General features: G+C 41.0%; 8 protein-coding genes across 21 annotated transcripts; 4 read left to right on the top strand and 4 right to left on the bottom strand.

Moving 5' to 3' along the window:
* Window positions 1-6,934: 6,934 nt before the first annotated feature.
* On the bottom strand, window positions 6,935-10,526 carry hbegfa (heparin-binding EGF-like growth factor a). Its single transcript, XM_023402182.2, has 6 exons — window positions 10,234-10,526; window positions 9,199-9,447; window positions 8,879-9,077; window positions 8,629-8,781; window positions 8,418-8,504; window positions 6,935-8,303 (listed from the first exon to the last, which is right to left on the bottom strand). Exons 1-5 carry the CDS (start codon window positions 10,274-10,276, stop codon window positions 8,432-8,434), a joined length of 717 nt encoding a protein of 238 aa, XP_023257950.1. The 5' UTR covers window positions 10,277-10,526; the 3' UTR covers window positions 6,935-8,303; window positions 8,418-8,431.
* A 3,099-nt stretch (window positions 10,527-13,625) lies between these two features.
* Window positions 13,626-19,251, top strand: rufy1 (RUN and FYVE domain containing 1). The gene is made up of 17 exons (XM_023402136.2): window positions 13,626-13,966; window positions 14,311-14,490; window positions 14,593-14,710; window positions 14,802-14,903; window positions 15,043-15,166; window positions 15,274-15,335; window positions 15,471-15,606; window positions 15,690-15,791; window positions 15,869-15,985; window positions 16,313-16,480; window positions 16,569-16,666; window positions 16,861-16,980; window positions 17,358-17,487; window positions 17,844-17,938; window positions 18,024-18,072; window positions 18,174-18,251; window positions 18,347-19,251. Exons 1-17 carry the CDS (start codon window positions 13,636-13,638, stop codon window positions 18,488-18,490), a joined length of 2,154 nt encoding a protein of 717 aa, XP_023257904.1. The 5' UTR covers window positions 13,626-13,635; the 3' UTR covers window positions 18,491-19,251.
* Window positions 19,243-25,507, bottom strand: LOC111652035 (heterogeneous nuclear ribonucleoprotein H). Of its 2 annotated transcripts, none has more exons than XM_023402138.2 (11): window positions 25,487-25,507; window positions 23,872-23,968; window positions 23,616-23,771; window positions 23,370-23,513; window positions 22,282-22,420; window positions 21,342-21,520; window positions 21,057-21,169; window positions 20,804-20,939; window positions 20,624-20,707; window positions 20,306-20,398; window positions 19,243-20,041 (listed from the first exon to the last, which is right to left on the bottom strand). In XM_023402138.2, exons 2-11 carry the CDS (start codon window positions 23,951-23,953, stop codon window positions 19,944-19,946), a joined length of 1,224 nt encoding a protein of 407 aa, XP_023257906.1. In that variant the 5' UTR covers window positions 23,954-23,968; window positions 25,487-25,507; the 3' UTR covers window positions 19,243-19,943. The 2 variants fall into 2 exon arrangements, with proteins under 2 accessions (XP_023257906.1, XP_023257905.1); XM_023402137.2 differs by lacking the exon at window positions 25,487-25,507 and adding an exon at window positions 25,166-25,262.
* Window positions 25,508-28,027: 2,520 nt separating this feature from the next.
* On the top strand, window positions 28,028-57,120 carry ankhd1 (ankyrin repeat and KH domain containing 1). 3 transcript variants are annotated; one of them, XM_087172909.1, is made up of 39 exons: window positions 28,028-28,477; window positions 31,696-31,849; window positions 38,164-38,287; window positions 38,495-38,657; window positions 38,872-39,019; window positions 39,106-39,339; window positions 39,473-39,567; window positions 40,182-40,337; window positions 41,004-41,085; window positions 41,304-41,495; window positions 41,633-41,742; window positions 42,042-42,129; window positions 43,009-43,136; window positions 43,243-43,386; window positions 43,512-43,614; window positions 43,776-44,038; window positions 44,216-44,497; window positions 44,589-45,012; window positions 45,140-45,279; window positions 45,392-45,503; window positions 45,628-45,773; window positions 45,881-46,023; window positions 46,543-46,756; window positions 46,919-47,094; window positions 47,420-47,582; window positions 47,673-47,768; window positions 47,883-47,999; window positions 48,119-48,287; window positions 48,421-48,620; window positions 48,760-49,112; window positions 49,348-49,500; window positions 49,776-49,925; window positions 52,928-54,512; window positions 54,727-54,916; window positions 55,120-55,245; window positions 55,482-55,733; window positions 55,904-56,088; window positions 56,179-56,346; window positions 56,484-57,120. In XM_087172909.1, exons 1-39 carry the CDS (start codon window positions 28,199-28,201, stop codon window positions 56,541-56,543), a joined length of 8,067 nt encoding a protein of 2,688 aa, XP_087029035.1. In that variant the 5' UTR covers window positions 28,028-28,198; the 3' UTR covers window positions 56,544-57,120. The 3 variants fall into 3 exon arrangements, with proteins under 3 accessions (XP_087029035.1, XP_023257939.1, XP_023257936.1); XM_023402171.2 differs by having other exon boundaries at window positions 38,131-38,287; window positions 38,510-38,657; XM_023402168.2 differs by having other exon boundaries at window positions 38,131-38,287.
* A 1,129-nt stretch (window positions 57,121-58,249) lies between these two features.
* higd2a (HIG1 hypoxia inducible domain family, member 2A) lies at window positions 58,250-59,923 on the top strand. The gene is made up of 2 exons (XM_023402145.2): window positions 58,250-58,455; window positions 59,316-59,923. The coding sequence occupies exons 1-2, from the start codon at window positions 58,281-58,283 to the stop codon at window positions 59,480-59,482; spliced, it is 342 nt and encodes a 113-aa protein (XP_023257913.1). The 5' UTR covers window positions 58,250-58,280; the 3' UTR covers window positions 59,483-59,923.
* A 49-nt stretch (window positions 59,924-59,972) lies between these two features.
* On the bottom strand, window positions 59,973-65,100 carry cltb (clathrin, light chain B). 4 transcript variants are annotated; one of them, XM_023402140.2, is made up of 7 exons: window positions 64,669-65,100; window positions 63,983-64,029; window positions 63,510-63,627; window positions 63,190-63,301; window positions 62,621-62,641; window positions 62,098-62,151; window positions 59,973-61,707 (listed from the first exon to the last, which is right to left on the bottom strand). In XM_023402140.2, the coding sequence occupies exons 1-7, from the start codon at window positions 64,829-64,831 to the stop codon at window positions 61,536-61,538; spliced, it is 687 nt and encodes a 228-aa protein (XP_023257908.1). In that variant the 5' UTR covers window positions 64,832-65,100; the 3' UTR covers window positions 59,973-61,535. The 4 variants fall into 4 exon arrangements, with proteins under 4 accessions (XP_023257908.1, XP_023257909.1, XP_023257910.1 ...); XM_023402141.2 differs by lacking the exon at window positions 62,621-62,641; XM_023402142.2 differs by lacking the exon at window positions 62,098-62,151 and having other exon boundaries at window positions 64,669-65,099.
* A 1,173-nt stretch (window positions 65,101-66,273) lies between these two features.
* On the top strand, window positions 66,274-98,203 carry pdlim7 (PDZ and LIM domain 7). 7 transcript variants are annotated; one of them, XM_087172908.1, is made up of 13 exons: window positions 66,274-66,431; window positions 68,952-69,050; window positions 76,319-76,470; window positions 81,956-81,983; window positions 82,898-83,094; window positions 87,107-87,261; window positions 87,671-87,707; window positions 92,578-92,630; window positions 92,894-93,137; window positions 93,756-93,936; window positions 94,107-94,227; window positions 96,633-96,748; window positions 97,094-98,203. In XM_087172908.1, exons 1-13 carry the CDS (start codon window positions 66,402-66,404, stop codon window positions 97,178-97,180), a joined length of 1,500 nt encoding a protein of 499 aa, XP_087029034.1. In that variant the 5' UTR covers window positions 66,274-66,401; the 3' UTR covers window positions 97,181-98,203. The 7 variants fall into 7 exon arrangements, with proteins under 7 accessions (XP_087029034.1, XP_023257915.1, XP_087029029.1 ...); XM_023402147.2 differs by lacking the exons at window positions 87,107-87,261; window positions 87,671-87,707; XM_087172903.1 differs by lacking the exons at window positions 87,107-87,261; window positions 87,671-87,707 and having other exon boundaries at window positions 92,870-93,137.
* Window positions 98,204-99,138: 935 nt separating this feature from the next.
* On the bottom strand, window positions 99,139-229,028 carry unc5a (unc-5 netrin receptor A). Of its 2 annotated transcripts, none has more exons than XM_087172902.1 (16): window positions 228,482-229,028; window positions 162,342-162,557; window positions 143,230-143,373; window positions 141,491-141,594; window positions 140,076-140,256; window positions 136,532-136,699; window positions 129,495-129,659; window positions 123,581-123,811; window positions 122,471-122,770; window positions 118,275-118,362; window positions 117,639-117,807; window positions 115,188-115,421; window positions 107,483-107,632; window positions 105,559-105,723; window positions 105,279-105,457; window positions 99,139-103,129 (listed from the first exon to the last, which is right to left on the bottom strand). In XM_087172902.1, exons 1-16 carry the CDS (start codon window positions 228,570-228,572, stop codon window positions 102,964-102,966), a joined length of 2,751 nt encoding a protein of 916 aa, XP_087029028.1. In that variant the 5' UTR covers window positions 228,573-229,028; the 3' UTR covers window positions 99,139-102,963. The 2 variants fall into 2 exon arrangements, with proteins under 2 accessions (XP_087029028.1, XP_023257914.1); XM_023402146.2 differs by having other exon boundaries at window positions 123,623-123,811.
* Window positions 229,029-250,276: the final 21,248 nt, after the last annotated feature.

Here is a 250,276-nt window from a genome sequence, read left to right as displayed (position 1 = left end):
GGGGTGCTGAGGTGTTTTTTTAAGTTTCAACAGCAGCCAACCACAAAGTGAAACACAGTGAAGAAGAATGCCTTGAGCCCACTCCTTGCAGTAACCAGAGCCTGCTGCCGTCTGCTCTGACATCCGTCCGCCTCTGCTTTGTCATAAGCTCAACTGGCCAGCACGCGTTGGGCTGATCCTCTAAAACCACCATTAGGCTCCTGCTTCTGCACATACACACACACACAAACACACAAACACACACACGCACACTCACACATGTTGGGTTTTTTTTTTTTCTCCAGAGCCACAGGGCATACTGTAAGGGGCAGAGAAAACAAATGAGTCAAGCATGCAGTCATCCAGTCTTCCTGTCTGTTTGCTGGCATGCTGTTGTCTGTGTGAGTTATTTTGTTGTTCAATGTGTGGTGTGTGTGTGTGTGTGTGTGTGTGTGTGTGTGTGTGGTAGTGATTTGGGGAATGGTCAATTACATCCAGTTTCTCCCCCCTGCTTTCTCTTCACTCCCCTCTTCTCCACTTCCTTCCTTTCTTCCTGACTTCTTCCCTCGTCCCCCCTTAACCCAGCCCCTCTCCCTCTCTGTCTCTCACTCTCTCTTCTCCTCTTACCCAGTAAGTAATGCGATGCCACCATCAACCTCCTTGGGGTCTAAATAGACCTCAGTGAGAATTTAATAGTGTGACCATGATACATAACAAGTGTCTGTCCAGCAGGGTGACATCAGCAGAGGGGAATCTACTGGTATCCCTGCCCAACTCCTGCTGGCATCAAGAGCAAGTGGAGAGGGGCAGGACTCAGCTGAGCTGCTTTTTCAACACTACCAACATGGACAGCACCAGTGTCGAGCAGGGGCAGACTTGGTCATTTGGGGCAAACTGTGAACCAGACCATTTTCAATCTACCTTACTTTGAAGATATAATCCTTAAGATTGTGATATATATATATATATGAAGCAACATTTGTGATTTTACAGTATTTATGGCTGGCCTTTTTTTTCAGCAGCAGCTACTGGATGTATTTACATTCTGTAATGCAAATGTTGGACTGTAATTCTTGTTACTAGTGGAGTCCACCACAGTCATACTGTGCGCCAACACAAAAGACAATTTTGGAGACATTCAGTCTGACTGTTCACCACAGTGGTAGCCACCACTGAAATCTTATAATAAATATGCTTGTTTCCTGTTTTGCATTTTTGAGTTGCAATGATCAATAACACTCTATCAATCGGCAACCGATTAGCTTAACTTAGCATAAAGACTGGAAACATTAAGACAAAGAAAGTCTAGGTCATTCTGAAGTTATACAAACAACATATAACATGTCGTATAAGCTGTAGAGGTGTTTCTAAGGGCATATATTGGAGTGAGCGAAATTATTACGCCACACTAAACTAACTGACTGCCGGCTCTAGCTCCATAGTTAATGCACAATCATGAGTGTGGGATCATTCTTTTCATGAAAGTCTTGTTAAATAAGAATATATTTCCTAAAACATCAAGCTATTATTTTAATATTGCTCATCAAAGTCATGGTATAAAAAGTAAAGTCTGACTGAGAAAACACTGGAGCTAATGTCCTTGACTGAGAAAAGTTTAATACTCATGTAGTACGATGTTGCATACATACAAAAGCAGTGGTAATTTTGTTAGGGACAACATTTTTCTTATTTCTCTTGTAGCTGTTGGTACAGCGGTAAGAAAAATATGTTTGCGGTTAAGAGAAGTAGTTGAGCTAGATGAAGTAGTGGAGCGAGTAGGTATGAGTCACGAGAGACCAGCTTTTCATCTAACAAATGAGGGGTGTTGGTCAGGGAGTAAATATTCTCTAAATTAATGAAAAATTAGCTTTCATTACTAAGTATTTCTGATTTTGTGGGCTGCTCTGGCTGCAGGGCATTGAGGCAGTCGTGTGCCTTTGCCACATGGTAAGACTACCTCTGAGCACATGTGTCCATTTATAAGTCAAAGGAAAAGGAAGAAAAAGGACAAGAAAAGGATGAGGAAATGGAGGAGGGGATAAGGATGTCCGACGGACAGGAATATAGAATAAACACGCTAGCTCACAGGAACTGAAGGGCAAATCAAAGTAAAAGGCCAGAGAGGGAAGAGTGAGAGCTATGATAGGCAGTGACAGAGTGATGCCGCTCCTCTAACGCCATAATCTGTTTTATCCACACACAGGCAAAGACAGGTCAGCACCCTCCTAAGTAGAACTTCTCACCTTGACCCATTGTCCATCCTCTCTTCATCTCTCTCTCCCCCTCTCATGTTACCGTGTTGACCTTATCTCACACTCCTCTTCATTCCTGTCATCTTCCTCCCCCTCCTCCTCTTTGACTGTCCACACCGTGTAAACAGGGCAACACAGGCCGTGTACAACTCACTGATCCATCGCAGCCTCTTTTTGTCATGCGACAATGGCTGCGTCGCTGTCATCACCTCATCAATCAGGCCTGAGTGGCACACTGAGTCTCTGCTCGCGCTTCATTTCAACTTACAAGGGGCAGTTGGGGACATTAAGTTTGACCTGGCCTCATGCAAACACACGCATGCTTACACATTTTATCCTGACGGAACAGCAAAATGTAAATTTTAACAACTAAAGCAGACCCTGACTTACACAACCTCATTAATTTCAGGTAATAATGTGTTCCTGTTGATGATATCCGGTCAAAGAATGATTATATTACCAACTGTTGGCGTGCGCACTTCCATGTCAGTGTGGAAATTACCCATTGTTGCTCCTCAGCAGAGCAGGAAGCACCTTTCACAACAAATTCACCTTCCTCACACTGATTCAATCTAATGTAACCACTAGACCATTTGATTACTCAAGTCTATTAGGCAATGTATTAAGACAGAGTGGTTTACTTTGCTAATGGATTTAGATCTTTACATAGAGGCTTTAGAGAATAATATTAAATGGTTAAAACTATGCAACGGTACACCCATATTCTGCACAGATACTGTATCTGTAATCAATAAAGTATGTTATTCTACGGTGTAGACTTTATGTAGTGATCAACATGAGGCAAAAACCCTTCAAAATATGGTGGGTTCCTGAAAATTATATCTTTAAAATATCACCACCATAAATTAAATTGAAACTGACCTTATAAATGTACCACAAAATAAAAGTCTGTTATGTAACAAAGACACCTAAAATTAATTTATATGAGCACACCCTAACATAAACAACTGTTGACAAAAAAAGTCTCAAAAACAATAGTAATGTTGGTACACTGGCAATTCTCACAACAGTGCAGCACACAATGAATTCTGCTACTTCCAAATTATTTTGGCCAACTTGGAAGGAAATTCCTTGTGAGGTGTGGAAATATCCTTTTTGAGTCTCTCCAGGAAACACTCAAGAAAACTCAGAAGGGGAGGACGAGAGACATGTAGAGATACAGTGGAGCCGTTACTGTGACCCTACAAGGTAAATTCAGGAGTAGTGCAGCACTGGTGCCTGATGATGGGCCACCATACTGGACATTATGTCCTGGCTGTGGTCCACCAGGCCACTGAGAAACAGAACGTAGCGAACTCCCTTCTCTCTCAGCATTCTGGCTCTTTGGTGGCCATCAGCCCCGGGAATAGCAGCTATGTGAGCATGACTGCACGGCACTATTTCTGTGTGCTCTGCTACTTGACATTGAGAGGCCAGGATTAGGTGGCTCCACTACTGTAAATGACTAACCCCTGTCACACACACAAACACACGCATGTGTGTGCTTTTGAAAATACACATACATGTTTGTATGTGTTGCATATTAAAGAGGGAAAACTAGCTACATTTATTTGTAATTGAGAAACTATAGTCATCAGCATATTGTCGCTGTTCCCTGAGCGCCATATATCCCCATAGCATAAACGGGTGAACAGGTTTGCGTTCAGCTTTGTGACAATGTATTTTTCAGATAACCCAATGGATTTTTTTAATGGCTAATATAGCTCAAAGGGGAACTGGGACAATTTCACGCATCAAAGTCTGCTCACAGGTAGGGAGTACTGCTGTTCAGTATATGGACTTAATTTGCTTGAAGTGACGCAACGTGAGTCAGAGTCAGTTGGGGCTGAAGGCTGTAAGTTTGAAAATTAAAAAATCTGGACAGTGAAATCTGAAGTCTCTGCTTTGAAGCTACCTTCTTGAAGTTACATTAGCTACTGCTAGCATAATACACCCAAAACTCCTGGTGCGTTCCATTTGAACTGGGAACTCGAAATTTCTGATTTCCCAGTCAAACAGTAGTAAAACCACCTTGTTGGAGTTGGAATTTTGACTCAAAAAGTCAGCGCAACCTCATCAAGATGGTGACTCTGTGTATCAACAGAAGTGAGAGCTGCAGTAATACTAACTGTGTCACAATTCAGGGACTGCACTCTTCAAAGTCTGCATTTGAAGACCAATTACTGTCCCATTTTGAGGGCTCCTTCAAATGCGGCCAAGAAATGCGTCCTTCGTTTCCTGGGCAAAAAAGGATCTAACGTAGCTCCTTTATGGCCCAACCTATTCCATGATTCATATCGTAATGAGTCACTTTTCAAAAAGAGATAAGGCTGACTCCAAAAAAGTTAAACAGCAGCTGAGGATAAATCTACGAATAACAGACTGTCTAGTTTCGGTTCGGCCTTTGTCCCAAGATGCCACACCTTTGTGGATTGCATCCCCCGAGGGATGGACATGATGTCCCTAAATTGGGATACACTGTCTGTTTATTAGAAATTATGCAACAACAAATAAATCGTACACACAGTACTATCCAACTTCTATCTGTGGACATGTTGCTACTGTTTTTGTATGCACATAATACAACATAATGCATTGTTATGAGCTGGTCATACTACCAGTATTGTACTTGAATGTGGTTAACTTGTTTGAGACGTCATTCTCAGCTCTGACTTCCAACATAAATGGAACATAGCATTAAATTGCCTGAAGTGACGTATGTGAGTCAGCGTGGTTGAGGCTGAGGACTAGTTAAAAAAAAATCAGGGAGGGTGGATTTAGAAAGAAGTGATGTAATCAGACCTCTGTAACCCTCTCCTCTGCTCCTCATCTCAGTTTGAAGCTAACTTCTCAAGGTTACATTAGCCAGCAAAATACACCCAAACCCTGTTTGAACTGCCAGTGGTCAAGTTACGCTGTGGGTAATGTAGGCGACAGGTTTCAACAAGGAAGGAAAAAAAACAGCCTGACAGAGGTGTCATATGTTATAAAGGTGCAATGCAAGTACCATTTTAAGAAGAATGAAAAGTTCATTAATCCTTCAGTTCATCTGAGAAAATTCAAAATCACCAAATTGTGAGATATATAGTTTATATATGCTATAATATTCTGTATTTTTAGAATGTGTTCAAGCATGTGATTAGATTCATTGTAGTTTTGTGTTTTTATGTTTTCAAACCTGCTTGCCTCACATGGCCCCTTGATAGACAAAGTAATGTAATTTGAATTTCATTGAACATGTCTGCCACACAGAGAAAGATTGATCCACTAAAAGTACAAACTGAGCAAATACAAATATGTGTGTGTATGCGCATTGATTGCTCTTTCCTGAGAAAAATTAAATGCGCCACTACAATTTTTCAGTTACTCAACATATGGTATGAGGAGTGCTGAGTCCTGAATCAGGTACCACACCCTTATGGTTCAGCTGAACATCTGTCTTTAACTACCTTCCCCCAGTGTCAACATATGAGTCCAACAGTATCTTGTTTATTCAGTATATATAGAAAATATGGGAATGCAACCCACAAACAGTGTTGAAAAGGATCACGTAGCAAACATGCAAACACTATTGTTTTGCTGTGGAGTTTTGCTTGTAATGGTTCGGTTAACCCCTTTAACCCACACAGACACAGCACCAAGGCATTACATTCCCACTCACACACACACACACACACACACACACACACACACACACTCAGTGCTGGTGTAACAACATCCGTGTAGGAGGTGACTTCAAGGGGTGACTAACATTTGGCTGGGTCTCAGCCTGCCTTTGAGCCCAGCTGGGTCTTTTGACTATCCATATCCCCATTAAACCTGCGTGCGGCATACATGACAGCATTGTTGCATCCTGCTAGTATTTGCCGTATGTGGTCTCTCTGAACTCTGCGGCATTCAGGGCTGGTCGAGGGCTCAGATGTTAGAGTTGGTGGTGTGTCTTTGAACATGACATCTGTTGGCTGTGTGAGTAATGGTGTGTGGTGCGGTGGCATGATGTGTTGTGGCTGAACATCAGGTGTTCTCTAACCTATACACCGCACATCTGTTCCCCCTGGCTCAGTGCGTACACACAGCAGTAAGAGAGTCCTGACCACACTCAGTATGATTGATCTGTCAGTGACACCAATGATACTGTTGTCAACACATGGAACTGATGACTTTGTTTATGAGAAATGAGAAATGCCCCTGAGAAACATTAATTTAGCAAGAACGTTTGTTAAACTATATAATGAGAAAAAAAATTGTCATTAAATGCTGTTATTAAGATCACAGAGCCTGTGCAGATAACTAGATATAAACATAACAACTAGGAAAGCTTTCTCCCTCCATATCTACGCAACACTGACTAAAAATATTTGCTTTTTGAGCACTGACCATAACAGCAACGATGGCCAGGATACAGGTGCTTTGGTTAAAAGTGGTTGCTCTCATGTCAGAGACAGGAAATAAAAATATTATGTTTACTATAATTGGCCAAAAGAACACATGGGTGTTATCATTATCCCGACTGGCCACTTTAAAATAACACATTAATGTGTGGTGTGACTCAGGAAGTGAACCAAAGAGCGAAAATAAACCTGACCTTACTTAACTGATCTACCAGTACCAGATCTGAGACTCCTATTAATGCCAAGAACAGGGTGTGATAATCAAGTATTCATTTCAAGAGAGAGATGTAATGAAGCATATGAGTCAAAAAATTCAGATTATCTTTTTTTTTATTTTGCTCTGAAAAAAAAATCACATAAATAAAAATCACTTCAAAACTGCAGGACAGGATTTGAAAGGGTGGAACACTTTAATTCACATTTTTTTTTGCTTGACAGCTTAACTCAGATCTGAGGGAGTTTCTCCTCTAATGATGTAAGACAACATGACAGTACAACATATTTATACCAGATTCTTGCTACAGTGCATTTTATATTTGACTCCCTTTTAAAAGTTTCTTAGCAATGCAGACACTGAGTGCATAGTTTTTATGTTGCCTATAATCAATACATCGCCAGTGAACTGTATCATAATTTCATTACTACACTGACTCATAACACTAAGCCTAACACGGCCTTAAGATACCCGAACCTGCAGGGTAAACTTGGGTGGGGAAAGTGAAAGAGCAGGGCTCGCCCTTCACTCGCCACCATCGCTAATGTGCCTTTGAACAAGGCGCTGAACCCCCCACCTGCTACAGTGGAGCTGCATAGAGGCTGACAGAGCCAACTGGTTGTACTGGGCAGTTTCCAGGTGTGAATGTGTCTAACTGTTTACGTGTGAGCAGGGCGTTCCTGAAAAGTATTGCTTTCATTGAAACCACCCTGGACAATAATAATAGTACTAATAATAAAAAATCATGTCTATTCAATGATCAATTTTATTAATCACAGTGCAATTGATCATCTACTGAGTGAAGAAATTAAAGCCAAAAATCAGATATTAATGCGTCATATCTCTTCTTATGAAATACTTAATATCTTAAGGAGCTTCTGCATTGTTTGTTTTCTTTTTCATAAATAAATATCGTCCAATAAGAAATATAAAAACAAATGTAACATCAATATTTTAAAAACTGCTGAAGGTGGTTAAAAATCTCTATAAATACAGTTAGCTTAAATAAATAAATTAGAATTATAAATATACCGTTTACTGTACACAAAAAAAAAAAAAAAGATGGACTTGTGCAGGAAAAAAAAAATCCAGGTTGAGCTCTCATTGTTGTTAAAAAAAAAAAAAAACTTTTCTTGTTCAGTTCAGTCTGAGACGACTTTTCTTTTCACACAGTCAAGAAGCAGCACAGAGTCTAGACTTGTCCCTTCTTCTTCTCGTTCCTTCGTGTTCATCACCTCATGCTCGTCATGTCTCCACTCCATCACCTGGGCCATTTAGTATTCCAGTATCAGACGGCCCCTTTACTTCTGAGGTCCGCAGGAGTACGTTCATCTTAACGTCCAGCAGAGGATCACGCAGACAACACCCTCTGTTCCTTTCTTCATGTACGTTCCTTTTTCCTGTAGGACCTCCTTTCCTGGTTCACTTCTCTTTTTCTATTTTGAGGTAGAATTTCTGCATCTTTGCCTAACATAAAAAAGAAACAGAGACAATGAATAAAACCCCATTTCATTCAGGCAATAAGAAGAAATAAAAATGCTTGTGAGTGTTTGTTTGTAGCCCTGTCTCCTCTCTACTCACCCCTCTTTGTCTCTTCAGTGGTTGGACGCTAACCCTAGTTTGACCTTCTCTTCATTCTCTACATCATACGCTCCCCGCTTGTGAAACCTGTAATAAACAAAAGAAAAGGAGCTTGTTGAGACTGCGTCTACCTTATTATTAACCAAGTCTCTAGAAAAGCCCTTTATCTGTATGTGTATTGCGAGGGTGTGTTTGTCCGTGTCTTACTTACCTGAGCATTAATAAAAGGCCTATGATGGTGAGGCAGACGGACGACAGCACCACCGCCACCACGGCCAGAGCTGTGGTCCGGTTGTAGCCCTCGGGGGACTGCACAGGCAGGGTGATGAACTCACACCTCTCACCAGAGTAGTTTGGGTGGCACCTGCACACAGCACAGAGAGGGAATCGGATGAGAGGTTAATAATTCAAGGGATAGTTAGATTCTTGAATAGAGGGAGTAGTGCAGGGCTAATACTTACACACAGGAAGGGGCGCGGATGTCCCTCAGGTACTGGCAAGTGCCGTGAATGCAGAAATTCTTATACTTCTTCAGGCATGGATTCCTCTTCTTTCCCTTGCCCTTTGCCCTCTTTCTTCCCTTTACTCTCCTCCTCTTTCCTTCAGTGCTTTCAGTCTCCAGGATGGCAGAAGGGTCTTTGGGTTTGCTTGACATAGCAACTAAAACCAAAAACAGAGCACGAAAGACTTACATTTCAATTTTCTTTGTTAAGGAAGTGTGTAAAAACTGAACTGCAACAGTGGTTCGACATTTGAGGAAATAACACAAGTGATGCCTCACCTCGTGGCTGTTCCATTTCATAGTCTCCAGACATGCCATCTTCATACTCGTCCTCATAGTAGTATTCATCATCGTACTCCTCTTCCTCGCCTTCCTGACCATACTCCACTGTTGTGGCGTCCACGCTTCTGCTCTCATCCTCTGCCCTTCTGTCTTTGGTTGTGTCCAAAAAGTTGATAACGGCTGTGTGCCGCTGCCTGTCGCTCTCATACCTGTCAACTGCAGCACCACTGGCCGGCCTGGACACCACTGGAAGCAAGAGAGAATGAAATTGTTTAAAATGTTATAATTCGCATGTATGTTTGGTTTGATGCAATCTTTAGCAGAGTAGACCTCGAGAACACCTCAGAAACTCTTCCTCTAGGGGATACTCAGTGAACACAGGCTAGTGTGCCAAGGTGGGCGGACCTCAACGGGCAAGTTGAAACATGTTGTGCACAAGAAAGCTCCAGGCAGATTTTTGAACTTTTTTTGTGTAATCCCACTGATCTCTGTTAAGGACTGCTCAGGCGTCACAGATTGCAGAGCATGGTCTTTAGGGTATGGTATGGTTAGTAGGCATTTACTGGATTCCTCAGGAGCACTTCAGTAAAGTGGAAACTTGCCAGCAGGTCCTCCCTCAGTGGGACAGTTTAGATTAGTGGAAATGGTAGCGGGGGGGGGGCAAATAAAAGTTGGCATATACCCTCTCTGTCTCATACACACACACAAAATGCATGGACAGACAGTTAGCTAATGTCAGGCAAGAATATGAGTTAAAAATAAATGTATCCAGTTACATAAAGCATGCTCTAAAATAGAGAGATGACCCCGTTAGCTCCTGAATAGCCTGGCATCATGAAAACCGTTGCCTTAAAGGTTATGAAGTTTACAAGACATGTTATAGCTCCATCGCTCATGCTTGAGGGGTTTACAATAACAGCCGAGAGGAGACAGAGTCACACAGGTATTCACTGAAAGCAAATATCACACACACTAATCAGACTCAACAAAGAAACACACACGTTTTCTTACATGAGCGTACATGAAACTTACCAAAGGCGTGAACCAGCAGGAGCACAACACTGAAAATCCTCATGATGTCAGAACTTCCAGTGACTTTTACTTATTTTCTTTCTTTTTTTTTTTTAAATCAATTGAAAAAAATATGATCTAAAAGTCGTATTCCTTCCACTTGTTCCGGTTCTAAATATTCCTTCTTTTTTTCGCTTCTTTTTTTTTCGATGTGTTTGTATGAATGAATTCCGCCTGTTTGCGACCTCAGAGAGCGGGAGCGTCTCTGATGTTCGAGCCTAAGAGGAGCGCAGGAAAAGAGCGTCCGGACAGAGGCACCGCGGTATTTATGGCCCCTTCACTTCACTTCACCACGCCTACAGCCCGCTCAGTGCTGAATGCTGCTTGGTAAGATGTGAGGGGATGAGGGGATACCTACTTGTAGCCTACATGCATAAAGTTGTAAAGATATTGGTACATTACAGACACTCATTACGACATTAATTGTTGGATTTTTAATTATCACTGACTGGAGCTTATGTCAGGGGCAATTTGAAATGAATCAAAACATTCTGGTTATGACAGTGGTAGGTGTCACTGAGATACTGATAATGTAGGATGTGTGATTTTTTCCGTTATCAAATATGCTGAGTTGTTTATATAGTCGTTTGTATTGACTTATCATATTGTACAGCCTAGTACAATCAATGTGGAAGTTGTTGGTTGTTGATCTGTTATCCTATGTCATCCTATTGTTTAATCTTTGACCCAAACACTGGTTCTCATTATTTGCTTCCATATCATATTAGTGGTCCTGTTTAATTTCTGAGGATTTGAGAGAGTTTTAAAAGCATTTAATTGTCAGTAACATACTGACTTTCTATAGACAGACAGACAGACAGACATATAGACATATAGATAGATAGATAGATAGATAGATAGATAGATAGATAGATAGATAGATAGATAGATAGATAGATAGATAGAACACTTAATTGATCCCAGTGGAAAATTGTTGTGTGTGTTACAGCTCCCAAGTCACAAAAAACAGATAACATAGTTAAGAATCAAAATACAATAAGATAACGAATAATATACAACAAAAAATAGAATAAAAACATTTGTTCCCAGAATTTTGAAATGTGTGCATTTTTCCCTTTATTTGATTTCTACTGTTAACAAATAATTGTTTTTTTTTTTGTTGTTGCTTTTTTGTTTGTTTTTTTACATTCAGCCATGTTGGCAGACTAGCAGACTCTAGCTAGCAGGTAACATACTTCATAGATAGTGTATATGGCTCTATAGAGTCTGTATTGTTTAATCCGGATCTATACATCTATACACGCACATAGAGCATGCCGGTGCAATGGTTCTGGTAGCCCTCACACAATTTAAAGTAACCATTTAAAACTGAAAAATGGTTGACTAACTCCACTCAGAAAAATAAGTCTAAACTGGATTGATGAATTTTTTAAGCCTATATGATGAAAGCACCTTGTGCGTGGTTTGACAGGTTAAAATCATGCAAAGCTTGTCTGCGCCACCATGTGGTGAAAGTGGGAAATACAATCACAGGTGGATTCCTATAGTCACCAGGCTCATGGCAGACAATGAGATACTGCCAAAGTCAGATTTTGAAAGACTGAATTCGGAAATTATTAAAATGATACCAAATTTAACAATGACCATATCATTTATATCAAACAATCAGACTAATCCAACTAATAAAGCGTTATTGAAAGAGCCTACTATCATTACTCTAATTGAATAGCACATGTACTTTAACTTGACTCTGGCCTGTTCAGACCTGGTAATAACATACATCTCAAGTGATCCAATCACAAGTGGACAGCCCAAAGTTCAGGTGTGAACACACACAAGACACATTTGAGATATGATCACTCGGAGCACATTCAGAGGTGGTCTGGGCCACATGTGGCAATATGTGGCCACATTCTTTAGTAGGTCTGAACAGGCTCTGTGATATAATGATGTTCTTAATATGTGTAGTTAATTAGTAAAATAATGTAAATCCTAATTGAATCTTAAATCACATCACATAAAATAATGGTTCTAGTTTTTGGACATTATGGTTTAATGTCTGATCAGTCTGCTCTTCACACTGAGGCCTACAGGAGAAACTGAGCTGCTGTGACCTGCACAGAGAGGAGTGCAAACTTATATCGACCCACTCTTTGTGAATATGGTATTCATTTTTACAAGTGATTCAAGGATTCAGAGACTGAATGTAGAGATACTTCAGTTTTCATCCCTCAGTGTAATGTAGCCGTTACAAAAACATTTACTGTATCAGTATGCGTTAATTATTGGCAGCAGGTCTTTTTTAGTAGGACGCATGAATGGCTCTCTTCCATTCAAGTGTCCCAGCACACTGTGACAGTGAGCCAGCATGCACAATACCTGAACCCTGAAATTGAAGAAGCAAAAAGACATTCAGTCTTCATTAATTGTATTATTTACACCTGCAGTTTTTCTACTGTGACGTGTCAAAATGTCATCTGTGATAAAAACCTTTATTACTGGATTTAGAGTGGCTGAGGGAGAACAATAAAGATAGTGTGGTATTGGCTCTGATAGTGTGTCAACAGGGTTGGATTAACCCACTTGTGGGCCTTGGGATATAAACTGAGCGGTGGGCACAAGTAAGGTAAAGATGCAGGATTTGCATGCTCTTTCCATTTCAGTTCATATCAATCAGTTTATCAGTCAAACGTATTGCTAACAGTGAACCTGGTGCCCGAGGTGGCCCTGAGGGTCTGGGGCGTTGAGCAGCTCCTGGCTTTGCATAATAATTCAGTCTTCACCGTCAAGTACCATTTCCAGAAAATAGTCATGTAGAAAAGACATCCCAATAGACATCTGCATTGTAAGGGTTTGAAAAAAAGTGTGTTGTTAAGAAATAGAAGAAAGGGCAACATCCACATTATCTGTCTGAGGTGAGGACATATAGGGTTCAATCAAAAAAAATGGACTAGACACAGGTATCATAGAGATTGAGATGAACCAGATGAAAAGAAATAGAGGAGACTAAAAGAAACAAAACATAAAACTCGAACATGCAGACTTCTGCCAAGGCCAATGTGAAACAATATACACCAGACTTCAGAGAAAAAAATGAAAATTCATTGTAAATGATTCGCATCTGCCTCAAATTCTAATGGGTTCTTCCATGGCCCATGTCCCATCCCTCCACCAATTTCGGTCCAAATCGATTGTGTTTATTTATGCTGACAAATAAACAGGCACGGACATAATCCATTGACTATATATAGGTGACGGCATAACCTCACTGGCGGAGGAGCTCGGTAGGTGGCGGTAAGGCACTTATAAACTAAGTTACTAAAAGCCAAAGAAGAAGAATAAAGTTCTCATTGCTCTGGTCTGGTCACGTGAACACACGGGGCGAGGGGAGGGGGGACAAAAATGGCCGACGAGGTGGGGGAAGTAAACACAGCTGTTGGAGATAGTGAAGCAAAACAACAGCTAGATGAGCACGAAGTGTCAGGAGCCGAGACGAAGGGCGAGTCCGGCGACAGCGACGGGCAGGGCCGGACAGAGAAGCGGGTCCCGGCAGCGGCAGAGAACAGCTGGTCGGCTCCCATCATGTCTCTGGCTCGGAAGGCCACTGAGACGATTAGCAGCGGGGTGAGCTACGCCGCTGCCCCGAGAAAGACCACACAGGGATCGGCTGCGAGCTCCCCAACGGAAAAGGAGCCCGAAAATGATCTCAGTAGCTCTTCTAAAAAGCTTCCAGGTATGCTGTCACTGTCATTAACCGTTGACACTCAAACTAGCACTTTCCTTTTAATCAAAGTAAAGTTAAAACACTGCAGACAGGGTCCATCCCTGTGACTTCCTCTTCGACTTAGGTTAGCTGTCAGCTGTCAGGAGTCCTGACTCAGGACACATGACTTCATGGGCAAAGCCTTGATTTTATGGGATGCTGACCGTGCAGAAAGTCACGCTGTTCTTGTGTTCACCACCATATATAGTTTTAATTCTGCACTCTGCGAACACGAGCTTGCATGACATCTCCACTAAGCATGCTTCTTTTTGACTGATCCCAATTTGAGTGCTTTTTCTTTACATGCTTTACAGTTGTGCTCCCCAAAGACCCCATGGCAATAGAAAGGTCCAACCTCCTCAGTATGATGAAGCTGAGCATCAAAGTATTGATTCAGTCCTCCTTGAGTCTGGGCAGGACGCTGGACTCGGAGTACCCTCCTCTGCAGCAGTTCTTTGTTGTCCTGGAGCATTGCCTCAAACATGGCCTGAAAGGTGAGACAGTCCATGAGGCTGACCTTGTTAATGTAATTCATTATTACTGAAAGTGGTGTCACAGTAAGAGCATACAGAAATTAAGTTTTCATTTTTTTTCAGCCAAGAAAACCTTCATTGGTCAGAACAAATCTATATGGGGACCTCTGGAACTGGTTGAGAAGTTGTGTCCAGAGTCCATTAACATTGCCACAAGTGCCAGAGACCTGCCGAGCATCAAGTATGCTACCGCTCACCATTTTTTCCATGTGAGGTATGCCAAATGCCTGCCTGATTATTGACTGTCTTATTTTTCTTTTATTCTTTGTCAGGACCGGTTTGGGTAGAGCGAGGGCTTGGCTGCATTTGGCGCTCATGCAGAAGAAAGTAGCCGACTATATGAAAGCTTTGCTGGACCGCAAGGACCTCCTGAGGTTAGTTTGACTGATCAGTAATGTGGGTTCAGCACCAGGCATTTTATACTGCAACATGTTTACATGTCAGGAAACTGCTTATTTACCACATTTCACAGTTTATTCTTTCTCCTTCCACATTTTCTTTTCAATCTCCTAGTGAGTTTTATGACTCTGGAGCATTGATGATGGAGGAGGAGGGGGCAGTGATGGGGGGACTGTTGGTGGGCCTCAACGTAATTGATGCAAACCTCTGTATTAAAGGGGAGGATCTTGATTCTCAGGTGAGTACTGGCAGGATCTACTACATATTCCAGCAGTCACACACCTCAGCCTTCAATAACAAAAGTTGATCAGGATACACAGTGATCAGTTTCTCTTTCTTGTTTAGGTAGGAGTCATTGACTTCTCCCTTTACCTGAAAGATCCTGTGAACAGCGAGACTCCAAAAGAGTGAGTGTCTCACCTACACTGCTTTTCTTTATGTTTGGAACTTGTTTTAGTTTTAACCCCTGGCATGATTGTCATTCAATTCTAAACTAACCTCATGCTCACTCAGCCCCTCAACTGATTTATTCTTATTCTTAGTGATGCCAAGATGACAGCCATATTAGATCAGAAGCACTACATTGAGGAGTTAAATCGTCACCTCAGTGGCACCGTCACTGACCTTCAGGCCAAGATGGACTCTCTAGAGAAGACCAACAGCAAACTTGTGGAGGAGGTCAGAAGAACTGTGTGTGAACACTTGTCTGATTGTTGTAAATGCACCTCACTGACGAATGCGTGTGTTTTTCTTTTCCTCAGCTGACGGCAGCGACAGACAGAATCAACTCTCTGCGGGAAGAACAGGAACAGCTAAGAAAAGAGAATGAGTCAATCTTGCAGTCCAACCAGAAAAAGGAAGAGGTCAGAAAAGTAACTGCAACTAAACCACTCCACAGCCGCAAAATACACAAACTGCAGGGTGTGTGTTGTTTTTTCAGGCAGCCCTTCAGGACAGCCAGGTGGAGTTGGAGACGTACAAACAGACTCGACAGGGCCTGGATGAGATGTACAATGTGGTGTGGAAGCAGTACAAGGAGGAAAAGCACATTCGCCAGGTCAGCTATCAACAAGCTAGAGGACTGGAGTATAACAAGCATGTGGCGGCAAAAGGTGACTCAGCTGGTCTGTGTTGTTTCTGGGGAGGATGTGCTAAAGGCTGAAGGTCTTTGTTGGGTGTGAGGCATTGTCTGGGCTGAAGTACAAATTAGTCTTCACGCTCTATTGTCAGTGCATAATTAGACAGAAGGCAGCCAGTGTGAGTTCTGGGTGAATGTTGATCAGTCACTCAGCTTCTTGTTACCCAGAGGCTTCATCGTGTCTAGTATTTGATGCACTGACTCTGCTCTAGAACTGAATTTGACTCCTGTCTTCTGTGATGTTAGGAGCTGGAACGTGAGTTGGAGCTGCAGATGGGGTTAAAGCAGGAGATGGAGGTGGCCATGAAGTTGCTGGAGAAGGACACGCATGAGAAACAGGACACACTGGCAGCCCTGCGGCTCCAGCTCGACCAAGTCAAGACTCTTAACCTGCAAATGTTCCACAAAGCTCAGGTAGACATACTTGAATACACCTTTTTCTTTCTCTTGCACGCCCACGCAGACAGAACGCTATATTTATACAGCTTATGTGGCTCTTAAGGACTCGGAACGAGAGGCAGAAAAGAAGCAGGCGGAGGCTTTGCAGCTTGAGCAGAAGATGGATGAAATGGAGAAAGCTATGATGGAACTAGAGCAGAGGTATGTGTGATGCATGTATGAGTTTCTGCATGTTTAAAAATTATATTTTCTGTATTTTTGTGTTCATAACAATGTAAAACTGGGTGAAAAGTCCTGTCTTGAATGTATGTTATGTATGGACAACCCAATAAAGATACAAAAAAAGATATTTTCTTCAGTTGATATTCTTCTGTTTGGTCTTTTGTGTGTCACAGACTACAGAACTCGGAGCGGGAGCGCAAACAGAGCGACCAGTCAGACAAAGACATGAGGGTGGAGCTGGAAGGGAAAGTGGATGCTTTGCAGAAACAACTGACTGATCTGGATACACTAAGGTTAAGAACACAATGAAATGACTATAAATATGTACTGTACATGGAATAAAAGGCAAAAATTAAAAGAACACAGAAAAGCCAGTCCATGAAAGTAAGGCTCAAGAAAAGGTTTTAAACATTGTACTATTTTTGGCCAGCGTGAGATAATGTTAGACTGAGAAGCAAGCAGTTCTTCTTGGAAGTATCTGAGCTCACACTTGGGTTGATTTAAAGATTGGTTAGTCTAAAATAAATGTGTTTTTCACGTCAAGCATGTTCAAATCATTGTGCCCCCATCTCTGATTTTTATTAACCATGCTTATTTTGTTAAAGCCTTTCAATTTGTAGTCCTCCAGGCCTACAGACGTATATTGAACTATGTGCTTTTCTGTGCACAGACTGGGTTTGGAGAATGAGCTGCGCACTGAGAGGGAACACAGACAAAGTCTGCAAAAAGCCCTCCAGAGGGAACAGGACAACAGCATTGAGCTACGCACACAGCTACAGCAACTCCAGGGCCTGCAAACGGTCAGCATGACAGACACACAGACACACAGACACACAGACACACAGACACACACAGACACACACAGACACACAGACACACAGACAGACAGACAGACAGACACACAGACAGACACACACACACACACACACACACACACACACACACACACACACACACACACACACACACACACCAGTTAGTCAGTTAACTCTGGAAGTGTATTCTCTTGAAATGATGAAAAACATGTTAAACTGTAGTAACCAGCAGGTTCAAGTTCAAATTCAGCTAAATTATATCCCTAAATTATTCCCAAATATTAATACAAAATAGCTGCTTAAAAAAAGATGAGATTGTTTCCTGTGAATTGGTGGTGCAGGAGCTGCAGGATTTGAAGGAGGAGAAGCAGCAGCTGCAGCAGACGTGCGAGCAGCAGGAACAGGCTCTACAGGAGATGGGACAGCATCTAAGCCAGTCAGTGCTTTTGATTTTGCCATTTGGTTTGTTATTTGTCAATAGCATTTCATATCATGCGGCTTTTCTTATGTTGCATTTAAAGGTCTAAACTCAAGATGGAGGACTTCAAGGAGGTTAACAAAGCCCTGAAGGTAAGACATTAAGGAGTTGAGAATGGTGTATGTCTATTATTAATGCTGTAAAAATGGAAAACATGAGAAACCTCATCTTATATGTCCATTGCTCCTATTAGGGCCACGCTTGGCTGAAAGACGATGAAGCTACTCAATGCAAGCAATGCCAGAAGGAGTTCTCCATCTCACGCAGAAAGGTAGGCTTCTTTTTCATCCTGTGTCGTTTAGACATCTTCTGTAATACTGATCACCACAGTCATTTAAATGAGTGCTGTATTTTCTGTGTTCGCAGCACCACTGCAGAAACTGTGGCGACATCTACTGCAATAGCTGCTCCAGCAATGAGTTGGCCTTACCTTCCTACCCTCGGCCTGTGCGGGTGTGCGACATGTGCCACTCGCTCCTGCTGCAGAGAAGCTCCTCCACAGCCTCCTGACAAAACACCTACAAGCTTTATGCATCTACAAGAGCTTTCTACTAAACACACTGCACATGCTCATCCACTATGATTTTTTAACTACGTATGTTTAAAAATTGACATCAAATCTTAGGGAAATGTGATTTGGTGTCCCATTTCCACTGTTACCTGAAATTCAGGAACATTAGTCTGTATCTGTATTAAATGAGGGGCCACCTTTTAACACTGATGGGATGAGCTAATGTAATTTATGCAGACTGTATGTTAAAGAGACTTGATTCTGCTCAGAGGATGATATAGTTTTTGGATATTTATGTGATTCATGTTTCTTTGGGCTTGAATAACATCAGTTTGACAATTTGGTACTCACTTGATAAACTGACCATTTTAATGTGTGTAGTTTTTCAAACAGTGGATGTGGCTTATGTTGAGCTCTCATCAAGGTTACCGTTGGTTTTCAGCTTTTGTTGGGAATCATTTGTGTAGCCAGTTTAGAGAACACGTGTACTTCAATTTGATATTGTTCAACCTGTCATGCAGCGTCTAACAATTTTTACAGCTATAGCCCCAATGCTGGATACATGCAAAATTGTGTAAATGACTTTAGAATGTTAACAAAAATTTAACTTTTAGAATGTACTATCACAACGGGGTTTTGTGGATTGTGTCGACCGCTACAAAGCCATTTTCTTAATTAATTTGGGAATGGTGACCAAAAGTTTTCTATCTAGGTATTTGATAAACAAATAAAGCCTCCTGTTTTGCAACACTTGTTTCAATTCGATATTCCAGACTAGTTTATTCACTTTGTGCACAGGAAATACAAATAGCATTTGAAGCAGTAGAAACCTTCATGTAAGCAGATTTGAAATTCACTTGCCGTTGATATAGCCCACATCCAGAAAAACTGCTCTATCAACAGTCGCACCTTAAGAAAACAAAACATGCTCTGACCATGTGAAGTCTCGAATTCAGATTAACATTTTAACTGGAAATAAAAAAAAAAGGCTGAACACATGTAGAAGATGAAACAAGGTCTAAACATCAGAAGATACCAGACACTTTCTGATTTTTTTGTTCATGCACTCAGACATTGAAAATTATGTTAAAGCCACCAGCAAAAGAAGAGTTAATCTTGAGGAACAGCCAGGTGTTTGGAGAATAACACAAAAATGGCACACTTCCTGTATCAAAAACTTAAAGCACATTTTCTGTGATGTGTGAAATCTGTGAGGAATGGGGAAGACAAACAAACAGAGCTTCTGACACACTTCTTGTGATACCAAATGATCTCATTTCTTTCTGAAGATCATCCACTTAAAAAAAAAAATACAAACCCTACCACTCAGTATTTTCAAAACAACCTCACCTGACCCTACCCTATGTTTAATAGGTGAGACTTACGTTTCCAGTCCTTCCAGCAAAATGCTGAATTTAAAAAAAAAAATCAAATTAAGGGGGAAAAAAAAATCTACATTCCCCATCCCCCACCCAGTCCATTCATAGAGCCTCTGCTTCCTCCTCCGCCGCCGCCGCCGTAGTAACTGCTTCCCATTCCGCCCTGGTTACCTAACAAGAGAGAGAGAATACACACTATAGGACCGGGGAGTTCATCCAGGAGTCGTACACAGAAAAACAACCATGCTGCATTTCTGCCCTTCAAGATAAAAACCTGTGTAAGTTTTGTTGTAAAACTACAAAATGATCCTGGTGTGGAGCACAGCTGTGTTGCATATTAATACTTCTGTGCATCAATCAAGAGTCTAGGGAGGAGGGAAGGTTGAAGTGTAGGTAGATGTTGAAGAAACCTATTATAACAGAGCTGACACTCACTATAGTCACTGTAGCCGCCCATGTTTCCTTGGCTGCTGTATCCGCCAGAGTACCCTGAGCTCAACTGGCCACCGCTGTAAGACGACTGGTTCCCTGTGGAGAGGACAAATCACATCAGGTGTAAGGGGACATTAAGGTAGCATCAAATTTACTTATGATCTTATATTCTGTTGTGTGCTGCTGCTCTTTTTTTCCCCCCAGCCCTTGATTGTCTGAGCAAATGCCCACGCACCAACAACACAAGCATTTTGCATCTGTTGCTGCAAGCATTTTCATCCGAACAACAGAGGCCACTTGTCCTCGTTTACCAATACTCACCCATGCCACCCATCATCTGGCTGCCATAGGCTCCATTACTGCCACCTGCTGTTGAGTTCAAAAACAGCTCCACATAGCGGTGCTCTGAGGGATGGTAGTGAAATTGAGAGAGACCATGATCATCATTATGAACGTGTCTGGGCAGCGTGAAAGAGGTTAAGTCACTTATTTTAAACTCACGCATGTTTGCTTTGTCTTTGGACATGGCTGCCACGGCATCCTCGTGCGTTGCAAACTCTACATCTGCCTCCCCAGTTACCCTCCCATCTGGGCCGATCTCAATATGGACCCGCACTGGATTCAATGGTGAGAAGAACTAAGAAATACAAAGGACAAGATTAGCTCATGCTACAACATCATGTATACCTCTGCAATATCCACAAGTAAAATGGTATTCAGGAGTTCAGCTGTTTTGCTCCGATTCCTGTCTTACATTGTAGATGTCTGTCTCTGTGGCTCTGTATGGCAGGCCCCTCATGTGGACACAGTGGCCTGTTGTGCTCTGGAAGGAAGAGCCGCCATCTCCATACCGTCCATCCGATACACCTGAATATACATAATGAAGATTAACACAAGGTCTTATGGGGACTTTACATCCTAATCTTGTTTCTGTTGTGCAGTGTTAGCATGAAGGGGCATAAGGCAAGTGATTATCTAAAACTGCACAGGTTAATATCACCAAATCTGATTTCAGTTCTTCCGTCTACGTCACACCCACCTCCTCCATAGCCTCCTCGACGCATTCTGTCATACGATCCGCCACGGCCCATCATGTTGTAGCCACGACCACCAGAGGGCCGGTCATAGGGGCCAGGTCTCTGCATGCCCATTGGCTTCCGCTGGGGTTCATAATGGGTCCGCACCTCAGCGCGGCTACTCTTGAAGATCTCAATGTACCTAAGAGCATAGAAATACCACAGTGAGGGCATAGGGAATGGATCAAGACCGCATTTGCTCAATACTGATGAAACTGGGCTATGCAGATGCTGTCATGGTGTAGTCCATAGGTAGTAATATCTTTTGAGTACTTAATGCTAGTTGTTAATGAAACAGATTCAAAGAGCAACGTATTAACTGAGTTGAAAAAAGGAAGCTGTCCAAATTCATTAGGGCCTTAATGACTTTTACACTTTTCTTATGGTTACCTGAGGTCATTTACAGATCTGATTCAGTGTGTTGTAATAGAGCGTCCTGTGTCCTTGCCATGACAGCCATTGTCCTGATTTTAGGAGGGACAGAGAGGGCTCCAGCCCTTCTGCAACCCATGCTAAGCATTACCTGTGACAGTGGGCTCCAGATCCTTGTGTACAGTGGCCCTCTGATTTTACCACCAGGGAGACTCCTTACCATTTATCAGCCTGGACTCGTGTTTAGTGCTGAGACATCATTTATTCTCAAAATTAAGCATATGCTCCAATTTATGATGCGTCTCTTATTTTTGAAAGGTGCCCAAGCACTAATCTTCCCATTGAACATTGTGAATGTGTGGCATTGTTGGATCTAATATGACAATTGATGTAAGTGTTTGTGATAAATATAACAAATATATGTGAACAGGCCAAGATTTATGCTGTATCAGTTTTGTATTTGGTTCAGATGTTGAGGGTGCACACCATAAGAAAAGCAACTTATCCAGCCAACCAACCAACCATCCCCACCTGTGCCCTATTCTTTCCTTGTGTTTCTTTAGAGCCTTTTCAGCTATATCCTGTGAAGCAAACTGCACGAAGGCCTCCCCCGTACTCCTCCCCTGGATGTCCACCGGCAATGTTATCCCATTTGGCACGATTTCCAACCCTTCAACCCAAGGACAGATAACCCCAGCAGGGGACATATTAAATCACATGCCCAATCACAGAGATAACTTTCTCTAAAGAGAGAGATAGAAAACTTATGGAAAACTCTATACATCATCACACATACCAGTTCAATTTTAACCAGTGACTGGCCAGTTGAACGACTTACATTTACTGTGTTTGGGGGATAAAATAGAAATGAGAGGATAGAGGAAGAATATGGAAAAGGGCACTGTGTGGGACATCAGGCTAGTATTGGTGTGTTGATGAAGAGAGAACAAGATCCTGGTGAGTGACATGAGTTAAATTACTGCTCGCCCATTAGGTACCTAACATTTGGCATTTACTCTATATAAAGAAAAATGTATTAAAGAGACAAGAGTGTGAGAAAATGAGAAAAAGAAACAATGACACTGGGGTAAGAGACTTTCATATCAGTGATGAGTGGGACCCATTCCATCATTAGTAAATCAACATTAGGCATAAACAACTTAAAAATGTAACAAAGCTGTTTTAGAAGATCACACCCAATTTAAGAAAAAAAAGTGATGAAACGTGGGCTCAAGATGGATATGATGGGCAAAGGTAGGAAAGGGTGTTTGCATAACAGATTCCTGCCCTTGAACAAAACAAGTATTCAAATAACTTCTCCATTTAAATTTTAACTGGCTTCCTTTTCCGGCATCATTTCCTAACTGATCACCAATCCCAGAACATAAATCATTTTATTCCTCTATTCCGTAGAAATACACAGTAGGTAACAAATTGACTTCTCTGTAAATCAGATGCAAGAATTAGTCAGTTTCCGTAAGAGAAAGGAAACAACAAAAGGAAGATGAAAAAAAAAAAAAAGAAAAAACAAACAAACAAACAAACAAACAAAAAATTTAAATTACCAAAATTACTTCAAGGAGGTTTACAAGTAACCGCTAAACGAGACCTATTCTTACCTGAGAAAAACTGTACTATCTCCTCTTTGCTGCAGCCGAAGGGAAGGCCTCGGAGCCGGACGAGCCCATCTCCTGCTGTTTCTGGACAGTTTGGACCGGTGTGCTTCATGACCCAGTCCATCTCGACGTTGTTTGATTTAAAAACTACATCACAGGAAACAACACAATCAGTTATCGCAGCTTAAAGCTGAGAAAATTATAATGCTTCTCACAAAGGTGTTTTTAACTGGAAGCAGTGGTACACACCCTCCACATATCTGTGACCCATAGTTTCTCTGTCTTTCTTCACTGCAATCTTCAGGTCCTCCTCCGTCTCCAACTCCACAAATGCCTCTCCGCTGGGACGCCCCTCTCTTGTGTAGGTGAAGTGGATGCCGCCTCCATTGTTGACAATTTTGCAATCTGCATTTGAAAGGTATTGTTATGAAATATTTGCTTCAGTTGCTTAAGTATTCCCTTAAAGACTTAAACTTATAAATATAGATATTGTTTTCACACCTACCTGAGAAAAACCTTTGTACTTCATCCACTGAACAGGACCAAGGGAGACCCCTGATGCGTACTACATATCCCTCATCGGCCATGACTGGTCACAATCCCTGAGGGAAAATACAACATCACCATCATTCAGTCTTTACATTTAAGAAATTAACACATACTACTATATAGATCATGCATTCAAATAAGAGATGATAAATATCATTAGGGATGATGAAAACGGGTATAACCTCTTGTTATGGTATTTATTCCAATATTATTATTCCAAAACAAGTTTAGGCAGTTTTTTTAGTGTTCAAACATTTATCTCTCTACCATTTCACAAGCACTTTCTGTGTGCCATTGAAGGCCTGTGCAGCTTTACATGGATAGTCACAAGTACATTCTGATATACAGGTTCATCATCCAAGTGTCTCCCATCAAAGTGCAAGTAAATCCCAAAAACACTAACATTCATCACTAATCATTAATCACTAACCTACATTTGAGGAATTTACTGATGCTTTAGTTCTTTCCTGCACAGCTGCGGCTGAGCCACAAGGGTGAATTTGGCCGATTGTATTCTAAAATATTGTTTCATCCCTACAGTATAAGATAAACTTGTATTTTAGACGCCGCTTTAATTGCTATTTGCTTTCTACAAGGTAGAAATAGGTCAGATGTCTTTGGTGTCTGTAGCATGGATAAAACGTTAGGTGAATAGTTAGCAGCGCCACCATGAGGCCGTTTAATAGTGCCAACCGGTAAGTGTCTAATCAAAGATCTCGTTGTTGTGGCTAGTCTCTGCAACAAAGAAAGTTGTTGTCTGAAAACATGAATCGCAAGTAATTGTCCCAACTAACTTATTCTCAGTTCTTCTCAACAAAAGTCTAAGGCGACCACTTCACAAAAAGCGCGAACCGGGAGTCGTCCCAAGCTAGCGACACAACAATGTGGAGCGTAAACGATTCCTACTTTCATTCGACATTTCTGGTGCTGAGGCGTTTCGGTAAATTTTTAAGAGTTCACATAAGAGACATTATGAATTAGTAACGAAATGCCTCGTTTATTTTAAATAGGGTGGGTGGCCTCCAGCGCGCTAACTACCGCACCCAGACACAAGAACAAAAGCGGCCCTCTCAGCCTGCGCCATGTTATTAGCTGTTAGCCATTAAGCTAGCATTTACAAAGTAACGGCTACGTTAATATGATAGAATCGGATATACATACCGGTAGCTATATTGTGCTATTAGTCTAAGTAAATTTTGCGTTGTGTTTTGGCTATGCTGGCTAAACGACAGCTGCGATTCTCAATTTACCTGATTCGAGCGTAGATACAACACGCCGGAGTATGTATGACCAGACCTGCGTGATGCAGCTGAAACCTTGCGTCGGGTTGCCAGCACCCCCTAACCATCCCCCTTTGAGGAACAACATAATGACGCACTGAATAATACTCTCTGTCGTGAAGCTGTTACACAATCACGTTTTTCAACACGGCTAGACAGTTTGATTCAAATACATTTGTAACTACTATTTCTTGTTGTGTTTTTAATTGTATCGAAATCCAAACATCTCAAGTTTGCTAAATCTCCTGCAATATCTTACAATTGACAGAAAGTGTGGGGTTTTGAACACACCTGGCAATCCCGGTTGAATGGCCAAGCGCCTCCGGCCGGTTTGCGTCCCAGTCCCAGCCCAAAGATGATGACGTTGCTGCCCGAGGCCCAGGGCGGCCCGGCGGCATCTCCTGGCCTACAAACCTAAGTAACCGTGTTTACTGTGGTCAGTAACTTGTAAAGCTTTTCAGCTTCTCCTGAGGTAGAGTAGGCTACATGTACTTCATAGGACACGTTTCATGAGCAGACCAAACAAAGCTCATGTTTATCAAAGCAAACTAAAAACATCACGACAAATACTATTTGACATTAAAGCCCATTTAATAAGATACATCCACCATCCTGTCGTGATGGCGGTGTTTAACAGTAACCTAATTGGTATAAACTTATTTAGGTATATCGTTAAAACCAGAGTGATCCACAAACCCCGATTGCTGGTTTTGATGACTACTGTGACTGAAAGATAAATGAACAAAAAGCATTTTCCAACCAGCTAATCCAAGATGTTGGTTTTTTCGCAGCCCAAAAGTAAAAGAACGCAAGATACAGGCAACTTGTTGAAATCGGTGAACCCTCTATGGATTTGGGCAGAAGAAGTCCTTCAGCAACTTCACACATGCCCTTTGTCAAGACACTTCATATCACCCTGCTTCAATGAAGCTGTTAAGTAGCCAATAGCAGGACACTATAAATAATGACCAGGTCCAGGAATTAATTTGTGTATCTTTAAGAGGCAAAGAATAACAAATCACATGAACACAGGTAACGTAATTAAGTATACATTTGAAGTGCTGGTACTTAACATGATTTTTTATTTTGTGCTTCTTACATATACTCCTAAACACATACATTTAGTGGGAAACATAACACGTTTTACTCTGCCACCATTTTCTGATGGCTTCAAGATTCAATTTAAATCATCATGCAACACAAGATTGTATAATGAAATTACAGATAGCCCTTCTATGCTACTCACAAAAAACAAAAGTTATATAAATGAATGATCATAATAATAAGTAAATAATCAAGTTATAAAAATAAAACAATTAAACTAAATATAACTAGGCTCACTTTTTACTTTAGATGAAGCCATAAAATATGATGACCTATGCAGGAGTACATTATTAGATTTGAAATTTCATTCACCATCTCCAATCTAACTTCCAGGTCATAATTAATAAACCAATAATTTCATCTTCTACAAAAGTCATGAGAGCAATTACATTTTATTCTAAGGTACATTTTAGGTAATGCATGTGTACTTTCATATGAACAAACTTTTAAGTGCAGGAGTTCTTATTGAATATTTTTATTCTTAGGTTATCCAAATTAATCTTCCAATACTGGTGCATATGTGAATATGAATATGAAGCACACAGTGATGAAAAAAAGAACATGGATGGTCACACACATCATAATTACAAAGTTTGCTATACATTTGAATGCAAAAAAACCAGGAGCCATCTTTTTTGTGTAGTTATCTTGTGTTTTAATTCTCACTGAATTAAGTTGGCAATTATCTTATTAAATAACCAATTTATGAAATACACCTGCATCAAGAAATACACCGCTTTTAACACAGATATTCTTTCCTTGCCTGATAAATAGATATAAGCAGTAATGATATGTGAAGAGTAAAGGCATTCTAGGAACTTTGTTGAATGAGGCAGTTTTTACTCAGGACCAATTGGTTATTTTGGTTCATGGTGGACAGGTGCCTGAAGTTAGTAGTGATTCAGCAAAGTTCAAACCAAAGATTCACTGGGCTCCAGGTAAAGTCCTGTTATAAAAAAAAGGTTTTTGTATCACAGGGCCACTTCAAGTAAGTGTGAATAAATAAAAAAAAATTAAGTTTTTGATTTTTGTGGGTGAAGTCACTGGTGTGTGAAATCATGTGTGTTTTGTCTCACTACCTAAATTGCCTTAGCACACAAAATGGGTGAAGGATGTCATGGGATATTGTGTTATCTATTTGCAATAAAAGTCTATGTATACAGTATATGAAAGCAGTTAATTTTAAATGAGAGGTATTATAATAATCTCGTGATCATATTTTGTTGTTTTTCTCTCTCTTTTTCTGTTTTGTCTTATGTCACTGAGTCTATAAAACATTATCTTCCTTTATTTCTTCTAATTCTAATATAATTTATGCTCCCTGACACAATAAAACAATAATAACATGTTAAAGCAATAAGTTGCAGCATATGTAATTTGTAAGGTTCAGTTATCATTGTCATTTAGAAAATCATATTAAATGAGTGATTAAAATGCACAGCAGGTACCAACAGACTCTAACTCTAGTCCTTCTGACTGTGTGATCTCACAGTAAGAGTTTACATGAACTAGTAGAGCTAGCTACCAGTTAAGTTGGCCTACCATGTCATGTCTTGACGTTCGTTCTACAGCCTCGTGATATTGGTAAACCTAACATGACGTTGCGGTCTCATGTCTGACAAGCATTAACGTTGGCCAATTGAAAACAGAGCTTTTACCCGCTACACCAATAGGATTATCAGAATTCCTCACATGGGCGGTCTTTCTGAGAAACAGTGCGTATCGGGTTAGGTTGTTAGAAAGTTAATGGCTGGGGGAAAGAGATCCTCCTCAACCCTCGCTTCGGGAGAGTTTCTGGATTCCCTGAAGTAAAATCACGCAAATATCCTAAAAGAAAGAGCCTGGACGGACGTTTAAGTCAACAGCTAGCTCGTTAACACACGTATCGTGAACATAAGTATGCAGGATGCAGTAGCCGGGACGGCAATGCTGACGGACGGCTTCGAGGACGAGATTGACTCGGTGACTCCTCGCTCCCCAGTGGCAGGGATGGGGGTAGGAGCGACACCAGGAGGAGTCGGACTAGGGGGCATTGGAATTGGTGTAGGTGGAAAGAAAGTACGTTTGTACGGCGAACCAGGCGGGCCTGCTGCAGAAAGACTGGATTTCAAACTAGCGGCCGCGGCCGTCCTCTCCTCGGGTCCAGGATCCGGCAGCGACGAAGACGAGGTTTCAGAGGTAGCTACGCTAAGCTAAGCTAGTTAGCGAAGCCTAACCAGAGAGCTAGGCAACATTCCTCTCCTAGCGCGAGCTGGCTGCTAGCTAGCGAATTAGCTCGCAGTTGGCAACCACCCCCTCCCAGGCCGCTGAAATTACGTAAAATAAACCAGCACTTTAATGGAATAACGCCTCTTGTCAGCTCAGGTGCTCATGGGGCGTTTGATGTCGATAATGTTTGGTGAGACACAAGCAGTTGTTGACGCTAACCGGCTGAAATGTTTTATTTATGCAGCGCAGGCTGTGACCACGGCCTAGTTCGGGTGGAAGCGACGACGGCCTCGTTCGGTGCTGTCGTCTCGCAACACCCATCACAAGTTTGCAGCTCTCCCAACAGCTTTCTTGCCACAGCAAATGGAAGATGCCCGTAAACCCACGGACGTACACGACCGGCTAACTATCTGCCATTTCGTAGTTATGGTGCAATTACGTCACTTTTCCAAATCATGTAAATTAACTCCGATCGTCCCTCAGCTAACTTTTCTATACATGCAGATTATGCTTTTCCTCGCGGAACTACTCGAATTTTCGACAGTCTGTGTTGACAAATAACCCAGTTGTGTTTTTTTCATCTTTCGCCTCTGTCGGTTAGATAGCCACAGCACTGTGTCAACTTGATTTGCGTTGTCAGAATTGAAAGCAGCTAGAGTTCATGTTGAGAGGTGTCCAACTTTCCATGTGCTGGCAGTCACACACGGGGACAGGTGTGATGGCATCAGCTGAACATACTGTAGACATGTTTTATATCGGCTCCGATTGATACACAGATTAAACCAATTATTTGTCTCCACAGCACATATTTTACAGGCCACCTTCTTAGATGACTATGTGACAGAACCACCTCTTGGGAGATTTTGTCAAAATAGTCTAAAGGTTACTAATCAGACTCACGAAATGCCATGAGTCCAACCAAACCATCTTTACTGCACGTCTTGTGTAATGTGAGCTGTCAGTTGAAAGATGTTAAGATTTGTCAGCCATACTATTGTCATGTAATTGAGTTTACCCCATCATATGACGGCAGCAGGCACAGAAATTGAACTTCTCAGACTGCTGGATGGCAAATATTTGATTTGCAGACATCTGTCAAAGGTGTCAGTTAAATGGCATTTTCATGGCAGGTAATGTTATTTATCATCCAAAAGGTGATGCAGGATTTAGTCTTAGAAACACTGTTATCAATGAGTTATGGGTGTGGAAAGCAATGCACATTACCTGTTGAGCCATCTCTGTTATACTTCACTAATATCTGACTTAAGAGGTATTTGTATGCTACATACTACCTACATGACAGCTAGACAAGTAATGATGTCAGCTGATACTAATGTCAATATAGCCTGGCAATTTCTGTCTGAGCATCAGCTGTGTAGTAGCAGAAGAAGAAAATTATCAAGTTTGACAATTACATCTCGGGCAGTTTAATTGAGTCGTGTTTCAAGTATATGACCTCGTGTCATGTTTCTTCACTCACCCAGCCTACTAAATAAGTCTGAAAGGGAGCATTTGTTGTGGTGTTTTACTCCAGTGGAGAACTCGCTGCTCTGGGCAGTAGCTAAAATCTGAGCCCCAGGATTAAGCAGATGCCATTCTAGGCCTTTCCAGCTCTCTGGATACCAACACTCTGGGAACTGTAGTTCATTAATAGTGAAGACTGATGTCCGTTGTTGATTATAAAAGCCTTCGTAGAACTACATCCCCCATGGGTTGTTGTGCTCTGTGTTACTATCATATAGCTGAATTCCTCCACATTGCTGAATGCTGACTCTCTCTCAACATTTGCTCTCTCTAAGCCAGGCCCCAAAAACCTGCTGCAGCTTATGGATGGACATACACAAAGATTGTTACTTTATCAGTTTCGATCAGTGCGTGTTTTGCAAACTGTTGACACTGCTTACATTAACTTGTAATTTGTTCTAAATCTTGCCATTATTTAAAAGTTTCACCTTCCAGGTAGGCTGTTGCCCGAGTTAAATATATTGTATGTCATATTTGTCATACTCAGTATGGTGAATGAATATCCCTGGTCTACTCAACATGATAAATGATAGTACATAGTTGGGCACATTTTAATCAAGCTACTCGCTTGGAATTGTGTAAATTGATATTTGGTTTGTGTAATTATCTTTTTTTTCCTCATCAACACTGTAAATAGATGTCAGATGCACTCAGGTGCCAGTAGGACTGGCCTCTAGATGAAAACCAAAACACTTCACCTATAACAAAATTTTATTTGAGGACAGGGGAGTTAAAACTGTCACTAGTTTACTGACAATTGATAGAATGTGCAATTAAAATATAAACAAGTCCCACTCCTAAAATTTGAAACAAAATAGGTTGAACCAGCTGTTACTCTGAAATAGATTAATATAAACAAGTCGTGTGTGTTTGTTGACATTTATAATTTTGTTTTCTGTACTCATATTGTTTACATGGGTAATGTGTATAAAGAGCAGACTAAAATGGGCCTCTATTATGTGTAATTAGACGAAAACACATAATTCTTATGTTTCATGTGTAAGTTCCCGTCTTCATTTACATGTAAATATAGCTCTAATATGGTTAACAATATTGATTGGGGCTTTAGTAGCATTTACAAAAATATTAATTGACCAGCTGCACTTAGAACTAAATAAAACATTGTTTGTTGTGCCAGAAAAGTTTATATTTATTATGTTGACTCATTTGGAAGAATAAAATGTTTGTAATACAGACCGTAATACATGATAGCCAACAGGAGAAAAGCACAGGTATGAGGCTGTGGTGCTGTACTTGGGCAGCTGACTCTCAGCTGAATCTCTCCATGTGTGCAGGGGTTGTAATTCCTGGCCGTGGTACTTCCTGTGCTTTGACTCTTATCCCTGTGCTCCTTTTTGCTTCCCTTCTGTTGAAAGAAACTGTAAATAAACAAAGGCAGCGTGCCTGGTCTTTTTATAGGTGGTGTATTTATGTGTGGGGCCACTTCTATACAGAGTAATAGAAATAATATTTGATGTATTAAGCTGCACAATGCTAATGTTTTCACTCTGTTTCACACTTTCTCATGAGTTATTCTATTTTGCAAGTACAGGCCAATGTCAAGACTTTACGTAAATTACAGTTGTTGATCAGAAACTAACGTGAAAATAGCTGTCAAAGGGCTAATGATTTTTATTTTACCCTCCTCCCTCTATCTGTCTCAGGTGGAGTCATTCATTTTGGACCAGGAAGACCTGGATAACCCCATCATGAAGACAGCGTCAGAGTTGCTTTTGTCCAGCGCCACAGATGGAGTAGATTTAAGGACTGTTGATCCAGAGACACAGGCTCGACTTGAAGCTCTACTGGAAGCTGCAGGTATGACTGCTTTGTCTGAACTTAGTTCAGCTTTACAAGACTTGACACGTTAATTCGTAATTGACCAGTACGTCACTGGCCACACCTATTTTTCTCCAACTAATCTTAATTTATAGCCTTTAACATACAGTAATTTTGAATAAATAAAACCACATCTTTCTGCCTCAGCTCTTTCCGCCCTATCCCTTTTCCACTTCTAACAACAGTTGTAAAGGTCTTGATTTGTATAAAGCCCAAAGCTTAAATATCAATAAAGAGAACCTGCAGGTTCTGCAAGTGTCATATCAGCACATAGTTTGAAAGTGATTTGGGTAAATTAGTTTGATTAGAAATTGTAATCTAGGTGTAAGAAGGCCTGTGTAGATTAATCCATTAGGGCTGGGTGTCCTGGCCTCGTTTGGGCTTATGAACATTACCGGGCAGATTAACGCTGCAACACGCTTGAGCCTCCACAGCTTGCAGAGAGCCTGTGTTGAACGGCTAATGGCTAATCTCATTCTATTCCCCTTTCTCCCTGAGTAGTCAGAACAGAAGAGGTGGAACCGTACATTATTGGTTTGTTTAAGGTCTTCAGACTGCATAATAATAATAACAACAGTAATGATGGTGATAATGATGATAATAATCATAATAACTTTAATGTTTTCTTATATTGATTTGTGAGGTGTCCTGTAGTGCTGTAAAATATCAGCAGAAAGAGGAGTATCTGTCTATAACAATTGTGGCAGGAAGATTTGGACAGCCGCTGTTCATTCTCAGCATGACCAAAGTAGCCAAATACCAGGCCTGTCAAGACATCACCGGGGAAGATGAAAGCGTCCGGTGATGTCTGTTGGTTGTACACTTCAGGCACTTGTTGCAAAACACCAAAAGAAGTTTAGAATGATGATGATGTGTCAGATTATTTTTAATTTTTCCAATACATTCTAGGTACCTAAATGTGGGAGACTATGCATGGAAGAGGGTTACAGTTCTCACAGTGTTTATTTGTTGAGGATATAAACACCTGCAAATTAAAGAAGAAGAATGTCTCTTTAACTTCATAGTTTTTGTGTCCTTGTTTCATTTCCAGTCCATTGTACTGGAGTGCAGAGCCAAAAAAACAAAAATGTGACTCTGCCCTGCTACTTACGGTTGTTGAACCTTGAGCATTTTGTTCATGTGGGGGATGAAGAGAGGCTGTCCAAACCCTCTGGCACAAAAAATTACAGACACCCTTCAAAGATGTATTAGAACATTCTGTAACAGGTCACTATATTAACTACGATTTTGGGAAGGCTGTGATTATATTTTTTGATTATTACCCGTCAGACATAAGGTGCATTTTAACCGCAGGAACACTACCCCTGGAACTAGGAACCTTTGGAGGAACTACGTGTGTTTCCACTGCAAGGACCAGGGTCGAAATTATGTTCCGGGGATTTTTTTTTTTTATCCCCCAAAAAAAGTCCCTGCTCCTCGGGTAGTACTTTCCGAAACTATAGGAACCTCTGGGGTGGGGCTTGCAGCGCTGAACATAGTCGCATGAATACTGCTCCTCTCTTTTGCAGCTTTGATTCAACAATCCCATTTCCAAAGCAGCAACTCCCGATCAATAGCAGCATAATTTGAATCTCCTCTATGTTTTCTGTTGTTGCAGTATCGCACAAATGCTGCCTGTCTCCCGCTTTATATGGCGCCATCGTTGTTGTATAGTGTTTTGCATTATCGCCACCTGCTGTACTGGAGTGTAACAGCCTGTCATAGCTGTCATACGTTTGTAGGCCAATTTGCCTAATCTTCCTGGGTTTTCAGAACGCAGTGGAAACACAGGCAATCAAAAATCTGTAGGAACCGTTTTAGTTAATTGAAAAACGATATATTTAATCTGAACTGACTTTAGTTTTAATATAAGCCTTGTAAGTGTGGATGACGCAGCTCTATAACTTAGATAGGAAAATATCATATCAGTCTTTGTGATCAGGTTGTGAATTGTATTTAGGTAAAAAATCTTGGTAGCAACCTGGTCTGTCTCACCCAATTTTTGTAACTCGTCCAGTGGTCATGTTGCTTTCTGCAGCGATTAAGCAGGTGGGCATTTATGTGATGGGCCGTTTTTTTCTCTGAAATCCTCACAGTCCTACTTCCATCACTGACTCTGTTCCCCTGCTGAACTCCACCATTCACTTCACTGTGATGACCATCTTTTTGCCCCTTCTTTAAAGACACTTTTTGTTATAGATGTGTTATACATTACAACTCCCTGTGAAGTCTTTGAACTAGTGGTACTGTAGAGCAATGTTGTTATTCACATGTCCCTAAATTGTTGGTGTATATAGTGCTCTACCAGCACATGCATAAGAATGCACATACAACACGCCACAAGCATAGGGGTGACATGTTACACATTTCTGCTGACTGTAGAAAGCATTAGAACATATCAACAGTTGTTGTTGTTTGTGCCGTAAAAGGTAGTAAGGTGTCTGTGAAAAGGGGCCATGAAAAACAATCCAGGTTTGAAAACATTAAAATAAAGAAATACAAAAGTTAAAAAATAGATTGGAAATGTTTGTTAGGCCTTAAGGGTACTAACAATGTGCTTTAGGGAGAATCATTGAATATAAACAAAACTGTTTACAGTAATTACTCCACAGTATACTTTTAGAGCAGAAACCCTCACATTTTCTGTTTGGAGATCCCTTGTTGCTCTTTACTGTGAAATCAAATCGTGTGTGCATGTTGTCACGATGCAGCCACTAGTAGAAAGGCCAGTTTATTACAATATCAGCCTAAGATGAATAAGATGTATATTCCTACCTCATCTAGCCAGTTGCAATGTTTGTCTATTGCAAATATTGCTCCCCTGTCAAACCAGAATTTTGCACACTAATCTAGCTTAGATGAATTCTCTCCAAACACTGTCAAACTCCGGTATTGCCAACTTTAAATGGCTTTCCTCAGGCTACATTGACCAGACACCTTGCAGCAGAGACACTTGACTTTACAAGGCAAAGCAGGTTTATTTGTATAGCACCATGCAAACTCAGACAATTACTGTATTACTGTACTTAATGTATACAAATGCTTAAACAATATTTAAAAAGAAAGAACCATTAAATGGTAAAGCAAATATAGTAAAAAAAAACCCAACATGAAATGTATTAAGTAAGGCATTTAAAAATGTATAAAGGGAAGAAAAACCAAACGGTTTAGTTTTTATTGTATTTAGTCTTTATACATAAATTTTCAATGGAGGTCTGAAATCTCTGTTGCAAAGGGAGACCTGGTTAATACAGCAGTACAAACATTTGAAAGAGGGCACATAAAGTACAAAGCAACCAGACACACAAAAAATCTTGAAAAAGATTCAGTGCAGTTATCATCTCAAAATTAATTAACAAGAAAAGTCAAATACACAAACATGGTAAATCAAAAGCAAAGGATTATTAGAGCTCTCATGTAGATGGATGCACATTTCATATGACACTGGCTAGTATTTTTTAGAATTTGTGGCTCTGAACTGTAGTTGAACTGTAAACTATACTGTACGTTATTTGGCTGTCAACATTCATCAGCTGATATGTTAATTTCAACAGTAAAGCAGTTGAGAAGCATTTCTCATCTTTAATGAAGCTTTTAGGCTAATTCCTGTTAACATGTTATACATCATTGTTAAGACAGTCTGATGTTTATTATAATCTGCTGATTATAATAAACATCAGAAACTACAGTAACTCATTAGCTAAGGCTGACCAACTTTAACATTGCTGCAGCTTACCCAGAATGCAACAACTTCTCCCTGAAATTATGTTTTTAGACAATTACACTGGAGCATGTGAACACATTGAATGCCACCTGTGATACCAGCCAATGTTAGAAGTTTACATACGGCTCTTTATCTCAAAGTTAAAGATTTGGGTTGGAAATAGAATCATCTAGGTCAAGGAGCAACCAAGTGAGGATTGCTCTGATTTTAGAAGCTGTCAGGTAAATTAATGAAAAGGTTTTTGACACATAACAAAGTTAATATATTGGAGTAATCATAACCCACTTTACAGGTGTGAGTTTACCTTTTGAATTATTTCGGTATGTGTCTGAGTCTGCTTTAATTAACTGTTTTAATGTTGCACATATATCAGAAAAGTCATGGTGTGATTTTGATCCAATGTGGTGTTTGTATATACAAACAGTAGCTAGATGCTACATAAAAGGCAACAAACACACATACACACACCCACCCCCCATTTTATGTCTTTTGTGGATAATACAATGTTTCCTTTAGGCTACTGCACATGCTGAACATTAACCTCAACATAAAGCAAATAATTTTACTCCATTAGATGTCAAGTTAATGTGACTCAGGTCAACACAACTGCTGCTTTGATGTAGTTGTTATTGCAGTACAAGATGCATATAAATGTCCTAGTGTCAGTGCTGCCATGTTAGTGAGAATGCCAGTTGTGTGTTCTAAATAAGCATTTGTTGTTTGTGCGTGTATGTATATACTGTTCATGCAATGACAGATTTTATTTGATAGAAGATTATGTTGTTTGTATAAACATGTCAAACAGAGTATTCACGGAGCTCTGCTGAAGCAGGTGCTTATGGGTAAACACACTGTATATCCCTTTCATCCTGGATCTAAATACCTTGTATCTATACACCTTTGTGGTTTACTGTAATTGGCTAAGGCATGTCTCAACCAGGAGCTAAGGACACTGGCCATTTGAAAAGGATATCATCAAAACCTGGTGGTAGTCTGGTAGTTTGATTAAAAAAAAAACAAACAAACAAAAAAAAACCAAACAAACAAAAAAGATGCTAGTCATCTTTATTTCTACGTTGTGAATGAATGATTTAATGTTGAATAATTGATTATTAAGTGTTAAAATAAAAAAATTAAAGTCAATGAGCTTTAACTTTGAAATGCTTGCAGTTTTGTGTTGGCTGAAATTTAAATTAGCAACTTGGATAAAAATGTTTATTCAGATTGCATAGTGTGTTGGTGGTACAGTGGGTGTAGGCAGCTTAGTGGCTAGCCAGTAACTAGTCTCAGTTGAAATACTATAAAAACATCTACTTGTACTTTAACGCAGTCTTGACCTCAATAACACTTAGAGTCAAACCTAAATAGGTGAAGGTCAGTTATTTTTGTTTAAAGTGTGCTTCAAAGTTGTAGAGACAAGTTATTGTCTCATAAATTTACAAATAGGTTAGAAAAAAATTTCACCGTCATTTATAGCCCTTCAACCCCCATATTCGGTCTGTTTTGGTTCAGTGAACTTCTCTGAGATAAACATGATACAGTAAAACATTAATGATCAACTTCCTCAACCTCTTGTTTCCCTCTGCCTTGGGGACCATTGCGAAATCCCCGTCTGAGAGCCGTACTAAGTTTAGCTCTAGTCGCAGGCCTAGTGGTGAAAACACAGGAGGACCACAAGGACTGGAGCTCACTACTGTCTGGCTAATGGATGGGTTGAGGCTGAGGCCGAAAAGTTCAAAGCCAACACTTTTTTTCTTCTCTCTTGGCTTTTCTCACTTTATTTTTCCACACACATGGTCTTAAAACGAAAGCTAACACACACACACACACACACACACACACACACATACACACACACAAACACTTGAATGGTTTCATTGGTTGGGAAATGGTCCTTGTTCTGTCGTCTGAAAGAGATCTTTCACTGTAGGTCATTAGCGAAAGTTGTTGTTTTTTCCTCTTGCTTGCTCTTCACTCTTGTTCTCCTCTTTGCTGTTCTCTTTTCTTCCAAATACATACACAAACATGTTTTTTCCTCCATAAAGCATTTTGTTTTCTTCCCAGTTGTGCTTTTCTCCCTTGCTTCTATAATTCACACAGGATGAGAACCTTTTCTTCTCTAACATTAACAGCCTGAACCTCTGTCTACTAGTACATAAAACTAACATTACCTCCCTCACTGTATTCATTCTAGTTCTGGTCACAGATCTGATCTTACCTGGACAGTCCCAGAGTAACCCAGTGGATATTGTTTTGTACCTTACCATTTGACCCAGTCACTGGCAAAATATTATGAATCATAGATGGTGTATTCAAAGTAGTGAAAAAAAGATATTAAGCCATATTAACAAATGCTTGTGTGTGTTTTCTGTGTCTGTGTGTGACTTTTTTTTTCTTTTTCCTCTTTGTGTATGCTACTACTAACCCTGGACTGGATTGGCTGGACTGGACTTGCTTCTTCATCTGGTCTGGTGTGGTTGTGCTCCCCTGTGGTTTGCCTTGCCCTATGCACCTCTTCCCTTTTGGTGTTCGGCAGGCATCGGTAAACTGTCCACTGCCGATGGTAAAGCTTTTGCAGACCCCGAGGTGCTACGGCGACTGACGTCATCTGTGAGCTGTGCCCTGGATGAGGCTGCAGCAGCCCTGACACGTATGAGAGCTGAAAACACACTCAACGCCGGCCAAGCCGACAAGTATGTATTTCGCCCATACTGACACTGGCACATGCCAGTTTATCTTGTACACAGGTTAATAGACCAATAGAGTTGCTCTTAATAGACTGATAGAATTGCATATACAGTATGTCTGTACGTGTGTCTGTGTGTTTGCTCTTTTAAAGTGATTGCGTAATTGTGAGGCGTATGTGTGTTCACCTGTCACAGTGGCAGTAATTGTAGCAGTCTGGTTATTTTCAGCCGTAGTTTAGCAGAGGCGTGCTCAGATGGGGATGTCAACGCTGTGCGCAAATTGTTGGATGAGGGACGGAGCGTCAATGAACACACAGAGGAAGGGGAGAGCCTGCTGTGCCTCGCCTGCTCAGCTGGCTACTATGAACTTGCACAGGTATGTGAAGGGAGGGTGGGAGCGGGATGTAATTTTAGCATAATTGTGATTTACATGCATGCAATGTGTATTATCTGTACACTGAAGCAACCTGTATGCAAAGCAAAGATAAAATCATGAGGATATCACTGGCTTATTGTTGTGGGGAAATTTGCCATTGGTGACAAGCCCCATGGATGCTCCTTAATCTTATCATTTCATCTTTCATCTTTAGGTTTTGTTGGCCATGCATGCCAATGTAGAGGACAGGGGCATCAAGGGGGATATAACACCACTCATGGCTGCTGCCAGTGGAGGTTATGTGGACATTGTAAAACTACTCCTGGTCCACGGGGCAGATGTTAATGCACAGTCCTCCACAGGTGAAAGCCCTCTTCATTTCTCTATAATTAGGATTATGTCCTTTACTCTGTTTTGCAGTCAGATTAATGTCTCTGCTTTCTTCCAGGCAACACAGCTCTGACGTACGCATGTGCTGGTGGCTTTGTGGATGTGGTGAAGGTGCTGCTGAAAGAGGGTGCTAACATTGAGGACCACAACGAGAACGGACACACACCTCTTATGGAGGCGGCCAGCGCTGGCCACGTGGAGGTGGCCAGGGTGCTCTTGGAGTATGGCGCCGGCATCAACACACACTCCAATGAGTTCAAGGAGAGTGCTCTCACACTCGCCTGCTATAAAGGTCTGAATGCGAATATAGTGTCTGTCCTTTTGATTACCTCGATTAATTTCTCTGACTTTTACATGTTCTTTACTAATACTCTATTAAGATTGATAAAAGGTTTAGAAAATGGATTTTTGTTTGTCTGTTGCAGGTCACTTGGATATGGTGCGTTTTCTGTTGGAGGCTGGAGCAGACCAGGAACATAAGACAGATGAAATGCACACAGCACTGATGGAGGCTTGCATGGTGAGCATCTGACCCAAACCAAATGATTACCTAAATATTCACTTGCTTCAAAGTTGTACTGATTGTATTTGCTTGTATTTTTGTTTCAGACAAATAATCCATTACTTTTGTGGCGAATGTAGATGACGGACAACAATTTCTCCCCAGAACTTTATTCTTTCCCCATGACTCAGTCTTTGTCACCAACATAATCAAAATTGTCATATTTTTAAATTCAAATTGTGTATCTATAGATTACCTTTTGTATCACTGTCAGGTTACAGATCCAAAATTAACACCATTTTAAAATAAGAGTGTCTGTAAGCTAGTACACCGTCAGTATCCACACTCTGAAGCATTTTGACAGAGCTCTCAGCACAGTACACACTCATATTTGGCCATCTGAGTGGGAAAGTAGACTTGATTCAGTAAATATGTTAAGCACGAGCTGTTAACACCTGTGTATACCATGATCATCTTGATATTGATTTCAACTGCCTCACCCAGTGCTAGTTAGAGTTTCATGCTGTGCTCAGCCTCATGTAGTGTGATTGTATTTAAGCTTAGCTGAAAATTGATCCCATGTAATGTATTCAGGTGCTTATCTCTACATTCTTTGTGTCTCGCTGTCCCAGGACGGCCATGTGGAGGTAGCACGGCTGCTGTTGGACAGCGGTGCTCAGGTCAACATGCCAGCTGATTCCTTCGAGTCGCCCCTTACTCTCGCAGCCTGTGGAGGACATGTGGAGCTGGCAGCCTTGTTAATAGAGAGAGGAGCCAACTTGGAGGAGGTGTGTAAAGAGACAGACAGCAGACCATAAAATACAGGAGGGGATGAAATTCCCTGTTGTCTTTCCAAAGCTGTATCTATAAATAAATAGATTATGTAGCCGTCGACCAAAAATAGCCTTCAACTTTTTGACATTCATACTGCCCTGCTACTATTGGGGTGCATTGTGTTGAGTACTATACTAGCCAGAGTTTAGACGAGAGTTTAAGTTTTTCTAAAATTGAAAATGGGAATTTCACTTGTTATTGACATTTAAATGACATTTATGCAGCCAACTGCATGGGTAATCTTTAAAAAAAAAAAAGAAAATAAGAGAGCAATAGAGCAAGCACGAAAAACTGAAAATTATTCAGCAATTTTTCATTGCCGTTATTTAAAGGTTAATAAAGAAAAAACACACTTAGCTGGTAGTGAGTTCACAAAATGCCGAATGAAATGACATAGCTTCGGGTTTTAGTGGGCTGTTTTTCATCCACTTCACATTTTATGTAAAGATATCCTCTTGGATGCCGGCATCAAACAACAAGCCAGGTGAAAATTTCCATCCTCAGTGAGAGAACACAGACACAAAAGATGGGGGCAGAGTTCTACACCACAGAGTAATCTTGCAGTGAGTCATACTCACCCATATGTTTTCTTATCTGCTGACGCTTTGGTTTGTGTCCAGGTTAATGATGAGGGCTACACCCCCCTGATGGAGGCAGCTAGAGAAGGCCATGAAGAGATGGTAGCACTGCTGCTGGCTCAAGGTAAACAAGCTTTGCTCCTACATCTGGGAAATGGAAACTTGATTTCAAATGCCATTCCAGTAAATAGTTTACTCTTGGTTTGGATTTGTTTGCCTGTGATCAGTTTTCTCTTAGTATTTTTCTGCCTAAGAACCAAAACATCTCTAAATAATGATGATTTACCCTTTTTGGAACCAAACCAGTCACCAATAACTAACTGTTCTTGCTGTGTTGTCCAGGTGCTAACATCAACGCCCAGACAGAAGAGACCCAGGAGACGGCTTTGACTCTAGCATGCTGTGGGGGCTTCTTGGAAGTGGCCGACTTCCTCATCAAGGCAGGGGCTGACATTGAGTTGGGCTGCTCTACTCCTCTAATGGAGGCTGCACAGGAGGGCCATCTGGAGTTGGTCAAATACCTACTGGCTGCAGGTGAGCAAGAAAAATAGAGGCAAGGAGCTGCAGATCAGGGAGAACAAAGAGACAAAGAGTGTGCTTAGCTATAATTAAAAATGTTTTAGTCTTGCCTCTGTGCTTATAATCCTAAGGTTTTTGGTTTTCTCATTCAGGGGCAAATGTTCATGCCACCACGGCAACAGGTGACACGGCGTTGACGTATGCATGTGAGAATGGACACACTGATGTCGCAGATGTGCTGCTGCAGGCTGGAGCCAACTTGGTATGCTATACTCTTAAATCCTCTTGGTCACTCCTGATTTGTTTGCCTTTTGTTTTACATATTTTAAATAGCACCAGAATCAGAACAGATGTAATAGCATCTGGATCTTCACTGTGGAAATTTGAATTGATTGAACTGAACACAGTCTGTTGTGAGAAGCCAACCTTATAGATTGCAGAACTACAACAGCTGTTTTCTGTTGAGTCATTTTTTTTTTGGATGAATTTAACTCATAACTCTTGTTTAACTTCTGGTCTCACCTAAGCTTTTACTAACCCATCATCACCTTTGTCATCAAGGAACACGAGTCTGAAGGGGGGCGGACGCCCTTAATGAAGGCAGCAAGGGCGGGACATCTCTGTACAGTGCAGTTCCTTATCAGCAAAGGTGCGTTATTGATTAGCTGTTCAGCAGAACCAATTTAAATGTACTTTTTCTGGGAATCAGTGGTTTTGACCTAAATCCTCTTAAGAGTTACTTGAGTGTCTTTTTTGAAAAGTCAAGCTGTGGTCATTTAAGCAGATTTCTGACTTCAGTTCAGGGAATTTTAATATGTACAAGACTACTGTAACTAGATCATACTTTGTAAATATCGGTTACTACATTATCTGTCTCTACTTTGATGACTAAAACCCAAACCTGGATTTCAGGGAGATCTGGACTTAGTCTTTGTGTTTTTATACAGAGTAGCTGCTTCATCAGATTTCTTTGGTTGTCTTTGTTGTACTTTCAGTGCAGCTGTTCTTTGTGTCTTGGTCACTTCAATTTCTAGTTAACCTTGATTATATTGTTTCTGTTTTCCATTGTGGGGGATAATATTTGAAGCAGGTCTCAAATTCAGGGACATAATAGGTAATTTAGTACAAGTACATAAGTAATGATGGCATAATTATATAATGAGATCAAAAAAATCAACAATTTGACCGGATGATGCTGTATCCTGGAAGGATTTATACTCATGGGTGGATCAATATGAAAATGCAAAAAAAAAAGTTAGGGAAAGAGGATTTTGCACTGATGCACTTACCTCTGTGATAAGACAACAGCAATAAATTAATTACTAATTGTTACTTAGTGCAGTACTTGAATTGGTGAATTTACTTACTTAAATTTTCTTAGAAAATATTTATATTGACTCTGTATATATAATTACCACTAATTAATTTGGGTTATAGGCCTAAGCAGTTTACCTTTGTGAATAGAATAATTAGTGATATCTCATACACAGTGAGTTAATTTGTTTACCTTCCTCCTTTTCCTGTCCAGGTGCTAATGTGAACAGAGCTACTGCCAATAATGATCACACAGTTGTGTCTCTGGCCTGTGCTGGAGGACATCTGGCTGTGGTGGAGTTGCTGCTGGCGCATGGGGCGGATCCTACACACAGACTCAAAGTAATGCACACACACTGGATATACATCAGACCAGATAGAATATTTAAGCTTTTCCATTTGTGTGTAACAATAACACATTGAAATGATTTATGTTTGCTCTTTATAGGATGGTTCGACCATGTTGATAGAAGCTGCTAAGGGTGGCCACACCAATGTGGTGTCCTACTTGTTGGACTACCCCAACAACATCTTGTCTGTCCCAGCCCCTGACCTCTCCCAGCTCACTCCCCCCTCGCAAGATGCCTCTCAGGTAAACACAGAAAATAATTTGACTTTTTTTGATGTTCTTCTGGGAAATCCATCGGTTTTTAGCAAGAGAAAAGTCTAATATTTGTTTTTGATTGCTTTAACGTAACATATCCTCTGCCATAACAGGTTCCTCGTGTCCCAATCCAAGCTCTTGCCATGGTAGTGCCCCCCCAGGAGCCTGACCGAGCCCCATCAAACATCGCCACACCCCCACCCATCTCCAGTAAAGGTAAACAGTGCTACAAGTCCTCTGACCCTGGTCATTGCACTCAAGAAATAAAGTCGCAGACTTCACTAAGCTATTTAGCTGTTGTCTCCCTAGCTTTAATGCATTTTATTGTTAACCCAGCCTAATCCTCAACCTCTTCGATCTCTTTTGTTCAAATCCAGGCGTGTCCAAACAGAGACAGGCAGCCCTTCAGCCCGGTGTCCCCACCTCAGTTGGCCGGGGGCCTGAAGCAGAACCTCTGCCACCCTTCCACTTATGCCAACCTCTAGAGTGCATTGTGGAGGAGACGGAGGGCAAACTGAACGAGCTGGGCCAGAGAATCAGCGCTATTGAGAAGGCCCAGCTTCAGTCACTAGAGCTCATTCAGGGGGAGCCGCTCACCAAAGACAAGATTGAGGAGCTGAAGAAGAGCCGGGAGGAGCAGGTATAATCCATCATCCACTTAAGCACTACTCTCGTTTTGAATCGTCTTTTAAGTATTTTAAGTAAGATGGATGGATATAAATTTACAAGAAAATTCACACTTAATGTTATTGTGCATGTAGAACAGAGTATCAGAAATTAAGTTGGTCAAACAACGATGTGGCTGTTGCCTATTTAGGTGCAGAAGAAGAAGAAAATCTTGAAGGAGTTGCAGAAGGTGGAGCGCCAGCTGCAGCTGAAAACACAGCAACAGTTCACCAAAGAGTACATGGAGGCGAAGGGCTTAAAAGAGGATCAGGAGGCTGGACTGAGCCAGGGCCCGGGGCCTGGAAGTACGACGTCTGCTCCGGGGCCCCTTCCCACCTCACCAGGTGCCCAGGTACACACCAGCTCCGACACGGATGAAGAGGCCAACAAAGATGGGGAGCAAGAGGAGCAGCCAGGAGAGGAAGGGGAAGAGGTGAAACTCTTGTAATTCTTTTTTTAATGTATTTATTTTTATAATGTTAGTGCTGACTTTGTTAACTCTTATGGTGTTTGTGTGTTTTCAGGATGAGGAAGACGATGACGAAGAGGAGGGTTCGGAGGAAGAGGCAGATGGCGAAGAGGAAGACTACCCTAAGCTTCCTCAGGTGGGTACAATCCTCTACAGGGATGGGCCACAGCTACCACAGCAGCCTCCTCTGCCCCCTTCGCCACAAGCTCAACCCCAGCCTCCTCCGCCGCCTCCTCAGGCTGCCTTCGTCCCTATTCAGCCCCTGCCAGACTACAACCCTACAGACTACCCGGGAAGTACCAGCCCAGAGCTGCAGAGGGTACTGGTGGGACAGCAGATGCTGGGCCAACAGCAGCAGGGCCAGGGTCAGCAGTTGGCTGGGTTAGGCCCAGGAATGATACCTCAGCAGGCCCCAGATGGGCTCATGGTAGCTACACCTGCACAGACGCTCACAGACACGCTGGATGACATCATGGCAGGTAAGTGCATTTCTTTTTGCTGTCCATTTGAGATTGTTGAATCTCGTTAGATGTAAGTGCCTGCTAAATCCTTAACCTGTATGTGTATGTATGTATAACTGTTTTCATTTTTTTCACCCTATTGCAGCTGTGAGCAACCGCGTACCCATGCTGAACACTACAACCTCACCCACACCCTTGTCCCAGCCACCCACACAGACGCCTGCAAACATCGCCTCGCCCCCTTCAGTCCTGCCCCTCTATCCCTCTGTTGACATAGATGCACATGTAAGACACATTACCATTTTTACACAACAGAGATCTTAAAATTGACAATATACCTAAGGACATGTATGCACAAAGTCCTCTACTCTGCTAAGAGATGTTGCTTTCCCCACAGACGGAGAGTAACCATGACACAGCGCTGACGCTGGCATGCGCAGGAGGACACGAGGAGCTCGTGTCTGTCCTCATTGCACGGGGAGCCAACATTGAGCACCGGGACAAAAAAGGTAATAAAATGCGATAATAAAAGACTATCAATGGTATCATGAACAACAGTGTGGTGTGAAACAGAATTGATATATAGTAGGTGATTTTATAATTTAGCTGATCAATTTTCTCTGCTTTCCACAGGTTTTACTCCTCTGATCCTGGCTGCCACTGCTGGCCATGTAGGAGTGGTGGAGGTGCTCCTGGACAAAGGGGGTGACATTGAGGCTCAGTCAGAGAGAACCAAAGACACACCCCTCTCCCTTGCTTGCTCTGGGGGACGCCAGGAGGTAAACACATTGTCTTCGTTTACTTTCACAATAGTGACAATAATAGAGTCACAATAGTCCTGTTTGTTTTCCTGGCTTGAACTATGTTGTGTAACTGTGTTGGACAGGTTGTTGAGTTGCTGCTGCTTCGGGGAGCCAATAAGGAACACCGCAACGTTTCAGACTACACGCCTCTTAGCTTGGCTGCTTCTGGGGGTTACGTCAACATCATCAAGATACTCCTCAATGCTGGAGCTGAGATTAACTCCAGGTCAGTGACAAGAACCTTGGTATTCTTTTTGAACCCTTGGTATGATGAAACGTCTCCATCCATATGAAGTTCATTAACTGGATAATCTGAATGTGATGATATTGTTTCAGTTCCTGAAAGTGAATGAGGTTGGACTTTGGATTTCTTCTTTAGACACATAAGGTTTTTAAATCACATGGTGCCAAACAAATACAACATCTCTGTGAAATGTGCCTTTGGGTTTCAGCCACACCCTAAAGTAATTGCATAGTGATGACCTGTTATAAATGAGGAGTGAGGAAACAGTAAGGCAATAACTCCAAAACAAAGGTTTTATAGCAGCTGCTACTTTGATAAATACTGCTCTGCAGAAGTTAAAGTACATGTTAAGTAGCTACATTGCAGTAAAATGGTAATGTTTACTGAAACCAAGACAAATACTCAATGATCAGTCTCATAATTCTAAGTGCACATTAAAGAGTTAAGTGTTTTAGTTAGATTTTGGTCACTTAACAGTTTATTTGTTTACTTTCTTACCAGGACTGGCAGTAAGCTGGGAATCTCTCCTTTGATGCTGGCAGCTATGAACGGTCATGTACCAGCAGTGAAGCTGTTGCTAGATATGGGCTCGGACATCAATGCCCAGATTGAGACCAACAGAAACACAGCTCTGACCCTAGCCTGCTTCCAGGGACGGGCTGAGGTCGTCAGTCTGCTGCTAGATCGCAAGGCCAACGTAGAGCATCGTGCTAAAGTGAGGACACTCCCACTTAACCAGAATTAACCTTAAATGTGCTCTCTGCCACATAATACATGCAATTAATGTTTTGGTCCCTTTTTTTGGTTTGGCTTGGTTTGTTTTTTTTGGTTCTGCACCTGCTGGCCATCTTGCTAATTGATTCCTCACTTCATGCAGACTGGTCTTACTCCTCTGATGGAGGCAGCCTCAGGAGGTTATGCAGAGGTGGGCCGAGTGCTGCTGGATAAAGGCGCTGATGTCAATGCTCCCCCTGTTCCCTCATCCCGAGACACTGCCCTCACCATTGCTGCCGACAAGGGCCACTACAAGTTTTGTGAGCTGCTCATCAACAGGTGAGTCCTCTGTACAGGTGGTGTTTCTGTGCAAAACTGTATTCTAGTTTTTTGTTTTTTTTTTCCATAATGGGATGATCCTCAGTTGCTTCTGATGTTGAGTGAATCATATTTTAGAATTGGCAAAGACCTTGTGTTACTGGCTTTATTGCAGCTACTGATTGCACACAAATTGTCTTTTTTTCCGTTCACATTATGACATCTTGAATAGAGCTGAAGCAGATATATAAAAGCACTCTTATTTTGGTGATTTTAATCAGACGTTGGCCTGTCCCCACTGTGTCAGCTGCATTCCTTAAGTCAACCCTTCTTCCTCTCTTTGCAGGGGTGCCCATATCGACGTGCGAAACAAGAAAGGGAACACTCCTCTATGGCTGGCGGCAAACGGCGGCCATTTTGACGTGGTCCAGCTCTTGGTGCATGCCAGTGCTGATGTGGATGCAGCTGACAACCGCAAGATTACCCCTCTCATGGCTGCTTTTCGCAAGGTGCAGTGTTTACTAAAACCATGGCTGTCACTGTGTCATGCTACAATTTGACAAGCCTCCGGTCACTAAACATTTAACTTAACATTTCAGGGTCATGTGAAGGTGGTGCAGTATCTTGTAAAGGAAGTCAACCAATTCCCATCAGATATCGAGTGCATGAGATATATCGCCACGATCGCTGACAAGGTAGGCATTGATTTCCTTTTCCGTCATGTGTGCATTCCATAGTGTGCTACGTCTATTGGAAGTGACAGATGTGATCAAGATGCTCTAACGCCATCTGTTCCATTTTTGTTGCAGGAGCTGTTGAAGAAGTGCCACCAGTGCATGGAAACCATCGTCAAAGCCAAAGACCAGCAGGCAGCCGAGGCCAACAAGAACGCTAGCATTCTCCTCAAGGAGCTAGACTTGGAGAAGGTAATGTCTGATACTATGGCTGAGGTCAAAACATTCTGAATACACTGCAAGGATGAGTAGAATTTTTTTTTTTTAATTTTTTTTTTTTTTTTACACCGATTCTGTTTTGTGTGCGTCAGTCCCGAGAGGAGAGCAAGAAGCAGGCTCTGGCTGCCAAGCGAGAGAAGCGTAAGGAGAAACGCAAGAAGAAGAAGGAGGAGCAGAAGAGGAAGCAGGAGGAAGAGGAGGGGCAGAAAGTCAAGGAAGAGTCCTCTGAGATGCAGGAGCAGAAGGAAGATTCAGCTGAAGGTATGTTTTTATGGATTTTTTTGTAGAGAAAGCGAGAGAGACTGCAGAATTTGAGCCTTCTAATACCTGCAGTTATGTTGCACTAGAATTAAGTGGTTTGTAACCTTTCCTGTCTTAATTTCGCCCCCTTTAGAAACTGAGGTTCCTATCGAGCCTCCCAGTGCAACCACCACCACCACCATTGGTATATCTGCCACCTCCGCCACTTTCACTACAGCTTTTGGTAAGAAGCGAGCTAGTGTGGCCACTACCCCAAGCACCAATCGCAAGAACAAAAAGAACAAGACAAAGGACTCTTCGCCCAATGAACCCATCATATTACAGGATCCGCAGGTGAGCACTACAACTATGCATGTGCCTGTTACTGAATCATTCTTTGTAGATTTGATGATCCTTTTTTTATGTATTAGGCTAGAGTACCGTGATGAACAAAAAAGAACATAACAATGACATCTTTGCTTTTTCTTTTTAGGTTGCACTAGCACAGCACAAGGCTGACAAGAACAAGATCCACGGTGAGCCACGGGGTGGGGGTGGGGGAGTGACGGGTGGCAACAGCGATTCTGACCCCTTGGATAGCACCGACTGTGCCAGTGAGAGCAGCAGCAGCGGGGGCAAGAGTCAGGAGCTCAACTACCTCCCTGACCTCACCTCCTCCGCCTCCTCCTCCTCCTCTTCCTCCTCCTCCTCCTCCTCCTCAGCCCCATCCTCAGGAGCAGCCCAGGCCCTCCTGCCTGGCCCAGAGAAGAGACACTGTCCTCAGCCGCAGACTGACGGCAAGGTGGACAACAAGGTCACAGTCTCCATCTCAAAACCAACGCAAAAGTGAGTCCCTGATGGAGCACAGCACATTTATCATCTTTCATAGAGTGTGTGTGTGCGTGTGTGTGTATGTGGTTGTTCATCTAGGCAGAAGAAGCTGAGCTATAAAGTGCTATTTTTGTGTGTGAAGTTTTGTTAAATTGCAGACATTCTCAATTTATCTTCTATCCTATTATAACAGAGTATACCTTTATTATTGTCTCCCAACTCAACCTGATCTTTGCGTGTTTTGTCACAGAGCTCCAGACATGAGCGACTCCACCTCCAACTCCCTGCCCTCTCCATTCAAGACCATGGCTCTTCCCATCACCTCACCCAACAGTAAGCTCAGCCTCACAAGCCCCAAGAGAGGCCAGAAGAGAGAGGAAGGTTGGAAGGAGGTGGTCAGAAGGTCAGTTTATTTAAATATAACCTTTTACATTGTACACATTTCCTTGCTTCTAGTACTCAAGTTTTACTCCATGTGCACACATTTGTAAGGGAGATTATTTTTTGGTGTAGTGTATCAATCCAAGCATATACATTACTGACATGGAGATAATACATTTGCATTTATCTTTTTATGAGTTTTGTATATGTAAATGTAAATTACAATCATCAGAGTTACTATGGGCCAGTACACGCACTAATGCATAAAAGACTGACCTTTGACTGCTTTTTTTGAAGATCAAAGAAGCTGTCTGTGCCGGCCTCCGTTGTGTCTCGGATCATGGGTCGAGGGGGCTGCAACATCACCGCCATCCAGGACGTGACAGGAGCTCACATTGATGTGGACAAGCAGAAGGACAAGAATGGGGAGAGGATGATCACCATAAGGTAAGAACAATGCCCTCTGGTGGACTGTAAACACCACTGCATGTGAAGTATAACAGTTGGCTAGATGCATAAAGCACACAAAGCTATTAGATGATGTAATTCATTTGTAATGGCCAGACCTACAATGCAGCAGTCCAACACTTGTTTTAAAATGTGTGGGGACACTGCATTTAATGTAAGTAGGCTTCAGGGAAATTTAATTTCTATCCTATTTCATCTCAATATTATGAGGTACTGTAACTCTACTGTCCTCACCATATCAGTGCCATAAACACTAACTGCTGAAGGCAAGCACTGCATAGACACAATATAACCAAATTGCCTGCATGCATACCATGTTCAGCACACTTACGTCTGCAAGGTCTTGTACACATTTTCACTACAAAGGTGTTAGGGGAGGTCCCACTGCTGTGGCCAACGAAAAAGTTTAGGGTGGATGTGGTGCCTGGATGTTGGTAATTTTTATGGTGACAACAGTAAACAAATACCTTTTGCTACTGCTATTACATAGCAATAGTAAATAGTTTACTTTGCTCCAAGACACTAGAGTTAGATAAGAAGTCTGATTACATGATAACAATGAGGCAGCAGCAATAGTACACACCAGCAGTCAATTTAATAACTGCATGTGCTGCACCCACTGGAGAAACTCAACACTGAATAGCAATTTCAAATATCAATCATGAGGCTCTGAGGGGCGGCTTAGTCTGTCACAAGACTTTATCAGACTTAATTATATCATCACTTTAGATTTGTTACTAGGGATGGGTACCAAAACCCAGTATTAAATGGGCCCATGGGCTAAAGTTTTAAAACCGTAGTATTGATAAGCTCTGACATTATCAGTTCTGCTCTGGGTACTGGAGATATTAAGAAAATAGATCCTCCTATTTATTATTGCTACATAAAAGTTATCTTGCAAATTTTATCTCACCATAGCTATTTCTAAACATGACATTTGTCTATGATGCATTTTCGTTACTCTTAACCCAGAGGAGAGATCTCTGTCTCTGTGACTGTGCAAGAGCAGGGGCAGAGCTCTGTCTCACGCTGCAGCACCACGCAGCACACACACAAACACACAGAGACCCTGCTATTAGTGACAATAGTAGAAAAAACTATACGTTCGAAAGAGTGGTTACATTTCAGTTGGGTTGATGCTGACGATGCTCATTGCCACAAGTGCAAGGAGTCTGTTTTGCATGCAAGGGCAGAAACATCTACTGAAAGTCCATCACATACAAGCAGAGAAATGCACAGTTTTTGACTCCCCAGCACGTATTCATCTGTTGTTGCCCCAGTTATTATAAGTTTGCTAGCAGCCTGGAGCCCACACACAGAGTTACATTATGTGAGCATGGGTAATGATGAAAACTAAACATTAGCCAGCAAATTGTTTTGGGTGCATTCATAAATTCAGTCTGAAATGGATAGAGCATCATCTGAACTGTTGTACTGCACAGTAAAAATATATAAGAAAAGGTCCTGGTTCTAAGTAATTGTTTATTACATTTGTTTTAAATTACAAAATACATCATCACAAAATTGAGTAATACTGTATTCATTGTTCAGAACATTGCTGTTTCTTTTGCTGTAAAAAATTGTTTATTTTTTTACATTTCAATAATCACTTTATAGTTTATAGTAGTGATTTATTCAAAACAATTCTGTACTAGTTTGCTGCTGTACGCAGTGATGTTGCTAGGTACGCGTCCTGCGTCCCTGATGCATTAAAATCTGAAAGGACGCAGTAAACTCACTATCCATGCGTCCCGGGGACGCAACTCATTTTTCCCATGAAAAACGATACATTTTGAACAACAACTCGTGTTTAAAATCACAGTAACTAGCAAAAGTAACTTCGCTGTCAGCAGACCAGGCAAGCGCTGTTTCAACCCTCTGCGCATCTACTCCGCGCAGACGTGATCCCCTGTGCACAGTATCGCGACATGCTTGTTTTAGCCACTACCACAACAATTAGCCAGTCACCGCGGATTTCATTTCAACAATTAAAGATACGAACTTTATAGTAGTAAATAAACTCATGTTCTTACTGCTCGATGCTGTGTTCACTCATGTTGACAATGTTTTAACGTCTAGGGGACGTGCTGTAATGAAATAAATAAAACATACTCCGGAGCTTAATAAGCTGCTTACAATACACCAAAAACATATCTGCATCACTTTATTTTTCTCAACAGACTTTCCACTGTGTTAAGTTTCATTTGTGTGCTAAAAGTTTCACAGTGATTGACTCAGTTCATTTGATTTAGTTGATGTTCAGACAAGAAGATTTTGGTCTTATTTTGGTGACAATTTATTTGTTGACTCTGTCATGGTGATGAGAATGTTTTGTTTATGTGTTAAAATCAGCACTTTTATTGATAATTTATTTTGGTACTACAGACACCATTTTGTTTTCATTTGAATTTTAGTAATTTATTTTGGTGCTATTTATGTTGCTACAAAAATGCTATTTTATTTGAATTTTGTATGTCATGCCGCTGTGACAGTTGTTTTGCAAAAAACTTTTCAGATTTGGAATCTTATTTGTTTAATTTCAGATACATTTTGAACATACATGAAAATATCCGTTAATTATAACCATATCATACCACCATCAAAGGAGTTTAACACTACAATTTAAGAAATAGAAGAATATAAGAAATAAAAAAAATTTATCTGGGACCCATTGAATTTCCCAGGGACCCACTAAAATCACCACCTGTGGGTCCCGGGGACTCACTACATTGAAAACCTATCAACATCACTGTGTACGTATGAGAAAATAAACCAGAATAAATTCTGTTCTTAAATCGTTTATTTTTTCTTTTTAAAAAAATAACAAAAATAACAGATGAGAGTACGGTTAAAACACTGTATCAATAAGCAGTATTGGTAAAAGTAGTTCTACTGTAAAAATCTTAACAATAACGATCCTTATTTGTTACACATTTCAACAGAAAAACGTAGTCTGAATGAAGCCTGCTTTTTTGTTTCAGAGGAGGGACGGAGTCTACAAGGTATGCAGTCCAGCTGATCAATGCTCTAATCCAAGACCCAGCCAAAGAGCTTGAGGATCTTATCCCGAGGAATCACATCAGAGCCCCAGGCTCTAAAACGACCTCGGCTTCCTTCCCCAGTACCACAGGGGCTACCAGCGGTTCAACTACTGGACCAAAGGCCCTGAGCTCGTTAGTGACCTCAACAGGCGTGTCGTTCCAGCCCTCCTCGTCCTCATCTTCATCCTCCTCTCAGGCCGGGGGAAAGATTGGGAAGGGGCTGTCATCAAATGTCAGACAGCCTTTCCCTGTGTCTTTGCCCTTGGCATACGCCCACCCTCAGCTGGCTCTACTGGCTGCTCAGACCATGCACCAGATCAGACACCCTCGTCTACCCATGGCCCAGTTTGGTGGTACCTTCTCGCCCGCCGCCAGCACCTGGGGACCCTTCCCCGTGCGTCCTGTAAGTCCAGGCAGTGCTAACAGCTCCCCCAAGCACAATGGAGGAACCAACAGCACTGGAGGCCAGGCCAGACCCAACTCAACTCACAGTGAGCACAGCAACACAGCCAGCTCAGGAGCCCCGGTCACGACCACCAACACCACCACCACCAGTGCTCCTAACACATCTACAGCTGCAGCCTCGCCTCACACCCCTAATCCTACCCCATACAATCCCCAGCCGAGCATCCCCACCCCTTCTTCTGTCAGAAAACAGCTCTTCGCCCCTGACCCAAAGCCTGCTGGTGTCACCCCTGTGTCTGCTGCTGCCACTGCAACTAGTGGCACTAATGCAGTACGAGGCACAGGTTCTCCTGCACATCATAGTTCTACTACAACTACCGCTAACGCCCCTCAGCCAGTCGGACCTATCTCGCAGCCCCCTATCCAGCCAACTAAAACAGAGCCCAGTGCTGTTGTGCCTCCTGGAAAAGACAAGCCCTCTCTACCTGTAGAGAACCAGCTTGTTTCTGTCAGTGAGAGCATTAACTCTGTGGGTTTCACTGCACCTGCCATGGCTTTACCTCCCAAGCCAGAGCCTCGACAGCAGTTACCTCCCCCTCCCTCCTCTGTACCGTCCACAGAGGCTCCACCACCCCTCCTCAACCCACAGCCCAGCTCCCACCTCCCCTCAGCACCTCCTCCTGTCCTGTCGCACAATGTTGCACACCCCAACAACACTGTACCCCATTTCTCAGCCCCCGCGCCCAGAGTCTCCCATCGTATGCAGCCACCAGGGCCTTACTATTCCCTTCCTGAACAGCAGCAGCAGCAACAACAGCAGCAGACACAACAACAACAGCAGCAGCAACAACAATCTGTGTTCGTGCCCTTCAATGCTCAGCAAGAACTCCCGAAACAGAGCCAAAACCAGACGTCCCAGCCCACGAGTTTGCCTCCACAAGCTCAGACCCAAGCTCAAGCCCAGGCTCAAGGCTCCCTTCAGGTCTCTGCTAACCTGGGCATGATGAACGGTTCGCAGATGCAGCATGTGGCCAGTGCAGGCAAGCCTCAGCAGATACCTCCCAACTTCGGTCCTGCAGGCCTCTTCAACTTCAGCAGCATCTTTGATAACAACAGCCAGGTAAGTTAAAGTAACATTTATATAATAAACATTAGCCGTCCAGCTTGTTATGACTTTTGGCTGTCACTTAAAATGATACAGAACAAGGTTAAATAGTTCTTTAAAATTTTAATTGAAAAGATTAAACTAAACGGTACATGGTTCTCTTTTTTTGCTGTTACATAAGATCAATCAGGCACTCAGTGATTATAATGCTGTTGTGTGTGCCGTGCAGGTTGGAAACAATCAGGTGTGGGGTGCATGCCATCTGCCTGCTCGCTCACCTCCAGAGCAGTCGTACTCAGCCCCACCAGCCTACATGAGCATGGGCCAAATGGAGAACATGATGCCCCCACCGCCTCCAGACAGCTCCAAAGCCCCCGGCTACCGCTCTGCCTCCCAGAGGATGGTCAACAGCCCCATCGGTATGACCATTTTTTCTTTTACGGCACCAAAATGGGACCAGCAAGAGAATATAATTATTACTGAATATAATTAAATCATATACATGTGAGAAAAAGTGAAAAGGTAGAAACATCTGTTCACATAAGTATTTATTAATATGGTGACTTTTTGAGGTAGTTTTTACTCTATATTGAGCTGTCTCTTTAATTGTCTGCACACACAGCTTTGACCAGCTATGCTACCAGTATCTCTGGCAGCCCTGTGTATCTGCACGGTCATACAGCAGTTGGCACGCCCTCCTTCAGCAGACAGCACTTTTCCCCCCACCCATGGAGTGCATCCACATCAGGTACTAGGCTCACGCTCTTCTTTTATGATTTTCTTACAACTGTTCAGCCTCAAATGATGTATTTGCACATTTAGAAAAAACGTTTTATAACTGAGCTTTTTATAAATTACATTTTATCGGCTTATTTTCTCTTTATTTTGTAAAGTAGTACACATTTATCTTTTATCAATACTTTCAAACATGTAAATGTGATCTGCTCCTTACTATTTCTTCTTACACTGTCTCTTCTCCACCAGGTGAATCCCCTGTCCCACCTCCCTCTACGGTGTCATCCTCTGCCCTTTCCACCTCAGCCGTGGCGCCGCCTCCCCAGCCTAAGCCAGGCAGCTCCTCGCAGCTGGACCGGAAGGTTCCCCCACCCATCGGCACAGAGCGGCTGGCCAGGATCAGGCAGACGGGCTCAGTCAACCCACCTCTCCTCACCACCAGCTACACGGCATCTGTAGGACAGGGAGGCATTTGGTCGTTTGGGGTTGGCAGTGCTTCAGGTAAGAGCAAATTTAGGTGTTTAATGTTCCTTTTTTCTTTGTTATTGCAAGACCATGGGGGAAATGGTGAATACATTAAGTGTAGATGAGTGACTTAAAAACAACCAAACCACATAACTTTAACTGTGTTCAGTAATTAAGTGATTAACCCCTTGTGTGTCTTGGTACAGAGGCTATGTCCGGATGGTCCCAGCCTCTGATGAGCAGCCACATGATGCATCCTCAGCTTCAGGCAGAACAGTCAGCCTTCTCTCAGCACCAGCCCATGGAGCAGGACGACACAGGCATCGCAAACCCTGCTAACAACTACCACCAGCCTCAGCATTTGCCCAACAGTTACATGGACTTCCCAAAGGTAACACAAAGCCATGGCTCTGTAGATGATTTAACCTCTGTTCCTCTTATGTACACATGTTTTACCAGTGACCTGTTATTGTCTGTTCAGGGGATGCCTATGTCAATGTATGGAGGAACCATGCTGCCTCCTCATCCTCCTATGGCAGAGGGGCCAGGGGGACCGATGTACAATGGTTTGCACGCTGGCGACCCCGCATGGAGCCCCATCATCAAAGTGGTCCCAAACAATGCAGATAACTCTGACCCACAACAGCAGGTAACACACCCATGCTGTCTAATCATATGCTTAAAGTTTAACTGGCTTACAGGCTTGTATTTCTGCCTTTAGTCAGATATAATATTCGACTACTTTCATTCTAACATGTTCCCTTTATTGATCCTTTTCTCCTTTAGGTGTGGCCTGGTACCTGGGCACCTCACGTGGGCAATGTGCACCTGAACCACGTCAACTAGACGGCGTCCACAGCAATCAAAACGCACACAGCATGACCCACAACGCAAACATGAAATACCAACTGACGAATATGACCGAATGAGACAAAGAAAAAAAAAAACGTACAACATTGTTAACTTTAGTAGACCTGAGAGTGCAGAGCAGAGGTTGAAGTATTGGAAGTTCTCTTGACGCCATTCTTTGATGTGCCTATCTCAGACAATGAAAGAGGAAACTGGGCGAGAGCTGTTATCAGTGTCCCGATGATGCAAACAAACATGCGCGATCACCTGTTCAACAGGATCCATTCTCTGCGTAGTTTAGCGATTTTGACTTAAACCCACATACACCGTTCTTGGGCTGCAGGGGGCTCAACATGAAGTAGCTATTTAAACTTGGCCCAGAACTAGATGATGATTACCTAAAGAGAAAGAGAAATCAGAACCTTTTAGAGTGGTAAATACATGTATAATTGTTTACATACTAAAAAGGGTTAAAATGAGAGTAAATTTCATGTCGTATAGTGGCTCTACTTTATGTAGCCTGTATTAATGTGAAATATTTACCTTAATATTCAATAAAAAGATTGAAAAGTAATTGTGTGCTGTTTTATGAAACATTGTCCTTATTTTCATGTTTTGATTAAACATTTAACTCGTGGGTGTTCAACAGACAACAAAACTTGGAACTTGGACATTTCATCTAATGAAAATAATTTTTGTCTCCTTTTTCTGCATCATCTCTTTGACTGTCCTCCTTACAGTTGGAGTCCTTGTGTAATCTTGAGACCTATTTTTATGGTCACAGATTGGCCTTTAAGTACTATCAGGTCTTTATTAGATAAGTATTTATGTTTCTTGATTAAAATATCTATCTGTGTATCTTCCTACCTAGGTTAGCTTTCGATGTTGGAATCTTACCTTGGAACAAATTAAAAAGCTAGTATTGTCTTTTCTCATGCCATTGGAGGCAAGGCTTTATTTTGAATCAAAAATATATACGACATCACTTTTTATCTTTCTGAAGTTCAGTAATGGTAGGAACACATAATTTTGCACAATAATGCCACTCAGTGGGAAGAGTGGGGATCGCTGGGGAAACATTTTCACCAGTAATACCACTACAATACTATCTTATCTTCCTACTTAGCAAATATTCCATGATCAAATTAAACGTGGTCCTAGAATAGGGTAGAATGCAGTGCTATAGACTGATGAATTTCTTACATTTTTTTTTTTAGATTTAATTTGTAGAGTTGTACAGGGCTTAGCTGAGCCTGTAGCCCCCATTTTATTCTAAATTTTACTACTACATTCACTGAGGGTACCATAAAGTAAATGCCAGTTGGACAGACGATAGTAGAGCTATGTTATATTCAGAATTTGGGTCATTCTGATATTTGGAACAACAATTACTACAAAAGCATAAGCACAATGTCTTACACTATATTTAAGTCTTTATATTTTAGGTTTCTTGTGTGGAGCCATATTGTTTGTTTATAGAGCAGTGCACTTTAATGCCTTGCACTAAAACATTTAATTTCTCTTTTTCAAGCTTTGAGCAGAGCTTGATATCATTGTCTGTTGTGTGCACAACACATACATAGCAGGCAGCAGACGCCAGAAGGAGATTCGCACTACTGCCAAGGACACTCCTTGGTGCAGTTTAAATTATCAGGACTTTTATTGTGAAATGTAAGCGGAAGCGTGGCGCCTCAGTTCCTCCGGTCACTGTGTTTGCTATTAGAGGTACTAAGCATGGCGGCAGCTACAACACCAGCGGTCCCAGAACAAGCACCTAAAACACCGTTGTCAGAAATTCCAAATGGGCCTCCGATAATAGAAGGCTTCAACGTTTACCCGAGATTTCAAGATGAGACCTTCAAAGAAAAGTTGATGAGAAAAACCAAGCAGAACCCTTTCGTCCCAATAGGTGAGTTATACAAGCTACAGAGCAGAGTGTCGTTATACAAGCGCAGCACCGAGGTACAGTTTGCCCTTCACTCTTCATTTTGGTCAAATCAAAGATATCTCAATCTACGTTAGCATTGTAAGATTTACCACACCCAGCTGAGGTTGGCAAGAGGTTAGCTAACAGCAGAGCAGAAGCAGCCAACCCGCTGTGTATTTGTCAGGTTGTGTATGTCTCGTCCAATGACAGTATGTTGTTATATAATGACTTGCTTTAATTTTAGTTTAGTTAGTTTTAGCCGAGTCAAAACTATGTCGATGACACTGTCTTAACTTGAAACACCGAGGAATAGCGGTGCCCTCGGTTAAATATTTTAAAACTAAAAAGTTGTCAATCCAAATATCAAAAAAAGATTTGCTTACAACCGATGATTTATTATTCACTTGCCGTTTCAAATTAGGGGACCTTCAGATATATCTCTGAAAGTCGTGCTGCAACCCACTATAGAGTGGAGGTGGAATTTGCCTTTATGCTGTGATGTAAATTTTTCACAACTATCAAGATTCAAAACTGTGGATTGACACATTGTTTTTTATTTTTTCCGTCTGATTTGAACGAAATTACCCTTAAATATTAATACTCGACTGCGAATGCTACAATCTTAGTGGTGTCTTTCATTTTAATAAGTGTGGCCCTGATAAATTAGTATTTGACTAGACCTTTGTTGGACAATGCAGTAGGACTGACCTATTAGACCTTCATCTCCCCATTGTATGTGCTCATCACTTTTACCTTTTGTTGTCACATTTGACCTGTCCAGTATCTGAGCATTGTTCTGTCAGATCCTGTCGATAAGCTGTGATTTGCTGTTTGTTCTCCAGGTTGTTTGGCAACAGCAGGAGCGCTGATGTATGGTCTCCGTGCCTTCCAACAAGGGAAAACCCATCAGTCCCAGCTGTTGATGAGGGGACGTATTGCTGCTCAAGGCTTCACTATAGTTGCCCTACTTGTTGGTGTCTTTGCCACAGCTCTGAAACCCAAGGCATGAAGATGTGACCATCCCACACCTCTGCCGTCATCCAGTTAAATTACCACCATACCACTTGGAAGCAGACCAGAGCCAAATATTAACTGGACTGATCTTACTATCCGAATGATTGAGTAATGTTTTCAACATTGTCCAGATACCTGGGGGTTAAGGCGACCGCTATTTATTATTGTTTGGAAACTGGGAATTGCTCATGGTGGTGAAATATTTAACTTCAGGCTGGCACCAAGGAACAACAAAGTATAATCTGCTTGTTACCATACCAAGAGGGCAACCTGGATTTTTCTTTACTTGTGCTAAAATCGTACTGAGGCAAAAAGCTGATAAATATGAATCATGTGTCTTGCTCTTCCGTGTTAGAGTTCGAATGTTCCACATATTGCCACTGAAATGATCTATATAACACCTCACTATGTCTGGTGATATAAATTTTAATTTGAACCTGGTGTCCTGTGTGTATTTGAGATAAAACATCACACTCACAAGGGTATTCAGGGGACATCTATTTCTTATACAACCTTTATTAAACAAGTTATTTTAAAAAAAATCACCGGGGAAGTTTATTGTGAACACATTTTGTATATTAATGGCTGGGGTGAGTAGATTGAAATGGGAGGAGGATTTTAGACAAAGACTGACCCAGTCTCAATGTCCACCTTAAACTCTGACTTTTATGTCACCTCAAAATCATTGAGTAAGGAGGGCTTCAAATGTTGGTTTAGGATTGGAACAGCACTTTGTGAAACCACTTTGCCTATGCAGAGGCATTTTGGTGGCCCATTAAGGGTGACACTTGTAAAACAACAAATCTGAATCATGCATTCATAGAATAAGAAGTAGACACTATTTGCTACTGTGTACCTGCAAACATATTCTTACTTCACGGACTTCCACGCTCATCTGTGTTTTTAACATTTGAATGATAAAAATTGTGGGCAAAATACTCTAACAGTAGCATTAAAAGTGCAATGATGGATGCTGGCACTGGGTCAGACATAATTTTAGCTCCTCATACATCAGCTGGACAAACTGGGATTCAAGTGATTATCTCCAGAGTATTTTGATGGCAACAGTCTTACCTGGTAAATATTTAAAGACAAATTAATTTAGGTGATCATACTCCATTGTTTTTATTTTCCAGTTCCCTTTTAACATTCACTTTTGCAGTATTCGTAATGTCCAAATAGGCAACATGTGAAACAATGTGCAGACATTAATGCTGAAACTCACACCTTATTGATTGCTGTTTTAAAAATATAAAACACATTTAGTGTGACACAAAATGGTGCATAAAACATTTGCTGAGAGAACCAGTGAAATGAGAAATCGCACAAGCTGTTAATCATGTGAACTCAGAAAATTTAGATGATAGCAGAAATCTTTGGTTGTTATTTTCTTTTTGTTGTTGCTGAAATCGTGCCTAATTGAAGAGGAAATCCATCTGGCTAAATACTCAAAGTGGAGTAAGAGCGAGATTAACAAGGCCACAAGCTTATGTGCGCGAAAGAGAAAAATATGCTAGCTACCTTAAATACGGTCATTAGGGCTATAATACAACAAATGTGAACAAAGAATTTGTGTTTAGAATTTTACATTGAGAGGCATAAGTGGTTACAATCTAATCCTTAACAGTGCTCATAACATATGTGAAGTGTTTGACATTGACCAAAATGCTAATTTATAAAACAACCAAAAATTGTGCATCCAAAATATTGGCAAAGGCATGCAATAAAGTTGACCAAATAACAATTTATAAGTTAAGGGGGAAGGAAAATGTTTAACTTACAGTAACAATATTTTCTTATGTATAGCAGTCAGTTTGACCAGCTAAAGGATGTCGTAACAATAGAGCAGTCCTTCATCTTCTCACAAGAAAGTGAGGTTAAGTGTATTATTTAATTGTAACAGGCATAAAGAAAGGCGGGAAGTTTTCAAAGGTTATGAACATACCAGGAATATTATTGAAAAGGGCATACAAACTCATCTGATGTGACGTGAGGTTAAAACTGAAAAGGCAATGTTTCTAGAACAAGAATTCTCCCTGCGGCCTCCTTTAGCGAACTAGAGGCGTCTGTTTGAGAGAGATGAGGACAGAACGCATTCGAGAAACATCCTTTGCCTGTTTGTTGGTTTTGGGATTGAAGTCACACAGACGGGCAACTCTCTCCCATTCAGATCCTGGGCTGTCGCCATCACTCTCTGCCAGGAAAGCCTCCTCTGATGCTCTACAGGTGGGAGGGAAGACCAGGAAAAGACATGAATGAGATGCAGTTTTACAGGAACTTTGGAACAATTTCCACAACAGCAAACCCTGTCTGAGCCAATCATGGTGCTCAACACAAAGTTCAATCACAAGAATAGCACCTGTACAAAAGATCCACAATAACTTCATGCATTTGTTCAAACCAATCATATACTTTGTTGCAGACATGTTAAATATTTATCATAACCTCTGGCCTATGTGACAAATCAAATAAAAATGCAAGAAATACCAAATTAGGCCTTCAAGGAGAGACTGGAAATTTTAGTTTTAGGGCATGCATAAGGTGAAAATCAACTAATTGTAATTCATTGGGTAGCGCATACAACAAAAAGCATAAGAATTCTAAACCTACACAAAGCCTATAACATCAGAGTTGGGCTGTTTGTAGAAAGCCTTGTCAGCAATCCTAGTACGCAGGCAAAGCCAAGAAAGCAGGAAAAAGAAAGAGAAAGGAAAACAGGTTCAGTGTCAAACAACAGGCAGAGATAAGTTAGGATCTGCATTAAAAGAATTATGTAAGCGACTGAGAAACAGTTCCAATGAGGTGGAAATGAAAATGGTACGAGTTCAAACTGGTTTAAGACTAATTACAATTCAGTTTGTACAACTGTAATACACTGTTGCTAGTAAACAAGCTTGGAATTGAGGAGCATTTCAGTCACATACTTTGGTTCTAGCGTGGATGAGAACTGTGACATTCGCTTACTGCTGTTTGCATTCCTTGTAACTAGCAAACTTCCTGTTTTGTTTTCCAGCCATTTTAACTGGACGCAGAGTTCTAGACTAATATCTCATCAGAGGATTGTCTCTCGGTGCTTTCATAGACACAGAGGAAGAAACTAGCCAAAACTATAGTCATAGATGCAGAGTGATACCGTGCCAGACTTGGACAGAGTCTGTTGGAAAGTGTGAGAGAAGAATGGGTTAGCTTGGTCAAGAAAAGGAAAAGGCTGCAATATTTTTGTGAGAATAATGTACAACATTGACTGCAACCACAGTAAAATAAAATGCTTTAAGTAGAGGACAGACTGTCTCTAAAAAAATAAATACATTTCATCAGCAGTTCTTTCAATGCTTATAAATAAGTAGTAGTTACAATAAACAAATAACTCTGACATTTGATCCCTTGGTGCAGTAGGTCCAAAACAGGTGCTTCAATTGTCCACATCACTCTTTAGACATTCAGTTTACAAAATATCTACAAGTCCACCTAATACATAGTATAGTGTTTCTGTAGCCGCACAGTACATCTGACTTGACAAGTACAGTAAAAACAAAAGTTTGAATGATTTCTACTGTGTAAAATTACGATGTATCAATACAACGCTGGAGCTATTAAGCTGAATAGAATTTGTCCGTGTAGCGATTACAGCCTCACCACATCATAATGATAAACCAACTGTTACTTCTCTGCGTGTTAACAGGAGACATGTCAGACACTAACCTGTTGTTGGCCTTGTTCTTTTCCATCTGCTCATTCTGGTGCACATGCCAGTCCTCCAGCTCCTTTTTGGCTTTCTCTTTCCACTCTGCCTCTGCCGCCTTGGATGCCGAATCTTGTTAGGGTGCAAGAACAGAGAACAGCACTGTCAGAAAGTCCTCAATAGAGGAAAAAATTAGGAAAAGAACTGACATATTATTAGATTTAAGTGTGACATAATTAGATATGCTGCATCATTGTCTTAAAGGTAAACTAAAAAAAGATACTAAACAACAAAATCATGTTGCTACGAATAACGCGTCAATGAGAACATCTTCGCTCACCTAATGCTTCAAGGCGTGCCTTTTGCTCCTCCCTCCACTTGCGTAAACTCTCTGGCTCTTGTCTCTGAATATCCACCTGGGCTATGGCTGCATAGCTGTCTGTTGGGCCATTGGACTCCTTTAGGAGAACATGAAACATTAACTTCATTATAAATACATTTTGAAAAAATACAAGGGAGATTGTAAATCCATCACATCATAAAATACAGGGAGAAAGTAAATGAAATGATTTGATGGAGCTCAAAATAGAACCGAACCCCACACAACCCTCTCACACACATGCACACACATCCTTGTTTTATTCTAATGCATTCCCTAGCCCCTTACCCTGATCTTGACCATCACAACCATAACAACTAACTTTAAAAGCATTTAAACTCTTGGGTCCAGCATTTTGGTCCTTATTCTTTTCACTCACTCACACTCACACACACTTATTTAAAAGACTGGTTACAGATATGTGTTAAGCTCACCTGAAACATATCCCCATTCACTGTGGCAGACTCGTCCTCGAAACCATCTAACATTGTGACAACAGAAAAAAAAAACAAGTTTATTGTTAAGTTGGACTTCTTGAGGTTTTCCAGTTAGCCACCTTTCCTTATCTTCTGGCCAACTTACTCCTAACTCTAACCTTTATATGTGTGGCTTTATCTCTGAGAAATGTAGCTACACCTGTTTGGGCACTGATGTTGTCTGTGTAGCTGTCAGTTCACAAGACAGGATTTTCCGGAAAAGTGTAAACAGCTATCTTATATTATTTAGTTTAGCTCAGTTACTACTATCGTTGTAGTCATTGTTGTTAAGATAGTGGTAACAATGTTTAATATCTGAAAGGTTACAACGTCAGGATGATGTGCTTTACTAACGTTTACTAACGTACGCTGTCGGTGTGCAAACAAACGCACTGCCGTCCGTTACGCTAGCTAAGCCAAGCTAACGCTGCATTAGTTTAACTGTAAATGAGTTATTAAACAATGTAAACTGACTGGACTACCTGCCTATATCAACTAGTGATGTTGTTCTAAACATATAGGGATGGGGATATTGTTCGCTAACTGCTACTAGTCCAGTTAAAGTACCGGTAGGCATATTAGCCAGCTGTAGTTAGCTTGTTTGCTTGATAGCGAAGCTGACGCTAGCTCAGTCACAAACTTGCCATAGTTGGCCGACTGCGGTTGAGCCGGCTGTTGGCCGTCCGCTCCTTCCAGCGCCCCAAATCCTTCGCCGTCGTTCTCTATCCCCGCTATCTCACTCTCTTGTTGAGCCAGGAAAGCTGCAGCTGGATCCTCTTCAGCCGGGTGTGCTCCGTTGTCAGCCATCTTTCACAAAAGTGTTAACAAGTTTAACTGAGCTTGGTAGGTTTAGCTAGCTAATGCCAAAGCCCAAGAAATAGGCCAACAGCTTTTCAACGTTAATTCAAACAACTTAAATATGTTACTACAATATAGCTATTCCAAGGAAATTACTGTGGGCAACAACACTAACAATTCAATCGTCTGTTAAAAAACAATCTAAGCTTCGACTTAAGGCCCTCACTGATGATTCATGATTTCTTCACTTGTTCAGCCACCGTGGTGACGATGAAGCAGGGCAGCACCCCGAGGGTACCATTTCCCTTTTGTTGCAGTGTGTCTCCATCTGCTGGTCCTCTGCTGCATATCTTTTGTCAGGAGGCCTTGAGCCGTGTTTGATCAGGAGTCAAACTACAACTGCAAGTGATGTATTAAACTTTACCTTGTACTAAGCTCTACTGCTACTACTAATAATATAATCTATGTTGCACATTTCATTCATGTAATACAGCTCTCTAAACAATTTAAGAACTGGTAAAATATGTTTTAAAGATCATAAATACTTGCCTAAAATAAATAAATAAATAAATATATATATATATATATATATAGTGCTATTTTCCTGAGAGAAGAAAGTAAGAATCAGTTTTACTTGTTAGAATACCACATATTGTATATCAACACCATAAGGTTTTTTTCCTAACTCCTACTCATTTTAGGATTATTATATTAGGATTGGGCATGTTGTTGTCTCTGGTCCAACATAATATGTGCCAATTTTGTCAGTGACATTAGGGTATAGTTCCAATATGATAAAGACATAGAGGAGGGGCAGGTCATCTGTATCTATAACCTATATACCAACAGTACTCAGACCTTTAGACCTTTATCTAAAGGTAAAGTAGCAATAAGACACAGTAAAAATACTCAAGTACAAATAAAAGTCTTGCAGAGAGGCAGGGGTCTACCACAGCAGACCCAAGGTGAAGGCTGAGATGCTCCTGGGACAGAGCACACTGAGTGGTTGAGATAGTGAACAGCAACATGCTGCTGAAGCCCTATTGTTTTGCTTTTGCTGTCATTACTATATTGGATTGTTTACTCCTGGTCTACAGGTAAAGTTAGAAAATGTGTCTTAGCTCTGATTTCCCTGATTACTCGCTTAACACACACCTGTGTCCAATTAATAATCAGTATTAGGACATGAGTGAGGATTTTATCTTAAAAAGCCCAGTTATTGTTGTACAATATTTATTCTTTTATTTTGTGCCGTTGTGTGTTGCAGACTTTTTCAAAAGAAAGAGAACGTCATTTTTTGTTGTTGCTATTTGTTTTTAAACGGCTTTAGAGTCATTTTGACTGACACGGATGAACACTGCAGAGCTCGGCCTCCCCTGGTTTACAGCCGGAGTATGAAATGAAGCAGCGGCCCATGTGACTTCTGACGTTTCAGCCGAGTCCTGCTAAAAAGAATGTGAGGGAATGATCCCGCTGCTCACCAAGGGGATCCACGGCGGCTTCCTGACGTTCACTTTAAGGAAGTCCGAAAGTTAGCCTGCTTACCGAGTGACTTTTTTATCCGGTAGACTGACTCGTGATGTCTGGCGAAAACACGGAGGAACAAGAGGTAAGCTAATTCATCCGTTCAAACATCTGAATGCACTCCTTTGTGTGTGGTGTAACTTTTTTTTTTTTTTTTTTTTTTTTAAAGCCGACTTCTTTTCCACAGTGTGAGTTATTGAATGGGCTGTGTTGTGCTCCAAACTGTGCAGATTATCGTTTTGGCTGGCTGCTCTGAACCACTATCGGTCTGAAGCGTTGCAAACTACTTTGTTAAAGCCGAGAGTTTCTTTTCTTATCCCATTCTGCTGCTTCCTCGTCTATTGTGAGTGTAAAAAATTTCAAGGTCTGCGCTGCAGTTGTATTACCAGTCTTAAGTGTTCACAGTGCAGCCTTTAATTACTTGTTGCAAATTATTGTCTTGGTCTCATTGAAATTATTTAAAACTAAGCTATATAAACTCATAATCGTGTGGCCAGTTTGCCAAAAAAAAAACAACAAACAAGCATGTAATTCCCTGCATTTTAGGATAGTATTCAGCACTCACAAGTTCCTATAGAAACACTATAGTGACACCAGATGAGATTATAAATAGCAAGACCATAAACAGGGGTAACGTCACTTGAACGAGTACAAACATAACTATCATATTTATTGGCTTAATCTAATGGTTTCCCCGCCGAGTTAATTTAGACGGTGGTATTTTTAATTAACTGAAATGCGTCCAGATTCATGCTGTTACTTGCACTGTCTTCTTATAATCTGTTTGAAACAATTAATATTAACACGAAGTATTATCACAAGTGAAATCTAAACTAATCCATTACCTGTTGCTTCTATGGGTTTTTCCATTTACTGTCTCAGCCAGTCTGTCTAATAATTGATTTTCTTGTCTCCTGGGCTTCTCTACAGGAGGTATAATGCCAGAAAAGTGACAGTAAACTAAAGTTTGGGTAATTAAGACTGTTGTTTATTTAATCAAGAAAGTGTGACAAAAGTGCGTTGACAATAAAAAATGAAAAGAAGTGAATATACTTTGACAGAATTCCATTAAATGGTCAGATTTGCAGGTTTTATGGATGAGAATAATCGGGTTGCTGGGCAGGTTGCTTTATAGCATTTTAGACAAGAACCATTGTGGTATTAATATATATATATATATATAGATATAACTACACCCCTGTTTCACTTTACATTTTCCCTGTAAGTGAGCGTCTCTGCTGCTCTGAGGACATGATGTTAATATAATATAATTGCTGGTTTGGTTGTCCTATGTTTCATGCCCTCCAGAAGGAATGTAGAGTTCCATAAGTTTTACTTCAGTTGTGGCTGTCTGCTGCTTCTCAAGTGCACTTTTAAAAAAAAAAATTCCATTGACTTTTACGTAGAAGGCTTTTGCCAGAATATACGGGTAGTTGATATTACCACTCCGTTCCCCTCAACCCCCCCTTCTCTCTCTCTGTGACTCATGTGGGTGTTGGGCTGAAATAGTTTGGTGTAGTTTTACATTCCTTATATAGCCTCTGAGGAGTGAGGAGAGGCTAGGGCTTGCCTGTGTCGCAGACAGCGTTGGGGGGGTGAGGGGTGGGGGGGGTGGGAGTAGGGTTTGCCAACAGAGAGAGAATCTGCTTGCCCTAGCTTACTGACTCTCTAGCTTTCTCCCAGGTTTGGGCTAGAGGCTGGCCCTTGAGGACAAGGTAGGTTTGCGTGGTGGCATCCTCCATAGCTAGCTATGTGTCATGAAGAGCAAAGACACCTGGTAGGGTTGAGGGGGGAGGAGCGAGGGCCAGAACTAGGGGTGCAGATACAGAGGTCAGTGGTACAGCTGTAACTCGCAAGTAAGAGCAACGTAGCCCTGTGTCCCGTATTGCCTTTGGTTCTTAAAATTACCTGGTCATTTAGCGCCATGTCTTCACGGTCAATAAGAAGTTCTGATGAAATTGTATCACACTGTTTTCGTGGTTTGACAGCTGCAGTAATTATGTAAAGTATTAAAAAATATCGAGGCAAGTTTGTATGTTGTTGGAAAGTGGACCTGTGTTTGATTATAATTCAGTTTAATGATTTAATTATAAATTGAATACAATAAATTGCTTACTCCCACTCACTGAAGGAGAGAAGATCATTTTTGAATGCCCCTGCTGTTCTTATCCTCCTGATGATTTATGTTGCTGATGTTTTCAGTGGTCCTCATTTGCATGGTAGTATACTTTGGTAAACTCTGAACTCGGTTCCTGTATCGATACTCTCCTCAGCGTATGATGCAAGGGATGATGACCTATTAGTTTGTGTGTTGATAAATGCTGAAACGTTGTGTCCCACTGGTATTTCATTGTCTTGAAAGTTATGCAATTTAAAGAGTGCAATTGGTTAATTCTAACAAAAACACATTTGATGTATTCCTATCAACAGAATTGTTTCAAGATTTAATCCATACAGAAACTGAACGTGTGTGTTTGTGTTGGAGACGGATGCAGACATCCAGCAGCTAGGGTGCTGGGATGAAAAAAAGGATGTTTGCCCTCAGAAACCTTTTCCAGGCTTTTGGCCCAATTAATACTTTGTTTCCTCCTTTCTCTTCCTCAAGGCTATGAACATATACTCTGTAACCCTCAGTGGCCCAGCGCCTTGGGGCTTCAGGCTGCAGGGTGGCAAGGACTTCAGCATGCCCCTCACCGTGTCAAGGGTAAGAAACTGTTTGTTATTGGAGTCGACTTTTGTACTTCTCTGCTTCTCTGATCACTGTGGTTTTTGCACTCTTATTGTAGATTTCCATTAAAGATCACTCTGTAACATCATTTATGTCCTTACAAGCTTCAATATAAAAACCTTGGTTTATTCACAAGAGGCTCTGTTCAGTCAAAGCTTGGTCACCACATAATGGCCCTACCTGAGCATGTGTGTGTCATCATTTGTTAGGCATGCATAGTAAAGGATTTTGTCTGCACACTGTGGTGTTGTATCACTCACATTTCATGGTGTATATACCAACCCGTATCCAGTCAGTCTTTACATGCAGCACCTTTGCATTAATAGTATTAAACGATCACAAGGACTTGCTGTCATTTGTTTTGTAGTGCTGTGTACTCTCCATGTTAGGTCATTACCTCTTTACTGATTGAATTTTCAAATACTCTATAAACTAATGTTGCTGTTGAAGAGCTGCTCTCTTCAACAGCAACATTAGTTTATATAACCATTTTCCAGGCCTTATAAGTGCAATGCTGCTTTGCCTGACAAACACACTGTCTCACACTTGCAGTCGCACACGCATGCGCTCACATAAAATCATTCCAACAATGCTGCCAGCTATTGCGCACACAGATCTGGCATTTTATTATGCACTCATTCTCTGTTGGCATTGTTATATAGCTACCTTAGAGGCTGGTGTGATCTATAAATGTTAGACTGATTTACATTTATTAATTCATCAATTCTGTTCTGTTTATATGGGTCAATCTTGGTTTTAGCCCCAGAAGATTACTCCACATAGTCTCAATCATTCAAAACACTTGATTAGCACTGTATTATTAGCATTGTGCTTTACCTGCTTTATTTTTTCTTTGTTTCTTAGTTGTTACCAAAAAGTCACATAGTTGTATTAGAAGATTAAGATGAAAAGCAGCAAACAAATTATGCACTATTATATGTTGCTTTGGTTAGTTTGGTTCTCAGCGTCTTTAGTGTGTTGTATGTGTCATCGCACTGAGGTGTGTGTGTAATCCTGTGGTGAGGGCAGCAGTTATCACCAGCCTTGTCAGTACATGTCTTGTATCTGCTCTGCTCTCCTGCAGGAACCACAGTCAGAAACACAATGTTCCCCTTGGATTCATGACAAGAAACGTTTTCTTCAACCCATAAAAAACAAAAAAACAAACAGATGTTAAAACCTCATTGGACGCTCGGCCCAAAAGAAAAAAGGGATTTTTGGTGGGATATAGTGTAGGTGTTGACTTACAGGAATTTCAGTCTAGATGGGCAAGGTGTGCTGTAGGCTGAATGTCAGTGGGTGAGTCAGTAGTTGTAGTTGAATTGTCTTGGCTAATCAACCAGTGCAGGAGGCCAGTTTTTCTGCAATCCAGGTACATTACGTACGCTGATTATTTTCCTCACTGAGAGAAATATGGCTTACATATTCTGTAGTGCAAAGCCTTTCTCCACCCGCCTCTGTATACATTTTGTTAGACCGAGGTTAGTCCAAGTAGTTTGGTGTAAGATTAATTATTTCTCCCAATCTGAAAAAAACAAAACAACAGTTTGGTTATGATTGGAGCCTTAACAACTGGTCAGTGACTAATATGTTTATGGCTTGTTCCCACAGTCTGTGGAACAGGAGTTATAAAGATGTGTCAGGTTTTCTCTTTTTACCTTTCAGGGACTGTTGGCTCTCCTCGCAATTGTCATAAAAGACTGGGCAGTGAATCACACAGTCACAGAGGATGAAAACAGCCCAACAAGGGGATGTAAACCTCAAAGATATACAGTATCCCTTAGTAACAGGGAGGAAAGTCAGGCCTGCACTCACTGGCCTTCCGTTGGATGAATTTAGTGGGCAGTCTTTCTTTACTGGCTTGTAGCTGATGAGATAAGTATCTCAACCCAGACAGTCAGCTAAAAGCAATTACACAATCAAGAACATGTGGAGTGACAGGACAAAAGCCTCAGTAAAACGCTGTAAGGCAGAGAGATTGCAAGTGATAACTCCTGAAAGATCAATGCATTTAAGTGTTTTTGTAAAGATTAGATGACAATTAGTGCTGTTGAGACTGGATCTACTTAATGCTCATTGTTATTTAGTTAATTTGAGTTTGGTTTTACTGTGGCTGATTGTGACATCATCAATAACTTAATATTTAATCATTTACCTTGTATTTGATATACTGTAAATGGGGACTGATATTGATTTGGAAAGTTGTGGGTCTATGACTTGTTACCTCGTGTGTGTGTGCGTGTGTGTGTGTGTGTGTGTGTGTGTGTGTTAGTAAATGGGTTTCCATGGTCTATGAATGCTCATGTTTCCTTCCTCCTCTGTCTGTGAGCCTGGAAAGCTATGCTTTCTCAGCATTCCTGAGATTTTTCTTGTATCCACCCTGTCGCTGCCAACAGACAATCCTCTTGTCTCCTTTCAGTGTCTAATATGTCTTCCACACTCACTTTTCTCATCCATATGATGGACTCCCCCAGTCTCACTGGAATACTTTTCCAGTGAGATCAGAGGAACGGAGGCCATGCCAAGACAAACTGTTAAGTCACTGTGAAAGGAAAAATGACTTTTTGACCTAGCATAACATGGATACACCCATTTATCAACTGAAAAAATATGTTGATAACTTTTATTTGACACTTTTTTGTATCAATATCCCACTCCTTGGGAAACAGCTAATTCTTTTAGATGTTAGTGCACTTGACCCTTCACCATAAAAAGAAAAAGTAAAGAAAAAGCAGAACCTTTCTCTGTTTAACTTGGATGTCATTTTACCCCTGTCCAACTGAGACAGTGATACAGGTCATAGCCAAGCATGTCAATAGACTTTGGTTCCTAAGCACTATCTCTATCTCATTTGAATAGCCTATGGGTTGGATGCTGCTTTGCTTTGGTGAACAGACATTTCTATCAGTTTATTGTTATTGGCATTTAAATTGTATTTAAATGGGTACTCCTGCAGCTCAGCGTCGCACTTCCATAAAGTTGCAGGGTTTGCAAGAGAAGGGAGAAAAAAAGGTAAAAAATTAAAGCAGCAAAGGCTGAGATATCCCCACTTTTAGCCCCTGGTAAATGTTGAGCTCTAAAACACTAGATCCCTGGAAAATAACCCCGATGACATCATCAAGGTTATTTTCTGTTGACAAAGCTCCTCAAAAGTAACATTATACAAATGTTTTTGTAGACTGAGTGGGACTAACCATGACTAGTAAATACATCTTCATGTGTATAAAAAAAAAAAAAAAAAAAAAAAAAAAACCCAACAAAAAACCCCAAAAAGTAATTGAATAGGAGTAGTTGTAGTTTAGAGAGTTGCAGTGTCTGTGAGAGGATCATCCTCTGACAGCCGTCTCACTTGAGTGGGTCAAACACACATTAAACACGCATCTAGTAAGCCCTCGTCATATGACCATCTCCTCTTCTGAAAGCTGACCTTTGAAAATCCTGAGGCAGCCAGTTGAGTTGTTGTGAGTTTGATCCCTTTCTAACTCGTCTTTGTACCAACTTTTTCTCTTGCTTTTATTTTTTGAGAGGACGAAGGTTTTCTTAAGTAAAATGATATCTCTCCCCATGTTTGCACCAACATCCTGTTTCAACAGGAAAGACATAACATTTAGGAAGCAAGATGTTGTCATGAGGCTGTTTCATTGCTGTTTCAGTTGAGTGTGCCACAGTCTGGGGCAGACCTACAACTCTTCAGAGGAATTTCTGCAAATATCTGCCCCAGATCTCCTGCCACTGCGATTCCATAAACATTATGATACTATAACTGAGCCTCCTGAGCACCATCTGGTTTCTATCGACAAACACATGCCACGCCACTGAAATCAAATGTTGGGAGGAAATTACAGATGATGTCATGTCAATAAGCGAGTGAGGACATTTTTGAACGTCTCTCCACCAGCATAGCTGGATGTGTCATCATGTCTTGTATTTGTGTACGTGTCTTTGTCTGACTCGAAGGCCATCTGCTGCTTTACCACTGGTATACTCTTAAACATTCCCTCTCTCACTCAAACGAACTCTGGGAAGAGAGGCCTTCTTAGAGGGGTGAATTAATAATTCAGGACTTTACTGATAGATTGGCCGCAGGGGGCATTTCTTCTGTGTCTAGTTTGATGTGAATGTCTTATGTTGTGATCAGTGCAGCAGTGTTTTAAGGTGAGTTAGTGCTAGGTGTTTCACTGCAGTCATTACCGGGCAACCACATACTTGCAGGTTTGGTTTTCCATTTCTCAGAGGGATATTTATGGCTTTGCATCAGCTGTGCTGTGTGAGTGATGTAAGGACAGACTGTCTCTCGGCCCCCAAATAGCCATGGAAAGAATAAAAGTGAGCTGGTGCAGAGTTACATGGCCAGTATATCTACAGCTGTAGATAAATTTTAGTGCACTATTAGTTTAACCAAACTCAAGAGTAGCCAGCTGAGAGCAAGTGTGAGGCCCCAGCTCACCTGTAGGGTCAGTCAAGGGGAGCACTTCAAAAGTGAATTCAAGATGCTGCATTTTGAAAGGTTGGCTAATTCTTTGAAATACGATAGCTTACCAGAACAGCTCTGTGACTGCGCTCTGCCAAAAAGACTTGAAACAGGCAGCGAAGCTAATCACGTAGTTGTGAATACCGTCAGCTGTACAAACGTCATGCCATTGGTGTGAGGGGAGCTCTGATCACATTTGCACAAAATAATTTATGAGAGAATGAGCCTGCTTCTCGTTAGGTACGTGCATCAGAGGAGCTGACCATATCAAGAAGCCATCTTTGTGGTATCGCTGCTACATGATGTTATCATACATCACGACTGCACCATCATGTTAGAACCCTGGTTGTTGTGAGTGTACGGTGCAGTGCGTTGCATTCAAGAACATGTTTTCCACTGTCCTTTGCCGTATTGACAAACTGCTGGGGGGGTGTAGGGTTTCCGTCTGCCCCCTTCCAACCAAAGGTCTGAGCACAGCAACTTTAACTGCTGCCTTCTCAAGTGGGGGAGCAGCTGCACTCTGAACCTGAGCCAGGAGCACAGGTGTCCGTGTCCATCAGTAGCTCAACTCACACAGACACACATGTACGTACATATACAATCTACAGTCTTTATGGCTTCTTTTCCTCTCTTCTTTTCTCTTTTTCTCACCTTACAGGTAAAAACATTTACAGGTGTTCAGTGGGTGTAGATCTGATGACTGCATACAAACTGATTTTCAGCATTTTCATAGTCAGCAAACTATTCAGTGCACTCTCGTACTCTGTATGGAAACATTTATATCACTTTTCTCCCATTCATTTATTTATATTTTTCCTTTAATTCTTGTTATCTAAAGTAGAATAACAAAGTCAACCCCTGCCACTTCAAGATTAGTTTGCACCAGCTTTTACTTCTAATTGTAAAGCTCATAAATGGCTTCTTTAATAATTCTCTCTTTAGTTTTTTTTCTGCCCACATTCTACGTTACATTTCTATCTATTACTTTACTGGCTAGAAGTATTTGATCTCCTTAGTTTTTACAGAAATTAAAGACCATTTATTGTGTTAGCATTTAACAACTACAGCTCTCTTGAGGCTTTTGCAGTGCTTCTGTGGCTAAAAGGGATATGTTGTTGTTTAAAGCTAACAAAATAATTGTTGTATTTTCGTAAAATGACGATGTGCTCAAGTTTTATTAGCCAATCTAGTAGTAAAAATGGGGGCAGGACTGCAGCTCTCTGTAGTGAAGCTCAGTGACATTATTCCAGGCTGTACCCCTTTTCAGAATATGTCACACGTGTCCATGTCATAGTTGTTTTTTTCCTGTGTAAGCTGTTAAAACTCTTTTGAAGTTCTTTCGAAACTGGAGAAATTATTTCTTTCTTAACCCCTCTAATTGCTTCCAGTGAGCACAAATCAAAGGCAATTAAAGTGATGTTTGAACTTGGCTGTAAAATAAGTGTAGCCTGGATTGCGTCTGAGGAATGCATTTCCTCCTATTTTTAGCTTTGCCATGTTTTGAATCAAGGCAGGCTCTAACTTTGTTGTCTTTGTGGGGTGCCGAGCAGTTTTTCAGCCTGAACTGTCATCATTTTACAGAGCATATTACCTCCCTGCTCGCACAAGTGTTTATGTTTAATGTGCAGAATCAAAGCGGCAAGTGTGATAGTTTAGCTGAACATGGCAGAAAACTATTGATTGAACCGCTGAGTCCTCTGAGCTTTTGATGAGCTAACATTTGCAGGGATCCATGACATCAGAGAGTAATCCTAATAGGTTTTTTGCCAGAAATCCTGGCACTCACTCCCTTATCTGATGCTGAACACTTTGTACTCCAGTTATCTTAGAATTTGGCACGAGTCTCAAGTTTCATTAAGCCACATGGACAAGCTGACTAAGCCCTTACTAAACACGATTTGGCATCGGCACAGTGTATATTAGGGGTTTTAGAGGACATGGACAAGCAGCGCAGTATATGCACATGTACAAAACCATTACTACCCATACAGACTATGGCAAGTTCTTCCTGTTTGTAACAAGACTCCAGCCTCATTTGCTCTGACTCAATATGTCTGCAGTCTGCGTGTCACCACGAGAGGATGATGTCATGCTTTTATCAGTGAAACTGGTCAATGACTTACCTGTCTGGATGGAGGAAAAGTGTATTGGTTGTTCCAGTAAATGATATGACTATATGTAACATATGGTCCCTGTCTGCAGCTTTCAGGAGTTCCTCTCATAGTCTTAAGTCACATCTGCAGTAAATTATATGGTGATGACTGATGACATCATGATGACCTATAATGCCTGTTCCTGGTAGTGTTGAGTGAAATATCTGGACTGGCTCATCAGACCCAGACACACAGACTCCCTGAGTTGATTATTAGGTGCTGTCAACAGACAGTGCAGAAAAGTCAAGCGAACAAGACGTTTTGTGTGTTTTGCTTTGAACTACTGACATGTGTGAGATAAAGGTAATGGTCATTTTTAAACTCTGATTTTGAAAATATTTTCTTTTTGAAACATGACATCGAACCACCCTTGAGAGACGAAGATACAAGATGACTACAAATACTGCAGCATTGTTGTGTTCAGAATATTTATGTATTAGACCAATTAAATGATCATCAGCTGTGTGGATTTTATAGTTATTGGAGTTGCACTTTGGCCCTCAGAGCTGCCCCTTTTACTAGACCTTTTCTTCCACTGTGTTCACTGTTGTCTCCTATGAAAACCACGTACTCCTCTAACTTCTGTCTGGTCTCTGTCCCTGTGTTTTCTTTTCCTCCAGCTGACCCCGGGCGGGAAGGCAGCTCAGGCTGGTGTCGGGGTGGGAGACTGGGTGGTGTCTATTGGTGACACCAATGCAGAGGACATGACCCATGTGGAAGCACAAAACAAGATCAGAGCAGCAACAGACTCCCTCACCCTCACCCTCAGCAAGTAAGTCCCCTGGCAGTGCGTGATGCAACAAACTGCTCTGTGATCACTCACCCTACATTTTTTATCTTGCTCAGCAGCATAAATCACCATGAAACATGTATCCTCCTTTATTCTTACTGAAAAATGAGATAGTAAAATGTCCTTGAGTTTTGGTTCAGCATGACAGATGGTTGCAAAATAAATTTAAGTTATCATCACATACACAAGAATTATTTTTCCTCCCTGAGGCTTGAATTAGTTTTAGATTTGGACCTGGCTGAAATTTAATTCGACTAATTTTAAGTCACCACCCCACTAGCAAATGCTGTCCAAAAAAGTAATAATTTCTGGCGGGGAGGATATTTTTTTGAACCTTTTTGCCTCTTTGTCGAATACAGTAGTTTGCAGGGTGTTTCAAAAAGTACTGAACAGATTTTAGTGGAAATCTGGAGTTAGTCCATGAGCCAAAAAAGAATTAATTAGGTTTTGGTACAGATAGTGCTACCATATGGTCATTTATAAAGAAAAAATCTTTCTTGGATTCTTGGTCTGACCTACATCTTTGCCCAAAGTTCTTGCACAGTTTCTCCCATGTAGATTTCAATTTTTTACAAACTGCATTTTTTTTTAGTTCTCCTTATACAAATTTGATCTAGTCTTCACTGAGTTGTTGAAGTGCAAAACATATTTAGGTCTATTTTTTTTTTAGGTTTTTCTATTTATAACATGCTGTTTTTGCACAAGTGTTTGCCAGGGTCTTGCTGGCAGTGTCGAGCTGAAACAAACTGCAGTGCATTTTGCAATTGGAACCACATTCATGAGACAGGTGCACATATCAACCCAGAGTGATCCTGAAAAATATGATGGCAATTTTTAATGAGTTAAATGGCTAAAACCTGGTGGTCATGAGTCTGACCCACATGAAATTTTGCCCAATTAAACCTTGTACAAAGGTATTCTCCAAAATTCAGCATTATCCTCTATCATTATGTATTTTGACGCCAGTTCAAATATAGAAGCAGGTTAAAAACCTCTCTTTAAAACATTATTGTTTATTAAAGTAACAAGAGGATTGTGAGCTATTGGCAGAGCTACATGTTATCTGAATTCTTTCTAGATTAGTATTACAGTAATATTATGTACTTTTCATCCTCAAGAAGCAAAGAGCAGCAGTGAATAGTCTGCAAGCCAACTGCTGTCAGGTAAATACACTGGCCATTGTTCAGATGAAATACCATTTTCATAGCAGCCTTATATTATGCCTCAGCTTTATAATGACATTAGAGAAATGCTTTCTTCAGATTAAAACATTTCGTTGTTAGGTGTGAGCCAGGAAATCTATTTTTCTTAGTTTAATTTGCACTGGATAACCTTCATACAGTGATACCTGCTCACGCATTTGCTGCCAGAAATTCCTGACTGGTAAAGTATCTCTGTAGACTATAAGCCAAAATGTTTCACCAGGAGCCTAATTATGGAAAAAGATTTCCCTCCCAGAGAAAGATGGAATGTCACCATTCACGAGTCTAAAGCCTTCAGAAAATGAGACGGTATTGACTTGCTAAGTAATAGAGGTGAAGCCCTCTGCTGTCGTGGGACTCATTTTGATTCTGTGATACTCATAAGTGTAGAGGTTATGATCACAGCTGTAGCACAGCTATTGTCACATCTAGTTCATTTTGTTGTTGCCTGCCGAGAGATTCAGCTGTGAAGTTCTGACAAATCTCCTTTGTTCACTTGAGTCAGAACAGCCGCAGGTCATTTATATTAATTTCCTGATCAAAACAGAGCCAGAGCTTAAATGTAATAGTCTTAGATTTGAGAGATCCTGTTGGATGTTTGCTGCATATTGTTCATGATACACCAGTCTCCTCCATCATTCACTCAGCATGGACCTCTCTGCTCGCATCACTAAATCCAGCGGGTCTATCAGTTCATTTTCCTTTTTTAAAATATTTTTATTGGATATGAGACAGGATGTCCACAAGGTTATAACTCAATAATAGTTTTAGTCATATTTGAAGAAAATAAAAAATCCACCAAACATTAGCTGGCTGCTCAAATGTGAGCATTGGATGATTTTCTTTCTCATACATGAAAATAAACTGAATATCTTTGAGGTTTGGACTGTTAGTTTGACAAAACACGACCTTTGGCTTTCTGGCATTTAAAATGATTAATCAATTAATCGACAAAAAAAGGATTGGCAGATAACTCTCTAATAAAAATAGTCCTTATTTACAGCTCTAACATTAAATCAATGTTGAAGACGACAGATAGTTATTGGTATAGACATCAATATTGAGACATAATGTGTTCCGCTAAAGGAGTAATGATTAAGCTACTTTATTAGTTTTGTTTGAGTTAAATAGCTTGAGAAAGGTGAGAATAGAGAGAGAACAATGGAGGGAAGATGAGTAAGAATAGAGGGAAGGGTGGGTGGAGTACAGAGAATATTAATCTTAGCAGGATCAGCAGCTTTGTAAAGTAGAACTTCCTCTATAATCTTGTGTGTAATATATAGTTTAATGTTACTAAATATTGCAGCAGGTTATTATAACACGAGTTACTGGATCTGGTTGAGATATTGTAAAATGATCCGTCTCTCTTTGCTAGCAAAGAGCAGCAATTCCTTTTTTCCATACAAGACACACTGCTAATATTGCATTTATTTTTTTCCCCCGGAGATAGGGCACGTACTGTATTTTGACTTACTAAATGCCTTAAAAGGAGTGTGAGGGAGAGAGAGCAGTCGACTCATGGGTCGGAGAGTGAGAGTGAGGAGGAAAAGGAAAGGAGAAGAATTAAAAAGGAGACAGTGAGAGTCTTGTTGGCTTTGTGGTGAAAGGATAAAGATCAAGAAAGGTGACGTCATGCAGAGGGAAAGATGAGGGTTAGTCTGTTGTCACACATGATCCAGATGTGTCCTCTGTCTGTCCAGCAGGGTCTGTTCAGGAGAATGGCAGAAATTATTGTTACTGTGCATTTTAAAACATAAGTCATGACTGTTTTTAATGAAAGAATGGTTTTATACTTTCACCATTAACCCATAGGGAGTGGTGTAATACTTTGATAGACCGGTAATAAGCCAGCGTGTTTACTTAACAGCAGCCATACTTTTCCTGCTCTGTGCGATTCGCCTCCTCTATTTCTCATCTCCTTGTGGAGTCCAGCTATGGTAAACATTTCACATTCTTCCACTCTGTTTTTACCCATGACTCCCTTCCCATGAGTCCCCAGTCTCCTCTCTTCATCTCTCCCTCTCCTATTGTTATTGTATTGTAAGACAAGCAAATATTGTTTTCCAGAAACACTTCTCAGAGAGGATGTATTGTCAGTTTTATTTATTCGTATCTTGGCTGCCATCCACAGTTTCTTTCATGTCAAGAGAGGGGGACAGCTGCACAGTGATGAGATATGGCCTATTGTTTGGTTTAGTGCCTCATTTTGTTCAACACCAATGATCATCTCGTGTCTTCTTATGTGGAAGATTTTGGGTTCATTCAGAGCCTTTTATAAGGAGTGGAATCAGAAAGAGATGAGCAGTAGATTTTCAGCTTCAAAGAAAGAAGATAAAGTAGCATCTACAGGGACACACTAGGTCCATATTTCAGTGTTTCGCTGCCAGTGACTTGCCTGGAGGCTTGTGGTTGGAGAATGTTGGTGATGTGTGCAAGTTTGATAATGGTATCATGGGAATTTTCTTTTTTTCCTGTGGTGAAACTTCACATTTTATCTGAAGTTAGCTTGAAAGCCAAGCATGCATCATCGAGCATAAGTGACCCATGAAACGAGGCAGGAAATGATCTCATACAGCGTGCATATTCAGTTTCAGCACAGGTCAATCTCAGCCCAAGCAACTTATTCCATGAAGCAGTGACTTAATCATTTCCATACTTGTTCATGTAAACTCAGTTTGCCAGAAGAAATACAGTAACAGAACAGCCGTCATACTCGCTCCTTATGTCCCTGATTTCAAGTGTGACTCATCAAATTGTGGGTTAAGGCGAGCTGAAGCACTGTGAACGTCACATTGATTTGTCTTCCCAGAAATGTGACACGCACAGACATGTCAGTATGCCTTGCCCTCGCTCCTCTCTCTCTGTATCTCTTCAGCCATGTTGTCATCCTGTCTTTAACATAGCTCTGTGAGTGGGTGACAAGGCGTTGGCATGAGCAGTTATTCATTTCTCATTGACACAGGAAGCAGTCCATTGTTTTGTGTGTGATTGTACTCTGAAACAATAGGGGTGACTGCAGGGTTGGTTCATTCTTCCTTAACCTCATTGTGGCTTTGTGTAGCATGCAAACAGTGGCTTGGGGACGGTAGGGGTTTATGTTTAGCTGCCTTAGCGTTCGCTGGCATTATAAAAAATCCATGTTTAATGTGTGAAGATATTTTCATGAACTATCTGCTGTGTTGCTCAAGTCAGTGAAGGCACCACAATAACATGAATCCTGGGATTAGAGTTAAGAAGTGTACATCACTGTGCCACTCTTAGCTGGGGGGTGAGTCTGGGGACAGTATAAGACTGTGGAAAGTAGTGAGGTTTTTGGGTGTCACTGCCAACAACCAACAACGTGGTTCTTTCCTCCTTTTATCTCTGTCGCTTGTACCATCTTGCTGATTAGCTTCATTGCTGAGATGTGTGCAGGCAGGGACTTTGCTTGAGACAATGGAGTCCATGTGGCATTAAAATACAAGCAGTTTCAGTAGACATGCCCAGCTTAACCCTATTATCTTAACCACATGTTTGGATATGAAAACAAATGTGAAATTATGACCCAAATGTCAGTTAAGATCAGTCCAACAGTAGATTTTGCAGGGCTACTTCTTGGTCGTAAATGAGTCGTAGTTATGCAGTTTTATGATGCGATTGATGATTATAATGGACATTTTCAGTGCATTTTCTTCCATTCTGGCATCTGAGTGGTTTAGATAAGTGGGTTAAACTGGACTTGTTTAAAACCCATCTGATCACTTGTTTACAACACCCCTCATAAAACTGTCTCTAACAAAGTTCCTGTTTCTGTCCCTGTAATTAAATTATGTAAGTAGAATGTTGTTTTAACCAATGGGAAAGAACTACAACAATAAGACCTATATTATTCATGTGAGGTCTAACTGAAGTCACTTTATTATTTAGTCTTTGTGAAATATGAGGCTGATATTTCACCTTGAGTAGCATTAATATCAGTATCAGTGTATCACACTTGTTTATGATAGATTTTGTCATTGTAATTTAAATTGAGTAGAATGCATAATACAAGCAAAACATTATTGTTTAGAATTATTTCAGGAATAGTATTGCAGTATTATACATAATAAATTGTAACAAAAAAATAATACACTCAAAACATTTTGGGAGAGGGTTGTATCAAACACAACTTTTACCTGAAACATTGCACGTTTGTGATTTGGAAATTGTAAATATTCACACTGTCATGCACACTGATTTTGATGAAACAATGTTTTAATTACTGTCCCCATCTTTTGTTTCCACAGAGCTTTCAAAACAGGTGGAGACCAGAAGGTAAGACTTTATTTGTCTGAAACACTGAGCTCACGTCTGTATGAACACTTGGATGCTTTGGCATGGTCTGCTAATGGATTACAGTGACATTAATTGAATCTGAAACTCCCTTTTATCATTGTTCACAAATGGCCTCAACAGTGTGTTATGTCACTTTGTGTTTAAATTCATCTGATTCACCTGAGTCACCTGTCAAGCTCTCACAGAGTCCTTGCACTGTGCATTAGCAAAGCATCAGTGAGCTGCTAAATGAGATGTTTGCTGGATGAGTGTGGCGAATCTTCCTTTGAAATTCCTTGTAGCCTGTTTTTGTAATGCCTTGCACAATCCCTGATGCCAGAAAAATACTGATACATTTGCTTTCATTGTGAAGCCCCTCGAGAGCTACTTGCCCAGCTGATTACAGTTTGAATAGCACAGTGGTGTCATGAACTGCTTTGTGCTGCACGCTGTTTTAGGGAAGCAGCTGGAACATAATACTCACACAAAGTCAATGTTCCATTTTAGTAGGTGTTCTTTTGCAGTCCATGCATAATGCTCAGTGAGGAATCTCATTAGTGAGACATGTCAGTCAAATATGACAATTTCTCACTTTGAGCATTTTCATTTTAGCGACAGTAGCAGATTACTTTGGCCAGTCCTTGGCTGACTGCCAACACAAATAAAATGGCTGTGTTCACACTTCTTAAGCACTTCTTCCGTGCGCAGAGAAAAGCCCGGAGGCTTTGACAGAGCTGCTCCTGCAGCATTGAGTAATCATTTGCTATGAAAAAATATTGGGCTGCACGGGAAGCTTTCTTCACACAAAGCTTGGGATTGTGCAACAGCAGAAGGAACTTTTACTGTGTGTCAGAAATTTCTAAATGCATGTTGTGCACTGTGCTGCATTTTCTCCCTCTTCCACACCCTCATAGGACTCACTTGCTCCGGCTTCTGTTCAGCCAAAGTACTCCTTTGCCCCCAGCACAACCATTAACAAGATGGCGAGGCCATTTACAGCAGGTGGTGGTAGTGCCAACTCAGGACCTGCTATAAAACCTGTTGCCTACTCGCCTAAACTTAACACTCCGCGCTCACAGGGCCGTGCCAATATGCAGCAGCCACAGAATGGGTAGGTGGATAAATAAACACGATTACCTTTGGTACCACAATGTGACTGATGTGGTTTTAATGGTATTTTTGACGTTTCATTATTATGGGTTTACACTTCAGAGAAAATAACTCCTTTGGGATTTCCAGACTGCATTACTTCAATCACTTCTGCAGTATGTTGTCATTGTAACTATGTCACCGGTTTTAAGAAACATTACAGAAAAGAATAAAGAATAAACATCATAAATGTTTGCTGACTCACTGCTGAGATCAACTTAATGATTCCACTGTCTGACAGTAATTTAATACACAAGATGGCAAAAATATGATAACTTTTGTATAAACGTATGCTATTGTTAAACACACCAGCAGTAATAGTAACCTGCCATTATGGATGGTGTGATGATAGACTCATGGCCATAGAATAGTTTAGACAAGAAGGAGGAGGTTGTCAAACCTTTTGTAATAACAGACCCAAATGATCTTGTTGACCTTCATCATATTTTGGCTCAGACAGGTGAAAGCAAACACTTTGTTAGGAGAAGAGCGAATATTTAGCTGACATATGCAATTCACGCTGGCTTCCTCCAGCTGAGAGACGTCTACAGTGGAATTTATCGGATGAAAAACAGTTTTTACAGAGATTACTGAGGGATGTGTCAATAATCACTCACAGTTTTATGGTCTTGTAAAATCCATTTTATTTTTTCTCTGGGTGTGTTGGGGTTTTTTGTTTTGACCGCTGCAGATGTTATGATTTATTTTAGTAAATATAGATTTATTTTCCGTGTGTGTGTGTGTGTGTGCGTGTGCGTGTGAGAGAGAGAGAGAGACAGAGAAACAAACTAAAAAGTAGAACAGTCTTTATCATTTCCTGCAAAACAGTCCACCTTTTTTATAAGTGACTTGCTGTTTCAACAGATTTGTTACTTAGAGGTTGTGATTATTCGTTGTATCTTGTATAAATGGCAGAATTTTCAAATCCATTAAAATACCTTCAAACTCTCTGCACTAAACTTTGGACCAAAAGTATTTCTCAGCTTTCAAAGACTGTGTTGCTTGTCATGGAGCTCACGTTGTGACTTCAGTTTTTCTTTATATAAAGCATCACTACATAAGTCAAGTCAGACCTCCAATAATGCATTTAATTATAGCTCTCTTTTTGCATTATGCTTACAAATAATTAACCTCAATGATGATCTCACTAGAAACAAATTTATTTTAGAATTGAAGTGTTTTAGACTGATGCCATGAATCTGTCGGCAGTTACCGCTGCAGAAATTACAGGGCTGCGCAGATAGTTACAGACTAATAATGATGGAAAAGCTTGATCATGGTTCATATTTTTACTGTTTAACCAGGGTAGCAACTAAATCATCAATTAAATAGATTTTATGAGCCAAAAGGTGAAATTATGTTTTACCAGCTCTAAGAGAGAGAGCCCTTCTCATGTTTAGTCCCTCAAGTAAATATTTGATCTGTTGTGTTGGAAAAGTGAATCTCTGATGCAGTTGCTAAAAGTTATTCTTTAAAACTAAAAATTTTGATTCTCACCTTTGGTTGTAAATTATTAAAAAACAGTAACTTGGTGTGAAAGCTGATTGTTTTGCGCCAGCGACAGTTGTGGCCTAAGGCATTATGTTTTTGGTTAGTCCGTCTGTCCGTCCGTCCCATTCTTGTGGACGTGATATGTGAGAAACGCCTTCAGGAAACTTCTTCAAATATGGTTCAAAATCACTTGGACTCGAAGATGAACTTATTAGATTTTTTTTGGTCAAAGGTCACTGTAACTACACAAGACACATTTCTGGCCATAACCACAAACATGCATGTAAACTGGACTGGTTGGCGGTGGCAGTTTTAAAGCTCCAATCATTTCTGCTGTGTATTAAAATGAAGTTAATGTTCCCATGACCTCTTGCAGCTATAATTACAAAAAAGATAAATGGCAGTATTCTCCCGTTTTTATTTTTCCACTAGGTTTTCAGATTTTACAAGGACTCCAGGAACGGATCCAGATATAATTTAAGTGATCCTGAAATTGACAGTATGGCATGAAATGGTCTTGAAGGATAGGCCAGTCTGGGTCCTGTAATTTGGGTCATGGCAGTGGTCTGACTGCAGCCATTGGTGAGATGCGGTCTGTTGCTGTATTTAGCCTCACTCATAAATTCTGCTGACTTCTCACACACCCTTTACTGCCCTGGTGCTGGATTATTTAAGCAGCCTTACTTGCTTACTCCAGAGAGGCTTCACATGCTTGAGAAGTTTCTCTGCCAACAGCCCAAACTCATTCGTCCGGCCATTTTTGAAAAGAATAGAGCCTAATTAAAGTGTGAGCCCAGTTTGATGAAGACATTGTTGGATTTCTTCAGACAGTAAACGGTTTTGATGTAAACAACGTATGTGTAATGTGTCCAGGCCTGTTGTCTTGAAACAGGTTTTGTGTGATATTGTTTTTACGGAGCTTACACTGACATCATAATAGGTCACTGCTGTGGCATTTGTGGTTGTAGGCGGTGTATGAGAGTACAATGAAAAATTAGACTAACTGCAGGGACCCAGAAATTAGACAAGGCTGTTTTTTTTGGCAAATGCGCAGGCATTTACATAATACTGAAAAGCATTTGTGCACATGGGTGAGAGGAGCGGAACGGCAAAGGTTTTGTGCCAAATCTAGGGAGTCATTTTAGGTCAGGGTGACAATAGATGATTTGACAAGCAAACAATGCCATCTTTCTCTCACAGAGCCTGTTGACAATAACAGCATGTCTCGTGTCACCTCTTGCATGTTTTTTGCATCCTGCAGTATTTTTGGTTTTCCGTTGTATAAAACCTCTGTCATACATTGACATGTTCTGTCTCTCCTTTAACCCAAAGCTGAACTCTGACTTCTTCCTCTCTCTTTTGTTTTCCTCTTTTGTTTTAACTCCGCAGATGGAAACTCTTGACAAGTTAGTATATTTCTTTTTTTTCCATTTACAATCCAGTACAATATAATAATTGCTTGTTTGCCTTTTTAAGTTGTTATTTACACTCGCATACAATATTTCCCATCCTTTAACAGTGTTTCACAACTTTTTTGTCTTGTGACCTCTTTAAACAAAGCAGTGTGTAGCTTTGTTGCAGAGCTTTGTGGACCGACCCTCGGGTTGGGAACCACTGCTCTGTTAGAATCCATTTGACCATTTCCCATTAAATCACCAGTTAGCATCTCGTTATATAGGACAGGTTTAATTGACACATAGGCCAGAATTACACATATATTAGTATTATGTCTAATAAAATCTCTCCCTAATTATTTAGTCCCCCTCTATCCTTTGTCTTTCCTCTGTTAACTTCATAAATCTGTCTTTGTTGATCTTTGGTCTGTTCTACAGGGGTGAAGCTACTTACTATGATGATATGTACCTAGAGGCCAAGTAAGGGGCGGCTGCATGCCGGCTGGTTTGTTGGCTTATAGGTTATATAGGTTATTATGGCCAGGCTAATAATGATGAGAGAAAAGTGTTGATGCTCTTGTGTAGATTCAGATTGGGTTTACAGAACAAAGATGCCAGGTCATTAATAACCATTCATCTTTCATCCTCTACTCGCTTTTTGATGAATGCATGCTGTGTTGAAAAAAACGATGTTTGAATGAAAAGAATTTTTTGTGCTGCTTCTTGAGTTGTGTAGCAGAATCAAAGCTTGTTGTAAAATTCTTCTACAAACAAGGCTGGGCTCTGTAGTCTGACAGCTTTTCTCCTGTTGATTGTAATGACAGTTATAAATACAATTTCTGATGTGGTAATGTCCATTTATGAGTCTGCAGTGTGCCCATGAGAAATCTCAGTAATGGGTACCTATTAGCTCACTTAGTGCGTGACTGTGATACTGATCATTCCTCCTAAGTATTGCATGATCTGTTCAGGATGTTCTTTATTTTTAAGGTCACCTGATTAGCTGGGTTGGTGTTAGTAGGTAGTCCCTTGATGGGATTGTGTTAACTGTGCCTGCTGTGTGCTGCTGCTGGGTGTGTGTGCGTGCAGGCACGGCCTCAGGGTGGAGAACGTGCCCTGTTTTATCCCCAACGACCGCAGCAAGAAGAGGCTGATCCAGGACACTGAGGACTGGCAGCCCCGCACCGGCACCACACAGTCCCGCTCCTTCCGCATCCTGGCCCAGCTCACAGGCACCGACTTCAGTAAGTCAGGACTCAGGCCTGAAGAGTGAGACAATACAGAGGGTGGTGTAGGAGCACTGAACAGTTGATCTGATGTGTTCATAGTGACTATCAGTGAGAATGACAGCAGAGTGAGTGACACAGGGAAGGTGGATGACAAGGGTGTCCATTTTTCAGCTGTGGAGAGAGTCAGGAACTGTCAGGTGGCTGCTGTCTTCAGTGACAGCGATGCATGTTTTTTTTTTTACATGACTGTAACCAGTCTGACAAATCAACTGCACATCTACAATATAATGTATATTATTACTTATCATGCCGGGGTCGGCATGTGCTCAACTGGTTATTTGTCTGTCAAAAGGCAACAGTAGGTGTGTGTCAACTCAATCAGTCAGGCATGCTGATTTGTGTGTGTCTCTCCTGGATCTCTCAGTGCAGGACCCAGATGATGAAAACATGAAGAGGGCCAGGTAAAAACCTGAGTGTTGTTGGTTTGAACACAAGTGTTTGTGTTTGTGCACTTGTGTGTGAAGGCTTCAGTTTGGCAATCATTTTGAATAATATCTCGACTTCTAAATCTGCCTTTGATATTTTGCTATTGACATTTTTGCTTGTTCAGACACTGGCATTTGTTGTGTGATTTGTACATGCTTTGTATCATTAGTACAAGGATCTGCTCCATGGTATAATTAACTAATTGCTTTCAACTGAAATTTGACATTTTTGCTCATTTGCTTTCTTGCATATTAGCTTAGCATAACGAAATGAAACAGGGGGAAACAGCTAGCCTGGCTCTGTCTATAACAAAATCCACTAACCTGCATCTGTCTGAGTCACACTTTTTGGCTGAGCACATTCAATTCCTGGAAAGGACTGTGCACCCCCCCACCAAGAAATAATCTGGCACTTAATCCCCTGTAAAACCACATTGTGTCATTTTTACACTGGTTTTTCTACGGATTAAACAAACAAGATATAATGTGTTAATTAGTTTAACTTAAGAGGTGCTGGTAGGTGGATTTGTTACCTTTGGACAGAGCCAGGCTAGCTGTTTCTAGTCTTTGTTAAACATGAAGCTACAGCAACAGCTACCTAGTTTATCTTAGTGCAAACAGATATGTGAATCAATCTACTCATGTAACTCTTGGCAAGAAAGTGGATAAGTGCATCTCACAAACTGTCATACTATTCCTTAAATTCAGTTTCTAATTTACCTTCCAAACCTGTCATGTCTTTTTTCTGTCTATGCTGTTTCACCTGTTTTATTCCTCTGCTACTTATTCACCTTTTTCTGCACTTTGCTCCACTTTCTGCTCTTTCATGCTCTTTCTTTTGATTTATTCTCTCCCCAACAATCTATTTCCTTCCTGTTTATCTCTGTTGACTGTGGTCAGGGAAAAGTTCCTCACTGAGATTCAGAGTCCCCGCTATGCCCGTCTGAGGGATTGGCACCACGAAAGGTCTGCTCGCGCTCTCAATATCAAATCCTGAGCGACATCCCAGACGCCATGGGATGCAGAGCCCAGCCAGAGCCTGCTAGCGATAGCCACACCGCAACGACTACGTGACACAGACGACGAAGATAGCCGACCGTCCAATGGCAGTTAACAAATTCACCTCAGATACAGATGGGGTGAAAAAGGGGAAATAAAGAAAAGCAAAAATAGAAGAAACGTAGCCTAGATGACAAAGCCCAAAGTGGAACCTTGCATACTGAGCCTAAGTGTAAGATCTCCCTCTGAATTTTTGACTTGATGATTGTTGACAACACTGTGGACCACTGTGTCTGTAGCCCTATTTTCCATTTCACACTGCGTTACTTGGAGTAAACGAGTGGGAAGGTGGGAAGGGGGGTCTCAGCAGTGGGAAGCGCCTTTCTGTTCGTTATTCTTCTTTGATTGTGAAGTTCAGACCCTCCCTTTGATCTGTCTGTCTTTCTCTCACTCTCTGTCTCTGCCTGCTTCCATTTATTGAGTTCCTCATCCTTTAGAGTTTTCATTTCAGACCCCCTCATCTAGTAGGCTTCTCCAACCATTAAGAAAGAAAAGGAAGATAAATCTGTACTTTTTTCTGCTGTCATCAAAAATATAAAACATCTGAAAAAAAGCAATTCTTGCTTCTCCGTCCTTTTCTTCTTTGTGTGTTTCTTTTCTTCTTGTTTTTTCACTGTTGAAGCTTAAAATGATCCATCTCTTTATATCCAACTCTCAACTCTCTCTTTCTTTAGCTGAGTCACAACAATTTCTTTATTTACTTGTACTGCACAAAAATGATTATGTAGAAGCAGAGTTTTCCTCAGTATTTATATAGTTCTGAATTAATGGGGTGTCTCCTCAAAGATCAAGGTTCAAGGTTTCCTTTTATTGCCTCACAGAGAAAATTGTTGGGTAGTCGGGCATAAAAACAACAAATGAGCACACACATAAAGTAATGCACATTCATAAAGTGCAGAGGTCCGCAGTGAGGAAATGCGGCCTTTAGTCTGTTGCAATTGCCTCAAATAAAAATATTCAAGAGTATTTAAAAGCTAATGAAAAGACCAACATGATGAGATTTAAGCGTTCAGCTGAGGAGTTTCTGCTCTTAACCAGAGAGAGAAAAGACCTAAGCTGAGATCAATAGTTTTGATGGGCGGGTATTAACCTGATTTAAATGTACAAACAGAAATAACTTTTAAGGAAAAAGACAGCTGCACACTATTCAGAAAGCTGGTCTGTGGAAAAGGTACAAAATGTTATTTTGCCTTTAGCTGGCCAGAAGAAAACCTTGTAACAGGGTGATATTTCCTAATGGTTTGTGATAGAAACATGTGAACAGAAACTTGGCAGGTGAAACCGGAAACCAACGAAACAATGTGAGCCATGGGAGTGAGTGAGAAATGCACTGCCTAACAACGTTTGAAGAAATAATGAATTTTCTAAACTGGAGTAGCTTCTATTTTTAAGAAATAAGTAAATTACATTAGAAAATGTAAATGAAGGTTAGGTCATAATGTGGTCATTGGTAACTAAAAGATAATTGGTATTGTTGCCAAATAAATGCCTCAATGGTGCGCTCTGGTTCTGTAGCAATAAGTGTTCACAACCATGTGGAGAAATTTCAGCAGTAACAGGAAACAAAGAATGTGTAATAGTTCATTTAAAAAGTGAAAAGATATTCCTTTTAACATTATACATGTAACAAAGAAAAAATGACAGCCTCTATCAATTATTTGCAAATTTCCTTTAGTTTTCTTTGTGCTTTGTAAATAATGAGGAACGACAGGAAGAGCTTGTTAATTAAAAATGTAGAGCAATATGTAGAAATGCACTCTCTGCTCTCTAAGATGTGCCCCCACTGTTTGACATTTTGCCAAATGACACATTCAGGCTCTTGTAGAGCTGCATCACCTCTGCCTTGTCACTATGGAAGTTTGACATGTGTCAGTGGCTTCTCACTCTATCTGAAATCAAATCCTGGTCCTAACTCTGTCTGGTGTTGAGCTGCCAACAAACTCCTCATTGCTCAGTACGATGCATCCAACAGGAAAGGAAGCCAAAAAAAACAAAAACAAACAATAAACATAGGTGAATCTGAAATCTGAGGTGTACAGAGTGAACAGGAAATGTCAAGGAACCGCTCCATGGGGTGCTGCTCTGCAGCATGTCCAAAACCGTCAGAAAACCCCTCCTGTCTGCACTGTCTTTGATTCAGGAATTGTGCACCTGCAGCACACTGAGCCTCTCGCTGAGCAGACGGGGGGGAGGAGGATGTTGAAAGCAGTGGAAATGTCAAGGAAACATGACCCAGGCTGCTCCAGGAGGGAATAAGCTGCTGTAGAGGATGTACTCCAATTTGCAACTGCAACCTCCACCAGAGTGAGGTGGAGCCAAACAAACGTCTCAAAGGTGTGTGAGAAGTCAGTGCCACTTGCCTGTTGTCATACAGGGCAGCGTGCCAAGGGTGTGTAGCTGGGGCCGCAGCGTTGACCAGGATGTTGTTTTGTGAGTTGTTAGGTGGGGTTCCAGAGATTAGGCTTGCCAGCGTGGGGGTAGAGGGCAGCTGACCCAGGGCCTTTGAGTCAAAGAGACTGAAAGAGGTCTGTTCTGTCCTTTGTTTGACCCGGCTGCCAGAGATCCTTGTTTTCCAGACTCCATTCTTCCTTCACTCTGTTTTTTGTAGTTTCTTACAAAAAATCTCCTGGCAAGGGTTTTTACCCTCCTTAATTTAGAAAGATTTGACTTCCTCTCCCTGTCACCAGCCCTGCAAGCCATCTTATTGCTATTGCAAAGGGATTTAATGTCCTTTATTATTCAGAGTATGCTGTTTGGAAAATAGCAGACTGATTTTCTTCTTCTTCTTGCTACATAGCTCCCAGCTGCATTTCTATAACTTCTCCTGCCTCTGTAACTTCCTGTGTTTAGTTGTATGAATACATAAGGAGTATAATTGATAGGCAGACTCAACCTGATACAGGCGATGCTATATAACAGGGCTGTTGCAGGGTAATTCATTTCACATCTTCCTTTTTTTTTTATTTGCAAATGAGAAATGATTTCATCATCTTTCATTAGTTTATTGTAGATGGCACAGTTGATGATGTAAACATGATAGATGCCTAAGGCAGTGTTATATTTTTCCCCAGATAAGATGTCTCCAGAGCTCACTGTCTTGGCTCAGAAGTTGTTTTTCCGTCTCAGTCATGGTTTGAAGATTTTCTGAATATAGTGACGCTTGCTGCGGGTAACAGAACTTTGAAATGTAGAAACAACTCTTTATTTCAACACTTCTGCACATGCAGTCTGGAAGTGAAGCCCTTCTGCATCCAAATCTGACAGTACAACACATCTGATGAGTTTCTCCGTTTTCTAACTTTGCCTGTGAGTGACATCAGTCAATCCAAGGAGATGTTGCTTATCGCTCACATTACAGTAGCAGCTCTTGAACCGTTTCAATGCAGAGCTGAAATAACTTGTTGTTCAAAATGAATTATTTTAATTACATGATTGATTTTTGTAAAGCGGACAGACAAATATTTCAATTCTTCTGGAGGAAATTCCATTATACCATTCCATGTATTTCCTTTAACATGCAGCTGAATTTACCACTAAACCAGCTTATCTTGCCACAACAGGTGAGAACACCACGCTACCCTGTTGATACTGTTTAATATTAATGATGATGATGCTAATGATCATTCACACAGAAGGTAATCTGTGGCACAATTTAATTGAGACAGCCACTGCCGCTGATATCCAACATGAAGTTCATTCATTGAACAGTAACCATGGTTACACAGAGAGAGAAAGAGAGAGAGAGAGAGAGATGTACCTTTACTAATTAGTCATTTTCTCCCCACAGCCTTGAGCCAACTCCCTCACCTGCCAAGGCCCAGGCAGCAGATAAACCAGATGGTGAGTTTCTGCTCCTGCTGATGCGTAAAAAGAACCGCAGCAGCATCCAGCAGAGGTTGTGCTAATAGATTCTTATTAAGTGTCAATACGTGAGCATCAGCAGAAACAACATGACACACAAACCTGTCACAACAGACATCTGGAGGGAGCATGTATATTACATTAAAGTGTCCCCAGTTTGTGACATGATTAAGTCGTAAATTATGTCATGGCCAAAAAGTGCTGTAATTTTTAAACAGATCACCTCGGTTTCTGTGGCTCAGGCTCCAAGACTGGCGCCGCAGCAGCGGGCAGCTCGGGTACTTCCTCTCGACCACCTTGGGTCACTGACCCTAATTTCGCCGACCGCTTTCGCCCGGACAAGACCAGCACCGTCGTAACCCAGCACCAGCAGCCAGTCCAGCCGACACCCATGCAGAACCGCAGCTCCATCCTGCAGGCAGCGCAGCAGGCACCTGAAGACAGCGGGAGGACCCCAGTATGCGGCGCCTGCAACAAAATCATCAGGTGACGCTGCGCAGCCCTGTCCACGCGGACAGTTTGATTGACTCATTTTACCAGAATAAAATAGTCCCAATGTTTGCTCCCTTCAAAGCCCTGTTAGAAAAATGACACATCATTAAAGACAGTTAATAGGCACAACGATACTGACTGAATGTCTGCAGCAAATGAAGTCAGTCAGCATAATTAACAGAGTTTGGAGACGTCATGTTATCACTGGAGACAAGAGTTATGCTGACTTTGAAATAATTTAAATCTCGTTTCACACATTTCGCAGATAACAGAGAAATCTTAGTCATTATTCTGGTCACTGTTGTGAGCAAAGACTTGAAGATTTGTTTTCCAACAAATGACGGTACAATTTGCCAGTGGAACTAAACAGGTGTTTCCAGTTTCTGGAATCTGGATTTTATCTGGAGATTTTTTGATAAGACGTTTTACAATGCTGTGATCGGGGGCATGTCCAGTCCAGATTTCATCATATATGGGTCATAGTTTGAAATATCTGGGCAAGCTCATCTCGCATCTGTTTGTGTTTCCTTCGTTTAAAGTAGAAACTATTTCTCAGACTTTGATAATGCATCTGATGTGTTCTTTATGTGTGTGTATGTGTGTGTTGTCCAGGGGTCGGTACCTGGTAGCGCTGGGCCGTTCTTGGCACCCGGAGGAGTTTGCGTGTTCACAGTGTAAGGCGGTCCTGGACGAGGGGGGCTTCTTCGAGGAGAGAGGGTCTGTCTACTGCACCAAGTGCCACGATAACCGATACGCTCCTAACTGTGCCAAGTGCAAAAAGAAGATCACAGGGGTGAGAGCTGCTTCATCGTGTCCGGCAAAGTCAGAGCATAAACCTAGAAACATGGGAGAGACATTTTACACTTGAATAGAGAATAACAGAGTTGATCGTACCTCCACTGTGCTTTAGCAACACTGGCTAAACTGAAATAAAAAAATTACAACCTTTTCTCACCTTGTCAGGAAATCATGCATGCCCTGAAGATGACCTACCATGTTCAGTGTTTCAAGTGTGCAGCCTGCAAGACTGCCATCAGGAACCAAGCTTTTTACATGGAGGAGGGCGAACCCTACTGTGAGAGAGGTGAGAAACTGAACTGTTGACATACACTGCACCTGAGCAGTCTGAATAATTCATTACTTACAAAAATGATAGAAAACAATCTTAAAAGAAAAACTGCAGTAGAAGTTTTAATGTGTGTGTGTGTGTGTGTGCGCGCGCGCGCGCGCGTGTGCTCTCTGTGGTGGACTGTACAGAGTAGTTTACCAGTGTCGTATATTAAGGACACAAAAACATAAATTATTTGCACCCACTACTCCACCAGTGATGACACCAGTGATACTCTGTAAGATGTGCTTTATAGTCAGTCTGTATTCAGGCTGCTCAAACGCAGTAAGAACCTGGCAAGTGCAACAATACAACAACAACAGTAATAACAATAATGTAAAGACGTGAGGATATTTTCTAATTAGTGTTATTGAAATAAACAATAATCTTGTTTCTGTCCTCCCTGAGTGAAAACACATTCAAACTAAACACTCATTCTCTCATTCATACTTAATAATACAACGCCTCCTGTCCCACATTCCTGAGGCTTCATAAAAGAGATGAAGGAATCACCAAGGTGAAAAATCCGCTGCTGGGAATAAAAGAAAAAATCATATATATGTGATTTCTGGAAGAAGAATTGAAGAAAAACTTGATGGTCAGCAGCAGCAGCACTAGCCACCACAGAGACGCCCACAGAAACCATAGTTTAAATAGGAAATTGATTATTAAACCTGAATTACAGGCAGGGGATATTTAAAGGTAATGCTGTAGCAGAAAATGTGAAACATTAGCAAAGGAAAGCGTGCTCAGATCTCAGTGTGAAGATTGATTAGTTCCGCTGCCAGCTGTGAACGTATCCATTCATGTAAGACCCCCTGTAATTCTACACATGGATCGCATGGATCCGGCTTTATGTATTTATCGTACATCTGCACTGGGCTTTAAGTACATGAATGAACAGAGGGGGGACTGACATCCTGCCACACAGCATTAAGTTTGTGATTGAGTTTGTTTGATGAAAGATGTCATATCTTTGCACTTTAAATGGATGCATAGCTAAGTACAGTGCAGTGCGGGCTACATAACAGACGCTGGGGTACAAACGCAGAGAAAATGCAGCCACTGGGTGATTTAGAGGTTTTGCAGAGTGCATTTTGTGATCAAGTTATTTCTTTTGAAAAAAGAACCCCTCAGTACAGCCTCCCTCAAGTTTAGCTAGAGTCATTTTCATTTTTTTTAATCAAACTATTTGTAAAACAAACGGCATTGGTGTATTATTGCTGTGGGGTTTGGCATGGGCCTACATCATGAATCTCTTGGCGCGCACCACAGTCAATCATAAAGTGTGATGTTTTCATCTGCTGTAATCTATTTAGCCCCAGTTTACTTCATACATTTCTCTATTGGATTTTATGAATGGTGTGTGCTCTTCTATTATGCTGTAAATGATTTAGCAGGGCAGCGTGCTTCTCGCTCACTACTGAGGCTCTGACGTGGATCGCTGCTTTATCAGAGGCAAAGCCAGAACCTGAGTACTCATACTCTGACTAATGCCTTTAGCTCTGATAAACATTCTGCTGCCTCAGCATCTTGCAGGGATTGTGCAGCTCTCACCCACTCACTTTCAAGAAGCAGCATTATAACCTGACACTTTACCCAGAGTCCCTGTGATGAAAGAGACTGGCAAATCCAGTTAAGTATCTGGAGCAATTTCCGCTCATCCTAATCCTACCCTTACAACTCTGGGAAGGCACCGCAGTACAGTAGGCAGACAAAATAACGTAAACAGCAAAGTTATCAAATGAGGAGAAGAGCCAACGTTTGACTTCAAAACGGCTTCATCCATCGTTATTGCCGTCATTCGAGTCCTTAAGTCTGTGGGTGTGTGTGTGTGTGTGTGTGGGTGTGGGTGTGGGGGGTGTTGTGTGGACAAATTTTGGTTTGAAACCATTGTTATGAGGACACTTGATACTTGATACTTGCCGGTCCTCACAACTTTAAAAAGCTGTTTGAGAGTTAATGCTTGGTTTTAGGATCCAGGTTAGAATTAGGAGTTGGGCATTTATCTGTAATGGTTAGGGTAAGGGGCTAGACAATGCATTATGTCAGATTGTCCTCGTAACTAACGTAAGGCAAGTGTCTGTGTGGGTGGGTGTGTGTGGGGTGGGATATTGCTCATCTTCAAGAGGAGACGCCTCCAGTTCTCTTTAAAAGATCAAAGAGGTGAAAACCTATTTCACACTCGGTGCTCCAGAACATCCTGTAAGTGTTAAGTGATGTTTACATATGGTGATTGTGGAGGCCGTGGATGATGCTCGACCTGATCATAAGGATGATAAAAGCTCTTTTGAATTCATTATTTTAGTCTGATTGTTATTTCAAATACAGTATCTCTGCCGCTCACCACCTCTGCTCCTATTATCGCTCTCTCTCCTCAGACTACGAGAAGATGTTTGGCACCAAATGCCATGGCTGTGACTTTAAGATTGATGCCGGGGATCGGTTTCTGGAGGCCTTGGGCTACAGCTGGCACGATACGTGCTTTGTCTGTGCTGTAAGTCATTTTGATTGATATGGCTCCCTGTGGTGCTCTCTCTTTGCCCCATCTCTTCTGGCTGTCCCAGCACAATGCCACCTGAAAAATCTGCCTCCATCTCTGGACCCCGAGCTCTGCCCTCTGTCTCTCTCTTCTAACCTGTCACACGCAGTCTATCTCCATCGCTCTCTCTCATTTTGTGAAGAAAGCTGAGAGTAAATGCTGTCAAGTAAATAATATTATCTGGCCAGGAGAAAACTCTGTAAATTCAGACTGGCAATGTTGAGGACTGATATCTCCTCTGCCCTGGTTTCTAAATCTGTCTGTCTCTGTCTGTCTGTCTGTCTCCTTTCATCTTTAAAGCTCTGCCAAATCAACCTGGAGGGGAAGACGTTCTACTCGAAGAAGGATAAGCCCCTGTGCAAAGGCCATGCTTTTGCTCCAGTGTGAGAGATCAAGCCTCATCTTCAGAGGAAGAGACACATCTCTCTCTCCCTCCTCTTTACCCCTCTCCACCCTCTGGCACACTTGCACACACTCTACATCTCCTCTTTGCCAACCACACACCTAGTTAAACGTAGTCTATTTTTCTGTTGTGCAGCTTCAAATACTTTACTGTGCTATTAAGACAATTCAAATGTTACTGTCTTTAATACCAAATGCTGAGTTGTGTAACTGGAAGTAGTCAAGGAATTAATTCATATCATGTCACCTACTTGTTGACTTTTAAGTCATGTATAGATTGGACATTAAAATGCAGCTGCGGTTAATCTAGATTTGATGATAGTTAGAGAAAGATTCTCACGGCTCCACTATCTCACCCTCGTTCAGTCTGAAGTAACATCAAGTCTGTATCTTCCAAGCTGGAGGAGCCATTGAGCCTCTAATGGTGTCACATTGCGGTAATGATCCATTACTGCTCCTGCAGTAAGTGATGAGAAGTGGTGGCCCCATTCAGGACCCTGGCCCACTCACTGACTCTCACTGCAGTGCCTGTTAGCATAATGGGGGTCCAGTCGAGCAGAAAAGGGGGGCATCCCATTCCTGCTTGACTGGACCTCTCCATAGAAGCACTAACTGCTTAACTTATCACTTTAGCAAATCAGAGCACATACTGCGGGTAATAGCTGTAATTTTCAGTTATGTAATAATTGATCCAGTTTTAATAGTCACACATGTGGGTGTTGTGGTATTGTTTTGAAATCTTTCACACTGCTATGGTAAGAATATTTGTCAAAGCTTTGAAATGGTTATCATTTATTGGACATTTTTTATGTAAAGGGGGGGAAAAAAAGTCCTAAAGTGTTTGTGTCCCTTGTGTTACTATGATATTGTGATTATTCCTTCGAGTACTTTCAAGCCATTGTTGAATATGTATTTATATTGCTTCAGAATGGGCCTGTAAGTGTTGTTTTTCTAGTTGCTGGACGTTTCAAATAAAATAATTTAGTATTGCCATGTGCTGGGGCCGAACACTGTGGGCTGAAGTGTTTCTAAGAGGGGGAACCCATTTGTAAGATTTTGTGTCGACTGAGGTTCTGGCTGTCTTAGCGCTTACTAACAGCTGCGCCTCAACAACAGGACAATAGACTTCCTAACGTGTTTTGCTCTTATTTGCGTGTTGTGTTTTTAAAATTCAAGCATTACACAAACAGCTTTTTGACCTCTAAGACCCCGAGACCCTTGTGAACTTGAATGAATGAAAACATCCTGTAGATGTAGAAAGAAACAATTAATTGAACTTGTAGACATGAGTGTATCACTACTGTAGCCATTTAATCACTAAAGTCTGATGTAAGTGTTCTTTTACTTATTTGCTTTCTTACCAAAATTGGTTCCCATTCTGGGGATTGGGACCCCCCAAGGCATCAAGGGAAAAAAAAAATCTGAAAGGTTAACAAAATGATCTAATTCACTAGATGGTTTTATCTCAGCTCATTAAGACTATGAAAATAAAATTATGTGAGAAGGAAACAGATTTTTTTTTTTGAGCATGGAGATTCGTTCTTTACCTTCTGAAGACCTTTTTCTGATAAAATATTTTAAACTCAAAATCACTCAGCCTTTTTTCACAGCTTTCTGCGCTGACCACATGTCCATATTTTGGTCAGGTAAACTACAGATCGAGTTCATTTATTCATTTTATCACAGGTCACCGTCACAACTCAACATTTGTAACCTGTGAAGAAAAGGTTGGGAACCTGCTCTAGCTCTGTACTTAATGCAGACACGAGCAGCATCCATCTTTTCATCTGACTAAGTGTATTTCCTAAAATGTCAAATGTTCCTATTCTCCTCAGAGCGATGGTGAGTATTTGATGGCATATCTTACATTAAGTACTAAAGCTATGAAAATTAATTGTTAAGCAACAATTACATTTTTTTCAAGCAAAAGATCTAGTCCTTGATTTAACAATATATAATTTATTTACAACAATTTCAGGTTGAATTACTATACATACCTTTCTGAAATGTCATAGATAGATATATATATATACATAAGGCCAAGTAAATACTTGAAAGCACTTAGAAACGAATTTCCAAAATTCTACCCACAAATCCATATCATTGTCCAAAAAGTACAGAAAATCTCCCTTAGCAGAAGTTTTTCCATTGCCACAAAAGTTTTGACAACAATTTACATTGACGATAAGGAACACAAAAGGTTAAAAAACAAAGAAAGAAAAACAATAAAAGGATTATACAATTGCATAAGCGCTGTGGCATGTAATAAATACAGCATTTTTGACTTGCAGAAAGGCAAGGAACATTGAATCAAGGAACTAAATAGAAAAACCATTCACAAGTACAGAAGTCTATTGTTCTTAGTTCAAAAAGAAAACAGTTCAGTCAGAGCGACGGGGAGGTATGCACACACCTGGTCTCACTCTCACACACATACACGCTCACAAACACACGCTTGTCCTTGACACTGACTAGTAATGAGTGACACAAAAAGTACAGTTGGGAGATGTAACGGTTCTCCCCCATAGAAACGGGTGAAATGATAAACCCTTGAACAAAGCATGTATGTTACTGACACGAGTCTTACACAGAACTATCAGGCCCAGATTTCATCATGAAGGGAACTGTATTCATCACACACACACACAGTAACTGCAGATTTGTTAGATTTGCTGGACAAGTTAGATGTGAAGATAGATGCTGAACATCCTGGCGGCTGGTGAATTACATTACTGAAATGTGCTTAGACAACACATCCAAGACAATGACAGGGGTGATAAAATTTCACACACAGTCTGACTGTACAACTGCCATGGCTCATCTAAACATGCTGTGTCAACACTGGCTTGTCAGTGTCCCAAGAACTGATGTCCTCTTTCTCCAATTAGCCTCCACACAGTCCCGGTGTAGTGATTCACTAAGCACTGGTGACTGTTTCCACCTTGTATATAAATGCTTACAGTTGGAGAAATAATCAGATAGACGATGCAATGTAAGGACAAACAAAATATGTATAGAAACTCCTGTAAAACAGTCTCTAAACCCTTAACACTGCAAAAAGTCTTCACTGCTAGATCGCCAAAGAACAGTATATAGGCAAACACACGTCACGGTTTAGACTTGACAAATGCTGCGCCAGTTAAGTGTCTTTTTTTGGCTTTATATTAAAATATAATTTACATTTCTTTACAAAGTGATAAAATTAACCGACACATATTACTGCTTGAACAAACAGCATTAATTTGCCTCAAAAACAAGCGTGAGGAAATGAATAATAAAGTAATGATTTGGACTTTACAGTCCGCAGAGTAGTAGAGACAGCAACTCTGACTTGTTCTATACTAGCTGCAAGTAAAACAACGCTGAAACAACATGAGGATGTAGTGGCCTCAAATGATATTCATAAAACTTTGGTTACCAATTCTGCTGATATACAGTATGCAAAGTGACAGCACACGGCTGGTAATAGAAAAAGTATTTACATATTACATGTGACGATGATCCATTTCAACATGAAAAGATTCATTTAAGGTGGTATCACCGTTTTATCTGAAAGGGGCTCAAGGTTTTTTTTTTTTTAAATATTAATTTAAAAAAAGGGTAACATTTTATTTCATGGCATCTCTACATTAAATAATAGAGCGATTTGTAAAAAGCATTGTTGGTGGAGAGGAGGCGTGTTGAATGTGATGGCAGAGAAGCTTAAGGAGTTAACAGGTGCTCAGATGCCTTATAAAAAACAAAGGACAAAAGAAAGACATACTTTCCTCCCACTACAAGGAAACATAAATGTACATTCCAAATATCTGACAATCATAAAAGAGGCTCCAGTCAGTGTTAAAGGTTGAAGCCACAGGAGCTGGTAGGATGGGGCTGTGCTAGCTGTTGGGAGTGAGAGGGGATTCAATAAGAGGGGCTCTCTTTACAACTTTGAACAGACAACTTCACATGCAACCCTGAGGCAGACGGAGAAGAGAACTATGGCTAGTCTGGGATTGCTGACACCTTTTACAAAGTATAATTACTGAATCAGTGGACTTCAATGATACTCTGTGTTTATGTTGTCTGACTTGACAGATCCATTAATAAAAAAAAAGTAAGAACTGTGTAAATTAATGCAAATAAGCGAAATATAAAAATAAGCAAATGCGTAGTTGCAGTTTATGGGTTGTTGCATGAATCTACTGGATTGTTTTTTGCCATGCTGGCTAGAAATGACAAAAAAAAACAACAAAACAAAGAACAAAACCCTTTCAAAGCATCTTTTGTGAGCAGAGGCGTGACAGTATGAATAAGCCACTCTTAACTTTCTGAGAGAGACAAGCATTTCTCTGATGTGGAAATGCTACTTACCACACAGCAAATATAGAATTCCCACCACCATTCCTTCATGAATTATAAAAACAAAGCTGCACAATTACCCTCTCCACGTGAGTAACCTGGTAAAGATCTTGAAGTATTTGCCGTCAGATTTTCTGTGGGAAAGTGCTCTGCATTATTCATATGGGATAATAACCCTTTTGGCCACCTTTTTATGTTTAACATCTCCTCTGCCACAGAATTAATGTAATCAAGGGGAAAATGTCATTTTAGAAATGAGTTTTGACGACATTCAGTGTTCACATATATGCAGCTGGAACGCCTTTCGGCCCTAGGGTTCCTTCATTAGCGGTGGAATTTGAAACAGAAAAATGCCACATGACGATTGGAGAAGACTTGAAATAAATTGGATGGATCAAAATCACAGGCTTTAAATAGACATGGCTTCTGCAGTATGACTTTAGTGAAGATATTACTCACTCCTCCCTTTAAAAAAAAAAAAAAAAAGTTCAAACAACCCCAAACCCCACATATATCGATTTAGAAGCAGGAAAGCTGCGAAGCGTCTCGCTGAATCAAGATGTCAAGATGTTACATTCACAGTAGTGATACCGGCTGGACTAAAAAACACACAAACAAGATGAGACGGGGCTTTTTGGGGCTCTGACATACAATCTGTTTGAAACCTGTAAGTCCAGGGTGTGCTACAAGCCGCCTGTGTGAGTGTGTGTGTTTAAACAAACAGATAATGACACACAGGAGACATCCATCTATACACTGTGACTGGGGGTTCGGGGAGTGGATGGGGAGGGGGCGTTCACAGACCCTGATGACCTTGTTGAAAATGTGTTCAGTGAGAGATGTCATATATAACGAACCTGCCAATTGCATATGTCGCCTGTTCTCTTGAACCTGAAGTGACTGGCACCTTTTGTCACATCCCTTTTATTTAATATTTAATACATAACTCAAGTTCAAAAATTATTCATTGAATTTGCAATATTGGCCATTAGTAATAGCATTATGTTTGCATATTGCTCCTTATTAGCCGTAAATGGCTTATTTGTATAAAAGGCATGAAGTTAATTTAAGGTGATCTTTAAAGTAGAACCAGGGTGTGGACTAATTTAACTTCAATCTCTGATGGAAAATAAAGGCTATTTTCATTGACTGAGTTCATGAATACATTTCCCCACACACCTAAACTCTACCTTCTCCCTCATTTGGTCTGTCGTTTAAAGATTTTTACTGTGATCGAAGGGAAAAAGGGACTCAATCCTACACAAACCCTTTACTATCTTCTAAAGTGAAGACGAGGGACATTGGGACAGCTCTGCTCTTCGATTCCTGCTGCGGTTATTGTTGTTGGGTTTTTTTTTTTTGTGTGTTGTGGTGGTTGTTGTTGTTGTGTACTTTTCCTCTACACCAGTCTCTCCCCTTTTTCTGGGTTAGCACTCGCCATCAGAGACCAGGAAAATCATGGCTTCCTGTTTGCCAATGTCAGCCATGACTGTGGCCAGCTGGTTGATGTTGCCGCTGTGGAAATGTTGTGCCTCCCACAGGTCCAGGATCACAGAGGTTGGGCTCGCTTTGGATGCAAAGAAACTCATGTGTCTGCAGAGAGGAGGAGAGAGGAGAACACAAAAATAACAGTGAGGCAACAATGAGACATTTTTATTAAATCAAGCAATGTGCACACATCAAGACGGACAGTCTCTCATTTTCTTTCCGCCGAAACAGTCTTAGGAAAACCTTTTCAGCCAGTATTTTATTGTGCTGCTGCTTCTTGTAACTCTGTCAATGTCAAGTTTTATTGTGTTATATTGCTACATCCTGATATGCCGTTGGAGCACTAAGTAAAAAAATGATGAAAGGTATAAAGAACACAGTCGAGCTCTTCAAACTGCCATCAAATACAGAATCTCTGGCAATTTTCATTTGAGGCTTAACAGCATAAGCCTCATTCCTCTTTATTTGATGTTGAAATTGGCCCTAAATCCCATATAGTAAATCCTATATGGACTTTCACAGTTAAGTCGGAAGTGACCTTTTCCATTTTAGGAGCAGGAACCTTTACGATCAAACCCAATCAATGACAACAAAGCAGTGGCCCCAGCCAGCTGTATATTTGATGTTGAGTGGGACCTGATCTCCACGGTACCCGAAGATGCTTGTTTGATTTAATGGCCTTTTTCTGTTCTTCAAATGTCTGGGGTCTTAACTGTTACATAGACCATGTGACATAAAAAAAAAAAAAATGAAGAGAGAGTACAGCGTTAACTCTTGGCACAAAGGGGGACTGTGATGCTGGGTGAGTGTTTTGCCGCGTGGGAGCGGGTGAGACAGGAAGCCCAAAACGCCACCAAGTCCTTTTCACCTTGACAAAGGTCAGACTGAGTCCATTACTTCCTCACATCTTCTGTTTGCCTAGTGAAGCATCCTCTGATGGTTATAAACATGTGGCTGCTTTGGCAGTACACAAGCAGAAAACACAGTGTCACTCTGCTATTTTGAGTCAATCGGATTTTATAACGCACACAGCCTTCCCTCTGCGTCGGGAGAGCACAACAAAGAGAAGTGTTGGTCAAAAAAATTGTCTGGGAATGAACCTCAGTGTCATTATTCAGATAAAAAAGACAGAGCTTAGTGTCCGACGTGTCAACCCTGCTTATTCACCTCGCTGTGTGAAACACGAGCTTATCTTGTATGGCTCAGACACAGCCGTTTGCACAGTCTTGGGAGGAAAAGATCAAATAAAAGGTTCTTGGCATTTTTAAGTTTTATAGATTGGTCCCGTTCCACTCGGTCAGAACACTTTATCCACACAAAAACAAACACAGAAATCCAGCGCGACAGAATGCCAAGGAGCTGCTGCCTTTTCAGGAAAACATGTTGTTAAGGACAGATCAAACAACAGAGCAGTTGTTCCTTTCTCAGGCCTAAATAGGAATTGATTATGTTGAGCAAAACATTGCTAATTAAACCTGTAGTGCATCAATTCAATTTGTGATTAATTGGGGTAAATAAAGTTGATTAGACAAATTAAGTGTACCTATTTGATTTCATTACAAAGTAGAAATTAAATTGGGAGGATAAGGGATCAATGCCTAGCTCCGTTCTGTTAAAGGTACTTCAGTGATAAAGTCCCTGTTAGAACCAATTGGTCTGATGTCGGCACAGATCCAAACCTATTCCATCTTTTTTTCTTTTTTTTTTTGCCGCTGATGGGCAGCTAGCTCGCTACCTTTCCAATTACAGCTGTTAAGCAGAATGTAGCACGTACAAGTTTAGCTGCAGACTTTAAGCTGCTTACCTGTTCCTGAGGAGAGAGGAGGGGGAGGGTCATGTTTTCTTACAGAAATGATAGCTGTATCCATCAAGTCCACATTAATCCTGTAATGTTAGCTCTGTCAGAGGATTAGTTTGCAAAGGCAGAACCTTGTTTACCTGAACTTCAGGAGAAACACTCGACCGTCGGCGATGCACTTCACGTTGATTGTTTAAAATTGTTGAAATTTCATAGTTTCCTGTTAACCCCTGCGGTACTAAGACCCTTCACAATCAGTGTGATTGTATGTTCATTATTTAACATACGCTGTGAAAAGTACATGCAGTGTAAATGTACTCTATTCTCAAGGGGGGGTTTGGATAAATGAGGCTCTGCTGCATTTTTTGAGAGGTTTTTGTATAAGCTGTCTGTCCCGCGTGCTCCAACACTCAGTGATGAGATAAGGCAGTATGGTACTCTACAGCTGGTATTTACCTCTCAAGTTTAAGTCTTTGTGCTAGCATTCTCCAGTCGGCTCCGTTGGGACAAGGGGCATCCAGGCTGCTGCAGATCTTCTGCCTGATGAGGTAAGGGATCTGAAAGGCGCTGGGCCCTGCCAGAGCTGTGGCATTACTGTCCATTAACAGGAACTCAGAGTCCACGGCTCGGGTGTCCTGGTAGGAATGACAAAAAGAAAACAAACTTTTCCCTCAGCACAGCATAAAAAAATCAATTCCTTTCCTCCTTTAAGTAGTAGTAGTTAGCCGTATGTTACCTTGGCAATGTTAAAGTCGAGGCTAAAGCTCTGCCCCTCCCCCTCCACCTGCCACACACACAGCTGGCAGGTGAGCTCACAGGTGCTGAGGCTGAGCCGCTCCAGAGTGAATGTGCAGTGCAGGTACCGCTGGGAACCGTTCCAGATGTGGTAGAACGGGATCTCCTGCAGAAAAGAAAAAAAAAAAAAAAAAACTCACACAAACGGCACCACAGCGGCACAGTCAGTACTGCATGTCTGAAACACGCCATAACAGGACCGCCTGTCTCGAATACACCGAGATCATCATTAATTACACTGACGTGAGCTGCCATCGTTAGGTGCAAATGGCTAAATATATCTGAGGCAGCAGACTGACAACACTGACAGTGTTTCTGTGAAGGAAGTTAAGAGCTGTCTGACTATCTCTGGCACGGGGAACGTTTTTTTAGTCATTACTGTGCAGTTGATTCGGCCTCTCTCTGCAGGTATGCTCAGGTGGTGCATTTATGGGCAGGGCAACAAATCATTCTGATAGTGTACAAGCTGAAACATCACACCTTTTTTTATATATGTATGTATAACAGGTTTGAGTACTACCACTGTACAGCACTAACATCTGTCTAGCAAATGGCTACCAGAGGTATTTGCTAGACTTTACTCAAGGATGACAATTCCTACATCTTTCTCTCTGTTGCTCTATACTCATGTCTTATTTGCATATCCCAGGAGAAGCAGACAGGCAACTCTGAAAAATAACAAAAAAGAAAACAAGGCTCGCTAACTCCTCACTTCACCTTTGGCTTAACAGCTGACAAGAACTCAGTAGTTCGTAAAGCTGCAGTTCATCCCGCTAACCAAACGGGGGCACTGTTACCCAGGCAGACATGAGACGCAGGGAGCTCGGTGAAACACACAAAAGTCTTCATGGGGCCCCAGGGAGACTAAAGGCCTTTTTTGACCGCACTGCTGAGAGGGGAATAACACTTCCAAATGAACAGGCACAGTCCAGAGTAATAAGCCTCTGTTCTGGGTGCATTGTTGCTGCCGCTGCTTGCTTGGCACAGCCCGTGTGTTCTCTTTGGGGACCTGGTGCTCAGTGCTTACATAGTTACAGCCAGAAACATTTTCTAGTCCCCTTTGAACAGCCCCGTTGTCTCTGTCGCCGGGCTGCAGTGCAGTGGACCACGCAGGTGTGGGGAGTGCAGTAGGGGTGGAGAGGTTCCAAGATTCAGGGTTGTGAAGTTCCAGATATTTACATAGTGCTCTATATTTCATCTGTGCTCCCTTTGAGAGAGCAGGCAGCTAGGATAATCAATCAGCTTGCAGCTCTGGGTTAGTGCACACACCCCGGCTACAATATGCACACATATACACCTCGTGCGCAGGAACAACCGCACAAACACATGCACACTCTATCCACAGGATAGCGCACACACCCAAACGGTTCCCTCGACTACAACAAATGACTTGAAGTTGCACACAGTGCCAAAAACTGAGAAGTTATTGGACAGAGGAGTCCTGCACTGAAAAATTCCCCTTTGTGTTAATCTTTAAAGTGATCAACTGAAGCCAAATCAAAACATGCTTAATTAAAACTCTGAACCAACTAAAATTAAAACAAGTTTCCAGGGAGACGACTAGACCATGAACCCTCATTAACAATAAAAAGTTGCCCCTGAAGAACTTTTGATTACTCAGTAACATTGCTTTTGCCAACACCTGCTCCATTCTTCTTCAATTCATCAGGATGGCCAATTTAAAATAACTCGAGACAACACAGATACTGAATTGAGTATAGAAAGGAACACACTAGAAAGTGCTATACCGGCTGATACACAAATTTGACAGATTCAGCAAGGCACTTGTATTACATCTCTGTGCTCCCGCTCTGATCTGGAGTGACTCCCTGCCCCTGCAGCCCCCCCACGGCCGCCCAACACACCTGGTAGCCGGCTAGCAGCTTGCTCCTCCAGTGCGCCTGGGGCATGTCATGGATGGACAGGCGCAGGTTGTGGTAGCTGTCTTTGAAAAGCAGGACGTGAGGCTCGTCAATCAGCCGACCCCCGAGCTGCCGTTCCATCTGCATCACCTCCTGATGAAAGAGAGACAGCGGCAGGGAGAGGAGAGGAGAGGAGAGGAGAGGAGTCACGGCTCAGAGGAAACACATTTACCATCACGGTCACAGAGGTAAGTGGAAATGTGCAAAACAATCCATAACTGTGTAGATTTCCTGTTTTCACTTTTTATGGTGCATCACTCACACAAAACTGTACAGTTTGAAACAGGAATTTGTCTGTACATGCACACAGGCGCATCAAGAAATGAATGGTGGCCGGAACATACAAATAATTTGACTCAAGCCGATAAACCTACACACACACACACACACACACACACACACACACACACACACCAAGTCTTGCTTGCTCACACACACACACATGCTGACAGACACACAGCATGAGCATGAGGCAGGGGTACAGTACATCTTAGGACAGGAAGATAGTGTCCCTGCATGTGGCCGCAGCGGGCTGGGCCGACTTGTCCTCACAGCGCTTTAATGTCACCACAAGGTTGATCCCCTGCCTCAGTGTGTGCGCGCCCAGCTTTCAGCATCTGCATTAGCATGCAAATACTGCTGCCATTTCGGCCTACTGGCTACCTGGGCTGTGATGAAGTCAGTGAACGAGCCATTAGTCAACTGCTCATTGTTCTCGCATGGCGAATCTCCTTAATTTCATTTTTGTTTTTGTGCCAGGAGAGATTTGTAAAAGCATGCTTAATATTTTAATCTCTGTGGGACTTGCTCAGTGGACCATTTGTTGCCATCCAAATGACCATCTGGAACAGGATGATAATATCCGCCGCATTTTCCTCTGATCTATCACTTGGTTTTGAGCTGGATGCTTTGTGCTGAGCGAGTGCTTAAGAACCCAGTGCTTTGGAAGGTGCTCACATGTGCTACCACACACACCGATCAGAGAAGCATATTACAACAGAGAAAAACAGACCTCTGAAATTAGTAGTGTGAAAAGACCTCAGAAATAAGATATGTTCTTTTCATCTGTCTGGGGAGGGAGACAAGATGGCAGCCGAGGGAAAACAGGCAGCCAGAACATACCTTGTAGTCTAGGAGACATATCACAAAGACAACGGAGGGAGATGTGTGTATAGATAGCGGACATATGTTGAGCGCTGCATGCCGGCGCGGTTGCCCATGGTACGATTTCAGCAAAGACATCCAATTAAGGTGGAGAATGGCAGTAATTTCTATCTGCACAACACTGATTCAATTTTCTGCCCTCTTTCCCAGGAATGGGCTAGACTGATTCCAATTATAATGGAGAGAGAGCTGTTAATTATCCATTTGGAATCTCTACCTGCTTTTGTTAGTTGATGTGCTCTCCCCTTTACTGAATGAGCACTTTTCGGTTCAGCTCGAGAATTGAATTTCCATGTTTGTTCATTGCAATGCTAATTTCCATGTTTGCTTAGCGCTTATCTTCTTGTTAACATGAATATTATGCCCCCCCCCACCCCCCAGGATCATCTATCCCGATTCCTGTATTTACATTGGTTTATTCTTTGTGCCCAAATGCCAAAAAGCATTAAAGAAGCACAATGATCTGACAGTGTGTGGCTACCTGGAATCATCTCCCTACTGTACTGCCTGCTGGAGCCTTGTGATGTTACCCAGCCCACTTACTCAGAGAGGGAAGGTCAGACAATGGCTCTGAATCAAAGCGTTGGGGTCTAATGAGTTAATAACAGGGGGCAGTGAATTCTCCACAGAATTAAAATCCCTCTGCTATTATGTCTCTTATGCAGACAAAAGGCCCATTATGAGGGCTTCCAGGGAGGTTCATTTAACACAGTTCTTAAGCACAATTATTTGTTGGGGGCTATTAGCATTGCAAATTGGGTCTGGTGGACTTTGATCGGGTCTTTGACCTATAGCAGCAGATCTATGGGCCTGCTAGCAAGAGAATGAGTGCAGAATGCCAATTATCTGATTATCAACATCTAGCTACTAGAATGAATACTAACTCGCCTGTCTAGCAGTTTGTCAGGTTCAAGGCTGACACGGCAGGATTACAATCAAACAGGGTCTAGGACAAGGCGCTCCTGCTACTTGACAGGGACCCTGAGCTTACTGAGGGGAACCTACAAGAGCATGGGGATGATGCACTTGCTCCTTTACAGTGTGCACATATCCTCACTTTCAAATGACACTGTCCTGCTTGTATATTGTTTGTGTGTGTGTGTGTGTGTGTGTGCGTGTGTGTGCCTGAGTGCCCGTGAGTGTGCGTATCAGAGTGTGTGTTCTTGTGCAGGATTTCAGCATATGTTCTGAACTGAGAGAATAATGGCCCTCTTTACGCCCCATTATCCTGTTAACAAATGACAGTGTGAGCAGGCTAATAGATGAGAAGCTAAATGTGACCATATTATTTACACTTTTTGGGGGAAAACAATGCAAGGTTTGGAATTAGTTTATCAAATCACATATTTATCATCAACTGGGAGCTAAAATGGTGTTTCCATTCCAGTAAAGATAAGAAGAGCAGTTTCTCTTGGACACCGTGACCCTGTACAACTGTGGAAACATTAAGATGCATGAGATGGGCAAGAAGTTCAAGTACTGCAGGAGAAAAACCCCTTTTGTTCTGACGGAATTCGAGATAGCCTGTGGTGTGTGTGAAGACTGTGAATTTAGAGTCAGGCAGAGCCAAGACCACCCCCTGACATTCAATGAGGCAGGCTAAAGAGAGTGAGATAGAGCAGGATGGAGTGAAAAGAGCAGGAGCAAGAGAGAAGAGAGACAGAGGCAGCTTAACATTTGTGTCTCCGGGTCACTAGAGTGGCCAGCTTTAGCAGGAGAGATAACAGGATTACTGCAATCATGGCCACAGTTTTCTATGACTTCAACCCCCTTCCCACCCTCACTCATCTCTCCCATCCCTCTCGTCACCCATCCCCTCATCCTCTCGGGTCGGACCACAGCTGGGACTGTGATGGACTGGGGACGGGCTCCACCGGGAAACAAGAGACACTCACACAGCTAATCTCTCCGGGCTGGTGCTGACAGAAAGAGGTTAGTGGCTGCACCAAACAAAAACAGCCAGCCAACGAACGCAAGAGAGAAACACAGTCTAAAAAAAGTATTAGCAGGGGGCTACATATATATATATATATATATATATATATATATAAAAAACATGACTGGCTCAAAGCTTCAGACTAAAATATTTTACTTTCCTCAGAGCAAGGTCAAGCTCTTACATGTGGTCTTTTATTGTCCTGGCGTGGTGTGTAATAAACTGATTAACTTAACGGGCTCTGACGGGGATTATAACTAGCGTTTGATCAGTTAATTAGTCAAGCTACACGTCATCTGAAACATAGAGCGATATACAGGCTTTAATATTCTCATAAACTCGTCCTCACCCCTCTACTCTTAGCAACGTTGTGTCCTCATGTGTTTAAAAATGTGCATTCATAGCGATGATCCATTTTCAGAGCTGCTCTTTTCAGGCAAATGCATTTGTTTATAGAGAGTAGCCTGGCTATGTGGGCTCCATAAATCTGTGTATTTGTCAGCAGGATGTGACAGGCTTTTCCTCTCTGACTGAGAGTCTATCAGTCTGAGCTCCAGTGGCCGTGCCTGCTACAGTCAACTCTGATTAATAACTACAAATAGAAGGGACTTGTCTGCTCAGTTATAAATGGGGACTGTGTTTGCTAGGGAAAAGATGCACATTCTGCCTGATAAATCACAGAGCCGTACAGGAGAAAACAGCACACAGGAACAGAGAAATATAATATGGAAACAATTTCTCAGCTGGGCACAGTGATAAAGCTGACTGTCTCGTTTAACTTAATGCCAGCAATTACTGGGCTGTGCTCTTCTGTTTTTTCCTGGAATTCCTTGCCAGTAACTATTCTGATGGAGGGATCACAAAAGCTGTTTGTGTTACACTATGTACATGCTGGTCTCCTCTGACACATAAAAGCAGTAAGTTTCCGCTCAAATGTAGCTCGCTGCTCAGGAGCTAGCAAGCAAACGTCATAGTGGGAGCACATAAACAGTTTATGACTCCTTTTAAACGCAAATAAGAATAATAGCTTGAGGTCAAACGCTGTACAAGAGAATCCAGGAGCCACGATTTAACCACCAAGGCATCAATTAAACAGCCATTTAACAATGGAGCATACATTTTTACAATCAAGAGACAAAAAGCTGAACTTGTCGGCCTCGTTACATTAAAGAAAGGGTAAAGTCTGTCGTCTAAAATACAATGCTAAGAGTACAAAGGGAGTTAGCTCAAACTCGGAAATTTCACGGCCATTAAATGTCAGTTGAAACTCACTGGAAAGATGATTTAACAAGACTAAGCGTCTACAGCCATGCTAGCAGGTCTGTTAGGCTGTAGGAACTGATGTTACACAGGTGTAATGTTTGCCATGTTCACTGCTGTAGATTCACAGGCAGCATGCTAACATTTGCTAATCAGTAGCTGAGGTTGATGGGAATGTCATTAGTTTTGCAGGTATTTAGTCAAACCAATGTATTAGACACATTAAAGCTGTGACCTGATGATGGCACGAGAGAGGAGGTCAGAGGATCACCAAAGTTATTACAATTCATCCTGTGAGCAACATGGATAACTACAAAAAAACATGGCAGCTCAGCCAATAGTCTGAGTAGATAACTCTGGACCAAAGTAGCGGATCCATCAACAGACTGATGCCGTGGTTAAAAGAATTCCCACACAGCATACATTTTTATTACAATATATATAGTGTCTCAAAAAGTCTACTGCTCAAGACAGAAAAACTGACTTGTGCTTCAACCTCTGTAAAAAAAAATAAATCTGACAGAAAGTGGGTGGTTTAAAAATCATTCTATGTGTTTTTTTTTTTTTTGTTTTTTTTTAACAACACTACTCTTACAAAACACAGACATGTGGGTGTGAAGGAAGAACATTTAGTTAGACTATCAATAAACAGCAAAATATTTTGTTTTTGTTCCACTATTCAAAATTGGATTATGCTCAGCTGAAAACATGTTTTTTATTTATTTTATCCTTTACACCCAAAGCTGACAGATTCTGAATATCACCACTAAACATGAAAAAAGTATCTGCACCATATTCCTTTTTGTAAAAAGACACCTTTGTCGGCAGCCTTCCAGTTTAATTCAATGTTGATGTTAGGTCTATCTCTGCACTGACTCAGAGGCTGGGTTCGCTGCAGGTGTTTCAATCAGTAGTGGGATGGCAGAACATCAGTGATGCTAACCCACAGGTCTAGCTGGGAACAACCGAGTGCACGGTGAGGGCACTACCAAACGCTGATCATGTCTCGTCTGCTGCTGTGCCAGCCTTGGCTGGGCCCATCAAGAGTGGGACACACATTAAATATTAACTTAATTGGTCCCAGCAGAGCCCTGCTAACATACGGCAAGCATCAGACGGAAATGTCACTGTTTCCCCAGAGCCCCCGCACACTTAGGATCAAAGACAATAACATTGGTTCTAATCTGCTGTAATTGGGAGATAAGAGATTGCATGGTACAGCATGCATGCTAGTGCGGCTGTGTTTGTGAGTGTGTGTACCCGTCAGTCTCACTGATGGAGGCTTGTCAGAACAGACTGACAGCCAGTGATGGGACTGGAGAGAAAACCTCCAGTTCTTCCTGCCACTGAACAGCAAACAGAAAAGGCAGAGCAATGCCTGTTCGGAAACTCCTGTTCTCTTTTTTTCATCTCCCATCAAAAGTACACCCTGTTTAATGCATGGAAAGTTGACTTCTTGTCTGGAAAAAAGAGCTGCACTGCCTTAGCAGGCTGCGAGAGCTGTCATAAAATTCACATGTGCTGAAGGGGTACTGTACATCTACACAAACATAACTATGCTATTCTGCTATACCACCTACTGCTACTCCTCCACTGTTACACACTACAATTAACTCTAATGGTAGCTATGGTGAAACTCTAATCATAAATAGTGCATTTTAAAGATAGTGATTAGTGATTAGACTGAACCTCTCCAGGGAAGTTTAATCTCCACTCAAAGTGGTTAATGTACTTGCAAAATGAACTGCTCCCTCCATAATAGCTCTAAGAGCAGTGTGAAGTCGAGATTACTAAACAGTGTGGGCCCCCGATCTAAATCACTCACTAAAAACTACAAAACCCTGGAGACGCCGCGGCTTACCACAGGACCAGGTTGTGTGAAAGACGGGGAGCTAATGCACTCAAGGGCGTCGGGGGAGCCGCAGAGTATGGCAGCACAAGTGCTGGAGTCAACAAGCTCAGATGTCCTTTTCCTGGCTAGGAGAGCGGGAGGATAGCAGAACAAGAGCTAGCCAGAGGGAGAGACGGAGAGAGAGCAAGAGTTTTTGTGCACCGGCAGCCTTCCTGCATCCAACACAGGACACACAAGGTCATTTCAACAATCATACTGCAGCAAAACATCACTGGGTCACCCGATGATCTGAATATATATAGAGAAGGGACCTATTGTTAGAACTACTTTGATAGGAGGTAAACAAAATAAAAACACCCGTTGTACAGCCTTTACCCTCATGTGTGCTGTAATTTACATTCATCCTACATTACAACACAGTTGAATGTCAGCCAGTAGTTTCCTGAGTTCTCCTGCTCTCACGCAATAGCTGTCAAAAACAGAGAAAGATAGCAGCAGGGGCAGAATTGAGCCACAAAAAGACAGATGTAAGCTGCTGTTTTGGTAATTCCCATCCCACAGCTACAGTCTATGCACAGTTCTCATTTCATCTTCAGCTCCCTGAATGTGAGTGCTAATTTCAGCCTGAGCCCCTACTCGGCCCATTGTTTGTGTCCCACAGCCATCCATAGATTGTGCCTGCTGGCGAACTTCTGCACAAGGAGGTCAGCCATTACAGCCGGCAGAAGTGGACTCGAGTGGGAAGTGGCACTTGTGGCTGTGGGTGGTGTCAGACGAAAGAGGAACAGCTTGGAGAGAGAAAGAGAGGTGTGGAGAGAAAGAGAGCGAGCACGGGGGTTGCTGGGAAAAGATTGGGACGGGCTCTCCTTTTAATTTACTAATTAACCATGCAAATGAAATCTTAACAGGCTACTCAGAGGCAGTCCTCGGGGGAGGGAAGAAGGCATTAGTGCTTGATTATACTCTGTCCATGTGGAGAGCAAAAAAAGAAGCGAAATATGCTGTTGAACAAAGTGATGGGAAACTTCTTGGCCCACAGCAGCCAAGCAGAACCACGGACTGCATGAAAGGCATGAGACATCTTTGTAGACATGCACACAAAAACACACAGAGATCGTACAGTATACCATGATTAACCTGGACATATGCATTGTTTCAGTAGGTGGGGACGACATCCGCCTCACAAATCACACTTTCTTGAACTGCACATGGTGTAATCAAGCCTGCAATATTGTTCAATTTACCATGGGTCTGCCTAACTCCTACATGTCTACACTGATTCCCACTAACCTTCCAATGTGACAGACAATGCTGTTACACATAATAGTCTACCTATCACGAAGCTGATGTGAAACCACCCAGTCCGTGCAATCTCAGGCCTGAGACACCGCCAGCCGAACACAATGACAGGCAACGCCACATTTGTCACAATATACCTTGAAGACGTCCTGCGTGTCGTCCATGCAGTACACCCTGATGTTGTACTCGAGTGTGGAGCAGTACGCGTCGGAGAAGAGCACCAGCCTCAGGCGCTTGGCAGCGCCCATGTGCAGGGACTCTCCCACCAGGGCGAAGGTGCCGAGCTGCTCTGAGAACAGCCGACACGTCTCAGCCTCAAGCTGGCAGTAATAGGGCTCCGACACCAGCTCCTCCCCCATCAGCAGGACGTCCTGGAGGAGGCAAGGGAGACAAGAAAAACAAGGTTTGGATGGAAGGTCAAGCACCCAATTTATGTAGGAGGGAAGGGTAATGTGTTTGCCTGGGTGCCTGATGTGTTGTATGTGTGGGTGTGTGTTTGTGAAAGGGTTGTTAGGGAAGTAGTTTGGTGCAGTAGTAAGGCCCCACGCTCTATTCTTCCTGCTGTGTGACAAAGTAACATCCAAGCTAAAGGTCTTTAAGGTAATGCCTTGGTAACAATTCAGATCAGGAGAAAAGGGAAATACTTTGCTCTTGCTTCAAATTCCCTTTTCACCACAGTGCGCTTACTCCATACTGACATAAAGATACACATTTCCTCATACAAAGACACACATCCTATAGAACACCATCAATTTACTTAATAATGCATGAACGAGGTACTCAATTGACATGAAAGGAGACTCAAATAGATTCCTGGCAAGAACGGATGGTTCTGGAGAAAGAAAAGACTGTGGAGGCTCCGTAAATATCGGATTATTGGGATTTCTGGAATTTCCTTCAGCCTTTGAGATTTGTTAAGAAAGGTGAAAACAACTTGCCAAATTATCTGCCAACTAACGTTGTTGTCTGATGGTGAGACGTGTTAAAAAACACAAACAAACAAACAAAACATGCCAAAAGGCAGCACTAAGAATTAATTGGTACTGTAATTTGCCAAGGATAAAAAAAAAAAAAAAGGACAAATTCAAACGTGAAGTGAAGTGACATCTTGTGTCCTTCTTGCTTTGTTACTCTACTAAGAAATTACAAACTGGCAAAAATATCCCATCCCATCACAGTGTGAGATGGCTTCATGAGATAATTCCACTGCTCTCTGGGCTAATTTGATGGGGATAAATTGTACCCAAGGTGACAACATTTTCTCTAAAATCCCATCATGCCAGTTGACTGACTCCTCCCATTAGCCGATAAAGCTGAAGAGGAGCATTCTGCCTGCCAAATGCCCAGCGAGCCCCTCTAGGATCGATTCAACCAGACACCACCTACATCAATAGAATTAGTATTGACACAATTCATTTGCTATGCAACCACAATGGAGTCTCACTTTTTCATCATCTTAATATTTCTTCCAAGTGCAGCAGAGAGTGAGCTGGCTCAATTACACCACTGAGCTCTCGCTCTAGCAGCAGTTCATTTCTCTTACTTCTCCTGCTTCTGCATGTCCATTTTCACCATCTCTCTAAGTCTTCCTTCCTGAGCCATATTTCCCATCTCCATCTATTTCAAATGATTCCTCCACTTCTACATTACCTGCTTGTTCACTTTACCTTTCTCTCTTTGTCTGCTTTCTTTCATTTTTCTTCTCTTCACACTCTCTGTGGTTGTTTCCACTTCCATTCTCTTGCCCACCCGCCACTTCTTCCTTTGGTGGCCACACAGTCAGGCCGTTGGGCTATATTTGGTCCAGCTGATGATTAAAAGTGCTGGTCTAACCTCTGCCTCAGACAGGCCAATCCATCGCACAGACACCCCACCGCTGCCACACACGGGAAGGATGAATAATTTATGCACAATATTGAACATGAAAGAAGACCTACTAACACTAAAGCCAACCAGCACCCTTTCCAATCTGTGTGGATTGCTGAGATGGGTTTACTGCCTCAAACCATGTTTGTTTGTGTGTGTGTGTGTGTGTGTGTGTGTGTGTGTGTGTGTGTGTGTGTGTGTGTGTGTGTGAGTTCATGTGCGTGTGTGTGTGTGAGTTCATGTGCGTGTGTGTAGACACCAAAGGATCTTTCCAACTCTATCGTATTGGAGTCCGGCAGTCCTGGTTACTTTCAAATTTCATGGGCAGAAAATGGGGAGGGAACTCTAATTGGAAGCAGTGGTCAAAACTGGTCAAGGAGCACTCAGAAGAGTACTTTGAGGATCAGTAATTTGCTTAGAGAATTTCTGTTTTGAGAAAAATGTTGCCTAGCAACTCTTGAGCCGGAGAGAGAACCAGTGCTCTCAAGCTTTTGTTCCAGCCCAATGAGAAAACACCTGATGGTCAAAATAATTTAAACCCTATGGAGTGGTTGAGTGCTGGGCCTGAACCACCTCTTCTATACAGCACTCAGTACTTTCCAGCGCAAGTGTCAAGTCACTGCTGAGCAAGTTTGTACTTTTCCAAGGAAAGCTCTCAGTAAGTTCAGTAAGACTTTGTCTTTCTACAGAGGATTTGTGCTGGAGTTATAGTGCTGTCTCACCTCCCAAGTGCCCTCGTAGTTCTGCTTCTTGAGGCGGACGGCCCAGTTATCGAGGCATGCGTCAGAGCAGTGGTCCATGCTGAGGATAACTGGACGGCTCAGGACCACCCCTGGAGGGCCACAACTCACAACGGGGCTGAGCAGGGTCTGGCAGCCGGCCAGGGGTAACCTACACCAGGGAGAGAAGAGGGAGGGAGGAGAATGAATTGAGATGAAGAGCTTTTACTCATCCAGTTATTAGTGATAACTCATTTACTTGCCTGTTGTAAGCAGGATATGATACTGTCACCTCTGTAAATCTAACAGCAGTAACAGAGAATATTGAAATCCCACTGGACTCACTGACTGGCTGGACCAAGTTGTGATGACTGAATATAAGGCTTTCACAGCGCGCTTCAGTCACTGTGCCTTCAGAGGCTGAATGCAGCAAGCCAGATAAACAGTGTTTTCCAAACAATTCATTTAACTTAAATAGTGCACATCCTGGTAAAAGGCTATGTTATTTATTTACGTCCCTCCTCCACAGTATTGGCACAGACTCTTAAGCCTTTCCTAATGGAACAGTAGAGCATCAAAACAAACAGCCTAGTGGCATCCAGGGAAGACTGCCAGTTAGGCAGTGTTAAAGAGACCCACCTTAAATCTTCCTTCCTCTGAACAGTGAGATAAATCTCATAGATCTTTCCTCTGGGGATGGCCTCAGGAGGGATGAGCAGACTGATTCCTAATGCAAATAACAACAAAGGGAGAGAGAGGGGGGGTAAGGAGGAGAGGGGGGGACAGGCTCATTTGTTCTGACTGAACAACACTTTTGTCATCTCACAAAGGAAGCCGGCCCACTCGACAAAACTGTATGGCTGCAAAAACAAAAAACAAATCTATTCTGAAGGTCAGAGGCAGCCTCCGTCAGGTGCAGTAGATGCAAATCTCTGCACTGGCAGCCGAGGCGGCACACGTCCCCACGGTCAACAATTAGCTGAGACAAAAGCGCACACTGCATCGCAGTTTAAATGTCCTCCGTCTGCCACCAAGTAGATAATTGAGACCATGGAACAGACAACTCCAGGAAAATTGCACTTCCCCAAGAGGGAATGTACCTTGGAGGATAGAGAGAGCTATTGAGGTAGTTTGAGTGTTGTTGTATTTATGTTGTGATTCTCATGCCCAATAAGCCACTTACAATCCTATTTAAAATGTAGCACAAACAGTGACTATGTGACACAATCTTAACAGTCTGTGGATTGCAAACTGGGTGCTGTTCACCGTAAAAACATCTGTTTGAATAAGGCGAAGGTGCCTGAACGCTCACTGCCTTGTCTGAATCTATAAACCATGTCTTCCTTGTGCCTGCTCTGAAACTGTGCTAAATGACAGTATAGCTCCTGTAAGTGGATGCATCCAAGTACTGAGTTTTTTTTCTTTTTCTGTGTGTCCCAATGAGAAGATCGGTGCCAATGCGTGGTATAGGCTTTGAGGTAATCTATGCATAAAACATCTGTAAGAGAGAAGAAGAGAGACAAAGAAAAGAGACAGAAAGAAAGAGAGAGAGAGAGTATGTGATGGAAAATAAAGCAGGGGAAAAAAAATAAATAAAAAAAACCTTTTCTCCCACAAGATGCTGGCGAACTGGCACTGTCATCGGCTAATCTGGACAGCCTACAATGAGCCAAGTGAAAACACTGTCCTCCATTATAATTATATAAACTCTGTACTCAGCTAATGTGAAGAGGGGAAGGAAAATAATGACGGTGGGCTTCTTATATCTTTTATCAAGACTAATCTTTAATGGACTACTTTTATTCCTCTGTCTATGCTCTTAGCACACAACTGACACTGGTGGACATCGGCTACAAATTCAACCAGCTCCGTCATAAGCGAGGGGCCTAATTGGAACAATTTGTCCTAGGTTTTATTCCAGGAATCGTTCAGAGTGGAACGTATTTGGCACATACTCATCATTTTATAGTTAGTCTTCATGCGGTGCAGTGTAGATGTAGGTTATTGACAACACATTTTACTCGACCATGCATTTTAGATACTTGCTTTTTTGTTTGATTTAAGTTTTGCATTAGTCCCTTTAGAGGTAAACAAGTGAGCCTGTCGCACATAATCCACCTTAATCACAAGCTCTTCGTACATTTCCGGTGTCTCATCTTGTTCCTTATAACGGTTATAAACTCATTTGTATCACAGACACAAACGCAGCCTGTGCCCTAAGCTGTTTTGTGTTTAACGCTGAAACACTTTAATGTGTGTTATCCTGGTGCAAACCTATTAAGAAACCCACATGCACCAGATTTAAAGGCTGAATGGTCCAGGTCGGTTTCAACAAGACAGTGAGACGTTTATGGGACTCAGCTGTTACTGATAAACTCTCCTTGTTAATGTCCAGTCAGGGGCATTAAAGCATGTCATAAATATTCTGCAAATGTTCTTTTTTATGTAATCGCAATGACAATGTATATGCCATTTGCAATACGAATAAAACTGACTTGTTCCCACAGTATTTCTCAATTTAGCAGCAGATGTTAAACTGTTTATGTGAAGTATAGCGACAAACAGAATATCCTAAAGAGGACTGCGGAAATCTCCTTGTCCTTAAACAACACAGATTTCTGCTGACTGATGTCGTGTCTAGTGAAACAGTACCTGAATAAAACTATTGTATTTCAACTGTCCAACTTTAAAAATCATTCTCATGTTCTCAACTCAAGAGCTTTTATAAATCACATTTACCAGTTATAGTCAGAAGCAAGAAACTGTTCCAGAACCTCAAAAAAATTGAGAAAAATAAATGTTAATAAAATAATATACCTTTTTTACAAATTACAAAAGAGCTGTGAACAGAAAGAATCATGGTCTGGCAGGTAACTCATCGACTGAACAGTTTGCGGGACTGTCATCTACCAGTATCATTAGCGCTACACGGACTGACACCAGTTCAAGCTGTACTCTTAACTGCACCTAATGCATTTTTTCCCCTTCATTAATTCTTCTCTGGTGCAACAAAGAGCTCAAAAAAAAAAAAGAGATACACCTCATATGTCACAAAATATCGGACAGAAGAGTCTTCTTCTGTAATATTTTACTGTAAATTATTATTGTGGGGGTAGTTACAGTGTGACCCCTCTAATGTGCTAATGAGCATACATGTTGCCATGGTTACTGAATGATCCTGCATAAATTGAGTCACCTGAGAAAGAGCGTCTCTCCTGTCTGTCCTTACATAACGCACTAATGCACGAGCATCACGGTCGTCAAATGCGTCGACCACATTTTTTCCGACCCTATTTGCTGAAACTCCTCCTTTGGGCCCCAACGATGAAACCTCTTTCAGAGCCACTCAGACCTTTTCCTCCTCTTGCCATCTTGATACAAAATCCGAATCAACTGGACCTTGTCAGCATTTCTATACATTCCACACAGCATGATTGAATGTTAATTGCGTTAAGCTGGAGTGCAGGACTTTTACATATAAACGAACGTCAGTTACATTTAAGCCCTTGCCGAACGAGTTCACATAATGCTGATTATACCTATCAGCGCCAGGTATATCTATGTATTTTGCAGTATACTTTACATAAAGTTTTAAATCTCTGTGGAGACATTCCTGCACCGGCCCACACGTAGCAATGTGTTTTTTACGCCAACCAGCAGCGACTGGTTCGCCAGAGCTGAAGACGGGAGCAACCGTAGCGACAGAGACGGGGTAGGCTACAACAAGTAAGAGTATTGCGGAACCTATAGGGGAAAAACCAAGAAAGCATCTATGAAAAGTTTCTGATGCTCCTGATAAAAAAAGAAACTTTGGAGGACAGACATGATCACCATTGGCGTGGCTTTTCTTCCGTGGAAAGTGCTGTTTGTGTGATTACTCCCACTGCCAGAGGGGGGAGACAAAAGTTTCTGCACTGCAGGTTTAATTGTACCATCTAATGCAGCTGGGTAGAATCCCCATCCGCTATATTTCTCCTCTCAATTATTCAGGTTTTTCTTTTAATTAATCACCCGTCTGTATGTTGCCTCTACAGATTGCTTCGCTGTCAGCTCCGATGGTCAGCAGATTGATTTAATGTTTGTTTCAGAGTTTGCCTGAACTATATCAAAGAAGTGTAGCTATAGACAGGACCAAGCACCCTCTGTGTGCTTTCACACTTTACCTACAAGATACTTTGTAGTCTTCTAGCTCTGATCTGGTTCATAGTCACACTGGCTGTTCACAAATGAACCATGAGGTGTGAGCTTGAAGTGATGTGATGTGTGAAAGCAAAGCAGACTGACCACATGATTTTCTGTATAAAACCAATGTATAGCTTATATTTAAACAACATCATTTGGTCATCATAAAGTACGTGTGGGGATTTTTCCTGATATGTCAGAGTAAAAAGGAGTTAAAACAAATATGTTGGACTTATGTCCTACGTTACATTTTAGTTCCTCGTTAAAAATAAGTGAAACATGGCAACTACAGAGCAACTATCTAAAATATTATGGCAGAAAATAATTCCTGTTTTGTCAATAATATTCTATTATTCTTCATGAGCTCTTTGTGACCACCACGGAAAGACGTTTACAAAGAGCTCAGACACATAAGCTGCAGTAATATGCAGCATGACTTGCTGTCATGGTTCCATTATGCTGCAGGAAACTCTCCATGAATTACCTGTCAGTCCATATGACTTTGTGTTTGCAGCTAATGGTTTTTTTTATGAGAACAATGAACTCGAAAAATAAAAGGCAGCATTATATCTTTTATTCTTGGTTAAAACCAACTGAACTCAACTACAGGTCTCAAAGACAGAAAACTAAATGCACCTAAATGAGGAACCCACCTGTGCTGGGGATCGTCAGCCTCCCTCCCAGGAAGTTAAAGGTCCCATACGAGGTGTTAGCCACATCGCGGGGCAGCGTTTTGAAGTAGGTCTGAGTGGACAGCCTGCTCACAAACTCAGCAGGGTCTGAGTTAAGCTTGCCATTGTGCAGAGTGTGCGAGCCGTTGGGGAGCGGGTCCAGCAGAGGCCCGTTGGTCATAGAAAACTTCCCAGTGGCATCGTGGCGAGAGCGCAGGGTGCCTTGGTAACTGGTGGTGGTGGTGGTCAGATCAGGCTGGATGGTGAGCAAATGGGAATTCTCTGTTTAAATAATAAAAAAAAGGGAAACAGACAAAAGCAAATGTGTGAATCTCCATGAGTGGCATGCGGAAGGGGGGTGGGCTGGGGCTTGGGGGGTATTCATACATCACAGAGACAGACCTCACACTCGCTAAAGCTGTCGCAACACACACAGAAAACTGAAACAAACACAGGAAAAGACACATGGTGCCGAGAACAGAACACTCACACGCACAGACTCTTGACAATACACAAACACAAATTCCACCCAAAGCCAGTCAATTCCCCTCCCCTCGCTTTCTCCCTATCTCTGTCTGTCTCTTTAGCAACCACACAATCAATTCCAAACAGAACTCAGATACAGCTTAGCACCCAGAATGTATAAAGGCTTTTTTCACGGTGAATCACAGGCATTGCAACCCAGTTCCCCATCTCCATCCAACTCAGACAGTTGTATTTCTATTACTCGCTGGTAAACCTCAGAGGCTCCACACAGACAGTAAACAGAGTGGGTACATTTCCTGACAATGAGGTGGTGGCGAAACATAATGTGTCAGGCAAATAAACAGCACACACACACACACACGCACACACACACACACACACACACACACACACACACACACACACACACACACACACACACACACACACAACATAATACATCTTGCTTAGACTACAAACCACTGCAAACACATTCACACCACCTCCACAGCCACAAACAAACACAGGATCAGTGGTACATGTAGATGAGTTCTGCACGGTCACGGTGGGCAGACGCACAGACCGACGGACGCACAGAGGAGGGTAGAACAAAGAACAGTGTCCTACTGCTGTGGGGGGGAGGCCTGCGTGGCCGCGGTGCCCACACACCTGGCTTGCTGGGCTTGATGCCCATGGGCTGGAAGCCAGTGGTGAGGATGGAGGAGTCCGCCACATCGGCATCCAGGCCCTCCTTCTTGCGCCGGTAAACCAGGATCACCACGATGAGCAGCAGTGTCAGACACAGGGCCACCGCCACCATGCCCACGTAGAGCGCCACGTCCTCTGCCCCGCTCACAGCTACAACAGGGGGACAAAGAATGACAAAAAGAAATTCCCTCAGGTGAATGGTAATACATGTGGGTGGTGCCGCAACATCTTTCATTATCCTCTGTGCAAAGGTGTCACATGAGGATCTACTTGACAGCATGAAATCAGCTCCACATTCCTTGCTTGCCACCTAATGCTGCTTGGCTTTGTCCCTGACTCTTTGATGCAGAGTTAAGAGAGCCAGCATTAGCAAATGAGAGAGACTGTCTTGATTTGAGTCTCAAACTTCATTGTCAACGCATGGACAATTGAAAAGGAGAAAAAAACTGTCTGAGATTTTTTAACATTACATACCTTCATTTCTGCACTGGATAAATATATCTTATACCAGCATGTTCTCTCTCTCTCCTCTGTCCTTTTCTCCTTCTCTAAGCACACAACACCCCCAAGAGAGACTGTGGAAAAATGAAGGTTTCGCTTATGAAATTCTACCACCTCTTTGTGAATGTCTCTCTCTCTCTCTCTCTTTCTCTCTCTCAAAAGCATAGCAGCATCTTTCTCCCAAAAGTAGTACAGTATAAAGATGACAGCTAAGCTCAGACAAACATCAATGTGTGCGTGCATTTGTGTGTATGCATTTTGTGCGTGCATGTGTGTGTGTGTGTGTGCGCGTGTGTGTGTTTTGCAGGAGAATGGGATTTGCTACGGCTGTCTCTCTGGGCTGGGGGAATTTGGTGGCGGAGGTGGAGGATGCTCCTGGGGCCTTTGTGGAGGGCCATTGTGCCGGGGAGCCACGGGGGCGTAGCGCTGTCAACTGAACACAGTCAAGGAGGGGACGCATTGAGCAGTGCAGCTTTGAGGGATGGAGAACAACAGCAAAGGTTAAAGTGCTGCAGGCTGGCGTGTGGTGAGTTGACAACAAAAGGAGGAGGACAGAAGCAGGGAGAGAAGAGCAAACATACAAGAATGAAAATCAGAATTAAAGAAGGACACACACACACAAAAAAAAGACTAGTAGGGAGACAGCATGTGCCTATGACTGACAGCATGCATGATTTGCATTTCAGCAATGAGCAGCAATAACACGTCCAAAAGGTTTGTGTCAGAATCAGCCTGATTATCATTAGACACGACATATTTTGATGAATATCTCCAGACTGTGGTGGTGTTTTTCCACCACTGTGTGATCCTACCACTTGACAGGAACCACTTGGCTCAATCCTGGAAACACAGATTTGACAAGTTTTAATTGGTGTTAGTAAATCTGTGACATGAGGATGGCACAAGCGTGCTAAAAGTCACCTTTGAATAAAAGAGAAAAGGGTCAAAAAAGTTTCTTTCTTTCCTGCTCTCTGCGTCTCATTTATCGCTTTTCATCCATTTGTCCTCGTTTTCTCCTTTTGCCTTGAAAAAATCAATTTTTCTGGACAAAGCCACCTGACATACCCAAGTCTTTAAGAGAAATGCCAGAATATATTTCATGGGTGATTATCTCAGTACAATCTGATACCTTAAGTAGCGGGATTATATGCAGCCAAGCTCAATGGTGGCCCTTCGTAATGCCGGGGATCTCTTGACATGTAATCAATTTTGAAAGACTGGCTGAAGTTAAACACGCGGTCACCTGTTTTGTTCCTGACATTACATAGCACATCTGTACAGCACATACGTGAAGAGCGTTATGCGATACACACACCTGTCCTCCACCACCTCTCAACTTCTCCATTAACTTGCCTGTGCCTCTCTCCTCTGACTCCCCTCTCTGTGTCTCTCTCCTCAGGGAAGCATAGAGGTGCTTAAAAGTAAGCAGCCTGGCTAAACCTTACACCTTTTACAATGAGCTGCAAAAAAGGGGGAGAGACTACGGCTGAAACTCTCATTAAAGTTCCCAAATCCAATTGTCTTGGTGAGTCAAAGGCCAGACGAGGATGTGGTATTTGGGCTTCTCGCGCTGCAGTCTACTGCGGGATGTGCAGTCTGACTAAAGACAAAACAACACCCGTCAGCAAGGAGACAGACCAAGTGGGTTCTGCTGATTGGATAAACATAGCCTTAGATTGGCCAGTTGCTGTTTACTTTCTAAGGGCAAACCAAAGGCACCTCGCTAACCTCCGATGCAAAGATCCAGTATCTTGACTTCCTTTTCCTCGGCACACACCATTCTTGCACCCAGACAATAAAGTCGGTCAATCAGACAACTCTCTCTCTCTCTCTCTTTCTCCCCCTCTCTCTGTATCTCTCTCTACCTCTATTCTGTCTGTAATCTCTGGTGGCTTATCGCAGCATCACTGAGTGAAGTTTTATCTGACCCACCAGGTGTCACAGTGAAACGATCCCGACGCTCACTGCGAACCCGACCAACAACTGCTCTCAGCTCATCCTGTCCCCCCCCAACTCATTGATTTTCATGATGCCAGCCAATAATTGAAAGGACATCCATCACACTTTAATTGACATAGCTAATCAGGTTTTATAATTGGATGGGCTTTACTTTAGTCCCCCTCTAACGCGTCCTTTCTCTCTCTCTCTCACGCACACTACCAATTTACCTCTCTTCCTCCCTCTGTCAGCCATCACTCCATCGTTCATTTCCACTTGACGTAATTGCTGGCTAAGAACTTTTGATTCTCTTTGTGTGTGACCTCTCTGGATGATTGACACACCGCCTGCGGTTAATCTATGGATGTCAGAGTTGACCCCAGGCCAATCTCTGTTTGTTCCCTTCTCTCCCTGAGTTTTCAGTTCTGCTCCTCAGACTCGCTCCAGGGCTGGCTGGTTAGGGATCAGTTTTCTGACTTGAGATGGTCCGCTGTGGACTTATAATTCATCTCCTCTGAGGCGATGTACCTGGCTCCTGTTGAAGTTTGGACTCTTTGCTGCATTGGCAGTCAGCACATTGTCTGCACCTGATAGTACTCAACTCACCTGCTCCTTTCTCTCTCCAGCATTGATAAATAAAAGCTTTGCAGCCTCCTGCACCACTTCCCCAGGCATTTATCAGGAGACCTGAGAATATATTTCATCCCATGGCCAATCCTAGTCACTCGCCTGAAGATGAATAACAGTGGAGTTCTTAAGGTCAGGGAAATATGGCTACTAAAACTCTCAAAGTGAACGTGACCATTACTATCTCCACAATACAGTCGTCCCATCCCTCAGCCAGCCCTGATGAAATATGGCCCGAAATAAATGTTGGGCCATTTTTCACGCAGCCTGTGACCCCACTCTGACAAAATAAACCCATGACGAAAACATCAGCCGCCTCGCCACCTAATTAGCCCCCCCCCCAAAATTCAAAAACAGATTAAGACAGATTTATAGTTTTATAGGCTTTGCACAATCATTTGCGACACCCCCAAAACACGATTCGGCTGCAAATTAAGTTCATTACCTTCATTACACACATTAAGCCAAATAATTGTTTTTATGTTATCCTAATTTCCTGTGCCTGAGAATACTTGCACCATTATTTTTCCCGCTATCCTTTTTGTGCCCTCTAACACCTGTCTGCCATTTTGGCTCTGGCATGCTGCCAGCATATTTATGATTTCCCTGCACAGATTTTGTGTTGCTTCATCTTGGGCTTTGCTTGTTTGCTTTATGAAAATGATCCTGCCTGGGTCAGATCTGTTTATTTTCGAGCTGTAACACAAAGCTCGCTGCCGCACATTGATTCTCATGCATACAATACCCAAAACAATAACCTCATCTAACGTATGCCATTTCTGTCCTAATGAGGGAGATTAGAGATGTTTGTGAGGTCCTCAGACAGAGGACGTTTTGTTGCAGGGTAACTACGGCTTACTCTGCAGTTGCATTGTTCGATTACACTCGAAGCGAAGGGTGCCTTTTGTTTCACATGGAAGTTTTCCATCTCAGCTAATAGCCTGCAGACGTGGTTGAAGTATGGGAGCTGCTGACAAGCCAAAACCATCTTGCTATTTTGCTTATTATAATACTTCACACAGCAATTGTCTATGGAAACACATCTGCTGGGAACAGATTGGGACAGGCATTCTTCAGAGGCCAGTGCTCCGCTCTGCGCTGTCAGTGTAAATACTGAGTGACTGTGTGTGTGTGTGTGTGTGTGTGTGTGTGTGTGTGTGTGTGTGCGCGCGTACATATGAGGAACAATGACTGGCATCTTTGTGTATATATCTTGCCTCTCTGGGGAGGAGCTGCTGACCTTTGATGATGGGCCGACTGAGCTCCCTGGTTCACTGCACCAGCCAAACTCAGCTATTGATGCACGCACACACAGACGCACAAAGTGCAAAAACATACACACAATGTATCATTCACATACAGTGGCTCGTAGCCCGCTGCATCGGTCTATCTGATCATGTCAATCAGTGTAAAATACATAATTCAGTTTATTAATTCACTGGCCCATGTCAACTGAATCCCCATTAAAACTCAGTGTTTACCATGCAGCTCAGCCAAAGAGTGAACTATTTATAACATTTTCTCTATGAGACGCCACCCAGAGACTCATCATCTTTGGATGGGAAGCTGCAATAGCTTTCTGTCTTTGATATCTGTGGGGAGCGACAGAGCTTTCCCTTCATGTCCATCTGGTCGGCAGCGGACCCTGTGGTGCCGCTTTCCACTCAGCTGCCGGCTCGGGCAGTACGAGCTTTGCGGTTTTTAATCCTGACGGTACGCACATGCCCTATTAATGACACATGGGGAGCTGCAAACACAGCACTGGTTGGTTTACACCAAGAAGGAATACACACTGGTCATGCTGCTACCTATACATGTACACCAAATAAAAACAAATACACGTTGAGAACAATCACAGAACACTCGCACGCCGGCCATGTGCGCTTTCACGGCTGATTGGACTCGCGACACTTTATCTGGCAGGTGGTGTTTTAATCAGAAGAGAGATGGTTTAATTCTCAGCTCTATTAATAGGTCAGAGAGCATCACAAAGCAGACACAGGTGAAAAGATTGTACATTATCTTAGCAGCAAGTGCCCTGCCAGTGTTAATTAGAACTGATTGTCTAAAAAGGTCACGCAGGTTGGAACGAGGCAGCAGCGGCCCGCCTTCGATTCTCGGGTCGGTACAAGTGTCTTATGAGATGGACATCTTTCCTTTATGAACATTTTGTAAGATGCACTCAACATCTATCACAACAAGCTGACACCATAAGGAGACATAAAAGGTTTATTTGATCTGGTAAAAAGCGGAGGAGGACAGTCTTACTCCTTCTGCCAAAGTGTAAAATGTAATCAAAAATATGAAGGGAAGAGAAAAGCCTTTTTCTTTCCCTTCCTCTCTACCTGCCTCTGTTCAGTGGCTAATTGATGCTAATCCAGTACACTCATTTTGCATGTACTGTTTATGATCTACTTGCCTCTGATGAAGGTTGCAGGACTGAACCATCATGCTTTTTATTCCTGAATACATTTTCTACCTTGGCCTTAAGAGTGTCACGCTTCTTTTTATTATTAGATCGGTGGTGTATTTTCTGGCTAAAGCTCTCAAAAGTTGTTTTGGGCACATTTATTGATTTTAGGATGTTGCTTTGCAAATCATCACCTCAGTTATATAGGAAAAAAATACATAATTTAACTCCCGTCTACAGATCCTGTTGCAGAAAAGTGGTTAAAAAAATACTATGTGATACTGTATCTTTTTTATTGCTCCACTGAGTTAAGCTGTGAAAGTGCGGTTTACAGTATGTGGGTGGTAGTTCACTCACTCTGTGGGCACTGTTCGCTGGTACAGTTGAGAGACTGGAGGTCGAGCCCCTGGCAGTCTTTGCCCCCGGTGCCAGGTGAGGGCTGGGTGCACCCCCTGCTCCTCCACATTGAACAGTCTGCGCCGCACGCCGACCACTTGCTCCACTCGCTCCAGCCTCCATCGACTGCAAAGACACATAATATAAAACCATGAGTGAGCACAAACACAAACACACACACACACACACACAGCAGCAAAAAGTCAAACTGATTCACTTCAAACACTTTCAAACATCTTAGTTCACAGGGAAAAACTATTGATCGGAAACCATGCTGAACAGTTTCAATATAACAAGCTATAACTTCTTTGTACAAGCAGTTATACAAGACATATATATATATATATATATATATATATATATATATATATATATATATATACACACACAACTTATATATGTTAAAACTTTACACAGTGAAGTTCAGATGCAACGGTGGTGTAAAAGCAGTGGTGTATTTGCGTGCAAGATGAAAACAACTGGCAGAATACTCTGTTGCCATCCTGTGCAAATTCACTCGCTCTAAAATGGAAACCTGGTTGGGAAAGCATTATAAAGACATGCAAATCCACTTGCACACACTCAAATCCAGCAGATGCACAGGGAAACCAAAGCGTGTAAAACTGCTGAGGAGAGCCATACTGTCTCTATTCTGCTCTCTTTGTTTATTTTCAACATGGAAATCAGATGCAACTAAGCTAAACCCCACTGGTACAAGGGTGCTGTGGCCTGGTAGACCCAGCTGTCGACAAAATAAATCTGAACAGGGAGAAGAATATGACCCCTGGGAAATTGGCCCTCTGGTCTTCTGTTAAACACTCTGTAAGCACAAACAAATATCTCTATTTAAATATTCCCATAAAAAATGAGCATCTGTGAGAGCAAACAAATCTGCCTTGGTTTGATTTGTTGGTCAGAAAAAAATAAACAAGCTATTACTGTAGCAACACAAGCATTACCTGTAGTGTATCTGAATGCAAGACACAATACAGGTGGTATTACTCTGAACAGAGATGAATGTATATTGCACCTGCAGCCTCACCATAACTTAAAACACACCATCAGTAAGGGCAAAATGAAACAAATGGAAATGGGCCAGTAATAGTTCTGAGCACGCCCCGCTGTAAGAAATATCTGCAGCTTTACCACACACAGAGAAGGAGGCCATTTTGCAAAGGTGGGGGTAATTTGGCATTGTGGCCGGGGGGGGGGGGGGGGGGGGGGTGTAGTGAATGAAATTGAGAGTGACTAGGCCTAGGCAATAGGCCTGGGGAAGGTTGCCATAGGGCTAAGGGGAAAAAGAGCAGTAATGAGCTCTCATGGGGGAAAAACGCCACTGTCTGGCTCTTCCTCTCTCCCAAATGTAAGGGTGAATGGACTCACACCCTCTCTCTCTCACACACACACACACACACACACACACACACACACGCACAGAGTAGATGCACACCTCTGTGACAGCAGCAACGTCCTCCTGACTGACCTAAGGGCAAGGAAACCTTAGTGCTCATTAATCCTTGCAATAAAGAGTGCAGGGGGCATGACCCCCAGAGAAGAGATGTGACCTGCTGCAGGTCTGAGGCTTTGGTTAATAAAACATAAGAGAGATGGTGACACGTAATTCAGGGTGAGATACCTACTGTATTATTGCATAACTGTGCGAAGTAATGATTTCATTTGGTTTTGGAGCAAGTCCCCAATTAGAAAACCAACTAAAAAGCCGCTGTGAGCATTTCAGACCACAGGCACAGGTGTGTGAGTTAGACCCTGCTACCACACTAGTCTACATGTTTGGCCATGTGTGGCCTAAAATGATTGGGAGAGAATGTAAGAGGTTTTTGTGTTTGTGTGTGTGTGTGTGTGTGTGTGTGTGTGTGTGTGTGTGGGGTGCAATGCTGACACAGCTCGGGCCTTTTTGCAGTCAGATCCATTTGGCAGAGAGAGCAGAACCAATCAGATAATTGTCCTTGTTTGGCATTGAGTGGACCCATCCGTGGGCCAGTGGGCTGATTATCCAGGCTGGGAATGAGAATGATTGAATAGCGAATTACATCCTAATGAATATATTATGTCACCCCTCAGTTTATCCACACCACTGTGAAATAAAGAGACGAGATCAACATCTGCCCTGATGAGGTGATGAAATCGTACTTCTCTTTTCCACCACAAAGCAAGACTAATGGCCATGCAAATAACATTTTCAAACAAGGAGATTGGAGTGGAAACGGGGTGCTGCTCATGAGACACAAGCACTGCGACAACGAGGCTGAAGGAAAATCAAAGAAAAATGAAGATGCATAAACAGTCCTTGATGGCCTGTCTGACTCGAGACATATGTTGTAAGTATTTCAGAAACAGAAGAGGCTTTTCACAGGAGCAGAGACCAAAGAAATGTTTGGACAGCATAAAAGGAAGTGAAGAGATAGCAAGTGGTTTCAATAAATGCAGTGAAGCGAGAAAATTGACACTTTCCTTGATATCCTTTGTTTCAAATTTGAAGCTGAAATCAGAAACAAACCTCATCCTTTTACTTTTTCAGAATCCGCATAAGAAAATTGTTATCCACAGCCACAGTTTCCCTTATCAAATCCTCAGAGAGAGATTGTTAGTGCTGCTGCAAAAGGCACCATAGCTGATTTTCAATCTTACAGCACCGCAGGTTTTAGGTCAGGCAGGTCTCTGAGGAGGGACAGTAATACAATAGCCAAGTGGCAAGCCCCCATTTGGACATGTTGTCAAGGTGAGAAGCAAAAGGAACCCGACCATTCTTTACAGGTCGGTAGGAGGGCCTGTTTGAGGCTCTGCTGTTCAAAATGACAATGGCTGCTGACAGACACAGTCTGAGATCATCGGACACCCATGGTTTCTGTGTCCTTGAGGGAAGCATGAGGAGGTAGACAAGTAGCCTACCACTGAGACTAGCAGGCCGCCCCTCTGCTCCCACTGTCCTGTCAACACACATGTGTGCACAGTAACCACCCCTAATCCTGGTGTTCAAAGGCTGATGGGGGAAAAAAAAAAAAAGTCACAGACCCATGAAGGGAGTTGATAGCTTTGCCACAGAAGTGGGAGATGCAACAGAGATAAATCACTGAATATTATTCTGTAATTCTGATACATTTTTATATGTTTAAAGATCTTTTTTAAAATCTCCCTGGTTGTGGTATAGCATGTAACTGATAAGTGAATAAAGCAGTCGACTCCCTTATGTTAACTAAACCACTAGAACAAGCAACATGAGACAGAATGAGAGATGAAGAGGGTGAGCCAAAACAAATGGCACCAAATGATTAAAAACAGCACTGATGCAAGGCTGTCACCAGATGGCCACCGTCTTTTCACAGTGAACTAATGTGTTTTTCTGTCACATTTATTAGCCATTGCCTTTATTTATTCCTTGGATAAAATATGTGGTCTCCAGAACAATCTCTGATAATATCTAGAGACACATAAATGCTTACTTCCAAAGCAGAATTAGACATTTGCCTGAAGTGCAGACAGCAGACATATGGGTACTAACTTGCATGTGTACAACACATACATGCACAGGCACACACTTGCAAGTACATGTGCACAAATACACCAGCCCCGAGTCTGTTTATTTTCCATCTAGCAGAATCCTCTCGACTCCTCTGGCAAGCCTGAGGGATCAATGCAATATTCAAATCATTCACACAAAGTTAGAAATTAGAAATCTCTTCAGATTGTTTGCTGTTCCCCAAACACGTCAGGCAACAGTTCAATTCGTTTGTGTGTGGGGCAGGTGTCATCGTGCCGCTTCCAGAACTGGGGACTAACTATTTGTTGTTGGCCCAGTTTGAGTGTCTTTGTTGGAAATGTTGGCATGATTTGACATTTTGCCATGACTGTTGGCTCTGACCACAAGTCAGTGCAGGGGCAGAGTCGATGGAATGGTGAGGGATGGACTGCAGAATTATGTGGGATACTTCAGCGAGGGATGCAATGAGATGGAGACAAAGGCAAAGAAGAAGGCAGAGAGAGGAAGGAGAAATAGAGATTAAGCTCTTGCATAGTTTGGCTACTTGCTGTCTCAAACGTTGATCTGCTCTACTCTGAGCCTCAGGCTTTAGCCTCAGCCTCCTCCTCCTCCTCCTCCACAGCTCCCTGCGTCTCTCCCAACATGTAGCCCATCTGATCTGCCACAGAGGCCTCCGCCAACTCTCATTAAACACTTTGGAGACTTAGACAAAAATACAGATGAGCCTCTCTAGCTTCACACTTTCCTGATGAGAGGTGGGAGCTCACATTTAGATACAAGAGTCATCGTGAATAGACATGTGGAGAGTTCTGTTACTGAGCAGGCTGGTGTAGATGGTGCAAGTCCGCGGAAGCTCGTATGAAGTACGTGCATGAAAAATATGCCTCTGCGGCTGTAGCTAAGCACTGCTCTGAAGGAATCATGCTACTATTTAAATTTGGAACGACACATGGCCATCGGCACTTCGACAATAAATATATATAGACTTAGTTGGGCGATGCAGAGAGAAATTATAGCCTTTGCATGATGTTAGTTCCAAATTTAAACTGATTTGATTCTAGCAAATATTCATTCAGTTGACAGCATCTTTTTCCCCCCCCAAAGGAGGAGTACAGCAAATCCATCAGTGTGTTTTAGACAAAACAGAAACAGACTGCAACTGCAAATTACACAGAATAAGCAGCAAAAAAATAAATAAAAAAAATCTTTAAATATTTTTCTGTAACCCATTTCAAAGATCTAATGCTGTAAGTTAAATACACTAGAGAGCTAATAATCAACAAAGAATCTTATTCTAGATAATTAATAAACTCTTGAAACAAGACCAACATTAAATCATGCAATTTTTATAACGCAGCTCAAAAACAAAAGCACTGTGGAGAAAAGAATGCCTCTCAAGGCCGAATTAAAAAAATAAAGAACACTACTTTTGAATCCAAATGTCAGCCGTGTCTAAATAAATAACATGATGTCTATCTGCAGCATAACAGCCCCCCATGTAACTCAAGTCTCTTTCTTCTGAAATGGGCTGAAAACACCATGTACTGTGCATCCAGTGGATAAGACCTGTGAAGGCTATAAGCACAGTGATAATTAAAGTTGCTATCCAGTATGTAAGGATGCTCTCTGTTAGCTGGTCTCATCTGTTACCCCTCGCTGACCGTGCGTGACTCTTAAATGAGAGCTTCTCTTCAGGCTGATGATTCATACATGTGTTAATCATGTATTTGATGAATCAAAGTGAGGATTCAGATGTATTTAGGGGTTGTCGTTGCTGGGCTGTGTGTATGGCTGGGTGACAAATGATAGGAGGAGTCAGTTCATCTTCGGGGACTTCAGAGGCATGTCTGTGAGTACACAACAGAGCTGCAGTGCCACTCCTGATTGGAAACAACAGCCCATCATCCCCAGGCTCTGGCGTGGTGGACTTTGGCCTTGAAGGGAACCCTCTCTGGGTGCCGACAGCTGGGGCTGTCTGTGCCACTGATGTTCTGTCTGAGACAGGTAACGAGTGAGAAAAGGAGGCAGAGACTCCCCTCTGTTGCCAAACAACAGGGCCGATAGAGGTGTGAGCGGGGTCATGCCGCTGCAGTGTCTCTAATCAAGAGAAAAAAAGAAGAGCTCTTTCTCTCCCAAAGCCTCTGTAAACTGTGTTCACAGGGCACAATGAAATTTCTGTCACTGCACCCTAAGGGTTGAAATTACACACTTTCTCCTTGCGGGGCAAGAGAAAGATAGAGGAGGGTGGGGTCTGGTCTAACAATAGCAGCGTGGACTGACATTAATCTCTTTAAGCTCATGGAGGTCAGTATCCTGCTTTGCTATGGGGGAATATCAAGCATCCCTGGACACCCCTCTAATTCCATTACTCGTTGCTCCAGCGCTAATAATTCCAAATCCATCCAGATAGCGCCCTGCGTTTCCTTTGTCTTCCTCCTCCTGCTGTATTCCAGCGGGCCATGTTACTTACACACACGCTTGACATCTAGTGATGTCTTTACATGGGAGATGTGTAACACAACACCGTGATTCACTGAGGAAGATAACCTTTGTTTTAGACAGGGAGAAGCTGCCACTGCCAGGGGTGTTCGATTTCCCTTTCTGCTATTTACCGAGCGTGGGAGCTTTCTCATGTGGTCAGCATGGCTGCAGTGCCCCAGCTATATGTCCACAGACAGATCTTCTGGCAGCCAACAGCCAGCTCTTGTACACACTCAGGCTTCCTCGGCTTCTTTCTCAGTTTTCCTCTTCTCTCTCTCTCACTCTGGGCTTTGTTCCTGCCTTCCTTACACTGTATCTGATTCCATCTGTTTCTATCCCTGCTTCCACCTTACACCTCCTTTTTCCTATGCTGCTTTCTCTCTGTCGCTCTCTCTCCCCCTGTCAGGGGGCTAATGTGGGACTGCAAATGAAGCAGCTTGACTTGCATCTCAGGCTACCAGGGATCGATATGTGTTGCTCAGTATCAGGCAGGACACTCTGCCTCTCTGACGCTCTCACAAGGGAGAACGGGCAGGCAAATGAAACGCCCTCAACTCCTCACAAGTAAACATGGCACACAGGCTGCCATAATTCACCTTTTTATGGCCTATATTTACTACATAGCTTGAGCAGCAAACAATAACAAATGTACTAGCTGGTCAGACACAACCCCATGGCTGGGACCATGTCTCTTAAAGCAGACAGGTCTCCAAAATAAAAACAGGGTCTGCGTACAGCGCAGAAGATAAAGGGATATGTGAACAAAGTGCGATAATAATAAATCACTCTCAGGATGAAGCCTTACTGTGAAGACTAATAGGCTCTGACATTGCTGTGTAAGCGGTCTAATTGCAGGAAAGAACAGAAGCACTGACATCTAAGAAAAGACCTGGAGGTGCTGGTAGAAAAGGGCAGCCAACATAAAGATGAATTGATGACTTCTAGATGCAAAAAAATGCAAAAAGGAAGCCACAGGAAGCCAAGCGCCACAGGACAAACGGGGTTGCCTGGGAGTTACCTGGACAGGTGGCCACGCAGGCACTTTTCTGGACGTTCTGCCCCTCACAGGATGTGCCTCCATTCAGTGGCGTGGGGTTGGTGCAGCTCCGACTCCTCTTCTGCCAGCCACGCCCACACACAGCACTGCAGGACGACCAGGTGGTCCACGTGGACCAGCCGCCGTTGACTGTCAGACCAGACCAGCGCAGGGGTGGGGTGGGGGATGGAGGGGTGAGGAAGGGAGGAGGTTGGAGGGAGGGGTGGATGGATGAAGGGACAGAGCAGCCAGGATTACCCGACATGCACTAAGGAAAAGAGGAGTGTTGCGCTAGAATAATTGTGACTGCTGTTACACTCTTTGGTTCAGCACTGCAAGGTGAACTAATGGAAGACCAAGAGCAAAGGATGGCTGCTTCCTGTGTCTAAGTTGGAATTACAGCCAACTGCAGAGGAAACAAAATGGTCTCAACAGGGAGCAGAAAATAACATGACAGCTTGCCATCTCTGACTTCAGACACAGCTGCTGCAAAGTAACTAGTGGACATGTTAAATATCCCTCCAAATTTCACAAAGGTAATGGCGAGACATCATCCAAAACTCTCATAATACAGTCAGGATATAATCACTGTAAAGAAATGCCATTTAAATCCCGATGCTTACAGTCATAAATACTCCATATAAATGCCAACACCCTACTCAGGAAAAAAAAATATATAATGGTTTGTTCCTGTACTTCATATTGTGTCCTTCACACATCCACCACTGATTTCACACCATTACAAGACATTCTTCAAATTGTAGAGAACAATGCTGTATAATTTATTCCTCTTTTATATTTGAGACTGAAAGTTCAAGCAGTTCAAAAAGTCTGCGGGCTGAATTCCTATTATTTGCTGAATCTGAGCCCATGTTCAAAACCTTAACCATGTACTGGCACATAATTGGTGGTGTATTGCTCGATCATGGCAGGTGATTACATCAAATCACACTGATTTAATTCAAACCAGCTTCCTGTATCTACTGTGTTTGCCTCAGCTTACCAGATAGCAAGATTCCTGATTTATTGACTTGAACAGCACTGTCGTTTCTTCTCTGTACATACTCCCTTCCTAATTTCCCCCTAACTCTCTCCTGTGCTTGTCGTGGCTGAATCATTTCCTTGCCCTCTCTATGCGATTGATTGCTCGCCACAGCGGGGTAAATTGCCAGGCAACTCAGCCTCTGATTACCTCTTAGCACAGAGTGCAGTCACACCAGCCAGGCCTTGTTAAAATGCATCTCTGGCCCCCTGTTGAACCCCCTTTGAAAAGTAGCGGTTATTATGACTTGCTACAGCTAGCTACATCAGCTAGCATGCTGGACTGTGATGGTCTCAGCTAAGTGAATGTTTCTTTTTTAGCTATTTAGGGAACATAAGTGAAAGGTAGTAACAGGTCCTCTTTTGAATAAGACCTCTTCTGTTATGATTAACCTCAATTAAGACTGCAATAGTGATACAATTTTGTAGTAAAACAAAAAGTGTAATGAGAAGAAAAAAAAATTGCCCATGCAAGCACCCCAGCAATTTGTTCTGAATATCTTGGGTCCAAGAGTGAAAATGGATGTTTGATAATACAAAAAAAAAAAAAAAAAAAAAAAAAAAAAAAAAAAAAAAGGGCAAACAATAGGAGTGTGAATGCTCTTGCCTCCACAGTCACTCCAACTCTAGATTTAGAAGTCTTTCAACAACAAGCTAATCAATTATAATCAACACTAACAATAATTTTGCTGCTTTATTTTAATGCTGGAGGCTTGGAGAAGTGTATGATAATGTGCGTCTTTGACTGCATGCTCCAAATTAACACATTTCATTTGAAACCGTTCACCATGAAAGTGCACATGCCTCAATTTTCAACTACAGTCATACACTGCTATTTCAACATTTGGACCCCCTTCAGGGTTTGCACAGTTTGCTGAACTACAAAATTGCCCTTAAACGAAATTACTTTCAGGGTTTTTTGGAAGATCTTAAACACAATGATTTCTTTTACTGTCTGTTTCCTTTTTTTTTACTGTTGAGTATTTAGCACCTTAATGAAATGAAATAAAAACAGAAATACAAATCAACTCAAAGAGTAAATGCATGCTGTTGATTTCTCGCTGTAATCCGCTGTGTGCAGTAGAGAAGACCTCTCCTATAAAATATCACCCACATGTTTTTGCGTTTAGTAAGGGGAACAGGAAAATGTTTTCTTTACAACCAATCTGAAAACCCCTCCATACAAGACCCTCACATTCCACATTCGTTCATTTTTTCTGAATCTGAATTCATCTTACACCCTAAACTCCACTGAGATTCCACTGAGAGCTTTTGTTGGCTGAAAAGGCAGCGTAACTGCAATCTTAAGTGGTAATTAATATTCGAGTAGCTGCTACCTCAACATGAGAACTGCATAACATATTGAATTTTAATCAAATAATTCCCACTGACACACTGATTCCACAAGGGATGAAAATTCTTACAGTGCATACCCTGTTTCTCATGTATTTCCAATATATTAATGGGACAAAAATAACCATTTAAATTTTTAGATCAGATAAAGTTGTATATATTGTATACGACTAAAACAAAAACCTTTCGATCAATTTAATTTTTAAATCATTTTGATAGCGGGACAAATTTTGTAAAAGCTGAGGAGGTAGACGTCTACACAGCGCTGTAGATTTGTGGCATATGGTGTGTTTTCTCTACTGACATGATAAACAAGAAATGCTGTTCTGACTTTACAGCACATCGTAATTTCGTCTTTTTCTGGCAGCCTCAACAGAAACAGACCGTGTGTCTGACACCATGCCAGATTATAAATTTCTTACATGCACAAAGTTGCTTTCAAGATGCACTCCCATGTGATTTCCATTTCCTGATTGCATGTTGCTGCGCATTAAGACAAGCTGTAATGTATGCAAAACTTTAGTAGTGCCAATACCCAAGGAACCCTCTGTGATAAAAAAAAAAAAATATGCTGTTTCTCTGCATTTTAACAAAGGTCAGTCTGCTTATCAAGCTAAGTCATTATTTACAGTTTGCTGTTAATTCAATTTTTCTTCTCACATTGGATCCACTACAGAGGAGGAGGAAGATGGCAGCCCCGACATCAGAGACTGCCAGCTTCAGGAGAATGGCTGCCAGTAACATTTAAGTTGTGCTAATTAATGTGCAGATACGCTACTATCTGTGTTGTTATTTATGATTATGTAATACACTGCTTGATGAAAAATGGAGATAGCTTATGCAGGTTGCCACCATATGTCTGGTATGCGTAACACTGCATATCATTATTACAATTGCAACGTAGGATCTGAATATAATATTACAACTTCCCGATTGAAGAAGTGCTCCCAGGTATCTCCCATGCGAGAAAACATGCAGAGGTTAATGCGGAAATGTGGGAAAACAGAAGCAACATGCAAGCAAAACAGGATTCATTTGAGCTGATTTTATGTTTGCATATTTTGAAGTCCAGACCTCTCAATATCCTCTGCGTACAGAGGTTTGACATCTGCTGAAAGAAGTGATCACCTACCATAGACTAGGACCGTGGCAGAGGTGCTTTTGCGGCGAGCGACGATGTTTTTGGCCACACACGTGTAGTTGCCCGTGTCCGCCAGACGGGCTTTTTTGATGACGAGATTATGGTCAGCCGTGATGAAAAAATTGGGGTCGCTCGCTGGGTCGATCACATCTTCGTTTCTCTGCCACTCCACCTGAAAATATGTTTCAGTGGTCAAAACTTTACTGCATCTCAATAGAAACCGTTTTCCCCCTCCCCTGCAGCTCTACAGTGACCAGACATGCTGCAGATGAGAGATTATATGAACCAAAAAAAAAAAGCAGTGCAGGTACCTCCTTTTTGATGCAATCAAACATACAAAAAGAGAAGCAAATGTAGCTTGGTATGATACTGAGATGGACTCAGATAATTTATAAACGGTACTGATTTCAATATTTACTCTCTTTGTGTGAAGGAAATGCAGCTTTTATTTTGGAGCAGCTGCATATCGCTGCGGCTATTGGTGGTCTGTGAGCGTAACCCATCATGCTTTGTGTACTTTCTGTGCCCTCTTGCAGAAGCCAAAACTGATGTTATTCCTTTTTTGGTGTACTCTCAGATTGGCTTGCTTGTTTTCTTGCTCTCACTTGACCTGATGCCGTCTCGAGAGTGGCTACCGTACGGCAGCATTGTTGTTACTGCCAGTTGCGATGCCGCATATAATTGGGCTTTCTTTCTCTTGTGTGCTATCCCTGTTTTCTGCCGTGGTGACTTCTGCTCTGATGTTCTTTTCTGCTGAACTGCGGCGGGCACCGTCCTTCCCATTTCCTCTGCAAACTGTCCCTTCACTGTACAGCTGTGATTGGCTAGTCTGCTGCTCCTGGTAGACCGGACTGTTTGAGTGGCTGGCCTAACCACCTCATGTTGTTATTAGAGCAGTTAGTGCCTATCTGGGACCGGGATGATGCTGCAGATGAGGTGAAACAGCTGGGCCCAGTCTGGTCCTCTAAACACAGACACACACCACAGAGACGTGGAGAGAAAGAGAGACTTGAGCAGAACAAGAGTGTATGAGAGATATAGTACATGGAGAGACGGCAAAGAGACAGAATAGGATAGGAAGAGAGTGAGGCAAATAGACCCATTAATTATGGATAGGCCTTTAGAGATGCCAAACGGGGAGTGAAGCCTCCAAGCCTATCCTGAGTGATGTGACGAGACGATGTGATATACGGCTTCTCAGAGATGTAAGAGAGATAATAAATCAATAACAGGGAATAATTAGAGGTGTAATTTATCCGTACAGGGTTGTCTGTTCCCTGGTGGAGCAGCAAGAGATGCCGGGGAGCTGATCCCGAACCACTTTTTGCTCTTTGTCCTATTGGTGAGGAAAGGGTAAATGCATGCTAAATGTGGGCCTATAAATATCTTCTGTATCCGTGTCTCACCTCAGCTTGTGGCACTCCCTCAGGGGGATGGCAGCGCAGTAACACCTCCTGGTCCAAAGCCACCTCCTTACCCTGCGGCTCCTCCTCAAAGTTCTTTCTCAGGTCTGGTGGAAGAAACACAACCAATTAGGATATTTGTAAGAGCTTGTGAGGCTTGAGTGAGATATTTTATCCACAAAACTTGGCCTGGTGATGTTTCTAAATTTTCCACTCTTGAAACGTCCACCCATGGCCTCGCTGAGCATGTCGCACTCCAGTTGGCCCCTAAGCCACACGGGGATCGGTGGCACCAACCATGTTGCTTATTACAGGCTGCCTGGCTGGTTCAGAGATGCTTGTCTGCTGCCAGAGGGGCCCGGCATCAAGCAAAAGCAATTGCATTACCCCTCACTCCTCCCCTCCCACCCATTCTCCTCTCTCCAGCATCCGCCAGCCTCCAGCTTCCATCTGTATGAGAGCTTGGAGCAGCCGCATGAAAACAAAGCCCCGAGGCGCCTGGACAAGAGCTCCTGCAACCCTGGCTGCCTGCATGGGGCTACATTGCGTCTCATTGAATACTCTTGCTGTGGTACCAAGTTCTGCTATATATTTGTCCATAAGCCCTGGCTGTGAATTACACAGGTAAAACTGGCAAAGCTTATTTCTTGTGGGGGAAATAAATGCAGGTCTATTTGTATCTGATGAGCTAGACAGGCTGCCGATAGCTGGCGGGGCCTGGCGCAAATTTGATGTGTTCACCTCGGGTTTTGACTCAGAGCAAAGAGATGTGTTAATATGTTGCGAGGGGCTGAGGGTGCGGCTGTGAGCCACCGGTGAATTCCTTTAAACAGATGTTGAGCCTGTCCTGACCAATCATAGTGAAAGAAACATTAAGACAAGCAGAGAGTTTCACGACATTCAATTTAATTAAAGCCGATACAATGGGACTGGAGGAGCCTTGAGATGTAACAGTCCTGGAAGGATGGAAACTATGCGAATGTGTGAGTGCGTGCATGTGAATATTGTGCGTCTGACCCGGTGCGAGTGCATCGTTATTGAAGCATGTGTGCGTGTCCTTATCTTACATCTAACTGACTTTGTTGAGCTCTCGAACAAGCTTGGATAATGAATGTGTGTTTTCAAAACATCTGGTGGTTTGGAGACAGCGCTGCGTTCAGCTCTGTCTGGAGTAATGCATATTTATGTGAGAATTAATAGACAGAATGCTTTAAAATACTCAAATGTAAAATGGGTTCTTCTAATAAAGCTTTCGAGGCTGCAACAAGGGATGTGTCTGGGGTTCCCCAGACAGATTTATGATTGCTGCACAGCAATAAATTTCAAATCTGTTTTTATTCCTGTTACTTTCATAGGGATCATTGCGATCTACTGTATCCAGTGAAAAATATGCTCATGAATACTCAAATTTAGTGTTCAGACTGCCATCAAGCAGACGCATTGCTCTCCATTTCTCCCTGCCAGCACCCAATATATTCTTATTATAAGTAGAATCACAGGGAGAATATTGAACTGAATTGTAATCACAGTAATACACTGTGGTGCATCAGATCATAATGGCCTCTGGGCTAATTGTTAAATCAAACTTAGTCCCTCCCCAACCACCCAAAATGAAAAAAAAAAAAAAAAAAAATCACCCTTCTAATATCCTCTTATTACATACTGACATGCAATATGCAAGCACCTAGTTAGGCAGTGTTTGCCTTAGTAATGACACAGTGCTCATTTTAACATGCACTCACAAGCAATCCTGATGTACGCCTTTTGGCTCTTCTGGGTTCCGGTGGTGCTCCAGGCGACACACTGACACCAGTACTCGTCGAGACCGAAGATCTTCTCCACCTGCTGTCTGGTAATGTCAATTGTCACCTGCATGACTGGCAGCGCTGCAAAAAGCAAACACAGGAATAACCGTCAAACTGGCGAACCGAACGAGCGCGGGTTTCTCCCCGTCAGCTCATTTGACAGCAGCGAAGAATGAAATGACCGTAAATATTTCTCGACGGAAAGAAAACAAATGAGCTCAACTGAATCCTTTAGTGGATTTTGTACCTTGAACTAAACCAGCAAAGTAATTTAAAAAAGCCAGGCAGAATAAACAGGCAGAGAACCATAATCATATATAAACAGAGTGCTTGTTAACTGAGGAAAATGGGAAGAGAGCCTCACAGCTATCCTTGGTATAATTTGGAGGGCGTTAAACTAGCAACAGTTGGGAAGGAACAAGGAAGCACTACACAAACCCTCTACAAACAAAAATACTCAGTGCGACCTGCGTTCCTATTATTAAATCCAGGAGGGGGAAAGAGTTTACAATCCATGGAGCATTTCCACAACATTGTTGATATAAGTGATGCTGCTGTAGCACAGGGCAAAAATAGCTTTATCGCTTTTCATCAAGAAAGCGAACACAACCCTTCTCCACACAACAGTATAGTGTTGTCAGAGTGTCGTCTTTTTGATATTTGAGAAGCAATCTTTCATTTCATTTTCCTTTGACCTTTCATGTGGGACCTGTTATCCAGAGGTATTTTTATATATTGAGCCACGACCTTGGTCCCTACCATGTGTCCTACTTTCTTTTCACTGATGATGATGAGTTTGCCATGTTTTCCTTCCAGCTCTCTCCCTCTGTCTAATCTTTTTTCTCAGGGGCCTTTTTGGAGAGAGGGGTGTTGAACCTTTCATACGAACACAGAGCTTTTTACAGTCACAGAGGACACATCCCCAAGACTGACGAGCAGCATATACAGTGCTGTATATTTAAGTCTCAATGGAGAGCCGCTCTTCAACAGCAATTTACATAAAAGCACTTTGTGACTCTCTTACACTCCCCTCATACACTTGATCTGTCTGCAATGATCATTTCCAGTCCCAGACTGAAGCTGACTGAAGCTTGACTAAGTGGCACCTATCAGGCCATCAAACCTATACAACAATTACATAAAGCACTTGCGCTGGTACAGAGTATTCATCAAACCAAAAATGGGAGAATTTTTCATAAACAATTTGAGGCAAACTGTGTGTGTGAGTGCGAGCTGGCCCAGCGGTGACATGAGCTGTCGGGGAGGAAAGCGAAGTGGCTCCATCGCCAGCAGCCATACGGTGATAAGTAGCTCTGAGGGCCACTGGCGGCCACCCCCCCCCCCCACTTGTATTAGCGTCTAAATGCGGTAGATCTCAATATATGTGGTCACAGTAAATGTGAGTACACGTTCAGTGAATCCAGCCCTGAAGCGCCACTCTGAGCATCAACAACACCCTGTGCTGTGAGATTTAACCAAAATGCTCTCGTGTGTGCTTCACTCACAGCTCATTCAAAAAGAAGAAAAAGTGATATTTGTATGTTTATATTATAATATAATTATTCTGACAAAACTGACAACAAAAAGGTTTGATTCACTTTGAAATACAAGGATCCAGCCTTTGAGGAATTCACCCTCATTTAGTCTTGTTCTTTCTCTCTGTCAAGTCCAGCTCTTCTATTAGATGTGTGTGTGTGTGTGTGAGTGTGTGTGTGTGTCTGCACGGAGAGTGTGTGGCACAGGCTGAGAGAGCACCTAAAAGCTAAAACAAATGGCTAAAGTAACAAAATGGGCACTACTGAGAATGAACAAATGGAGCAGAAGAAACCCTCCTTCCCCTCAAATCAGCAGCATGGCAGCATTCGTCTTTCCCCATAAAACATAAGATGTAAAAAAACATGTACATGCACCTTATACAACAGGAACAACACTCGTATTGCCTACCTCCGCAATCCATAGCCCACAGTTAACGGTCACAGTTTCCTCACAGTTACATTTTGTACAATCTGGATAGAAAGTCAGCCACAGCATCGACAGATAATGAAGTTAAGTCTAAGGCAGCAGGAGAGTAGGAGTTTTCCTTGGTTAAATATACACTTTTATTGACAGAGCATGCAGCTCTGTGCAGTTTATATCTTGTACAGTAGGAAAGGATCTGGAAGGGGGAATTGTTATATTTGCTTTTCGTTGGTGTATCTGTGCATGTTTGTTATTATCCGTTAGTCATTAATAAAATCTTTAAAAAAAAAAGAAAAAAGAAAAAAGGAAATATATTCTATGCATGAGTACAATGGCTGTAATAATAATGCTACAGTTTCAGTGTGCACAGTGAAAAACCAGAACAAAAATCAGTCTGCAGTCTGAAAGTCAAGTGAAACCAAATTCTTTAAGGCTTGGATGTAAAAAGCAATGACATAAATATGCAAGTAATGTATGCAAAATCATTTGCAAAACATTTCTGAATACATACATTTTAATATTCAGCAAAAAGCCATGTTTAGCGTACTCAGTATAGCTCTACTTACAGTAGAGATCCATTTGATTAATGCAAACCTTCCTTTTTCTTTTAGCTAGAGGGTAAAGGGAATAAAGATCAGTATGGAGATGCAAAGCATGAACAATAGCAACCTGAGGTGAGAAATCCTAAGAAGAGCAATTTGAAGCTCTGCTTGCCAGGGTAATTGCATTCTGTTTCCTTATCTCTTCCTGTCTCCATAATTACCTGCTTTCTGTGTCTGACACCTTCCAGTAACACTGCTGTGAGTCACTCTGTCCAATTTCACTCCAATTAATAAGTAGGACAAAATAATCTCATCACTTTGTGAAAAAAAATGGACTGTAATTTTATAGCAGTTAATAATAATTGGACAGGCTGCTATTTACTGTTGTTTTCCAAAGTCAATTGCATTGGGATGGCTTTAAGTAAAACAAAACTTTATGCGCATCACTCAAGGATAAGTGATACAAGTACACTATCGATTCATAGAAAGCTGTCTCTTTCTGGAAATGGAGCAGTGGCACACTTATGACTCAATTATATTAATATCGATTTCTAATAGCAGGCTCAACTGCCTCCAAGATGTTAGGAGCTAAAAAAGAAATTTACACTTCCTTTCCTGCAAGATACTGAGCGTGCACTTAACATTCCTGTTTAACGATAATTAAAACATGACACGAATCCCTCAGCCTTCGGTTTGATCTGCAGCCCATTTATAAATGAGCTCATATCCCAAACCTCGGCAAAATTACTGTGAAAATTTTAAAAGAGCGATTATGCGATTGACACTATATGAATCCTGGGCTCACAGCTGGAACCCTGGTGAGTTTATTTTTATTGGAGTACAATGGGGAAATTTACACAGCTGTACTTACCCTTAATATTATGAAAGTCCACATCTTTGAACCTTGTATCATCACATGGAAATGATGAGGGACCGAACACACACACACACACACACACACACACACACACACACACACACACACACACACACACACCTGGGTCTGCAGCTGCAGGTCTGGACACATACATCACTGCCAAACCACAGAATTGCACCTGTCCTTGTGTAAATATTTCCTCTGCAATATATTTACTTTATATTTAAAGTGGCCACTGCAGTGTTTACATTGGAAATTGAAAAGAAAATGTTAGGGAAGTTTTTTTTTTTTATAATTTTGAAGTGCTCCTTTGCTATGACAGGGTAGTCAGCAACTCAAGTTCTACTTTCATGTTCAAGTATCTCTGAGACTATAACCTTTGACCTCCAACTAATACATCCTTGAGTCCAACAAGACTGTTTGTGCCACTTAGAAGAAATTCCTTCAAGGCATTACTGAGATATCACGGTCAGCAGAAGAGGACGGATGTACATACGGATGGACAGCCCAAAAACATAATGCGTTTGTCCCTGGCTGTGGCCAGCACAGAGGCATAAAAAAAAATCTCCATTCACTCTTTCATAATGAAGTAAAGCTATGGTCAGGAGCGCAGGTGTGAGTCCAGGTTTGGATGAGCCTCAGTTACCAATTCCAACTGATGGAAAACACAGGTTTCTCCAGTTACTGCTTTAGTTGGTTTGATTTCAGCAGTGGGATGGACTCCCTGAAGTCCTTCAAACAATTCAAAATGATAAAAGTAAACTTCTGTTTTTAGGTAACGTAAATTAAGTTATGCTATGTTACCTGTAACCCGCATTATTAATACACTTACCTAGTTCTTTAATCAACTTTGTTCCCTGTGGAGCAATGCCACAAAAAGCTCCCTGCATTGCTTCCTCTTCTTGGCAACATATTGAGACTTCCTAAGTTGGTCGAGCTCGTCGGTCACGGTTCTGTCGGGTCATTTTGGTTCTTCATGTTTAGTTTCCTTAACAGAGAGTTGACACTTGATGATAAATAATGTAGTATTTCCATAGGGGCACTCTCCTTTACTGTCTCGCACTTGATTGATGAGCAAATCAAGCATGTGTTTAGAAGAATATTAACAGCAATTAAAAACAGATTAGATATTTTTTTAACCTGAATTACATGCATGAGAGATGGTAGTCCTTTTCAGCCCTTTTCAGGTTTTTTTCAGCCTGCAGACAGTTCCAACAACCTCCAGCAAATAGATAAGGGCACTGTTATGCTGCCTGAGAGACGAAACCCAGGACATGAAAAAAAACAAAAAAAAACAGAAAGACTACAAATCACCAAATGCTGCAAGTAAGTGGACAATGTTTAAAGACAGTTTTAGTGAGTAAGTCAAACTGAAGCTGAAATCGGGAACAAATATGATTTTGAAAATCGAGTTAATCAAAAAATCTGTGCAGAACAAACAGTGCATACAGAGCCTGTATCTAAAAAGGAGCATCTATAAAAGCATCCAATCTGTGGACTCCGGGACTCACACTGAGAGACACTAAAGCAAACACACTGTTCTGCCTCAAGACTTCCTGAGTTTTAACAAATGAAAAGGAAGGAATCACAAAGACTGGAAGAGATGCAGAGTGGCTGAGATCATGAATTAACTGACCTTACTATTGTATGATGGAGCTTATTGCAAAGTCTCCAGGCAATGGAGTACAATACAAGCTATTACTGGATCCACTGGCACAAGCAGGCATACAAAAAGACCCACCAACATTTACTGTACTGTGTTTTATTCTAATCTGTAGTGAAACTAGATTATTTACACAAGCCCTCCACTCAAACAGTGACACTTAACAATAGGAAAGAAGTCACACTGTGACAAAAGACAAGAGCACAAGATGTCTTTTTCTGTATGAGAGTGTGTGTGTGTGTGTGTGTGTGTGTGTGTATGTGTGTTTGGGGGTGGGGGGTGGGGGTTAGGATGAATCTTCGCCCGAACCATCAGGGGCTCAACACACACAGGGTAAACAACATTGGACTCAATCCCGGGTGAGTCGATATTGGGCTTGTCTGAGTGCAGGACTTTATTTTTCTCTCCCTCGCTCTTGTTTTCGCAGGCTGTGACCTCAATTCCATAGGGGTCATTTGCTTATCAAAGGCAAGGACTGGAACTTGCAGGTCTTGACTGTGTGTTCATTGTGACCAAGGAAATTCAATTAGGCGGCATCCCTACTGTGTGTGTGGCTGGGATTCATCAGTGGATATAGGAGGATTAGGGTTGGGTGACTCTACATCAGGGAAATGCACCGTTTCAAGGGAGAGAGTTCACAATGGTTGAGGGGAGACATCACAGATGAGCGCTTTTAAGAATGCACTGTCTGCACATCCTGGCAACCAGTCAAAAGCAGGCTCTAAGTGTTTCATTTCCTCCTGTGGTTCTTCTTTGTGTTGGGTGGCATCAGTGTCATCATCAGCACCACCGGTGTCCAGAGCCTCTTTTCAAGAGACCAACAATGAACTCTTCCTCAGACCAATTATTTTACCTCTCCTACATGAAAGAAATCCTGACACCAAGCCAGGTTGTCAAAAAACAACTTTTGAACTAAAAAGCCTTCTTCAGTCTGAAAACAGGTACGTAACATCTAGTGCCGCATTTCTATGTTTAAATAATCCAAAGTTAACCCTAGGTCACAAAACCAAGGGCATAACTGCTTCATCATCAAGTCTTCAGACTTCAATTACCATGTAAAGCAGAGTGGTGATGGGTGGCCCACGCTACCTGAAGTGGAGAACTGAGAATGGCAGGTGGAGCCATAAGAGTCTGTCTCCCAACAAGGATAAGGTGGCCTTCTGAGTGAAGCATGGCTCTATTAAAACAGCAAAAGAGACGGGAAGAGGGGAGGGAGTGGGGGGAGGCAAAAAGAAGCCCCGAGTTCACAGCAGTCGGGCCTCCCATTCAGGGATGTTGGTGAGGTTGCGACTCAAGTCAGTGGGACAGCGTTCTGGGTCAAGGCTCTGCCTCTGGTTATGACCAGCTTTTCAAGAGCTTCTTTTGATTGAGCTGTCCATTTTCCACAATGAATGCACGCTGCAAGGCCCCTGCTGATGCTCTGAATGTCGTTACAGATTATTCATGGCTGACAAACAGGCGAGCAGGTAGCGCTCCAATCAATCCGGCTAGGTTCAGTCCAATGCCACTCCAAGGAGACTTAGGTGGAGTCCCGACAGTGGAGTGAGAAGAGTAAATGGTGCAGGACAGAAGAAATGCTAATGAAAGTCATGGGGCAACATGCCTGTTTTGAATTTCTGCTTCTTTTACAAAAAAGAGATAGGAAGTACAGGTCCCTTCAACAGTCAGTTTATTCAGACCTCAGATCTGCACAGCAATACTTGAGGGGATGAGATTCTGAGTGAAGCTCAGCAGTAATAAGGAATAATGACGAACACACTTTGAATGCCCCAGGAGAGTGAGATCTTCACTCGGGAAGAAATTTCACTGCCATATTTGTCGGCGAAACAACACCTTGCTAAGTGCACACAGGATCTCACAACAATGCGCCGTACGGTATACATAAATGACGCTCAAATTGTGTTTTTACTTGCACAGGTGTTCACAGGTTTGGAACGTGATAATGAATTGATGCACAAAACTTCAGAATAGCTTATCCGTGTCACTGAGCGCAGATATCACATGTCAGAGGATCACATTTCCATTTTATATATTTCACATTTATAACTTTGCCAGTCAACAGACAAAAGCCACAACCGTTCGCATCAAATAGGTATTAATTTAAAGCAATGGATTTTTCTATTTACACTGTCCCTCAATAATTAGTTTGCCTAACCTTTCCTTAATAGCACACACACATATACACACACACACACACACACACACACACACACACACGGAGAGGCAGTGCTGTGATTTACCACTGTGCCCTTATCAAAGTGCCCTCGTTGTAATTACTCTCCATCCAATATCCTGACCCTGGTGATTGGCAAGAGCAGAATGTTCTAGATGCCACAGCGTTTGTGCTGGGAGTGACTGGGACCTGCTCCTTTATCTCCCACACACACCTTGTCCTACCTCGAATGAGAACACATCAGAGGTGAAGGCCTTGAGCACTTTGCTTCTGCTTCCATTACATCCTGCAGAGTGGGAGGATCTGATAGAACGTTAGCCACATGAAAGCCGTGATAATTTGCTCGGGCTAACATGTTTCTCTCCCCCTTGTCTGACATGGCCTTGGGCGCTGAAGTAAATAAGGAAAGCTGCTTCAGGTAAGTCAGCCTGGCCCCCATCTGGTTGCCGAGTGCTCCGTGCCATACAAATTGCATTAGGGTTTTCCCCTCCCTCCTCACGATCGGTTGGTCCCTCTTGGGCCTTTGGCCGGCAGAGTTGTCTGAGTTAGGAGGCAGAGGTTTTTAATAATCCAATGAAGGTGTGTGGGCGAATGTAAATATTCAGCACAACAACAAACAGCATTCAGTAAACAGCCTGGGGGAACACTCAGGCTACGAAAGTCTTTCTACAGAACTCAACCAAAATTTTTCCACATTTTTGAAATACTTTGACATGCTAAAATTCATATTTGTTCTTATAACAACAGTGTTTGTGGATAATGACTCATATTGTAACTTATACTAAATAAACAATGTTTGTATGCGAGTGAATTGTTTTAATTTGCACCAACGGTTCTATCACCATTTATAATTAAAATATACTAAAGCCGGGCTCTACCTTTAACGATCTTTAACCGTCTTTTTCTGTTTGCAATTTTTTTAATATCAAATGATAATATTTAGATTTCCTGCACCAGCAGTGATTAAATGAAGAAAAAAAATATTATTAGAAAAAAGGGTGACAGCTCACAGCAGAAGTCAGTCTTTCAGAGAGACGGAATATTTTAGCAGTTACCTATCGGTTACACTTCAAACTCAAGTTTTTCCTCTTGCTAAAAAATTCATATAGTTTAGCACTTAACCACTGTGCAGCCTTTCTGGTTTTCAAGTAATGAGCCGCTTTACCTTTTTAGTAAATGATGATATGTTAACAATTTGTAATGTCACGGCTGAGTGGGCATGAAAAACAATGTTTTTCAGCGTCATGAGAATCCTCTGTATACTCAGTGTCAACACTGTGCTGTGGATACAGAACGGTTGTGTGTCTCTAAATCAATCATTCCTGAAGATGTGTGGGACAAAGTCATACCCTCAAGTCTCACCTACCACCCTCGCACCACGACACACAAGAGGTTCTCCAGCAGACAGCAGCGGCTGAAATGCGGCATACTGGGTAGCCTCACGTAGCGGTGAAAAAATAAACAATAAATAAAAGTTTCACAATATAGAAGATTATGATTTAAAACCTACGCTTTATTTCCTGGAATGAAAAAAAAAAAGTATCTTAGTATTGTCTTAGTATTTGTTACATGTGTAGTATAAGAAATGGAAGCTACAATTTAAAGAATAACCCCTGTAAAATGTTCCCAGCATCCGTCTGTAACCTGTTTAAATAGTGGTCACATGATGTTGAGTCTACATGGTTCTCGCTGTAAAGGTGGACTATGTTGTTGTGTCCGGAGTCAACTACAATGTGACGCATGAGGGGATGAAGTGCTGCAGACCGAACACGGATTGAGCCTTTAAATATTCATTTCTTTGTTCAAATGTGACTGTATTAATTATTAACGGTGTGGATGCAAGACAGAGAGTTGTGGACTTTATAAATAACCTGACGCTGAAAATTGGGAAAAATGCAGTCAGTGCAGAGTGGACCCCTGAGCTCGGTTTGATATCGCAAGCAGCAGATGTGAGAAGGTGGTGTCGGAATTGTATGCACAGATGCAGCAGAGATGATACAATTGCTTAAAAGGAGAAAAAATATGAAGCAGCGATTTAAAAATTATGATTATAAAGAGACATGATGTTTGCAAAAAATCACAAGGAGGGCTGCAACTAATAACCTGACAACTCTTTCTTGATTAAACAGTTAATGATTTAGTCTATAAAATGTGATTAAATGGTGAAACATGCCTCAAAGCCAAAAGTGCAAATTTACATCGCTTCTTTCGTCAAACCAAAACCCAAAGCGACACAAAGCTTCTACCGTCACAGAAAAGCAGAACATCATCGCATTTGAGAAGCTGGGATCGATGAATATTTGGATTTTTTTTTTCCATTGAAGTGACTCCATTAAATTTTCAACACAAACTAGCTTCAAGGAGAGATGACTGTAACAAGAGGAAAGGACACAGCTGACACACCCCAATACACAACTTTTTTTTACTGAATCTTTAAATATGTACTTGGAAATGTCCTGGGATTTAACTTGAATACCGAAAATCTCTGCCCTTTGTCTGCCCTTTATACATACACATGTTGCTCTGAGATCTCTTGAAAGACAGAAGAAAGGAAAAATAACAAACATCTTGAGAAAACAAACACATGGTCTTAAACAACACCAATGAATGAATTATTAATTTGAATTGCATACAATCCTCCTGATAGCTCCCAGACCAGAACTGCTGCTCTTGTTGTTGCGAACATGCCTCATTGAACACCCCTTCCGATGAAAAGGTTTCCTCAAACACGTACGGCGTTGCATCTGAATTCTCCTCTTTGTGTGTTAGTGGTCTACACATGGGCCACACAATGCTGACTCCAGAAGTGTTGGCATGTGGGCAGGAACATGCTGATGATTGACTCGGGCTTTTATTCATCGAAACATGAGGCAGAACACATTTGCCTGGCTGTTTTTCACTCCGTAACCCACTTGACCCAAAGTACACCGGCCTGCAAATACACCGTCCATCAATTGTAAGGTTGACTTGAGACTGCGCAGCAAATTCTGGGAGTAAAATACAGACCACACAGGTTTAGATACCACTGGTTATAGAAGCTGCACCCAACCTGCATGTAACCTCTTATTTGTGTCACTTCCACAGAACATTTTCTGTTTTCCCCTTTTCATATTTTACACAGCACTTCATGAGAAGATTGAAGCTATTCTTCCCCTCGCTGCATAAAATAGTCCTTTCACTTCACCACCATCCCATACCCAGGACGCCCTGCAGCTTCTAGTTTAAAAGGAGGAGAATGGCGAGTTGATGTTTGTTGGAGGAGTGTGTAAAATACCTATACTGAGAGTCTCCTTGGGGCTAAACACACAAAGCATTAACTGTCAGCCACTGAGTTGCTCTGCCTATCAAAAATCTCCATGGACTATTTATCTGTCAGCTCCCTCACGACACCTCCCTGCTCCACTATTTTTAAACGAATCTGAGCAGAGCAGGTGTTGATTGACACCACAAACTCCCACTCTGTCTCCCTCTGTCAGCATAACACTCATGTCTTTCATTTCCAAGGGATGTGGAGGTAAGCTGAAAGATAAAATTACATTACCGTAAAAAATGTAAAATGAGAAAAATATCAAAACTTCATTGCCGACAATCAAAAATAACAAGGCAGGGAGGAAATTCTGCGGCTCTTCTCTGCTCCATTCTGAGTCCCACCGTGTTAAAACGGAACATATTGAGGCACATTGTGGAATCCAAGCACATTTGCAACTTTGGCCTCTATTTGCTCAGCACAAGGGTAGTACAAGTGGCCTGAGAAATGCATGTGCTGCATTTCATTGCAGCATACAGACCTCATTTTATTCAGATGTCACGGTTAGGGCACAGAAACCTTAGAACTACGGTTAGACACATCTAAGCAAATGCTTCCATGTAGCTCTGAGGACCAAGCTGCTTTTCAGAAAGGTACACACTACTGTGTGGCTTTGGAAATGTCCTCTAAAATGCACTTAAAAAATTCTTATCATTCTTACTGCAAAGTAAACATACTGTACATTATGTAGAAGAAAAACTAGCAATCCATTATCATTTAAAAATGATGAATCACCATGATCACACAGATTTGTAAACGCTTCTGCTGCACATACCACTGCACAAACTGCAAATACATGCTTGAAGGACTGTACTGATGACATGTCTGTCTTTACGGTAAATGATTAACTTTTTCACTGTTGTGAAAGAAAGATGCACTAAGACTGCTGAATGTATTCCAACCAGCAAGGGCACAGCTTTTGTGAGACTGACAAATATGAAAATTACTTTAGAGAAAGCAAAGCTTGAGGCTGATGCAGGATACGTTTTGGTGGGAGGACAAAGGCTGTGCGTGTGGGAGATTGGAACGGCAGTGCTGTTGTTTGACAAATGGTAATTATCTTTTTTTTCCACTTTTGTTCCACTAATTGCAGTTAATTTTGAAGTTCATTATTCCTGCATGTCAAGACCAACTTAAAAGGAAAAGACTCTATGTACTCCACATTCCCAAATAAAAATAGGACTTACACAAAGTTGGAGACACCTAGAGGTGCCGCCTTCATATGAGTCTATCGGTGAGATCAATCAGCACAGCTGGTCGGTGTTTAATTCTGCCTGCTTCACTTTTGTCTCGCTGCTCCAAAACACACTTGCAGTTGTCTCAAGGCCAGACAAACACAGGCTTCAATTAAATTCACTTTGACTCCCTTCTCACTCTGAGGTATGTTGCTTTGCTTTCAGAAAGGTCTGCCTCCACACACACACACACACACACACACACACACACACACACACGCACTGATGCAGACACCGGGCTGACCTGCCTGCGAAGCCTAATAGAACACGTTGGCAGATGTGTCACGGGAACAATTCACCTTGCCATCTGTTTTTCGGTGCTTCATGGCCAAATCCTTCCCCCTCAGTCCTGCAATCAAGGACAGGATGAAATACAAGTCCCATTATGGGGTAGCAGCTAATAATGCATTATCAATTAGTCCCCTTGGCTACTGATCGATGCTTAGCAGGTGGTACAAGGCCATTTCGTTCATTTAGGACTATATTGTCCTCTTCCCCTCTGATTCTCTTATTTCCTTCTGTTCATTAGACCCTGGCTGGCAGACCTATCAGGTTTTGCTTAAATTGCAGCAGAACCGTTCCTTCAATATTCGATTAAAGATCATATTTAATCACTGTTGTGCGGCCCCGAAACTATTAGGAAGACTATCCGGAATTAACCTGAATTTTGACAACAACAAAATGATGGCGAGCTTGCCGCTGCTTTCACATTTCACTAAATGTCATTCAGGTAACAGGAGCTCCTGTGAGTCTCCTGCAAAGGTAAAGGTGTATATCCACATCCATATGCAGTTGACCTATACAGGGCCGAGAAAAAGGGAGGAAAAAAATGTATATGACAGGGACAGAGAGAGAGAGAGGAGAGTGGGTGGAAGCTGGTTTGAGAGAGGTGATTGGCTGCTATAATACCATGGATAAGTATTGAGGTATTAAAATAAAGGTTACAGATCATTTCAGCTAAGCCTAGCTTATCTCCCCCTTAGATCAGAAATTGAATATGTCATCACATTACAATCCAGAATCTAGTCAATCAGAAAATACATATTTTATACAAATGAATCCTCGCTGGTTTGCAGACGTAGGGGTTAGCCCTGTGGTGCCATAACACATTATTAGTTCTATTCAGAAGTGATAGATGGTTTTAAAAGATTTACTGACTACGTCATATGCGGTATTTAGACCTCAAAGGATTGACAGAGGACAGGAGCTGGCGCTGATAAACTGAGGGGTAAAAGCAAGAGGTTATATTCCTTTACAGCAGGTTGAAATGATGCCTGGGGTTGTTGGAAAAGGAATATTAAAAAGTGTATTAATATTGCATGTGTGATTCCACTGTCGACTCTGAAAAATTTACTTTCATTAAGTACAAGGCACATGTGTAGCATTTGATTATTTTCTCCATCATCTTCTGTTTTCATTGTAGAGACCCTGTCAACATCCGCTTCAACAAAGAAAATATAATCTCCACCCATCTTTATAAAGCAGTTGGCGAGGTTTATTGAAATAGGAATGTGAAATGCATGTATTTTCCACCTGAGAGGGTTTTGCTGCACCGGTGACAATGCGACGCGTGGATCAAAATCGTTTCCATCAATGCTGGCAGATGAAATGCAAACAAAATCAAATCAGTCTGGCCCATACAACAGTCCTCCGCTCAAATGCCAATCTCCCTTCTCCTCATCATGTGTCTGATGAGAAATCATAGTGTGCGAGAATCTCCTAATCTATGCAAACACACTGTCAGCATTGATTTGTTCAGAGGGGATATGTCTTTATTAGGACTCGCCAGACGTCTCAGATTCTCCTGCTCTATAAAGGATGACCCGAGAAAGACACAGAGCCGGCTGGGGCTGTGGAAGCAGTCACAGCCATAGCAATTGAGATAAGTTACTGAGGACAGGTAATGAGAACCGATAGACTCGAGGATGGATCAATATCGGACATTGATACGAGGAGAGGAAGGACAAATTGTGACATCTCTTTCCTTTTCCATGTTCAAAGGGGCTTTTGAGACAAGTGGCCCTGTCTGTGCGTGTGTGGAAGGGGTCCAAAGTGTTCACACAACACAAAGTGGTGTCAGTGAGTCTAACTGTATCCGTGCGCTGCAGCTCTTTTGTCTTTCTTGCACAGAATCGGTTTCAATAAACAGACCTGCGTGATGAGGGCAGAGGTCACATCTACTTTAGATGGTTATCCGCACGTCATGTCTTCCACTGCCTGAGCTTTGAATATGAGCAGTCTGACTGAAGCAAGTCTGCACTTCAGACCTGGGTCAGTTATTAATTTAAACCCTTCAAGTTACTTTGACGTCTGCCTGAGTCTGCCGGGAGTGAACATGGATGGCGTTTGCTGAATATTGCCTCCGCTGTGCAGGTCCAGACCAATTTATATCTGAAACATGTTTCCATGTTTCTGGTATTTCCTCAACTCAGTTCTTCCACATGAAGGTGAAAGGATTATTGATTACAGCTTGTGCTCTCTTTGATTGTTTTGTTTTCCCATTTTATATCCTTAAGTCATGAAAACATGCACAGAAGTCGCTGGGACTGTCGGAATCCCTCGATGTCCTCAGCGTGAATATCACAGCAGCTGATGAAAGGCTGCTTCAAGTGCACTGGTTAAGTGTGCATTTGGAAACAGTCTAGTTTGACTTTCAACTTATGTTGCAGACAGAAGTCTGGAGTCTGTTTCTCAATGCTTTTCTAACACGCAGCAATTTATCCGATGTGCATTCTATAATCACTCAAGGAAGTAAAAAAGTATGGTGTGCTTTTCTTATCTTAACCTTGTGAATATGACTTTGTGGCTAGAAATGAGCAATATAGACACAACTGTCACATTATGTTATTTTAAACTGTGGTATGAGTGTTTTGTGATACATTAATATTTTCTATAAAACAAAACAATTATATCTGTTTTTAGTTAATCCAGTGAATTGAGTAATGTTAATTAAAGGGCTTTTTCGCATTAAAGCAAAATTCACATAAAAGTCTCATAATGCCATAAAGCAGTGCTTACAAGTACTTAGAAGTGATGGGGATCAGGAACCGGTTCCAGTGGAGAACCTATTCCAAATTGTGTGAACCTTTATATTTGTATGCCTAAAGCTTATCAATTCCTTTTATCGATACCGGAATATATTTTTTATTTTTTATATTTGGTTTCAGACAAGTTTAAGGTGAGATTTAAATAGTTTTCAGGATGAATTCTTTTAAGAAACCGTTTTAGAAATGTTATTCATTTTGTTAGTCTCATTATTGCTTCTGCCTATCTTGGCCTGGAAACATTATTATTCCTAATGAGGCTTTACTGGTTAAAAATGGAAAAAAATGTAAATAAATCTCAACCCCCAATTTTAATTTGACATGTTTTAGTTGTTGGTTGTCACTAGTTTGATATAATCCTTGAGCTCCTGGGTTTGTGAAACCTTTTCAAAAGCAATTAGACAAACTCAGAAGTGCTTGTGGAGCTCACAGCAACACTGTTTTTCCTCGGCCTCTCGTGAATAATTAGCTCTCCTACATGCACTGACAAATCAAAAGCTTAATTCTAAAGAATGTTTACATTTTTGCAGGACTGCTAATTATACACCAATAATAATTACTCACTTTTAGATTTAAGATGTCTTCCTCTTCACGCCTAATGAAACTGTATGTGTGCTTTATTGTTGATGAACCACTAATCCATCAAAGACCAAAAGAAGGATTATCATGTTGAACAAAGGACAGCAGAACAAATGTGTGCATCATCTCCAGCAGTGACTCTTGACTCTGATCTGTCTACATGGCATTTCCATTATTTTACTATTGGAATTAAGAGCATTAGCGCTATCCAAAGCTTGACTCTTCATTTACATAACAAAGGAACAAGGATCCTTGATGAGAATCCCAATCAGCTTGAACACGCCAGCCAATAACACTGGGGCTGATGTCTCAGAAGGTTTTTGACTGCTGTTGCCTGGTCCCATTGGCTCATAGTACTTACATCTCCGTCTTTGTTCTTGGAGAAAACAAGTGTGGATTCTGCTCGGTGCAAAGCATGGGCAGAGACAACAACTCAGTCAGGTAGAAAATCTCTTGGAGAAATGGGCTATTTTTAGAAAGTGATCTTTCACTGTTACACCGAGTCTAAATTGTCAATCAATTTTTGTCAACTTGGGTACGTCTCCCAACTCCTCACTGCTCCCTTCTTAAGGCATTGTGTTGATATCGGGTAACTCCTTGTGTGACAGAAGTCCTGGTTGCTTGGCAACAGGTATGAGTCCAGCATGACTGTGACGACCGGTGTGTGAGGACAGGCCGACAAGTCTGTATTGCACACACATGCGCGCACACGCACACGCATACGCACACGCACACACACACACACACACACAGACACGGAGCTTGATGTGTGCACCTCACATGTTTTTTGCAGGAAGGGGGATTAGAGGGAGCCATCAGTAAACTCCTCGGGGCAGTGCTGACATTAAACAGCACAAATGTTTGAGAGATCGATGTGGGTACCTTGGAGCAGTCATACCTCTGGACAACCACGTGTCCTTCATAACTGCACAGCCCCACATATGACACATTCATCATCAAAGGCAGCGGGACCACAGAGTGATGTGGAGAGCTGCGAGGTGGCCTTGGGACTTCACAGGGTTTGTAAAGACGGAGCCCCTCGCTGCTGCAGGGGTCCGTGGCACCCGGCACGACAGATTTGTTTCATAGACAAATAAATGCTGACTATAACGGCTCATAACCACATGGCAAATGGTCCATCATCATTAAATGTTGGCAGAGCAACGGTGAATTGGTAATGTGATGTTCCCATAAACTCTGCAGTTTATGGGGCACATCGTGTTCTTGACAAAACTTGCTATTGACAAAACGCAATTCATATCCATCGTATCGAAGTTACACCAGTCGGCTTCACAATGTCACCAGTTTGCGAGCTGCATAAAATTCAGAGCCGCAAATAACATGTCGTACAATCAGTGCGCTTGCATGCTCTTAAACAAGCAGGTTACTCAGAGAAAACGGGTTAAGCAGGCAATCAGAGAACGTGTTTACACGCACTTGTAATCTGGTCCTACAGCAAGCCCGATATCAGAGATTTCCCCAACCTCTAACCTCATAGTGGAAGCATGGTTCACTTAATTCTAACTGTATTAATTAGAAGACACTGTATAGACACAGGCAGACTGAGTGAAGCTTTCCCTCACAGTACCATGGTGTCTTAGATTTAAAAAAAATGACCAAATGTTCAACAAACACATTTGTTTAAACTTCTATGGACTTCTGTCTGATCCTTTCAATTTCAGTCGCACGTTTGATGGATTTATTTTAAAAAATGAGAACAAATCACTCCGTGTAACAGTGTCTTCTCTCATCCTGCCACTTTGTTGCTTTCCCTATCCGCGGTCCATCCGTCACGTGTGTACATGTAGGAAGCTGATTAGAAACCTGGTTTCTCTTACACATGGCAGAGAAAATTGATGTTCTCCGGGACAAGTTTACCAGGGGAAACCAGAATTGTCTAATCTCCCACCCTGATTCCAGAAACCAGATTTCTTCTTTTACGTGACAATTAAGTCATGGCTCACCAAGGCGTTACATCTATTTGTTGCTAGCAGATTTTGACCAGTTCTTTAAAAGACAGTTCACTAACCAAAAACCCTTCTCTCCCTCAAAAGATTGTTGATATTGGCAACACTTTTAATTTGCATCCCTCCCCTCGACAACTATGAGAAACCGTGAGAGCAGAACTGTTAATGAAGCAACACAAGAAAGAAGATAGTGTTGGGAATTGATCAAATTTGACTCACTGACAATTTCTCCTTAATGATCCAAATCCACAAGCGCGCCCTTGAGTGTTTGTTTTCTATTCTCAAAACAGGAGCTACAATTAACTTTTCATACTCTTTTATTGCTGTTATTCACAAGAGCCTGACTTCAAGATGACTCCAGCATCCAAAAAAACTGTGCCTAATACACGAGGTAAAACAAATCAAACAACTGAAGGCAGTGTGTGAGTGACAGCGCGGTTGTGAAATGACATGTTGAGCTATAGTTAAGATGCAGGGTATATTCAGTTCTTCCTCCACTCGTAGTCAATATGCTCAAAGAATAGTGACACAAACTCGACTCAGTGGAAATACAGTCAAATTTGAGTCTATTCTAACTTTCTGCAGTACAAGGAAACAGTTCCTGTACCGCAGAGAGCTGAAGCTTAAATCACTCACCATGCATCAAAGTCACTCACGCAGCAGAGAATTTTAGAAATCCTGTTCTTTGTTTTATTAGGGGGGGAAAAAAAGAAGAAGAAGAAAAAAAAAAAAGAACAGGAGCAGGAGAGTCAGCACACACACCAATCAAAGCCTCAATATGGAAGAATATTTGTGTTCTTCATAAACTAGATCAGAAACCTTCACCTACAAAAGTGTTAATCTTAGTTAATCCCATGACATTTTTTCAGACAGTTTTTTGCCTACATGTGCTGAGCTGCTGCATGTTAATGCCAAACCCTGTAGACCAGATGGATAAAATTTTATGACTATGAGCTCTTTATCTGAAAACAAAGAGGCAAAGTGTGTGTATCAATTGAAATATTTCCTGCTCAAATTAGCCTTCAGATTGTCCTGCTTTGAACACCTTCCATCCTTGTGCTTTTGTGTGTATGTGTGAATGAGCTGCCGGCTGTGTCTGTCTTTTTGTGTTGTGCTCAGCTGTTGAGTCCAGTATCATTTTTTCTTATGTATATATATTGTTATGTATAGAGGCAAATCTGAGTGAGCATTTGCATGTATATGTGTATGTGTTGCATGTATCCTGCTGCCACTGAAAACCTGTCATTCCCACGTTTCTCCTTCCCGATCAGTTGTCAGGCTGTGAATGGGTGGTTTGAATTCGCAGATCGCTTCTGAATCACACCACATCAGTGTCATACATGTTTATGACACTGATGGCGGAGGCGGGGGATTGCAGCACAACAGAGAGAAAAACAAACAGGTCTCCAAGGTGATTGAGAAGATTTCTGAGACTGAAACCAATGTGCTTATTATGAGACTGGCAGGCTAAATAGGCTGGAGGATGAGCCAAGAGCCTGATGGAGCACAGTAATCACTGGCAAATTGCAAACCTTAGTTTCAGCACGCAAACACTTCAAATAATGTATCTATGGAGCAGCACATGTCGCACATCTGCAGCAAACATCCAAAAACAGCTGAAAGAATGCCCAGAAGAAGCCAAATTTCTGCCAAAATAAAATGGAAATGAATTATTCAGGAAACAGAGAGTTCGCTTCGTGTACCTGTGGCTGGGTCGACTGTCCGCTCAATCAAGTGGTCATCCTGGTGAACCCACTCGCCGTTGCACTTGAAGTAGATCTGCGTGGCCGGGGTGGAGCGGCAGGTCAGCGTCACCGGCTTGTTCTTCACAATGTACTCGTCCTCCGGCTCCACCAGGAAGTGAGGTAACAGATCCGAGAAGGCGGCAGGGAGCGTTGCTGTGGCGGTGTGCTCGGAACCTACAGAGAATAAAAAGAAACAGAGATTTTAGAGGGATGGCAAAATATAAAAAAAAGCGTAAAAAAAAAATTTTTTTCAAGCTGACATGAGGCAGGAGTTGAACTTTTCCTGCTCCGCTGTTGTGACTGCTGGGGGACTGAGTGAAAATGCAGCTGACACCAAGTATCTAATGCAGACATTCAGTGTCCTTGGTGAAATGCAGCTCATACGTATGCACATGAAAGAGACAAAGATGGATGGACAGACACAGTGAAAGAGAGACAGAGCTGTGTGGGGGAGAGTTGACAGTGACAAAGCTTGTCCCTATGTACTCTTGGCTGGGTCGGAGGGGTAGTGGAGTCCACGTCTTTACTCCAGCTCTTAATCACAGCCCTTTAACATCACCGCTGATGGACTGGCGGCCGTAAATCCCGTCTCGGCGACCAGGCCACTCCACACTGTATTTTATGGCTGTTCAACCAGGACTCTAACTTTACCCACATTAAGCAAGAAAGGGAGAGAGACAGATAGGTTAGAGATGACTGACAGCTAGACAGCCAGTTCACTCAAACTCACATCTTAAATAGAGAAGATGTAGTTTTTATTCTTTCAGAATATCACATGACATATAGGAGACATGAGGAGAGGGAAGACACATATCTAATGTGTGGAGATACACAAGCTGTCCTTCAGGGGGACAATTCCACGATTTACAGCCAACTTTTACACTCGCTGAAAAATGTTCGACACAAACGCTGAATGACACAATTGAGCCTACAGCACACACACCCTTCCTCCGCGAACACAGTTTTTCTCTCTCTAAACATATTAGCCTTGTGCAAGAGATAGTGAGAGGACAGAGAACGGAGTAGAAACAGGGAAATAACCTCTTTACACCACTGGCACTCAGGGGAGACCAGTAAATCCCAAAATAAAACCCCTTTAAAAGGAGAGTAATATTAATTTACTGCCCTGAATCCAATATGGCTGACAGACCAGGCATTAACAACCTTCTCCATCACTCCCTGTGCAGCAGGAGAGGACGGGAGTCCACATCTCTCATAATGAAATGGCAACACTCGTGCTGACCTTTCTTCTCCTCGCTTCCTCTCCTCCCTCACACAGCCTTTGTTCATCCTTGCAGCTTGTCGATGCCCAGGTCAGGGATAATATTACGTTGCGTCATAAACACCAGTCTTTGGATAAAGACATTATCTGTCAGTTCCTCCCCCACCACACATTATATTAATGTCTCTCTTTATTCTTTTTTTTTTTTTCACCCCGTGTGCTGAGTTGCTAATTCATCAGGATGAGATACAGTGAAGCACGCCACTGCTGCTGCCGCTGAACCCCATTAATGTTTTGTGTACATGTTTAACTCTTAATGAAAACTAAATGTTCTGTGTCCAATGAACGACATACATCACTTGCTGACACTTTGCACTTTTTTCCCCCATTTTCCAAGCACACTTTATTATTGCAACATTTGCTGAGAAGAAAATGTCATTAATACAGCAGCTTTCTATTCAGGACAACACAACTGCCTGTCATTATTTACTATGTATGTGAGTGCGTGTTTCTCATCCCGTGGTGTCGAGGAAAAGGCCACAGTTCATCATGAATGGTGAGTATAATTGCTCTAACTGAGAGCCAAAACTTTGCTAATAAACAGCGTGGGAACGTAGGTCAGGTTATTTGAGAGTGTGTTGGTCCTAATGACGGCGCCTCCTTCTAATGGGCCGGCTTCCAGCTTTGTGACCACGGCTATTAGCCGGCTGGGCTGACCCTCTGTACTTCCCGCAGACTGAAGACGACAGCTCAGTAAAACAGTGGGCGAGACTCACCTCACACCTGCCAGGTTAATCATCTCATAGAGAACAGATGATGTTGAAACACAGAGCGAAACCAAAGCCACCTGAGACACCTGACGAGTTGTGAGAACGACTTGATGAACTCCTGATGTTGTTAACTCGCCGCTGGCTCCTCATTTGCAGGGGTCACATTCAACATGATCTCTCAACTTTTGATGATGTTTTCAATTTGTGTTTGTGTGTGTGCCTGTGTGTGTCAAAAAGGGGTGGGGGTAAGTCTTCCATTTTAGTAGATGCACTTTAGGTTAATGAGGTTAAACACGTAATTTCTTTAGAGAAATAAATTGTCATTTTATGGGAAGGGCATTCTAGTCACGCACTGCTTTATATCAAACCCATAATGGAGGACTGATGCGTAGTAAATTGGCTCAGATTATTGTCACGACACAATGTACTTCAAAGTCAACGTGCGCACACACACACACACGCACGCACACACACGGGGAGTATCGGCCACTTAACAGACTTCTTGCGGGTCAATGCACAAATCAAATAGACATACAGCAGCACTACGGGCACTGCATTAGGTTCCGCTGAATGTGATTGGCTAAAGCTGCCATTAATTGTTAAATGCATCTGAGCCCGTTGCCAGATCATTCTGTACACACACAAACAACAAACACTGGACGCTAAATGCCTCCCTTGTTGATCATTCGGCCAATGAAGATGACTTAATTGATACAACATGCTGGATGTGTTGCTGGGGCCCAATGACCGTTACGCGAACCGTGCGGCTTCCTGCATTTACATGAAAAGAATCAAGGAGAATAATTTCGATTCTTGTACTTTTCAAAATAAATGTATCAGGTTACGACCTGATATTTGTCTGCAGCTGCTATTCTCTCGAGAGACAATTCAACTGACCTAAAACACATACAAACACACACACACACACACACACACGCAACAAGGGTGCACCAGCTGTCAGTGTGCTGGGCCATGATGTCCAGGGCAGAATTCCTGCAGCACACAGAACCAAACCCCCCCCCCCCATCCACCCATGTCTCATCTGTCCAGCTGGCCACGTCCACTCCCAAGTCAGGGACCAAGTATATCCACAGGAGGAGGAGATGATGAAGTGGTTATGATGCAGTCAAACACTTGGAAATATATTTGAAAATCTGAAAAAAAAAAAAAAAAAAAAAGAAAAAGAAAAAAGAAGTTGTTCCTGTAACTGCTGTAACTCTATATGTCTTCACCACTGCATTTTAAAAAGCACGCAGGATTTGTGAAGTGTTGCAGCTTTGTAAATGTCTTTTGTTACCACCTATCTTCAATATTTCATAAAGATTTTTGCTTTAATGTCACTTACTGTATCATTTTCCAGGAGTAGGTGCCTTTTTTTCTTCCTCTGTACACACACAAATCTCAGGTCTCCTCTTGAAATGGAATTCTTCACATGATTCCTCACTTCTCCTCTGCTAGTGTCAATGTGCCACGTACTGTCGACTTTTGTTATCGCCATTTGTAAAATAAGCATTTATTTTTTAATTTCACTCCTTATTATCTACTCAGGGAACAGAATTGCTGAATGCACCGCAGTATGAGGATGTCAGCGGGGAGAAAAACCATAGCTGGAGAGAAAATAACCCTCTTTTGTGTTTCTCCCTCATGGCACCAGCACGTCGTGTGCCCTTTGGAGCCAATTACAATTTTCTTTTTTCCTTTTTTTAAAATTTTTTTCTTTTAATATTTATATTTATTTATTTATTCATTTTTAACAACGTCATGTCCCCGAAGGAAAGCATCATTGAGCAATCACTGGGCATAATTTACATCACAGTGATGAACAGCAGCTATAACAAGTGTTTTATGACACCATCAGCGCCTTACAATGTCCTCTGAAATTAATTCAATTAAAATTACTATCCAGAATATTAAACCATTTCATGTTTAGCTGCCATTAACAACAAAGCCAAGATCAAATTTGTCACAACCACTTTGTTGGTTGATGTTTTCCTTCAGAGTGCTTGGGTTTGCTCAAGTGGTTTTCTGCATGCTTTTAATAATAAACCACTGAGTGTCTTTATTTAGTAATCACTCTAAATATAATGTACGTGCCTTAGGGTTCAGGGAACAGGAGCATTGTTTGTGTATAGTTATGAATATTTTCAATAAGCCTCTGACAATATTAACCCTGGGAGTGATTAAACATTGGGAAAGAAGCAGAAATGGGATCTGTAAGGAAAAAAAAAGAAGCTCCTTCCACCATCATATATAATCTAGAGCATGGCTGACTGATGTATGTTTGTCCTCAGATGACAAATATTTACTCCTCCACATGTCTGCGATTCAGAATACATTTTTCAATGAGACAACCACGCTTCAACAAGCACTCCTTCAACCACACACGCACTCATTCTCTGTCAAACACAGACACACACACCTGTACTATCCTGTACACACACACACAAACACACACACACACACACACAGACCACAAGCATGCAAAATAAATAAATAAATAAAAAATAAATAGAAAAAGCAGTTCACTAACAGCTTCGTCTTTGTCTCAGTGAGAGATGTAGAATTATGCATGCAAACAAAAATGCATGTTAACACAGAAATGCTCATACACCAGCAGATTCAGATTCTATGCAGCATCCCTGGTCATTAAGGTTGGTCTGGAAAGCAATCAATCACTGGCACTGAAAATACACAAAAAGGCTCAGATGCATAAAATAAACATGTATGGAACCCATAGCAACCCAAAGTTCATCACATCACGTTTCCATCAGCGGTGGAAGGATACAGAGAGGCTTAGAAAATATTACGCATCAGGGAATGAAGGGCAGAAGGAGAGGAAGGGACTGTGAGGACGGGGGTGAGTATGTAAATTATTCTCACACATGCCACATGTGACATTATTATAATCTTCTCCCATTTAAATGAATAGAAAATTGGCTGCTAAGCATGTACACTGATGCAGGGCTGTACATCTGCGTGCATATATTAATTCAGGATACTAATAACATGCTGCCAACTGCGTTCCCTGATGGGAACATTTCCACGATAGATGTGCTACTGAAGCTCAGGTCACATTGTCAACTTTAAGAATTGCAATCAAAAGCTGGCGACATAAATCATCATCGCTCAAACTGGCAGCACTTTGAATGATTAAATGCGTTTTTTTAGTTTATGTCGTTAAACAGTTTGTCAACAAAAGAAAAAAAGTTGGAGCCGTTAGCTTTGTAAATATGGTGCACAGCGGCAATGTTAATGAGCCTTACACCTTTGAACAGTAGCTTACAATCTGCTTATTCCAGTTTGTTGATTTTTTTTTATTTATTTATTAATTTTTCCTGTCATCTATTTGAAGCAACACCTCAGCAGGGGGGTCCAAGCAGGGAAGCAACTTAACACAGTCTACCTTTGCCACCAGCGCTGACACTCCCCTTCGCCTGAGCTTGCCTTTCAAGGCGATGCCGTCATGAAAGGCACAGTTGCCTTGAAACCTATGAGACCATTTTAAGTTCCTGTCAACGTAAAAAAAAAAAAAGCTGACATTTTGAGAGTTGTAAGTGAGGGAAGCCGCATGTGTGCGAGTGTATTTGTCTGCGCAAACGTGCATGTTTTGCAAATGTGTGTGAATAAATGGCTGAAAGTGATATCTAACAGGATCAACAGCTGGGAGTCTGAATTTATGTACATAACAGCAAGAGTGCTAACATGAGACAAATTTATTTTTTCAATTTAAATAGTTACATGGTTACACCTGTGATTCAGAAACTGTATTCCTATTCTTAGAGGCATCATTAAGACAAGACTGTGTGGACCGACTCTTCTGATTGAAAGAAATATCCATATTCATCACTCAAGTGTCACAGCTGATGCTCTGTCCCCAGTCACTTCCAGATGTTTCCTCAGACAATCCAGTTTCATGGCTGCATCAGCCTCTCAAACAATCAGTTGTCTCCATCAGCAGTGCAATCACTGGTTGTGACTGATAAAAACATTGACTAATTCAGTAACAACATAAACTTGGGTATTTTCTTAAGTTACATATATGCCGCCCTGTGTAATAATAAATTGTAGGGCATTTGTAAGTTTAGTTTGAGAGCTTTGTGAAAAAAATACACTTTTGATCATGACCTCATATTAAATTGTAAATCCCAAGAGATGAAGGGCTTAGTTTTAGGTGAAAATGCATAATTCAAACCCAGATGGCAAAGATCAAGTTGCATTATTAGTAAGAGATGTGCTCCTCTGAGTGTTTGTGCCAAAGACACGTTTCTGGCCTTGAAAACAGCATATTAGGCAGAGGAAAAATCATTCAGAAACTTGCATAATAACTCAGCTTTGCTTTCAAAATGTAGCTATTTAATGTTTGATACTGTCAGCGTATAAGGTCACTTCAACTAAGCCAAATAATTAGCCAAATCTCACAGAAAAACTACAAAAATCCCTCTGCAGAAATTCAGAAAAATCAATTTATCTCAAGAGGCTACAGAATATTTTCACAAAGCACAGTAAAAAAAAAAAAAAAAAAAAAAAAAAAAAAAAAACCTGCAAAGTCTGCACAGACATGAGGAGAAACACTTGATAGATTTGGCTCATTTTAGAGGAAGATTCAAAATGCCTTGGTGTAGCAAATCTCAGGATGTAAATGCCTCTGATTCTTCAAAGCTGCACCTGTTTGGTGGTTCAGTGCATGATGTTTTTTTCAAAAGAGGCACAGAGATTTAAACACATTTTGACTTAATAACTACACGCTATCCTCAAAGGAACTGAAGATATCCTGAGCTGTCAGGAGGGGCAGACGCAGTCGCAGTCTTTGCCATCCAAAGCACGCACATGCTCATGGATTTGTCGTCCCCTTACGCTTAGCCGGAAACGAGGTTATCCAGAAGCAAGTTGATTACAGAGCTTGGCCCAGGCATGGGAAGAAACAGAAACGCAGACGGAGAGGGAAAGCAGGCATTCTTAAATCTTTGAAATGGATGTTAGGAAATAATGGGAGGAAGGAGGAAGGAAAAGACAAGAGACAATTTAGATTACCAAGTTAATCCTTTAATTACCGGATATGCCTGCAGCTAAAATGAGAGGTTTCACACACTGCATTTTACAACTGTGGAGCAATTCAAACTGCAGAAAGTGAGGCAGACTGCCATAATGATCAGGAGCTATAAACCTTAAAATAATGGAATGTCAGTAACCTTAGCTGGCATCAAAATGTGATATGTTTCTCGATATCCTATCTGAGTAAGGAAAAATACATGTTAATTGGCAGCTGTAAAAGCGCGCAGAACACACTGCGAACCGATTGTGATGGCTCTGGCTTGAATTGTGATTCAATCTCAGGGAGGTGTAAATGCAATCTGCACAGTGTGACCACATTCTTAACAAGAAGAAAATCTGCTTAGCAAGACAAAAGGTCGCTTAACTCTCTCTTTAGCCTTTCTCTGCTAGCTTAGGCAAGCATCTGACCACCTGATACCTAAGATGCTTATTAATACTAGGTGTAAACAAAAGGCCGGTGGACTGGATGTCAATATTCAGATAATTTATCCAAATGTAGAGTTGCCATGTCAATACCAGTTGTAAACCGGGCCAATACTTTACCATAGTAACCATTTTATTTAGCATGCTGACATTCGCTAACTAGCATTAAAACAAAGTGCAGCTGAAAGTGATAGGAGGATGATTAGTTTTCCAAGTATTTCATCATAAACTAAAGCATTAAACCAATGAATGAAATGAAATGAAACAACCAACTGAATCAGAATTCAACCTCTGGGCAACATGAACATCTGTGTTTTCACGACAGTGCATCCAATAATTATTGAGATGTTTCTGACCAACAGAATGACATTGCCATGCGGCTAGCATGGCTACTAATTGTCTTTGCTCACGTTACAAGCCAAAACACGTATGCGAAGTCTTCCATATCCCAGAGACTTACATTAAATGCCAACTCCAGCCTCTATAATCCATGAATGTGACGGGAATAATGAATGTCGCGACGGTAAGAAGTGACATATGGCAGCATTAGCCTATTATCAAACGACAAATGCTTTTTACCACAATGTCACATGTTCATAAGTGGCAGAGACTCGGATCCAGGGGCTCCGGACCCGAAAAAGAAATATAACTGGGAATTATGTAGATAAGTGTGAACCTGTCTAGAAATGAAAGACAGAGCTGGTTATCTGATATGACTTTCCCTCCAGAGCAAACCAAAGCACATCTGAACTCTACGTGTGTTTAGGGTATCAGTCGAAGGCAGAAGCAGCGAGCAGAGGGGGAAACTCATTTCAACCCGAACAGCCCTCTGATTATCCTCTCCATTTTTATTTATTTATTCCCCCACCTCAGCTCCCTCCAGTCCTCCTGACATCACAACCAAACGCAAAGACACACTGGTGTCTGTGATTTAGCAATGTATGAAAACAAATCGGTTTTGGAAGAAGCGCTGCTTGCAAACAAAACACAACTCCTCCTCCATACCTGAAAAAATGAATTTGACAATTAAAAAAAAAAAAAAAAGAAAAAAAAGAAAAATTATATATGAAACCCCAAACTTTGGTGAATAAATTAAGTCTTGAGTCCATGACAGCAGCCACATGTAAGATTCACACCAACTCAGGCAAAAACACAACGCTGATCCAGATCCAGATAATGTCCTGTCAAAATCCCAGTGATGGCAGCTGGTTCAACAGCTCAGCCTCCTCACTTTAATGAATATTTTCCTCTTTCAGAATGAGTCATGTTACTTGACCTTTCTCTGCGCATTGGTAATCACTCCTGTAATCTGTACATGACTCCTAACCTAGACATGTACATTAAGAGTGATGAAGTTTAAATGGAACCCTTACAACACACAACCCTGTACACTAATAGGTGCATATAATGATAATGATGCAGGGCAGTGTGCAGTCACTGCAGACATCAGGTGAAAATTAAATACACTGCACACAAGGTTTAAAGAAAATGATAATGGGAGAAGAAGAGGACCAGCTGCTCACCAAGTGATCCAAATAAAATGTCCTCCTCCTCAAATGGAGCTGATGTTCCTCCTGATTTTTTTTTTTTACCTGACAGTTTAATTTCTTTTGCTTTAACATCACTGAAGCTAAAAGTGGGAAAGGGAAGCGATGGCACCACACTTGAGCGCAGTGCTTGTTCTGCCTTAACCCAGCAGATCAGATGTAATGTTATAGGCTTTAAGCTACTTTAGTCTCAGACTGCTGATGCCTTCACAATGCAATTCCCCACACCTGTGACACACAACTACTTACACTTTGTCCTCGGAAAATAAATGTATTTTTTCGCCTTATCAATTTCCTTCAAAGAGATACTAAATGGAGTGTTTAAGGATAAATAGTGTGTCAGTGAGTTTATAATGTTTTAAAGCAGAAAATTTAGAGGGTAATTAAGGACAATGAAGAATTATGGAGGAACAATTCATTTTAGACAGTCACAGATATATTGTTTATTTTCCGCTGGTGGAAGTACAGTATTTAATGGAATATCAGTAATGTGTTGTGTCCACCTCTTGTTACTTTCTGACATCAATTTCCTGTCTGACACACTCAGCCCCAATCCCATTTGTTCCAAATGAAGATGTAAATTTTTTAAAAACAAGTCACCGACATGTTTTCATTTTACTAAAGAAGCTTAAGAATGATGTGAAACATCTGGACACTGTAGTTTCAGGGTAACATTATACAGACAGGAATAAATTGGGTACTTATTGGGAACTATTTTCAGTTGTGGATTAATACACATTTGGTGCTCTTGTGAGTATCTAGCACCTGTCAAAAGTTTGGACACACTTTCCCAAATGGGAAAGCCCCAGAATATTGTATGTGGGATTTGCTCAAAACAAATTACAGAGGCCATGTTCATGGCAAAGGAAGAACATGTCAGCCTGTCAACATTGTAGCTCACTGATATGTTTTTAATAGTTTTCGGACAACAGTGGAGCTCCAGGGCACAGAAGAATAATCTAAGTGTATAAGGTTTGGGACATAAATACAATATTTATTAGTAGGATCAGTTTTTTTGTTGGTTGTTGACTTTTCATGAGATTTGTTGACAATAGATGATAAAATATCACCAGACTTGTCCTTTCAAACTTTTACTTAAGTGAAATTAGCAGCATCATAATGCAAAAGTTTCCATTTTACATCAATATTTATTCTGATCCATGGACCTTTTCATGATGGTAAATTATTTATGTGTCAACATGCAAGTAGCATTTTAATGTGGTAGCTGGTGCAGGTGATGTTCCCATTAATGACCTCATATACTGCTGGATCATATAAACTTGAGCACAGCATCTGCCTTTATGGTGTTTTCATATGTGTTTCATGTAAAATGTTATTATGTGACGTAACTAGTGACTACACTAACGGAGCACAAAATAAAATTCTCTTAGAAAGGTAATGGAAAATTATAAATTCTCAGACAATGGAGAAACTCAGCAGTACCAGCGCATCAAAACCACACTATAGCACTTGAGTAAATGTACTTTCCTCCTCTCCCGAGGATAAGAGGTTATGTGTGTCTGAACCAGATAAGCAGCACACAGGGATCTTCCTCCCGGGCCGTTACGGCAACTGATGATCTTCTGACAGATGATGTGATGAGGTGGGACAGCGCCGCTACGCTGCTAATAACACCTCACTGCAAATAAGGGCTGAAGACATGCACCGTCTGATAACGAGGGAGCTGCTCTCATTGTACAGAAGGTGATGGGAATTTTCCAAAAGTCTTCATCTTTCTTGTAACTTTCTATTTTGCATTCTTATTTCGTTTTATTTGATAATTTTGCTTAATGTTCATAAGGTGAACTGTGAGTAGTGGACATGTAAAAATGGCAAGTTAGGTCTATAAAAACATGTGCTATTTATGCAGGTCTACCTTTTGTGACCCTACTGCAGATGTCTAAAACTCAATTTTTCAGCTCTGTAGTTAACTAAAATGACATTTGAGAAATTTATCATGTTGAACCTGTGCAGTGGCTGTTTATCTACATACTGAAATTGAAAATCATTTACTGTTCAGCGTGCTAAAAATGGCAGGATGTAATAACATCTCCAAAATTTAGTTAACTAGAAATAGACAAAACTGCAAATACAAGCAGGTGACTATGATGCCGCCCACACACATATCTGCTTTACAGGCTGCGTCCTCCTGCAACAGTCTGTAAAATCTAACAGTAGAATTACCATAAACATGTCTTTACATGGAGGAGTAGCAGTGCAGCACTCTTATATTGGTAGTAAATGTTTTGTTTTCAAGTCAATGTCAATACAATGAAGTCTTCAATGCAGCTGTAACAAAGAGACTGAGCTCCAGCAGGCTCAACTGACGCTAAGGGAAACTGAATATGCCAACACAATGGTCAGCTTCTCCCCCCCCACTAACATCTGCAGAGAGATTACAGCCTCATTCAACAATACTCAAATACTAAAAAACACTATGAGGACAAATTCAGCATGTTTGCTTTGTTGTGGCAGCGTACATGTTGAGCACAGCAGACCCTGTTCCTGAGTTCCCTCAACGATGGCAACAATATCTGGTCTGAGTTTTTCCTCCTCCCCGCATTCCCAAATCCATAAAGAGCCTTGATGGCTGTGGTCGACATTACAGAGACAGAAATGGCTTCCACATCCAACCCTATAATGTGCATGAACAACAGCAAAGCATTAGGTGACTGGCAATAAATATCTGAAAAGAGGCACTTTGCTGCAAGAAAATATACCAACAGAATCCAAGCTATGAGTCTAGTGGAGACATCTTATCAGGGCTGTCGACCGATGCGTATATGAAAGTGTGAGAAATAGTGGGAAGTGCTTCAACGGCAAGAAAGATCATTATCTAAATTAATAAGAACACTTTTCATAAATTGAGTCAGCATGTCACTTTGTTCTTTCTTGTATAGGGTATAGAAAAGAGTCCAACTGACTAACTGCAATTAGGGCTTTTTCTTGTTTGACTGTAAAAGTACCAGGAAAATGGGAGTCTCACACTATAGGCTCACTCTGAGAGCATTTGAATGTCATTTGGGTAATAGAGTGGTATTCAAGGTTTTTTTTTTGGGGAACTGCTTTGAAATGCAAGGCAGGTGATGACTCTGACAGGATGTGTACAGAGGAACCACCCAGTGAATTTGGTTTAAATGACAATTCAGAATTTGAAAAAGGGAAATGTTACTGCATACTGAATTTAGCACGACAGGCCTTATTTCACTTTAAGATACTCTCTGTCTAAATGTTGGGCCATTTCCTTCCTCTTATAGACCAGGACACAGTCTGGCTTCCAGGTAACCGCCTGCTACCCACACATTAGTACATTAGTCAAGTCTTTTTTCAGAAGAATGGATATGAGGACGAAGACAGCTAGAAAAAAATAAAAAATTATATACACACACACACACACACACACACACACACACACACACACACACATACATACATATAGATATATATATATACATACATACATATACATATATATATATATATATATATATACATATATATATACACATATATATATATATATATATATACATACATATACATATAAATATACATACACACACAAACACACATATGTGTGTGTATATTTTGTCAGTCAAATCATCAAAAGGCCATTTTTTTCTCCCTTCTGCTACTGCCCAAAGAACAATGCAGCAAAACTTCAGCAAAAGGTTTCAGAGGTTTAGTTTTGCAAATGGGCAAAACGTTGAAGTGCATTTTAAGCATCTTAAGGATCAGTCCTTGAATTTGCTAAATTTGCTTTTCCTTGTCCGTCAGGAGTTAGATCATGTTAATTTCATGTTTCCGCAACCAGTTAGACACATTAAAGATACTGTATGTTTAGCTTAGCTTAAAGACTGGAAGTATGGGCAAACTGCTAGCCTTTCTCTGCTAGTAAAGAAATATGCCTTCCGTCATTTACAAAGCATTCTTTTTTACATTTATCTTGTTAGCTACAATTACATTGATCTTTTTTCAGTTCAATAATTTATTGTCCCATATGGGAATTTGGTTTGCAACATGGCAAAAATACATTTAAAAACCAGACATATCTGACAAGGGACAGATTAAGAACTAGAAACAAATCAATAAAAAGTAACAATAAGCTAAAACAAGTATAAGCCTGTAAAAGCAACTGGGAAAAAACTACTGAAGGAAAATTTAACAGAAACAACAGCAAGCAGAGCCCTGCTTCCAAACTACAGTGAGTGCAAATGAATTGATTTTATTGTGCACCCTAAAAAGAAATGTTTCACTCCATTACACCTGGTGCTGAGGAGTCTGTAACTGTGCAGAAAGAGAAGCAGATCGATCACCGGCTCTCATTCATGTTATTATGATGTAAAAATCAACATGCACAAGTTCATTTCAGACACGTCAATCGCAGTCAATATTTGTTTTTGTCAATTTTCCATCATTGAGTGGTCAATGCAGCTGAGACAACAAAACAAAAAACATTAAAAAACACTCTGTTTTCATGGTGCATTTAAGTGCTTGTGTGAAAACACAACAACATTTAATCCAAAAACCCATAGCCCTGATATGGTTTGATGTTATAAGCCTTATAGCCAACTGGAAGATGTACTGCAGTGTAGACATGGAGTGATATGTATTGTGCCAACACACTTCATTTACCCATAATTATTTTTATCCACGAAGCTGACTAATGTGATCATGACAAAATTCCTGCTTTTATCGTGCATACTGAATAAAATGCTCTTGATCCTGATATGATCTGCACTCAACTCATCTGACTCAAACAATGGCCCCTTCTATGGATAAATATGAGCCACCACAGCTGTTTAATACAAAAGAAAAGGCGGAGTGGGGAAACAACAAAGTGCAAAATAAAGATATTTCAGACAGAATTATGTTTCACAGACGATGCTGTCATGTTATTTTCACTGTTTTTAAGATCATCTGCTCCAATGACTGAAATGTTAAAGCACTTGTCACCATGCTTCAGCAGATAAAAGCTGATTGTATCCGCTGCTCTCAGATTTAGTATCAGGAGCTGTTTTTTTTTTGATGGAACCACACTGATAAATAAAAAAATAAAAAAATACTGTGGTATTATCTATTCAATACTTTGTTACTCTACTTCTGTAATTAAATCCACATGTATAATAAATGCACTGTAGTTATTATCCTTTCTGTGCTGCATAAATTTAGTTTGCAGGGTAAATGGCAAAAGGCATTAGAAGTAGTACAAGCAAATACGGAGACTATTGTTATTATCATATCGTAATAAGTATTGAACTATTCATTTTGAAGATATTAGTAATTTGTAGTTAAAAAAAATAACAACCTCAGGAGGATGCAATCTGTTTAAACGCACTTCCATGAAATCTACATTGTAATGATACTTTTTTTTTTTTTTCAGTCAGCCAAACTTGTAATTTACAGTATAATGGAGCTTTCAAAATACACACGTTAGCCTCAATGTGCAAAACAAAATTCCTCTTTGTTGCATTTTGATTAAATTATAGCCTGTCACTGTACATAATGATAGACAAGGTAAAGCAGAGTGGGTGCTTTAATTCTAAATGGAGACATGAAAACAGAGACAAACAAGCTCAAGGAATGAAACAGTTAAAATGTTTAGATTGTTACATAAAGTACAAAAAAGAACAAAAACATCTGTACCGTGAGGACTGATCATAAGTGACACATCCAGCCTGACACTGAGGCTGAACATCAGCCCAGCCACCACCTGGCTGGTCCCTGCAGTCATTTGAGGAAAAGTGTTGCGAGGTTATGAATGTTTGTCACTGTGTAAAACAGCCCTTTTGTTCTTTGTTGTGAAGGATCAAAGTTCTGATGTCCGATGGCAACCCAACATCCCCGTCACCATACCTCTCCGGTGGAAAGACAGATTGCCTATTTTCCTATCACCTGTGCTGGGGCCCGGCCCATGACACCTGCTAGACGAGCACATTTTAGTGCTCTACCTGTCAGCTAACGTATGGGTCTATTGATGTGCTGTGACTGGGCCGGGCTGATCCTACCCAACACGCATTAGGGCCAGCTGTTGTACCTCATCTGTCTCTGTGTGTGCCCTGATAGCCGCAAACAGACAGTAAACACGGGCCGCTCCAAACATAACGCCCCATCTACCTTCAACGTGCGTCCCGCTGCTCACAATACCATCATCTCCCTGGTCCCCGACTAAATGACTGTAGAAATGCTGGCTTTAATTGAGTCCAAGAATGTGGCTGATGGGGAAAAAGTTGATTCACTGCGAGCACGGTAATTGCAGTCTTGATTACACCCGTCTGAGAAGCTAATTCTAGGACTTAAGATTCAGTGAGGCTTAATAGAATAGGCTGTACGAATGCAGGCTGAAGAGTTGACAATATAACGCAAACACTACAAATTGCATGCTGCCGTGAATGACACCGATGATTAAGGTTAAAGAATTCAATGATTACAGTAAATGCATGAAAACAAACAAAGGACTCTGACAGATACATGTGAAAACCAATCCAGACTCATCAAGTAATCAGCTGGGAAAAAACAAAAACAAACAAAAGACCGAACATTTCCCATTATCAAGGTCTGATGTCGTGGATTTCTCTGCGTTTACGACCAGATAAGTTGAAGCAACAACATCAGAGACATGGAGAGGACTACCCACACTGTTGAGAAAGATAAGGGAGACGCCCTTTTCAAGGTTTTGAGCGCATGAACCCCTGAAAGGTCTGTTCATGCCCCTGCCGGCATGAATAATCACCCCCAGCTCCCCTGTAATGTGGTGCAGATGATATATTGGGCCACATTTATTACTGCTCTGCTTCCACCTGGCTAGGAGCAGGAAGTCCTCCATTAATAAAAAAACCTCAGCCGGCAACAAGATTTCTGCACCGCCAAGGACTGCAGGCCTAGATCCACTGTTAAGACTGCATGACCTAATTGGTGAAAATTAGTGCCATGGACAGCTCCCATTTTGCCTATAACACAGCGTGATATAGAGTTCCCTTTGGTTCTAGTAGTAAGTCTATTCACAAGTTCAGGCCACTCGCGCTGCTAATCCTTGTTCACGTTCACGTCGCTGCTCGTCATATTGTAAGATTTCTGTCATCTCAGCAGGGAGGGGAAGCAACAGTCCAGATCAAGACACATCCGCGCTTTAGTAGACACGTATGCAGGACATGTTGGTTACGATTGAAGATTAGTCCTACAGGATAACATATTCTTATTTGAATGGTAATATGGGATTAAAACTGCCAGCACTTCGCAGTGATTGTGCAGGATTAAAGCACCATTACATGCAATCCTTAAACTGTCATATTAATTGTGCAAATTTGCCCTCTAGACAAACATGTCAGATCGCTGACTTTAAAAAACAACGCCAAAGGTTTTTCACATCGGCTCATGACAGTGTTCAGATTAATACAGCAAAACAGCTGTCTGATATCTAAACAACAAGAATGGGTTTAACTTTTGGCAGTGTCTTTTGATAACGACTTTTACAGCTTCATTACGAAGGAGTTATGTGATATGATGTGAGGTCAAAAATCACAACATTTTGCGAACAGTAACGAGATTACTTTCCTACTGGGATGATTCATTTCAAGCAAAACAAAGCAGCATTGCAGAAAACTATTCCAAACACACCTGGCAGATTTACAGCAGCTTTTACATGGCCCACCTTCTACAGTCTCTGAAGGTTGCTGCTGGTTTTCTTGCTGTTTTTCTCCAGCCTTTCATTCCTCCCCCTCTGACGCTATAAGCTGCAAGAATTGCAAATGCAGGCCTGCAGTTGATAAAGGTCAACATTGTTAAGTGTCTGTATGTATGTGAGAATAGCCTTTAGTATTACACCCCCTTACTGCGCCGCCGAGAGCCTCAGAATTGCACTGTTTTGGATTAATATAACCAGAAGGGAAATTGTTGCTAGCAATTGCACCTGCAAGCACCGGTGAGTAAATTTGTGTGCACGTATGGTGTTTGTACATCTGTCTGAGAATGCATGTGTGCTGAGAGGTCGCAACGTGAATCAATTTAAATCCATCTTCTACACAGAAATTACTTATTTGTCCAATTTATTACAGTGTTCCATTCTATTGTGAAAGGCCTGAGAATTCAAACGCCTCTTGATTGAAATCATTGCCACTGGGAGCACCCAGCCAACACCCTCAGAGGAGCTGCTATTCTGAAAGTGAGTGAATCATTGATTTTCAGCAGGAAATCATCAAGGCGAATCTATGGCAAATGAGAGAGTGGAGATGGCAAATGGTCTAGTTCAGCAGGATATTCAGTTATCACTGTATTCTTTTATAGACAGGCCACGGTGTCCGGCTATTTTCAAGCTTGTAGTGAAAACCAGTCACTCTCAGGGGGACTTTGTTCCTGCACTTTGCTAAAGCGCAAATGGAGAGCACCCACGAATAAGCAAAAAAAAAAAAAAAAAAAAAAATTGAGTTTGAAAGAAATTGTAATCTTGCCAGAAATAAAAATGAGACAAGAAAGCAATAACATCCTGAACCAACACAGAAATCCTATTGTAGGTTCTACGCCAAGGGGTTGCTCTATGAAAATGAGCTGCTTTGATGTTTGATTAAAAAATATCCTCCTTCTTTGAATCCCTGTAAGAATTGTTTGAAAATTAATAATGCTTGAATTAGATGATTTAATAAAGGGCTAACAGCTACCAACCAGTTCAGTAAAAATGTACAACATCGTATATTCTTTTCAACTGATGTGACATCTCCATTGCGAAATATACAGCCAGTGTAAAAACAGCATCATCCACATTTCACTAACAATTATTCAAATACAATGACACTTTGTCTGGTGCAGCTTGGTCAAGTGGAAACATGTTTTAACTGCTGAACAACACATATAGTCTCAAGTTGCATGGGAATTTTCGAAATAGCAAAATAATTGTGTGTCAGTGACTCCAATTAATGAAAACATTTCTTTGTCAGATGTCAAATTCTAAACATTAGGGAGAAAAAAAACCCCAAAACAAAACACATTAAGCAGTGACAGAAGCTGGAGACTTGAGAGTTAGGTGTCTGGCTGTGGTGCTGCTGATAGGGAGAGATAAAGATTAAGGCAGAAAAACTTCCTTGTTCTGGGTGCGGATGCCCTTGGTATGGAAATGATTTTTGAGGCGAAAGCATCCGGGGTGATAACGGGTGTTAGGCTGCTTTTTTCCTGTGAAATGTTCGGATGTCGGCTTCCGCTCTGTCACCGGGTCTGTTCATATATTTATGTTAAGCATAGTGAGGGAAAAAGGTCAACTTGCAGCTATGATGTATGAAAACGTACGACTGGGTTTTCTTGGACAGAACACATGAAAACTGCATGCAGCACGATTCTCCTGCCTTTGATGATTATGTCTGAAATTCAGACGATATCTTAAAAATAAACTCGATAAAAGCTCTGTTGGTTCAAACTGTGAAACCATCAGTAATGGCTCAAGCTAACAGATAAAATGTTAGGACTGCCAGTGCATTTCAGGCTGCTTTACAGCTCGGTATAAAAACGTATTAAGCCTGAAGTTTCAGATGAGTCGTGACTCATCTGAAACATTCATCTGGCTGCGTCAGCCTTTAACATTTTAAGATTACACAACTGATTGACTTGGCTGTCCTACGGCTACTTGTTAGGAAGCTGCCATGGACCTGTGCCAGAACCTGACGAGAGGAGGCAAAAGATAACATTTTGTTCAAATGTCCACATGCGGGAATGCATCGCTGAGTAAAACACTCGGTATCTTATATTTTCACGTGAAAGAAGCCATCAACAGGACAAAGGGCCAGGTGCTGCGCTGCACTGTGGTTTATTCCCTGCCTGGTATGAACAATAAAAAGGCTGGCACCGTGTTATGGGGTGTGTGTGGGTGTGTGTATACATCTGAGTGCATGTGTGACTGAATCTTCCGAGCAGCTTAAGTGAAAGTGATAAGCAGTAGAAACAGCGTTCTACTTCTCACAGGCTGCTTCCAACGATCGCTGGGAATTCATTGCTCTTTCTAACTGTCAAGCAGGAAGAGAAGGGGCAAAGTGTATTTAAAGTATTTCACAGTCCTTAATGCTATTTATTACATCTCACCAGCTGCAGCGAGGAGTGGCTACATGTAATTGCGGCCATAGATCTTTTGGCCAAAAGACAACCAATCAAGATGGATTCCTTTTCCGTTGCTGGGATTGACCGTGACTGAATCCTGGTGACTTAGAGATGGGACATTATTTAACATGAACCCGGAGTGACGTTAAGGAGCATTAGGTTCTGGGGTTGTTAAAGCACTTGTCACACTCCAAAGGCATCCATCTGCACAACGCTGGCTTCAATCAATAGATAAGTTATCGGCCGCAATGAGAGCCAGCATGCGGTATTACTCACTGACTATGTCCTGAAACAGCCTCACCGCCCAGCGAGCTGAGCAGCACAGAGCATGCAGCTCCATCATGAAGGAACTTATCTTCAAGCTGAGCACAACGCTATCGACAGGCCAGAACTAAGAGCGTCTCTGTATTGGTACGATCACTCAGAGGGATTGTGCTTTCATGTTGCAATCTTTACCTGCTACAAAGTCAATGCCCCAAATAAAATGTGAAACAACTCGCCTTCGCTGTGCTTCACACGAATCACTCCTGTGATACAATCTACAATGTGTAAATCATTTAAATGATGTACTGGTTTGATAAAAAAAAGAAAAAAAAAAGAAATCAAGTGACCGCAGTATTTAGTGACAGTAACAAAGGTATATCAGACGTGCCTCGGTTGCAGTGCAGTATGTGACATTGCCTCCTTGCTGTTTCGTTTTCTGTGAGAAGCTGTGAACTGTTGCACAGGAATTGATTGATGGATTGCACATGGCGTGGAAAAAAGCCGCTGCATGGGAAGCGCGTCGAGGAAAAGCTGGAATGAGTGAATGTGCAAAGGTTGTGGAGAACTGTAGCACAGTAACTTAATGTTTGACATCTATCATTGAAATTCATCACCTCTGACTATTAGTTCCTAGTTCTACTCTCGCAATAAAGCATAAAGCCTGTGGGCCTGATTTATTGTGAATGCTCAACATGATTACTTTTTTTTTTTTCTTTTTAATATGGCAAACTTTGTGCAAAAAGAATTTGATAATGCATGTTGTAATCCTTCAATTTAAACCCTGTGTTTAAATATGACTAATCTACTTCAGTGTACTCCCACTGTATTTATAGACACATTCAAATAAGGCATACAAGATTATTCTTGGATGGAAACTCAAAGTAGGACAAAAGTAATTCCTTTCCTCTTTTGGGTAACCTATAAAAAAAGGTCAGTGAGAGAGAGTAAGATGAGTTTCAGGCTAATTCAATTGCACCTACTTTATATTTGTACTTTACATCACATAATACTTTATACTTGCTAATGATCTATAAAGAAGTCACAAATGGTTTGATAATGTTTGTTTTAGCCACAACATAAGAACAAACAATCTGCTCTGCACACTATAGCTTATTAGGAACAATGACTGTGCAGTGTCAGAGAAAAAGATCATTAGTTCTTTAAAAGTCCAAAAGCCTGTTTCCTCTGCTCCACTTTAACTGTGCATTAAAACTGTGTATCATTAAAACACAAGAGAACTTTGAGCGTGACTTTTATGGAATAACACTGAAAAACAAGAAGTATTATCAAACCGCAGGAGTGCGCTTTAGCCGACGTATTATTGATAACTGCTCAAATGCAGATATGCACCAACCTTCTAACTTTTGTGGAGAATTTAGTCAACATAAACATGTTGAAGAGTAATATCTCTAAAGATTAAACAACAACAGTGTTAGGCAATAGCAGAAGTACGAAAGCGAGATGCATCTCTGTATGTAGACTGACAAACCAATAGATCCGCCCACAAGCGTCTGATGTAGGAGGCGGCGGTGGTGCATTGAGGCTTCACAGCTTCATGTTCAGGCTTCAGCCAAAAGGAAAAAAAAAGTCTTATTTGTAAAGAGTAAACGGCCTCAGCTTTGTGAAAAAAACAAAACCCTGACAAGAATTTAACAATCAAAACAGGGATATGAACAGTTTCTGAGGGGAAGGCAAAGGTTGGCTAATGCGCTTCACTGCATAAGAATGCAATCAGTCTTCACAAGTTCTGCATACTAACCTTCTTCCCCACAGACGTGATTACTGCAGGCTACAGCGGTCATACCTGCTGTCCGCGGCATTATGAATACATAAAGTCTTTTGATGCTGTCTGATGATGTTAACGTGTGTGTAGTGTTTACAGAACACATTTCTAAATTGTACTAAATCCAGAGTTGTTTTCAAAATTCAAAGTAAATTCATTTTTGTCTTTTTGTTGAGAAATACGACCCCCTCAAACAGTGCATTAGCATACACCATGCCATAAATCAAATTAGTACCATGATGCTGATGGGGTCTCCTGCTGTGATTTCTCTGAACAGACATGGACAACAACACAGCTGGGAGCTGATGCGCACACCAATTTACTTCCTGCACAACAAATATATGCAGGAGATTCTCTCAAAGCAAATGGAATATTTAATTTCTCATTTGAGTGGATTACCAAACCCCATGTAAAACTCCCCTTGATTATTCATGATGAGGGTAGCGTTACCATGAGTACAGTTGCAAAACAAGGTTCAATCACTTTTGCCTCAAGTGTTTGTGTCAAAGACAACACTTACTTGATCTCTCGCTAATTGCTCTTTATTTGCGACAAAACAACTGTAATTAACTTAACCTGACATTAACTTAAATTAACAGTGTAACTTTTATGGATACAGTTGAGGATTTTGACACTTTGGATCAACTTTAGAAACAAGGCCGCGAACCCAAATCTCATGCAACCAGTCGGAAATTATTTGGCCAAACATATCAATGATATGGAAATTTTGTTTTATTTGTGATGACACCTTTAGTAGTGTAGCTGTCATGGTTTGCTATGGCAGACACCTTTTGTTAGTTTTGTTTGGACTTTCTCACTTCCTGGTTTATTTTGTAATTGGTTTCCTTGTGTGTCTCAGTGTTTTTGCTTCCGGTCTTGGTCCTGTTTCTGTGTGGTGATTGTCTGCCCCGCCCTAATGTGTTTCACCTGTGTTCAATCACCCTTGCCTCCCTTGTCTATATAGTCTTTGTGCTTCCCTTTGTCTGGGTCGGTTCGTCGGTTGTCTCTCTGTTGATCTCTGGGTTTGTCCTTAGTCTGTTCATCTCTCCTGTTGTCATCCCCTGTGCTTCTCATGTTTTGGCCTGCTGTTCCTTGTATAACCCTTGTGCTTCGGTTTCCTTTTCAGTTGGTTTGCCAGTTTTTGCCTGTTTGGATTTTGAGTTGTTGTAAGTAGTTACTTTTGGTTATTGTAATCGTTTCTTTCCACCAGTGTTGTGTGAAAGCTTTAAGTTTAATAAACCTGTCTGCACCGTCTCCCAAGTGTTGGCTGCATTTTGGGTCCTACTTACCCCTCAAACCCTGCCAACCCCTCATAACCGTGACAGTAGCATTATTATATTATATATTCAAATTCATAAACCATGTTTGTAGAAAATTTACAGGACAACAAAAATCACCACCTCCCCTGCAATTTCAGCCGCACATAACTCAAGGTCTCCGTGTTAGGAAGTCGAATGCAAAAACCTTACACCAATCACATCGACTGGTCCTCTTAATGGAACAATTGGGCTCAAATCGTTATCTAGCCCTGCTCTATTTGGCATATTCAGTAAAGACGTGTCATTCTTCTTGTGACAGTGAGTATTGATTTTTAGGCCCGTCTGCTCTAAATATCGGCCTTGTACAATAGACTAGGCACAAAGGCTATTCTCTGGACAAGAGTGTTGCATTCAATAACTGCATGGAGGACTGCTCGAGAAATACGAAAGAATTTTTGGTGCGACTCTGAAAGCAATTCAACAAGCCCATTGTTGCTTGTGCAGTGGAATGCACGTCCAATGGAAGAGCTTCTCTTGTGCTGGAGACAATGTGAAAGGGAATTACGACGTGCTAATGTGAGGTCATGATTAACATAAGACAGAAGCTTCAAGACCTTAAACCAGCTCTCTCCTCTACCAGAACACCCGCCTTTCCCACTCCCCTCCTCTTGTCATATACTCAGCTAATCAGTCCTACCTTAGCTCGTCTTTCCATACGTTGCAGAGATTTGATTACTTGCCATTTTCCAGCTCATTAATGAAGACTTATGCTGCATTTGTAATGAATGTGTCCTAGTTGAAACATGATCAAGTTTGTGGCCTCGCTGAGTGCTTTTCAGATGATTGCTTTCACCTCTGCGGTTGGTTTCACTGCTGTGGCAGGAGGAAGCCACTGTAGAAATGGAGAACAAAAGGGAATTCGAACATAGGAACCTAATTAGAAAAGGATTTTTTTTTTTTTTTTAAATGTTATACAGAAAACATACAAGCCATGTAAAAGAGTAGGTTCTAGAAGTACTGAATACTTTCATGGATCGTTACATTTAAGAGCAAACAAAGGCATAACCAGACTGAGTACAAACACTTCAGTAAATAAATGCCTTTAATGTCTATTTAAAAAGGTTCCATATTTTGTAACCACACCAGCTTGTACCAAAACTCCACCTTGTAAAATGGGCCCTGATTCTTTATCAGCCTGCAACAAGAGCCCTAAACAGCTGAAAAGCCAAATGTTCTGCGACGCCTTTCAGCCAAAATCTAGCTGTATTCAGACTCTGCAGATGTGACTGTTGATGCACATCAGTAGTATTCACTGGAGGCAGGATATCAACGCTGACATCCATTCGCAGCCATACTCCCACTGCCAATCATTCTGAGTTTATTGTCCCTCGTACATGTACAGTAATTACAGCTTATACCACTTGTGACTTTAGTGATCTGCATCTTTCTGAGTCTTCGGTTTTCGTGGAGCGAGTTTGGCTTTTAAAACCTTGAGTTATATGGGGGTTGGAGGTGAACCAAAATCTTATCTAAATCTGAATTCTAATCCATTTCTGCAGTATATAAACTAATTCTTTGACATTTTGTTGCCCTGTCGAGAGTTAGATGAAAAGATTAGTACCACTCGCATGCTTGTATGTTGCATTTGGAGATGCAGCCAGATAAGCAATTAGCTAAACATAACAACTGAAAACAGAAGGAGACAGCTAGCCTGGTTCTGCCCACGTTTCTAAAAACCTGCCTACCAGCACCTCTAAAGCTAACACGCTCTATATGTGTATGTACACATTTCTTTTTTGTTTGTTTAATCCGTGCACCTCATTGTACATTATATATTTTGTATTATTTGTTAACTATATCCATCATAAACAAGGTCATTGCCCTGTGGAGAATAATCTGGCACTCCTCGTCTTTTGGAATTCAACCATATATTATGCAGAGTAGCTTAAAGTCTGAACAAGACATCCAGATCACTTAATACAGAGGCATTAATATAGGGTGAAATGACTATCTTGTTTCTGACACCCCGTTCTCTTGGTCTGTTCTTGGAGCGCTCATTTGCAACTTTAATTCCGCAAATGGACTCCAAAGCTGTGTTTACACGGAGCGAGACAGCCTTAACTGTGACAGCTCAAAAGCAGTTTCCTCGTAATAAATGGACTAATGCTGCATAATCAAGGCACATGCACGCTGATGTCTGCTTGAAAGCTCTTTAAACGTCCATGTTGTTGCAAAGTTGTATTAAAAATGTATCTTCTGTGGTTTGTTTTTTTTTTTTTTCATGCCTACATATACTGTATGTGTCATACACAAGGAAGCAGAGCGGTACACACAGTGAAATGAAAGCTTCATGGCTTCTAATGATAATAAGCTGTAGCAGAAAAAATGGGTCAAGAACTTACAATAGGGACTTGATTGCACGTGTTATTAAGTTGCCCTAACATAGTGCCTCTGGTCTCTTTTACACACACATACACACACACACACACGCGCACACACACACACACACGCACACACGCACACACGCACACACGCACACACGCGCACACACGCACACACGCACACACGCACACACACGCACACACACGCACTCTCCATTCACTGAGAGCTCGCTGCTGGTGCCAGGGAGTCATTTATTCTTAAGCTTTTGAAAAGAGTGGTCAGCACAGGAATTGCTCAGTGAACATCACTGTTAGTAAATATGTCAAATGCTTCGGTGGCAGGACCCAAAATAATACAGGGATGTTCTGTTATAACTGTCACGTATACCACCCTTGTTTTCTCACTGCTGAAAGCTTCGGGAGTGTGGGGTCGAGGCAGTGTGGAGAATTGTGGCTCATATGCATGTGAGTGTGTGCGGGTGTGTGTGCGTGTGTGTGTCTGTGTGTGTGTGTGTGTCTGTGTGTCATGGGAGGGGGTGATGATGCCAGAGTGAGGCACTGAAGAGGTGTTGGCATCCCACGCCGGAAAAGTGTGGAAATTTGCAGAGCGGAGAGAATTAGTGACTCCCTGCTGGGCCAAACGGATGGGTGCGGAGAAAAAGGGAGGGGAGGAGAAAACTCCGTGATGGTGTACAAAATGACCTCTGAGGGGAGAAGAGTGAACAAGTGGGGTGGGAGAGGATGGGGGGGCTCCACTGGGAGAAGCACGGAGGGATCCAAAGCCAGGTCACCTTCTCCAGAGAGAGCAGCTGTGAACACTCTGCCCCTGGGAGGAGGGTCACAGTCGAAAGCTCTGTATCTCATACACTAAAGCCCAGAATCTCTCTCGCTGCCTTCACCCTGCACAGGTCTGCAATAACAAAGCCAATTAAGAAGCCCAAGAGAGAAGCTAGCGCAGTCTCACAGTCGCCTCTCGCTGACTTGGCAACCAGAATTACAGCTCAAGAGAGTACCTTTCAACATCGAATACAGAGAATACCAGCAATTACCAGTTAATACCTCTATTCTCTAGCTCCATTTCACCAACTGATGTGGTGACTCATAAAGCCACTTTTAATTTATCCCATTTGCATGCTAACCCAACACACTGAAAATAATGGATGCAACTGCAGAACACCTTGTGTTTTAAGTATAAATGGCGCTAACCTCAGCGGAGTGTGTTCCAGTTTGTAATGACTTCACTGCTGCAGGGTTGTGCTTATTTACTGTACGTGGCATTTCAAGGTGGTATTTGTTTCATCTGGGTGTCAGACTGCATGACATTAATTCAGATTCAGCAGCAAGAATCGATGTCACAGTATTGTTTGGGAAGACATGCAGTGAACTGACAAGTTGATCTCTGCTGCACGTCCTCGACTGTCCAGGAGCACGTAGAATAATGTTACACCTTCAGATGTGTGCAGGATGAGGCTGCCACATCTTTGTGATATAGTGTAAAAAAAGCAAAAAACCTTTGCCGTTGGTTACACAAACAGTAGTTTAGGTCACAAGGCTGGTTATCATTCCTCCCTATATTCCTTCTGTTCCAAACAATTGCTCTCAGATTGTCTTTCTGTATCGTAGCAGCCCCTGTATAAGAAAAGTGATTGTGAACAGTGGATGCAGGCCTAGATCCTTTTCATGGGTGGCCAGGCTTTAGCTGTGTGCTCCTCTGTAACTGTCATCTTGTAGATTTGAAATCCCTCCCCGATCGATTGTACTAAAAGCTCTAATCTGATTGTTAAAAGAGCTGATTTGACAAAGCTGTTATCAAACTGATTTAAGCACCAATCAATACTGCATTATGTGTGGATGTCTTTTTTTCTTTCAGGGTTAGGGCAACTTTTCCAAGGACAGGTCCAGGAATGTCTTTCACCTCTAAAACCGCACTGAAAACATACTTGTATGGAATGAAACACACAGATCACATCTTATAGTAATCAGAAACTCACACCCTTTCACAGGGGTATCATCGTATCCGTCTTGTAAGGAAAAGTAAAAAACTAATAAAAATGCATAATTGCTCAAGTGTGGAAATGAAAAACAATTTTTTTTGTTGATGTTTCAACATTAACTGGCTGTCTATTGGAATAGGCCTCACTCTCTCCTCTGTGTTCATGTGTGATTGTGTATTTCAGGACAGTGTAATGGTCCATGAAGAGTTGTGTAGTCCCACTGAAAGGATCATTTCTCAGCGACAACAGGAATGCACATACACAGCAATTTCAACTCCCTTTTCCTTTTCCATCTTTCCACGTCTTTCAATATCCATTCCACACGCGTATTCAAAATTAGAGGGCAAATACATTGATTGCCAGCAGCTGAAGACACTTATCTCCCAGCAAGTCAGCTTTGCACTGGAGACCCCAATACCAAAACCAGGAAGCACTTCATTACGTTGATGCTTAACAGTGAGAAAAAAGAACAAACGGCGGAACAACATCAGCAAACTGCGGTTACAAACACACCAAACACAGTAAGACCATGATGGAGTGCAACTGATCAAGATGATCAAGACCTCCGGGCTAAACTGTGTTCATTAGTGGCAGCAATGCAGAATGAATGGAGCTGCTTACTTATTCTGCAAGCATCTTAGTGAAAGTGAGCAGGCAGGAACAGGGCTAGCCTTAGCCTCATGCTTGCCTGCGTAGTGATGGCCAATTAAGCCGCTCTCTGATGAGCCATGCAGAGGCCCGGCAAGCAATTAGGAGGGCCAGGAGTCTCTGCTCATTACTGCTGCAGACTATTCAGCATTGTCCTGTGTAGCACACACACGCAGCCATGAGATTCCACAGATGCCTATTAGATGTTGGTTTATGTCATTCAGTCTGAATAAAAGATAGATTGTCCTGAATTTGCTGCTTTAATGACACAACTGCAGTACCATCAACGCTTGACGAGGAACCTTCTCCATGAGTACGCCAGGAAGCTGTTTGTGAATAGAAAGCATCTTTGATTTGACATTTAGTATTATCTTTTCAGATGTGATTTGTCAATATGACGCTGATAACCAGTGAAGTAGTTGACACACACTAATGCATCGGAAGTGATATTGTCTTTTGACTGACAGCGCGCTGCCTCCAGTATTGATTTAAATGACCTGTGTGCAGGATTTAGGTGGATCTATTGGCAGAAATGGAATATAATATATATTCATTATTATCTTTAAATGAGTGTAGAATCACCTAAAACTAAGAATTAGAATGAGCCCTTCATAACTTAGGAGATGTTCAAGTCTAGCCAGTGAAGCTTTCTAGCCAAATTTAAAGATTTTGTAATTGCACTGTATAATACAAAAGCATGGACCACCTTCCCATAGTCTCAAGTTTATGGACTTTTCACAGAGACTATAACTGCATTGGGGTTGTACTCCTCCGCCAACCACGTTGGAGTTGCAGGAAAAATGTTCACAATCATACCTTCCTGAGTTACAGCAGTGAATGACGGTCAGAAGTCTTTTTGGTGAACGTTATGATGTCACAGTGAAGTTGACCTTTGACTATTTGGATATTAAATGTCATCATATCAGAATTTTCTCCCATTAAGACATTTGTGGTAAGCTGTGTCATTATTAGCATATGAATTTGTGAGTTATAGCCCAAAAAATGTTTGGTTAGGTCACAGTGACCTTGAACTTTGACCTTTGATCACCAAAATCTAATCAGTTCATCCTTGAATGCAAGTGAATTTTTGTGCCAAATGTGATGAAATTCCCTCAATGCGTGACTGAGCTATCACGTTCAAGAGAATGGGACGGACGGACGGACAACCTGAAAACATAATGCCTCCGGCTCTGGCTGTTGCTGGCGCAGAGGCATAAAAACACAATAAAACTCCTCTCCCTTTTCCACTGTCAGTATGGCTGTTGTTATCACCTCCTGGTGATGTCTGTGGTATTTATTCTGCGTGAGCTTGTCAGGAATACTCAAGAAGGCGAGCTCTGAAGCTAACTAGCCAGCTAATTGAACCTAGCCTGAGTTAGCTGCAGTCAGCTACTGTTGTAAAATCTTGCATGTGTGATTCAAATAGTGACAGGGTCATCTACAGAAGCCTACAACGGACAAACTTAACACCTACTCTAAAGCGCCTTTTGCGTTTTGACATTTCCTTAAGGCCACCGTAGGGTATTCAGTTAGTTGCAATCTGCTCACAGCCAGATGCCACTAAAGTCTACACACTGGTCCTTTAAATCGCATTTCAGGATGTGACGCAGTTGCAGGGAGTCAAAATCCAGTTGTAATATAGTCAGAAAACCAGAGATACACTATGATTGTAATGATAACTGAGTGTCATCATGAAAAAAGTGTCTTAAATGCAACGCAAAAATAAAAGTAGATGTTCTTATACTCCGCGGCAGAAGTCACAGTGCATACAGAAAACAAGATTTATCTTCATTAAAACAGGGACAAAATACAGTGGGACCAATTATAGATATGAAAACTTATGCTTCTATACTAGAGCTTATCTGATTACATAATAAAAGCAGAGGAGAAACCTTTTTAATACATCTACTTCTGACCGCTGTTTTAAGATAAGAATCCAGTTGTGAATTTTTTTTTTTTTCCCCAAACAAGAAACAAAAATACACCTACTGTAAGTGAAAATTTCATATTCTAAGATGGGAGATGACTTTTATACCAGATGGCACTTTGGTAGAAATAATTGTATGCTGAGAAGCTGAAGTGCAAATAAGTATGATTCATTTTTAAGTGCTCTGTGTTTATACAGTACTTTAACAGTATTATAATTGTTTGCTTTTCATAGGGCTAGGGGCAAAGATGGAATAAATGAGAGCCAAAGGTACACTAAATAATAGTAGTGCTGAGCAGAAATACACAGAGGCACAGAAAATAACATAACCTTGCTAATGTTGCTGCAGACCTGAGTTACACCGCTGAAAGGCTTCCGTTCCAGCCCAAGCCCTCATGTGGTACCACATCTATTCTTACACAGCCAACCAGAGGAAGTCCATTAAGTCGGTTTGGAGACTTTGTGATTTCCTGCTCTCATGGCAGCCGAACCTGCCAATCCCTCTTCCCCCCCCCCCAGCATCATATTCCCCATCTCCCCTGCTTAGCACCAGAGGCAGGTGGCACTAAGTGCTAACCATATGGCTGCTGCCGTAAGAATAACAGTGAAGGATCAGCTCCAATGGGCACAGAGTTACACTGCGATGGAGATCAATGATAGGCATTTATCACCTGCGGATGGGCACTGTGTGGGTGTGTTTGTGATCTTTATGGACACCAGTTTATGACTAGTGAAGTATAGAGGGAATAAGCTCGATCTGATGGAAAAAAACAAAACAAAATAATACAGAATATCAGTGTGTGTTTCTGTGATCAAGTCCAGAAACAAACATTGGGAAGTTACTGGCCTGAATATGCACACCTAGTTTGATTGGGCCACTGGGACTAATACATACACAGAAGCCATATGTGAACAGAGGAAAGTGGCTCTTTCCCCAAGAAATGAAATATTTTCCCTAACGCCCAACCTGTGGCAGGGTGCACATATGTGAGCTTATTTGTAGACACCCCCATACACACACAAACAGGAGTGGAAGAAACAAATCACATTTACAAGCATTACGGTAACCGAGGAGCTTTTATGAGTAATTACACACAATACTTCATCACAAAACACACTACTTTTCTGCATTTCAAAGCACAACCAGGTTTGTTATCTCTCCAAAAACTGGCAAATCTTAAATTGCATCTGTATTAAAGTTGTACAAAGACCAAGAGGAGGCATTCAGTGAAATAACTTGGAACACGAAACACTCAAATCATAATAGCTCAGCAATCAGCCAAAGAGCAATCCATTCAGCTCCAATACAACTCTATTACCCTGGCTGCTGTGACCGAGCAGCTAGAGACATCAAAGTAGGATGCTTGTGGAATAGTCAGCATTTTTCATTTGTTTTTTGTTTTTTTTTAATACAGTAAAATAACGAAATGAATAAAAGAATCTTACTTTAAGAATATTTTACCATAATGTAAAAAAACATGCAACATCAGAGATTTATGGAGAGTAAATGACAATCAAAGTGGTTAAGGCAGCAGTGGGACCAGACATTCAAGCTAGTTATCCATGGTTTTTCATGGCACAGTGAATAAACTGCCAGTTACACACTACAATTTCATTGGACCTCATTATCTTTTCTGAGTCTTCAGAATGCATTTTACATACCCTACTACACACATGCAATTAACTTTTCTAAAATTAGCCACTTGAGTGAAGACTGAGAGGTTCGGGCCTGGGAGTAAATAACACTATCACATACTGAAATTGGTTGATTCCATATATAAGTTTCAACACTGAGCATGAGTCTCGATACCTTTTTAAAGGACAGGCATGCATATCCTGCTGGGTGTTGTCACAGTCCCAATCGGCCCTGCTAAGTTTTGATGACTACTGAATGACATATGACTGAATAGCAGCTCTGTGTCCAGGGGAGACCAGAGCCCAGTGCAATCGTGAACATATGGACATTAGCATAGGCTGTTGGGCAGCCTGCTGGCTTTCAGCGCATTGGGACAGGCCTACCTGATGCTGTGCCTGGTTCTGGTTGAACAACAAGCACAGTAGGCTGGCGTGGTTCCAGTTCTGACTGGACAACTAAGAAGCTGGATGTTGGCCAAGGTTGTTTGTGGACACTCCAGCTAATTGAGAGACAGCGCACTTATCTAACAGACTTAAGAGGGACAGCGTTCAGTCTAAAACATTACAGCTCCCATCAAAGCCTCAATAACAACAAAGTGTTTTTGCTGCTTATATGCTCCATATTCCTGAATGACCTCAAAACATTAAGGTACACTGTGAAGTTTTTGACTGGTGGAGGCACTGCAGGGCACAGTTTTGATGAGCGAGTCCCTGTATTGGTAGCACAGGTGTGACGTGCAACGGCACATGTATGGGGTGATGTGAAATAAATTTCTGACTACTGATGATAAAAGAAAACAGAATGCATTACTGTCTGCACTCTCTCTCTCTTCACAAACCTGATCGACTCATTATGATAGCAATTACTCTGAGATGGTAAATCTGAGGCCAGTTCTTAGTGGGTGACTTTTTAGATTTTACTCAACTTTTCTGCTTCACAGCTGTAAAGAGATTATTACCAGAGAAGACTCAAAATCTAATTTCAATTGGAATTACTGCCTCCGCCAACCAGTCAAGTTGCAGGAAATATGGTCACATCTCTCCTTCTGTTCCTGAGTTACAGCGCTGAATAATGGGCAGAAGTGTTTTAGCCGAACATTATGATGTCAGTGAAGTTGACCTTTGACCATTTGGATACAAAATGTCATCACTTCATCATTTTATCCTATTAGATATTTGTTTTAAATTGTGTCATAAGTAGTGAATGAATTGTTGAGTTCTAAGTAAAAAAAAAAGGTCACAGTGACCTTTGACCCTCCACCAAATTCTAATCAGTTCATTCTTGAGTCCAAGTAAATGTTTGTGCCAGATGTAATGAAATTCCTCGGGGCGTTTCTTATATGTTCACAAGAACATGAGATCACCGTGACCTTGACCTTTGACCACCAAAACCTAATCAGTGCATAAAACATAATACCTCCGGTCGTGGCTGTCGCCGACGCAGAGGCGTAAGAACCTCAAACCCAATAACAGCCTCTGTAGGCCTCTAAATTTGATATAAACTGACTGAGCAGGGAGGGGAGCAATTAACTCCGATATCCTTTGAGCCCTAAACTCTCACTCATCATTAGTTCTTATATTTGTTCTATGGAAGCTCTGGACAACAACAATTATCAATTAATAATCAATTGCAACTTGTATGAAATCTTATGCACACAGAAGAACACACTTGACGGACATGTTATTTTTGACTGAGGTTTCATTTGAACAATATTGCCAAAGATAGGATAACTGTTGTCTTTTCTCAGCAACCAATGCCTGCTACTTATACACTGTCCTCATAACAGAAAGCAATGATGGATTGTGTGGTTGTATGGAGGCATTTTCTCAAAGTTTTTTTTTTTCTTTTTTTTTTGGATTTGTTGAAACCTTTTAAGTTATTCAGAAAGACAGAAAATGGCATATTCAAGTCCAAATGGGTGGTTTTATGAGATAAGCATAACAAACTGCTTTTTATTTTTTATTGTAAATATTAGCACTCAGTCAAATAGCTAGGTGGAGATATAACAATTACTGCAGAGTGACAGTGATTTCTTGTTTGTCGTGTATGTTCAAATGAAAAACAGTGATTTTACTCAAAATCATACTGTGAAGCCAATTCTAACATTGCCATACCTGTACAGTAGTGTACACACAGAACTACAGCAGTACTTAATCGCATTTTCACTGTAAAATGTGATAAAATCACAAAACCAAGTGCAGAGCTATGATTAATATTTATAATTCATCTATAAAAAAATCATCTTTTAAGGAACAAGTGATCAGGATGCTAAATATAATATCACATAGAAGTAATGTCAACAGCAGCTGAGCTTCATAATGTAATGCTGTAAGTGAGGATGTACACACGGTGTAGTAGCTTACAGCAGAGTCCAACAGGAAAAATCCCACAAGACACGTGACGCTGGATAACAGTGTCTCTCCATCACTTCATTGAGGCTGAGATTTAGTCAGAACTAAAGATCTCCCATACAGCAAGTATTCCTCTTCTAGAAACAGGACAAGTCGTGTCAGTGTGGTTGTGGAGATGCATAACGACTCCGGCATTCTTCTGACAGAAATGCCACTACGAAAACATTCTGTGCCGCCTACGTCTTAGGAATGCAGAGTTCTTGTCTAGAATGTAATATTTATCTTGTAAATGTCTTGCAGGCTCAGCTTCTGCCTCTTACCCCATTTGATATGTGTGCTTAGCTATGCAGCTAAGCACTCCATCCATGCCACATTAGGTGCTCTGTGCCACAGATACACCACCTTAAATGTAGACTTTTCAGAGTAGACATTTCAACATCAGAGAGGCATCCATTCTGTCCTGAACTCACTCCCTCCAATGCTGTGCTATCAGCATTGCAAGATAAACAGATACAACCCTGGGGTATTGAAGTGGGCAGGAATATTCAGTAGCACATGAAGGCTGAAGTCGGCAAAAGCCTCCTTGGGGCTGGTATGCCTGATCCACATCGAGCTGGCTTACTTCCACCTCTGGATCACTTGAAGCCTCCGTACCAAAGGGAGGATAATTACATTTCACCTCCAGTACAATAACGAAGAACCCACAGTTTGGAGGGAGGTAGCACACCAAAGTAGCAAAAGGTGGTTTTGTTTTTTTCCATGCACCAGCTCACACAAGCTTTGACTGACCGCCGACTATGATCTCACATCCCTCTCGTTTCTCTGACTGTGATTGTTCAGTTCTGCATGCAGATGATGCCCCCCCCTTCTTTGTCACTGGGGTGTCATCTGATGTGCACCTGCACTTAGCCACCATGCAAAGGGTGTGACTGAATGCAGGATGTGATCCCTGGGTCCTGGTGCCTTTTAGATTTACATTCCATTAGACGGCTTGATTGAATCCACCTGCCCTGTGCACCCATTCACCCGGGCAAACCTCTGCTCGAGCCATCTGTAGGGTGACAGATTGGGCCCATTGAGTGGAGCTAGATGTGATGAACAAAGCAAATATGCTCTCGCTCAGTGGTTCTTGCGCCACCCCTGACTTAATATTATGTGATGCATTTATTTTTACCCTTTTCCTCCATTGTGAATCAATGTCTTTAATCTGCCTGTGACAGAACTCTGCGGGATATTCATGTGGGAGGAACACAGTTCATAAATAGCATCTTAAAAGTTTGCTTTCTTTTAAACATTTGAAGCTGACCTCAGTACGAAGAGCTTTTTGGTTGGAGCCTAAACACTATTTTGTAAAGAGATGATGTGGACTTAAAAGAAATTGATGCTTATATCTGGAGAAAACTGAATCATAAAATGATATGATACATATAGTGTTGTGGATTACATAAACTGGATCATCTGATAGTAGCACATTTCTGAGAAGCCTTTTTCTCACCTCTCACCTAACCTTGACATTAATTAGCTATACACCACACTGACCACAATGCCATGTATTGGCATATATTTTTCTTGGTCGCAGCCTCCATGAAATCTTTTCATGTTAGGAGACCATATTTATCTCAGTTGTAGTGGTTTTCTTGCGTATTGCTAGATTTAGATTACCTGAGGCAGTGGAGAAATAAAGTATAGCAACAACAAAAACCGGGAGTCCCAATCAGGCGAGTTTTACTTTACTTTACTTTGCAACACGGCGCTGTAAAATCCTTTCTTCTATAAACTCTTCTCTCTCAAACTTCAACTACAGTAAACAGTAAATATGTGTAATGAACATCTTGCTGAATAAGACTATAATTCACTAGAGGAACATTGTGACAAATTCATCTCAAAGCACATCAAACCAGAAACAATTTTCTCTTCACTCCTCAGGAAACAGGTGTACACTGAGCAGCGTCATAACTGAGTCTTACGAGGGATTCTCTCTGCTTTCATGTTGTTTTCCCATCGCCTGCATTCCAACTACACAGCTATAGGATTGGACAGATGGTTATTTTGTAGGCTGACAATGGTTTTTTCTCCTCTGACTGCTCTTCCATGAAATCTACAGAAAAAAAAAATCAAGTCAATCTCAGTTCCCTCGCTTTAACCTCTAGAAACTTTAACTTGTGAATTATAGAAATTACTTTTTTATTAATACAGAAAGGTCCCATGAGCTTTTCCCTCCTGGGCCAGACTCAATTTATTATGTTCATGCAGTATTTGATAAGATACTTGGAAGGTTGAAACTGTGCAACCAAGTTTAACCTTTTAAAGAACGATGTTGCTCTTTCTCTTGGGAATTCAAGATGTTCCACCGAGAGATCAGGACAGCATAAAGATTATTCTGCTGCTGACTTTGAAGGGATTTAAAGTCGGCTATATCATCAGCTTCAATAAAATCTAAGGACATCATTATGGTTTCAGTCTTGTCCATGTCATTTGTCCTTTAGTCATCGAGTCAATCAGTCAATAGGGTCATTTATAAAAGCATTTTTAAAAGCAACATTTCTGAAATCAATCCATTTCAGTGTAACTGGTAGCTGCTAGATACTAGAAATGATTAGTCGATAAATCCATTTGCAGATTGACACACAAATAATAATTTATTATTAAAGGTGAAATTTCAAGTAAAAACGCAGAACATGCTCAGGTATCAGCTTCTCCAAAGTGCGTGTTTCTCTGTTTAACATTTGACTTTAGTCTGGAAAGAAAAGCAAGGACGTTTTGATGGACCTTTTTCACCATTTTAAACAATTAATTGAGGAAATAATTTTCAGATTAATTAATAAAAAAATCAAAAATAAAACACATTCCCCAATTCCATCTTTCTCAGTTCTGAGCAATCACTGCACTGCTCGTCTTTGTGTGTGACGTTAAGTGTTGGTCAGACATCAAAAGTAATTCAATGACATCATTTTGGGCTTTAGGACATTGTTATGGTCAATTTTCTGTATTTTCTGACCTTTCACAGACGAAAACGATTAACTGATCAGTCAATAATTAGACTAATTGATAATGAAACCATTAATAGTTGCATTATATTATGAGGTAACATCTGTTTTTTGTTTTCATCTCTCCGTCTGTGTGTTTGTCAGCAGGATTAAGCCAAAAGTACTGAGCTGATTGGGACGGTGCGTGGGTCAGGAAAGGACCCAATAAATATTGGTGTAGATCTGGTTAAAGGGGTGGAATTCCTTTCATCACTTTCTTTAACATTGTGAGATAGGGCATTTTTCAACACATCTGCCAATTTGTCAGAAAATAACGTGTGGAATCCTCATGTAAAAAAAAAAGAAAAGATATTTATGATGTTGAGATCTATGAGTTTGTACAGTTTGGTGCTGATAATAATCTGGATGTGACAGACTTGTGTAGGGTTGTTTGGCCTTGGTGGAGGGATGCGCTCTACTGAGTGTCATTCTAGTTCTGCATTTGTATGTTTTTCGTGTCATTGTGTCCACCCTCGTATATATTACATGAACAATCATCTTGAATATAAATGTCATTTCCTGCAAACCAGGGAAGCGGACCATTATCAGGAGCTGTAAATCCTGAAATGAATTCTACAAACAGGGTGATATGACTTCAGGAGGAAACATCCCTCAGGCAAAAGTGCAGCCATGAGAAGATTATGATGCACAGCATTTGCCTGAGCGCCTGAATATAAGATATATGTGGGCAATTTTGATTTATGATATTTTCTTTTATGCAGTTGACCTATGTGCATTAAGAGGCATTAGGAAACCATTCCTCAGTGCAGAAGAAAGGCTGTTGCTTGGTGTTTGCTGGTTCTTTCCATCTCTAAGAGATGTAAATTAATCATGGTGGCATCCTTCGGATGCTTGCTCGACGCTCAGAATGAATAGCAGCATTACACAGAGGTGGCTGAATGCTTTTAATATTGAGAAGCTTGTGATATTAAATCTGTTTTGTTTGTTTTTTTTTTGTCTTTTTTGTTCTTGACCTGATGAATTGCTCTTGACATGCATCTCCTTCAACTCCGATGTAACTGCCTTCATTAAGAGGTTAATTAAAAGACTTGGCTTTATTTTGAAGCAATTAAATGTACTTCTGTTTTATGCCATTTGCTTTCTCCGTCTGACTGAGTGCAATTTGTCTAATTAAATAAAAAGCATTATAGGAGATGGTAAACATTATGAGTTGGTGGTACCAATAGATGCATACTGATTAGGTTAAAGAGTTAACATAATATTGAAAGTACAATAGCTTTCGAGCCAGTTGAGAGGTGACAGCCTTAAAAACACTTTTTTTGGAAAGCTTGTGAAATATTTTACAAAAACTAATAAATAATAAATCAATCACTGTTTACATTTTCTCCCATTAATATCAGCCTGCCTGATAATAACAACATTTCAGCTAAACACTGGGATTATTGGGTAGCAGTGGTCATTTGTGAGCCTATGTATATTAAGTCCACAGAGCATACCTTGCTCCTAATAATAGCTTTAATCTCAAACCCTTGAACCAGTTCCAGCAGCTCAGAGCAGCCCCACCGAGGGTCCTGATCCCTGGTTTGTCTCTGTGGGACTGGAGCATCATGGTCCACAAGACCCGGGTAAATGTTTGTGCACGGAGGCTGAATTAGATCATATTCATGACCGTGGGAGGTTCTCTGATTTATGAGGCTGGATTTTACTACCTATTGAGTGCAATTACATACAGCACGAGGTATACAAACAAAGCCTCCGTCAGCAGCCATTTTGTGCTCTAGATAATATGACCTAACAGTGATAAACTGAGTAGGACAAGCAATATATGGCTACTAAGCAGTGAAAGTGTTTTCTGTGTACATTAAGTTCAGAGTAAATTAAAAAATTGCACACTAACCCATTAGTGTGACTATATATTGTCTGTTAAATATCATCTCTGATTTGTCCTTTCAAGTACTTACATAACCAGAGGAGACGAAGCCGTGTAAAGATGCATCAACAAATCAATACATTTCTGCATTATATGAGGCGCTATTCTACAGATTTAATTCACATTCAAAGCATCAATAGTGCTTCATTGATGATGTATGCAGCTGATCATAACTGGACAAGACTGAATAAATATGATTAGGAATACCTGATCATGTCAACTTTATAGCTCTCGCCTTTTCTCATGGGTGAAACAGGATGTGAGCAATTTTTGATTTCTGACAAAGTGAAATATGGCTCTAAAAACCAAGAGCACATGTGAATGCCTTCCTCTAATTCTAATTTATAGAGGTCATTAAAGGTAACCACACTGAAAAATTCTTCTTTGATGGGTGAAAAAGTGGCTTTGTGAACTTTCAGAAAAAGGAAATGTACCACACCATTTGCTTGATAATTTCCATTACCATCAAAAGGAGCAGGAGGAGGAGTGGGCCCCGCTGCTGATCCTTAAGCTGATTGAAATATGCTGCTCATTAGAGTCCATTCACATAATTCATGAATCACAGTAAGACAGACGACAGTTGCCTCACCTGTAAAAAGGTCCCTCCTATTAACAGGCAGATAGCCTAACTATTGTACTAAGGAAAATGGCTCAATTTATTACCGCCTTCATATGAATGCAAATGAGTCGCAATCAATAAGTCCAATTTTTGACGTGTCATTAATAATAAGTGGCCGAAGAAAAAAACCAACATTAATATAATGCCAGCAACTATTAAGGATGTAAATGAACAAATCTCTATGAAATGGGCTTTTTTGTCAATAGATGATAATAATCACATACAGGGGATAGCAGTATTCTGAGAGCACTTAAGTAATTTTAAAAAGGTGTCAAGCAAAATGACAACATAATGGCTCTTGCAATTAATCGCCATTCTTTTATCAACATCTACACAAACAAAGAAACAGACAAATAAAATCACCAACCGCAATGAATTAAGAAAACACAAGTCAAACAAGATAGGAGAAAATATAGATCACTTTCCCCTCTCTCTCCTGAGCAGTCCTGTGGCCATCGAGATATCATCAACAAGAATGTGATTTTTTTTAACAGTTAAAAAGTCAGACACATCCTTCCAACCGAACACTTCCGAAACCTCAACAGAAAAGAAAATGGAGACGATCCAACCGTAGCACATGAGAAGGAACGAGTGCATGCTGGGAGATTCAAGGGCTGCAGAAAAAAGGAGAAGTGAGAGATTTATGCTAAACGTGTGCTGACTGACAAAGCAACGTCTTCTCAAGGCTCTGCAGGAGATCGGCCTAAATCCTTCTCATAAATTTTATATTAATGCCAGAGGTAACCAAGGTTGTTTTTCCCAGTATTTCTCCAGGTCCATTAAACACACCTAATATATTTCAACATTCTCCCATTTCCCCCTCTAAGTAGCTCAGCTGAATTGCAAAACTTGTACATAAGAGAATGTTTATTCCACGCCGAGTCTGATGAGACTTCAGTGGCTGTGCTTCTCTGTTAAGGTTGACTGGTTTGAAGATAAAAAGCTAACACACTCACCTTCCTCTGCACCTGTAGGTACTATAACCTTGCCATTTCAGGAGATAATAAGACGAGCTGTCTAAGTGGGGTGGGAGGGTGGTGGTGGTGGTAGTGGGGGAGGTTAATCTGTCTTAGATCTCGCTTACCGCTCTGTTGTAGTTTATTCCTCAGGAATGAGAATTCAACTTGATAACAAGTAACAAAATCTTTTATTCCCAGTAATATGTGAGCGCTGTCTATCAACATTTCTGCTTTGAGTAAGAGAAAGAAAACGGTGCAATTTGTTTGAGTCTGAGCAACAGTCTGTGTAGGTAATACCGAGTTTTTCTGCTTTCACACCTTCCTTGACTGGCCTATTTTAAGATGTGGAGAGCTTTCCCTTCTTAATTCCCAATACAACATAGTAAATCCCAATGCGACAGACTGCAGCCACTGCCATCAAATATAGTGGCTACCATGGAAACTACACTGAACTTCAGTGTCTATATCCCACATAACTAGATAGTAAAAAAAACACTAAAATAGTGTATATTCCTGGTACACAGAGTCATTAACATAATGTGCCACATGAAAAATAGGTCTACATACAAGTAATGAGTTCTTCATCCCTTAGTGAACAGATATACTGCGTTCCACTGTTGTTCACTGACAAACTATATTAGCGAATCACTTAGTCACTGTATTGGATGCATTTTAATATTTTCTCAAACCAAAAGAAGCACACAAGCTCAAGATGGTGAATGAAAGTAACTTAGAAAAGTACAACATGGATTTCGACATACAAGTCAAAATGGTGGCTCCCTCCCTTTCACACTCACGAGAAAGGAGAAAAGATGTCTCCCAGCTAGACAGGAGCAACAGCAGTGGTTTGATCTCTGCTTGAGCTCCACTTTTCAATTGCAAGTCACAAAGATGTAAGAGCATATGTCTAGCATTTAACAGCCATGAAAATAGTCGTGGAAGAAACTGGGGAGGGAGTGAGACTGGGGGAGAGAGAGAGAGAGAGACGGCGACTTTATTGTGAAACATCACTGTCTCAGTTGTCAGAAACATGCTGATAGACAAAACATGCTAATAGGCACACGGGCCTGCGAGCACACACACATGCACACACACACACACACACACACACACACACACACACACACACACACACACACACACAGGCAGACAATTAAAGAAGCTCTGGAGACAGCAGACTGATTGTTTATCTGCATCGTAGCATAGAGAATTGAAATCCACAGCCACAGATAAGACATCAATCTTCCTCAGTGGGCTGCGTAAATAAATCTGATTACGGACAGAATCATTTCCCCTTTAGAATTGTTTTATCTGCTCATTCCATGCCTCAGCACCAGATAACTCGGAAAGTGGTTGGCACAAGGTGGCGGCTCGCCTCGCACTCGTCTCACATCAGTGTCGTAGGCCTGTTGACAGTGGAATGATATTCGACTCAAACTTCTATTGACGAATAATGGCTGGAAACTATGCCTGCGACTAATTAATTATTTTCATTATCAATTATTCTGCCATTATTTTTTCAGTTCAATTAATTATTTGGTAAGTAAAATGTCAAAAAAACTGTGAAAAGTAATGATTAAAATAAAAACCCATGCTGACATTGTCAAATTGCTTTTTTTCCCCAATCAACAGTCTAAAGCCTGAAGAGATTTAATTTATTATCACTTAAGATAAAGAAAAACAGCAAATCCTAACAAATGAGAGGTAAACCAGCTAATGTCCAGCTTTTCTTAAAGTAGGACTTTATAAATCAATTATTATGAATTAAGTTGTTTTTTCCTTGTTATAATTTTCTGTCGACTAATTAGGTGATTTTAGCTTTAGTGGAATTTATGGCATAAATTTTGATGGAAACTTTCATGTTGAACAAACCAGATCAATTCATTTTTGATTAAAAATGTTTAAAATTGAAACTGGCTTATTCATATTTGACATAATTCTATGAAAGACATTTTTTTGGCGAAAGATCTGCAGTTGTTAAATTAAGGGAAATGCACCTCATGATCTAATTTAATCTGAAGTAAACTGATCACAACCCTGATAATGAGACATGGTGATGTCAAAATATATTCTGATTATGTGCATAATTGCTATGAAGTTCCCTATTTGTTTATCTAAGAGAATTTAAATTATATGTACTGTAAGTCATTCCTACTGAGCATCAGCCCATAATTTCAATACATTTCAGGCTTCTGAATATTTTATGCAGCCAAGGAAAAAACAAATTCCTTACAGATTTGGATAAATGAGATAATGTAATGCTGGAGCGTACTAAGCTTTTACACACTTCTCAACAAATCCCACTGTTTGTTTTCACATTGTAATGTGCTGGAATCTCTTTCAACCAAAACAGATTTGTTGCCGCTTCTCTGTTAGATCTGATAAAGCATTAAAGGCATTCAGACCGAGGTTAGTTCACTCGTGTGACCTGAATAAGCATTGACAGCCACTAAAATGAATTTGGGCAAATCAGACAAGCCAGCAGCTGGGCACATCTACATTGTACGAGCCTGCATTCAGCAGACGGGCATGGTGACAAAGCATTCCCTTAAAACACACCAGATAAAAGACTAATTTGGTCCAATTTTGCTGGAGGGATGCTTATCTCAGAATTCAAATAAGGTCAAAAGAGAAAACAGTCACGAAGTCAGTGATAAGATCATGGTGGAAAAGCAAAATAAACCCTGTAACCCCTCGAGAATGAGTTATGCTCCGGATCCTTGTAGATGTGGTTATGCCTCTTATTGCCATTTACCTCCAGTGAGGACGACATGAGTCACCACAATAAAGGTAAATAAATAACTGATGAGGGCAATAAAAAGGAAATGCAGAAGTTAGGCTTATCAGAAAAAAATAACAGCCAAATTTCTACTCTAGAACGACGGTGATAAGAAAACCGGACTTCAATGGAAATAATAAACAGGAATCATAAATCATCATAGATTAAATGTTAGCAGACTGTACTTTGGTGTAATCTTTTTCGCAGCAGGCAATTGTTGCTTTCAGAATTTATCAGGAACACTGAGCGTGTTTGTGTTTGTAGTGGTAGGGGGAGGGAAACTGCATATTCATGGTAAGAAACCAAAAAAAAAAAAAAAGAGTTCAAACTATAGATCAAACTATTTGACAAATGATGTCAGGAAAAGGGCAAAAACAGAAAAAGCCTATAAACTAAGCAACGATTACAGAAGTTGGGTTCACGTCCTACCAGCAATGAGCTGAGGCAGAGAAACTGTAACGTGTGGCAGTAATGAAAAAAAGTGCGTTTCCATCACCTTACCGCTTCACCTGTCTTTAGATGAAAGGAGAAATGACAGATTACTGCAACAGAACTGTCTATCACTTATGAACTACAACCCATTAGAGCAGGATACCATTCAGAAGACAATGGTGGCTCACAACACTTTCTCAGCAATGTTCCTCCTTTCTGATCAATCACTGAGGATGAGAGCTGGTTGAGTTTTGACATGGGAAAATATGAGGTGGAAGGGGTAAGTGATTGCCTTTGAGGAACCACTTTTGTCTGGAAGGTAAAATGCAAAAAAATGTATCTTATGGGAAATTGTCCTATTTTTGTTACTATCCACTCCTGTCAACAACAAACAATTAAATGGCCCCACTGTCAAACAACGATCATTCAAGGATGCATACAAAACATTGCTGTATTCAGAGTTAATTTAAAACAATTACTTTAACTATTGTTTTTCAATTAATCAATTACTTGTTTCATCAATGAAATATCAGAAAATATCCATCATACTTACTATAACATAAGCTATGGAAATTCAACACATCCACAAAATTGAGATGCTAGAACTTTTTTTAAAAATAGAAAATAACAAACAATTTATTGATCAACTGACTAATCAATGTATTGACCTAACATTGCAGTTCTAGTCATGAGAGCTTATCTCTGCAACCCAACTTGGTGGGAAAGAAACTCCACGATAATTTCTCTGTCGATATAAATTTGTGTGGAATGCATCCTCACTTTTCCACAACTTTCTTTTTTTTTTTTCTCAGCATGACAGGTTGATGGATGAACATGACACAACATCTCAAGTGAGAAATTGTAGCCAACAGCATAACAATGCTAACACGGATTACACCACATGTGAGTTTGTGCAAATGGTAAGAAATGATGTAGTCCTCCGTTCCAAGAGCAATAATGGGCATGGTTGCTGGGAGACCTGTCTATATTCTGGGGTGTGTTTGCCGGTTTGGCAGTTCTCTGAGGTAATCACACTTGGCTGTGGTTGTTGTTGCTGCTACCTCAGCTCCACCCCGGTTGTGTCACCCCTTTTATCTAAATTTAGATCTTCTCGTTCCAAACAGCAAGATGATGCTGAGCAGTAAACTCAAAACTCCTGGTTTCAAAACTTTCAAAAAGGCCCTTTCCTTTGCCCTTGCGAATGTGTCTTTTTTTATTTTCCTGTTTACTTTTTTTTTTTTTTTGTTTGACTGTGACTGCAAACAGCAACTGCATTTTTCTCCCCAAAATATTTGTTGACTAAATTTTTTCGACTTTTTTCGACAGCTTGTTCTTAGGGTTCGGTATCATTTAGATATAATCAATTCAAATGCTGATTCTGTTTATTGATTGTTGATGATTGTGTAACCAGTTATGAAGAGGGAAGCTCTGCAGGTCCAAACTTCTGCTTTCAAAAATCAATAAGAAGAAGGTCTTTTATACATTTGGAGCCAGCTCTCAATATTGAAACCCTCTATTTTCTCCACTTTGTTTGATGTAGAGATTTGCCCCTCTATTGTCATTATAGTCACTAAAATGATCAACTTACAGCCTTTAGTTTTAGCAAGGTGGACACTAATTCCACTAATATAATGGATCAGCAAAACTGACAAAAAAATACATTCATGTAATGTTTACTGCTTCAGTGTCTGCCTACACTTATTTGTGAAAATACAAACTAATTAGTCCACTTCAGTTTCTGTGTGCACAAGTCAGAGGCGTACAAGTTCAGAGCTTGATTGTTAATCACTAGCTAGTAAGCTGAACATGTACAGCTGTAGAAAAAAGTAATAATGAATTACAATTAAACCTAAAACACAAGTGGTGCACAGGTGTACAGCAGCCAGGAGCAGGAGGAGGAAGCAGCAAACTCTAAGCGGGACAATTTGTCACAGCTGCTGGTTGCTACAGCACTGACAGCAACAAAGCCAGTGTAGTGGTCTCTAAACTGAGATGTGAGATGTGAGGGTGCAATTTCCCCTTGTTTTGAGATGTGCATGCATCACACAGAAACCAAACACTTACCAATATATTAGGTGTCACACCAAGTGATAAATGATGATAATGTAAATGACTATATGCCAAGAGAGTGAATCGGTTACACCTGTAGGCCTGTGGTCATTGGTTTTGTGATTGCCCAGGGCATAATGAGCGATAGGCACCCAGTGTGGGTAAGCCTGATTTGTTTTGCCCTTTGTGTTGCATTATCTGACTGACCTGTCACAGCTGTATCACAGGCAGGTTTATTGGATTTAGAGACCGGGCTGCCGCGGTTTACACCCACACATTTTGCCATCATGGGTGCTGATCAGCATTTCCTGTGTGATGTGTGTTTGTGAGTTACCATAGCATCGTCTCTAGTGTCTCTCAAACTGTGTGCTACTAATGTTCATGAGACAAAGAAGAATAAACTGAGGCTATCATGATAATATGAAAATAAAAAGAGACCCTATAGTACATCAGCTATATGGCCAAAAGTATTTGGACACCCACACATTTTAACTAAATGTAACTGTTTTATTCTGCTTTAACAGCTCATGGGAGGCCTCTAAACAAGATTTTTGGAACCTGGCTGCAGGGATTTACTCCCATTCAGCCACAAGAGCATTAGTGAGGTCAGCCACTGATGTTGGGTGATAAGGTCTGCCTGGCAGTCAGTGTTCCAGCTCATCCCAAAGGTGTACAGTGTGGTTAAGGTCTGGGCTTTGCGCTGGAGGTCAGGATTTCACAAAGGGTTGTGACAAACAGAAATCTCAGGGGTTGTGAGAGTGTTGTGGAAAAAACACACATTTGTTTTCAGACATTCTAAATTACAGGGTGATTTTATTCCTTTTTGTTTTGAAAAAATTTAAAAATATACAATATAACTGGGAGCAAAATTTTTTTAATCATAACCCACCCTTCCCAAGCACTTTCCCGGCATTTATGCACTCCATCACTACTTTTAAAATGCTGTTATCATAGTTGATTTTATGTCTTCTGTGTTCTATTTTACCATTTCATTTATTTATTTATTTATGTGAAGCACTTGGCACATGTAAATTCTTAGTTGTATAGCATTTTGCATGTTGAATTTCTTTTATGAAAGGTGCTATACAAAAAAAAACCTAAAAACCATTATTATTAGTATTATTATTATTATTATTATTATTATAATTATCATTAATAATAATAATAATAATAATATCTACATAAAACTAATGAGGTGGTCACAAGTACACTTTTCTTTACTTTAAGGTGGGACAAGACAAAAATGATGGCAGGGTTTTCCCTTGTTTTCAGGGTTGATTTGGTCTGGGGTTCAGGGGGTGTTTCCCCAATAAAAATTGTTATTTGACTCAAAACTATGCATTTTCACATCATTGTGGACCATCATCATGACAATATTTATAAAAAAGCAACAATATAGGTTGTGGTCCACAGCACACCCAGACAACAGCAAGAAAAGAGGAGGAAAAAGTGAAACAGAATTGCTCGATGATGGAGTAAGTATATCCTGAGGTAATCCATCACATTTTCGTGAGTGATCGCGCTGTGTGCTGTACAAAATAACATTGGTAAACCAAGAGCTTAGAGTGAATGGATTTTAACTATGATTTTCTATCTTCCCATAAGCATTAAACAATGTAACAGCGTTTGGCTATTCATCAAAATTCCCTTTTTTAGTCAGTCATCTGTAGGTGGGTTACTTTCTCAGTGGGTATAGCCACTAAAGCCAACTGAGGCAATTTCTCTCACACTTTCATTCCCCTCTCAGAAGCCTTTTTTCTTACAGTTTTACAGCATTTTTCAGACTTTTGTCTTTTTGAGCTGTAATTCCTGCCGTTTTACAAATTTTCTCCCAGGTACTTTTCAAGACATCGGAGAGGCTATAAACTTGTTTTTGACGCTTCATTTCGTCTGCGGTAGCAAAACACGTTATACCAGCCCTCAGAAGCTTCTGCAGGTTAAACAAAACACTTTTAGGGTCATCTAAAAACTCACTATAAACGAACTTGAAAATGCTCACTAGCCTAGCAACATTAAGGCTACATCAAGCCATAATGCAACATACTGTAAAAGACCACAGTTACACGTGTACTGTCTCCGTTCGAGAGAAATATTTGATGTAATGAACGTGTCATTTTCTCATCCTCAAATATAACATGGACCACTTTTTCAAACCTAATTTCCAGAAAAAAATATTGTCCTGTATTTGGGCCAGTATGGATATGTTCTCTCTCCAGAGTGTGTTCATTCAGTTTAGGTGCTGCATGAAAATGCTTTGGGTCTGTGCCCAAGTCTTTTAATGGAAGAGAAAACCCTGGTTGAGGACCAATGGTCTAAAGTATCCCTGTATACTTTACAATTATGATTTAACTTAGGGGCTTGGCCAAACTCTGAATAACAGTCCCAGAAAAAAGTACACCAGCATATGTGGAAATGAGTGTCCACATTCTTTTGGTCCTATAGTCGCTGTAGCTTACAAAGTGCATAACGAATATGAATACTTTTATTCTTAGTGGAGGCTATTTGATTTCTCACTGGACTACGAACACTGCAGTCATGTATTTTTCAGGGCCACAGGTAAGCTGCTTAACTCCACCTCTCGAAGGGGGACTAAAGAGAGAGGGATAATTCAATAAAATGCAGCTCTCACAAAGATCATGCCTTCTGGTATCTCCCCCCCCCCACCACCACCACTGCAAAGCCACGACACCGCCTGAAATCTACAATGACAAAATGGACAGGCGTTGAATGCGGACGTGGCATTGAGGAGAATCAGGTCCCGGTGCACAAACTCATCGCGGCGCTCCCGCATCATCGCAGTGACAAGCCTCGGGAGCCGAGGACTGACACAGGAGGGAGAGGGAAACATTAATGTATCATTCATCTGAGCTCCACACCCTGCCTCTACTGCAGTATGAAAACATAACTGTAATGAAAATCCTATCGATCGGAGTCGCTTCCTTTTAGACAAATTGCACTGTTTTCTCTGCCTTTCAATTGCTTGGAAGGCAAATGTAAAGAGCAAAGATGAAAGCCCTCGAGACATCATCATCAATGCTCCATCATGACAGGCAGACCTTGTGCTACAGACGGAGCCTTCTGTAGACCCAAGAACACCAAAGCATTAATCATAGAGACATTAATCAGCATTGAGAAAAAGCTAATTAATTATCATATTCAATGAGCAAATTGGCCACTGTTACTTTTATGCATTTTACCATTGCTTTTAACTGTTGGATGTTATCTTATTTCTTGACAGTTATTAGGTTTATTTGTCCTTCTTTGTGAAGAACTTTGTCGTTTTGAAAAGTGCTACATAAATGAAGTCATTATTCGTATTAGTAAGTTTATAATGTAGCATATAACTGACTCACATTATGAAAATAACTGCTGTAATTTTCAAAGCCTGATAAGATAATGGGTATAGTGTGTGGCATTTCATTAAAAGAGGATTTCCAGCAGATGTCAAATAGGTTGTGAAACGCCTTTTTTTCTGTAAACCTACGGCACTTCAGTCTGTTCAAGTTAATAGATGTGTATAAGAGACAGATGGGTATAGTGTGTGGCATTTCATTAAAAGAGGATTTCCAGCAGATGTCAAATAGGTTGTGAAACGCCTTTTTTTCTGTAAACCTACGGCACTTCAGTCTGTTCAAGTTAATAGATGTGTATAAGAGACAGCCTACATGTTTCTGGCGCCAGAGGAGGCCTCGTGGTTAGAGAGACCATCTCTGCTTTAATCTACCAACACCCCTGCAGAAGTGTCCTTGATCAAGACACAGCTACAGGGGAGCTACTCCTGACTGCCCCTGTGTGTTCACCTCTTGCTTCAATGCAAACATGCAGCTCTCTGAGGAAAAAGCAAAAACACAAAAAAGAAAAGAAAAGCTCATTTCAAAACATCACTGCTCATGTCAGGGCGCCAAATTTCTTTTTTTTCCACCATCCTTGAAGCTGTTCTCTTGGTTAGTTAGCCCTGCAATGTCTGGTCTCAGAGGCCTCAGAGGCATCATGACAGAAATTTTTGAAATTATCTCTGACACCATCACCCTTATCAGTGGTCATTAGGGAAAGGACAGACAAAGAAAACTATTTTAAACTACTGCAACACATCCAGTTATGTGGTCCCTAAGGAGGCCTTTTGCAGAGCTAACATGCATGAAGTGACAAGACAGACACTGAGTGCGGATAACCATCTTACCCGTGTGCAGTCCTCCTGAATTTCTAAATTAAAGATAGGAAGATAGCTCAGCCACAATCTCTGCGTGGATCTTCATTCTCTGGTGAAGTAAAGGGAGTCTGAGGAAATAGATCAACCCAGCATCTCAGGGGTCAAGGGTTTATTTAATGAAGTCATATCAATGATGCCTGCTCCTTCCGGTAATCATTGGGTGGCGTTTATATAGAGGGGCGGTTGTGAAGTTCAGGTAAATAACCACTGTACTGCTATAAATGGCACTTTAACCGTTTTTGTTACAATTATCTACTGAAGATCTTTTATGTTGAGACAAAGCCCACATTACATTACTGTACCATTCATAAGAAGACACACAGCCTATTGTATGAACTGAGTATCTATCATACCTTCTAACCAGTTAGTTATTAAAGAAACATTAAGCCACATTCTAAATTTCTTCAGTGTGAAGTGCTTGTGTTAAAAGAGGAATTTCTGTTTTCACATTATAGAAATCAGAAGTGGGAGGTTAACTGAGCATCAGTTGCTATTTAAACCCAAAAACTCCATGACGAACTCTGCCAACTGGGGTGAAAATTTTTAACTCAGAAACCTCAGCTTCTATCGCTGCGCTACCAACTGTTCGTGGTGAATAACAAAATATGCATGTGTGTGTGTGGGTGGGGACAGTGTGAACAATCTTGTTTCTATAAACTTATCCTGAACACAAACTTTGACAAATACAGAGGGAGAAACTTTTTGTTTCTTTCTTTTTCTTTACTGAAGGACTGAATGAATGATTTTCCAGGCTTTGTCATCCTGGAAGAGACCACTCCCAGCAGGACAGAGATGTTTCATCAGAGGATAAAGGTGATCGCTCAGAACAACTTTGTATTGATTTGCAGCGACCCTTCCCTCAAAGGGGACAAGTGGACCCAAACAACCCCAGCGAAATATCCCCTCACAGCGCTACAGAGCCACTGGATCCCCTCACTGTAGGGGTCAAGCATCAGGCCTGTACTATACTCTTGGTCTCACTACACATGCACTCTCCTTCTTGTGGAGGAAAATGGTGACTCATCTGACCACATTACTTTTTCCCCCACATCTCTGTAGACCAGTGCGTATGGTTTCTGCACCAATGAACTCCCAGGATGCGCATTCATCTTTGTAATGAGGGGGTTATACGCTGCGACCCTTCTATCATATCCCTTCTCTATGTAACCGTCGATGGACTGTTCTTGCTGACACAGTCTGATCACGTCCTACATTGACATTCTCAGTCACCTGAAGAAGAGCTGTTCCTCTGTCTGTCCTTACATATCGCACTAATGCACGAGCATCACGGTCGTCAAATGTGCCGACCACAATTTCCGACCCTATTTGTTGACGTCTTTCCCGTAGATCTAAATGCAGATATCACTTTAGTCGCTGTTACTACTGAAACACGAGCCAGCTGAGCAGTCGTGACTGAAGCTCCTGCCATTTGTGCCTCAACAAAGAACCCTCTTTCAAAGTCACTTAGATCTTTTCTTCTCTCCATCCTGATACAAAGTCAGAATCAACTGGGCCTGCTCATTAATTTTTTTAATACATGCCACAGAGCATGGTGTTAATTGCTTAATTGTACCATGCAGTGCACCTGTGTAGAGGTATCTGCATTTGTTAAGTTTCTCCACTCATTTATTCAGGTTTTTTTCCTTAAATTTGTCACTTGTCCGTATATTGTGTTTATTTGATTTGTTTGATGTATGGGGCATTCATGGTAACACAGAGCAATAAAGCCATCAGCAAAAATGAAAGAATAAGCCAGAATTGAGGATAAACTGACACAGGAGCTTTGACGACAATCACCCAACATGCGGGGGAATTAACCAGGGTATTACAGCTGAACCTGCAGCTTCTGTAGGGAAACTTAGACACATGGAACTGAGAGAGGGCATTTCGCAAAGAGGAACTTCTCTAGAGAACACAACACCTTGGACAAAAACAGTGATGCTTTACCAAAGTGAGTAGAACGCTGAATACAACTACATCCTGCGGGGTCAGCCCTATGTTCCCACATTTCTTAGAACTTTTTTTTCACAGAAATTTTTGAAAATTAGGATTAGGGCTAGGATTAGGGCTGTGGGAACATAGACACGCTCCCCATCCTGCAGACTGACAGCTAAAATGGAGCATAATTGTCAGTCACTTAACCAGGGTATTACAGCTCAACCTGCAGCTTCTGTAGGGAAACTTAGACACATGGACCCACATACATGCTGTGACATAGGAACTAGAGAGGGTGAAGGGATAATGACACTCTGCCTTTGAGAAAAAAAAAAAAAAAAAAAAAAACGAAAACAACAACAGGTCAAATTTTATGATTAGAAATATTAAATATCTTAAATTATCAGATAATTCTGTTTAATACTTCTGGTTCTGTCAGAATCATTAGCAGCTACGGCACAGAAACGGAACGATTTCTTGACACTGGGAGGGCTTGCATTTCCAGGCTCATGTTTTGACTCCAAGTGTCATGAAGACACAGATTTAGTGTGACAATGCTGATGCCAGCCGTTGTACTCCTGCAATGCTTTGCAGAAACATGGCACGTTCAACATTCTGACTTTGCGCACGATATTCCCCAAGACTCGAATTAACAATGTGGAAAAATAACATTTCTACTCAGAATAAAAAGGAACTGAGAGAGGGCATTTCACAAAGAGGAACTTCTCTAGAGAACATTTTTGTTTTATGAGTCAACCTTGGACAAAAACAGTGATGCTTTACCAAAGGGAGTAGAACGCTGAATTCAACTACATCCTGCAGACTGACAGCTAAAATGGAGCATAACTGTCAGTCACTTGTCTCCTCTTAGTCTGGGGGCTATATGTGCTGCTTAAAATAATGAGAATACACAGTAAAGAAACAATTTTGGTATGTGAGAGCTTGTCTTTTAATCCAATTAGTTTTGGAACAGCCAAACATTCTGTATACTAGGTTTGCTTGCAAAAAGACAGAAGACCACGAGATAACAAAAAGCTGGCTTTCAATACATGTTAGTTTATGGACTCATAAGTAGCAACTGTAATTTAAAAATATACTTAATGCCGCTATGCTTCATCACCATCTTAAAGTGTTTAGTGCCCACACTAGAAAAACACGGCACTCTGTGACAGCAACAGAGATTGAATGAAGATCAAGTCGCTACACTCCTGCTGTTTCACTAATATTTTACTATTGACAGTAACACAGCAAAAAATACCATTTTAGATTGATTACTGGCAGGATAATTCAAATTTGCATATAATAAAAATTAATTCAGAAGCAAGTGATTATCAGGGAAAATATTCAACTCAAAGTCAATTGAATTTATTCATTTCCATAGCCACAGGAAAATTACAAATTATTCTTCATAATATTTCATTTTGTTGTTATTCTGCATATGGTTTTGTTTTGTTAACATGCTCACCTTTTGAATTAACTTCATGAATAAAACAACACAAAAAAGGGGGAAGAATACAAAACCACAATTTGATTTTTCTCCCTATCGTTTCTTAGTTTTAATAGTTTCAACAGCTTTATATATTGAAACATTACATTTACATGCACATGAATGTATGTGTGTATGTGTGTCGAGACCAGTAGTCCTCATAGGGACAAAAGCCTGGTCTTAATGAGTCAAAACATCCTTTCTAAGGTCCTGGTTAAAGTTGGGGTTTGGGTTAGGCTGTCAGCAAACGGACAGGGTAAATGCAACGTCCTGACAAGGATAGCTGCACAAACTTGTCTGCATGTTTATATTTGTGTACAGGCATGTATTTGCTGTACTATTCATTTGACACGTTTTCTCTTTCTTGGTGAAGGAACCAGCCAGCTTAGCTTCAAGCACATCACCCTATAATTGTTCCTTGGTTCATATCTGTCATGACACTTCTATAGGTCTGCAGCCGCTGTCACAAACCACAGCCTGCAGCTCTAATGGGGTCGCTCTATTTTTTCCTCAGTATCTCATACAACCAGCCTTTGTTCCTCATAGCACAATCTGGAGATGCCATTAGTGGGGAGGGAGACAGTGATGTTTAGTGACAGCCAACGACTCCTCTGGTCAAGAAAGTGCCCTAGAGTCACACACACACCCCTCCACTCTGACTGAATACAGCCTCAGCTCCCAGAGTTCACCTTTGTTCTAGCTATATGAAAAGCAAAAAGCTAATTGTGTGACAGGGGTCGGGATGGGCAGCATCCACGACAGCCTGAGTTGTGCCACTGCGTAAAGCTGCCAGCCCTTCTTGTCAAACATACAGCAAGAAAATCCGACACAAAAATTAGGCGAGAAGGGGGAGGCTCTCATTTTGCTGCAAGTGGCAGTTTTTGTCTTTGTGTTCTGTTCATGACTATTGTCATCACATTTAGGGCTGAGCTCAAAAACATGCAGAAATTCTGCAAGCAGCTGGGTACGATGATAAGGGAGAAGCTACATGGCCTGTTTGGAGCTGATAACTCAGACTCAGCATAAATCAAACACCTTCTGGCGATTCAAATAATTTGTACAGTTGGGCATCATATGTTGAGAAGGGATAGAAGAATTCAGTTCAGGAAAGTATCATGCCTCAGTGCCCCAAAATGAAATGCTGCAGACTTGTCAAATTATATCTTCCAAGTGAAATGCTTATGCTGTGATTTACCAGCATCACTGTATAATATACAACTTTTTTTTTTCCTCCTTTTTTTATTAATTAATTAATTAATTTATTTTTTACACAGAGTCTCCAACTTTTTCCAGCTACTTCCACCACAAATGTTAAATGATGTGAACACATTTTATTTCCTCTACCATTAGTTACAAAATGAGTGAAGTCTTGTCTTGACTGTTCTGTGGTTATTCAATAAAGCCAAACACACAGGAAAATCAGCTTGTGGTTCATTTGTGGATAGAGTCATGTGGAGACAATACCACAGACCACTCTATAGGCAGTTAATGGGTTTACTTTGCTGCTACATGCTTGTGGGACCTCAAGCCCTACTGTTTGCTTTAGGCGCTGGCAATATCCACCAAGCTGTGGAGGCTCTGTGCGTCAGTGCTGGCTTAACACAAAATGGCAGCCTGTTACAGACGATGGGCACGAATAATGCCTGAGTTTATGTTGGGAGGGAAAAAAAAGTCGACACATGAATATAAACCAAAGCGTGCTACTTATCTCAATGCTTGAAATGTGTTTTACTGACGAGTTGTAGCTTTATGGTGATAATGCTGACATGGAAAAGTAGACAAAAATCATATTTCCAAATGATCCGTCAGCTTCTCAGCCTCCTCTAATGAGCGAGGAGAGCTAAGGCATGCCGTTGATTAATATAATGGATTCTGAAAGGTAAGACACATTTGATAAAAGGAAAGCTGAAGCCTGCCAAGGCAAGAGAAAAGCGCTTTTGTGAGTTCTTAGGAATGTTATCCAAGTAAAGAAGTCCTTTTTTATACATGGGGCCGGTTTGTTTCACAATTTCATCGTGAGCCTTTGAACACGAGTGGGACAAATCCTTTCTTACAAATCTGGACAAGGAATACTTCTGTAGCAGAGTGCACAAAGATAAAAGACTTTTTTTGTGTAGCAAACGATCTTCTTAAAATGATTACTCCTCTCCTGTGTGTAAAAGCTTAGGATTTCACAGTGTAATATTTCTGCAGGAAAACAGATAAAAAAAATATTTTTTTATTTAAGGGAAAAAAGTTTAACAATGACATTTCCAACAACAATCTGACTCAACCACAAAAGTTATTATTTAATAATTACTTTAGTGAAAATGGCAGAGCAAAGCCATATGCAGTGTATGTTGCAGACCAAGAAATTAGAAAATAAGCCAAATTGCATTTGGCTTTGTGATGACTCAGGCTGAAACCAATCTGTCCAAGTTTTCAGTCGGGTAATTTTAAAACCAGAAATATCATTTTAAATAGCTAAGTATGGACTGTCCAATCTCGCAATTCTCACGGTGGCACTTCCATCAGACATTACTGGGGTGATTCAGGAACATGGTATGAAGTCTGGTTCTGGGAACTTTAAAAAAATAGAAATAGATAATTCATAAGAGCACTTCAGATTTCAACTGAAAGACAGCAGCACCAATAGAAAAGGCTGCTCAGTCACAGACAGAGTCTAATATAGTATCATCAATTTCTTTTAGTGAAAAGCATGAGGTGACTTTGGACAAGTGCAAGCATGACCAGACACACGGTACACTTACTGTATCTGTGAAATATAGAGAACAGATATGGGTTGTACATACAGTACTGTACAAATGTTTTAGGCACTCTAGATGTTTAGATTCTTATCCATCACGCCATACCATCAGGGAGGCATCTGATTGGTTCCAAATTCATTCAGCAGCATGAGCATACATACAGCACACAGCCATATAGCCAGAGTTATAATAAGGACTATCTTCAGAGACAACAAGAACAAGGAGTACTGCAACAGATGGTATGGCCCCCACAGAGCCATGATCTCAACATTATGTCAGTCTGGGATTACATGAAGAGACAGAAGACCCTGAGACAGCCTAAATCCACAGAAGAAGTGTGGCATGTTCTCCAATATGCTTGGAACAAACCTGCCAAGTACCTTCAAAAACTGTGCACAAGTCTTATCGAGGAGAGCTGGTGCTGTTTAAAGGCAGAGGATGATCACAGCAAATATGGATTTGATTTAGGTTTACTTCACTTTGCACGAAGTTAACTGAGAAATAAAAACTCTTTCTGGAATTATTTTGGAGTCCCGAAACTGCACGTTAGGGGTTTAAGTATGTTAATGTAAGCAGTTAGAGGCAGGGAGCACAGTGTGTATGACAATCAGGCTGGCATACAGTCATGTCTAGTAATTACAAGTAAGAGTATGTGTTGTGTTTATGTGCCTATGCATGTTGATGTGTTCATATGCAGAAAAATAAAAAAGGAGGTAAAGAGGTGAGGCTGGTGGTAAAAGAGGCCTTGCAACAGTTAGTCAGTTTGGCCTAAAACAAAGAAAAAAAGTAAAAAATAAATTTTGCCTTTTTCTGTTCCCTTTTTAACCCTTTCCCTTGGCATGTGTATCTATTCATTTTCTCCTTTGTTTCCTCATTAGACACTTATAAAGAAAGCAGAAGAGGGATCACCTTCCTCAGACCCTCAGGTAGGGGCAGCCCAGTGCGAGTCAGACATTGCTTCCCATTCAAACAAACCAAAAAAAAAAGTGGAAAAAGAAAAGCCCCCAAACCCTCCAGGGGGAGCCTGCTCATTGTGGATTAATGTGCCTTTATGAAGTTGTCATGTCTGGTAGAGATTAAGGGGGCCCAGTCCTCCCTCCCTCCCTCCCTCCCCATACTGCACCACATCAGTCTGGCCCAGTGGAGCCCCCTGGTGCCATGAGGGCTAGACCAGAGGAACATGTCACACCAAAATCCTTATCAGATCAGAGTCCAATGGTGACACTGGAAGCACTAAAAGACAATAAATATATTAATGATAATAGTGCACAGACTGTATATTAAATAAACAGAGGAGAACACTGAGTTACTTTAATTCTAAAGGCTGATCATTTTCCACACCAAAGTCAATATCTGGTGCTTACTGAGGCCCAACTTGTTGTGCAAGAGGGTTAGTCTGATGGAAATACTCCAGTAAAGTTGAAGGATTTTTGTATAACTGGCTTGTGGTTTCTGGCCTTCTGACTATACGAATAAAAGTAGATATTTTCTTATGTGATTACAGGACAGCTGGGGACACAATAGAAGAACATTGAAATCGAATCTGAAGAAGACCTGAAATCCAACTCTGAGTCAGTTCAAAAATGTCCACACACTAGATTTCTACAACCGAGGTCAGAGTCATGTAGTTACGTGTGATAAAATGGAAAACCACTCAATGCTGCCTCTTGACATGTCAATGACATTGAGAGCGCAGATTTCACAGAACACCATCTAGACACCGATCAAAACAGCAGTAGATTGGCTATTGTCATCACAATTACATTTACAACATTTGGTGGGCACTCTTATCCAGAGTGACTTACAATGCTGCTCAGAGATCATGATTAAAAACTCCATTGTCAGATCAAGTGAACAGACATTTGGCGACATTTGTGACCACTCTTGGGATGACTCTGTGATCCCCACACCCCACAGGATCTGTTCAGGGCATGTGCAGATGTCTAGACATTCTGCAAACATCAAAATGTCTGCAATTATAGCAAAGAGTTTATCAGGGTGTTTAAAACCGAATGTATGAGCCCCCGGATCCCACAAATGATGCAAAAATCTTTTAGTGTGCTTCATACCTAGCATATCCCAATTGACTTTTCAGCTCCAATTAGATTGTCAAATCTGGAATAACAGAGATGAATAATCCTCTATAGTGTCTTCATCTTATGAATGATGGGATGTTCTGCAGTGGGAGTAAAAATTTGCTACAGTGACTCAGAAATAAAGGATGGATGAAGTCATTAGAGGAGCTGTTAACAATATTGTATGAACTGAGCTCGGTCAGAGGCCGGCGTACATTCAATCACTGCTTGAAATTGGACACCAACTCACATTCATTAAATGCCAGACCCATCAAACAAATAACTCCTTAGATTCTTGTTTATTGGTCACCAGATGTCTGCCCGCCCCAACTGCATGTTAGGCAAATTAATTAAATGAGCAAATTGAACTGAGCTTTGTTGTTTTTTACTGAAGGAGTTGAACAGTGCCAACTCCCAAAAGAAGCAATGGCAAAATTGTAATCAATAACCTGTAACAGCACTTTCAAGTCTATAAAAACAGCATACCCACAAATACGCATTAAGCAGTGTCCAATTAAGCTAAAGCAGCATCTGCTAGGCCAGAGTGGAAGTACTACAGCACATTGACATCATACTGTCTTTTGACAGAGGAGGCTTGAACACTAACAAGAGCTGCAATATATCTACTATCCACCCACACCAGAATTCATGCTGATGTCAGTTTATATCTGTCAATTGACTACGCCCAGCAGACTGAACCCAAGACCTGTTGTGGACTAATGAAAGGTACATCAACATAGTGTGTACAAGCCCGAAGCTTTTTAATTAAAAAGAAATGAGATCCAGGAGTGTAGACACTTTTTGCCTGTACATGAGAATATCTTTACTAATGAGCAACGCTTTGTTTGAGCTATCACCAGAAGATTTGCCTGCATGCTCGAATTTACACATACACACAGAAATATTCAACTTTCACATCCAGTGCAAAGACTGCCACTGAGCAGTGTCAAGAGTTAAAAATCACCTAAATAAGGCAGAACCTAACAATGTGACAGAAATGATATATTTAGATCACCAAAAACAACTGAGACATTTCCATGACAACTGAGCAAATGCTATCTGCTGATTAAGTCCTTAATATGCAGTTGAAACTTATGGAAAAAGCTAATAAGTAGATTAGGTTTTTGTCAAAAAAAAAAAAAAAAAAATGTATATCTCCATGTGTTTACATTTTAACTCATAGGGGAAAATAAAGTTAATGTGCTAGGAGCATATACAGTGATAGATATTGTACGAAACAAATATACTGTATCCACTATAAGAGAGATGGGTGGGAATGGACGGACCTATCCTGTCTACAGGTATAGCTTAATTTTAGTGATTTTATTCCACCATTTATCTAATTTTCAGAGTTCTTTTTATCATCTCAAAATTAGAAATAGTGTTATTTAGTAATTCTAGTGTTGATTTATCAGACAATGTTGCTACATTGCTCCTGCATCACATAACCACAGGTAGCCACAGGGAAACTGAGGAGCACTTGCAGTTCACAGAGCAGCACTTAATTTCAACAAATTTTTAATTGCAACAGTTGGTTCACAAGTTTCTCCCATCGGCTATATCAAACATTCACCACTGTCAGTTTTTCAAATGCATTATGGCGAGTTGTTCTCTCCAAGACAAAGGCATATATTGGATCTAGTTGCCAGCCAACTTTAAACTGAGCAAATCTAATAAGGGGAATCTAATGATACAGTAAATAGTTCCCACAGTGGTTCAGTAGTTGAGCAAACGTAGCCCACTGGAAACCATAAGGAGAAAGAGAACTTAAAACGTTTATGAGGGTTGTATGGTGTTAATATTTTTTTAATAAACAGGTACAAACAAGGAAATGCTGCTTTAGATGACTCTTGATTGGCTTGATGACAAAGGTCTTGGTATAGCTACAAAAAATTGGAGAATACTCAGATTCACTGTGACAGTATGGCATCTAAATGATAACAACTTATTGAGGTTTACTATTGTAATCATTGATGTGTATTTGTACTCACTGAACAGAAAGATTATGATTAACTGTTCAACTCTGTCTGTAAACCAGACTCAATGTTCTCCAACGCAGACCAAGACGCCCCAGGCCCTACAACATTTTATACTTGAAATCTGTGTCATTTCTGCTATAACTGGTTACTTCCCATCATAAGAGTCCATTTCTTTCATATCACTAAACCTTCAATATTAATTCTGCCTGAAATGCAGGATTGTAAATCAGCTGCTAATTAACTAAAACAATGCCAGAGCAGAGCTGTTACCTACTCAATTTTTGAAATTCAAGCATTGGTGGTGACTGTAGGCATCAAAACATACTTTGATTTAACATGAATGCATTATCAGTGGACATTTAAATCCATAGAAGTCATAATCAAGTGCAGGGGGTGCTGTACAAGGGAGCGACTGGCCTCAATGGTAGCTGTGTGTCATGATTAATTCTATTGGAGTAAGGACTTGAATGTGTTTTCCGTGAGCCTAGTGTTCCTGATGGCCTTGCCAAGAAAATCTGCTGCTTAGCTTTAAGCTTTGAATCTGTAATGTTCAGACCTCATTTCACATCGGGAAGTGGTTTGTTTGGGAAAAACAATAACGGAGGGACCTACATAGATCAGAGAGGCTGTTCTCTCGCTGGTACACATTTAGGGTGGATGATAAATGGTTTATGTTTTGTGGGAATTAACGTGCACGGCGTAAGATCAGACTGATTTCTGGAGATGATTTCAGGTACAAGTGGAAAATGGAGGAAAACAAAACAATTTCTCTATTTGTTCCTTCGCATATCTATAAGCAAAGACACAGAGCAAAAGGTGACACAAATGACATCAGTAATGTTGTATCAATACTGAATTATTAACAAGCTCGCTGCTAAACCCAGCATATTCTAACCTTACATCACACAACGTGCTGTCTGCGCTTGAATGTGCTCTGAGAGTCAGCGCTCTGTTGACTCAGTTGAATTGCTTGCCTAAGGCGTCAGTGCCTGGACACATACACATAATTAGGAAAGGTCACTGTGCCTCCTGTCTTGTCAACAAAATCACTTCAAGATGACAAATTCTGGCTCAGACTGAGCCAGACCTCCCTCCGATACCCTTGCCAATCAAGCGCCAGCAGGGCTCTCCGAGTAGCCTTAGGTGATTTCTAATTATGTTTTTTACATGCCATACTAAACAGGGGTAAGCATAACAATGAGCCATACATTTGGTTGGAGGTATGTTCTCTCTTCACGGTTGAAGTGGCAGATAAAAGTTTAATTATCTTATAACTTTATACTTCAAGCTGCTTAAAAAACAGCCTTCATTCAAATGAGCGCACTTCTCCTCAATATTACAACAAAATATCGACATACAGATGCTTCCCACTCTTGACATGCAGGTGTATACAGTTAACCTACCTGCCGCAAAAACACACAAGATTTTAATGAACAGAAAATCAGTATTAAACAAGATGGCATTAGACTGAAGTGCCAAACAGCAGCTCACGTTAAATGACCTTCACACCGTTTCGAAGTTCCTTTCCCACCACATGCTCTGCAGACTTTCCATCCAGTCCACTGTATGATGAAGTGGAAGTGGCTTTCACATCGCTCCCTGGTGGCCTCACTAAGGAACTATTAATCTATGGCTCTCCATATTGCATTCAGACCCGCCTTCCCCAGCCACCACCTGGCCTGAAGTAAAGGCCAGAAGAGGGCCCAGAGGAATGGACAGTCTCTTATTATGAGCTACACCAAGACACCTCTGGGTTTCTAAGCACTTCCTCTGACAGTGACTGATGGCCAATTAACCATTTGAAGAAGAGTATTGATCATTTGGAGAACAGGAAGGAGCTGGAAAGTGGAAACATCTCCTAACATACCACTATTCTCACTGTACAAACTCAGCAGCCAGACAGCACATCATGGATACTATAAACAAACACAAGAAAGTATTTTCACATACCGTATCTAAGACTAGCACACACCAAATGTCCACCACCTCTATTTTCTAGTTAGCAAAATCATGGTCAAGAGATTCGGCGGAAGGAAATTACCCCTGAGTGTCTGTTGGCAGCATTAGGATTGTCTATTGTGACTAACTTCCAGACATTGCCCTCAACCTTCGCATGAGCCATTGTTGTGTGCTTAAGTGAATTTTTTTTTTCCCCAGCAAGAAAACACAGCATCCTAGTTTCAAGGTCGGTATTGCATGTTCTTCCTCACCACGGGAGTGTAAGAGAGAAAGGGATAACCCAGGGAAAAGAACATTTGATTAGACCCTCCAGGGAAAGACTCAAGAACAAGCTCATCCCGACTTCTCATTGGTGGCCTTTGGATATATGAGGCTGGTCGCTGGCATGGGATGGTTAGAAGCAGCAGACACAGAACAGCAGAGATTCAGGGCAATCTCCCAACTGCTGATACAATGTCAGATCCTGTGCCCTCCTATGAATTATGGTCGAGGTTTCCATTGAGACGTAGGGTAATCTCATCCCACATCAGAGGTGAAAGGTCGATTTTATGCTGCCTAGATAGAAAAGCACTGATAGGGACTATGGTGCACTGCATTTCAGGCAGGACACAGCCTAACTTCAACCCCTAAGCGCTCCCACATAGAACTGAATCATAGAAATGGGGTAATTGAAACAAAAGGGCAGAGTTTGACAGAGATGTAGTGCCTTTGCAGGGCCTCTGCGCAGACTGCAGAAAATAACACCTAACTCCTCCCCTCTGCGAGGTTCATCCTCCGTGTGTCCTCGGCCACGGCTGTGTCCTTCCTTTACTCCTCAAGATTGCCATTTGCAAATGATAAGCGTAGGGACATAGCCTTCTGAAAGATAAGGCGCCCGGGCATTTGTCACCAAATGGAGCGTGCTCCTCCATTGTTTAAAGCTGACCTGTGTTGACATCCACTGTTTACCTTTTATTCATTTATGCTGAACTATTATCTATGCCTCCATTAATCACACTGACTCTAACTGAAGAAACTACATTTGGCAAAACTTGGACAGGAAGCATATTCATTTAATTCATCTGTATTCTTTCTAGCAAACAAATTAACATGATGGAAAGAGTAAAAAAAAAAAAAAAAAAAAAAAAAAAAAAGAAGCAATATATTTGATCAGCTCCGTCCTGCAAAGAAGCAATTCCAGCTCAATTTTTCATTGTGATATTGTCCAATTCAAATTCTGTAAGCAGCCTCCTTGAACGATATATACTGCGGTTGTACATCGCGCTAATTTACTGGGTGAGTATCAGCAGTTGAGAAAATAAATAATTTTATATAAAATTCCCTCCCCCAGTGCACAACATTCTTCCCGTTGTCTGTGTCATTTGAATTCATCTCCCATGACTAGAGGGAACAAAAACTCTTTCTGGTAGTAAATTATCACTTGCCTGTAAAAGACTATATCCCTGCAAATACATGGCGATCATTTGCCATGCATTAGCTATGGGACAGAAACGAAGTGGTTTTAAATTCCTTTGACCAGAAGGCAATTTCCCCCAATAAATTATGTTAATTTCAGCTTTCGCTCTCCTTATCGCATTCTTTAGTGAGTCAATGAGGAGAGACAAAACTGGGTGCAAGAAAATGTCAACTCTGGGATGATTCACATTAGAATGATGAGAGACATCTGGCAAAAGAATCCCTTATATTACTGTAATAAGAAATTGGATGTCACAAATGACTGTATTATGCAACAGGTTTCTGCTTGTTGTCTTTTAATGGCCATCTCCTTGCATCATCACAAGGTTTACACCCCGTGGAAATTGCTCTGAGGTGACTGTTCACACAAGTAGGAAGGTGCCTGATACCAAATCCCATGCTCCCTCACTGAACCAGACAACAATTGCTTGGCAACACTCTCACTGGGCAGAGGGAAAAACAAAGAAAAGTCAGGGATTTTTATTCTCTCTGCGTTGATAGCTGCATTTTTGATTATCTTTTCTTGATTAGGTAACAAAGGGCTAACAACAGTCAACAGACTAACAGGCAAGTTTAAATAAATGGGAAATAAGAGGAGCAACAGGGTTGAATAATCTGCAGAAATACACCTAACACAGGCAGCAGAAACGCATGTATGCAAATTTGTGTTCTGCTTCGCCTGCGTGTGCAGGCACACAGTGTAGTACAGTTCTTAGTTCCTGAGGCTGAAAGCACACCTACCCCCTCTGTCCTGTCCGGTCCTTCAGATCACTCACAACCCAGTGAAAGAGAAAGTGCTCAGCCAGCTCAAATCTAGATTGACAGGCCTACCTTTATTACTGACTGAGTTATGTTTCCCTGCAAAACAGACAAGTCGGCTTTTGATACCGATGAATGCAGAGTCAGCACCTTGCCTCTCTACACAGGATGACTGTCCCAGCCCTGATGTAGAAAGAATTGGCTACCAAATTACTTTCCAATCCATTTCTGGAACTCACTCTGTCCTATAAAAGTAGACTGTAAGCTGTGATGGGAGCTTATAAGGATGCTTATACTGACCTAATATATGATAGAATGTGACAGACTGAGACAAGGAGAAAGGGTCTGCCCAGAAATGTGATACAGAAGACAAAAAAGAATAAAACATGTTACCTACAACCCTGTATTCATCTATTCTCTGAACTGGCTTATTACTATTCAGGGTCACAGGAGGGCTGGGAGCATATCCCAGCATGCACTGTGTGAAAGGCAGGGAAACACCCTGGCCACATCGCCAGTCTATAACAGGGCAAACAAAGAAACACACACACTGTATCACACCTATGGGAATTTAGAGCCTTAAAATCGACCTACAGCTGCGGGTGTTTGGACTGTGGGAGGAAACCAGAGCATTAAGAGGAAACCTAACGGACAAGGGAAGAACACGCAGCATCCACACACAACTGAAGCACCAAGTCACTTCTTGCTGTGAGGCAACATCACCCAACTACTGGAACACCACGCCATCCATATAACCCAGCAACCCAATCAAAATACATCAGTTTCAACATGCATCATAAAATTACTTGTAAATACCACCGCACTGCTACTTACTTAGCTTGATATATGAGGTCCCTGGAGCACGACTGTTTATTTAATCCTAATATATTCATAATTATACGCTAATTAATGCAAGAGAAAAGCCCTCTTAATTCATCATCTCAGTGTCCTGAAGCAAGAGACACAATTACACCAACTTTAACATGTTTGCCTTCTGTCCAAAGCAAGGTTAACAGTTTGGAAACAAGCGCAAGGCAAATGATGTGTGAAATTCTCCTGTTCTGGATACTCACCAGCAGCTTCCAGCTGTGTGGCATTGTGGGGATGATATTTCACATTAGGGAGAATGAGTGAATAAAGTGTTTTGAAAAATAGTCTAAATGCTAAACTGTGAAATGGTGAGTAATGGACAACATGGAAACTGATTGCATTGATCAAATCATAGATTTGGATGTTAGATGACCTGCTGGACTGTGCATTATACAGCCTGTAACATTAAGGGTCAATGACCAGCTCCTCTATTATAGATATTAAAACATAATTTGCACCAGTATTATTATTAATAATAATATAACTTTGAGGATATTTGATGTTTGGAATGAAAAATCTAGCCGAGCACAAAGGAAAATCTGAAACTGCATTACAGGCTATCTCACAAATGGCTTATTTGCTGCTACTGAGGGAAACTTATCTCTAGTCTGAGTACTTGCTCACCCCACTGTTGGTGATTGTTTTGTACATCAAAGCACATTTGCATGCAATCGGGAGTGTCTGGCCAAGAGGCTACATCATAAAATGTAACTCATCAGTGCGAGTAGGTCGTCTACCAACTCCGTAAAGCTGTCACCATACTGCAAATGCAGCAGGAACGAGTCCTGGCCAGAGAGAAACGGGGAGCTGAATGATCCTGGTTGCAGCCAGCAGAGCCCCCGATTAGATGGAGGGATACAGGCAAGGAATACACGGTTTGTCCGGTCCTGCTCGTAGCTCCACATCTCAAAGATTAGCGAGGAGATACTCTGCTAATATAAGAACTAGTATCGCAAAAAAAAAAAAAAAATGAAGTGAAGGTTGTTTATGTGACTGCATAAAAAAGAAGCTTTATGTTACTGAGCATTGCCTTTTATTATCCACGGGCCCGTCTGTTAAAACACCTCATATAGTGCAGGTTGGCTCTTACTCCTTCCAAGCAGGTGTAACTTCCCTCACAGTCACGACAGTAGTACGGATAAAATACATGCTACAGACTTCATGGCGCTGCTTCAAATAAATACATGTAGCAACATTAGAAAGCTGGATAATAAGAGAGGCTGTTCAAGTTTTAACCTTGGTAGACATGTTAGAAGCTACACACTCTCCCGAGTAACCTTGAAGGTGCAGGCTAATTGACGAGTGTTAGTGCTAGCAAATTATAGAACAATAACCACTGCCAACAACGTGCTCTGTCACGCGGGGCTGCATTTCGTAAAAAAAATAAAATAAACCAAAAAAAAAAAATAGAAGCAACATGGGCAAACAACTTGGCACGTGCAGCATTTTTTGTCTACTTACTGTGGTTTTTCCTCACACAAAAAAAATAAAATAACATAATTAACCAAAAGCACAAAATGATAGTGTAACTCACCAGTGCAGGTGAAGCCAGCGAAGACGAGCCAGAGCACATGGAGCGTAGCGCTGAACCTACAGCGGACAAAGGGGCCCAGAAGTAAGGGCATCTTCGTGTTTTCTTTTCTTTCTTTCTTATCACCTAAGTTTGAAAATAAATCAAGGCGCAGAGAAGAAACACTGGCACACTGGGCTTGTTCAGGTCCGGAGAGAGTCCTCTGTAGCAGTAAACGCCTTTTTTTTTTCACAACGCCCAAGTCTTTTCCTCAACACATATCCTCCTGCCGTACCGTGGCCATCAGTATCCCGGTCTTGCGTCTTCGTTGCTCAGAACAACGCATCACAGGTGTGGTAAATAAAGTGCTGCCTCGCTCTCCGCCGCGGGTTTCACTGTCGGCTTCACTGTATTTTTCCAAAGCCGCCGTCCGCTCACAACTCTCCCTCTCTCACTGAGCCGAGGAGTGAGGCAGTTTCTTGTCACTTTGGAGCCTTCGCGCGAAAGAATACCTTCTCCAAATGCGAAAATTGTAAGAATTGGCATCAGAGAAAGAACATCTGCTTGCACAGCAATGCTGGAGTGTTGAGAGTCAGGGAAGGTACGCCGCGATGAGCGGAGCAGCAAAACCAGGAGCGGATTCGACGTGCTCGCTGGGAATGGAGCGTCCTGAGCGCGCCCTACTGTTATATCTTTTTTTCTTAGGGAAACATTTACATATCTTGAATAAGCATAATTTACCACATATTGGCAATGCACAACAGAATGGAAATTATTTCATCCGTATCCTTGCCACTGTGCTTTTCATATCTCCTGCCTTTCATGAAAATGATGGATATGACATCCTGTCCTGTATGATGGGAATCAGATCGGTGCTTTGCATGCAAATCCACGCAGATCACATCTGCCTGTCATTGAGTTTCAGTTAAATGTGCCTCTGCTTTGTCTTGTGGTTTGTGTGTGTGTCATCTGCAGTGCATCTGTGACGGACAATCACAGATGAAGAAGCATGAAGATTAGCGCTCCCATGAGGGTGTACACCTGTCAGCAAACTCAGACCAGGATGTGACTTATGTTCCAGATAGCTTTTCCTCACTTTCTGGGGGTGTCAGTGGAGTGATTATCAGCCTGTTCAGCCATGCCTTTTACAACTGCCAGAATCGACAGAAAATTATTAATACACTTCAGAGGGGGGTTTTGTGTCTCTGTTTATCCATTCCTCCACACCCACATACTAGTCAGCAGAATAATAAGTGGAAGCACAGAACGGGACCACTGTCTTACCAGCTAATTATGGGGCTCATGTAGATGGATGGTTCCTCAGATAGAGCTCAGCTATTATACAAACTCATTAAGCCTTCTCTCCATCCAGCATCCCTTGCTAAAGGTCAAAGTCACAGTCAGAATGACAGTACAAAGCGCAGACACATGCACACTCACGCATACATGCAGAAACGCACAACCCCACAGCGATATAGTTCATGATCAAATCCTGACGGGCACTATGAATGTGAGGGACTAAGGAAGGCAGACACACAGCCGCTAAATGGAAGAGAATGACTCAGCCGTGGTCACTTGTGAGGTTGCTCGTAATGATCTCTCTCATTCTGTTAATCTGTTCTGTGTCCTATCAGGCAGAGCAAGCTGGAGTGTGTCTCTTCCAGTCACAGTATGTGCCTTTTTTCTGAAAAAAGCACCCAAGCTTCATGCATTTCAAATGAGGATCAGAGAATACTGTACATATATATATATATAAATATATATATATACTCTTTCAGGGAGAGAGTTTAGCTTCAGCTGGTTTTTACAGAAATTATTTGAGTGTGTTTCTTGCTGTGATGTGTGTTTGCTGAGTCAAGGCAGGGCAATACCTTTTCTTCCACTGATTCTTCTGGGTCCAGCATCCTGGCCCCTGTGCTCCCTCAATGAGACTACAATAAACAATCACAGCTCTTTGGGGAGTTGGCACATTCAGTTGTTCATCGATTTGTGGTGTTGTAATTAATTTTCTCTCTGTCATTGCCTTGAGTTGGGCTACAATATCCTGAGACTTGAAACAGCTTCTTCTCCTGCAATCAATCACAAAACCAAGACGCAACCACCACTTCTCTTGTATCATCTTGAATTATTCAGAGCAACTGTAAGAGACCGGACTCAATTACCAATTAGTAATAAAGGTCCATATTTTACTCTTTTCTGGTATTTTATTAAGTGTTGATATCTATCAAAATATTTGTGGTTTTTACGTACCAAAGACCATCTCAATGTAGTTTTACATCTCCTCTCTCAGGCTTTTCTCTGGAGCTCTAGCAAGAACAGGTCATTTTGTGTCAGTCCAGCCAATCAGAAGGGAGGCTCAGATCCTCCCTTCTGATTGGCTGGACTGTTTTTCGAGTGACGCACGGCCAGGCCAACCACAGAGTGTAGCCTTCTACTGTAGCTTGGTAAAACTCCCCCCGGATCATCTGGTGGCATCAGGGTGACCGTCTGTGGTGTTGCAATGTCCCGGTCCAATGCAGGAGTAGCCCACTGCCCCTGCCTCCAACTCCCTCTTCCAGTACCCTCTAGGCGGACCAGTGCAGTGCCAGTGTGTGTCTAGGCCAGCCGGGGAGCGTGTGTGGCTGCAGAATTAAAGATCATTAGGGACATCACAGAGGTGGGTGATCAGGCAACCGAGACAGCCAGAGTGAAAGACTGCATATATGAAATTGCTTTGCCTGGGCTGCAGCTACAGAGACAAAGCAGGTAAACAGCTTATCCCTTTTTCAGAGCTCTGATTCCAGGTGGTTGATATCATGCTTTAACTATGAGTAAGCAAGTTTGCAATCCACACACACTGCCATAACAATAGTCTAGTTTTCTGTCCAAGTGTAACTAATAAAACAATGGGATTGATAGAGCAGGAAACTTAGAACAGTAAGATAAAAGTAATCCATGACCAGTAGAAGAATAAATTCAAAAGGATTAAAAGCTGAAAAGATCATTGGTTAATCCTTAATAGAGACTGCTCTAAAAGCAAAATAAGGCATAGGTTGCAGGTAAACACTCTGAGAAACCAAATCCTGCAAGGCTGGTTGATGGGGGCATGGCGGAGGGTGGTGACTGTATAGTTGTGACATCACAAAGTTATGGAAGTATGAATGGCTCATTTTAAAAGACTTATATGTAAGTTTTTCCTGCCACCGAAGGTGATTTCTTGCTGGGTGTGGCTGGTAGTGGTGATAACAACGGTCACTTGCCAGGAGCCTCAGCCTTTATGTGTTTAAAAGACAAGAGGTCAGAATACGCCCTCTGGTCCCTCTACTTCAGCCTCTCATGCTGAACTGAGGGCAGAATGGACGCTACAGTGATTCAATATTGCAAAGTAGACAGGACGGGCTGGGGATAGTTGGTTACCATGCTAACTTCAGAAGAACAGGTGATAGAAATAGAAGCAAAACAAGAGTTAACCTTGGCGTTGCTTTCCACCACTGAAGATGGCGCTTGGTGAGTTAAGAAATTAAGTTCGATGCTGAACTTGCAACGTTTCTTCAAGGCTGGTAAGTAAACAGCTGTTTATCCTAACGTTGGCTATGTAGCAATAGCAAAGACTTACATATAGCATCTTTAAGACACAGTTTCTGAATACGGGTTGTGTGCATTTCTCCTTGGATTTTTTTAATAGTTTCACAGTATTTATATAGCATCTAGACCTGCTTTATAATCAATAAAGACATGTAAATCTCACTCTCACTACTATATGGGACCTTTAATAAAACATGAGCCTCATTTGTATGTTACAGATTGTTAGTGTTTGTGTTCCTGGGTCCTTAAATTGCACAATTACACTCTCAACATATGTAACCTATAAAGACAACTGATTTGCTTGGTCGATAAGCATCGATCCACCAGAGGTGTCCAGCATGAAATTAATATTATTTATTGTTTACAAACAACACAGACAGTCCCTTGAGGAGGATGCAGTGCAGGCTCTGACCGTCTGCATTCCAGCACAGTCGTGTGGAGAGAGAGGGTGTATCAACTTCCATTATGACCACAGCTTCACAGCCTCTTGTTTTGTTTATATCAAATTAAACTGCAATGCTACTCCAGAGAGATATAATTGACCACAGTCTCAGATTAAATGACTGTAAAGATCTTAATAAGCCATCAGCGGATTGCATATTACATTGCAAACCACTTATGAGGATGCAGTCCAATGAGAATGAAATTGAGGTTCAGATTTGCATGCCACAGCATTTTAGCCATTAATTACCATGCAAAATGACTGTATGATGATCAATAGTGTATCAATTTAATTAAATATTATTGATATGGGGTTAGGAAAATTAATTAAGAGCCAACAAAGCTAAACAAATCCAAATCCCAGTGATGTTGGCCTTTATAATTTTATATAGGCCTATATACCCACACCCATACCCATATATAGGTGTGGGTATAGATACATATATATGTGTGTGGGGTATATTATACATATATACATACATATATATATATATATATATATATGTATGTATGTATTACAAAAGCCATCACCATCAGAGCATTAGTAACACCAACACCTAGGTTTTTATATGGTCTCAATACACTAGTAAAAATGTTATGATTGGGATATGCTAAGCATAACTGTGACTTTGTTTAATTAAATTATTTCACACATATGTAGATAAAATAGCCCCCGTGTGATCCCACCACATCTTGTGCAGCTGAGTGAAATGAGAGAGAGAGATGGAGAGTTTAAAAAACACAGAGGAAGAAAGTGAAGCAGAGGGGAGGGGGGGCGGAGATAGATGGGGGGATGAAGGAGCCTACTGAGGGTCTCTCATTTCAGCAGCACAGACTGCTGATGAAGCTGAACTTCCAATATCCCACTACTTCAGCTCTGATGATTTCTCAATTTTACAGATATGGCCCCAGAATGTGATTTAATGAAAATGTAAAATGGGATAACCACCACATCATATGAAATGGGCTGCACTTTATTCCTTGACTATAAATCAAAAGCAGACACTCCAAAAATTAAAGTTGATTTTGTGTTTTTGATTCAAAGTACAACTCTTCTGACTCGGAGGAAGAATGGGTGTCCTGTCGTACCCCTGAAAGAAGATTTTCTTTCATGCAGATTCTTTGTAAGTTCAACAGCTTGATGGTTGAAAGAAGCCCTGGCAATGTATGAGTGTAGTGCTCCAAGAGTTGTTTCGAACAGGAATTCAAACAATTTATTCATAGAATGTGTTCCCATCCCAAATAGATTCCCCTAATCTAAAACACTGTGTGAATGTTTGGAAATATATGATGATTTCATTTTCTCCCAGTCTCAGAATCATAAATAAATTTGCATTCTGTCAGCAAAATGGACTAACTGACTTGTAATTCATCAAACCCACTGCTTAGCACTGAAACAGTTCAACACATGGTAACCTGATTTTTTTCTTTTTTTCACAGAATTGCCGCACAGCTGTGTGCTCTAATAGGTGAGAGGAAGAAAAAGCAGCACTTACATTTTAAAGACCTCATAAAACAATAGAATAAAAAAGAGAAATGATCTCAGAGAATGACTTATTTTCAAGCAGACTTTTAATTCTGGAGTGATGCATTTGCATAAGGTATGCATTTTGCTTCCTGTTCTGAATACAAATGTAAAGAAAGCTCAAAGAAAGACAAATGCTTTAGGTACGTAATCGTGTCTAAACAAGATGTGATTTGGGTTTCAGCAAAGATTCAGTATAGTATCATTTTTCCTCTTAAAATGGTATCCTATTAATTTTAAAATCTTTTACCCTGACAAAGAATGATATTATGACTTTATTGGAACCAGCCTGGAAATGTGAAAATGCCATTGTAAGCGTGTTTGATATACCTCTTCACCAGACAATGGATGACTGTAAAAAAAAAAAAAAAAAAAAAATTTCCTGTATTTTTCTGTTTTACATTTCATCATTCTCATAAAAAAAAAAGAAAAAAAAGAGGTTTCCTGAAATATGCTTCCTGGACACCGACATTCTCTTGTTGTTTTGAATGTCACATTGTCTAAGCGTGCATGGGAGAGGAGACTTTGAATGATGTTGAATGTTTTATGACTCCCTGCTTTTGTGTCACTCCTTCCGAGTGCTGCTCTGAGACTGATAGGAGAACCTCGTCTACTGCAGCTGGATCTGACAGCGTAGGAGGAACACATAGGCTAGCCACACTTAACATTTGAGGAGCTTCATTTCAAAATGCCATGTTTCAACCCTGGGAAAATGTTACCTGAAATGTATTACCCAAGATCAAACTTTTTTTTTTTTTTTAAAAAAGAAAAAGAAAAAGGAAAGAAAGAGAGAGAGGGACAGCGAGAGAGAGAGAAGGGGAGAGAGAGATAGAGAGAGAGAGAGACAGACAGAAAACAAAATCAAAGACTGGCCTTTTCAAAGTCCCACAATACTTTTTCTTGTCTACATTTCATAATATTCTTGACATTTTGCTAATATTTAATCAGCTGCAACCTGCACCTGTAATAAATTGATTATTACCAGTGATGGAAAGTAACAAAGTACATTTACTCAACAACTGTAGTATGCAATTTCAAGGTGGTTTGTACTTTCATTTTATACTACTTAATACTTTTGCTACACTTTTCAGAGACAAATATTGAACCTTTTATTCCACTGAATTTATCGGACAATGTGCTTGTTATTCGACAGATTAAGATTTTATATCCAAAATATGACATAATGTAATACGTTAGTGCTGTCATGTTTATTGTCCGTTGATCCGATGACCATTTTCAATTCATCTATTTATCATTTGGTCAATTAAATGTAAGAAATTACATGTATTCTAATGTCCAAAACCCAAAGATATTCAGTTTACAATGAACAATACAAAGAAGGAAAGCAGCACATCTATTTGTTGAATATAGTTTGTATTCTCAATCTGAATCTGCAAAGGACCTAAAGTTATCAAATTAATGCAGTGCACTAAAAATTGGCCTAATATTTGCCTCTGAAATGTATGAGGTATGAGGTAGAAGTGGATAGTAGAAGAAAATGGAAATATTCAAATAAAGTGCAAGTTCCTCAGAACTGTACTTTAGTACAGTACTTGAGTAGTTGTACTTTTTGTGTTGTGTTTTTACCCTTTTTGCCAATAAGCTAATCATTCTCAGTTCTATTACAAAGATAGTGCAGTGCTTTACATGAACCCAACTGTATGTAAGTAGTTACAATTGGTAAAAGCAGTATATACATGTGGTTTACATATGGGCTTTTACTGTAAGCTGAAACTATGTCAGTATTACAGAAACATTAAGATTGCTAATGTGTTCTCCTTTCACACCAGTGATCATTTTGTAACATTTTACACATTTTTAAAAATCCAGAGTGTCATTTTTTTAAAATTCATTTTCAAATCCAATGAACTATTTAATTAACACCAGAGATGTACCAACACAACAGCCTTCACTTCACATCTTCCACCCACCGAAAAAATCTAGGGAGTCATTTACACAAAACATGATAGATTACACTTCTAAAAATAACACTTGTAAAAAAAAAAAAAAAAAAAAAAAATGCGAACAGGTGTACTAAAAGAATATCTAGAAGTTTTCTTCAAATTCATAAGTAACCTTCAATGACTGAGCCCCAGGGACTCAAACGATCCATTTTACCCCTGGAAAAGTGTCATATAACAAGAATAAAAGAGACATGTATTTGTCAAATTTCAACTCAATACTCTCTTTGACATTTGACATGCAAATAGATACAGTTACTATGTTAATGGAATGAATGGATTTTTCTGTCACACAACCCACCCTGTTCAATGACACTTTAATTAACTAATTTTTTCTGAACGCCTAGGTATGAGCAAGCTCTCAGTTAGATTTATGCTGCAATTACAGTCCAGTGTAGTCCGGCAGAAAAGCATTTCTTGGTAACCCGGTTCAAAATGTTTTGACATTGCCTTAATGTGATCCTCTCTGCCACTGTTTCAACATAAACAGGGGCCAGTGTATGCCATGTACGTTATGTGTTTAAATCTTTATTTTGCCTCTCAGGATGTGTTTGTGAGACTTCCAATCTATTTGTCTGTTTGCATTCTAGTCGGAGCAATGTCAGAATGGTATTGACAGAGACCAATCGGAAGGCGAGTGCACATATTGTTCACTCTGCACACATCCTGCTCATTCAATTCTGGGAAATTGCTCAGCCTCAAAAAAGGTTGTCATTATTTTGTCACTCAGCGTCCCAGGTGACATTTACAGCAAATAACCTCACCGGCTAAGAGAAACACCACAGAGAAAATATGAAGTCATGTTTTCAACTTGAGAAAAAAAAAAAAGTGTCTGCACAGAAGGAACCAAAATATTGTCCATAATATGATAAATGTAGTGCAACTGAAACATTCAAATGAAAACCGAAAAGAGGCTCTGTAATGGAGAGAGTTTCACTTGTGTAAAGAAATTGACCTGAACTTTACTTTTAAATTTTAACTGAGGCATTTCTAAACTTTAAATAAACATTGAATTTCTATCAGTAGAGAATTAAATGTTTCATCTTGTAGGTAGCTTAGTTCTTTGTAGGGTGAAGATTAAAGTAATTTGATCTCTTTAATAAAATGATCTCTATCACTTCCTTTGTTCACACAAAACACATTTTCATGGCATTGCTGTGGCGTTTTAACAAAAGCCAGACTTTAGGATGTTCTCAAGGCTGTGTGAGTATTTTTATCCCATGTGGCAAGTTTTACAGGTGCTGTTAACTCTGCATGGATGACGTCTTTTATAAAACAAGCACAGAGTCCTTTTGAGTGCTGCACTCATGAGTCCTGTGCTGTACCTGCCAGAATGACAGATGGCTCCGTTAGTAATCAAGCCAATTCAAAAGATGCAGCCTTGAATTTGATGCAGGACGGTGGTGAAGGGTAAGTTGCCTGACTTCTTCTTCTGTTATCTACACGCACACGCACACACACATGCAATCAGAGTACCTATATTGTTTATATTATAAGGAAGCTATTTATGCAGTTTGTATTCTCAGTTCCCAGATGTGACTATATATATGCATGAATTAATTTATGCTGAATATTATCACAGGGGATTAAATAGGGGATAAATAAAGTATCTATCTATCTATCTATCTATCTATCTATCTATGTATCAACTGAATTCAGCACTCACAATTCTTAAACTGAAAACCTCATATTAGAATATTAATGGTAATTGGAAACACTGAACCCAGCATGAACAGCTTAATCACACGGTCCAGGTCAACAGGCACTGATGTTACAGCCCCCATTCATTAAAAGACATACTTGAGCCTCCTCTTGGGGCAAGTCTGTCCCGGTGTTGAACCCATGATTCCTGTGCATGTCATTGTAATAGATGGCGGCAGTACTGATTAAGCCATTTCAAAGGCACATTCTGGTGTTACATGAGGGATAATACTTCTGCTCTTTTACATGCCCTCATATGTTGCTACATTAAGACAAAGTGGTCTAAATACAAAATTAATTTAGGATTGGAGATGAAATAAATCAAAATGTTTTTCTTTTGTTGTTTTGTAGAACACAATAAAAATGAGGATGTAAAACTGCAAAACCAGCAAAACGAACCCACTCGTGGTGCTCTTTTTAACTGCTCAAACAACAGCTCAAAAACATTAACAGTATTTATCACCTTTCCTAATTCTATGTGAACTGCTAAGCACAACAAAACAAAATTTTGTACTGATGACATGCTTCAGAACTCTGCGCCAGAAAAGAGAGATGCATTACTTCTGTTTGTGGTTTCAGACCCCAGAGTTGTAAAACCTGCTTAATGGATTTTCCTTCACTCTATATGTGTCGACAGCATTACAAAGCATTACTCCTCCCAAATAAGTCTAATTTTAAAAAATATGCCCTCACCCAGTGTGGAGTGTGGCATAAAAAATTAAATTCCAGGCATTCTGGTGGATGGTTAAAAATAAAAAGCCTGTAATAAATGGTCTAGCATTAATACATATAAAAATACCAAATTAATCTTGCCACGTGGCCACTATAATAAAGGCTTTTCAACTTTTGTGCCTTGATGTTTTTGGCAACTGTTTCCCATTTTTGTGGACATAATTAGTCTATTTGGATTACGTGATTGGGGCTAGACCTCTGTGGAGTATAACTGATGCCAAAAATAAGTTATGATGGGCAACACACTGTACATGTCTTTATCTATGAATGACTTCTAAGCATGTTTCATGCATAGCCCATATACCTTAAGGAACTTGCAAAACTTTTTCATTTGGTGTAATAACAAGGCTTTATATGGTTTCTGTAATTTATCACTTTCATCAAGTGTGCAGTTTGCAGCAAAGCGAAGGATTTCAATCAACACATTTCTACAAATTGGGTTTTAAACATAGTCAAAAGAGAAGATAAAATATATTTCAAGACTAAAAACAATTACACATACAGTAGCTGGGTGGGACCCCAGCAATGTCAGCTAAAACACGTGTTTATACTTTGAAATAGCTCCTGTGTCAGAAATGACCTCAGATTGATGGAAAATGTCACTTATATCAGTCCAGCACCATTAGAAGATTCCACCAAAACATGTAAATGCATATTAAGCATTAAGCATAAAAACTTGCTGATTTCTATAAACTAGTGAGGCTCTAACATGCACAAGTACAGGCTTGTTCCAGGCTCTGAAGTATTTCATTTATGTTGCACAGGGATGTTTATTTCAAATAGTTATGAAATAATTAGAAAATAAAATAATAAAAAAGCTCGATATTAGGTCTGCAGAAACAGAGGGATTATGGTTTAAAAAATGTACATGTAATTTGTGTTATTCCAAAGGCAGGAAAACATCCCAAACAGCTCACCACATGAAATCATTTTTTCACAACCTGCCTCATTAGTCCTCGTTACAATAAAAACTATTTTGTTTCAAAAACTGGAACCACATAAGATGAGTTTAGTATGTATTTGAGAATGGGTTCATGTGCTTTACAGCAGTCAGAAAACTGTAGGACAACAAATCAAGCCTTTCAATTACCACACTGTACTACATCGACATCCAAAAGTAAAAAAGACGCAATTTTTGTAAGAGAGGTTGTCTTAGAAGAGTTGGACCTCCCAGCAATCATGGAAAATAAGGCAGTAAAAATAGTTCAAAGAGCCATAACAGCGGTTCTCAGAAAATCCCTTTCATCATTTATCTGCTGAACCTCTCCATCAGCAGAAAGTGCTTTACCGGTACTGTGCCATCATCACAAACAAAGACAGATTTAGCCTTAAAAAAAAAGAAAAAAGAAAAAAAGTGTGCTTTTGCTGGTGCACTTATATTCTCACTAGCCAGGAACGGTAATGACAATTCTGCAAAGCTCAGATGTGATAGATGATGATTAAGTGCTGTCATGGTAACAATAGTATGTGATCAAGCTTTGCTTGGTGCCTCAAGCATTTCATGTTTTCAACACCTGAAGCGTTGGATTAGTAAAAGCCTTAAGAGTGGGCTGACTGAGAATGCCTGTATGACATATTGTTAAACGTCTGCCAGCTATTGAGCTTGTGGGGTATCATCTGTAGCCCGCAAACAGGGTTGAAATTGATGAATGATGCAGCTTGAAAGGACTTGTTTAGAGTTCAGTCAGACAAGCTGTCCCAAATAGATTCAGAAGATCACATGTCAGCAGGATACAGGGATATTCTTACTGGACCAAGGTTGTGTGTGTCAGAGAAATTTTATCCAGCTTCCTGATGGAGTTCATTTTTCTCCCTCATGCCTCTGCTCTGCACCCCCCCTTTATAGGACAGGGTAATTTATGAGAGGAGATGACATATCAGGAAAAAGTTACAGGTATTTTATACTGCATATGAGCAAACACAGGCGAGACAAAGGTGTGTGTGTTTATGTGTGTGTCTGTGTGTGTGTGTGTGTCTGTGTGTCTGTGTGTGTGTGTGTTTCAGGTCGACACTACAGTGCAGTGTTTTCAGCCACAATGTGAAGCTAATTAACAAAAATAATAAAAGGTGGCTGGCTATTGGGAGTATAAACATGTGCACAGACTGAATAAGAAGAAAAAACCTGCGCACACTGCAGCACAATTCAAAAACAACAATCCTTGAATAATATTACTTTGTAAGAGAGCTGCACTTGTGTTGCTATGTGACATCTCAACTCTCTGTTTCCATCCCTGACATTTTTACATCTTTTACATTGTATATTGTAATGAGGATCTGTATTGTTTCAAAATAAGTGTTTCAAGAGTTTAATATCTGGATGCATGAGAAAATTTGTAATAAAAAACAAACAAACTAGAAATTGATCTTGAACTTGGGATTGTTTGTAGTTTTAGTTGTAGCTTGTTGTGCTGGAATACACCGTATTGTACGATGTCTCAGTACCATTCTCTGATAACCTTTATAAATGCTTCGTAACTAATGGTTAATAAATTGTTTACTATCACTTAGTATATCAGTAACACGCCTTTGAATGCCACTGGCTTCATAGAAAATAACAAAAATTTACCAACATGCAGTATATTACTAAGGCCATGGTGTTTCATTAATCTTTACTAATCACTGGACGTCATTCATGACTCCACAGCCAGAAAGATGCAGCATGTTACCACAGACAGCTTCCCATTTTTCTATTGGTATGTAGCCATGGTATAAACATGATAACACATGCACAGTGTTCCACTATAGAAAATAAGAAGAATCTCACCCCTTCACCCTCACCAGATAAACAGATATGGCGGTTTTTATACATCATCCTTGACATCAGAGTAAAAAAGAAATAAAGGTCTTATTCATCCACAGTAATGTTGACGGTTGAGTGAAGCAACACCTGAGACCTGGAGCAGTAAAAAGCTCTAAATCAAAGGATTTGACCGTTAGAGACAATTCTCAGTCTATTAAAACCAATATATGCCACTTAGTGTCTAAGTTACAGCCCATGTGTGTGGCATTCCTGTTGCCTGCATTAACTTGGAATGTAATAAATCACATTTATACTGTTCAGACTTTAATGCAACTGACAAACTTTAGAGCTGATTCAATCTTTACTGCGCAGGCTGCAAATCACCACGACTCATGGAATTGACGGTGAGAACAGCACCTATGTGTTTGTCTGGATATTATGTTTAAAGATACTATACTGGATATGTATGAATTAAGTCATGGTTAATTGTTTGTTTTTTTCTTTTATATCTACACAAAGTTCAATGAAGTGTGACTGAATAATGTTTAATAATCACGTGGTGAAAACCGAGACATATCATTTTCATTTTGCTATTTTAAGTTCACTAAATCTAAATATTCAGTGGCACTGAAAAGTAGCCTTTATAAGGGTTAAGTTGTGGTCATACTTAAAAACTGGGTTTTCGACTTTTAACCATATGGATACATAATCAGTAAAAAAAACATCAGTGTGGCCAGTGATAGTTAAATGTCTAACTTGATGCATAATATTAATGTAAAATTCAAATGATGTTACTGTCTGTCAAACACTGACAATAGAAAACATAAAGAGACTGAGTAATACTCTTGACTCACAGTCTTAAAACATAATAATAATCTTTGTATTCATGTGGCCTCAGGTTCATCTAGCCTTTTTATTTCTAAATCGTCTTTGAATGAGATCATTTATCACCTCAAAGGATGTGTGATTATAATTTTTGTAACTCTCTATGATTCCATATTTTCATGTTATTAGAAATGCATTTTGTAGAAAAAGAATCTTATTGTTGCAATTGTTTTAATAGTTAATAGTTAATCGTTTTGTTAACCAGAAGCTAAATTCTGTCTTCAAAGCAGTGCACTACAAAACACACATACATTTTCAGGCCGGGTTGAGAATGAAATTAAACATACAGCCGACATCTACATATCATGAATGTCCAATTAAAGCAAGAAGTCTTCGCTGTGAAGTCAAATTATTTTTACTGAACTCAAATGACTGTAATTACCTTTACACCAATACATCATGTAACACAATTTAATTAGAGTTCCTCATTTAACTGGGTAAGTAACATTGGACTGTCACATGCTTGATTAAAAAAAAAAAGTAAAGTTGATATTGTGTTATCAGTTTGATCAGAAGTAAGTATGGTGTCCTTTGCTCTTTCATGTAACTTACAAAATGTCTGGAAAGGCTCTAGTTACAGTTGTGTTGCAGCTCTATCCAGCTGCAACACAACTGTAACTATTTGCAGCTGGGGCATGCATAACCTCATAGAGCTTATCAAATATATTTATATTACTGTTGAAGTAAATATTCATGTACAGACTGCTGGGTACAAATTAGTACCTTAAAGCCTTAATTGTATTGGACATTTTCAGGGCATGTAGCTTTAACAATTTGTTTCAGAAAGATGTTTGAGTTAGGATAAAATATGAAGAGACTATTCAGAAATGTAAACAAGTGGGATGTCACTTGTGTGGGCAGAGATGTCATTTTATTTGATGGACAGGGTGCACCGGCGGCACGGTGCAAGAATGTTCTTGTGGTTAAAATTCATTGAGAAACACTAATAAATAAACTGTATTCTGTGAATTCTCACTTTGAAAGACACACACAACATAAAGCTTTTCCTCAAGTAAGGATCATGGCACAAAAAAAAAAAAAAAAAAATTGCAATTATCTTTCTTTTTCCATATCAATCTGCCAAATCGAAGTGCAGTTTTCTTATAAACCATAGTGTTATCAGTGAGGGCGCCAGAGAGGTCAGTGTGAGTGTGGGCTGGGTGGGTGTAAGCTTTTCAAAAACCTTTTTATCTATCTCTTAACATTTGCATAGTGCAGGTCCAGTGCCTTACTCTCCCTTATCAGGTATTTCAAATTTCAGATACCGAATGAAGTTTGTAAGTGTCAGAGAGGAAGATATGATTGAAGTATCCTTGTGGTCGACGAGATCGGATATTGAGTCTGAAATACCATGACAAGTGAGTGACATGTGCTGCACACACAGCAGGGCCGTCTGGAAACAACATCAACAATGCATGCATAATGACAGTGACAACACTGTAAGTCCTCGGTGTCTGACACACCATTTTATATTCCAGATTACACCATCTAGAATTAACGATGCAGAGAAGAAAGCGTTAGTATACCGAGAGCACAAGATCGTGGTTTCGAAAAATATACGTTTGGAATATTTCAAAAAAACTATAAGATTAAGGGCTTTGGACAGCATCATCTATTATCCAGAGAGAGGGAGTTAAGTGAACAGAAAAATAAGTGCTGTTTCAAGCCCGTCTGAGCCAAGCCCAAATTAACTACTAACAGTTTGACCTACTTCATACCCAGCGGGGCTGATTTTTTTTCATATTTGCTGATGAGGCCAAAGAAGAAAGTCGCATTAACTGCAGGGAAGAAGGCTAGTCTTTGAAATACAAATAAGTGAAAAAAGTGAATAAACAGAGCCGAGCATGACTTGCTTTGCAGCCGCTGACACAAATAACCTCAAATGGCCTTCTGACCTCGGCCAATTTGGCTTTAACTGATTGGCCAAAACGCTCCAATATGACGCAATACATGATATGAAAATTGTATTATGTTGAATTACTTATTACACTTTGGGAATTATGTAGTGGTATATGTCTTGGTATTCATACCATTTATAGTAAGCACTGACGGTTGTGTCATTGAAATCATTACCTGAAAAAAAGACTTGACACAAACCTTGTCTGTTAGCCACAGTGAGAATAATCTATTTTTCATGGAATGGAAGCCAACAGGGATTTAATTGTTATTACTGCCAGGCACCCGGTTTTTAGCGTCAGATCTATGAAAAACTAATATAAACACAAATGTGCACACACACACACACCCCACAAAGTAAACAATGTTTAGGAAAAACAAACACCACCACAAGCCCAGGAGAGGAAATCGAGGCTCAGAACTAAATTCTTGGATGTGGCGGGCGCTTTCCCTAACGGCAGCTCAATCTGCTGGAACCTATCCCTATGGAGGATTTCTCATGAGCCATGTGATCTCACAGACGAACACACACACACACACACACACACACACACACACACACACACATTCTATTACTGGATATGTATTCATCAGACCGTGGTGCCATTAGGACGAACTCAGGTTAGCTTTTTCAGGCCATCAGTAAAGGCAGGCATCCATCAGTTGGTTGTTATGTACACCTCACTGAAAGTTCCCAGGGGTAAACTGCTTTTTAGAATTCACATTAAAGGATTTGTTTTACCCATCACCAGAGTGATACATTTACAATACATAACCCGATTAAGCTAAGATGTCAAACGTGGTACTGGAAATCAGGTTGCAAAGCTGCATGGTCAGGTGAGTATTGCATGATCATTTCAGGTTTTCTCATTTTCTCAAACTCATTTTCCCTTCAGGACACAAGTCATCATGTCCTGCATTAACCCTCTTAACCGCAAAGCAGCCAGGAATAGCAGAGCCATACTGTGTGTATAATAGGATAGTTTGGTTTTAGCACCTGTCATACATCACATAACGGCTAATTTAAACATCACAGCGCTGACTGAAAGAGTTTGAGCATGACTTACAGCATATGTCACTTGGCAAACACCTTGTTTTTGCTCCTGCAGTATATATACTGCATGTTACCATTTATTTCCATTGGACAACATGTCATCACGTTGAAATCTTTCCAGAACAACACATTAGCACTAATTTTTACCTAATATACAAGCATATGTTTCAAACTTTGAACTAGACAGGATGTTTCACTTTTGACATTATCACTAGTTTATGATATAAAGCTAGAATAATTAGTTCGAACTACAACAATGGACAATCCCAATACTAATAAAGCATTCAAAAAGAACATTTACACTTAATGCATAGTGAAAAGGCAACCAGATGAACTGATAAAGAAAAGATCTGCATCTGCCATCATGTTATCATATGTGTATTATTAACAAGATTATCATGGTTGTAATCAGTGTGTGGGTATGTCACATCCCTGCAAGGTAGTTACTGCAGATTGGATATAATGTGATTGAAGCTGGCGTGCATTTGTACCCAATGCAGACAGAGGACATCTACGCTGATACTGTGGCTAAGGGTATTTGCCAGTAAGTTGTGAATGTTCTCTTAATCAGTTTTTCAATAACCTGTGACAATTATACTAACCATTTGATTATATCACAAGTTAGATAAATTGCAGGCATGAATTAGATAAATTTCAGGCAACTTCAAGTGAGCCGATTTAATCAATTAGCAGAAGGTAAGTGCATATTTCTATTTTATGTTATTCAAAATGCATATTTCTATTCTCCAAACAAACTCAATCAAACAAGTCAAAAACTGAAGTTCAGTTTCCATTGTAATGATATTTTAAGACTTATTACAGTCCTCCTTTATAATATAAGTATCATTCTAAGACTATTCTTGATATTCATTTATATTATGTTTCCTTTCAATAAGTCAGGATTTGCCAATGTCATTGTGGGGTCAACACACGCAGTGGAGACATACTTCTTTAGTCTGATTGAATATTCTTTGATATAATTTGCAAATAAATGTGAATTATAAGACTGGTAGCTTGATTTTTTTGAATATTTTCTTGATGTTGAAGTGTCTGCAGTCCTAGGTACTGCAGCTGCCCAGCTTAGATATATGTTCCGACAAATGTGGAGAGATCAGACATGATCCCCGTGATGGAATCATCAGGTCTAATGTTAAGCTTGGCTACAGTCATAGCCAGCATCTAAAAGTAAGATTTCACGTCCCTCTGAAAACTGAAGAAGAATAATAAAAAATGGAATTTTAAAGAAGAAAGAACAGTAAAGTATCTTTGTCCTATACTTGTTTGCCAATGTGACATTGCTGCATTTTCTTTTCAACACAGATGTTGCTTATAAGTATAGTCTTGTCAGGGTCCTCTATATAGTGGAATAAGGCTGTTAAATTCAAACTGTGTCTGATATAAAGAGATCTGGTATAATATTATTTAATAAAGTGGTTATATTATTCATGTGGTATTCACTTGGCAGATTTAATAGACCTCTGTTCAGCACCAGGAGCTGTCCACAGTGTGACCTGTTAGACAGTCTGGTGAAGAATGCAGCTCAGGCTCAGTTTGCATGAATCTCTCCACAATGAAGATGATGATTAAATTCATTTTCATTGGAATTTACTTTGGCATTATAATCATATTGTTATCCAAAACACATTTATGCAAAATTCATTTTTGATTTACATCACATCACATCACTTTACACGTTAAATAAGTTTGGTATTGTGCCAGACTTCGCCCACGATCCACAATTCTCTCTTAAGTACAAGAGACAACCGACAATTCGACAGCAGGATCTCAGAGAGCTCAAACATCTCTGGGAGTTTTCTCTGGGTCTAAGGCCTTTGACTCTTCCATTTCTTAGCCCTGGGCTAAGCTGAACCCTTGGCTTCAGAGAGCCCAGAGTTAACCCCAGTCTTACATTGAACTGAAGGTTAAGGATTTGCACTTGAAAATTACAGCTCAGGGTTAACACTGTCAGGACTCTAACAACACATGACATTTGTTTGATCAACAAATATTCATTCATTGCTTTTGTTTTAGTATTAACATGTTTGACAAAAGAGATTTGTATCTTGGAGAGAACCATGACAAATCATAAATAACCCAGCTTTAGAGTTGGGTTCAATAAGCCTGAAGCTAAGATTTGAAGTTCAAAACCCTGGGTGAATAGAGGTCTTACAGCCATCAGTTTAGAGATCCATAGCTATTCGTCTTTATTATCAAACATTAGATAAAAATCCTGAGGTTTGATGTCTGAGAGTTGAATGTCTCTATGTTTAAATTCACCGTATCTGAAATATTTCAGCCTGACATCATGTCATCCAGAGTTGGACTGTCCAACTGGACAATCTGGAGGATTCCTGAACACCATCTCTGGCCACTGCCTGGCTGATCTGGATGCACACAAGAAGCGGACAAACAGACACAGTGGACTGTGGCTCTGATAACTGGCTCAGGGGAGTGAACTTTTTGCCCAATGCGAATAAAGAAATAACACATCGCTCATGATCACAAACTGTGCTCAGAGCATGATTCAACTTGTCGTGCTCAGATAAGTATAATCTCTGCTTATTTTCATCTTGCTTATTGTTGCTGATAAAATTAATAAATTAGGATAGATTAAGACGGGTTGGTGTTTCTATTTTCAGTCCATCCCTGATATTATCCAGGCTTAGAATGAAAATGGTGCAGTATTTTTGGTGTAAAACATAAAATCCAAGTTTGCCTCCAGTTTGTTGGCAGAGCTGCTCTCCTACACACCCAGAGGTGCCAGCACAACCAACAGCTGAACACTACAAGCGCTGATGTGTTTTTTTTAAACTCAGTAACTTCCACATTGCACATTGCTGGACACAGCTTGAAACATTTTACATTTCCTGTCCATAGCCAACCTCATTATAACCATTTTAAAATCAGCCACACACTGTGGCACCTGGTTACATTAGAGTAAATAGTGGCCCAGTTGGCAAAAGTAGGAACATTAAGTCCGGGCAATAACCAGAAGTATCCTGTCAGAAACTCAAACTCGGACAGTCCTGAGGCAACATATGTCATAAAATGATCTCTGAAAATACCTTCAGCTTATCGCTGTATAACTCCTGTCTTGGTAAATTTCCCTGGGCATGCATTATTTTGTGCAACCACAGACATTTCTATCAAAGGAATTTGAAAGAGAAGTAATGCAGCATAGACAGCTGCCAACATTTCACTGGAAAGCTCCTAAGTAACTGAGGTTTTATGGTTATGTGGTCATATATTTTTCGGTGTTTAATGTTACTGTCAATTTAGGTTGACAGAAACACCAAGTCATGGTCAATGAATAGTTTTCCCTGTTTTATTACTGAACTTTTTAATGAATGAGCCTGAATTTTGCCAGCAAACATGGAGGGTGGGGCCTGTCAAGAGAGCTTTCTAAGAGATTTTTGTCCTTATTTCAGTCTTTTCTTATTTTTTTCATTTTGGAAGACTTCAGAGACGTTTTACTCCATGGAATTGTCTAATTTTCTCGCCAAATGATCCTTGCTCCCTCCTTCATACAAGTTGTATTCAGAGTAGAACCTGATAAATCTGAATTCCAGGGCAAGCTCACCACAGCTGGGAATTCTGTTCTCACTAGACACAGTTTTTCAAATTCAGATGAGTTTTTTCCCCCCTGAAATCTGGTGGCAGGGGAAGTGTAATGTTTTCAGTGAAGTATGGGTTCAGGAAGAGTCACAGTTGTCTGGGGACTTTACAATATGAAGGTACAATGATTGGCCTCAAAAACATATACAATTTCGCCTTGAGATTGTCATCACTTGGGGCTCATTAAAAATATTCCTCTTCTGGGGCTCAGTAAGAACATACAACAAGCTATTCGCTAGCTTACTCCAAAATGGTAAAGGCAATGGCATCTTCTCACCAAGTTATATTACTGTAAAGAAACTCCTGGGATTTGCTCTCCAATCTGAATTCAGAGCTGTGAGCTGCAGCAGCTCTGGGCCTCTGGAATATTTAGGATTTTACAGCTGGGCCTGGTCATTACTAGATGACTTCACTAACACATCCAAGAAAGAGGCTACACTCTGTAATGCTTCTTAGTTTAATCAGGTCTGCTAGTTTTTTTTTTTTTTTTTTTTTTTTTTTTTTTTTTTACAATGAATGAGCATTTAATATAAGTAGTTTGCCATGAAACAAGATGTGTGATGTGTTTTGCTGTGACTTATATAAATGGTTGACCCACACATTTGACCCAATATAAGAAGTAAGTTATGTTTTAGATGAATAGTTTTTGTGTTGCTTAAGTATCATAATTACACCACATCACACACATAATACGTAGGTACTGTGAATTAATAGTCTAGGAGAATACTACTGTGGCGATCAAAAGCTCAATTGCTTTTACATTTCTCAAACGATTCCATGAGTCATTTTTATATTCATGTATCAGCGCAGTTGCGTGAAAGAAAGCAGTGCAGAGAAAATGAACCAGGTAGTGGTTTCTGACCCAACTCATCTTAGTATGTGAGCTGGTGAGTGTTAGCATGCTAACAATATACAGCTGTGGGTTATGTGAATGTGTCTAATTATTTTAGGTATTTGGTCATAAATCAATTGGACAAACTGAAATTTCACGACAGTTTATACAATAGTTGTTGACATATTTCAGTCAGAGACCGACTGAAATTACTATCCCTTGAATCACTTGCACGGGGAAAAATCTGTCTACCAGCAATTCTAAATCTCAGTAGTTAATATGTTACATCCTATTTACTTAATCTGTACAAGAATGAACTATAAAAACTTTAAGTTGTGGTTTTATGGAGGGTTATGTGTCGGACCACAGTTTTTATTCTAAAATAAGTTAGTCCAAGCTCTAGCTTTATATTTAATGGACAGATGTGAGAGTGGTATTGATCTGTTCATCCAATTCTGCAAGAACACAAATAATTTCCTAAACTGTGGAACAATGCCATTACACCTTTCAGATGGGTATTGTAGTGTTATAGACATGCGGCTGCTGCGTGACCATGCAACTCATATGGGAGGAAAAAAAAACAGGAAAAATAAAACCCAGTTTATGACCACAGTAACAGCGCAATTGTCAAAGCGTCCGGATGCTTTTGAAACTGAGGAGACGACTAAACACTGTCATTAGGCCCAGGCTCACAGATAGAGAGCTTGGTAGCTGAGAACAACAAACAGACACGGATCCACGTACCGAGGATGTGGTATAATTCCTTTGCCTCTTTTGGAGCCAACCACCTGTTCCTTTGTTTAATTGCCAGACTCTTCATAGATGGAATAATCTTTGGAGACAAGAGTGCTTGTACTATAGCAGACATGATAC

The sequence above is a fragment of the Seriola lalandi genome, unplaced genomic scaffold (genome assembly GCF_002814215.2).
Source record: "Seriola lalandi dorsalis isolate HSWRI2012SDOR001 ecotype SW California unplaced genomic scaffold, Sedor1 jcf7180002053898, whole genome shotgun sequence".
NCBI lineage: Eukaryota > Metazoa > Chordata > Actinopteri > Carangiformes > Carangidae > Seriola > Seriola lalandi.
This window is presented reverse-complemented; position numbering and strand designations above follow the sequence as displayed.

Bases quoted from the DNA above. Each gene is read 5' to 3' on its own strand.
- ankhd1 (XM_023402168.2), top strand. From the start codon at position 28,199: ATGCAGGATGCAGTAGCCGGGACGGCAATGCTGACGGACGGCTTCGAG. The intron at 41,086-41,303 runs GTAAACAAGCTT...TGTGTTGTCCAG, and splicing joins AGCACTGCTGCTGGCTCAAG to GTGCTAACATCAACGCCCAG. The intron at 47,095-47,419 runs GTGAGTCCTCTG...CTCTCTTTGCAG, and splicing joins TGTGAGCTGCTCATCAACAG to GGGTGCCCATATCGACGTGC.
- unc5a (XM_087172902.1), bottom strand. From the start codon at position 228,572: ATGCCCTTACTTCTGGGCCCCTTTGTCCGCTGTAGGTTCAGCGCTACG. The intron at 122,771-123,580 runs GTAGGACACTGT...TTATTTAAACAG, and splicing joins CAGGCCTCCCCCCCACAGCA to AGAATTCCCATTTGCTCACC. The intron at 103,130-105,278 runs GTAAATACCAGC...TCCTCTCTGCAG, and splicing joins CAAAGACTTAAACTTGAGAG to ACACATGAGTTTCTTTGCAT.
- pdlim7 (XM_087172908.1), top strand. From the start codon at position 66,402: ATGTCTGGCGAAAACACGGAGGAACAAGAG. The intron at 92,631-92,893 runs GTGAGTTTCTGC...TCTGTGGCTCAG, and splicing joins GGCAGCAGATAAACCAGATG to GCTCCAAGACTGGCGCCGCA. The intron at 93,937-94,106 runs GTGAGAGCTGCT...TCACCTTGTCAG, and splicing joins GCAAAAAGAAGATCACAGGG to GAAATCATGCATGCCCTGAA.
- rufy1 (XM_023402136.2), top strand. From the start codon at position 13,636: ATGGCCGACGAGGTGGGGGAAGTAAACACAGCTGTTGGAGATAGTGAA. The intron at 15,167-15,273 runs GTGAGTACTGGC...TTTCTTGTTTAG, and splicing joins GGGAGGATCTTGATTCTCAG to GTAGGAGTCATTGACTTCTC. The intron at 16,481-16,568 runs GTAGACATACTT...GTGGCTCTTAAG, and splicing joins AAATGTTCCACAAAGCTCAG to GACTCGGAACGAGAGGCAGA.
- hbegfa (XM_023402182.2), bottom strand. From the start codon at position 10,276: ATGAGGATTTTCAGTGTTGTGCTCCTGCTGGTTCACGCCTTTG. The intron at 9,078-9,198 runs GTGAGGCATCAC...TTTTGGTTTTAG, and splicing joins TGAAATGGAACAGCCACGAG to TTGCTATGTCAAGCAAACCC. The intron at 8,782-8,878 runs GTAAGTATTAGC...TGCTGTGTGCAG, and splicing joins ATCCGCGCCCCTTCCTGTGT to GTGCCACCCAAACTACTCTG.
- higd2a (XM_023402145.2), top strand. From the start codon at position 58,281: ATGGCGGCAGCTACAACACCAGCGGTCCCAGAACAAGCACCTAAAACA. The intron at 58,456-59,315 runs GTGAGTTATACA...TTTGTTCTCCAG, and splicing joins GAACCCTTTCGTCCCAATAG to GTTGTTTGGCAACAGCAGGA.
- cltb (XM_023402140.2), bottom strand. From the start codon at position 64,831: ATGGCTGACAACGGAGCACACCCGGCTGAAGAGGATCCAGCTGCAGCT. The intron at 63,628-63,982 runs GTGAGCTTAACA...GTTCTCCTAAAG, and splicing joins TGAATGGGGATATGTTTCAG to GAGTCCAATGGCCCAACAGA. The intron at 62,152-62,620 runs GTATCACTCTGC...CCTGCGTACTAG, and splicing joins CTCTGTCCAAGTCTGGCACG to GATTGCTGACAAGGCTTTCT.
- LOC111652035 (XM_023402138.2), bottom strand. From the start codon at position 23,953: ATGGCCGATGAGGGATATGTAGTACGCATCAGGGGTCTCCCTTGGTCC. The intron at 23,772-23,871 runs GTAGGTGTGAAA...TTTCAAATGCAG, and splicing joins AGTACAAAGGTTTTTCTCAG to ATTGCAAAATTGTCAACAAT. The intron at 20,940-21,056 runs GTAAGACAGGAA...TGTATTTCTTAG, and splicing joins CAGAGACAGACATCTACAAT to TTCTTCTCACCATTGAATCC.